Raw genomic sequence first — 288,358 nt, forward strand, 5'->3', positions numbered from 1 at the left:
AAATCACAATAGCTAAACTATGGAACAAACCTAGGTGTCTTTCAATAGAGGAATGGATGAAGAAAATGTGATGTAATATACTCAATGGAATATTATTCAGATTTAAAGAAGAATGAAATTTGCCAGTACATAGATGGAGTTGGAGAATATCATGCTAAGCAAAAAGCCAATCCCCAAAATACCAAAGGCTGAATATTTTCTCTAATATGCACATGCTAATTCACAAGAAGTGTGCACTAGAAATGAATAGCATTATCTTAGATTAGGTAGAGGGAAGTGAAGGGAGGGCAGGGAGGGGCATGTGGGAATAGGGAAAATAGTATAATGAGACAGTCATTATTACTTTATGTATGTGATTGCATGACCAATGTGATTCTATAACATGTACACTTAGAAAAATGAGAAATTATATCCCATTTATGTATGATATATCAAAGTGCATAAATGCATGCTACTGTCATCTGTAACTAATTAAAACAAATAAAAAATTTAAAAAGAATTTATTAATGTTTGCAAATGTACTCTAGCTATCAAAGTGGCTAAGCATAGAGAAACTGGGTACAGGATATAGGGTAGCCTTCTTCAATATCTTCATACTTTTCTATAAATCTAAAACATTTTTAAAAATAGAGTTAATTTTAAAAATTACATTCTGAATCCCAACTCTTTTCTGAGCACTAAACCCATACTTTCAAATGCCTGCTGATATGTTCTTTTTTTTTATTGGTTGTTCACAACATTACAAAGCTCTTGACATATCGTATTTCATACATTAGATTGAAGTGGGTTATGAACTCCCAATTTTTACCCCAAATGCAGATTGCAGAATCACGTTGGTTACACATCCACAATTTATTTGAACAATTTGATTTTTAGTTCCTTAAAAACAAATTGTTCAAATCCAAATTCATATCTTTGAGCATCAGTCAATGGAGTATCATGATTTCTTTGTCTATCACAGGTACCACACCATTATTTTATAAGCCAGCCAGTCCAGAAACTTGACAGTCATCATTTGTTTCTCCCTTTCTCTAACCCCACTGACAGCAACTGCCATATATTTGTGTGTGTGTGTGTGCATGTGTGTGTGTGTGTGTGTATGTATATTTTGTTTGTTTCTATAGTGACTCTTGAATTTATCTCCTTTTGGATTGTCACTGTCCACATTGTTGTTGAGCACACATAGATTCCTTGAGTATTTTAAAGGATTTTCAAAATGCCGTCATTCTTCCTAGTACATCCCAGTGTCTAACTAGTGTTGCCAGCACATGATTCCTATCATGTATTCTTCTAAAAGATTGCAAGTAGCTACTTGCTGCCTGACATGATCAGTTGATACCTCTCAGCCTGGCAATTAAGTTCCTTTGTGCTACATCTCCAGTATTTGTTCCCAGTCTCTTTTCCCTGATTTCTCTACAGAGCATCTCCACCTCATTCTTACTACATATCACCAGGTGTTTTACTACCTGTCTTTCCTCCTTTGAACTTGTAAATGTCTAGTGAATGCTGACTCTGTGTCAAGCAGGGATCATGTGCTTATGTTCCAAAAAGAAGAGAACAGGTAAGTTAAATTTTCCTCTGTTTCCAGAAAAGCTCCTCTCTGAGACCATATCTGCCTCATTGTCCTGCTACATGTTCTCTCCTCCTGATTTTGGCTTTTGAAATCTATCTGTCCCTTCAGCATCTATTCAGAGATGCAGGCATTTGGGTAATATGGGCGCTGTGTTAAAGCAGACCCTGGCTTAAAATCCAGCTTTGCATTTTAATATTTATATAATGAGACAACCTATTTCTCCTTTAAGCATATAATTGCTCATCTGTGAAAAGGGGATTTGGGATGAATTATACAAATGAAGTATTTAACATAAGTTCCTGGATCACAAAGAGTTTTAAAATTTATTTTAAGATTCTTGCTTCAAGGTCATTATCCTAGGAAGTCTGGTTTGAGGTCCCTGCCCGCCAACCTTGGACTCCCTGGTGTTGTTTGGATATGCTTTACTCTACCTTTAAAGTTTCCTTTACCCCATGGTTATTTGTATTCTTGAACAACATTGGACAATAACTTAGTTTTTCTATGTCATCATTTATTTCTTTACAAATAAAGATAATGATAGCTCTTCCCTCAAACACTTCTTTGAAAATTAAATGAGTTTACATGCATACCGTATTTAGAGTAATGTCTTGCATGTAATAATTGGTAAGTGCTTTTAATTATTATAACTCTTATTACCTTATCTTCCAAGACAGAGGAATAAGACTTATTTATCTCTATATTCCCTAAGTGATTAGAAAAAAAATAAATCCATGTATTTAGCAGCTGCTCAATGAAGGCAGTAGAACTAATGACCAGGACCACGAAACATCAAGGTGCAGAGCATGTGAGGAAGAAGACAGTTATTGAAGGGATCATACAGAAAGAAGAGAATAAAACATCTGAAATTGCTTAGAATGAATTGTATTAAGTAATACATTAATTGTTGATGTCTGATGAGTAAATGAGCAACACTAAATGTAACTTCATCCAAATGCAGAGACACATTTACCTTACAGAATAAGTTGTGTTATGGTTTGGATGTGAGGTGTCCCCCAAAAGCTCATGTGTGAGATAGTGCAAGAACATTCAGAGGTGACATGATTCGGTTTGAGAACCTTAACCCAATCAATGAATTAATTCCCTGATAGGGATAAACTGATTATTAACTGAAGGTGTGGAGAGTGTGGCTAGTGTGTGAGTCATTGGGGGCATCTCTTTGGGTTATGTATTTGGTGAGTTGTGCTTAGTTTCTCTGCTTTCTGATCATCATGTGAACTGCTTCCCTCCACCACACTCTTCTACCCTGATGTTCTGCCTTACTTTGATCCCTGAGAAATAGAGCCAGCAGTCTATGGACAGAGACCTCTGAAACTGTGAGCCCCCGAATAAAATTTTCCTTCTCTAAAATTGTTCATGCCAAGTCTTTTAGTCACAGTAGCAAAATAACTGACTAAAAGGAGTTACCAAACAATATTATGCAATAAACCAATGCCCAACATTAAATATGAGACCATACTCTCCAAATTTTAAGTCTAAAATAAATGTTTACATAGTTATGATTTGATTTTAATGATGATATAGTTGTTTTCAATTATGTTAATTGATTGAATAACTCATATTGGAAGTTTCAATGTAGAAGATGATGGTATGTTTTAGAAATAATGCACAGTGCCCACATCATTTCAATATAAACAAAATAAAATAGCTAGTCATTTATGAAAGATCACTTTTCTCTTGTGCAATATGAGCTGAAATGAACCATCCTGATAATGTTGCAATGAATATTGAATTTTCTGTCTTCCTACTTTGTCTTTAACATCTTCTATCTGTAACCTTTGAACGTGGATAAAAGCCTCAAACAAAATTGCAATAGACTCTGTCTATTAGAAATGTTATACATGAATTTTCTTTTTTGAAAGACAATGAAAGTGTGTTTGATTGTTTTTTTAATTATTTTTAATCAAGTAGGACTCTAGAATTCCACATACGCTCTTGTGTGTGTCATTTTTGGTGAATCTTTAGCACATTCTAAGTTCAGACACAGAACTTCAATTTATCAGACCATTTAAGAAGAGGAAGGGGCATCATTAGAAAAATTCAAGCCAGATATGCAACCACCTTCAGCCTGCCCTGAAGTAGGTGACATGAAGAATCCCATTACTTTTATGGGCTTGACCTGATCCCTCATAAAACTTTCCTCTTTGAGTTCCCAATATAATATTAATCCTGTAGACACCCAGAAAGGGAAATGAAACCCTTCCAGCTTTTATTAAGACTTGACCCCCAAACACATTTTATTGGCCTCATAAACCCAATGTAACCATAGTATTCATTGATCAGGAAAAGGGGCGGTGACAAAGTGTGATTTGTCACCAGTGATGACATCATTATTATCACTTATATCGTCATGAAATCTGTCTAAGCACTTTTTCTTTTGCAAGGCAGCAAACTATCATTCCAGGGAATAGCCAGACATGTGACCCTGTTAGCAGTTCACCAAGGCCCTAGCAAAAGCTAAAAGAATCCAGCATCCCTAGAGAAAAAATGCATTGATCAAGCAGGTAACAAGGCTATTACAGAACAAGTCATATTTGGAAGGAATCATGCCTTTGATTTAGCAGTTCTATCCTAGCATGTTAGACAAGTCTATGGTGCTGGTTTTAGGATTTGAATTTGTCTGTGATTTCTAAGTTCTTCTTTTCTTTCTTCCTTTCCTCTCCAATGCTTCTGTAAAAAGCCAATATAGCTGGAAGACAAGTGTGAAGGTCTTGGAGAATTGCAGCAGCCAAGGTTAGCTCACAACTTCTAGGGTCTTATCATGAGCTCCCACCACCACTGGATTACCAGAATATGGGGGCACACAATGAGCACCAGACAGGAGATACTAGGCCCCAGAGGCATTACTTTATCAAAAAAGTTAGTCTGCAGAAAGAGTCTCACCACAGGTGAACCCAGAGAAAAGTTTAGTGAGCAATTGTCTCTTCCTTCCTTCCTTCCTTCCTTCCTTCCTTCCTTCCTTCCTTCCTTCCTTCCTTCCTTCCTTCCTTCCTTCCTTCCTTCCTTCTTTTCTTTCTTCTTTCCTCCTTCCCTCCTTCTCCCTCCCTCCCTCCCAGTGCATACTTTCCCTACCCCCACTCCATCTCCTCTTGGCAGCCTGGGCCAAGTTTGTTGCTTGCAGCAGAAAGACTCAAACGTTTTCATGATCCGACTGTTTTCAAACAGGCTCGGCTCCTGTGAGCCTTACCAGCTGTGACTAATAGCAAAGAGAAGGGAGGAAGAAGCTTCTCTGGCCTGCAGGCTTCAGACAGGCAGGCTCTGGGGGAAACAAGAGAAAGCCATTAACTAACCACAGTGTTATCTTGATTCTCTCAGAGAAACGAGCCAGGGACGCCTAATGAACTAGCCTTAACGTTTCAAACTGAATGTGCCTCTGGGAACTCTACCAGAACAAACAGTGTGACAGATCAATGCTTGGTTCCTATATCAAGAGGAAAGGTTATTCGCTCCTCTAAGGAATTAGGGGATTAGTATATCTCTATGATATACTTTCACTCCTTTTAAAATTTAACTTTTCTTAGTATATTAAGGGATAAGTAGTGGAAAGTGAATGGGAGGGTGGACCAAGGGGTGGGAGAATTATTTACACACACTGGTTTCACGGTTCACTTACAAATAGGAGAGATTCCTGTAAGATAGGAGAGCATTTCTTTTTGCACTCTCTAGATCATAGCTCAATTTTTTGTTGTCGATGCTCCACACAGGTAGACATTTCAAATAAAATCATCCAGGCTTCAATTCCTGAGCCTCAGACGGAGAAGCAGGTCAAGGTGCAGGCATGCAGCACTCGCCTATTCAGTTCAAAAATCCCCAAGTGGCTACTATCTTGAGATTTTCAAAAGGTGACTGGGTTTCATAACCAAATCCTCCAAGCTGCTCATTTTCAGGGAGGCTTAACTACATCAGTTATTATTTTGAAGAATGAATGATTCTTGATATCCAGTGATGTAAAATATCAGCTTCTTACCTTTTTAGTTGATAATGAGAGAGACTGGCACTAAGTGTCATTCATGGAGGGTGACTGAGGAGAGTGCCAATTGCACCTTTGCAGAAAACTGGTTTTGAATTCCCAAATTTAAAAACAGAAAAAGAATAAAAAGAAAGGGGAAAAAAATTGGCTCCAATCACTGTCCCATTTCAAGAAGTTCTTGTTTAGATCAGATTCACTTATTTTTCTTCTTATTTCTACTTATTTTCTACTTATTTTCTTTCATCCTTATAGAGGACATTCATTTGAATTAGGTCACAGAGATTTTTTTGGAGGTACTAATTTCCAGGTTGCAGATGCCCTGTAATTATGGCAATTTATCTTTAAAAAATGAATAAACCTCTTGGTATCTATTCTACCATAAAAACTCAAATATTCTTTTGGAATCACAATCTAAGCAGACCTTAAATTTAAGGTCTATCCATGAGGAGTTATGCAAAATACATCTCTTTTCCACCTCTTACTCATCAACGTGCCTGCCAATTGGCAAAGATCATTGAATAGTGCTATGATGTGCATTTAAGTGGTTTGTGAACACTTAACTGTTTTTCAAAGCCTTAAAAAATGCATGCTTTGGCCCAGTATATCATATTTCAATAATATTTCTAAGAAAATAATCAAGGATGTATGAAAAATTTTACCAAATTAAAATTTATTACACAATATTCCTTTCCATACTTATTTTTATGTCTGTATCCATGTGAGAAAATCACTGCCTTATAAATCATCTCTCTTACGTAACACAACAAATATCAAGAAAATCAGCTCTTTGTATAAAACAAAAAACAAACGAGGTTTCATTCTGAGGTCTCTTTTCATGACTTGTAGATGGTGCCATCTTGCTGGGTGCTCATGTGATCTTTTCTTTGTATGTGCTGGGGTGTGGTGGGGTTAAAGACAGAAGAGAGAGTGAAGAAGCAGGAAAAGGAGGAGAAAGATATGGAGGAAGAGAAAGAGTATGAGCTCTTGGCGCTCTCTGACATCTCTTCCTATAAGTACACAAATCCTATTAGCTCAGGGCCCCATTTTATGACCTCCTTTAACTTTAATTATTGTACATTCTTAGAGATTCTATCTCCAAATGCAGCCACACTGGGTATAGGGTTTCAACATGTGAATTTGGAGAGAGAAACAAACATTGGCTCCATAACATAAGTTTCCTGGTTAGTGGAAATTTTCGTTAATCATATATCCTTTATATGAGTAGCTCACAGATGTTTTGCTGAGTCTCAACTAAGGCTGTATAATTAAACCAAGGACCAATTAAACCAACTGCCGGGTGAAAATTTTCCCTATTGCCTTTCACACATAGTCAGAAGGCCTGGGCCCCACCCTTAACTAGCCCTGTGACCAGAAGCAAGACCCATAACCCTGGTCTATCTTGATTTCCACATCTTTAAAGAAAGATGATTAAACCAGATGTCATCTTAAATCCCTTTTTTCTCTAAACTTTATGCTATTTCTTATAGCTCAATGTTCTCACCCCTGTTATACAACTGTCAGAAATCATGTGGTAAATACTATATTTTTTAAAAATTCACAGTTATAAAAAATTGTATACACAGGTAATTTATGCACGTGTGCTTATTTTCTCACCAAGTTCATTCTGAATTATTTTTATATACAACAGAATAAAATATATAGAACTCCCTTGAATTTGATTCTTGAGGTTGGAAGCTGATGGGATGAAATATAACTCAAATTTAAAGAAGAAATTGAATCCATATTTGGAATTTCAGAAAAAAAAATCAGGAACAAGGAGGAACATTCCAGGAATATAATGTAATTCATTTTTATGAGTATAATATTAGAAAACATATTTCAAAATCTGAGCCTTGTTAATACTCTTTATATTAATATTTATTGCCTAGCCATTTCCTTCATCTCTGCCATAAAACAATGACAGTTCTGTCTAATGAGTTCCAAGTACCAATTATATAAACAAGTAGATAAGGATAAAAAAGGAGGGGAAAAATGAAAAGCATAAACATCAGATTTTACTTCAACAGGTCTTGAAGAGCTTCAAAAGTTAGAGGTTATGGACTTTTGTTTGACCCGTGGGTTATTCTTCAGTCAGCTAGATTTATAAAAGAAGAGGCCACTGGTGGCAGAGTTAGAGGAGCCAAGACAGTCAACCCCACCAGGGGCTGCAATTCAGTAGTGGGTGAAACCATCCTTGGAGTCCAGAGTTTAGAAAACATTCCAATATTCTTAGAGACCAAAATTTCCATTCAAGTGTTTAGTGTTTTAATAGGTAATTACTCTGAGACACACTGATTAGACAATTGTCATTAATATACCCCACTGGGCATAGATGGCTCAGCTCTACAAGACTGTCTGGGTGTATCTTTTCATGTAGTATTTAAAAATATTTAATAAATCTCTGTTAAACCCTGTTTGTCACTGCATCTAGTCCCAACTTTCTCCAAGCTAGAGCCCCTGTAATTTTAAGCTACACTAGACTAAATTGGATTTTAAGAGCTTAAAAATCAGAATCAATGAGGACAAAAGTCTAGCACCTTTATAATGGGAAATAAGTTAATTTTAAGGATGAGGAAACATCTAGAAACATTCTCTCAAGATAAAACTCTGTACAACAAAGTTTTATCTGGATAATTATCCAGAGAAATGAGGCTGGGTAGATAACTAATTTGAACAGGCCCAAGCAGAGGCAGCAAATCTGTAATTTAATTATCTAATTATGTTATCTGCATAACTTCCCATCTTTATACATAATTGCCAGCCATTTTTTTTTTAAATTTTTAGAATTGACAGAACTGGCTGTACATGAAGGCCCTGTAAAGTGGAGTTTGGGAGAAAGACTGGGGTTTTGCAATTACACAGATGTGACTTCTTCTTGCACCAGCTGTACAGTTGTCTTCCAGTTCTTCTTTCCTTGGCTATTGTTTTATATAGTTCTAGATTTAAACACCTCCAATGCCACCCATCCTTAAGTAACTTCTATTTTTTCTTGGTGATACCAAAGTACTTTATTTTTATCTTGGATAGCTTTTACTACTTGATATTTCCAGATGTGTCTATTTCAATGTCTTTTACTAATTTTCTCTTTGCACACTAAAATGTACACTTTGTGTAAACAAGACTCTTTCCTGCCTTGTTTTCCTCTTTCCAGCACCTAGAATAGTGCTTGGTATAGCAGGTTCTCGGCACATTTGTTATAATAGTACTGAGCGAGTGCATAAATTAATGCATGACCAGAGTCACCTCATTTCTCATGTGGCAATGGCACTTCCTACCTCAGAGCTGTCCCTACCACACAGGAGGAAAGTCCAATTTAAGTGATTTGTCTAAGAAGTGCACAGGAAATATATTCATTCTTTTCCCTTTCCCCTTTCCTGTGTTTATTTCCTGACTGCAATTAATGAGAGAAATGAAAGTTTTGATGAGTTGAACTTTCGACATCTCCTTCACTTTTCCTTAATGTAAAAAGGCTAAACACATCTCCAGGAAATGGACATGACTGGCACTCCTTTGATTCCCAACAATCTTCCTCCCACTTCCTCCCCACAAAACAATTGTTTGGACTCTGCAATATATTTTCCCCCAGTGCATGTTTATTTCTCTTGGTGGGTCTTCCTACAAGAGAGAGAGAGAGAGAGACCTCTTTACTCTGTGTTTATGTATGTTGTTTTCTTTGTCTTTCTCCCTCCTTCACTCTCTCTTTCCCTCTTTTTTTTTTTTTCAAAGATAATCAGATTCTCAGGTTACTACTAAGTGTTCTAGCGGATGGAAAAAGGTTGACACATGAGGTCATTTCTGTGTGGCTGAACTTGTAGACACTGACATATCAGAGAGCATCTAAGGGAAATATTATAGGGGCCATCAAGGCCGTTTCAAATTTCCTGATTGCATATATTAAAACAGGATAAGCTCCAATTACTGCAGTACTTGCTTCAACATAATGGAGAACCGGAGCTGGGTGTGGATTCTGATCTCTCTAAGAAACACAAGGGTATCCAAAAAATATGAAAATAAAATTAACTACCTATAGTTGGAAGATCAGGAGAGTTAAGGAGCCAGACCTTCTCAGTAGAGGCAAGAAAAAAAAAAGGTAATGAGAGTTCAGTACAGGTTTGCAAATTTTCACCTGAAATGCATAGCTTCGTATTTCTTTTTCCTGGTGATAAGTCAGATAAGACAGGTAACTTAGCCTTAATGGTTTTAAACCTTTCTCTCTGTGACTCTAAAGTGACCATTTACAAATTGGAGTGTGTTACTGACCTGAGATCCAGTTGCTTCTGGACTTGTAAATAGGAGCAGGACTTCCAGCTAAAACAACAGCCGACTCATGCACAAAGTTTCCCACCATCTCTAGGAGAGTAGTTGTACCCACAGACAGCTGCTTACAACAGCTGTCTACTCACACAGCCATCTTAGGGGAGAATGATTAATGAACTCACTTGGGCAGCGAGGAGCCCAGTTCACTGATCCATAGTTGCAGCACAGGTATTGATGTGAAACTAATGAGAAATTTGATGCTCAAATTTGAATGTTTATTCCAATTACCAACCAACAGATCCAATTTTTTTAAAGGCTTAAAGCATTAACCTTTTGTTAGGAATGGGCAGAGTAGAACTGTGGTTTTATGCTGTGTTAGAACTTGCAGACCAAAGTGATTGGAGTCTGCTTTGACGAATGGTCCTCCTCCTGTGAATACAGCTTTCTTTAAATTTCACGTTCAGTTTTTAGCCAAAGAAAAAATGAAGTACCTGTCAGGAACTTGTCACACTGGCAGCTACTTAGCACTAAACACATGGTTGGGTGAGGAGTCCTTCCCAAATGAGTTAATATGATCTCATACTGAAAATAGCTCAGTGTGGGGTCCAGTACAGTGGCACTAGAATGGTAGGTCTTATGTTCACCACCAGGTAACTCAAAGTATAAAGCCCTCACTTTCACCCTTTAAAAGGGATTTTTACCAACTTGACTTTCCAGCTGAAAAAAGGACAAGTATGGTGAAGAATGAAAAAGCATGAGATTCATTTAAAGAAGAGAAGACTGCGAATTAGTTGCACCAAATGTATTGCAGCTCTCCAGAGTGCCTGTGTTGAAGGCCTGTGTTGAATATCTACTGCTTGCCCTGTCTGGCATCCTCTGTACACACTGTTCATCAAATAGAACTCTCTTTTACACTAGCCAGGGCAGGACTTATGTTTCAGACTTTAACATGAGAATCGACAGCACTTCAAACTGAACAGAATCAATGAGGATTGGTGAAATCTATTTAGTAGTCCAAAGTGAGAGAGATCAGAAGAATCCTTGCATGCATACCTGTGTCTCTATCTGGCTCACCCCTTCAGTTCTCTGCTCTCCTATGTCCTATAAGTGAGGCCTTTCCTGACCACTTGTGACAAACTGGTCCCACCATCATCTGCACATCACAGCATCCTCTTCTTAAATTTTCTCCACTTGACTTCCTACATTTTCACTTCTTTTTTTGCTCATTTTACTTTTATACCTAATCCAGGATGTGAGTCCCACAAGAGAAATGCCTTCCATTTGTTTACTGCTGTATCCCTTACAACTAGATGGGTGCCTTCACTTATTGTGGCTTCTCAATGGTTGATTAAATAAGGGGATGATTTCATTAAAATAATATTAAGATGTCCTCTGGAAAAATAATTGAATCAATTTTCTGTATCCCCTTAATACACAAATATCTGTAGTGGTCAAAGTTTTTGAGGGTTACTTTTAGCAAAATGTAAAGGAGAAGACCAACCAAAATCAAGCAAGGTACTGGGATTCTTCTTAACATTGGGTATTTTGGGATAAAAAGCAAAAGTCTCAGAGTCTTTGTGCCCATCTATCAGGAAAACAGTAGAGAAGATTCATGAATCATACTGAAGTAGACATGACCACTTCTGAGGTCCCTTCCAAATTTCATGTAATGCACCTATTCCTTCAGAAATTGAATGTCACTGTTAAAGATTTATGTTGTTTCATTAAAGCTATAGAGCTCTGCCCACAGGCTTCAAGGAGTTTGTGGTAGGATGCAAGCCAGTGTCTATTCAGAGGATAATGCTAAGACTATTCCTATTACCATCTGTGTTAGGCCTTACTAATGGAAGTGTCAGTGTGATTTGGGCATACTCTTGCCATGGAGTGATTGAGGTTATCGCAGTATGTAAGCTATATTCTCAAAGCAAGGATACTTTCAAAGTGAAGGGGAATATTCCAGGCTATTAGAATGTCATTTAGGAAATGGCAACTTTATTGCTTGAAATGGGGCCATGATGTGCAGAAAGAGTTAAATGCTCTTCCAGAGGAGACTGACTCTAAGCCAGGATATGGCATTAAGCACAGAGAAAATTGGGCAGAATAATCCCTTTAGACTCTTTAAGGTGCTGAGCTGACATTTTGATATGCTGCAAGTTGGCAAGTCAACGTTTCATAGTTTATCTTCAGATTCCACATTTTAAAAGTCTTATTTCCTTCTTCCGAAAAGACTGTACCTGCAACTACCTTAAGCTGTATCTATACAAAATTGGATATCTTTTTCTGTTAGTTCAATAAATGAAAAACTTAATATCCCATATTTTGTGGAAAGAAAAAGAACCCCATTTCTGCTTAAAACTCACCCTTAAATTTCATCATAGTTACAGAAATTTTGTAAGGGCAATAAATTAGAAAATGATAGCAATATGTAAAGTGTTACAGTGTTAGTGCTATTGAAAAATAAATTTAATATATGGTTGAAGTATGAGTTTTAAAATCAGTTGGGGCTATTTTATGAGCTTTGATTATAAATGTCAAAATATAATTCTTTTTCTGTTCTTACTCAGGCTACAGAGAATGTTTCCCTGCTGGGATTTCCAAATTTAATTGAAAGAGAGTTTTCAAATCTAACTAGTGTGTTGTGATAGCTAAAGGAAGATAAGTCACTGTAGGGTTAGCAATGAGAGAATGAGTATGAAAATTACCATACATGTGATAATCATAATAAAGAATCAGTAAAATCAAGTTTATAAGTCAACTGTACATTCATTTTCTTCCCTTCTAAGGTAAATATCTGTTCGCCAAAGAGCCTTTCCCATTCCTCAGCCTAAATTTCTTCTCTTATGCTCCTCAACAGTACACCATGAAGCTCAGCGCAAGTAGAAAGACCTTCTAGTGTCATGCTCCTTCCTAGCTTGGCCTATGAGCTCCATGAAGTCTGGGCTGTGTCTATCATATTTAAATATACCCAGGCCTTGAAATAAAGTAAGTGCTCAGAAAACATTTGCTGAATGTTGGCATTGGAGTGATTCTCTAACTGAAACCCTGTTGCCCCAACTGTTGAAACTCATGTTCTAAACCATATCTTCCAGCCCATACCATTTCTTGAAGGAATGAAATGTAATGAAAGTGCTCAGTGCCATACAACACCTGACACAGCTTCCATAACATTCCAAAAGCGGCTTCCTAATATAAGTGTGCTCATCAGCCGATGGCTCAAAGCAACTTTGCTTGTGGAAAAAAAAAAAAAAAAAGCAAACCATCGCCTTCATTTTCAAATGAGAAATTTTAGGTCAGAGGGACTGTGGCTTCTTTAAGAATTTGCTAGTGACACTCATGTAGTGTGATAATTTTGCTAACTCTGCTCATAAAGTAAACTGTAAGCAGTCTGGGAAGCACAGCACAGCAAAAGACCACAGCCCTGCCAATCTGTGGCAAAAAAAAAAAAAAAAAAAAGATAATCTTCTACCTCTGATAGCAAGGACAGTATTTATTAACAATTTTTATATTCAACTTTTCAGGTATCAAATAATGATGGACAGATGCTGGCCTGGAGAAAAGAACTTACCTGGATAATTGTCTAGTATATGCAAAAGTATAAATATCATTATCCACTCTATTCCTTCAAAACAATGGCATATAGGGAGCTGGGGTTATGGCTTAGTGGTAGCTTGCTTTCCTGGCATGCATAAGGCCCTTAGTTCAATTCCCAGTCTGACCCAAAATACCTAAAAGCAAACAAACAAAACAATGGGATGTAATTATTAAAACAGAAAATTTTAATTGTTCAGTGCCACTAATATCCTTTGTGTTTTAAAAGTTATTTGCTACTGAAAGCATGCTCGTATTTTTATTTCCTACCGTTCCTAAGACTAATGTGTGTGTAGTGTTTCCAGATTTGAAAGGCTTCCTCTGCCTTTGTAGTGTGTGTGTGTGTGTATGTGCACGCACGCGCGCACGCACACACGCACACACACCCTTGAAATAAAGTGCCTGATCCCTGCTTTGGTTTTCGGCCCTCCGGTGGGTCAGGGGTCTCTCTCTGAGGAGTTTCCCTGCGCACCAGCAGTCATGCGGAACCTGTTTGCTGCGTTCAGCCTGCACACTTGAAAGCGAATGCCATGGAGATGCTCTGACCCTCCTGGCCTCGCAGCCAAAGGGAGCCCTGTAGGGAGCACCTGGAGGGGGTGTTTCTCCTGTCCGTCGCATCATGGTTGTTCACTTCAGTGGCTCTGTTTTAACGGTGTCCTTGTATTCTTTACTGACCATTGGAAAAGACGGTTGTTTTCTTGCCCTAGCTTCAGAGGCATTAAACCCTTCACCTTGACTTCTCTTAGAAAGCAAAACTAGGCAAAAAAGAAAAGAGGAGGAGGGCTGAAAGATATAACAAAGGGCCCGGATACTCTTATCACAGGGGTAATTATTGTGCTCACAAACGCAGAATGTTGGGAGGCAGCGAGCTTGCCGCGCAGGGGATTTCTACTTTACAATACATTTGGCTTTTCTTTTACGTCAAGAGAGTTTTCAAGTTGTTATATACATTTCTAGCTTTGTGGGTCAGGAATCTTGTCACCAAACATGTTATTTCTGAAAATCATGTCCTGTTGAAAGGAAGACAACTAATATAACTTTTCAATTATGGATAAATCTCAGAAAATCAATGCTCTTAATGCCCTTTGCATGATATTAGACAAGAAGTATAAGACTGACTAATGGCATGTTTATAATAGAGATAAATGCTAACATTTTTAATATACTTGATTCTCATGGGAAATACATATTTACTGTTATTTTTATTTGGCTTTACCAATTCTGTCATAGCTTCCAAAATATCTCCTAGAAATACTTAAAAACTTAGCTATTAATCTTGGAGGAAAGGTGCAGTGTCTTACATAGAGTGTTGGATAATTATAGGCCATGTTTCTTCCGTGTTTTGGAGAGATGAGTTAAATTTTGAAAGGGAAGCTTTCTATTTGAGCTTTGTGAACAAAGGCAAGTTTGTGTACTCCCAGGCTGGCCCATGGGATTTCTGCTAAAAGAGATGAAATGATTGTGCTGAAATCAAACTACCTTTGCAGTGCCTTTGTCCAGTTCTTCATTCTCCCGGGGGGGTTCTCCTTTTGCCTGGGAAAAAGTCGGGCAGTGGTCAAGTAGAGGTGGATCAAATGAAGCAAAGATGAATATGCACACCCACCTCCCGAGGCCTGGACTGCGGTAAAAATAGACAAAGCCCAGGCGAGAACCACTTTCACAATTGTGAGATGTTATTGTTACTGTAATTATAAACTTTAAGTCCTTAGAACATGTTCATGGTGACTTTGGCCTAGTTCCCCTCCTGAACTGAATACAGTAATCTAAGAGGTGAGTCTCTTCTCTCATCACCTCTATCTTTTGTATGGGTGCAAACATGGCAAAAATTACAGAATCCATTTTTTTTTGTTTAGTCTGATGACATTGCTGTTTACACAACACATTGAATTCAGAAATCAATGAAACTAGTACACCAGAGCTATGATGAACTGATAATGATTTAGGGAAACAAACTAACAGAAACAGGCAGAACACCCAGAGACTTTTTATACATGACATAGAAAAGCCTCTGTGCCTGGGATGGAAGCATGTAGCACATTTTATGCACATCTTAAGGCAAGGAGTAGCTTTGCTCTTCACAGCTTGAGGAGGTACTCCTCAGGATCAGGGAAGATTTGTTGAGCTATTTTGCCCAAAGGAGTAACAAACTTAAAGCCATCTTCCTTAGCAAATAAACCCTAAAATACTAGCTCAAATGAATTTGTGTTTGGATCTGACTACACTCCAGGATAAATCTCCAGCTAGCCACCCCATTCACCAACTTCTCAGAAACATCTGGCCAATTTTAACTTGTGGCTAGAGGTTGAAACCATGTGAAATCCTGTGGTTATAATAATTTCCACCAGGAAATCCTGAGCAGCAGAGTGGCATGGAAAAGAAGAATTTTCAGCAGGGGTTATTTTTATTTCCAAGTTTGGACATGAGGTTAGGTAATATGAATGGACTAAAGTAGCAAACTAGTTATACACAGAGCTCTGGAAGAGGAAATGTTGAGGTTTCCCTTTCTCTGAAAAAATGTACTCTATTGATTTCATAGAAATTGAGTGTCTGGGAGACAGTATTTCTGAGAAGAACCAGATAGTAGATGGTAGAAAATTCCCTCCCTCCCTCCTAAGCATCACCCTCACTGTCAAGAGTTACCATTTTCTTAGTAGACTTAAGACTCACATTGGTTCCAGACTTCACCCACATTGGCATAATTATTTTCATTTAAAAGATGATGTAAATGAGGTTCTGAGTGATTTCAAACAACAAATCAGTAAAACTTCAGAAACTCCCATCTTTCTTTCTTGACCTGATATGGCTTCACAAATGGGACTTGGAATATGCCCAGACCTTCTCTTCATCCAACTCACTGAATTTAGAAACACTAGGTAAGAAAGTACGTGGCCAGCTCCTCCCAAGCCTAGATGGAAATCTATTCTTATCCTCCCTCACAGCATTAGCTCTGCTGTTGGATGCGTGGCAAACGAGGCTTCTTTGCAACAGTTTGGTCTCGAGGTTGGTGGCCTCCAGTCAGGGCTTATCTGAAAGTTACTTCTCAGGAAAGGGACCAGATCAATAAGGTATTCTTTCAGACCTCTCTAAACCCAGCGGGGAAGGCAATCACCATAGTGCAGCTCCTTGCACCTTCTGGAGCAGATCAATATTCTGACAGTGCAAAGCTTTGTTCCTTCCCCAGCTTTAAGATGTTCTGCATGCTCTACATGATTGCTTAAAGGCTCCCTTTCCCTTCCCCCTGTATGACAGCACCGCTCCCGCCCTGATCTCCCTAATACTATCACTGTAATTGCCTTGACATGAAATAGCAGCACAAACCCAGCACCCCAGCTTTGAGGTGTTTTATGTTTTTGTAAGGATGTCTATTAGTAAAGGGTGTTGATTTGGCTTTAATATGTAGCCAGAGCTTTAATGCAAACTTACACTTATTTACACGGGTTTGCAAAACCCACTGAGATGATTTTACCTATGGGAATCATATAGGAGACTGATTCAGGGGAGAGAGAGATGTAAGCTCCTAAGCCCAGGAATATTAGCTTAAACTTTATGCAGCTTGAAGCCCATTATACCTACCCCATACTGCCACAGCAATTGTCTTGGAAAGGCTGTGTGCCTTATTTTCTTTTTAAGTGATGCTGGGCAAAATGAAATATTTATTTGACTGTTTTCAGCTAACATTCCATTAAGTAGTAAATAACACAAAGGCTCAACAAATCCCATTTTTCCAATTCTGATTTTTGTTGTTGTTGCCTGCTAAGTGAAGTTACTGTTACAGTCTGAATTTTTACCATATCCAGTTTTCTTCTTTTCTTCTCATATTTCCCATCTCTTCCCCCTAAAAATAGAAACATTTTTAAAAATGTAGTTGTTCCTTGGTATCCATGGGGAATTGCTTCCAGGATCCCCTGCAGATAACAGAAATCTAAAAATACTCAGATCACTTATATAAAGTGATATAGTGTTTACATATAATTTACATATAGTATATCTTCTTAAATACTTTAAATCATCCCCAGATGACTTATAATATCTAATATAATGTAAATGCAGTGTAAATAGTTGTTATACTATACTGTTTAAGGAGTAATGAACATTTTTTTCATCAATATTGGTTGGTTGAATCTGTAGATGTGAAATCCATGTATATGGATTTATAGCATTAAAAATAGAATATTGAGGGGCTAGGGTTGTAACTCAGTGGTAGAGTGCTTGCCTCTCACGCATGAGACTCTGGGTTCGATCCTCAGTACCACATAAAAATAAATAAATAAATAAATAAATAAATAAATAAATAAAATAAAGATTTAAAAAAATAGAATATTGAACCAGGCACTGTGTTGCATGTCTATCATCCCATCAGCTCAAGAGCCTGAGGCAAGACGATCCCTAGTTCAAAGCCAGCCTCAGCAATGGCGAGGTGCTAAGCAACTCAATGAGACCCTGTCTCTAAATAAAATACAAAATAGGGTGGGGATGTGGCTCAGTGGCTGAGTGCCCCTGAGTTCAATTTCCGATACTGGAAAAAAAAAATAGAAGATTGAATGGAAACCTACTATTTGGCCCAAAGATGAAAAGTCAAGCACTTTAGTCTGCATTCAGTTTGCTTCAAATGCACTTCTGTGGCTTGGTCTCCCACAACTTCACCTCCTTGATATATGTGTCCCATGCTGAGTCTTGAATTCCACTGTGTTCTTTATTGTCCTGAGTCTTCCCTATCCTTATTTCCCAACCTTCCACTCAAAAACACAGAACTCTTGTCCTTTCCCTTTTCCTCTAAATCATTCTCACCCATTAAGATCTAGTTGATCTCCACCCCTTTGGGGACCTTTGAGGACTGGTTTCACCCAATGTGTCAAAAAGGATTCCTGCATTATTATAGGTGAACACTCAGATTGTAGGATATTTGCTGCCCCAAAAAGTTAAATTTCCCAAATTTGCAAATGATTGGTCTTTCTTAAATAATTGGGGTGTATTATAGATTATCTTTACTGGCCTTAATTGTTACTCACACAATGATGCGGTTTTTTAAATATTTATTTAATTTTTTTAGGTGTAGATGGACACAACACAATGCCTTTATTTTTATGTGGTGCTGAGGATCTCAAACCCAGGTCCCGCCCATGTTAGGCGAGCGCTCTACTGCTGAGTCACAATCCCAGCCCCAATGATGTGTTTTTAATGGTGATAGGAAAACACAGGGCTAGTGGCCTAAGTATATCTCACCTGAATCCTGTGTTACCTGACTAAGGTTAGGTAACACAGGATTCAGGTAAGGTCACTAATGATGAACTGTTGTGCGGTATTCAATATAGAAGGGGGATCATAACACTCCTATGTGGATCATTTTGAATGGCTGGGCATGGTGGTACATGGCTATAATCCCAGCAACAATACAGGAGCCTGAGGCTTCAGGATCATAAATTCGAAGCTCAGCCTCAGCAACTTAGCAAGGCCCTAAACAATTTAGCAAGACCCTTTCTCAAAATAAAAAAAATAAATAAATAAAAAGGGCTGGGGATGTGGCTCTGTGGTAAAAAAAAAAAAAAAAAACTCTCTGGGTTCAATCCTTAACACCAAAGAACAAACAAACAAAAAAATACTTTTGATTCATTAGGTCATCCACAGTTTCAATATAATACCTTATGTATTTCATTAGGCACAGAAAAAAAATTTGCTAAAATAATTTGTTTGCTGGTCATAGTCATTTTTTACTAGAAACCAACCATATTTGTGATTCCACTTGCACCATAACTCTGAAAAAAATACCAAAAGAAAATAATTTGGAACACCTCTGGTATTGAAACTAATTAGATAAATTGTCACTTCTTTTTGATTTTTTTAATTTGTTGATTTTAGATATACATGACAGTAGAATGTATTTTAGCATATTGTACACACATGAAGTGCAGCCCATTACAATTTTGATTCCATTCTTGTGGTTGAACATGATGGGGAGTTACACTGGTTGTGTATTTATATATGATCATAGGAAACTTATGTGTACTTCATTTTACTATCTTTCCTATTCCTGTCTCCCCTCCCTTCCCTTCTTTTCCCTTGGTCTAATCCAATGAACTTTTAAACTTCCCCTCCCTATACTTATGGCAGATGTGCCAACGCAAAGTTGCTTTAGTTAGTTGTCTAATTTAATACTTCGTCTATTTCAGGTTATATTTAAGTACAGCTCCTGAAAATGTTGCCCAGCTAAGATATATAATTAAAAAATCTTGCTGAAATATTCTGATGCTTTAAGCTGTTGCGAAGAGGCAGGGAAAGAAACTAGTTTGTCAGAAACTTAACTGTCTTCAGGGGATGGAGGAAAGAATTGGTTTTACTCACTGAAATGGCTCAGAATGACAGGCATGTAGCAATGTAATGATGTGAAATACAAAGAGCAACATTTATAATGTATAGAGGTGAGGAAGAGGAGGAAAGAAAGAGAATGAGACAGTAAATTCTCTCTACTAAATTCATGCAAGTTGATTGGTACTAAATTAATATGTATTCTCAAGCAGATTATATTACTGCTTAAAAGTTACAAGCAATGAGGACAAGATTTTATAAGATTTATTTAGAAACAATTTGTGGAGGACACATATATAAATGATGAGATTATAAGGAAGAAAGAATCTTATTATATAAGAAAGAACAGGTTGCTGATGAACAGGGGCGACCACAGCAGTGCAGGATTTTGAAACAAATTAATGGAAACTCCATTTTTACTTGTTAATGTAATTACTGGAATACATTTTTTTACAAACAAAAAGCTTCCTTCCTTCCTTCTTTCCTTCCTTCCTTCCTTCCTTCCTTCCTTCCTTCCTTCCTTCCTTCCTCCCTCCCTCCCTCCCTCCCTCCCTCCCTCCCTTTCTCCATCTTGTCTTCATTTCTCTCTCTGATTCTAGAAGACTAGAAGTGCTATCAAGTTCCTCAATTTGGGCACCAATATAACATGGTAAGAAAAGGCACTGAACTTTCTAAGGATTTAGAGATTATGACCTTGGGAATCCATTTACTTTTATATTTTCCTTTTTACTATCACAATGATAATTGAAACTGTTTACCTAGGATCCCACTCCAACTTAGTAAGAATATATTGAACAACAACAAAATCCTCATTTTTAAGAAGGAAAAGTGCTATATCAAAGAAAGGGATTGTGAAAACCAACATGTCTTCAAGTTTCTCTTATTTCTTGCCTACTATTAATTGTTACCATCACTTATTGAGTATCCACTATGCACTAGGCACAGATTTTTAAAATGCCTTTGTCTGATAGCTTGGCTGTATCCAAGCCTGCACTTCATGTTCAGGAGAATACTGTATGGTTAAAATTTTCATTTTAATTATTTTCCATGTTAAGGGAAGTTTTTTCACTCTTATGCTAGTAATGGGCATGTATTTAGCACTTGTCTAGTTTGGAGCATCTTAATCTCATAAAATCAAGCTGGCTTAAAATACACCTTTTTCAAGCCAAACCAACTCCCAGAGAAAAAGGAAACTAAAAATATAATTGCTCATCTAATCCAACAAATCTCAGTGTTTAGTATGTTGTACCCATGGAGACACATATAGCTAGTCTTTTGAATATTATGTTTGGGTTATTTTTCCTGCTTCCTAAAGTTACACAAAAGCTTTAAGCTTTCTTTTTATCCATTTAAAAAACATTAAACTGATAGTTTGATAAACTAATACAATGAACCTACAATGACTTCTGACCCTGATCAACTGGAGTTAAGGCATCTTCAGGGGTTGGGGGCAGGATCTTTCACAAAACTTCCCTCACTTCCAGTAGCATTGGCACATTAAGGGTTTCTGAGGCTAATATTCCTTCTGATCAGCTGGCCTTAAATTTGGGGGTTCCCTTTAGTCATTCAGGCTTAATAATCTGCTAGACCAACTCACAGAATTCAGGAGAAAGAACATTGTCTTTGGAGGCTTTTCCCCCTCACTCTTGTGAATGGACCATTTCTTTTTCATTGTTATTGGAATCTTTTCTTTTCCCCTCATCTTCTTCCTGAAATCTGCTCTGTGAGCATTCTTTCAGAGTGTGGAAGGATTTATACATTAATTAAAGTGTGCAGCCATATCCGTGGAAGAGGAAATATTTCATGAGCACATTACTAACCAGGGCAGAAATGTGATGGTAGGATCCTGAGCATTAATGAGGTAGCTGGAAGCGACTTGGTAGGACAAACTTCACATCCAACACAGATGCACCCAGCAACCACTGCTTACTTCATTGCACAAGGTGGGCTGCAGGAGGCCCATGCTCATCCACATCTCCCACTGAAATCATTGTGTAATATACAAACTGATTGCTCTGATTTGAAATTGACCTTGCAGCTGCAGCATTTGCAGAGTTCTTCTCTCATTAGGGAGTATGTTTTAGAGTACAAATTGAGTTAGTGCTTTGGGGATTATTTCCACCAAAAAACACATTCTCTGGATGACTGTCATTCCAAAGACAGAAGTTTACCTTTGCTTTGTTCATTTATTTATTTAAAATGAACTACTGGGCTGGGAATGTAGCTCAGTGGTGAGTGTGTGCTAAGCATGAGGGAAGCCTGGATTTAATCCCCTGCAAAACACACACACACACACACACACACACACACACACACACATGCACACATACACACACATACACATGGACACACACACGGACACATACAGCAATATGAAAGGAACCTTCTTTATTCCAACACTCATATATCAGTGAGTGGATTTAGAATATTAAGAGCTAGGTAATTATTCTTTCAGCTGATTCAAAAATCATAGTTTTCTTACTTGTTGAGAGATATAAAACAATATTCTCTAAAAGAAAACCATTTTCTGTACAGTGTTTTGCTGAATGGTAAATATATAAGCTTACATGTAAAAATGTAACAGAATTTTAATTATACGTCAAACAAAACCCAAAAATCATGACTCTGGTATGGTTTAGACACGTGGTGTCTCCCAAAAGCTCATGTGTGAGACGATGCAAGGAGATGAAATGATTGGGTTATGAGAGCCTTAACCCAGTCTGTGAATTGATCCCCTGATGGGGATAAACTAACTGAGTGGTAATTGATAGGATAAGGCTGGATGAGGTGGGTCCTTGGGGGCATATATTAAGTCATGGTGAGGAGAGTTCTCCCTGCCTTCTGTTGCCATGTCCTGACCCACTTTCCTCTGCCATGCCTTCCACCACAATGGCCTGCTTTTTCTTGGGCCCAAAAGAATGGAGTTGGCCATCCATGGACTGAGACTTCTGAAAGTATGAGCACCCCAAATAACCTTTCCTCCTGTATTTTTCTTGTCAGTTCTTTTGGTCAGAGCAGCAAAAGAGCCAGCTAAAACACTTTGATACTAAGTATTGCACAAAGAAACAAAAAGGTGTTGGCGGAGATCTCTTTTCTACAGTAGAATAATGAGTAACAGAGAAGAAACAGTGGAGTTAGAAAATCAGCACTTTGCCACCACCGTAGCCATTACTGATGTGGGTGAGAATCTTTCATGACACTAAATCTCACGTGAAAGTTTGTTCCAGGATAGCTTATTTACATAGTCTCAAAGCTTTTCCCTGTGATGTCTTACTAATTACAAAGGGAAAATAATTATAATTTTATACTACAATAACAATAGCACAAATAATATGTTAACTTTCCAGGGGCACAGTGTGTTCATGACTTAAATCAAAGGATCAAGTACCTTCTGATGTGGTTTTCTGAGGAGGGCACTATAAAGCTCGTCCACTATTCCTGCCAGGAGACAAGTAACCTGAATCACATCAACAGGAAGTAATCAGGCAACCCCAAACTGTGGGGAAACATTTTAATAAAACACCTTGTTGGTAGTCTTGCTTACCTTGTTGGTAGGATTCTGTTTAAAATGTAATAGGACGTTATCAAAGGAAATATGTGGTTCTAGAATTAACCTGACTGAAAGGGAAAAAAAAAAAAAACCTGAGATACCTAAAGAAAATTGAATTTGGACTCTATATGGACTCTGTATTAGGTATTCCTATTATATGTGTATTATATTTCCTGTGTTTGATAATTGTGTCCATGAGAAGATCCTTGTTATTTTCATTATTCTTTTTGGTGCTGAGAATTACACCCAGGGCCTCACAGAGGCTAAGCCTGCTCTCTGCCACAGAGATACCTCCTAACTCCTAATTCATATTCTTTTAAGATATTCTTATGGATATGCTTAAGATTTGGAATATTATATTATGAGATTCAACAAAATAATAAGACTTTGTAGAGGAAAGAATTTTCCATTGTTAGTTGGCCTTTGTCCCTAGTTCCTGAGAGGAGACTCTAAACCCTTGTAATTTGCTGAGTGGAAGAAATGCCTCTCTTGTATTCATGCTGGGACCCTTATACAACATTTGATAGTCTATATCAATGAAATTATTTAAGTTCAATAATGAAACTCTTTAGCAATCAGATTATTCAATGGGTCTTCTATACCAAGACCAACTATGTGATCAGAGGGTTAAGGCTTTGAGCTGGGTGACTTCTGTCCAAACTTTGGGGACAAGAGGTAGCTGAAGTGAGTCAATTAGTCATATTGGCTTTATCAATGAAGGTGGGCCCTCATCCTGGTCATCCCACTAGTCCAGTCCAGCTATACTCTGTTTTATTCTATTTTTTTTAATTTGTTCTTTTTAGTTATATACATGACAGTAGAATGTATTTTGACATAGCATACATACATGGAGTATAACAACCCATTCTTGTGATTGTATATGATTCAAAGTTACACTGGTCATCCATTCACGTATGAACATAGGAAAGTTATATCTGATTCATTCTGTCTTTCCCATTTCCATCCTCCCTCCCTTCCCCCCATTTCCCCCTATCCAATCCAGTGAACTTCTACTCTTCCCCACCCCTTGCCCTTACCTATTGTGAGTCAGCATCTGTAATTCAGACAGAATATTTGGCATTTGTTTTTTGGGGGGATTGACTTATTTCACTTAGCATGATATTCTCTAGCTCCATCCATTTACTGGCAAATGCCATCATTTTATTGTTCTTTAAGACTGAATAATATTCCACTATTTATATGTACCATATTTTCTTTATCCATTCATTGTTGAAGGACACCTAGGTGGGTTCCATAGCTTACTTATGGGGAATTGAGCTTCTACGAACACGGATGTCACAGCATCACTATAGTATACTGGTTTTAAGTCCTTTGGGATTATGCTAAGGAGTAGAACAACTTGGTCATAATAATGGCTTCATTCAAAGTTTTCTGAGGAATCCCTATATTTCTTTCCAGAGTGGTTGCATCAATTCACAGTCCCATCAAAAATGTATGAGTGAACCTTTATCCCCACATCCTTGCCAACATTTATTGTTACTTATATTCTTGATAATTGCCATTCTGACTGGAGTTAGATGAAATCTGAGTATAGTTTTAATTTGCATTTCTCTAAATGAGACCATTTTTATTTCTTCTGCTGTGAAGTGTATGTTTAGTTGGTTTGCCCATTTATAGATTTGGTTACGTATTAGGGTTCTCTAGAGACACAGAATCAATAGGAAGTATGATTATTAAATGGGTGTTTATTAGATTGGCATACAGGATCAGAAGCTAGATAGTTCACAATGGCCATCTTCAGGCTGGAGAGCTGTAGGAATCCGTAGCTGTGCAGTCCAAGAAGCTGAAGCCTCAGAACAAGAGGGATCAATGGTGCTACCCCAGTTAAAGACTAAGTCTTCTGGAAACTCCCTGGAGAATCACTGGCAGAGTCCTCTTTGGAAAAGTTCGATACCCTGAGGCAATCAGCACAGGAATCAAGAACCCATTCAAGCAGAATTAAGCCTGCCTCTGCCGCTGCTTCCTCATTCTTCCAAATTTCATTCCATTCAAGCCACCATCCTGTGGGATGGTGCTGCCCATGCTTAGGGAGGGTCTACATTTTAGTTTTCTCTCCTACATGCTAATCTTTCCCAGACTCGCCCTCATTGACACACCCAAAAGAATCTTAATCTTTATCATATAATAATCCAGTCAAGTTGAAAATTCAAATTAACCATTATAGGTTATTTGTTTTCTTTTTAATTTGGTGTGAAGTTTTTTTAAGTTCTTTATATATCCTGGAGATTAATGCTCTATCTGAGGTGTAGATGGCAAAGATTTTTTTTCCCATTCTATAGGCTTTCTCTTTATGTTCTTTATTGTTTCCTTTGCTGTGAAGAAGCTTTTTAGTTTGATAAAACTCAATTTATTGATTCGTTCTTTTATTGCTTGTCAGTCTTGTTGAGAAATTCAGTTCCTGAGCTGACATGATGGAGATTTGGGTCTACTTTTTCTTCTAATAAGCACAGGGCCTCTGGTCTAATGCCTAGGTCCTTGATCCACTTTGAGTTGAGTTTTGTGCAGGGTGAGAGATAGGAGTCTAATTTTATTTCATATGGGTTTCCAGTTTTCCCAGTGCCATTTGTTGAAGAGGTTACCTTTTCTTCAATGTATGTTTATGGTGCCTTTGTCTAGTATGAGATAACTGTTCTATGTGTGTTTGTCTCTGTGTCTTCTATACTGTACCATAGGTCTTCTTGTCTGTTTTGTGTCAGTACCATGCTGTTTTTGTTACTATAGCTGTATAGTATAATTTAAGATCTGGTACTATGATGCTGCTAGCTTCACTTTTCTCGCTGAGGATTGCTTTAGCTATTCTGGGCCTCTTATTTTTCAAACTAGTTTTCTGTATGCTTTTTCTGTTTCTATGAAAAAATGTCATCAGAAACTTAATAGAAATAAGAATCTTTGGATTCTCTCATAGCATAAACTTCTATTTGCAGATGAGTCCATGCTTTTCTTTTATTAATGCACTTAATTTCACAAAAATAATTAGAGAGAATAATGGGCATATTCATATGTGCATAAAGCATACTTTGGTAATATTTACACGTCTTGACACATTTTAAAACTGGAAGCGACAATGCTACTTTCACAGTTAATAAACTCATTTACAAGAAGTATAGTCTGAGAATCTCTCCTTGTGTATATAGTACATAATACTTGGGCTACATTCCCAACACAGATTGAGACTGGGCAGTATTGAAGCTGGAAATCATGCTTTTAAAAATATTAATCACCTGGTTCTCACCCTATGAGTGCTCCTTGCTATTGTTAGTGGCTCTATTTGTATATACTGACAAGACATGTTCTAGAGTTGGGTGTACATGTCCAGTTGGGTGTACATCTCTTAGGGAGTGGGCATCATTGCTTTAACCTGCTCATGATATTTTCCAACTGGAATGGGTGGCTGCTAATAGCATCTCAAAGAGCAATATGACTTAAAGTTACCATTAAAGTTAGAAGTTCAATGCAATCAGAGAAGGAAAAACAAAAGAATGTTTATGAGAATTTCTATTATTTAATTCAGGAAACATTTCAGAAGTTCAGACTTTGCCAATAACACTGACTTGGGAACTTGATATGAACTCCATATGCATAGTTGGATCATTTTAGATCATTTTACAAGAGTTCTTACCATGGCTTCTGTGAACCCCCTTAAAGACCAACACTCATGTGTGAGTTAAATTATCTGTGAAAAGATGCCAAAGATTTCATTTAATTCTCAAATAAATGGATTATCCCTATCAAAAAAAGGAGAGGTAGATTAAGAGCCATTAAAAACTTTTATCTGATATCTTTGCTTTATAAACAAGAAACAGAGACAGATGACCATTCTAAGGCCAAAAAAGCAGATGCACTCAGACAGAGTTTAGAGAAGAGCCTGAATCTGCATGTTCACACTGGAGATTTTTGAGAAACATTATTCTTTTCTGCAAAACGGGAGTAATTCTACTTGTCTGCTACACACATTTATTTGAATATACAGGAGGTCCATGAAATATTCTTTAGAAGTCAGTCACCTTTATTATTTTCACTTGTATTATTTTGTAGGTGACTCCATTAAAACTCCTACTCAGATGCATTCTGTAGCTAAATTATAGGCTCTGCATTATCATCCTGAGTGTGTGAACAGCATGTTAAAGGGGCAGAGTAGCAAAATCCCAGGCACCTTTCTGGGGCAATATGTCAATAGCCTGTGTTGGAGATGATGATATATGATAAAGACAGAAGGAGAAGGGAGAGGAAGATAAAGACAGAAGTACAATTCATTATGTGGGAGAGTCATGTGGGACTGGAAGACTGAACACTGAGAGAGTTTGGAGAGGGGGACAGATTAAGAGTAATTCATCGGCTTCCATGTGAGTGGAGGCATAGAGGAATAGTGTCATCATTAGGAATGTGGTCCATCTGAAAGGAGGTAGTGTGTTTTCTTTCAAACTTATTTAGGCATGTGAAAATGCAGGTGTATTAATCAGGATTCTTTATAGAAGCATACCAATAGGAAATATATATATATCCTCAGAACTGATGTGGGGGCAGAGATTTGTGTAATTTTCAGAGTCCAAAGTCCACAGACCTGGACTTTAAGATCTGAGACAGGAGCAGATGGATGTCCTTGCTTAAGAAGAAAAAGAGTTCATTCTTCCTCCACCTGATTTTCTATTTAGATGATAATTAATTGGATCATGACTACTTACATTGGTGAAGGTGGATCTTCTTACCTCAGTGTACTGACTCAAATGCTAACTCCTTTCAGAAACACCTTCACAGTCACACCCAGAAATAATATGAAATAAAAATTTACCAACTATCTGAGCATCTCTTAACATACTGAAGTTAACACACTGAATAATCATCACAATAACTATATTTTGCACCCAGCTTAGAACTAAAAAAGCAAAATTTACCATGCATAGATGGAAGGTAAAATTATTTGGTGGGCACAGTGATTTTTTTTCTGCACTAAAGTGTCACTTGCTTGAGCACTAGGACTCTCAACTCTTCATCATTGTTGTATCCCCAGTACATGAAGGAGTGCCTTGCACATAGTGGGCCCTAGTAGTTATCAACTGAATTAAGTTGATAAATGAATTGGGGAGAAAGGTGATTTTATAACAAATCACTGGACACCCCAACTTTGATGACCTAAGTATTGTTTTGTAGTATTCCTCATCTACTCTACTGAAATAAATTCATTCAAAATACAGAGATTTGCTAATCTTGAAAGTGAGATGACTTTGTGTTCACAGAATACAGGAACAACAAATCACTGATAGTGAAGTTTCAAGCATTGAGTAGCTTTAAACAGTATTAAGAATTGACTAGAAACAAAGGTGTTATAAGAGAGCACAGAACCTGTTTGCATATTGGTGCTTTCATCTGCAAATATTATAAATTATAGTTTTTTCCTTACTTTTTCAGTGGGATGGTGCCAAAATAAAATTCCAAAGTAGGAATCATGTTGTCTAAGCTCTTGTTTGATTCTGAGAACATTGCAAAATAGCTCTCTGTACATGGTAGTTCCTTAATTAATACCTTTGTATCATCTGTTGAAGGATTTTAGGAGAAAGATTTTAAAAAAGATGGATTTAATTCATTGTAAAATGCCATTCCTGAAATTATATACTTCATAGAATTAGTTCATGGAATTTAGGGTTTGATAAAACGTATTTACAACCAGCTCATGTTTAATGCTTCCCCAGATGATTGACATCAAACACTATAAAATGTGTATATATGAAGCCATATGCAAGGGTCAGTATAAAGACACAGTTTTCCTGGGAAATTGTTTGATTTTTCACATGGTATTAGGATTAATTGAAGAGATATCCATATATTTCTGATTAACACGTTTAAAAAAGAAATCTATCATGTAAGAAACATGGTTCCAAGCCATAGGAGTAGAAATTTAACAAACACAAAAGCAAATAATGTGTATGTGTGTTTGTGTGTGTGTGTGTGTGGTGTTTGGAGACAACAAGATGAATACCATGCAATCATAAAAATGTACTAAACAAGTTATCATTGAGGTAGGCACAAAGTACTGTAAGAACATTAGGAAGTAGTGGTAAATTTTTCACCTGGATGCAGGCTCTAGGGCTAACAATTTCTCCCATGGCTTTTGTGCTAGCAATCAAAGTGTCCAATGCGAGCCACAAAGAACTACCTACTTTGTGAAAACACTTTTGTTCAACATTTTGTGCTCATCAACGATGTCTGGATGGAGCTTGGGAAACTCCATGGTGTGAGAAACACAGAAGTGGCTTGTTCTGAAGACTGGTCCTGACTGGGAGAGTGTCCAAGAAAGCTGATGATGCTCTGGTCCTTGGCACAAGGGATGGGTACCTAGGTGTTTTCAGCTTATGAAAATTCATTGAGTCTGTAGGTTTGTAATTCATCAATTAAAATGAAAAACACACAAACAAAAAAGGATTCTGTTATGGACTGACTCTTTGGCTCCCCTCCATTAATATGTTGAAATCCTGGCCTGCAATGTGATGGTATTAGGAGTTGGGGGCCTTGGAGGTGAAGATGCTATTGGGGTAGAGCCCTCATAGTGAGATTAGTCACCTTATAAGTAAAATATCAAAGACCTTTTTCTGTCTCTCTACTATCCCCCATGTGAGGTACATTGAAAACACAGCCATTTGCAAACCAGGAAGTGGTCCCTCACCAAAACCAAATCTACCAGCCTCTTGTTCTTTGACTTTCCCCAGGTTCCAGCATTGTGAGAAATAAATATTTATTTTTATTCTACCTGCTCCATGGTAATTTGTTATAGCAACTGTTTTAGTCAGCTCTTTTGCTACTCTGACTAAAAGACCCAACCAGAACAATGTTATAGGAGGCAAAGCTCATATTGGGGTTCATGGTTTCAGAGGTCTCAGTCCATAGACAGCTGGCTCTATTTCTTGGGGCTTAAGATGAGGCAGAACATCATGGCAGAAGTGTGTGGTGGAGGAAGTAGCTCACATGGTGATTAGAAAGCAGAGAAAGAGAGACTGTACTCTCCAGATAAAAGATATATACACCAAAGGCATGCCCAGGGACCCACCCCCTCTAGCCACACTCAATCTTCCTTCAGTTACCACTCAGTGAATCCCATCAGGGAGATCATTCACTGATTGGGTTAAGACTCTCATTATGCAATCATTTCTCTTCTAAACTTTCTTGTATTGTCTCACACATGAGCTTTTGGGGGATACCTCACATCCAAACCATAACAGCAACCTAAACTGACTAAGACAGACTGCTAAAGTTTTGTGTACGGATTAGATTCATCCCAATCAGGTTCAAAGTGCCATGGGCAGGATTCTCTTTGGAAAAGAGATCCACCCGTCGATTGTACCTCCACAAAATCATCCTGCAGCTTCACCCTGTTATCTTCCTGGACTCATTCAGGGCTACTTAATTATATGCTTGATCCTGACTTACTATGGTTTCCTTTTCTGACCCATCTTCATTGTCTTAAGGGATAGGTGTTTTCTTTCCCATGCATCTTTTACCATTTAGTCTTGGGTAGAATAGATATTTTTTTCTTGCTGTGCATTTCTATGTAGCTCCCTAAACCCACCCATAATTAATCTAATGGCAGTAGACTATACACTGCATACCCTCCTTTGTTCAGTTACCTAGAGATTCTTGGACCATAGATTCATTATGTTCCTCTGGGATCAACTTCCGGCTCATGCCAACACCACTGTCATAGCTCTAGATGATTTCATTATCCATACAGATAACCCTTCTACTACCTCAACCTCTCATTCTTTTTACTTCTGCTTTTTCAACAAGTGTCATTCTCAATCTAGCTTCTGCCACTCATTATGCCCATGGCTGAAACCTAGAGCTTGCCCTTGTTAATAGCAATAAGTCACATGTTACTCAATTTGGAGCAGTCACTTCTCTGACCAGCATTTCCTCCCCCTTCTCTGAGTGCTCCTATTCCCATAACTGTCTGTCCACTGCACTAGAAGCTAAAAACCACTGACCTATTTCCTTTGGTCCTTCTTTAATCCTCCTCATGGTCTCTCTTCCCTGTACACAATATGCCTTCAGTTTTGTGGCACATCATTGTAGTCATTCTCTTCTATTATTCAACTCTTCTGTCTCTATTTTACTTAAAAACGCTAATTGACAAAACCTTACCTTAGTCAATTCCACTTTCTTTTAGTTTCACAAAAATACCCACGCCTTTTTATTAGTTGGAATTGTATTTCACCAAGATTTCTGGGTGTTATGTAACTTTATGGTCATTATTTGATTTTTCACTAATGTGTGTGTGTGTTTTTTTTTTCTCTTATTCTGAGACTAGTGCTTTTCAAACTTCAATCTACATACTGGTCATTGGGGAATCCTGTTAGAATGCTGGTGCTCATTCAGTATATCTGGGAGAATGGGCTGAAATTCTGCATTCTAAAGCAGTTCTAAGGTTTACCATTGCTGCAATTCCATGGACAACATTTTAAGCAGAAAATTCCTAAGCTACATACTTCTTCTCTTTCCTGGAGTCTTTATTTTCTCCAAAATTCATATTTTACTGATGGTTTGCTCCTTCTTGAACTGAAAAATTTAAAGCATCCAGAGATTTCAAGCACCATATCGATTTATTCCACTGCACGCATGTCCACACACTCTGTTTCCTTTTTTTTTTTTTTTTTAACTCAAGATGTCCTGGCTGAGCTACTACCTGTGGCAACAAATGTGCTTGGTACCAAGTTCCATCTCTCTCACTAACATGCCCATCAATTACTTCAGATTTCTCTTCTTGTCCCTGCATCCTTATTTTTATTTTAATCTGTACTGATTAATTCCCATTGACATCCAAGCATGCTGTTATAGCTCCGATTTTAAAAATTTATAAAAGCAATTAATATAAGGATTATAAAGTATTATAAGAAAAAGCAATATAATGCAATAATCTCTGATATCAACTTCTACCTGCAGCTAGTACCCATTGTTCTGCTCTCACTTATAGAAGAATGACTTTAAAAACTTGTCTACATTCATTGCTTCTATTTTATTTCATCCCATTCTCTCCTAAAGGCACTGTGATGGCTCTACCCTTCCCTCAGCCTGCAGCCACCAAAATTGCCCTGTGAGTTTACCAATGAGTCCCTGTTGCTAAACTCAATATAAAATTCTCAGTTATTATCATAAGACTGAAGGGTTCCATTTTTACATGACAGATCATTTATTTTTCTTAAGAGTTGCTGCACTTTGTTTCCAAACCATCATGCTGTCCTCTAGTTATTTATCCTTAGAGGGCGGTACTCCTCAGTCTCCTTTGCAGAATCTCTCTAGTCTCCTTGACTTTATAAGATTGAGAATTTTTTTTCAGGCTAATTGATTGAACTTCCACTTTTTTTCCTACTATGGTTATTTCCCAAAGGCTGTAGAATGTATAGTAAATTATGCTATGGCATGTATGCAAATATCACAATGAATCTTACTACTAAGTATAGTTAGAAAACACTATAAAAGCATAATTTTAAAAACACTAGAAAGACTAGGGATAACAGGAACATACCTCAACATTGTAAAAGCTATCTATGCTAAGTCCGAAGCCAACATCATTCTTTTTTTTTATTTTTTTAATATTTATTTTTTAGTTTTCAGCGGACACAACATCTTTGTTTGTATGTGGTGCTGAGGATCGAACCCGGGCCGCACGCATGCCAGGCGAGCACACCACCAATTGAGCCACATCCCCAGCCTGCCAACATCATTCTAAATGGAGAAAAATCAAAAGCATTCCCTCTAAAAACTGGAACAAGACAGGGATGCCCTCTTTCATCACTTCTATTTAACACAGTTCTTGAAACACTTGCCAGAGCAATTAGACAGATGAAAGAAATTAAAGGGATAGGAAAAAGAAGAATTCAAATTAGCACTATTTGCCAATGATATGATTCCGTACCTAGAAGATCCAAAAAAGTCCAACCAGAAAACTTCCAGGACTAATAAATAAATTCATCAAAGTAGCATGATACAATATCGAAACTCATAAATCAAAGGCATTCCTGTATATCAGTGAAAAATCCTCTGAAAGGGAAATGACAAAAACTACCCCATTTACAATAGTCTGAAAAAAACAAAATACTAGGGAATCAACCTAACAAAAGTGGTGAAAGACCTCTACAATAAAAACTACAGAACACTAAAGAATGAAATTAAAGAAGACCCTAGAAGATGGAAAGATCTCCCCTGTTCTTGGATAGGCAGAATTAATATTGTCAAAATAACCATAAAACCAAAAGCACTATACAGATTTAATTCAATTCCAATCAAAATCCCAATGACATTCCTCATAGAAATAGAAAAAGCAGTCATGAAATTCATCTGGAAACATAAGAGACCCATAATAGCCAAAGCAATTCTTAGCAAGAAGAATGAAGCAGGTGGCATCATTATACCAGACCATAAACTATACTACAGAGAAATAGTAACAAAAACAGCAGGGTATTGGCACATAGAGGACAGAGAGACTAACTCACAAAATTACAGTTATCTCATATTAGGTAAAGGCATGTGAAACATACAATGGAGAAAAGATAGTCTCTTCAACAAATGATACTGGCAAAACTGGAAATTTATATGCAACAAAATGAAATAAAGACACTATCTCTCACCATGCAAAAACTTAACTCAAACTGGATCAAGGACCTATGGAGACCCTATGTCTAATAGAAGACAAAGTAGGCCCAAATCTCTATCATATCGAATTAGGCTCCTAGTTCCTTAATAAGACACCTCTAGTGCAGGTATTAAAATCACGAATTAATAAATGGTATGGATTCAAATTAAAAGCTTCTTCTCAGTAAAAGAAACAATCAGTGAGGTGAATAGAAAGCTAACAGGGAGCAAATTTATACCACTTGCATATCAGATTGAGACTAATCTCTAGGGTATATAAGGAACTCAAAAAGCTAAACACCAAAAAAAAAAATTACCCAATCTGTAAATGGGTCAAGGAAATGAACAGACACTTCTCAGAAGAAGATGTACAATCAATCAACAAATATATGAAAAAATGTTTCAACATCTCTAGCAATTAGAGAAATGCAAATCAAAACTACTCTAAGAGAAGAAAAAAGGAATATAGATTCCCTCTAGGGATCACAGAGTATTTAAATTTTCTTGCTTTAATTTTAATTTACTTATTCTAAGTTGTTATACATGACACCAAAATGCATTTCAATTCATACTACACATACAGAACACAATTTTTCTTTTCTCTGGTTGGACTCAATGTAGAGTCACATCATTTGTATCTTCATACATGTACTTAAGATAATGATGTCCACCTTATTCCACTGTCTCTCTTATCCCCATCTCCATTCCTTTTTCCCCCCTCCCCTTTACCCTATCTAAAGTTCCTACATTCTTCCCATTCTCCCTGCCCCCATCCTCATTATGGATCAGCATCCACATATTAGATAAAATATTCTGCATTTGAAATAAATATATATTTCAAATAAATATATTTATTTCACTTAGCATTATATTCTCCAACTCCACTCATTTACCTGCAAATGCCATGATTTTATTGTCTTAATGCTGAGTAGTATTCTATTGTGTATATATACCGCATTTTCTTTATCCATTCATCCACTGAAGGGCATCTAGGTTGGTTCCACAATTTAGCTATTATGAATTGTGCTGCTATAAACATTGATGTGGCTACATCACTGTAGAATGCTGTTTTTAAATCCTTTGGGTATAAACTGACGAGCAGTATAACTGGGTAAAATAGTGGTTCCATTCCAAGTTTTTCAAGGAATCTCCATACTGCTTCCCAGATTGGCTGCACCAATTTGTAGTCCCATCAGCAACATATGAGTGTGTGCCTTTTTCCCCACATCCTCGCCAACACTTATTGTTGTTTGTATTCTTAATAGCTGCCATTCTGACTGGAGTGAGGTGAAATTTTAGAGTAGTTTTGATTTGCATTTCTCTAATTGCTAGAGATGTTGAAATATTTTTTCATATATTTGTTGATGGATTGTATATCCTCTTCTGAAAAGTGTGTCTGTTCATTTCCTTGGTTAATTAATTAATTGGTTTATTTGTGGGATTTTTTTTTGTAGTTTGTTTTTGGTATTAAGATTATATATATATATATATATATATATATATATATATATATATATATATATATATATATCAGTGAGGTAAATAGATTAGTGCTCTATCAGATATGCTTGTGGGAAAAATTTGTTCCCATTCTGTAGGGTCTCTATTTACCTCACTGATTTTTTTTTCTTGCTGAGAAGAAGCTTATTAGTTTGAATCCATTCCATTTATTGATTCTTGATTTTATTTCTTGCCCTATAAGAGTCTTTAAGGAAATCTGGACCTAATCCACTATGATGAAGATTGGGCCTACTTTTTCTTGTATTAGGTCTCTGGTTTAATTCGTAGGTCTTTGATCCACTTTGAGTTGAGTTTGTGCATGGTGAGAGATAGTGTCTTTATTTTATTTTGTTGCAAATAAATTTCCAGTTTTCCCAGTATCATTTGTTGAAGAGGCTATCTTTTCTCCAATGCATGTTTTTGGCACCTTTATCTAATATAACAGTAATTTTGTGGATTAGTCTCTGTGTTCTCTATTCTGTACCATTGGTCTACCAGTCTGTTTTGGTGCCAATACCCTGCTGTTTTTGTTACTATTTCTCTGTAGTATAGTTTATGGTCTGCTATAATAATGCCACCTGCTTCACTCTTCTTGCTAAGAATTGCTTTAGCTATTCTGGGTTTCCTACTTCTTCAGATGAGTTTCACAACTGCTTTTTCTATGTCTTTGGGATTTTGATTGAAATTGCATTAACTCTCTATAGTGTTTTAGGTATTATGGTCATTTTGACAATATTAATTCTGCCTATCCAAGAACAAGGGAAATCTTTCCATCTTCTAAAGTCTTCTTTAATTTCTTTTTTTTAATTTAATTTAATTTTTTTATTAGCTACACATGACATTACAATGATCTTGGCAACTCATACATTTGAATCATTGGGGTATAATTTCTCATTTTTCTAATTGTACAGATTGTAAAATCACACTGGTCATAGAGTCACCTATATACATACAGCAATCATAATGTCTATTTTATTCCTTAGTGTTCTGTATTTTTTATTGTAGAGGTCTTTCACCTTTTTAATTAAGTTGATTTCCAAGTATTTTTTTTTAGACTATTGTAAATGGGGTAGTTTTTGTCATTTACCTTTCAGAGGATTTGTCACTGATATACAGAAATGCCTTTGATTTATGGGTGTTGATTTTATATTCTGCTACTTTGCTGAATTTATTTATTAGTTCTAGAAGTTTTCTGGTTGAATTTTTTGGATCTTCTAGGTAAATAATCATATCGTTGGCAAATAGTGCTAATTTGAGCTCTTTTTTTCCTATCCATATCCCTAATGTCTTTAATCTAATTGCTTTGGCAAGTGTTTTAAGAACTATGTTAAATAGAAGTGATGGAAGAGGACATCTCTGTCTTGTTTCAGTTTTTGTAGGGAATGCTTTTGATTTTTCTGTATTTAGAATGATGTTGACCTGGGGCTTAGCATAGATTGCTTTACAATGTTGAGATATCTTTCTGTTATCTCAAGTTTTTCTAGTGTTTTGAACATGAACAGTGCTGTATTTTGTTGAATGCTGTTTCTGCATCTATTGATTTGATCATATAATTCTTATCTTTAATTCTATTGATGTGATGAATTACATTTATTTATTTCCCTATGTTATATGTTTCCCTATGTTGAACCAACCTTGCATCCCTGGGATGATACCCATTTGATTGTGATGTATCATCTTTTTGATATGTTTTTGTACCCAATTTGCCAGAATTTTATTGAAAATTTTTGCATCTATTTTCACTAGAGATATTGATCTGAAATTTCCTTTTTAAATGTGTCTTTGTATGATTTTGAAATCAGGGTGATATTGGACTCATAGAATGAGTTTGTAAGTGTTTCCTCTTTTTCTATTTCATACAATAATTTGCAGAGTATTGGTATTAGTTCTTCTTTGAAGGTCTTGGAGAACTCAGCTGTGTATCTATCTGGTCCTGGGCTTTTCTTGGTTGATAGGCTTCTGATGGCATTTTCTATTCCATTGTTTATAATTGATTTACCTTGTGTATATCATCCTGATTCAGTTTAGGTAAATCATATGACTCTAGAAATTTGTTGATGCCTTTGATATTTCTATTTTATTGGAATTCAAATTTTTAAAATAATTTCTAATTATCTTCTGCATTTCTGTAGTGTCCATCATGATATTTTCTTTTTCATCACCTATGTTAGTAATTTGAGTTTTCGCTCTCCTTCTCTTCATTAGCATGGCTAAAGGTTTCTTAATTTTATTTATTTTTTCAAAGAACCAACTTTTTGTTTTATCAATTTTCAATTATTTCTTTTGTTTTAATTTCATTGATTTCAGCTCTCATTTTGTTTATTTCCTGTCTTCTACTGTTTTTGGTATTGATTTATTCTTCTTTTTTTAGGGCTTTGAGATGTAATGCTAAGTACTTATTTGTTGTCTTTTTCTTCTTTGAAGGAATTAACTCCATACAATGAACTTTCCTATTACTGCCTTCGTAGTGTCCCAGAGATTTTGAAATGTTGTGTCAGTATTTTCATTTACCTCTAAGAATTTTTAAATCTTCTCTTTGATGTGTTTTGCAACCCAGTGTTCATTCAGTAGCATATTATTTGGTCTACAGGTGATAAAGTAGCTTTTATTATTTTTTTTAATTTTAGATTTCTAATTTTATTCTATTGTGATCTGACAGAATGCAGGGTAGAAGCTCTATTTTTTGTGTTTGTTAAGAGTTGCTTTGTGGCATAATATATGGTATATTTTACAAAGGAATCCATGTGCTGCTGAGAAAAAAGTGGATTCACTGATAACATATATATATGTGCTGTTAAGTCTAAGTAATTGATTGTATTATTGAGTTATATAGTTTCTTTGTTTAGCTTTTGTTTGGAAGATCCATCCAGTGATGAAAGAGGTGTATTGAACTCACACAGAATTATTGTGCAGGCACAGTGGCTGTGACTCCTGAGCAGGAGCACCTGTCGGGGGTCCTTTAATCACTCGCCGAGAAACAGTATTCCCACTATTTGAATCCCAGGTCCCTGAGAGACACAGAATGCAGCCTCCCTCTAGCCTGCCATCTTGGATCTTCTCTTGCTTTTATTTTGAAATCTGCTTTCAGGGTAAATATATCACATATTGCCTAAACTATATTTTGAGTGAAAGTGGGTCCTAAAGTAAGTAATTTAAAAATATTTATTGATTGATACATAACATTTGTTTTATAACAGGGTGTGTGTGTGTGTGTGTGTGTGTGTGTGTGTGTGTGTGTCTGTGTTCTATCGAAAACTATTTACAAAAATAAAATTTTTGCCAGGTATAGTAGCACATGCCTGTAATCCTGGTAACTCAGGAGGCTGAGGCAGGAAGAACTTGAGTTCAAAATGAGCCTCAGAAACTTAGCAAGGCTCTAAACAACTCAGTGAGACCCTTTCTCTAATAAAATATAAAAAAGGGGCAGGGGATGTGGATCTGTGATTAAGCACCCCTGAGTTCAATCCCCAGTACCATAAATAAATAAATAAAATAAAACAGTTCTTTTAAAAGTGGAAATCACCCAAATTTGTATGTGCATTAATGTCAAATAATAAACAATGTAATTATCCCTGATAATTATTAACATGCTTCAATGAATTTCTTAGTACATCTATGTATAATATCAGGCCCTTAGTAGCTTTATAAGATATATTTCATAACATAATTTTATTATTTCAAAAAAAAATTCCAGTAGAAATCTTTAAAGTTTCACTCCATGGTTAGTATGTTTGAAATATTTCTCTTTATTTGATCTTAAATTTCAAGATTTATATTAAAAGAAATAATAAGTATTTGAAGCCAAATACATTATAATAAAGCTCCACAATGATGATAAGATAGCAATATGGGAAGAAAATCTGTATCTTTGAGGATGTTATTGAGGCAGTGAATTTGATAACCTTGAAGGTGCTCTACTTCAGACGTTTCCTTTCATCAAGCCAGCTTAGCATTTGTTTTTTCTGTGACTCATATAGAGAGGATCTGAATGGCTAAAGTTTTTATATGCTTTAGCTATGACAGTTTTCAAATTTTTAAATTATGCCATTACTTTCTACCATATTGATTCTTTCTTTGCATCATTTACTATTTGTGGCCATCTTTCCTATCACATTCACCTTCCTTCAATCAACACTTTTCATTTTGGTTAGATGTTGCCTTAGTGCCCTCTTGCTCCTATAACAAAATACTGGAGACTAGGTAATTTATAAGCAATAAAAACTTATTTCTTACTTTTCTGGAGGCAATAAAGTCCAAGATCACAGAGTCAGCAGATGCCATGCCTGGTGAGAAATTTTATCATGCATGGAATTTTCTGTGACATCCTCATCTTCACATGTTGGGAATGGATGAACACTATGTTCTCCCATTGTCAAAGGAGTGGAAGGGCAAAAAGGAATGAATGCCTTTTTTCACAGGGAAGAAGAGTTGGAAGATCCAGGCATCTCCCTGCAGCCTCTTTTTCTATCCTATTCAAGAGAACAGAGTTCAGCGTGACTTTATCATTTCCCAAAGGGCCCCACCTCTTAACAGAATCACCTTGGGAAGTTGCAAGCTATGAATTTTCCAGGGCACATTCATTTGAATGGTAGCATATGTCTTTTTATATAATTTCCATCAATATCATACTTGATCTTTCTATTTCTCATGTATTTTATTATAAAACAAAGACTGAATATTCACACATACATGTACACATATATATGCATGTCCATATGTAATACAGTTAGTTCTTGTCAAAATTAAAATTTTTTCATATATTGACTGCTATATTCTTCCCTTGGTTTTTGCTATTATCAACAATTAATTTTGTGGATCCCCAAACAAGTTTGTTCTGTTGCATAAACAGAAACTAGCCAGATGTGGAATGCTCCTGTGAATAAAATGAATGAATTGCTTTCTTCTTCATTGCCTACATAGGTCCTTGCAGAATCTTCTTCCTCTATCAAAGGTTTCAATGTGCACATCCCCTGGCTTATGGTTTGTTATTCATCAGTCATTCATTTTGTCTTAATATACTGGTCAGAAAAGAGAGCTGCCTGTTTCTTCACCACTAAAGCCTGAGATTTTGTTTCTTGATAAGATAAAGATTCCAGTAGTTTTTTGTTTGGGTGTTTTGCCAGAAATAATTAATGAACAACTACAAAGCTTTAGAAAATACCCTTCATGTGACTTTTCCAGGTCAGTCATTTCCTATTTGTTAGCTCATAAAATTTGCTTTAAAAACAAAAATTTCTGCCCCTAGCCAGGTTGCCATGCCAGAATTAGTATTTAGCATGAATTCCTAAGGGGCACCCAGGTGCTCAGGTTCATATGAATGAGCCAGCACAGGACTTACTTTGTGTCATGCTCTCCTGGTATGGCAGGTCCAGCTGATGGATATACTGTGATACTGAAAAAAATTGTATTTATAAAATATTTTATAAATCTTTTATTGATAGCTTTTTAGCAATACCATACAAAACTATCCACAGAGGAATTACAAGGAGAATTGATAAGCCAAGGTTATTATCCTCTGTGCTTTTATGTCCATCTAGCCTACATGACAACTAATTAGGTATACTAAGCACATTTCCATGCTGTTTGTTGTAATTGACTAAAATCCCCCTGTTGCTCTTCCTCCATTGCTCTCTGCTCTTCCATGAACCTGGTATTTACCTTTTTCCCCCTCTGTACAGTCTTTATTCTAGTCTTTTGATCTCCAAAAGGAATTCACATGTTTGGCCTCTGCCTTCATTTAATTTTTTTTTCCTGATTTCTCACCTGTTGGTTCTTCTCAGCATAGTTTACTGAGCTTTGCCATATTACTCTGTCTTATTTTTCCTATTGCTTTGTTACGTTTTATAAGTTAAATTATTCAGTATAAGAAAGGTAATTCCTCCATCTGGTGCAAAATTTAGACATATTTTAGCATTTCCCTTACAAATTACATATTCTATAATCAGTGTTTGAAAACTATATCATTGGTCAGTACAGAAAGTAATATGCAGCATGCAGAAAGCAGTTAGTACATATTGACCTCAGATTTGTAATAAAATTTACCAGTTTGAATATCTCTAAGCAAGTATCATTGTTAATTATGTCAATCATATGCATGGCTCTTACTTCTTTCAGCATAAGATTTACATTGAAGTAAATCTGTGGATTATCAAATCTTAATTTATTGAATTTCAATCTGATGATAAGAGATTTGAATAATCACAAAAGAAATTTTAAAGGCATTGGTGCTTTTGAAGTGATAGCTGTTCAGGAGATAGTCGTGCACTTCAGCAAGATTTCTATGCATGATACATGGGAAATATAGGAGATGGCTGCTAATTTTAGTAAAAAGGAATTAAGAACATAAGAACATTTAGTTCATAAATAATCAGGTTAGTGAGTTCATAGATGAGAGATTATTAACTTCTCAAATTTATTCTGTATAAAACTTTTAGAAACAGTTGAGTCTAATACTCTGTTGAAGTAAAAGTTGCAGCAATCATTATCTTTCACCAGGCTTAATTTCAAACTTTGACTCTTAATTTCAAACTCAGGAAATAGATGTGAAATATGGAGTTATAAAATGAATAATGTGTGGCAGAAAATGTTTGTTCAAGAAAAGAAGTATGAACACAAGAAAGAGCCAAGTCCCACAACAGTGTTTGTTAAAGGAATGGGTGGGTTTCTCTTAGGATTCAGTCATTAAGAATCAGCACATTTACATAAACAATAGGAATATTTTGCATTCTGTGACAATGCTTTTTATTATGCATCTTCTCAGTTGTAATTCAAAATGCAATGGTAGCTCTCAGATAAAAATTAGAGTGTATACAGATGCGGACTCTTCTTGCTGTAAGTGTGTTGGCCTAGATTATTCTGTGATGTGGGTAAAGTCGAAGTATTTCTCTTAAACACCTCAACTATTTACCTTCAGGTAAGACAAATAATAAATGTTTACCTAGGTACTCAAATGCTGTGATTGATACAAATGCTGCTATTGACTCTTTGTTTGTTTGACTGCTATGTTTTGTTTCTACTTTATTTTTATCAAAAATTAAAGAATATTGTTTAAAGAGGACTGTTGAGATTTCTAAGTGCTACTCCTTGTATTCAGGGGAATATATTACCAGAACTACCAACCCATACCTATATCCACAAGCATCTTGAACATGTCAACTTTACTTATATAGCATAATGATCTTAGCCAACATACCTAGAATAGGAAGAGTTTTCATCTGCATTACTGGGGATGTTGAGAAGGCCCAGAAGAAATTACATTTTATCTCCAATGAAGTGGCAGTAATAAGCAGCCATAATAGGAGAAATAAGTTTTGGAAAAAAACTTTCCACTGTGTCTCTCATGTTTCTGCATGTCTTATGGGTGGAATCATAGACTGTTTTTATTCCAAAATATCTTTAAAAAATGTTTGTGTATATATGAACCTTGAAAAATAGACATAGTTCATTTTTTTCTAGAGGGCAGAGGGAAGAGTTGTTTTCTGTCCAGTAGAATAAAGATATTGCCTCCTCCTGGGTCAACTTTGGACAAGTTTGCTGGAATTCTCTTTCAACATTTCTAGTCTGTCTAAGCTCAGAACTCTCCAGATGTGATCTTCCACACTGGGTGTATAGCATCCTTCTTGCACTCCTTTTACAATGTCTTTGGGGGAATTTGAGACACAATGAGTATGGTGTTCACACTCCCTTTTGTGTAAGAGTAATAGTCATTTGTCTCTTATCTAGGAGTCTCATGTATTTAGTCAACTTTCATAAATCAGGCATATTTTAAATGTGAATAGCACATAAATATATAAAATCCTTCAGAGCCTTTAAAGTTCTTCACACAATTTGATGGCTGCAGAGTAATATCACAATTTTAAAAAAAGCATTAAATCAGAAAAGGAGGTATCTGAAGAGAAAGAGTTGAATGAAGAACTGCACAATAGTCAGAAAACAATCAACAAAACCACAGTATTAAGTTCTTACCTATCAAAAACTACTTTAAATACAAATTCCCCAATTAAAATAAGTACAGTGACTGAATAGATTTAAAAAGAAGATCAAACTTCACTCTCTGTTCCTACATGCTGCCTTCAAAAGATTCACTATAGCTCTAAGGATACACACAAGCTGAATGGACTTTAGGTTAAAACTATCCAGGGACAAAAAGGTCATATTTAATGACAAGGAGGTCAATTTAGAAGATTATATAACAATTATAAATAGATAAATTATTCAACATCAGGGTCACAAATATTTACAAAACTAGAGAGGAACTTGACAGCATTATACTAGATAGTAGAGGACTTTAAAACACTACTTTCAACAGTGAATAGACCATTTAGACAAAATATCAATAGAGAAATCAATGTTGATCAACACTATGGATCAAATAGACCTAACAAACACACAATATTCTATCCAACAGAAGAAAAATGCACATTTTTTTCAAGCACGAGCAAAATATTCTCCAGAATAGGACATACAAAAAAGCTTCACAAATTTAAGTATATTAAAATAATATTAACTAATTTTTTCTGATCATAGTGATATAAAACTAGAAAGAAAGAAAGATGGTTCAATCATGGATATTGAGTACATATTCCTCATCAATCAGTGGACCAAAGAAGAGATGAGAAGGAAACAGTTTCTTTAAAAAAGAAACTATCTTGAGACAAATGAAAATGGAAATATCAAAACTTATGTGATATAGAGAAAGTACTTGTAAGAGAGAAGTTGATAGTAATCAATGACTGTGTTGAGAAAGAAGAAAGATCTTGACTAAACAGCCTAACTTTACACCTCAGCAAACCAGAAAAAGGAGAAAAAAACTAAGGCAAAAATCAGTAGGAGGAAGAACATAATAAAGATCAGAGCAGAAATAAAGAAAATTGATATTAGAAAAAGAATAGAAAAGATTATTAAAACCAAGAGTGTATTTTTAAAAGCATAAATAATATTCAACAAACTTTTATCTTGACAAAAAAAAGGAAACCTTAAATAAAATTTTATAGAAGAGGGGATCTTCCAACTAGTATCATAGAAATACAAAGCACCCCCCTAAAATAATATTATTTAAAAATTATTAGTAAAAAATTATATAGTTTTGAAAAATAGATGACTTAACAAAAATATGCAACTTAGTAAGACTGATTCATTATTAAGTAAAAAATCTAAACAAACTGTAGGGATTCTGACTGTGGGAATATATCGGTAAGTATTCCTCTGGTGAGCAAACTCCCAGGGGGTAACAGGTACTGTGTTTCCAACTCTTTTTTTTTTTTTTATTGGTTGTTCAAAACACTACAATGCCCTGCAGTTTCTCCTAGGAACTAGTAAGATAACAATGCATGTGCAATGCCTGGCTGCTGAGAATATTTCTGTGCAAAGGTATAATGCCTAGCTGCTGTAGCAATGTCCTTCATGAGGAGGCTCTGGGCTAGAGTCTTATCAGCTTCAACCTTGATCTCAGGCACACAGCTCCTTGGAATAAAGGAATTCTTTTGTTAGGCAACCACAGTGTTTCACTAAGCCTGTCCACGTAACAGTAACTTTATACAACGGACTTTTTTGAGAGATATACAAAGCTCTGAACATTGCACATTGCAAGAAAGTATGTAACAGGAATAAGTGGCATAATATTGCTAAGGCTGTACCCTGCCTAGTAATACAATGAACAATATGAACTAATGAAACCAATGACCTAAATTAACCTATAGATATAAATAAATCTGGCAGCTTGGCCATTTTGCCATTCTGCCATATTTCCTGCCTATGCATCTTGTCCCTGTGTCTCTTTTTATTTTTCCTTACAACAAACCAGTAACAAAAATGTATATTTGATCAATAATTAAAAACCTTCTAATGAAGTAAATCTTGCACATGAAAGCTTCCTAGATGAATTCTACCAAATATTAAAAGAATTAACACCAATCGTGCACAATCTATTCAAAAATTTTGAAGAGGAAGAAACACTTTTAAATTCCTTTTAAAAGATCATCACTACTTTGATATCAAAGCTATTACAAAAGATATTATAAAAAGAAAGAAGAATAAAAGAGAAGGAAGGGAGAGAGGGAGAGTAGAGAATGAAAGAGAGGAAAAAGAAAGAAGAAAAAGAAGAATGAGAAATGGAGAAAGGGAAGAAGGAGAGAGGCAAGGAGGAAGATTAATTTGAGGCCAATACCTTTGATTAACATAGATGTAAAAATCTTCATCAAAATACTAACACACTGAATTCAACAGCACATAAAACGTATCACACAGGTAGGGTCCCTCTCTGAGATACAAGGATGGTTCAATGTGCTTCAATTAATAAATGTGATACACCACAATAACAAAATTAAGTTTAAAATGATACGATCATTTCAATAGGTGCAGAAAACAGTTTAACAAAATTCAGCATCAATTCATGACTAAAACTCTCAGAAAATTAGATATAGAATCAATGTCTCTCAACATACTAAACATCATGTATGACAAAACCACAGCTAACATATATCCAGAACAAGACAAGGTTATCCATTTCCTCAATTCTACTCAATACAGTACTGGAAATACTAGGCAAAGCAACCAGGAAAGAAAAACGAATAAAAGGCATTCAACTCAGAAAGGAGGAAGTTGTTTCTATTTGCTGATTATTTTACATATAGAAAACTAAATACTATCAAAAAAGTTGTTAGAATTAATAAAAAATTAGCATATTTTCAGGATACATAATCAAAATGCAAAAATCAATAATATTTCAATACACCCAGGAAAAATATCAGAAATCAAGAAAGCAATTCCACTTTCAATATCATCAAACAGACTAAAATATTCAGAAGTAATTTAAATAATAATATAATTTAATAGCTTAGATTGAAACCTCTTCCCTATAAGATAATTCTTAGGAATAAAGTACATGTTCTACTGAAATTTATCCTCTTAAGTACTATGTTTTACATCAAATGTTTTGAGAACTATTGTGCTATATCATAAGTAAAAATCATTTCACAAGTCTTTACATGTGCAACAACACAAATTATACAGATTTACACACATATAACATATGGAACTCTAATTACATTATAGGCATTTTGTTACAAATTTCTTTTCTTTTGGCTTTTTTATTATTATTTTTTAATTTGGGTTTTTTTCCTTCCCATTCTCATTCCTACCCAACTCATGAAATTCACTATTAGTAGTTACTAGTAAATATTACTGTTTTTTTACCCAGGCACATTGCAGCTTTGGACTTTTAAAGTATGTGTGGCTGTAAGACTGTTTCTAGAAATGAAATACAATAAAAGATATAGATTCCTCAGGTGAGTAAGGACACATGAGTCAGGTATCTGCTGCTTTTTCCTAATGCCATTTTGACCTCTAATGCACCATATCAAATCAGAAAATTAGGAACTGACTGGCTTCATTCTTTTGTAAATAAAACCTTTGGGCAATGTATTCTCACCCATTAATTTTCATAAAATCAATGCTTGATTTTCTAATACCATTATAAAATTTTGTAGTTGCTCCAGAGACCCTATGAATTTGACTACAGGACTTACAAATTCTAAAATATTTACTATATGATCCTTTAGGAAAACATTAACTGACCTCTCTCCAGATGATGTTGATCAGCCTGGTTCTTGGAGTGATTAACCTGCAAGAGGAGAGAAAAATAAATGCTTTTGTAGTAACATACAAGATTTTGGATCACCACATGATAAATATGTATACTTTTATCTGTCACTTTAAAAAAATAAAAATTAAATATGTGTCAAAGTATTAAAAAGAAAAAAAATTAGATTTGCTTATTTTCATAACATAATGTAGACTTTGTAGATTAACACCACACACACATCAGATAGAGCACTATTCTCTAGGATATATAAAGCACTCAAAAATCTTAACACCATAATAACAAATAACCCAATCAATAAATGGGCCAAGGAACTGAATGGACACTTCACAGAAGAAGATACACAATCAATCAAAAAATATATTTAAAAAGTTAAACATCTCTAGCAGTTAGAGAAGTACAAATCAAAACTACTTCCAGATTTTATCTTACTCCAGTCAGAATGGCAACTATCAAGAATACAAACAATAATAAGTGTTGGCGAGGATGTGGGTGAAAAGGCACACTCATACATTGCTGGTGGGACTGCAAATTGGTGCAGCCAATCTGGAAAGCAGTATAGAGTTTCCTTGGAAAACTTGGAATGGAACCACCATTTGACCCACTCCTCTGTCTATACCCAAAGGACTTAAAAAGAGCCTACTACAAGGACACAGCCACATCAATGTTTATAGTAGCACAATTCACAATAGGTAAACTGTGGAACCAACATAGATGCCCTCAGTAGATGAGCAGGTAAAAAAATGTGATATATATATATATATATATATATATATATATATATATATATATATCACATTTTTGTATATATTCACACACACATATACACATACATACACAACACACACAATAGAATATTATTCAGCATTAAAAGAGAATCATGTCATTTGCAGGTAAATGGATGGAGTTGGAGAATACAATGCTAAGTGAAGTAAGCTAATTCCCCAAAAAACAAATGCCAAACATTTTCTCTGATATGTGGATGCTGATCCATAATTGGGTTGGAGTGGGTGAAGCTTGGGAGGATTAGATGAACTCTAGATATGGCAAAGAAGAGGGAGGAGAAGGGGTGGGGAATCAGGGTAGAAAAGATGGTGGAATGAGATGGACATCATTACCCTAAGTATATGTATGAAAACACGAATGGTGAGACTCTACTTTGTGTACAACATGAGATATGAAAAATTGAGCTTTCTATGTGAAATATGAATTGTAATGAATTCTGCTATCATATATAACAAATTAGAATAAATAATTTTTAAAAAAGAAACTGATGATGACAAGAAGAGTATAGCCATAGCAAGAATAATAAAGTAATCATAATTTATTGGAGGCCCAAAATAAAGGGAGCTGTTCTGGGAGGCTGATGCAAAAATAAATAAATAAATAAAAACCAATGCATATATAATGATAACAGAATTGAAACAATGTTATGTGAGATAATTTTGAAGGTAGCTAATATATTTAAAAACTCACAGCTCTAAAAATACAATCCAAGAATCCAAAATTAGTATGGTATTTATTAGTGGCCACTAAAATGCTTTGACAAGGCATTTTAAGAAAGAGATGAACTCATCACAAAATAGTTCACAAGCTGAATTGAAAGGGAATGGAGAGCCCAGAAATTTGAAGCTTTTCATGGTTGAGAAAAGAAAAGTGTCCTTAACAACTGGAATGAGACTGCACAGGCTTTTGGGCAAAAAAAAAAAAAAAAAAAAAAAAAAAGCTGAATTGTCTTGACATTGTAGCAAGGACCAAAATCACTAAGATGACCAACACACTAATCATGAAAACCTCTAATGGCATAATGGGTCTCAGAACAAAGATCAAAACAGAGCTGTGGAGACCAATAGGTCCTTTCAACTAGCCAAAATGGTTGAGGGAAAACAAACAAACAGAAAAAAGAAAATGGTTCTTCCACCAGAGTCTTGTTAACTCAAGATCTGTAAAATTAGGCAGTGGCAGGGGTGCAGGAGAGGAGGAAAGAAAAGAATCACAGGGGATAACAGTATGCTTTAAATGAGCTGAAGGTATGTAAATCATTACACGGAAGTCAGATCAAATTTTATGTACCTATCGTTACTTACGTACAAAAACAAGCAAAGATTGTGCAAAATGAAATAAAAAGGCTATAATTTTATCTTTCCTATCATTCAGAGTCAAATATTCTTTAAAAAAAAGCAACCCTTGAGCTGTTTATTTATGTTTGATGTGAAAGAAGTAATTACAATTTTTTTCTTTTAAACAAATTTGCACAAAGAAAAAAATAACAGTAGTGAATCGTAAGTAGAACAAAAATTGTATGCATATTTGTTTATGTACACAAATTCTTTCTACATTAACATTGGAATAATTCAAACCTGAAATCCAGAGTATCAAATCTGTAGTTGGAAAGCCTTGTGATGGGTACATGGAAATCAGAGGATTTCTTTCTCTCTCCTGCTTTTAGATATTAAACATGAGATTAGTGGTTTTCTTTCTGTACCATCACATAGTGTTTATATATACTTCAATCTTAGCCTAAAGAGAAAAAATAATAATTTGCAGTCTATAACAGAGAGACAATTTTAAAGTAAATAATTCAATAGTATTTTGCATTTAAAATTTTAATTATACACATAAGTATACATAAGATGAATATTAATAGATATATAAATATGTATATATGTCAACATTTGAAAACTAATATAATTCAACTTATTTAAAAGTCTGAAAAACACAAGATATATGATCACATCAGCTAATGCAGAAAAATCATTTGACAACATTTAGTGTCTGCTCATGTAAACAACACTCAGCAAACCAGGGATAAAATGGTGTCTTCAACTTGAGGAAGGTTAGTCACAAGCAATCCTGCAGCTTACATGATACATAGCAGTGGAAGATTGATTTTTTCCCCCTAAAATTGGGAGGAAAGCAATGATGTACATTGCAAGCCCTTCTACTTTGTAGAGTACTGCTATTTCTAGTTATTGAAAAATATCAAGAAAATGGAATGAAAAAGTCCATAAATTTAAAAAGGGAATTAAAATAATTCCTATTTTGGATGACATAATGTAAATATAGACAATCCAGGGGGTACATAATAAATCCTATAATCAATGAGTCCAGTGAGGTTATAGGATTTAGGATCAACACACAAAAATCAATAGCATTTTGACAGACGACCATGAACATTTGAAAATTTTAAATTAAAAAAAAATAGATCAAATCATGAAATGTTTAGGCATATATCTGACAAAACATCAACAAGATTTTTATGATTAAGTCTAGAAAATGCTAATGAAAAGTAGTAGAGAAAAATGAAAGTAAAGCTATATCTCGTTCCTGGATTAAAAATAAAGGTGTTGGGCTGGGGTTGTGGCTCAGTGCTAAAGCGCTCACCTTGCACATGTGAATCCTGGGTTCGATCCTCAGCCCCACATATAAATAAATAAAATAAGGTATTGTGTCCAACTACAACTAAAAAATAAATATTTGAAAAAATAAATAAAAATAATAAAGGTGTCAATTCTCTCAACATAGAACTATAGATAGCATACTTTCAGTGATAGAAAAGATAGACAAATAGAGCAATTAATACAATAGAATATTCAGAAACAGAATCCACCAATATGACTAGTTGAATTAGACAAAAGTGCAAAAAGAACTCAGTGGAGAAAAGATAGGCTTTCAACAAATGGTTTTAGATCATACACAAAAATTTGAAATATTTTAAAAGAAAACATCTGGGAATAAAATTTCAAGTCCTAAAAGTAACCAAAGAATTCTTAGACATAATACCAAAAGCATGAAAAGTAATAAATTATATTTTATCAAAAATTTAAAAGTGCTCTATAAAAGATATTGTTGAAATAATGAAAGGTTAACTGCAGGCTGAGAAAAAAAAAGATCATTTGAAGATTATGCATTTCATGTAAGCCTTGAACATAGAATGTATAACATTCTCTAAAGTCAAAATTATGAACTGCAGTAGCCAAATTAAAATGTTGGGAACAGAAATGAACAAACACTTATATGGCAAATAAGCATGAGGAAATATATTTCACCTTATAATCTGTGATAAAACATAAATTAAAACAATGATAAAATACCTACACATACCTATTAGAACAAACTGAACAAATACAAGCACACCTCAGAAATATTGTGAGTCTGGGTCCAGACCACCACAATAAAGCAAATATTTCAATAAAGTGAATCACACATTATTTTTTGTTTTCTAATTTCACATAGAATTTATGTTTACATGATACTGTCATTGACTCGGTGTACAATAGCATTAAGCTTGAATAAATCACATATATATCTTAATTTAAAAATACTTTATTGATAAAAAAATGCTAATTATTATCTGAACCTTCAGCAAGTTGTAATATTTTTGCTAGTGGAATATTTTTTTCCCCATGAGAGTTAGAATCTACTTTTTCACACTGCTTTTAATGTTGACATTGGGACTACTTTCCATGAATCATAGATGTTCTTACTGGTTTCTAGATTCTTAAATAAAAATTATAAAAGTAATCCAAGAGAGTTCTAATCAGCTTCTTCTAAACTCTTGTGGTTTTTTTTTTTTTTGCAGCCAAAATCATGTTACAATACCCAAGAATCAGAATTAATTTACATTTGTTGAGCACCTTCTGTAGGTCAAGTGCTATATTTCATCAGGGTGATGGTTGTCAGAAATTGTAATAACTGACAATGTTATAAAATAAGACATTGAGGCTTGCTGCATTGATTGACTCTTTCTTACTTGAAAATTCATCTGTAACAGGTGATGCTGTTGGGTAATATTTTACCTTCAGGAGTTTTTTTTTTTTTTTCAAATTTGAATCAGTCCTCTCAATCCTGCCACTGTTATATGAACTAAGTTCATGCAATATTGTGAATCCTTTGTGGTCATTTCAACAATGTTCAGTGTGTCTTCTATAGGAGTAGATTCTATCTCAAGAGTATTTTGTTGATCCATAAAAAAACAACTCCTCATCCAATAATTTTATCATGAAATTTCAGCAGTTTAATCATATCTTTGAATTCCAATTCTACTTCTCTTGATATTTCTGTAATATCTGCACCTATTTCCTCCACTGATGTCTTAAATCTCTCAAATTCAGCCATGAAGACTAAAATAAACTTCTTCCAAACTCCTGCTGATGTTGATATTTCAACCTCCTCTTGTGAATCACAAATGTTTTATTTGCTTCTAGAATGATGAATCCTTTCCAGAGGTTTTTAAATTTATTTTTTTCCAGATTCATGAGAAGGAAGATGGCAGCCATAGCATTATGAAATGTGTTTATTAAACAATAATTTTTTTCAAGTGTAGAAAACAAGTCTTTATTTACAGGATAGAACAGGGACAGACTTCTCTGTAGAAAAGGAATCTCAGAGGTGGGTATCATAAGTAATAAAGTTTTAAAAGTCAAAATTAGTCCTTGTTGCATGGGTTGAAAAATGGACATTATGTTATCAGACATGTACAGAGGACTAATCTTATCATCATTCTCCATCAGAGCTCTTGAGAGACCCAGTTGCTAAACGACAGTAATAATTTTATTTATTCATTTATGTTCTTATTTGGGGCAATGGGATTGAGCCTAGGGGTTTCCTGACACTGAGATGCATCTCCAACCTATTATTATTATTATTATTATTATTATTATTATTATTATTTTGAGACAGGGTTTTGCTATGTTGTGAAAACTGACCTTGTACTTGCAATCCTCTTGCTTCAGCCTCCTGAGTTGTTGGGAGTATAGTATTGTATATATGCACCAATGTATCTGGTAGACAGAAATCCTTTCAAAGGAATATTATTACCTGAACAGTTGACCTCAACAGTAGGCTAAAATGTTTACAATTTTTTTTTAAAGATCATTCAATATATGATAAAGTGAAGTGCAGCAAAACAAGGTATTCATTTAACACCATAAATACCAAGTACTGAAAAGAACTGTGGAATAAAGGTCACTCTCATGCATTGCTGATGAAATGCAAACTGGTCAGTCAACACAATTTTGTTTGTAGAGTTAAATGCACTACTATGCGAATCAGCACTTCTACTATTGGATATTTACTCTTAAATAGTCTTTCAATTGGTGAAAGTATTATTTTTTTTAAAAAATCTTTAATATAGCTATATAGAATGGAATACTATTAGGCAATTAAAGGGAATGAACTTCTCTGTATATATTTTTTAAATTTTTCTCCATTTAGCATGATATTGGCTTTGGGTTTGTCATAAAGGGTATTTACAATGTTAAGTTCCCTTCTATCCCTACCTTCTCCAGTGTTTTTAACATGAATCCGTGTTAGATTTTACAAAGGCCTTTTCGCATCTATTGAGATGATCATGTGGTTTTTGTCCTTAATTCTGTTTAAGTGAGAAATTTCATTTATTGATTTGTATGTGTTGAATAAACCTTGCATCCCTGGAATGAAACCCACTTGATTATGGTGCATTATCTCTTTGATATGTTGTGGAATGTGGTTTGCTAATATTCTATTAAGGATTTATATTTATATTACATATATACATATTTATATATCTGTGTTAATCAGGTATATTAGCTTGTAGTATTCTTTCCTGGTGTGTCTTTGTCTAGTTTTGGTATCAGGGTTATAACTGGCTTCATAAAAAGTATTTGACATTGTTCCCTCCCTTTCAATTTCATGAAATAATTTGAGAAAGACTGGTGTATATTATTCTATAAAGATCTTAGAACTTAGATTAGAATCCATCAAGTTCTGGGCTTTTCTTTTTTGGAAGCCTTTTAATTTCTGTTAGAATTCATAACTTGATATTGGTCTGTTTAGGTTTTCTATGTCTTCCTGATTTAACTTGGTCAGGTCAAACATGCCTAGAAATTCGTCAATGTTTATTGAAGTATAAATTTTCAAATAATAATCCTCATATTGTGTTGGAATCTATGTGGTATTTAATTTCATGAAGTATTTTTCTATGGAACTGAGTGCATTGATAATATTTGTTTACTATGATTATATCTTTTTATTGGATTTTTCTCTTTTTTAGAATGTAGTGGTCTTCTTTGTTTCTTCTGATTAAATTCTGCTTGAAATCTGCTTTGTCAATTATAAGAATAGCTACTCTTGCTTGTTTTCTTCTATTGTATTCCTGGAATACTTTTTGCCATCCTTCTGCTTTCAACCTGTGGATATCTTTCTATACAAGACAACTCTTCAAACAGCACATTATCAGGTCTTGTTTTTTTTCCATCCATTCTGTTAATCTGTGCCTTTTAATTGAGGAGTTGAGGCCATTAATATTCAACTTTAGTATAAATGTGTCTGTGGTTTCCCACCATTTTGGTTTTCTGCTATATTTTATCCTGTCTTGATTCTAATTTAGTGGATTATTCTTCTAGTGAACTCCCTCTTTTGGGAGTTCTGGAAATTGTTTTTCAGTTCCTCTGTGTGCAGTTTATCTTTGCGTAGTGCTGGTTTGGTGCTCATGAATCCTTTTAGTTTATTCTTTTCATAACAAATTTGTATTTCCCTCTCAGATCTGCAACTGAGTTTTGCTGGGTATGGTAACCTTGGCTGTCAAGTTGTTTTCTTTTAGGAGGTGAAATGTCTCATTCCAGGACCTCCTTCATTTTAGGATCTGGGTAGAGAAATCAGAAGTGAACCTTATTGCTTTGCCTTTAAATGTGACCTAATATTTCTCTCTTGAGGCTTTCAATATTCCTTCCCTATTTTTAATTTTTGGCATTTTGATTATGATGTGTTCCAGTGAGCTGCTTCTTTGACCAGGTCTTTTTGTGGTCCTGTAAGCCTGCCATATATGGATATCTACCTTGTTTCTGATATGGAAAATATTTTCTGTAACTATGCCATTGAAAATATTCTTTATGCATTTAGTTTGTGCCTCTGTGTTCTCCTCTAACCCAGTGATTCTCAGGTTTGGTAGTTCAAAGTTCTTCCAGAGTTCTGGTCTTTTCTATACTTTTTTCCTTTATTGCCTTCTGTGTACTCAGACATTTTAGCCTTTCATCAATGCCTGAAGAAGTTCTGTCTTCAAGGGCTGAGGTTCTATTTTCTACACAATCTAATTTGTCAGTGATGCCTTCAGTGAGTTTTTAATTTGATTGATTATTGTGTCTTTCATTTCTAGAAGTTCTGCTTGGTTTCTTTCCACTATTTCCATTTCTTTATTAAATTGGTCTTCCATCTCCTGGAATTGCTCTCTTAATTCTTTCTTAAATATTTTAGTTCACTGAACATTGTAGCAATCCGTTTTTTTTTAAAATAATCTTTCTCTTGGTTTTCATCTACCTAGCCATTAGTGGGATCCTTTTACAAGAGATTGTGAATTGGGGGGTGTTGGCTGTTTTCTCATGTTTTCAGAGATCTTGGTCTTGTGTATCAATCAAGGTGGAATCCTCCACTTCTTTTTTGTCATGTATTTTTCTGTATAATTATCTTACTTATTCTGGAACTTCTTTCTGTTTTTGATACATGTTTAGATGCCAAGGGATGGGAAAGAAGTTTCTTCTCTGATTGTTTTTCCTTAGGTCTTTGTTGTTGGTTTGAGACTTTTGTTTCCTCACTTATTTGAGTTAGGTAATGTCAGGGAATGTTTAGTTTACTAGCAAAATCCCTAACTTGTGAACTTTTAGTGTCTCTGTAAGTTCCTAGCACCTCTCAGATTGGATAAAATAAATCATAGGAACAATTGTTGTAAACAACAAACTATACAGTTACAGTATATAGTTACAGTAAATAGCTATGATGTCTTCAACATTAATTGTGACCAATAAAGAGAAATGGTGTGTCCATCAATTTCGAACAGAATAAACAATAAGCATGAACTAGATCTGGCTTTAAAGCAAACAAGCAGATGTCAACTGTATCCTCCACAGCAGTAATGATTTTATTAGAAGTAACGATTTTATTAATATTAATGAGTTCTGAAGGATGGAAAAATACAGTTAATTAAGGGAAAAGGAAATTAGAAAACATTTTATAGCTTCAGAAAGTGAACAGAGAGAATGCAGAAGAGAAGTAGCAGGTAATGCTTATACAGAAGGAGGGGGAAAATAGAAAAAGCAAGGAATCTGGAAAGAAGGAAAGAAAACAATAGAATCTGGCCATTAGCAGGAGAAGATAAGAGAGAAAGAAAAACAAGATAAACAAATGAAAATAGTACAAAACCAAACAAAGATATACAATTTAAAAAACCCAAACCCTCACAAGAAAATTCTAGGGGGAAAACACTTTAAAAAATGAATGAAAAAGAAAAAGAGATAAATAAGTGTGTGTGTGTGTGTGTGTGTGTGTGTGTGTGTGTATCCCTGAAGCAATCAGTATAGCCAGAATTCACAGAGAGAACGAATAAATAAAGAAAAAAAGAAAATTAAAAATATTCAAAATCTTGGTGAAGCCTGAAGGAAATTTCTCCACTGAGGTGGTCAAAATAATTGACCAGATATGATGTCACTGTCTATGTTCAATAGTCTTTCTTTCCAATTCTTCTTGAGTTATGTAATGATCAAGAAAGCAAAGGTAGGGCTTGTTATCACATTCCTGTTTTTGTGTTGCTCTCTGAGCTGCCAGTTGGAACAGCCTAAGATTGAATCTATTTGATATAAGACCTAGCTTTCCTTCTCAGTGATATTAGGTGGTATGTTTTAGGATGCACTGTGAGTTGATTTTTTTGGCCATTCTGGCCAATTCCCTATACTCCTAGGATACACGGCTCCTGCAGCAGGCTGTTCCACCAGGTGAGGCTTAGTTCTTATCAGACCACTGGGGCTTTTTTGGGGAGGTGTTTTCTTTGGAGAGACCAGATTGACCCACCCCTAGGGCTAGACAGTAGTTGATCTCCTCTGTATGCCTGGTTCTCAGGACCCTCCCAAGAAATCCAATCATGAGCTATTGGGGGTGGGGGTAGAGGGATGATCCTCCACTTCCAGATTTTTTTAACATGACAATTTTATCCAAACTAATCTATGAAGTCAGTACTTTCCTATCAAAATTTCAGCAGATAACATGAAAAATTGATAAACCTTTCCTAAAATCCATGTGAAAATGCAGAGAACCCAAAACAAACAATTTTAAATAAGAAAAAAAAATCAGAGGACTAAAACTTTCTAGTTTTACAGCTTACTATAAAGCTACAATAACCAACACAATGTGGTACTGAGATAAGTACAGGAATTCTTCCTTGTGGTTTTGCTTCCCACGGTTTCAATTATTCAAGGTCAACTGTAGTCTGCAAATACTAAGTGGAACTTTTGAGAAGTAAACAATTCATGAATTCTAAAAATCTTGTATTATAGTTTTCATTTATGCCTTGGTTGTTTATAGGACCTCCTGTAGATCCCAAAGTCCTTGAGTGCTCAAGCCCCTTAGCACCAAAACATGGCATCATATTTACATAGAATGTACAAAATCCATATGTTTTATGACTTATAATGCCTAATACAATTCAATATAATAAACAATTAGAGTAATTGTGAAATATTATTAATATTTATAAATAATGCTGTACTGTAGCCTTGAGGAAATAATGACACAAGCAAAATGTCTGCGCGTGTTCAATATAGAAACTGAATTTTCTATCCACAGATGATTAAATTCTCAAATACACAATGTATGAATACAAAGGAGCCACTTCATTGTTTATTAAGTGTTTTATTATTGCGTACAGTTGTTAATTTCACACTGTGTCTAACTTATAAATGAAATAGTAATGTTTACATAGAAAAAGAACCTAGTCAATAAAGACTTCCATACTATTTGTGGTTTTCAGTGTTAACTGGGGAACTTAGAACATATTCCCTATAGATGCATAATAAGCATACACAGAAATGAACTCAAAAATTTTTATAAAAGACCTAAACATAAAACCTAAAATAATAAAGAAGAAAGCACAGGAGTTCAAATTTGGTGACAAGATTTTAGGTACCATACTAAAATCATAATCTATGAAGAAAAATTGGCATGTTGTACTTGATTAAAATTTAAAATCCTCTACTTTGTCATCATTATTTTTCTCCTTTCAGGTTGTATTTTAGTCAGCTTCCTCTGCCATGACGAAATATCTGAGAAAATGATTTAAAGGAGAAAAAATTATTTTGGCTGAAGATTTCAGAAGATCCAGTGCATGGTTAGCTGAAAATATTGTTATTGGACTGTGGGAGGGCAGAACATCATTGTGAAGAAAGTATGGTAGAGCAGAACTACTCACTTAATGGCAGATGGAAAACACAGAGAGATAGGACAAGAGGTTGGGCACAAAATATGATTTCAAAGGCACAGCCCTAGTGACCCGCCTCTTCCACTAAGTCCTACCACCCCAAGTTTCCACCACCTCCCCAAAGCACCACCATCTGGGGACCATATCTTTAACATGTAAACTTTGGGGAGCCATTTTACGTCCAAATTATAACAGAGTATAAAATCTGTACTGATCTGTCCTTAAGTTAACCAGTTCTTTCTTCTACTAGTTAACATAAACTATCGAGCCCTCTCTTTCGTGTATTTTTTTTTCAGTTGCTGTACTTTTCAATTCTGAGATTTAATTTTTTAAAGAATAAATTCTTATATCTTACTGATAGTACTTAAGTGTTGCAACATTGTCATCAGGTTTTGATTTTTTTCTTTTTTTTATTTCTGAGCATGGCTTTCTTTAGTTCTTACTGCATAATAGTAATGGATATTTTGAAGTTTTTGTTAAATCTGACATCTTGTCACTCTCACGGGGAGTTCTTATTGCCAGTTATTTTGTTTAATTAATTAATTAATTAATTAGTTAGTTTATTTATTTATTTATATCTCAGACCTTCCTGTATCTCTGTGTCACACACACATCATACAAGCCCACACATATCATAAAATAACCTACCATAGAAGCAGATATAATTCTGGATGTTGTCTACATCCACTCCTCCAAGAATTTCTTCCTGCTATTTGTTCAGTGACAACCTGGATTACTTACTGAAGCCTGTTCAACCCCTCAGTGTGAAGCCTCTGATGCTGCCCCTTGGAAGTGAAACTTCACAGTCATTGTCATCGTGGGATGATGGTAGTTCTGTCACAGACAGATATTTCTGTCTTTGTCTTTTTCTCTGAACACTCTAGTTGCTAGGCTCTACTACTTTTCTTACTGACTGTTTATAATTTTCAACGGTGACCTGAGCCATAAATTACTTTACCGAGTGATCCAATTAAATCTAGGCTCCTTTACAAAGATAGTTTTTGAGGTCTGTGTTTGAGTTAGTTTTGGCCACGGCTTAGCTCTTTTTATCTGTTTGCCTGAATCTCTTTGGTAAATTATCCAGATAAGGGTTTATCTTAAATTATTACCATATTTACCAGTTTTCCTATAATTGTCTTTCTCCACACAATCCATTGATGAAAGAATACACTGAGGCTGAACTTCACACTGCTGCAACTAAGTAAAGTTGGGGGAAAGAAATTCAGACATTTCTATTTTATGGGCCTAGCTCTACCCTGGGACAAAATATCTCCATCTCTCCATAAGGTTCTGGAACTTGGGGTAAAGGCAAAAGTATACCTCTGACATGCAACTCCGTGTGGGGATGGGTTGGTGGTAGCTGTAGCCTTGAGGCTTTCCAGCTTCTTCTTATAGAATGGGGTAAACACAGTAAAGGCCATTTGTATCTCAGGATTCTCTATGCAGAACATTCAAGGTAGAGCTCCTCTCCCATGAATGGGGACTCTTTGCTGCACTTTACTGAAATTGGGCACCATGGAAATGTTCATGTTTTACCCATCCTGGAAAGATACCTTAGCCCTCCAATTGAAAGCTGTATGCTTCATCTTTGGTTTCCCCATTTAGTCTAGAGTTTCTATCATTGAGCTGGCATGAGGGAAAGTGGGAGTGAATAATATTTCAAACACCACAGGCTACCTGTTCCTACCAATTTTTAGTAGGTTTTTCTCAGTAAAATATATTTTTTTCCCATTTGCTTTGTATTCTCAGGTGTATTTCCTGAAATTTTAGCTTATAATTTTTCTAATTTTCAACAGTGTCACTGGGAAGCATATTCATTTCATCTTCAGACTGGTTCATTCCAGAAGTCCCTCTGCCACAGGTTTCCCAAGCTGTGTTGGAGACCTTGTAGGAGAGAAATGGTGCATGCACTTATTCTTTCCCTAGAAATACCACCACATCCCAAGGTTTCAAATGAGCCCATCTATTTGTACAGACATCAGCAACTGTTTATTTTAGGGACTGTGGGAATGAAGAGAAAAGAAGCCATTTCTACAGTTCATGTTTCCAGAATCTTACCCTCCCCCCTTTTTGTTCTGACTTAGACACTGTACAGAAAAATAAAACTCTCAACAATTTATTAATATGAGCAAACTTTTCCAAAAAATATTTATCTCACTATATTAAAATTGGCACTCATGGTAAGGAATAAAATCTAACTCATTATCATCAGACTTTAAGTCTAATTCTGTGAAAATCCTCTGAGGTGCACATATTCTGCATGAATAATTTCATGGCTCTTTTTCTTTGACCTTTGGCTATATTAAACAAAGCAATCACAAGATTTACAAATGAGAAACACAAGAAATACGTAATGATTAAAATTGAAAATACAAAACATAACCTTTCCTAATAAAAATGAATGTTTTGCTAATTTCATCTCAAAAGTGTATTGATTAAATGCATTTTATAGCTAAGAAATATAAGAAAATTCAATTAATATATTCCTAAAATGAAGATATTCAAAACAATGAACTGTAGATCATACATGTTAATGCATCTTAGATAATTCTTCAATGCAAATAAGTAATTGGGTGTCATTGTTAGCAAACATTTGAAATAATATTTTCCATAATTGTTTGTAAAAACATTTAGATTTGTCACTTGAAGCATTCTTCACTGTTTTCATCTTTGCAGATAAATTTAAAATAATTTTTGTACGCTTTATGTTATTCATCATCCGTATCTTAATTATTGATGCTGATGGTGTTTTCTCTTTTTCCAGAAGTGTGGATTTTGTCAAAGACTTAACATGAATATTGGCTCTAAACAGATGCATATTGATAAACATGTGACTAAATGAATAAAAACATTTAAAGGAAGTTTTATTATTTTCTGGCCTCTTTAATGATTTATAGAGTGCCTGATATATTGTGGTGTTTTCAGGGACTGGATCATAGCAAGCACTCAATAAATGTTGAAATACTCATGAATTTAGTACTTTATAATTTTTAATGTTGCCTAAAAGCTTTTACATGCTTTATATAATTTAATTTTTGTCATTTATAAAATAAATGAATATCAATGAGAGTACCTTTGGAATCCTTACAGAGATTATATATGTATTGTTTATATAAGATATTTTAAATATGTAGGTAATATGCAGAAATGTATAAATATATTTAAGACATATATTTTAATCTGAATGTTACATAACATGTATTAATTAAATATGATAAAATAGAAAATATTCAATGTTATACAATCCAAATATGAACAATTATTGATTTAATATGAATGTATCTGTTTCTATTTATATATTTATTTTTGTGACTAACATTTTTGGATATATTTTATCTAATCACTATACCATCACCAATTTAACTGCTACTATATTGTGGCCTGTTTAAGGTATTTTTTTCATTTTTCTGTACTTTAAAGAGTGATGAGATAATAATTTTGTCTGTCCTCATTTCCATATCTTGGATACTTCTTAGCACAATGAACTTAGAGGTGGGAATGCTATGTCAGAGTATCAGAGGTCTTTAGAGCTCTTACGCATTATTGCCAAATTACTACGGCTCTTGGATGTATTGGGGATATTGTTATTTGGTCCTGAGAAGCATTGGAACCAGAGGTTTGACACTTAGAAATGTTAATATTTGAAAAATTAGAGTCATCTCAAAACAAAATGGGCTTTCTTAAGAAGTCTGAGTTCCATTATCTTCCCATCTTCACGCTTCATGACACCTCTGGTGGCCAACTCAGGCTACACCTCCCCTCCACACAGCACTCCAGACCCTCGCCTGGTGTATCATGAGGCAACTGCCGTTGCCCCATTACTGACACTGCTGTGCGTGGAGCATATGCTATGTTCAGGCAGAGCACTGAGAACTAGCTCCCACATTTAATTTCTACTTCACAAAAACTCTATTTTATAGTTGCTCTTTTGGGGTATTTTTATGGTATTTTTCAGAAAATATGTTTCAGAGAATACCAGAAAAATACCAGAGGACAGAGAACTTGTTAAAGGTTAATAATTAGGATTCGTACCCATTTGCTGGCCCCTAGGATCCCTGCCGTCCAGAGGAAGCAGGATCTTATTCTGGCTTCAGGGACTTAGTAATGTTCCCACCCTAACCTGCTATTTACAGGAATCTTAGTGGAACATGATTGTAAACATGGGAGTGCTTAGAACTAGTGTCACTATCAAACATGAGTATTATCTATCTCCAGAATCTCCACTCGGGTAATCAACTCCCTCCTCTTGGCTTATTTCACCTACAGCACTTGAGAGCGCAAAACTCAATAGACCTAACTCTCTTCTAGTATCTGCTACCAGAAAAATCCTGAGATATTGTTGCCCCTGTGCAGACAGTGTACTCATTATGGTCCTTCTGGACTGTTAATCAGATACATGTATTTTATTTTGTTCCATTTATATGCATGAAAAAAGGCATGTCTCTAAGTCGATCTATTGAGAATGTATTTCTGTCTTTGTAAGAGACTAGGGCAGTGTAATGAAATATTTAAAGTAAAAGTAGGTTTCTAGTGAAAATTACAAAACTACTTAGCACTTCTGACAGGGCTGAGAGAGAAAAATACCAGTGAAGAAAGATTGGAAACATTTCTGATGTCAACACACCATCTCAGTTTTGGGAGATTTCATGCATAAATTTTGTATTATGGAAGTTGATTTGACCAAGAGGGCTAATGAGTGTGTGTGTGTGTGTGTGTGTGTGTGTGAGAGAGAGAGAGAGAGAGAGAGAGAGAGAGAGAGAGATATGAAAATTCCATAAAAATTTCAAAAATATCAGTTGGAATGACTTAAGTTTCAATACTAATTTTAACAGAAGTGAAGAATGCAGTTAACCTGCCCAAATTAAATCTTGAAAACATAATTAACTCTCTAGGAATTATTTAAATTCTGCAAGAGGTGATGAAGAAACTCATTTGGAAGTTTTACAGCAACTAACAAAATAGAAGAAAACCACATTTCTTTGTGGTTCCTATGCAAAACAGGACCAGGTGGGGATATTATTCAGACCCTGGGACCAGGAAGGAGACAGGCATACAAGCAGAGATAGAGCCCCTGATTAGGTGATGCTGACCATGTACTGCAAAAATCATAGCCACAAGCAACTGTCAATATATTTATAGAGAACTATAGATTAATAGAATTTTTAAAAATCTGTAACCAGGACTGAGTTTTCTGACTAAGAGAATTATGTACCAGAGAGTTTGAGTGAAAAGACCCAAGTGGCACAGCAAGTAAGTTTAAAATCAAAGGAGAAATTGAGGTTTCTTGTCAGTTTCCCTTTGCCTCAATTTATAGTTTACTTTTGTTAGGTAATTTGTGTGTATGTGTGTTCATTCTTCTGGAAATTAGATGTTCATGGTATATAACAACTAGTATTTGGAGCTCTTTTTACACAGAATGAATGTTGCTTTGTTACATTTGCATATCCTAGATGGGTCTTATTCATATGCTGTCCAAAATGGGTAGGATGCATAGTAAGAACTACTAAAATCCTATAAACCTGTCACCATCGAGGACAGCAAAAGTAATACAAACCCGGCATTTATCACATTACTCTTGGATAAGTACATGAAAAAACACTGAAAATTACTATACTGCAATGCTAAATTAGATATGACATTAATGTTATCACATGTATATAATCATTATGAGTTTTGATTTTTCTGTTCGGTTAGAGAATGCATTACTGAAATATAAATATATCTAAAATGTTGCCCCAATGAAGCTAACTTGCAGACTGAAAGTTCCTCATGTTGATTGGCTAGTGCCATTTCTGACTTTATCAGAATTTCTGATCTTTATCATTGTCAATTGGGGAATAACGGATTCTCAGTCTACATGATTATCTATAGCTATGCCTAGTCTTAATTTTTTTGTTCCAACATGGGTTCAGGAAAAGTTGATTAGTTTCTTGTGGCTGCTAAAATAAAATTCACAAACTGAATGGCTTAAAATAAACAAAATTTATTTTCTTGCATTTCTTGAGTCCAGAATTGTAGAATCTGTATCACTGAGCTAAAATCAACATGTTTTACTATCTATGGTGGCTGTAGGGGACAATCTTCTTAAATCTATACAGATTTCTGGAGGCTATTATGGCTGTGGCCACAGTACTCCAATCTCTGCCTTTCTTCATATCACTTTTTTCTCTCTGTGTTCAAATATCCCTCTTCCTTGCTCTTATAAGGACCCTTTGATTACATTTAGATGTCACCAGATAATCCAGGATAATCTTATCTCAAGGTCTCAATTTTATCACATCTGCAAAGTCTCTGCCACATAAAGTAACATTATAGGAATTAGAACCTAGTTCAGGACAACCATTTTTTTTTAGCCTACTATATAAATTCTCATGCCTTCTGAAACTAGGTGACTAAGGAAGGTGCAAACTCTGTTTAAAAAATTTAATAGCTTTTGCTACCTTGAAATTATGTGACTAATGATATTTGGGAGTCAATCTAAAAATAAATAAATTATATATATATATATATATATATATATATATGTTAGTTATATTAGTTGTAGATGGACATGATGCCTTTATTTTATTTATTCATTTTTATGTGGTGCTGAGGATCAAAACCAGTGCCTCATATGTGCCAGGAAAGTGCTCTACCATTGAGCCACAACTCCAGTTCAGGAGTCACTTTTTTATGGGTTGTAGTATACCCATAGAAGAGAATGCTTCTCCTTGGAGAATGAGTGTAGACAGAAAAGAAGCACATCATTAAGCCTTGAATCTATTTAGCTGAGAAGCCCAGGAGACTGGGAGGATTTTGAGAAGGGTTCAAAGAGGGAAAAAACAGTAAAAGAGGAGGAGCACAAAGAAAAAGATCAGCTCTGCCAAATCTGCAGGTGCACCAGGTCAAAGGAGGACTCTAAAAAATGGCAAAGATGATCTCACTGATGAGAATGATCTTGGGAGTCAAGGACAAGCACTTGATTAGGCTGTGCTGGGGAAGATGTGGAAAACATGAATGTGGAGGTGGACTATCCCAACAGGAGTCTGAAGAGGGGCAGGTGGGATGCTCAGTGAGAAGCAGTCTCATAAGCATGAGAACAGAAGAATGTGGCACATGTAGTAGGACTTCCAGGGGGCAGGGGATGTTAGCAAACATGTATAGGAAGTGAGGCTGGTTATCAACATGGGATCCAACTATCCCTACACCAGATACATAGCAAAGGAAATAAAACCAGCATGTCAAAGAGCTGTCTGTACTCCACGCTCATTGCAGCATTATTTACGATAATTAAAATGAGATGAGTGAATAAACAAAATATCACACACACACACACACACACACACCACACATTGCAATACTAGTCCACCATGAAAACATAAATCCTATCATTGGTGACAACAAGAATGGGGTGTTTCTCTATCAGAGGAGAGCTATTTGTGAGCAGATCCTGAGTATGGTAGGAGCAATGTCCAGGACCAAGCCTGGGATTCACTCAGACCATATTAAGTGGAGCTAAGGAAGTTGAGGTTCTACAAAAAAAATACTTAGGATAAATGATGATAGAGTTTTAAGTAGGAATAGAAATAATGGTGAGGAAAAATTGACTTCCTAGCTATAGGAGCTGTGTAGTCACACTGAGCCCTGTGTTCAGAAGGACTTTGCCATCTGGAAATCCTTACTCATTTTACCTTTGAATCTGTACTCTGTAGGGACTTGGAGCTTGGTCATGGAAATGGGTGGTTGAGCCATTCCAAATGAGACCTTGTCAAGATGTCAGGGCCATTCTTAAACATAATCTGTGATGGAAGTGTTGAAATCACCAAGAAATATGACATGAATAATATTAATGCCAGGCAATGAACTATGGATAAATCTTCATGAGATTTCAGGAATCCAGGCAGTTAGAGGAAGCTACCTCAATCAAAATTCTCATTTTCCATTCAATATTCAGAGTTAAGAAATTTTTTGTGACTACTCACAAAAGAAGACATAAGTTCTGGATGATTCTGTGACAAGAACAAAATATTAAAACAGAATTGTTTCTTCTTTTCTTTTTTAGACACTATTAAGAAAATGAAAAATAGGAACCACAGACTGTAGACAGTCTTTTCAAAAACATAAATTTACAATAGTCTTATATCAAAACAGCATCAAGAACACTTGCTATTCAATAGAAGAATAAGCACTTGAATGAAAGCACAACAAAAGAATAAGAGTTTATCAAAATGGGACCTCATTCGGAAATAAGGACTTTACAGAGGTAATCAAGTCGAAATGAGGTCTTCAGGAAACTCATTCAATATGACTGTTGTTCCTATAAAAAGCAGGAACTTGGGGACAGACACACACACATACATAGAAGTAAGACAATGTAAAGAGACACAAGGAGAAAATGATATCTGCAAGCCCAAACAAGAAGCCCTGAACAGATCCTTAGAAGGTTCCTTAGAAGGAACCAACCCTGCCAAAATCTTGATCTGGGACTCCAGATTCCAGAACTGAGAGGCCATCCATATCTATAATTCAGGTCACTCTGTGTTTTCTTGTTACAGCAAACCTAGCAAACTAATACAGATGACTTCTGGAAAAGGCAAAATCTATAGAAACAAATCAGATATGTGTTTGTTTCAGAGGGGAGAAGGAAGAGTTTTATTGTCATGGGGCATAAATGAAGTTTGTGGATATTGAAAATTGGTTAATTGATGGTGGTAGGTATTTATCAAAACTCATCAAATTATCTATGTCTCAAAAGGATGTATTTTACTCCATGTTAATGACACTTCAACATGCAACTTTTCCCTTGTCACTCTGCTGTTAGTCTTTCATCGAATTCATCACGATCATTGCTAGGGATTTATGATAGATGAATAAAGCAAGAAAATTGCTCCACATTTGAATATGGGAGGCAGTGAGAATAGAGAAAAGGACAACGTAAAAGGAAAAGGGAGGAAAGAAGGCAGACAAAACAGTGAAACTAAGAATGGAGAATGGGCTCTCTGCAAAGACAGAGTTAAGGAGAGTCCTGTTGAGGGTCACTTTGGGTAGAGAGGTAGACAAAAGCAATTTTAGGAAGTGTAATTGTGTGTAGTTGCGTGAGTCCTTATTGAAACATTGTGGTAACACAATGCCTTCAAAATACCTTTAGTAAAAGCCTAAATTATCTATCAAGTTTTTTGAAGTCAGACATAATGTTCATTTTTATCACTTATCACTACCCTGAAATGAGCCTTAGAGAAGTGGAGTTCCTGTTTTGCTCAGGGTTCATATTGCTTTCTTTATTTACATACTTAACTTTCCCCAGAGAGCAGAGATCAGAGCTGCAAATTTTAATATTGGCCCTCCCTGTTCCCCGATTTATGCAGAGTGAGATTTCAAGAGGAAGCTGGTGACTGACAATTGAATTTCAACTGAAGTGTATCTATGTCTCATTTTGCATATTGATGGCCTCGATTGAGAGAAGAAAGCCTAAGGATTGTACTAATCTCAATTTTAAAAGTATGTAATTTTATTGGAATAAACTTGATGTGTAAATACTTGCAGTAACTTTCCTAGTGTTGGTATTTTTTACAAGTGTGTATATTTTATGAAAAGAACACCTAAATCCTCCTTCTAGAAAATAACATTAAAATTTCATTCTCTGACTTTTCCTTCACTTCTGAGGAGTAGAAATTGTGTCTTTGATTCTGTTTGATGATTAAGACAATTTGCTGAGTGTCTAGAGTGGGTCTGACATCGCAGTCGATATTTTAAAAGGCTTGATGTTTGGGTGGTATTGAGGTCTCAATTTTTTTTCTATTTATGGATATCGTCAGAGGATAGGGACATTATTATTTGTTCAAATACCATATAGTGGAGAGAAGCACACATTTCATGTGCTATAGAAAGAATTCGTGGGGGGACTAATAAAAATAAGTAAGTGGTCACAGATACAGGGGCTCTTCCCAGAGAACATAATGCTCAAACGTTTTAATTCAGAAACTCTTGGGCTATTTTTTAATGTGCAAGAACATTATGGAATGTAAAAAAAAAAAAAAAAAAAAAAGAATCCTTACAATTACTGCTTCTCTGGGAGCTGTATCTGAGTGGAGACAAGCACAGATGTCTTTATTAGGCTGTAGTCTAAGTAGCTTCCCTGGAGGGGACCCTGGCGGGTAAGCATTAGCAGGCTGATGCCTAATCTGTGAGAATCTCTGTGCTCATTACAGTGCTCATTAGCGGTGGGTGACCTCACAAGGAGGCACACGGTACTGCTATTTCTCTGATTCTTAGGCCTTGTGTTTACTCTAGGGGTAAGCATGTGGGATTCCACATGCATACTCTCAAAAGGAATCATTGTTCATGTACAAATCATGAGCACATTTCACTATACTTTTCAATATGCAGTTTCTATATCATGAAATCCTTTGTAAGATATTCACATATATGACATTTGTATTTGCAGTCCAGAGTGTCTGCTTATTTGGGCTTTCAATTAACCATATCACCCCCAAAAATGGCTGCACGAATACCAAAGAATTTTTCAAGTTATGAATTTCATTTATTTGTTTATTGTGAAAAAAAAAATGAAGTAGTGAATGCTTTATTTCAATTTTTCTTGTGTTCTTTCACTGTTTCAGGAAAAACTTCTTCCATGATTTAGGTCATGTGAACAGAAACCCAACAGCTTTGCTCTAAACTGTAAGGAAACTTTTCAGCTTATGCTAAAGAAAGTGATAGAAATCATCTTCTTTGCCATAAGCAGTTTGATTTCTGTGACAACAGCCATTCTGGTGGAGATTCTCTGTCTCTCTCTGTCTCTCTGTGTCTCTTGTCCCTCTCTCTCTTTTTAAAGTAAGAATTATGTTCATATCTATTTAAGTATTTTTAAATATTTGCACTTTTTGCAATTGTTTTTGAATCTTCCCCTAAGTATCATCTCAGTACTTTCTTAACCAAAAGTAAATGCCACACAGTTAAACATTTACTGTTTTTTAAATTTCATCCCAAATGAAATAATATCACTTTCCATTAAAACACACCCTTCCTTTAAGCACTTGAAGCCAGATGAGAATCATGAGCCAGAGTTCTATATTATGTCTATCATCTCTGTTGTGATGGTAACAAGTACCCTGGACTACAGAGAACATCACTCCATTGTACTTCTTCCCAATCTATGAGAGTATGGCCATTTCCCTTATATTCATTTGGGAAATTAGCAAAAGAAAACTCATTTTAAAACCTTTCTTTAAAAAGAGAAGTCATTACAAACTCAGTGACTTTGCATATTTTCTCTGATTTTATGTCCACCTACATAGGAAAGTACTTTTTGTGACTCACTTGGGGGAAAAAATAGCCTTGACCCTAGCTTTGAGTCACTTGTTTAATAGAAACTGGCTCAGGAACACTGTAAATGTGGTTAAGCCACAAGTTAATTAAGTTTGACACTGTTGCTGGGAGTTGGCGAGGGTGAAAAGAGAATTATAAAGTTAGTCTTTGACACTAAGGAGATTTCTTTTTGTTAAAAAAATATGAAAGTTATAACCTTACATTAGGGAATTAATTTACATAGAACTAAGAGAAGTTTGTTTAAAATCTTAATAGTTCTTCACACCTTTCAGATCTTTTACACATTTACTCTTTGCAACTCCTTCCCTGACATTTTACATCAAAAATAAATATTTAAAAAGTGTATGTCTGTGTGGTCTCTTTCTCTCTCTCTCTCTCTCTCTCTCTCCTCTCTCTCTCTCTCTCTCTCACACACACACACACACACACACACGCACACACACACACACACTAGTGTACCCAAAGATGTGAGTCTAAATCTTAGCTTCTATAAGCTACAAAATACATTCAAAATTGCAAAGTAGAACACATCGCAGAATGAATTAAATAAAAGGATGTTAATTTAAAATCATAAGCCAGACAAAGTTATAAAATGCATCAGTAGATGTTTTGGAATATTTCTTTCAAATACAGGAGATTGAAACAGTATGTTTGAGATATGAGTTTCTGGTAGTAAAGATAAATGAGCTTCTTAAAAACACTCTTCCCATTATATAAAATTTAAAGTCTGCCTCAGTCAAGTTACATGTAGAAATGAAACTTTCCTCGTCCAAGTGGTTGACCGGGAAATACATTCCTTTCTGTCAGGGAAGAGCAGAGAATTTCTGGTTGCAGGATCTTCTTCCACACCCAGGGTTCTCAGGAGTTTACAGAGGGAAGGAATACGTGCGCTCTTCAATCTTAGGGAACAATGTTCAGGGGCCGTTGTCACCACTTGACGGGGCTCATTCACAGAAGGAATCACTTTCATGCAATCATGGCAGCTTTCCTGGGTTCATTGATGGACACAGGCCTCAACAAGATGCAGCATCTTGAAATCAGGACTTAAGCATTAATAAAGAGATTTGGTGAAAAAGTTTACAATTTGTCTATGAAATGTTTCTGAAATGTTGATGAGTCTAATAATCATTATCATGCCTGCCACAACTAGTGGAGATCTACAATACTCCATCTGCAATTTCAAAATTGAAAAAGTTCCAAAACCAAGTTCTGTTTCTCCAAAATTTATTTTTTGACAAACCTTGACCTGGCATCACCATAAGACTAATAATTATCTCTCTTTATCCTATTTGAGTGACTATGGATACATTTATGTCAGAAATGTTGGTTACATAATGAAGGGGAAAAAATTGGCTGACCTCCTGGGGCTACCAGGCACTTTTAAAATCTGAATATTCTGCATTCCTGAATACATCGAGCTCTCAGATGTTTAAGCAAAGAGTTGTGGATGTGCATTTCAACAATCCCTTCATTCATTGATTTGACCTGTCAATATTTTGACCTGCTTTTCTGTCCCAAGCCATTTCTGATCTTTAGTGCTATATACAGTGTTGGCCACTTGACCTCATGTTGATTCTTACAAGTAGGATTTTCAATTTCTTCCTCACTGTTATGAGTTGTCACCACAGGTCTTTGTGCAGAGGTGAATGGTCACTTATAACCTGCATTGGTCTCTGAGATGTTAGCTAGTGAGGAAATGCAGCCCTCAATTTGGATCCTGCAGAGATAACAGCCTCATTTTTTAAAGAATATTTTGCTTTTTCCCTGTTTAGCATTTGTGAAGAGAACAATTAAAACGACAGGTAGAAAGTTTTGTGGGTATTTTTTGTACTAAGAACCACCCTCAAAAACCTCTTCAATGTCTAAAAAAACTTGTTACACAGTTCTTTCCTGAATTATCAGATCAAAGGTGTTCCCAGGTTCAGTAATTTTGGGTTTTATGTTTTACCTTCTTGACATCCATTTTTAAGTGAGGCACATTTTAATTTGTATTTATACCCCTGCAAATCTTGTAAGGTGGATTAGTTATTGAATCATGCAGTTTGGATAAATAAAATTGAAAATGTCGAGAAACCAATCTAAGCTCCTACTGTTCCCTGTGTGGTTGGTCTGTGGCCAAGTGGTATCACCATCACTGGGGCTTTGGCTAGAAATGCCGAATTCCAGACCTCACCCACAGCTACTGAATCAGTATCTGTATTTTAATGATATCCCTGGGTGATTAATATATGCAGTTTGAGAAGCTATTAAGTTGGAAATCCAGTGATCTATCTTATCTATCATTGATTTATTGAAAAATCAAATCAAATTTGAGAAGTCAGTTCTTGAATTAGGAAACTACTAGTCACTTTGAACTTTAAACAAATCATGAAAGTGGATACATCTTACAAATACACTAGGGGAAAGAGTCATTCTGAAAACATTATTTTTAAAACTCCTAATCATTTTAGTGAACTGTATTATGGCCTCAAAATAGTAACTAATGTTGTGATATTGATGAATAGCTGGGGATGAATAGAATGGTTCATGATAATGAAGCAAATATGGTGTGATTACATGTAGACTCTCAGGGTGCAGCTGGTGACTCACTGGGTTGTTGCCTGACTAATAAGGCCAAAGGTCAAGCTGCCTTCCAGTTGCTATGTGCATGAAGAAAGAACAGAAAAGGGAGGTTGATTTTTGAAAAGTCCTCCTTTTCTAGACATTGAGGTTATGGGCAGTCTATTGTGATCCTAAAAACTTGAGTTTTCCATCAGCAGGGCAATTTTTTTCCAATTCATAAGACATAGGAGTGCCACTGGTAATAAACTGTTGTCCTCAGCTGCCTGGGTTCCAGATTGCTCTCTTCTTTATGTGAAGCTGAAACTAATTCTGGCTCTTAGGGATTCTTTTTCATTTGCATCTGTTCACATCCCTGACTCTTGCTCACTGGCAGTCTGTAAGCCATGAACCCAGAACTTTGGTCTAATGGTGAGTGCTGACTCTTCATCTATTTACACTCACTTTTCAATTGTATGGCTGTTACAAGGTGGTGCCTTAACTCCACTACTCTCCACCATTACACAGGAGAAAAGTGGAGATCAAAGGTTTACGTATGTGGCTACAGTCACACTAGAAGTAGGCAGCAGAGCCGGAATTTAAGTTGGGGTCTGACAGAAATTTGTTTGAAACTATCATTTTTGGTTACTATCACTGGCCAAAACTAATCTCCAATCATGGAAATCTTTATACTATAACATAATCTTACAATTTTATAGTAAGAAGTTGTTTTGATGAAGGATTCTGTGATGTATATTTGATGTATATAGAAAACACTTTCAGTTCAAAGACATCACAGCCTTGGGGTAAAAAATTAGTATCAGAAGATTAAATTTAGCCAAAGGCATGGTCTGTTCATTGTTGAATTACATTATTATTATTATTACTTTTATTATTATTATTCATTTCAATGGAAGATCTTCCCAGCTGATGTGGACATTACCTGTCTTTAATGTTTTATGCATTCCCTGTTTCATCGTTCATAAATATACATCACCTAACTAATCTGGTTCAAACATTTAAATTTGGCATCCTTGAATTCTATTTTATTAAACAAACGGTTATATTGTTTATCAGATAAATGCATTTAGAACCTCACTTACAGTATTTCCTAAAATCAAAATGATTCTTTGAAGAACATAGGTTGTTATATTTTTCATTTATTGTTCTTTCACATTTCTCCATACTCTAGTTTAATTGCATAACCTATATATAGCCAAGAAGAACTTGATTAATTGACATGTTTAGTCTTCACACATGCTCATATGGTTTTCAATGGTAATTAACAATGCCAAGCTGCAAGGAAAACTAACCTACATAATGCATCCCAATTTTTGGTTATCTGTTTCCCTTTCAATATGAGGTAGTATCTTCTAGCTTAACTCAATTGTGTGGTGGATTTGTTCTATATCAGTCAGGATATATAGGTTATGCTGCAGTAACAAACAGTCCTAAAATTTCCATGACTTGAAACAGCTAAGATCAATTTCTTGTCCAAACTGTTTGTGGAATGACACATGTGGCTCTAAAGAGATTCAGGTCAACAATGCATCATCACTTTAAATATGGTCAGTTGTCACACCAAAGGAAAAATGTTCCTGAGAATCTTGTCTTAGCAGAATGTGTTTGATTCAGAAGTAACACACGTGACTGTGCTAAGTGCTCACTGGTAGAAACTTTTTACATGAGCCCATCTACTCAGAAGGAAGGCGAGAGTTCACTCACCTGGGACGCAGAAACCTCTGTCTCTCTTTTTTAAAAAGCTCCCTCTTTTACCGTTTTACATTCCTTTTTCTCTAAAGTCACCTCCTTATTGAGCTATTTGACATGTTTGTAATAATTCCTACACCATTGTGGTACCCGTGAACAAAATTCTGAGATGAAACCGATTTGACCAGAGTTGGCTAGCCTGCATTTCCTATTAGATAAATGTTATTAAGGATCAGCCATGCCATAATAAAATCTGCCATTATGATGCATTTTCTTTCTTCATTATTCAGACACAGTGGTCTTTATTTAATTACCTATATTTATATAAAGTCAGTGTGTAGTGATCCTTTTGGGAGGGTGATTATTTTGCTGGTATCTGATACCATTCTTTATAAGCAGAAATTAAACAGATCTATCCATTTAACAAAAAACAAAAACATTATTTTCAAATGAAAGAATCCCATTTCATTTGTATAATTGTGTTGACAATATTTATTTTGCAACATATTTTTCTTCTGAATTCAGTATACTCCTTTTGCCTTTGGGACTTAAGTGTACGTTTTCTGTGAGATTTTTTTTCTATTTTTAATTTTTTTCTGAACAGAGAACCTTTCAATAATTGATAGAAATGTATTAAATGCAATAAGAAGTCACATTGAACAGGAGAGAGAGACTTTTCTTTATATTTCCTTTAAAAACTCCCAATTTACTGTCTGTCTTTCTTTCCCTCAAAACCCATCATTTTTGTAGTTTATTAAAAAAAATGTTTGAGCCAAAAAGATAGAATTCATCAGGTCTTCTTCCCTATTAGTGACTCTGCGACAATTTACGAAGGTTACTCAGTTATTTTAAAAGCCTCTTAGAGGTTTCTGCAAGAGGCTGTATTCTCATCCTGCGCCATTCAGAGACAGCCTGCTTTTAGCCAGATTTAGGACAGATAACATGCACAGTAGAACATTTTAAACTCTTGATGTCAACACGGTAAGTCCTGCAAAATTATATGGACACAAATAATGCCATTTTATCCAAGCGATTGACGGAAACTGGTGGTGCAGAAATTTAGAAAGGCCCTCTGGTAATACTCATGTAGCTGGAGAAGGGGACGGCAACTGGTCACTCTCTCTGCCAGGGCCACTCCTTTCTGAGCTTGTCAAGCGGCAGGCAGCTCGCTGGGGTCTGTGAAGTCATTCTCTAAAGCTCACCATAGGAACCAAGGGAGAGTGCTTTGCTGTAAGGACATACACAGCTGTGATGTCACAGGCACAAAGATAATAATAAAATGTGGCCAGTGTGATGTCAACTACACCTTGGCCCTTTTGTCTTTTCTCTCTCCTCGTATAATTTTGTATCCTTGTGCGAATCGCCTCATTAGGGAAAGAGACTGAAAATTGGGGTCAGGGTATTTAAACCTGACCTGTGCAGAGGCCAGACAAGGCCCGGGCCCACCGAGGTTTCACTTCAGAGCCCCAGACCACCCCTGAGGTGACACCAATTCAAGCCTCATTTTATAAAGGCCTTATTAATTATTGTCCTTATAAGAAGGAGAAGAAGCCTTATAAAGAAATGTGTCATTCTTAGAGTAGGAGTGGGCAGACAAAAAAAGGAAGAGAGAGGGAGAGGGAGAGGGAGAGAGAAAGAAACAGAAGATCAAAAGGGAGCTTTTTTTCCCTTTTGCTTTTCATGCCTCCAAACCTCAAAGGAGGTCGGGGAACAATCAGGCTCAGGGGTCTCCTGTGCTTTCTGGCAATTAGACTCAGCTGATGGGCTGAAAGGGATTGAATGGCAGGGTTCAAGGCCCTTCTCCGGAGCTGCAGACAACAGGCTTTTCCAGAGCAGCCGAGCAGCAGACACCATCAAAATCATTTCAAATGGAGACTTACAGCGAGGATTCATTAATTCACTGGCCTAAACAATTACGGGAACATATAATGTCTCTATAAACACTTTGATAAAGACTGTCATCTTAGACCTTCATTTTCCCTATTTTATTAGAGATTTTTAATGCCAGGTTGGAAAGGCATCTTTTATTTCTCCAATTACTAAATTATAAACCTTTTTCTCTGAAAATCATCCACCCCCCAAATATCTGAATATTTCATTTTCAACATTAGGATGCAAAATCTAAAAGAGAATTTATATATATATATAAATTTATATATATATATAAATATATATAAATATATATATATATATATATATATATATATATATATTCACATCTTCCACCCTCAGATCTCTGAAGTTCAATATTTTATCTGTCTTAAGCATAGTGAATTTGCTCTCTGGCTTGTTAATTCATTTGCAGCCCTTATAACTCTTCTTATTTCTTTAATTTGTTTTAGATAAATTAGAAAAATAAAATGATCTCAACTAAGTCATTTCTAGTTAATTCAGAAGGGAGGAAAAATGCAAGAATCTTGTACTGCGAGTGAAAGCAGGGTGGACGATTTTTTAAAATTTTATTTTAGATATCGATTGTATTTGTTTTAAAAAAAAAAAGAAAAAGAAAGAAAGAAAGATGAACCATGAGCTATTTAGTCTTAGGGACCATGGGACATTTAGAAACAGAAATATTTACAATGCTCGGGCTCTGGTTCATGCAACAGGAAGGAGTGATGCTGAATTTCAAGTATTCTACTTTCTGAGTGTAGAAGGATTGAAATGACAGAGACACCTTTGGTCACTACCCAAATAAGTAGTAATTTGCAAGTGAGGACCATTAACCAGACTTTAAAAAACATAGGACATGTTTTTAAAACTGTGCACACAGGTTCCGTGAGCCAAGATGAGGTCAGTAGCTCCAGTTTAATATTCTTCATGGGATTTTCACCTATAATACCTGCAAGGCTTCGATTTTTCAGGTGGAGCTCATCGTGTGCACAGCACCCCCGAGGAAACAAATAGCTACTTGTCTCTGCTCGCCAGCACGGAGAAAATGTTTATATGTGTGTGATCACATTGGGCCTCTCAGCAGGGCAAGGGTTAACCACTTACATACTGTCGACCCCTTTCAAGCAGGGACTGCTGAGAACTGCTGCTTCTAGGCAACCACATCAAACACTTGAGGGCTTTGGTGATCATTGATGACAAAGTAATAATAAAAAGAAATATGGCCGCTCTCAGAGCATCTTTCATCTGCTTACAGTGGGGCACTTGTTGCACAAAAGGCTGGTACTTCGTTTGACATATTTGGAAACTGAGGTAGCTGGCTCTTTTGCCTTTCTCAGAGGTGCTCAGGCTGATTGGAAACCAAGCCCAAAGTACTTGACTTGTCCATCGTACTTGGGAGCAAGGGGCCATGTTGAGTCACAGGAGAGAAAATGGGGGCATACTTTAGCTTCCTCCTCAATTAATGGAGAGCTCTTGGGGGACAAGAGGGAAAGACAATCAGCTATGGTCGTCCAAATAGACACAGATTTAGGCTTCAAAGAGAACATCTTCCTCAGGCATACATATCCACAATGCTCATTTGTGAGCAGACAGAGTGGTATCAGGGGACTTCCTTGTATGACAGTTTTGTCATGTACACTTTGACTGTTCTCTTTGACTTTTCTGGAGTAAGACAGGAGGTGACATAATTGCAAGAATTACCCCAGAAATACAAATCCAGGAGTTTGGGATATATTCACCTAAGCTCATTTTTACAAGCACAGCATGACCAGATACCAAACAAATATTGCTATGCATGGTTTTGATGAATGAAAATTTATTTTTATAAAAACTGTGCACAATTTACTTATCTTCTCTGGGTGGGTAACATAGGTTGAAAAGAGGGCCAAGTGTATTGTAGTGATAGTGGTAGATTCATGCAATGTCCTCACCTCATGCTGTATCTTCCTTCACCTCAGTGCAAGTGTCTATCACCCCAGCTCCCCCTATCCTCTGGCAGAAGCAGGGTCACTATGTGCTGGTTAGCTTTCTAATTTAATCCCTTCCCTTCCTCACAAATGGAAAAAATAAGTTTTAGGGAAACAAAGTCCTCTACTTAAGATTACAGAGCCAGACAGGGCCTTGATCTGATTGTTTTCCTCCAAAGTGTAGAATTATTTCCACTTCATTCATTTACTTGCCTAGCAATTTTTTTTCACTCATCCATTTATCCATCCATTCATTCATTCAGGAGACATGTTTTATAGTTCAAATTCCCATTGCTGTATGAATCAATAAGTAAAATGTAGCATATAGGTTGTTTTTCTGCCTTTGAAAAGGAAGAGAATTCAGAGATAGGCTGCACATGGATAAACCTCAAAGAAGCCATCCTGAGTGAAGTAGCCACAGAGTGCCAAATACTGTATGATTCTGCTTATATCAGGTACCTAGAGTGGCAAACTTCAAAGACACAGAAAGGAGAATAGTGGTTATCAGGGGTTGTTGGGCGGGAATGGAAAGTTATTGTTAAATAGGTTCAATTTCACTTTGGGAAGATAAAAACTTCCTGGCGATCAATGGTTGCAAAACAGGGTGAACACACTTAATGCCGCTGATCTGTATTCTTAAAAACAGTTTAAATGGTAAATTTTTTGTTCTGCATAGTTTGCCACAATAAAAAAAAAAAAACAGTGCTTGAAAAACCATTCAATTCTCTACTTTGTGCTAGTTCCAGAGACTATGAAGCTGAATACAAAGCTCACTTTTATAAGTAAGAAAAACAAAGCAGAAAACTTCATAAAATGTGAGGTGTTTTTCTCTCTGGCTCAGATTCAGCTCAGATCAGTCCTGCAAACAGAGGCTGCATCTGGGTTGAGCAGCATGACAGTCAGTGTCTACATTAGATACATGAACAACCATTCTTTCTGCTTATCTGGGGACAAGATTAGACCCAGACTTAATGATATTTGCATGCATGGACAGGACTTGCGGAGACTGTATTGCTGAATAAAGTAGAGAGATTTCAATATGTCTAGGTTAATTCTTATTCTTACTCTGAATATTCACTGTCCTTGTGCTCTTTCTGTTGCTGCACTTTATTAGAACCAGAGAAGTTATTGTCATGTGCATTTTAAAAGAAATAAGTCACATTGCTGTTAGGACAGATAACATCTTCTCTCAGAGGAGCATGGTGATTGCATCTTATTTCTTAAAAACAATACAGAAATTTCTTTTACATTTATCTCTGCTAATTTCTTCCAAGCTCTGATTTGACCTACATATAATTCTTCCTTTTGTTTAGTGCCAATTAAAATTTGAGCTTGCCTTCAGGCAGACCCTTCCTTTCCCCTTTTCCAAGTATGCCCTTTCTTCAGCACAGGGCAAGTGGATGCCTGGCTGCCGTCTTGCTGTGGGACACACAAGTTCCTCTCTGGAATCTGAAATATTAATGTCCAGTGTCAGGTAGCATGCCACCAAAAGAAGTGCTGGCCCCGGGATTTGAATTAGCTTTCTTTACTGGGTCTCCTCAGAGATTTTGTGGTTGTTGATGTTTTTGCTCAAATGGGCATATTTTGAAATCTGCCAGGTAGATTAAAGAATTTCATTTTTTAAAATTGCCAAGCTGAGAATTTAAGCTCTATCATCTTTGAGGTGAGGTTTAAAAATCTTTATTCACTTCCAGAATAATTTGATCATCTGCTTTTTCTTATAATCTTTTTTTTCCCTGATGTAAACTGATGTAAATTCCAATTTCAAAGGGGACAAAAGGAGATGTGTGCTGGTTTGATTGAAAGGGAAGTGGGAGTGGGATGGTGTGTTTTCTAGAGGTCATCTACTGCAGTCTCAGAGAACTCAGAGTCATTTCTAAGGGACACTCTCAGTGAACCTAGTGAGAAATATGGATGGAGGGAATTTATTGCCAGTCAATCCACTCTTCCTTGGGTGCTTTCAGACCATTTTCTTCCTGAGATGCAGAACATGACACTGCTTGTATATAAACCACACATTTCTTGCCATAGCACAAGTGAGGCTCATTTTATTTTGTATTCACCTCAACAATCATGCCTTCCTCCAAAATCTTTCTTACTTTTCTCTTCAGAGAAAAATGACTCAATTGTTTTGGTCCACCCACATCCTTGGATCGCCTCCACTATCTTTCCTGACCCTTACCCTTCCACCCTGGTGAACAGTCCTCATTCCTTTGCCAACTAGTCACTTCAACTTCCAGACTCTGGAAAAAGAAAAAAAAACTCATTATATGCTGCTTAAAAAGCAGATGGACACCCTGCCTTGGGCTTGGATTATCACCCACAATGCAGTGTGTGTTTGGGATATGTCTCCCTCTCCATGAAACACCACTTAGATACCATTTAGAATACTTGCATTAATTCAATGGACATTCATTGAGTTTCTCACCAGAGAACATCAGAGATGAATCTGTCATACCCCTGCCTGCAAAATGCTTGTAGATAAGTAAGGGGTGAGATGTAGCCCTTCCCTGTTCAGAAAAGAGAACTAGACAGAGATAAATATGTGAACTGAGGACCTGCTGGGTGCCAGGCATTTTCCATTCATTTTTTTTATTTGAGTTATCATTGCAAGTGTTAAAATTTATATTTTACCCTTATTTTATTTATGATGCAACTGAATCACAGAGAGGTTAATTGAATCAGGTATGATTTCAAAGCCCATGTTCTTCCCATTCCAGTACATTGCCTATGAGTCATTTAATAAACAGGACCTTGAGGCTCATGTATACCATGTGACACCCTAGATTACTACAAAGCAAAGGTCTCCTCTCTGTGATGCTCCTGATTTGCTGTTGCATTTCATATTTCCTGAGATCAACGGAAATATCGCCTAACAGCTCCAAAAGATATCCACCTGGTAACTGCCAAGTGGCCAGCCTATGACTTCAGCCAATATTAAATGAAATCCATGACACACTTTTCCATTCTCTCAAAATATAACTGCTTGGCAGTCGTCAGGGCAGAAATCGCATTAGCTCAGCCCACATTGCATGGGAAGAACCTACTCTTTGCTTTCCAATTAACTGACTTCCTACACTGGACAAGTCCTTTAAGCATCTCCAGGGCTCAGGATCATAATGTGCAAAATGAATGTGAAAAAGACTTAACATAGTCTTAGCATCTAACAATCGATTTATGAACCAAAGGCACAAAGGTAATATGTGAAGACTAATCAAATAGTTTCCTGCAGATATTACAAGCTCTTCAGAAAGAATTGAGAGAATTTCTGTCACATGAGAAGTGGGCTAGGCCTTTTGAGGGAGGAAGTGTTTTTGTGAGTGGCATTTAGAAATCCCGGAGAGTGGTGGTAGGCACTGGTAAGGAGAGAGTTAATCAAATGTGCCCCAGAGCCATCCAGAATTTTCAGCTAAGAGGGTGTTCACTGTGCTGTGAACCCCAATTAAAAATAAAACCCCTAGCTGGGTGAGCCCGCCCCATCCTTAGGATAAACAAGATTTGATTCACTGCAATTGCACTGTACTAACTGTGTTGTAGAGTAATACAGTATATGTACCTCCTCTGGGGAGGCACAAAGGAGGCGGCTTAATTATCATCTAGCCAGAAGGATGGGGCATAGTTAACACCTTTCTGGGTGGGCTGAAATTAATGACCCTTTCCCCCCACTATTGCCTACCTCCAAGCCCCTTTATAAATGACTATACAACACAGTAGTTGGTATTCAGATCACAAGAGAGGGCATTTAGCCAAAGCATTTGTCTACAGGGTTTGATCTCTTTTTAATTTTATTCAGATTTACAACTGTGTTATTAAGTGAGATAACTGGATCCTGTCTGAAGTAGACCAGAGCCTTCCCTACTCAAATCTGAACATCTGAAGTTAACATTAATTTTCAAGATTGGACTTAATGCTTTCTCCCTAAGTGTTTTTACAGGCTGCTTTCCTGTAGCTACATTGAACACTCCATTCTGCAGGGCTGTGCATGCAGCCTGCCTGCCCACTTCAAGCAGAGAGAGTGGGCTTTGGGGACAAAAAAGACTGGACTTGTGAATGTGTTGCAGAAGGTTTAAAATTCACAGATGGCCAAATGCCTGGGGAATTCAGCTCTCTCTTTGGGCAAGGAGGAAAGAAGTGTGCCATGTCTAGTAATGATGTTGAAATTTAAAGTTGCAGTTTATTCTTTAAAATAAGTCTTTCTGTCTGCCTGTATACATATTTAAGTATACACACACACATATATATGTGTGTGTATGTATACCTATGTAATATTTAAAAGCACTTTCTCCTTAAATAATGTTGTTGCCATTTGAAAAGTAATGAGCCAAGATTTGGTGATGTCACAGGTGTTATCTGATGCAATTAGGTCATGTGGTCATCTGCGATACACTCTTGTAATAAGGACATTATTAGTCCCATTTTACATTTGAGAAAAGTTACCTTCCAGGCCTAAGTGAGTAATTAAGAACTAATGAAGATTTGAGTAAATCCTCAAAATCATTTTATTTCTGACTTTAAATTCAGTGGCAGTCAATCGCATCCCTCTGCCTTTTCTGGAAGTCCTTGTGCTTACAAGTTATCTTCCTGCTCATTATCTCCCTTTTGTTTCTCTTGAGTGACATTGTAGATTAAACTTGGGGCACTGGGTTCAGTTTCCCCCTTGGTAATTCTGTGTACTAGTTGGGTACAGTTTTTAACCTCTTGAAACTTCATTTTCTATCTGTATCAATGGGTATAATATAAGTCCTTATTTAATAGAAAATTTCTGAGGATAGAATAATCTGAGAAATGGGCTTAGAATATATACTCTGAACAAATACAGAATTCAAGTCCTTTGAGGTTTACATGGATTCTTTTTTTTTTTAAGAGAGAGAGAGAGAGAGAGAATCTTTTTTGTAGATGGACTCAACACAATGCCTTTATTTTTTTATGTGGTACTGAGAATCAAACCCGGGTCCTGCCCGTGCTAGGTGAGCGCTCTACCGCTGAGCCACAATCCCAGCCCCCTACATGGATTCTTTATGTAATCAATCACTTTTTTTTTTCTCTATGTGGCAATATGTTATACCCTTTAGTCATTCAATCTTGGTTTAAGAAATGCTTGGTTTAAGAATTTCCTAAATAAGGAAATTTCATCATTTTTACTCCAGGATAACCCAATACATTTACTCTTGCAGCTCCACAGGAGAAGGTATATACAGAAGTCACCTTTCAATACTATGAAATAATAGCATCTATCTTCCAGTTCTTGAAACCGTATGTATAATTCATCCAGATGAAACCTAAAAACTTGGAATGTGGCCTTTAAGATCTAAAAGTTAACACCAAGAATCTCAGGGGTACCTCTAAGCACAGGATGCAGGGGGGAGGGTGGAGTTAAGCCCAGTAGGTCTGACCTCTGAGGTGAGAAAAAAGGTACGCAGGCCACATTGTGTCAAATGCTTTGCTGATGTTCCCACTGGTTTCTACAGCTCACGGAACTTGTGCCAGATCTCACGGAACTTGTGCCAGATCTTACTTTAGAGGAGATTGAAGCCACCACATGTATTTTTGGTAGTCAATGTTAACACAATATCCTCAAAAACTAATTTCTTTTTATAATAACTATTTTATGGAATACCCCCCAAATTCAGAAAGCACTTATTCATGTTGAAAAAAATAAACTAACTTTTTTCTCTTTTTTAAAAAATTTCTTACTCCTTCATTCATTCAACAGATGTTTAATGTGCACATACTGTCATACTGTGTGCTAAGCATTGCATGAGTGCTTGGAATTCAGAAGTAAGCAAGAACATCAGACTTCTCTATTTTAACAGAGCCTTCCCTCTAGTGGAGCAGATAGAGCTTCATCCAATAAACAGTGATGAGCATTTAAAGACAGCTAGAGACAAAATAAAATGTGTACTGAGACAGGAAAATGGATCTGTGGGAAGAGATAATAAAGAAATATGGCCTAAATGGGAGATGAGGGGATTCTAAGAAATGTTTTCCTGAAGTACTTGTGGTTTGAGCTTAACATCTAAAGGATAGAGAAAGCTAGAAAGGATTGGAGGGAGGATTATATACAGATGGACCAGCATATAAAGACCCAGTGTAGGAAGAAGAGAAGTTCATTAGAGGTCCAGAAAGACAGTCCCTGGACCTAGAAATGAAGAAGAGGGAAGTGGCAATGCTGCAGGAAAGACATGCAATGCCAACCACACAGTGTCATCTTCAAGATGTTTGTTCTTCTTTATGAGTGGCAGAAATCTTTCAATTGTGTTAAGTGGACGGATGACAGATGAGATTTTAGTCTTTGAAAAGATTATGTGGGCTTCTGTGGGAATAATGGTCTGTACAAAACAGTACTGCAGGAAAGAGCAATAGAGGTTTGGGAATGGTAATAGATATATAAACAAATAAATGGACTGGACAAGTATGCATAGGTAATATTTTAAGAAATGGCCAACGGATTGGACAGTTTGGGAGACAAAGTCTGGAAAATCAGAAGAAAATTCTAGAATTGCAGAAATGGCTGCATGGTAGAGTCCTTCACTGAACATTCAGCTAACACTGAAAAGAGATTGAACTCTACACACCAGCTTCAAAAAATATTAGGCTATTCAAATGCACAGGAAGAGAAGAGAGTTACCTATTTGGATTTAAAGGTAGGAAGAGGTCTTTGGATGCATATCTATAACTGTCAACCATTAACACTTATGTTCCCAATAATTGAGGCAATGCCCTTCCATGGAATTGTTTAGGCACATAAAATAGAGATGAGAAGCAGCACTGGATGGAGATTTAAATATTAAATACTAGGTAGGAGTTGATGAGCCTGCAGAAGAGACTCAGAGCAAGAAGAGAATTAGGAGACTATTGTTTTGTGAAAATCAAAGGAAAAGAAAGGAATACTTAAGACTATAAAATAGCCTGAGACCCAACATTAGAACTAAAAAAAAATTTAGTAACTTCATGTTGTGCTAAAAATTTGCTTTGCCAAGTGAATAAATGTTAGTCATCCTCATATTCATACAGTGGATCAAGGAACAAGCTGAAGGGTAGGAGATAGAAAATATGAGTATTTACAACTTTCTCAGAGAAGATGGCTCTACAGAGACAAGAAGGGACATAAGGCAGTGACTTGAGGCTGTTATCCACTCTCATGAGTGCTGTTGTCATCTTCATGAGATTGGTACCCCATCTGTTATTTCCAGGCTGCATGTCTTTCAGGGCTTCAGCTTTATATCAATGTGACCTTTGAACTGGTCCTATTGGCCCTTGGCTCAACCCTTCTTTTCTAGCTGTATCTACAGTACAATATATGGCATCTTTGTTCACCAGGGTCATTGAAGCAGAAAGCTGAGTGTCATCTATACTCTCCCTCACACCCACTCCACCCACTCTCACGTATTTCACAGATCTATCATTTTATCTCATGGATATCGCAAACCTGGCAAGTCCAAATAGAAACTCAGGGCTTACCCCCTGGACCTCACAAATTCCTCCCCTCACAGTCCTCTCTATTCTAATATTCTACAAGAATTGGTCTAAAAAAATGAAAAATCTTGGCATTTTCTTGGACTTCTTTCTCTCATTTTCAAGCAGTAAGCCAATCTTGTTGGGTCCTTGGGAGACATATGGCCAGAGCTGGCTACGTCTTCTTTTTACCTTTGATACCTTGCTTATGCCACCAACACCTTCTGCTTGGACCTTTGCAGTTGCCCATCTTTTTCTTCTAGCACTCTCATTTACAGTTTCCTGCAAGGTAAGGAAAGCAAGCTATAGTCACCTCCTGACACATGTATCCTAAGTAGCTGCCACAGTCTGTCACGTCCTGCTTTATTTCTTTCACAACAAATTACTTCTTGAATCTCTTATATGAGTATTTGTATTTACATCAATATTTGTTTCCTTGTTTTTGTCTCTTCCGAATAGAAGGCAAGGCCTAGGTGAGACAGATATATTCACTGCTGTATTTTTCATGCCGCATACAATTTCTGGCATGTATTTGAAGCTAATTATATATGTTTTGGATAGACAGATATTAGCTCAAGAAATAAACTTGGGCAAGACCTGATGACACGATCTAAATCACTTTTCTTTCTTTCTTTCTTTCTTTTTTTTTTTTAGTGGCAAACAAAAGATGAGAATGTAGATAGAGGAACAAAATATATTTGTTCACTTGGACTTAGTTGAAAAACATCAGATTTGGGAGTTGTCTGGGATGAAAGATCCAATTGTCAATTCTATTGTAGAAAAGCTATGAGTGTATGGAATGAAAAAATATGAACAGGCTTCTAATTCTTTATTACTATTTGAAGGCTGTTGTAAGTTTATATCTTTTCATAGGTACTCTTTTCTTATTAATGAATTCAATTTCTCTACATGCATTCTTTGAACTAAACCTTATTATCTGACCTGAAGAAGCAAATTCATCCTTTTCAAACTATAAACATTATTCTTTAATAGATTTGGATAGAAACAAAATCATTAGATGCTCTGCAGAAAGCAAAATTGGCCACATCAGGAAAAATTTCATCCAAACAAGATAAATAAGTTGATTAGAAGAGAGTCACAAAGGAGCAGTTTGTCATTTAAGCTACTATAAAGTCATACACACACACACACACACACACACACACACACACACACATACACACATATATACATTATATATACATATATGTAATATCTTATGCACATGGACATAAATTAATTATAATTTCTTTCTATTGTTAAAGGTCTGTGGAACAGTGGGGGTATTTGAGAATAGGAATAAAGGAATGAATTAAATGAAAATAATGAATATGTCTGGAGAGTTTTGTTTTTGTTTTTGTTTGTATTTTTGTTTTTGTTTTTTGATACTGGGGATTGAACCCAGCGGTGCTTAAACACTGAGTCACATCCCCCAGCCCATTTTTGTATTGTTTTATTTAGAGACAGAGTCTCACTGAATTGCTTATGACCTTGCTAAATTGCTGAGGCTGGCTTTGAACTCATGATCCTCCTGCTTCAGCCTCCCAAGTTGCTGGGATTATAACCATAAGCCACTGCGCCTAGCAGGAGAGCTTCTTTTATCAGTGAAAAGAAGCTGGAAAACAAAACAAAAGGGAGTCAGGATGGGATCACAAGAGAATCAAGAAAGTCAATCTGAAGCAGAGATTTGTGGAAAAAAAAAAACTTGTATTTCCATTGAATTTTGACAAGTCCAAAATATCCTTTTTATTTTTTTAATTTATGTATTTGTTGATACATTATAGTTATACAAAACTGTGGGGTTCATTTTAACATATGATGAGCCCCTCCCTCTCCTTCTCTCCCCCCCTCCTCCTTTCCTCTACTCTATTGGTCTTCCTTCTATTAATTTGTTCTTTTAAATTGGTGCATTATACTTAAACATATTATGCACGTAGCATAAATTAGTCAATGTCGTCCTGCAGTTTCTTCCCTTTTCCATCAATCCTCCCTCCCCCTCAATCCTCTTTCTCTAATGTTCTCCATTCTATCCAACATGTCCTTCCGAGCAATCCTGATACATTCATTCCCCCTATGCTTTTTCAATAAATAATCTATTCACAGTTCTGTATGAGCAGAAAAGAAATGTAACCATTTTGACTTCTTACTGGTACTCTCACTTTTCTTCAGGGAAAATGAGTACTTCTCACTTCTGCAAACATCTTCCAATTGCATGTGAGGCAGTGAGAAAATATCTACCTGGCCGGCAAACAGCACGCATGCCTTTCTTTGAATTCAGAAACTGTCACTTCTGGCTTTCCTTTGTGAGAAACAGTTCCCATAACAACAGGAGAAGCCAGACCTCTGGGGAACCTCTTAAGGAGCTCTGGAATCTTCTTTGCCTGGGAGGTAGGGAGGAGAATGCCAGCAATCCAGTCCAGGCTCCCCTTGATGCACACTTGTATCTGGAAATGGGCCAATCCCTGAACACCACTGGCAAATCCGCTCTTCTCCCAGGTTGCTGTAAATTATGCAGCATCTCAAATAGCAAAGCAATGTTTTTACATCTATCAACTAATGACTAAAAAAATGGAAGTATTATAAAACATTTTTCACCGTCTGAAAATAAACACGTGTCTCAGGGCATCTTAATCACTAATATTGATAAACTACACTGTACATGTCAAATGTGTCATGCACATATGTGCATAAACATTTTTGGTTTCATATTGAATATATGTTTATTTCTTATGAAATATTATTCATCTACATTTTGTAAAGAATATTGTTTTAGAAAAATTAATAACAGAATTTAAACAAAATAACTTCTTTGTAATTGTGCCTTAGATATATCATTCTTCTATCATAGACACTAAAGCTAACATGTTTAGAATGAAGTTGGAAATTCAGATAGGAAGCCATTGAATCATGTAATAACACATGGAAATCTCTTATTTTTAATAAATCCAGATTGTATTGCTCCTTAGTTTTTATATCGTTTTTCTTAGGATTATTTATCTAGGGTGATTAATGAATATATTATCCCTAACTCGTTATTAAAATTTGACTAGACCAAAAGTGGTTGGCTGGGACATAGTAATATCTCTGTAATGTAAAGTTGCAACAATGGGTCACTTTCTCTTCACATTATTTTATACTTCTAGACCTGCTGTAATAGCCCAAATGATTCCATTATATAGGTATTTTTCATAATAATATTAAATTACCTTTACTTCTTCTATAAATTGTACATAGCAATTTGTGCTATATCCATCTTCTTTTCTTCTGCTAGTTGAAATGAGAATTTGCCACGGGATTTTTAACCCCAGCTTTCCCAACTGCACCCATCCTACATTTGAAAAAATAAACAAGATAATGGGGGAAAGTGCTATTGTTAACTGACCAACACATGATGGAACTAAAAGGATCCTATTAAATAAGAAGATCCTGATTTAATCTTTTTCCTTTAATGTAGTGAAGTTGATTTGATTTGTTACATTGCAACATATAAAATTTTTGATGGAATAAAACCTTAAGAATTCAGGCTTTATATATTTACGTTCTTTCTCCTGATGTAAGCAGTGAATAAAATTAGCCATTATACTGTAAATACCAAAGGACAAAGTTTTATATTTAACCAAATTATAAGACCATTTATGTGTTAATTCTGAGTAACCATATAACAGGGAGGTTTTGGAGAATCGAATATTTTGTGTCTTGGGTATTCATTATATTTCCTAATGGTCAGATGCAGGTTAATTTGAATTCAGTTCTTAGCATATCACTTCTGGAGATAGAGGGCAGCCATTGCCCAGACAAGATTTAATCTGAGTTCCATGCTGCATGGACATCATTTTCCCCACACTAGCAAATGATTTGGGGGGATACTCTTCAAGAATATCCAAGAAAGAATATTCAAAAACCTTAGGGTTTTTTTTTCAAACTTTTTCCCTTTCCCTCTTCTATTCATTTAATTAATTTTATTTATTTTGGTACTGGGAATTGAACTCAGGGACAATTAACAACTCAACCACATCCCCAGTCTTTTTATTTATTCATTTTTATTTTGAGACAGGGTCTTACTAAGTTGCTTAGGGCCTCACTTACTAAGACAGGGTCTTACTAAGTTGTTGAGGCTGGCTTTGCACTTGAGATACTTCTGCTTCAGCCTCACAGGTCACTGGGATTAAAAGTGTGTACCACCATGCTCTGCTCCTCTTCACTGTATGGAGTTGTTATTGCTAGACTCAGCTGCATCTCCCTGCATGTTTTCTTCTGTTTCCAATTTTTGGAAAGACCACTTGTTGTGTGACCATAGTTATAAGGTAGGTTCTTGGTAAAGTCATTAATTTGCTTTGCACAATTTTTTATTTTTTTGTTCTTTGAATTTGTCTAAGCCAAAATGTTTAATCCATCTGGGGCTGATTTTGTGTACACTGATAATTTTAGTTTAATTCTTATTTACACTCATTTCCTTTCAGATTCAGTCTTATGTGTGTAGTAAAAAAAGAAAGAAAGAAACTGCCCATGTCCCTTGGTAATTTCATAATTTCACTTTTAGCATGATGCACAAAAGGTTGTTCTTGATATTCCAAACATAAAGAATTGACAAGAAGAAAAACTCATCACAATTTGGAGCAATTTAGAAAGACACTTGTTAGAATTATCTTGGATGCCTTATGGTATTTCAGCGATCCTCTCCATTAGTATACCCTGTCCTATCTCACTAAGGGACTCATTAAGTCTTTTGCTTTAGGCATTTAGAGTCATGATTTTGGATTAAATTTCTACCTTTGTCTTGCTTATATGTTCTTCTCTTAGGTTCTATCCCTGTCTTCCCTGGCCTGGTTGCTTTCTTGTGTCTACAATAGATTTTTCAATCTGTCCATTGCCTGCAGTGTAAAAGGGGCAAGATTTGAAGTCAGAAAGAGCTGAGCTTATGGCTTGGTTCTAAGGCATTGACCAAATTAGTTAATCTCTCAGACACTCAACTTCTTTGTCGGTGCCACATGAAATTCTGAGATAATTTAATTGTTACTGGCTTATGACTTTTTACTCTTCTTTAAAAAAAAAGACTTCTCAAATTCATCAGACCCCCTTAAGTCTGCTGTACCTCAATATAGGTCATCAATTCATAGCCCTTCAGATGGTTACAAAGACTGGTGAACACAAATCCTTTCCCTTCCCTAAGGTGAATTCATTCATTCCCATATCTTCTAATACCATGTATAAGCCAATGATCCTTGAGCTGTCTTCAACCCTGGCCTTCTTTGATTTTCAGCCTGAATCCAAATGTTTATGCATCATCTCCATTCACCTAAAAAGTGTTTCAAACATATGTGTCCAACCTGACCTTTTGATTTTCTTCAGATGGTAGGCTTCACCCTTAGTGGTCTCCTCAGTAAATCACTTCAAGCTTTATCCAGTTATTTTGGACAAGATAATTTGGAGTCATTCTTCTCCTAATTTATGTATTCAGTAGTAGTTGGAATAGAACCTGGGACCACTCTACCTGGCCTATTTTTGTTTGTTTGTTTGTTTTGTTTTGTTTTGTTTTGAGACGGCCTCAACAAAAATGAGATTCCTTTCTTTCTTTGCAGCCTGTATCCAGCGCATCAACAAATACACATTCTGAATCCTATGAAACTTAAATACACATTCTGAATCCTATGAAACTTACCTACTACCACACCCTCATCAACACCATCATCTTCTCTTTTCTTGGAACTGATATTCTCTGGAAATCATGGTCTGTCTGCCTCTTTTAGTCTAACTGGAGTTAACTTTTAGTACTCACCACCCTCTTCTTCTAAATACCATTTATTTGTCTAGCTCCTGTTCCTCACTTATCATGATGTTCTCATTTTCTGAGGGATCTTTCATTTGTCACAAAATAGACTATCTAATTCTATCTATTCTTCAAAGCATAGATCAAATGCTGCCTGTTACACAAACCTGTTTGGGGTTCTCAAAGACAACCACAATAGGTCTCCTTGGAAATCTCATGATACCTTTTTTGTTACACAACTTTGCTTTAAATTACTCATTAATATTTTAAAATTAGAGGACAATGACAAAATTATGTTGAACATTGAGACAATATACAGGAATACATTTCAAAAGAGACATCTTTTTCCCATCCCTTTTCTCTCTTACCATTTTCAAGAAGTGAACATGGCTAATAATTTATCATATTGAAAATATTCTTCTAGGCTTGTCATATGACATTTAATCATTCTCTTTATAATGTTTAATAAATGCTGAAGTGTGTCAACTTGACCATTGTTTCCTTCTTTCTCTGATAGAATGTAAAGAGGACCATAATATCTTATACATTAAAGGTATGCAACTACTCTCCAAAATGAGAAAAAAAAAATCAGTGGTAGATGTTTTAAAAAATTACTTGCTTAGAAGTGTTTTAAAGATAATACAGTTTTATAGAATACTATCTATTCAGAATTTAAGCATGGATTTCAGTAAATTTATTTATGTGCCCTTAACAACACTCCACATCATGCCAATATGCTATTCAGCTGATTTATAGCAACCATACCCATCTGCCTTTTTAAGAAACCATTTAATTTTAAAAATTACATGTATAGAGTTTTTGTCCTTGACCTTGCTTCAGATATTACTGAAAAATCAAGCTAAAAACTCTCCAAAATCTCATAAATTACCTCACTCCTATAGCTTACATCACCCTGCCTCTTCCTTGACAGCTGAATTAATTTTAAGAAGTCCCATGGAGTCATCCTCAGCCATTCATTATCCCAGGAGTGTAGCAGAGCCCCCTATAGACATTTGCCAACTTGTCCTTTTAATGCTCTCCTAGTGATGAATTGGCTTTGAGTGATTCTGTGTTCTCTCCCTGTCCCTTCACTGACTCCCTTTTCCCTTGTTGGTCATCCCCTCCCCACTCCATGGACCTCATTGGAATCCATAGTACCAGAGCAGAGACAAAGGCACGTTGAACAGTTCCACGAACCCCAAACCAGGCATTTAACTGCACAAAACTATAACTTTATACTACTACCAACATTTCATGCTGCTTTCTCCCCACCCTGTTTTGCAAGTGTACTTTCAGAATTGAGTATACCTGATTTTGCACTCATCTCATAAATTTCCAACAGAAAACACGAGTTTCACTACTTTTTTTTCTCATTCAGAGTTGTGACTTGACCAATCCCCTTCCATTTCTACCTCAGATTTCTACATCTTCACCTTTGCCTCTCCATTATGCTGCAGCTCTCTTTTCAGAAACATTTTAGGTAGACCACTGTTATGGTTTGGATGTGAAGTGCCTCCCAAAAGCTCACATGTGAGATGATGCAAAATGGTTCAGGGGAGAAATGATTGGGTTGTGAGAGTCTTAACATGATCAGTGATTTAATCCCCTGATAAGGATTAACTGAGGGGTAACTGAAGTGGTAGGGTGTGGCTAGAGGAGTTGGGAATTAGGGCATAGCTTCAGGGTATATATACATTTGTATCTACAAGTGGAGTATCTCTCTGCTTCCTGTTCACCATGATATGAGCTGCTTCCCTCTGCCACCCTCTCCTGCCATGATGTTCTGCTTTACTTTGAGCCCTGGGGAATGGAGCCAGATTTCTATGGACTAGACCTCTGAAACTGTGAATCTTCAAATAAACTATTCCTCCTCTATAATTATGTTGGTGGAGTCCTTCTGTCTTAGCAGTGAAAAAGCCGACTAAAACAACCACTGTATCACTCAACTATCTGGCCAGGAAAACAGAGAACACATGAGTTATTTCAATAGACAGCATTCAATATTGGTTACACAGGTGCAGGGAGAATGAGAATGCATAAAGGAAATATGAAATAACACAGAGAACTGAATGGCAGGAAGAGCTCCCACGGATAGAACTGGAGGAGAAGGAGAAAAAGATGGGGTTGTCATCATGTGAAAACAGAGGAAACTCCTCAGAACTGGGGATTGAGTCTTCTGAGAATCTTGAATCCTGAATCTTCTGAGATGTTTCTTGTGTGTGCTGAGGAATGACAGGTTCTGTAGTGCAGAAAGGAGCTGGGCTTGCATCATGGTAAAAGGTGATTGCTGGCATAATTCTAAGAAGACAGAGAAGCAAACAGAAAAGAGCACATCCCTTCTCTGCTTCTGCTGCCCTGGAATTCCCACCAGAGTATAATTATCCAATCCTAACCTGACAAAGAAGAAATCAACTTTCCATTCCATCATCGCAGAATATAGGAAGATGAATTTGAAACTAAGAAAAAAGAGTTTATAATTACCACCCCCAAATTCCCTGAGTTTGCTTCATCTAAAACCAGTTGCATTATTTTAATTTTTTAATTCACACATTTTTCTGTCTGCATGAACTATCTCTTCATTTAAACCAGCTGAATTCTTCCTCCAATGTCTTTTTTTTCCTTCTATAGGTTATATTTGTGTCTCCAATTCTTAGATGAGAAAGAGAAATACATAATTTCTGTCTTATATATAATAGCTCTTTATACACATGGCCAATATGTCCCTGGTCTAGGTGCTCTGCCTATAGCTATAATGAGAACCAGAGATCCTCAAGGATGGGGACTGATATTTCCATCTAGTCACAGGGTCTGACTTAAAAATAATGATTCCATGTATTTTATTAGTATGATTCATCTGCAACTAAGAATTAGTGCACATTCATCTTTCCAATTCCACCAGACAGAATCCAACTCAACTGCAAAGGAGGCTAGAAAACAGCATCTTCCTTTCATGTTCCTGGTAGAGTGGGGAAGGAGCACAGAGTAGTGAGCCTTGGTCAAACTTTCTAACTTCAGTTGTAACCTTCCCTCTAGCAAAGGTCATGTAGGGCAATAAAATGCACAGAAAAGCTTACATATGCAAATGTTTTATGGCAATACATTGATCCTGAGTATGAAAAAGGGTTGAAGGCTGATAACATGAGAGGAACATCATCTTCACATTACTTTAACACATTTCCATAGAAATTATTGAACTGAACTGTATATCTTCAGAGTGAGATTTAGCCACTTAATTCTACAAATACCAATACATATATTTTAAAAAGTCAACTGCCGTTCATGTTTTCCCTCTATACTATACTATAGGGAAACTATAGTTAGATATGGGCAAAGCTCTCCCAATAAAGAGGCTTTGTAAATCAAGTTGGATTATATAATTGGGAGCTATTTTATGTAAGAGTCTATTTCATGAGTACTAGTAAATTTATTTTTATACATTCTCATCTCCCTAATCTGTTATTATTCACACATATAAAATAGCATTTCCTGAATTCTCACATCCATAAGTGAATAAAGAAGTGTACAATTGTTGGCATATTTGACACCAGTAGTCACTTCTTATTTGTGTTATGGCTTTTCTGTAGCAGAGTCAATGCTTTTTAGGAGATTCAGATACTAAGAACACCAGTAAGAAGGTAGATGAGAACTTTTAGAGGCTGATGGTAGAGAATTTAAAACTCAAAATGATTCCAGGGGCCACAGATTAGTAGGGACCTGGGAAGGCTGGACTGTAGACCTTCCTTCTGATCTTCCCCGTCTTTGTTAGTGAAAATTTTATCCTTCCAGTTGTTCCAGCCCCAATTCTTACAGTTATTTCAAAGTACTCTCCTTCTCTCATGACCCTTCACTGCCTCAGTAAATCCTCTCGTTAATACCTTCAAAATGTGCCTACTGTCTCACCACCGCCAATGCTACCACCATCAGCTCTACCTAGGCTGTTGCAATTGCCCCCTAATTGGTCTCTCAGAGTAGACCCTTGACACTACACTCATTTAGACTTTGCCCTTCCATAACATTTCTCCCCCATGAAGACTGCTGTCAGAGTAAAAGTCAGAGCTCATTCCATGGCCTTCTGTGTGATGCCCAGTCTTCTCTCCTGTCACCTGCTGGGCCTTATCCCCCTCTTCACTTCCCTTCTGCTCCCTTCTTGCTGTTCACTCTGGCTTGCTACTGTTCTTCCTCAAATCTCAGTGAAGCTTCCCTGTCACATATGCTGCTAAAATTGCTTTCCCAATTAATCTTTTTTTTAAAATTTTTTAGTTGTAGATGGACAGCATACCTTTTTTATTTGTTTATTTTTATGTGGTGCTGAGGATCGAACCCAGTGCTTCACATGTATAAGGCAAGTGCTCTACCAATGAACCACAGCCCCAGCGTTCCCCTTAATCTTGATGATACCTTCATTCTCTACCTACTTTGTGAGACTTACCATCTTCTAGCACATAGGATTTTCTTATTTGTTTTATTAATTCTCACTCTTTCATGGAATAAAAACTCTCTGAAAACAGGGAATTCATCTGCCTTCTGTCTGCTGTGTTCTCAATGCTAAAAATAGTGCCTGACAATAAATAATAGTTGACTATCTTACTTGAAATACTATAGAGGCTAAACAAGAGAACAAATGCCCATTTCATAGGATGACTGAGTTTCCGATTAAATTAGCTTTCATTTTGCAAACTAAAAGGCATTAGTTAAGTAGATCATAATTAATGCTAATAATCATACTCATGAATTATCAAACTTACTTTAATGAGATGCTGTAATAAAGTGCCATGTGGTTATTTCCTTTAACACATAGAGTAGCTCAGTGGGGTGATTATTATTATTATTCCCCTCTTAGAAACAATAAGGTTAAAGACTATTGAATCAGAAATGTCTGCAATTTTTAAAAACAGAATTTGGAGTGAAGCAAGTATAGGATAGAGAAAAAGCCAAATTTCCCCCTTCCATCCTTTCTCAACTCTGCTAACATGGGACCTGGTCTCTAGTTCATACCCTGTCCAGATAAGTAACAAGAGTACATGTAATTATTGCAGAAAAACAGTGAAATATCATGCTTACTTATACAACTGATTAATGGCAGAGTCAATAACTCCAAATATGTCAGAACCCCCCCCCAAAAAAAAATCTACTTTATTTATTGCTACATCATCTTAGTTTAGAAATTGGAGCATACCAAAACTGGACCTCTCATATCCAGAAAATGTACAGAAATTTTACTAATGAATAAAGAGACAACAACCCAGGATAAAACTGAAAAAAATCTGTTGGAAGTGAATTTGGCCAAAAAAATGCAAATAACTATTAAGTGCATAAAAATTACTCCATATTTTGGTCCTTGGGGAAATGGAAATTAATCACGCTTGGGTTACCCCACACCAAATATAATGGCAAAAATGACTAAGCTAGAGAATACTAGGTATTGGTGATGATACACAAGCAACCAGGGCTCTCTATTATACACTACAGCAGATATAAATATTGGCAGGCATTTGCCTACCTTGTGACAGAGCAATCACACTTTGAAGGCATACCTAACACAAATTCTTGCATATATGTACCCAAAGAGAGCACTGTTTGTAGTGGTCAGAAATTGAATCTTACCCAAGCATCCAAAACATTTAAAAAGAATAAATAAGTGGAAATTGAGGAATACTCACACAATGGACCCTGCAAGAACAAGAATGAACAAGTCATAATTTTATGCAACAATATATATGAGTCTCACGAACATAATAGTATGTTCAGGAAGAACAAATACTAATTCCACTGAGACTGAACATGATTCCACTGATGTTCAAAAGTAGACAGAACTAAACTGTGCTGTCTGATGTCCAGAAAAAGACTATCTTGGTGATGGAGACAGGGATCAGGGCTTCTTGCACCTGTATATTGTTCTCTTTCTGGTTCTTGAGATATTAAATTCATATAATGTATGAAATGGGCTCTTCTTATGGATACCTAATTTTTAAGTTAAAGAAGACAAAAAGAAAACTAAGGAAAAAAGAAATACTTTCTCTACCTTTCTCGGTTACCCTTTCAAACATCATTCTGCCTATATATTTTAGAGACTAGCATAGAAAATGAAAATTTAATCTCATGTACAATATATCTTATTAGGATGGCATGTTCAAGAGCAAGCATATAATGTTGGGCACTTTTCAGCCAAAGACAATATGTTTGATAGTGTTAATCATCATAATGATAGTGATATATCATTATAATGCAAAGGATAAATAGGCATAGATTTAAAATGCAAGGGATAAATCATACTGTGATATTTACTTCTTGATAAACTCAGTTTTCGGCTGATCCCATGTTGTTGTTCCATGCTATTAGAGGTGTCTTCTCTGTTGTACCATGTTTTTGTAACCTGAGCTTGCTTCCTTTTGATGCTGGACACATGGTTTGGAGACCACAGGGGAAGTCCTGACAGACATGCCTGCAGATGCTCTGTGATTCTATAACAGGAGGGTTTGGAAATTTTTCAGTGTATTCCCTTTCTTCTGTGAAGCTGTTGTTTAGATATAAGCTCAGATTTCTTTGTGGTTTGTGTGGCCATTAGAGGTGACTTGGTTGAGGTCTATACCTCTGCCCTCTTGGGAAAAGGACTGTAGGCCAGTAGTGTTTGTGAGTCTTATGGCCCTCAGAGCAATGAGCAGGCAGCAAGGACTGTAGAGAACTGCACAGGGAGGGCAAAAGGATCAGAAGGGCATGAGTCATGGGTTCAATTAACCAGTGCTCTCTGTCCCTAACCAGCACCAATAAGGGAAATGATCCGACCCTTTGCAAAACACCCCAACCACTGGAGGTGGATGCTTAACTGATGGCTGCACAGGCCTGTGCCGCAGATTTCAATCTGTGCTAAACTTTTTATCTATCCCTCTCTCCCTGTGCCAGTTTCCCCAATGTTTCTCGACATCACATTAACTCCCCTCCCAGTACAATAATCGACTCCAATCTGCTATTATCACGGAAATAGAAGAGGTAAAGTGCCTGTAATAGGATCCAAATCAAATCACTTTCACTTCAGCCGGCTTTTGCTGTGAAGCCAAGGATTCCCCAGGGAGATTCAATACAGAGAAACACCTGCAGACTCAGGCTGAGGCCTGGAGAGTAGATAGAACACGACAGGCCCCGCTTGCCTGTAGCATCTCCTTAGTTACAAGCCGGTCACCTTGGGAGTAATGACCTCAGGCAGGCTCTGATAAACTTGTGACTCAAAGCCAAAGCCAGGCTCTGACTCCCACTCCATTCAGCCCATCTTGAAGCAACACGTTGGTTCCCTGTCAGAGCACTGGGGCGACAGTTCTACGTCCTTTCCTGAAGTGTTTGCCTGGGGTTGCTTTTGTATGAGTTACTGCTTGTTCTTGGACCAGTCCTCTGTCAAGGGAAAAAAAAATTGCATATGTATTTTATTCACTCTTAAGAAATAACAAAAAGCAAAGCAAATTGGACAGAATTCAGATCGGGCAGTGTCTCAGGTCAGAACAATCCAGCACATTTTTCTTTGGGCATTTTGAATATTGCACTCTCGCACTGTATTTTCCAGGTGGTTGCAGGTTACAGAGCTTATAGCAAAGATCTTTCTATGTGAGTCCATCAGTTCACATCTCTTTTAGAGAATTCTTATGCCCATGACTAGTTAAACAGCAATGCCATATACATTTGTGATTATACCATAACTTCTCATTTAGGCTCAGGATCTGACATGGACTTGGCAGGAAAATCCTATAGTCGATGTTTACTTTTCTGCCAAAGTCTGAGGATTTCAGCTACCCAGACTAATTGATAGTCTCGGTAAGTGAGTTATCAGATCAGCAAAAAGAGCAATTATAATTTTCATTTCACAGACCTATTAAAACATGATGGTGGATAGTTCCAAGGCAAATGATTCATTAGAAATATCCTCAAACAAGAGTCTCCCTCAGTGTTCTTCGAACTCCATTTGCCAAGTAGACAAAAGGGTCCAAAACAAGAAAATCAGAACTGGAGTTGAAAATGTTGCATTTGCAGTCATGTTTCTCCTCTTACCTGCTGTGTAAAAAATCAATATTGCTAAACATTGTTTTCCTCTTCTGTGAAATATATCTCACATAGTCATGAGCAATACATGAGGCATGGTATTCAAAAACATTTTGTTATTTGTAAATTACTCTGCTGATATAAAAAATTTAAAATTTTCTGAATATGTTATGAGAAAAAAATTTAAAAGAATAATGGCCACTAGAGGCTGAAGAGAGAAGGGAAAAAGAGAAATGAGGAGGGGTTGGTCAATAGGTCCCATTGTAATTAAATAGGAGGATTAATTTCTAGATAATTTCTGTTGTACAGTAGGGTGACTCTCATTTTAGTTAAGAATAAAATATCACACATTTCAAAATAGAGAGGATGTTGAGTTCTTTGTTGCAAGCAAAGTACACATGTTTGAGGTGGTAAATATTCTAATTGCCCTGATTTGCTTATTGCACTATGTATGCATGTGTGGAAACAACACGTTGGATCCCATACATGTATATGATTCTCACATGTCAATTAAAACAAAGACATTAAATTTAAACAAAACCCAAAACATCAAAATGAAACTAAACAGTGAAAATAAAAACAATAACATTTCTTCTGAAAATATATCTAAGAGGATAAGAAGAGATCTGTGATGACTTGGAAGATGGGGTACATTTTATGAATTGGTCAGGGAACAATGTATAAGTAAATCCCACTGTAGCAGGTACAAGAAAGTGCTCATGTGTGATTAATGTTAGTGGTAACTGAATCCACCGTGCAGTCTTACTGGACCAACTCTGTCCCTAGGGCCACCAAAGCTATAAGTATCACCAAAGGCAGTTTCCAGGAACCACAGTGGCCAAGAAAGTCTGATAGTTATGATTCCAAAAGGGTCACCTTCAGGCTTCTTGTCAATGGGAAGAAAAGAAGTATTCCCAAGGAAAACACTTGAGTGGTTCTCTGGGAATAAAACCATTAGTAGGATTTATGCCTAGACTTCAGCATGATCCCAGACCCCTTAAATTATAAGATGTATCTAAGGGAAAACGGTTTCCTGGTGAATATGGATATTAGGGAAATAGTCTGTGACTGTTAACCCAAGTCTATTTCCTTTAAATGCTTTATTTTTACTTTTGAAGTTGAGAAGCATCTCATCCTGGTCATCTGGATAATAGGAGAACATGGAAAACAAGACAAGGTCAAACCATGTTGTATTACATGTACCAGGGTAATGCAGGCACATATTGTGCCAATGGCCACTTGAAGTCATGGCAGGTTAGAGTTTATCCAATTTATCTTTTCAGGGAAGTACTTTCATGAACCATGTATCTAACTCTGGTTTAATATGCATGGATTTTTAAGAAATTTTATACAGATATATGGACATATAAAAATGATGTGTTCTGATTTGAGGTTATAAAAAATAATCACTTTAATCTGTTCTTCAACAAATGTCTGTTGATAATCTTATTTTAGAAACCACATGCATATATATGTCTACACATATATGTATATATCCACATCTATATGTATTCCAAAAACTAAGTAAAAGATAAAAAGTAATCCCCCCCACACTAAACACAAATCAAAATATAATTATAACTAAAAACATAACCACAATGTCTTCGGGACCCCAGGGGCCCTGTATAAAACCCCAAGGATGTTTCTTATGGTTTCTATGCTGGATATGTCCCAGCTTGGGTAGACATGAAGGTGATAGGATTGCAAGGAGATAATTGTATTTCAGAAGATACGTAGTGAAGAAGAGAGCAGGAGAGCCAGATCCCAACCCTCACCTCGAAGAGCAGGGGATGCCTTAGAAAGAGGTGAGGTGTAAATTAAGACATGGTGCAGAGTAGAAAGAGTCAAGTTGTAAGGGGCACATGGAAAACAATATCAGCAAGGACATGGCAGGGGGAAGCTTATGGAGGCAAGAAACTGTGTATCAAGCACCTTTTGTGTGAGTCCACTAGTCAATTCCTCAAAACTGCCTATTTCCTGTGGTAGTCTTATATTCTTTTGTGATAACTGACAAATTCCCGATTAAAGAATGTACAAACTCTCATACTCATGACTTAAACAGCTAACGTGACCACAGGGAATAACCATCAGATATAGCAGGGCAGAGGGATGTCCTGTGGTCCCTGGTAGGCCAAATTTTCCTTCTCACTTATCCCTTCTGCTCCATGATCTCCCTTACTCATTGAGCATTTAATATGTCCAGGACATTGTCATCTCTATTTAATAGATAATAAATCAAAGCTCAATCACATGTTCAACTAAAAGAAATGAAGGTTACAAAAAAAAAAACTGTCACAGTCAATCAAATGGCTTTCTGATTTCAAATCCAAAGTGCCCAAATCCTTCCTTCAGCTCCTTTTCTAGAACCCTACCTACATCTTTATCCTTTCCTCTGTTTCATTTTTTTTTTAGGGACATTCATAGATCAGGTTTCCAGGATGGTGAATACACACATGGCAGAGAATATTTCAGAGACTCACCCCAAACACTCCCTTTGCTGTTATGTCCCAAACCTTTCCTTTACATAAGCACAAGGTGGGTGTGAACTTTATTGAAAGGAAAGCAAATGCCCTAAAATGATCCCCTAAATTGACTTTCATTTATAATCTGGGACACCACCTATGATATTTCCATAAGAAAGACTCCAGCGCATGCTATCATTAGCATGGCTTAAATTTGGAAAATTATTATCATGGAGAAATGTGATAGAGTATGTCAAGGCACTCTTTCTCAAATTCCACGGATGTCTGCTTTTCCTAATATTCTATGGAAAGAATCTGAGGGGCACACTTTTTCCCTAATTTTGGAGACTGAAGTTCTAGATCATGGTGCCCACAAGATGGGTTTCTTCTGAGGCCTCTCTTGTTTACTTGCAGCCAGCCACATAACAGTGTCCTTGCGTGGTCTTTCTAGGTGCAAGTGACTCCCTGGCGTCTTTCTCTCATAAGGAAGCCATCCATATTGGATTTGGCCAACCTTATGAGTTCATTTGACCTCCGTCACTTTTTTAAAGATCTAAATACACTCATATTGGGAGATTAAGGATTCACCACATAAATTGGGGAATAGTCAAGTTCAGTTCACATAGGTCCCATGTATCACTTGATGCCTGTAGCAAATGGTGCTGATGGCCAGTTTGTTTTGGAAACATTACACAATGTTTGCTTTCAGTTACAGGAGCCTTTCAATTCCTTGGACACCCACCAGTGGCCTGATCTAAATTAAAAAGAAGAACGAAAAAGGAGGCAAGAAAATAGAGACTTCTCTCCAACAAACTTATTATTCATAGTAAGGGATAAAACATCTCAGAACTTACCAAATGGAACAGGAGAGAGAAGACATTGGCACATTCTACCGGCAGGAACAGGGGAAAGTCTGATCAGAAAATCTAGAGTGCATTGGTTCTATGTTTGCTATCCCAGTGAATATGATCAAAGTTTACCTTCAAGTTTTCCAGTCTTCCCTCATCAAGGGTTCTTTTTTATTTATTTTCTTGGTATTAAGGATGGAACCCCAGTGTGCTTTACAACTGCAACATCCCCAACTCTTTTTATTTATTGATAGGTTTTATTTTGAGGCAGAGTCTCATTAAGGTGCTAATATTGTTCTAAAACTTGTGATCCTCCTGCCTCAGCCTACCAAGTCACTGGAATGACAGGTGTGTGCTCCTACTCCCAGCTCCAAGGGTTTGTGATATAATTATTGTTTTCCCTTCAATTTTGTTAGATAATGTTGCATTTTATACTTTCTAATTTTTTTCTCTACATGTGTGTTTTTAAAATAATCATTTTTCTAAGTTGGGTTAAGGCATTAGATGTGGTGGTATCATTTAATGGGGAAGAAGATAAACCAATAATGGTATTGGTAGAAGGAAAGCAAGCAGGAAACTAAGGACTTATATTCATGTGCACATGTCAAGGTTATTTGAAACAGAAGTTCCAGAATCCATAACTCAAGAGTCAACATCAGAAATAGTCAAGTCAAGGCAATCATGCAGTGGGGGATGAGATCCATTGTGAACTCCTGAGGCTTACATAGATTCATCTGGAGACCAACCATTGGATCTGAACTTGATTCCTAACATTGTGTGGACATGGCTTCCATTGGAACCAAAGGAATAAGGTCAAGTTACTAATTTTAAAATGTATCTCAAATGTAAACCAACAGAGTGGCATTGACATGCATTTGTAAAATGGAGTGTGTTCGCCAGCTTTCTATCACTGTGACAGAATACCCTGAGATAATAAACTTAAAAGGAGGAAGAATTTATTTTGGCTTAACTTTGGAAGTTTCAGTCCATGGCCAGCTGACCTGTTGGTTTGGGGCCTGGGGAGATGCAATTCATTATAGCAGGAGCATGTTGCAAAAGTTGCTTACTTCATGGTACTGGGAACAAACAAAGAAACTGGAACAGGCCAAGGTCCCAATATTCCCGTCAAGAGTATTTTCCCGGTGACTTGACCTCCTCCCCCTAAGCCACTCCTCTTGAAGGTTCTATAGCCTCCCAATAGTGCCATGAGGAAGGGACCAAGTCTTTAACATACGGGCTTTTGGAGGGCACTTATCTAAACCACAGCATGGGGATAATATGTCTCCATACAGTTTTAAGGTTCAACCAAATAGAAAATAAGCAAATACCTGCTCTTAAATGCTTTTCTCTTGTGTTATTATTATTTCTCTCCCTCCCTTCTTCTTTCTCTTCCTTTCTTTCCCCCGTTTCTTCCCTCCTCCTTATGTTTACTTCCATTCCCCATTCACCTTGGCCTATCTTCCTGCTATTTATATATAGTTCTAGTTATTTGATACAGAATTTTGAAAACATATTTCCACAACATTTTATAATCTTTTAAAGAGAAAGATGCACAGGGAAAATTTTCCACCAGATAAATAAAATATTTTGTTGGTGGTTAAGGGCCTCCTACAAAGTTCCCTTTTATTCTCCCCCCTCCCTTTAGTGCCAAGTGCAGAGCTGGCCATGATATAGGCTCTAAATAAAATTGTTTAAACCAAAGGAGGATATAAGGCAAGATTTAAAAATTCTGTAAAGTGCCATTTTTATAGTCACAATAACAGAATTTAACTCCAGAAAGAAGGTCACCAATTGCTATCATTTCCATTATGACACATATTATGTAGGACAGTCCATTTATGTCTGGTATATATCCATATGAATGCATATATGTTCCATTAGATATTACTGCAAAAATCTGATATGCTGATGATTCTAAAATAGCTAACGTTTATTGAACATTTACACATGACAAGGATTCTAAGTGCTTGACATGCATATCATTTCAATAAGTCGTAGGTAGGTTACTGCCAGTCTATCTATCACCAACTATTCCCCTTTCTAATAGGAATTTCATAGAGAGAGTTTATAGTTATATTTGAATGTAGGATTATCCTAGCTGATAATGTATATTGCTTTCTAATAAATATGTAGGCAATATATGGTACAATATCTGAATTCATGCTGTTTCCACAGAAATGTTATTGCTCGCTATTGTCATTATTTTGTGGGTTTAGAGAACAAAACTATTGTATTTAAACTTAGTCTTGGACATTCCTTTTGAGAAATGTAGAAATCCCACTTTTCAGGAAGATAGGTGTACTAGAATCCTACAGGTCAGTCTATCAGTGCAATTATAAGAAGCTCTAAGGTTAAGCATCAGAAGAGAAAAAAATCTCCAAAGTCATATAGAACTGTAATTGCTATTTTCCTGGACTTTAATCATTTTTTGGCAGAAAGCTTAATGTTTGGCTCAAAAGTGCTTCTAACTAAGGAGAAATTTTGTATTTTGCTCAATAATGGACAGGTGAGTCACTTAAAATAAGACAACATTATATCTGAAAAAAAGAGTTATACTTATTCTCTGTCATATTTTGGGGAAAACAATTACATATTATGGATTTTTCAAGTACATAAACGGAAACAGTCCCCCACATTGTAATACCCACTGTAGCATTTATAACATTAGAAAATTATACTGGTGAGTGAGAATTTTGACTAATTAGGTTTCTTGGATAATAAGAGCTTTTTAATAAGGTACATATCATTTACAATATTGCTAATGAAATGTGAAAGCGATTCAGTACCGGGTAAGATAATGGCTAACTTGTTTTAATTGTTAACATTTTTTCTTGCCTACAATGACACAGTCATTATTTCACAGTCACCACTTATCATGAAATCCAAGAGGATTAATGGTTTCACTTATACTGGCGAAAATGTTTAAGCTGTCCCGATTATCAGTGCAGTTGGAAAGAATAATGGTTATTTGTCATCGAGTTTAGCAGGAGAATGAATTGTCCCCCGATAGTGGCACCATTAACCCTTTGAGGAGGTGCTGATAGAGTTTTATGGCACAGACAGAGAATGGCAAGATTTAGAGTTGGGTGTTTGTGTGTAGGTGGTTTATTCTCATCTTTGACTGCCTCAAAGAATTACATACTCTGCTGGAAAAATTGGAAATAAGCAGTTTAGCTTGTTATAACATCTCAGATATCTGAAATTAAAACTAGATTGCTAATGATTTATTCTTGTGATGAATGAGCAGTCCCCTAAAATAAAATATAAGAGAAATAAGAATTCTGGAAGAGGAAAACAAAATATTTGCAAATTCATCACCCCTTGCCTCCTCAGAGAAGTAGAGAAAAATATGAATTTCTGAAAGCAGTAGTTCATGGTTTCTTATCACCAACTTTTGCTAATTTCAATTCAAAGTACATTTTAATAGAAGGTAGAAGCTGTGTTTACATTAAAAATTCTTACCCTAGCTATCTGGCTTGATAAGTATTAATTAAGGAAAGTTTTCTTAAAGACTAAAAGTATGCTGAGAATAAGGACAGGTAAAGTTCTGTTCTTATGAATCAAGGCTCTGACTTACAAATATCCAAGCATGAAAATATACATTTAGGGGCACTATGCTTAATATTCTGGTTTAGGTGAATGAGTTCAGCTATGAATTGCAATGGTAAAACAAAATTGCTATATTAAAAAAAAAGTTCAGAGTTATGTTTAGAAAAAAATCAATCTTTGCTTTCAGCAAAATTAACAGAATGTCTCCTTTTTCTGAATAAGGGCTTTCATTGTATTTTAAAGAACTCCTTTCTCATCAGGTTCCCCCTCGGCATAGCCGATGCCGGAAATGGCCTGGCCTGTCTCTGAGGTCCAGTTCTCTTTCCAGCTGAAACACTAGGTTAGTTCCCTTGGCAAGAAACCCGAGGCAGCCAGGAATCTCTTGTAACTTCTCCAGAAGGTCCAGGGGGACAGGCCTCGGGGAGAACACCCAAGGGGATGGGGCAACAACAACAACAGAAATCAAGTGTGTTTTAGGAGCTACAACTTGGTTGCCTTATCCTGTTATAGTGCCCTGTCTCCTCTGGAGAAGTGGCTGCAGCTCAATGCTGTCAGTCAGTGCCAGGGCCACCCTGCTAAGCACCTGCACATAAAGAAATTTCTTTCCTAAAGACACAGAGTTCTCACAGTGCTGGAAGATTACACTACTGTCCAACCCTTCCAATTTTTCAAAGGAGACTCATTCTTTCAGAAGAGTCCATAAACACAGTTTCTTTTTCGAAAGCTCTCTCTGCACCCAACATACATTCAAGTTTCAAAACGGAGCAGAATGCTTATGCAAGTAAAGTGCAGGTAGTTGAGATGTGAATAGAAATTATATTATTCAACATCATAGGGGGAAATATTTGCCTCCTCGGGTGCCTTCCATCCTTAGAATCAAGGTGGCCAGTGCACAGAAGCTTCTACCAGCCTCAATCATTATGTGTGATCTGTGGACAAGCTGATGCTTCTTTGAGATGGTAAACAAGACAATTTCCACCAGACCCCCATGAGGTATTATGAAACCACACATCCCAGTCGTTTTAGATGTAAGAGTTCAGGAGAAGCAGCTGCCCACAGATAAAAAGGCATAGAAAAAGAAGTATAATAAAGAAAAATGGGATGAGGAAAAAAAGCAAAGCAGAGAGGAATAACAGGACATTCTAGGTTTGAATGGTAAAAATACAGAGATGTGGATAAAGAGACCCGCAGACGTGACTGGCAAAATTACAGAGGGGGTTCAGGGAGGGAATCCAGTTCTGATTTATTGACTGACACAGCGAGATGAGGGTCCCCTACGCTGATTGGAGTGTTTGCTTCCCTAACACTGCTTTTGGAGTCCCCCGGACTTCATTAGGTGAAGAGCAATTCAGGCAGAGTGCTAAGGATGCTGATTTCTGAGAAAGACGGCACCAGAAAATACCCTATGAGAATTTAATTCCCCTCGAAATGGAGATCAGCACCTTCCAAGTTATAAAACAAAATGGTCCCATAGCCTTTCTCAGCCATCCAGATGCTTGATTTCAAAATAGCACAGGCTCAGATAAAATTTAACTTTTGTTCTTATCTCTAAAATAAATGTAAGTACATTAAGTGGCTAAGTAGAAAAATAAAGATCTCAGACTGTGCCTTAAAACTGCTCCAACAGATGGGGAGGTGAGAGAGAGGAGGCTTCCAGCAGAGGCCCTTGTACCTAAGAAGGTAAACACCAGTCTTAAAATAAAAATGATGGATGTGTTTGAAAGATTCCTCCTTTATGCTTACTTACTCCAGTTTCTGTCTTCTTTCCTCGGATCCTTGTAGGAAGGAGCGAGTGTGCACATCTTAGGAAGTGCTCCAGCATGAATACCACAAGCCTGATTTTTGCTTCACTCTTCATGCTGCCACTCTGTGGTCTCGATATATTGAGGCTTGAAGGTAAGAGTCACACAGAGTAGTCTTCAAAATCCTGGGTTAAAAAAAAAGCAGAAGGAAAGGAAAAAAAATGTGAGGTTTACTTAAATTAGAAAGATAACTGGTAACCATGAAGAAAACACAGGGACCAGATAGGAGAACTTTTTAAAAAAATATTTATTTATATTTTTATGTGGTGCTGAGGATCGAACCCAGTGTCCCATGCCTGCTAGGCAAGCGCTCTGCCACTGAGCCACAACTCCAGCTGGCCCCCACACTGCCCCAGATAGGAGAACTTTTATAACAGTGTAGGAACCACAATGTTAACAAATGACCAGAACTGAATTTGGGGCCATACTGGTCTCATGATGGCAGAGTAGCAGCTTGACTTACTGAATGGCTGCCTAATTCCAGTTTTTATTTTTCTCAATTATAACCACCTCTATCATGCCAGCTGGAAGCCCATATTCTGATTCACCCTCCTCTCCTCCACTATTTATTATCTTGGAATCTGTACCCCTTCCTCGCTTCTGAAGGGCACATTTTTAATTGACATTTTCCTGGAAATGTATTGGGTCAAATTAGCTGCGAATGTGCCAAATGTATGTGAAACCCTCATTCCTTCATAAAATGATCTCTAAAATGATGGTGTATTTCAATTTTCATCCTCACTTCTACTTAAATCATGAGTTCACTGTACAAAACAAAGTCTCTTGTTATCTTATAATTTAACTTCACAAATTCCTATCATGCCTCGCTCCCTTAACAACCAAACAGGACCATCATCCATAATTAGGTCTCCTTAATGTGCCTGTGTTCTGGAGCAGGGTCGTCATTCACTAAAAATAACACATGCTGTGGTTTGTGAAGCAGCGCTAATGGAAGATCAGGTGAGTGAAATTCCCTCAAATAATTGTCTCACCTGGCTTCAGAAGTGATTGTGTTGGGGCACTAAGGTGTCATCAAGTGCCCTGGCTGAGATCATATGTCAGATTATACCTTGGTGTCTTCCAAGGGTAACTGGCACTCTCTGCCCTGCATGGCTGGCCAACAGTAGGCAAAACTATTCTGAAAAACTGTTTTCACCACTTTGGAGAAATCTCCAGGATAATGCCTCAAGAAAAAAAAAAAATAAATGAAATATATTCCCAGTTGGTGAGTGGTAAGTGTACCCTTGATTTTCAGGCAATATGAACCCAATGTCTAATAATGTTCATTATTATTATTTGTTACAATAATAATGAACATTATTAGTGCAGCCTCCTGTATACACTGGAAGGAGCAGTGATATGCTGTGCCCTTACTCATAGCAACTGGGGAAACAGCAGTAAGTTAATTGGAGGCAATATCTGTATCATACATTTTATTTATTTACTTTTTAAAAAAAAATAATTCAGTTTTAGATAGAGAGGGTACATTTCTTTAGGATGGCTTAATAAAAATATAACAGGGGCTACAGAATAAATAACACAAATTCTTTCTCTCAAGCTTACTGATCTAATAACACTGGGGAAGGTATTTTACCTTTCTACACTCAGTTTCTTCATTTGTGAAATCAGGGTTTATGCTCACAGTCAGGGTTGCTGTCACATGATGTTCAGCTCCCAGCAAGTCCTCCATTCATATGTGGTGACTGTTATGACATTGAGGTTGTTATTACTATTGAATTCCTATGCATCCATGTACTTGGGACAATTCATTCAGCTTTATTCAGATCCTATATCATTCTACATGTCTTTGTTTTATGAACTTAATAAAGCCATAGTTGAAGTTATTGATGTTCATGATTGTCACAGTGTCTTCAAAGAAGCATTTTTAGAATTTTTCCCCAATTTTTAAAAATTTCTGAGCTAGTTAATAAGAAACATACATTCTTTTTTGTTTTTTTTTGAGAGATAGAGAGAGAGAGAATATTTTAACATTTATTTTTTAGTTTTCGGTGGACACAACATCTTTATTTTATTTTTATGTGGTGCTGAGGATCGAACCTAGCATCCCACTCATGCCAGGCTAGCATGCTACCACTTGAACCACAACCCAGCCAACATTCTTTTTTTTTAATTTGTTCTAATTAGTTATACATGATAGTAGAATGCAGTTTGATACATCATATATTGATGGAGTATAATTTCTTATTCTTCTGGTTGTACATGATGTAGAATATCTCATATACTTAATATGCACATGGGGTAATAATGTCTGATTCATTTTAATATTTTTCCTAACCCCAAACTACTCCTCCCCTTCCTTCACTCTTCTCTACCTAATCTAAAATAACTCTATTCTAAGTAGCCCAACCCCACCCCCTTCATTGTGAATTAGTATCCAAATATCAGAAAAAAAAAACATTCTGAATTTGTTTTTTGGGGATTGGCTTATTTTGCTTAGCATGGTATTCTCCAGCTCCATTCATTTATCTGCAAATTCTATAATTTCATTCTTCTTTAAGGTTGAATAATATTCCATTGTATAGATGTACCACATCTTCTTTATCCATTTATCTGTTGAAGGGTACCTATATGAGTTGAGCTGCTATAAACATTGATGTGGCTGCATCACTATAATATGCTGATATTAAGTCCTTTGGGTATAAACCAAGAAGTGAGATAGCTGGGTCAAATGGTGGTTCCATCCCAAGTTTTCTTCTTGAGAAATGTATTTAAAACATTGCTTTACTATTTACAATATTTATTAGATTTTTTTCTCCTGCAATAAAGCCTAAAAGAACTGTGCTAAGTCTCCAAACAGAGAAATAAAACAGAGTTGAAGTAGAAAACATAAATTCATTTGGTAGATTGCTGAAGAAAATTAAAATTCAGATACTCTTTATATATTCTTTCCATCATACAAGTTGGCCAGAATTGGAGAAAGCAGTTGTTAAAACACTCCAACCCATGTCAAACCATATCATTACATCCCTTGGAAGTTGAGTAGTGACAGCTTGTGTGTCTATTTACACTTTACTTCATGGTCTCTTGACTTCATGGTGCAGACACTGGAACTTCAACTGTACTTCCTCATTAGTTGAATGGAAATGATTACCAATGCTTTACTCACTGCAAGGATCCGATGGGGATCGGACCACTGCCAGGACCTTGTAAATGGCCTTTACCAAGAAAGAATTGAGTCTGAAGTGAAATAATAGGTTGCCCCAACTCGGGGTTATATTTTTAGGGTGATGAAAAGGCCTCAGCCCTAATCATCCTGGGCCTTGTGCATCTGGTTCAAAGGGCTTCCTCTTGTTGGCATTTGTTCTTTAGTGTCAGATCCAAAAATGCTGATTCATGGAAGAAGGCAAAAATACACAAGAGGGAGAATGAGAGTGAGGTCTCAGAAGGACAGAAATGACAAAGGAGTAAGTTCTCACCAGTTATTTCCTTATGATTCTAGGTGAAAAAACGAGAGCTTAGGTTTCCTTTGGCCTGTGATTGTTAAAGTAATTGTATTTTCTTTGGATAATTCAAACTAACCAATAAAGGACACCCCAGGATTAATTCACAAATACACGTAAATTGGTTAGCATTCTCATTATCTGTCCATGTATCCTGATAGCATAGTTACTTATTTAAAATTTCAAAAACCTGCAAATTGATTAAGTGATTTCTTCTGATCAGGGGCATTAATTCCAACTGATCAAAAATCAGAGATTTTCCAGATTATCTCCCTCTTTTCAAGATATGTGAAGAGTTAGGATAGATTGTTTTAACTGGTTATCTTTTGATACCGTGCTTTAGAATTGAGGTGCTTTAATATAAATATGACAAAAAATTCTTCAAAAAACAACCACTGTAAGTATTTTGATGAGTGTAGCCCTAAAAATCAACCTAACGTGAAGTATGCTGGTTGGGGAAAATGTACAACACAGTAGCTAAAGAATATGGTTTGATTCAGATATATCTGGGTTCGAATACTAATGCCAGGTGCTCCAGGATAAATAAACTGTCTAAGTCTCCAGGTCTGTATGTATTGTGGTGGGTATTACTGCTACCTCGGGGTTTGCTGTTGTAATTGGATGAGAGTATTTACATACTATATCTGGTTCATAATCAGGAATGAAGTAGATGACAACAATATTATGGAATACATCACAAGGGAAATGAGTGAATAAGCCATAGGCATTCTCCTAGGGTACCCCTCCCTGCATTATACATCTTCCCAGAGTGTGGCATAAATTGGAACCATCAAGATCTCTGCACACTGGGCGACTCATTACCAGAATTGCATGCTTAGTTGTGGGTCAGCAGAGAAGCACTCTGGCATTTAGGAGCGTGCAGGGAGCTGGCTTAGCATCTGCCTGCATGTTACCCATGTCCAGATGGTCCTATGTTACCATCCCTAATATGAGCACTCGAGGTCACAAATCTCCCCCCCCCCTTTTCTCTTTTCATTGACCCCACATTCTCCTTTATAAAATCAAGAAACAAAAACAATAATAAACTCACAATCAAAGCAGAAATGCCCATTCATAAGTCTGATAAGATTCCTTCCATGGAACACTGCCATAGTTGAAGCATCTAATATAAAAAACCAAGCTGTTGGTTGACTATTACTCACTGTGTAGCTAAGGCCACATGTGCTTGTGCACAGTCACCACCCTGCATCTAGCATATTATCATTTATTTCATTGTGCTATAAAGTGTGCAGAGATGCAGAGGATGGAAAGCACCAAGGCACTCTGGTGCAATTCAATTTAGTCGAATATCAGACATCCACACAGTGTAAATGGAACATGAGTAAAGAATCTGATCCAACTGCCTACTGGTGTAATTGACTCAACAGAGCCAGCCTGTGTCATTAGTCCTATAAACAGTTGCATTTACAACAATAAAACTGAAAAGCATGGAAATTAAAAGCTGTTAGGATTTTCTCTGGTGTGCATTTATCTTTGAAGAAGTGTGTACACACTCTAAACAAATTTTTTTAAATCTCTTTGGTAAACTGGCATCACAGTAACCCGTGTCAGCAATGCCTTATATATCAAATGGTGATCAAATTTGAGAAAGGTGAAATGAGAGTAGGATACAGTGGGGTGATATGCTAACTTAATTGTCCAGCACATGGAATCGGTGTTAATTGAATGACATGGCATCCAGTTTCTGAACAGTAATCTAGGGTTATGTCTGGCTAATAGAAGTTATTTTGGAGAATACTTTAACACAATATTCATTGCCACACAGAATTATGCAGCCTAAATAACAGTTAGCTTGGAAGTTCAATCTGTAGTTTCTTAATAGTACTTCTCCTCAGCGGCTATACTATTTGATGGACAAGTCTCCCACTTCCTGCAATGTTTTGATTGGTTAGTGGAACCTTGTCAAAGGAGCAGATAGCCATCTGTAAAAGTAGTCTTTCTGTTTACCACTGCCACCCTGTCCCTCTTACAAAGAAGTTTGAGCATGTCCTCTGCATTCCCATGTCAAGAGTGAGGAACTCAAGTGTCTCTCTATCTCTGGTGAGATGTCACTGGACCACTTAACCAAAAATTGAGAGCATATATTACAAGATTCAAGCACAGAGTCCAGAGGTTATTATAGTTCTCATTAAGAGACATTTCTGTACACAGAGCTTAGGTGAATTAGTATTCAGTCTCAAAGTGATCAGGTGAAGATGGCTTTAATTTGGAGAGAGATGGTTGCTGGAGGGGAAGCATTTATGGCTTTTGATGGCAGTGGTCCTCATAGGTTATGTGATTGGCAGCAGGACGTGATGACAGTTGAGATGCCATAGAATTTAACATTTCAGTTCTCCCTTGAATAGGCATCTTGGAAAGCCCTTAGCATGGGTCTAGAAAGCCTTGATTTCTAAACTGTGGCTTGTGGTTCAATACACACAAAGACTGAGAGAAGGCAGTATGGCTTATTTCAGGTATGTCCCTGTTTCCTTAATTTCATATTTTTCCTGATTGAGACAGAACACTGAACTTACTGGTTTTCTGACCTATCATAAAAACTTTCTCCCATTAATATGTAGAATCATTTTTGCAAACATGTATTTCAAATATTGAATTTCAGGAACAAAAAAAAAGCAAAGTGTTAAATAACAAACTCTGTTGCAGTAATGTAAACATTTCTAACACATTTTGTTTTTCCCAGAATTTTTGCTACCAAACATTTTCTAAAATCAAACTTCTATGTATAGAAATGAAATTCCTAAAGAAGCAATATAATGTAATCCCCCACATAAACTGTATGAATCTATTTAGACTAATATTAAATAGTCAAAAATACATCTAAAAATCATAAATGACTTATGAGATTTGTGTGCCATATTGACATTAATTTTCAGATCCTAACATTGTAAAACATGAGAATTTTTGACCTCCTCAATCTACTCAAACTTTCAATAATAGACATGCATGTGTTAGTCAAATGAAGAAGCTAGCAATTTAGTTGTTTAAAAGTTTAAAATGATAAGTAATAAACAATAGTGCTGATTAACTCAGTTTTCCTGCTTATTTCCCAAAACCCAATGAATCTATCTTCATATTAAACATTTGTGGTGGAAATGCTAATAAGAAAGTAATTCTACAGTGGCTTACAGTCCATGGGATTTTTTCATGTGTTTGTAAAATTTGAGAGATCATATCCAAAATGTACATCTAACAAGTACTTTAAACAATTTTCTATTAATCTAAACAGTTTTAAAATATTCAGGGACAGTGGAGGAAGTCAGAATACCCAGTCCTTACAACTGATTGCTTCTTTTTTCCAAACCACCCTAAAGAAATTTGAAGGAGCTACATTGATGGGAATAGAGAACCCATTTTACCAAAGAAGAGACAGGTACCAAAAGGATTTGCATGTAAAATGTTTTAAGAAAAAATATGGAAAAAGTGCCTAGGATAACAATATCTTAGAAAAACGACTCCATCCAAACTATAGGGAGTAGAATTATAAAATATTGTCTTTCTTATGAGTTCAAAATTAGGTGAATCAAAACCAGGAGTTGATTCCAACCAAGAGGCTTTAAGTTATAAAGTTTTTCTTTTTCATTGTAGCCTCCAGCTCATAAAATGATAAATAAAAAAATAATATACACAAAGAAATGAAGAATAACTAAAATAACATAACACAGACCCCAGTTAGTTGAAACTTGAAGGAGTATCTGGGCAGAAGCACAGGAGAGATCATGTAGCTGACCAAAGATGGGGACACAAGAGGCCATTTCAATTATATGTAAAATGTGACCTAGACCTGGGCTCTGGAGATTCTGAGCATATTTATCAGTTCTTTCTGTTTTGTGAAACCAGTAACAATAAAGTAAGCAATTGTAAAGTCACATTGCCTCACTGGTTCTGACCACTGGCCTGATAGCCTAGAATTGATTTTATTCTAGAAGAAGTTAGAAAGAATTTTTATTTTTTTTAAATAAATTGACTGCAGACTGAAAACCTTTAAAACCAATGAGGAATTTCCTATAGTGAGTGTGAGAAGAGAACCAAGAGTAAATGATAGCTGTAGAAAACAAAGTGGAAACCAGTGGGTACTTCATATCAGTTTCCACGCCTGCAGGTTACACAGTAATAATCTTCCCACAAATTCACATGTTTAAGTCCTAACACCAGTTGAAGATAGCACCTTGAAGAGGCAATCAAATTGATTGGAACTCTAATCCTAAGTGGCTGATGTCCTTAGAAAAAAAGAGGAAGGGGCATCAGTACTAGGCTGATGCACAGAGAAAAGACTACATGATGAGACAGTGAGAATATGGCTCTCTGTCAGCCAAGGAGATATGCCTCAGGAAAAACTAAACCTGCCAACACCTTGATCCTGGACTTCAGCCTTTCCAAACCGTGAGAAGCTAATTTCTGCCACTCTGTCCATGCTGTTACAATGGACCCTTAGCTTATATATATATATATATATATATATATATATATATATATATATATTATACTTTTGCCCATGTTTATTTATTCTTATATAATTATCACAAAAACTGTATGAAATGGATACTTTGTTTTCATTTTTTAGATGAGAAAGGGAGGATCAGTTTCTAAGTAATTTGACATGAGTTTACAAAACAGGCAAAGGGGGAACTCAGGTTTGAATCCACATCTCTGACTCTGATTATCATGAAGCTCTTTCATCTCAGCTCATTAGGGGAAAGGTTGGATTTATTAAGAGCACTGGATATAAATTTTGACTGACTCACTATTGGTGAGTTTAGAAATAACTTCTGTCTCTTAGAACCTGATTTTATTTATGTACAGAAGAAAGATATGCAGGAATCTCACAGGAATCTTGTAGAGAGATGAAAGAGCTGAATCCACTGATTGCATCCTGTATGTGTTTAATCAATGTTAATTCCTTTGTTCATTTTGATTTCTCCCATGTTAGGCAGGAAAAAAAAGAGCATGTTTCCCAGGCTTTATTGGGGCTACACTTATCATACAATTAGCCACCTGTAATTAAACATTGCAATCTCTTTTGACATACACACATGAAATCATCACAGCAGATGACAGTGAATGTAGCCCTCACTTCATAATTCCCTCATGCCTCCTTGTACTTCCTAGTTCCAACACTCCCACCAACTCCTACATTCCAGGTTTTTATCCAGAAATGTTGTAGTTTTAGGTTTCATGTTTAGATCTTTTTTCCATAATGAGCTCAATTTTTATGTGCTAAAAGGAATAAGTTATTATGGTTTTGCATATGGATATTCATTTCTACAGGAAACATTTGTTGAAAGATTATGTTTTATCTGCAGAATTATCTCCATCTCTTTAAAAAATCAATTATCCTGGAATATATGTGATCTGCTTCTCAATTCTATGCTGTTCCTGTTTTAGTTAACTTTTATTTTGCTGTGACCAAAAGAACTGACAAAAATCATATAGGAAGAGGAAAAGTTTGTTAGGTTCACAGTTACAGAGGTCTCAGTCCATGGATGGCTGCCTCCATTGCTCTGGGACCAAGGTGAGAAAAAACATCATGGTGGAAAGGAATGGCAGAGTAAAGCAGCTCAGGACATGACAACCAGGAGTGAGAGAGAGAGCTCTGCTCCCCAGAGGCAACATATAAACTCCAGTTGCATTTCCTCAGAGACTAACATCCTCCAGTCACTCCCTACCTGCTTAAAGTAATCAACCAGTTAACCCATACCAGTGGATTAATCTACCTATTCAGTTTCCATTATCATAATCTAATCATTTCACCTCTGAATTTTCTTGCATTGTCTCACTCAGGAGCTAATGGGAGACACCACATATCCAAACCAGAACACTCCCCTTGGTATATTTGTTTAACTTTACAACAATATGGTCTTCATTACCGTTTCACTTATAGTAAGTCTTAAGACCAGGTAGTGTTAACTCGCCAACTTCATTCTTTATTTCCAAGTTATTTTGGTTGATCTAGACCTTTTATGTTTTTACCTTTTTTGAATTAGTTTGCCAATTTCTCCAGTAAAATCCTACAGGAATTCTGAGTAGGACTGTGTTGAATATAAATATTAATTTGGGGAGAATTGACATCTTATAAATACTAAGCATTTAGATGTAGGAATAAGGGTATATCTTCCTCATTTATTCTTCCATTTTTGTCTACAAAATTTTGTAATTTTTGATATGGAAAACTTACACATCTTTTGTTACATTTTATTCCTTAACATTTTTCAATTGAGTGATCCTATTATAAACAATGTTCCTTAAAATTTAAATTTTGAATATTTATTGCTACAATATATATAAATTGATTTTTATGTATTAACCTAGCATCTTACAACTTTGCTAAAATTGCAAATTGATTAGCTTTAGTAGCTCTTGGTGTTGATGGTCTTAAAATTTTCCACATAGTCAATCATGTAGTCTGCTAATAAAGTTATAGATTTTGTTTATTCTTCCTTTCCAACTAGATTTCTTTTATTTGTTTTTGTTACATTGTTGCACTAGCTAGAACTTCTAACCAATCCAATCTTGAACAGAAGTGATGAGAATTAAAATTATTGCTTTAGTTCTGTTCTTAGTTTTTTAATATTAATTGAAATGTTACATTTAGTTTTTCCCAGATGTGCTTGTCAGGATCAGAATGTTCTCACCAATTCCTTGTTTGCCGATAGTTTTCTAAAGTTTTTATTCAGTATTGAGGTTAGATTCTGTCAAATGTTTTTTCTTTCCCTATTGACAAGATCATATAGATATTATTTTATGAGTTTCTTAATATGACAAAATAGCTCTTTTTCTCAAATGTTGAAATAAACTTTGAATAAACCCCCCTTTGTCATGATATATAATCCTCTACCTTTATTATTAGACTTGATAATTTTCTTTTAGATATGGGGCTATTAAAGTTTTCTTTCTGAGATGGTTTTAGCAGTTTTGATCTTTCATCTAAATGATCTCTTTCATTTTTTACTTAATTTATTAGCATAATAACTATACATAATACTCCTGAAATATCTTTGTAATACATATATGGTGTTTTAACTTTTCTTATTCCCAATACTGAAAACTGGAATCTTCTCACTTTTTTCCTGATCACTATGGTAAATGGTTCAACAGATTTTTTTCTGAGGAGTTTTTCTTATATTGTTTTTCCCTACTTTTTTCTATCTTCTATTTCATGTCTCTTCTTCCATTCTTATTATTTCTGTTCTTTTGCTTCTTGAGGATTTTATTCATGTTTTCATTTTCTTAAGAAAGAAGTCATAGACACTGATTTTAGGTCTCTCTATTCTACTGTATGTAGATGGTTAGTATTTAAACAGCTAAGACGAAGACTCCAAGATGGCCGCGAATAGAGTGCATCACACCCCGTGTACCGTGCCACAGCGCAGGTGAATAACGAATTAGAACAACAAAAAACTATCTTGTTAGGAACTTACAGCAAAATTGGGGTGCAGAAACCTAGAGGAAGGATTTCCAGCACTGAGGTCCGGTAATTGAGTCTCAAACATGAGCCAACTGTGCAACCGGAGATCCAGGCTGACTGATCCGCGTGGCCCGCCCCGAGGCTACAGTCGGCAAGGCGCCACCAAGAAGCGACCAGCAAGCAGAGAGAAACATTGCTATGGAATCTATGGAATCCTGCCGGCTGAGCCTTCACTGAGCCCCGGGCCCAGTTCCGGATTTCAGAAGGGGAAGGAAGCAGTACAGTTCTATCCCCCACAATGGAAACTCCACCAAGGAAACCAGCAGCCACCATCTTGGAGAGCTGACGTAACCACCGCCAGTCTCCGACAGATTGTAACAATAAAACAGGTGTGTGTTACCCAGCCCATCTCCCATACAGTGGGAAATTCGCATAAAATCTCTCCTAGGTTTTCCAGGGGAGGGATTATCAGAAGGAGCCTGCATAGAGATGCGGGGAATGCTAGAGACACCTGACTTTCAACTCCCCCTCCCATAAGCAGCTAAAACGAAACCTGTCTTGCCAGTGCTGGGGGAGGGGCAAGCGGAAAAAATCAAAACAATAGGGTGCCGGAGTTCCCAATAGCCACCCTCCACACCCAGCAAACGGCAGGCCCAGAGTACAGTTTGAACTGCCAAGTGGCATCACTCAGGGGAAATCTGGTCTAGTAGGAGAAATCAGGACTAGCAAGAGAAACCAGAGGACTAGAGGCCAGGCCCTCGTGACTGTGCTGCTGGAGACTGAACGCCCGCTGGCGACAGCCCACCCGATGCCCGTGCGACTGGGCAGCAGGAGTACGCACCCCCGCCAGCGACTGACCGTGCAACTGGGCTGCTAGAGATCGCCTGCCCGCCGACAGCCGGCCCGCTGCCACACGCCCGCCGGCGACCGAACGCACGACTGGGCAGCTAGAGATCGCCCTCCCGCTGGCGACAGCCCACCCACTGCCCGCGCAACTGGGCAGCTGGAGACCGCCCGCCCACCGGCGACCGGGAGCTGAAACCAACCAGAGACAGTCCAGTCCCATCCCCCCATTCGGACACCCAGGCAAGGAGCCTGGGGCCCGCCATAGCAGAGAGGTGACGTCACTGGAGCTTGGCCATCAAAATTCCTTCCCAGCGGAATCCACTTTAGCAAGCATAGTCTACCAACACAAAGGAGAGACAACAGAGATATACAAAACAAAAACAAATCTATAGAATAGAGCAGAAACACAGCAATCAAATAGAGCTGGAAAGTAATGTGAACATCATGAAAAAAACAAGGGAAAAAAGGAGTACAAACAATGCAGGAAAACTTAAATCTACTGGAGGACCTAGAAGCATCAGAAACATGGATAGGGAAAGAACTCAAGGCATACCTAACTCAGATGGAAAGGAATATTAGAGAAGACATGAGACAGCAAGTCCAAGCAATGAAAGTATATTTTGAAAACGAATTAAACAAACAAATTCAAATGGCAAAGAACGAGCTTTACCAGGAGATAGAGACCTTAAAAAAAAATCAAACAGTAATCCTAGAAATGCAGGAAACTATAAACCAAATTAAAAACTCAAACGAGAATATTACAAATAGACTAGATCAAGTAGAAGTCAGAACATCAGTTAATGAAGACAGAGCTTATCAACTTGAAAAGAATATAGTCAACACAGAAAAGATGCTTAAATCTCATGAGCAATCTATTCAAGATTCAACTCTCCTCAAGTTCAAGAGTCAAATAGACTACAACACAATAATTATGAGTGACTACAACACACCGCTCTCACCATTAGACAGATCCTCTAGACAAAAGCTGAATAAAGAAACTATAGAACTCAATAGCACAATCAATAACCTAGACTTAACTGACATATATAGAATATATCAACCATCATCAAGTAGATAGATGTTCTTCTCAGCAGCACATGGATCCTACTCAAAGAAGACCATATATTATGCCATAGGGCAACTCTTAGTAAATACAAAGGCGTGGAGATAATACCATGCACCATATCTGATCATAATGGAATGAAACTGGAAATCAATGATAAAAGAAGGAAGGAAAAATCCTACATCACATGGAAAATGAACAATATGTTACTGAATGATCAATGGGTTACAGAAGACATAAAGGAGGAGATAAAAAAATTCTTAGAGACAAATGACAATACAGACACAACATACCGGAATCTATGGCACACAATGAAAGTAGTTTTAAGAGGGAAATTCATTTCTTGGAGTTTTTTCCTCAAAAAAAAAGAAAAAACCAACAAATAAATGAACTCACACTACACCTCAAAAACCTAGAAAAGGAAGAGCAAAACAACAGCAAATGTAGTAGAAGACAAGAAATAATTAAAATTAGAGCAGAAATCAATGAAATTGAAACCAAAAAAAACATTGAAAAAATTGATAAAACTAAAAGTTGGTTCTTTGAAAAAATAAGTAAGATTGACAGGCCCTTAGCCATGCTAACAAAGAGAAGAAGAGAGAGAACTCAAATTACTAACATATGGGATGAAAAAGGCAATATCACAACAGACACTACAGAAATACAGAAGATAATTAGAAAGTATTTTGAAACCCTATATTCCAATAAAATAGAAGATAGTGAAGATATCCATAAATTTCTTAAGTCATACGATCTGCCCAGATTGAGTCAGGAAGACACACAAAATTTAAACAGACCAATAACAAAGGAAGAAATAGAAGAAGCCATCAAAAGACTACCAACCAAAAAAAGCCCTGGACCGGATGGGTACACAGGGGAGTTTTACAAAATCTTCAAAGTAGAATTAATACCAATACTTTTCAAGCTATTTCAAGAAATAGAAAAAGAAGGAGCTCTTCCAAATTCATTCTATGAGGCCAAGATCACCCTGATCCCGAAACCAGACAAAGACACTTCAAAGAAAGAAAACTATGGACCAATATCTCTAATGAACTTGGATGCAAAAATTCTCAATGAAATCCTGGCGAATCGAATACAAAAGCATATCAAAAAAATTGTGCACCATGATCAAGTAGGATTCATCCCTGGGATGCAAGGCTGGTTCAATATATGGAAATCAATAAATGCTATTCACCACATCAATAGACTTAAAGATAAGAACCATATGATCATCTCGATAGATGCAGAAAAAGCATTCAACAAAGTACAGCATCTCTTTATGTTCAAAACACTAGAAAACTAGGGATAACAGGAACTTACCTCAACATTGTAAAAGCTATATATGCTAAACCTCAGGCTAGCATCATCCTAAATGGAGAAAAACTGAAGGTATTCCCTGTAAAATCTGGAACAAGACAGGGATGCCTTCTATTACCACTTCTATTCAATTTAGTTCTTGAAATACTAGCCAGAGCAATTAGACAGACAAAAGAAATTAAAGGCATAAAAATAGGAAAAGAAGAACTTAAATTATCGCTATTTACAATGACATGATAATATATTTAACAGACCCAAAAGGGTCTACAAAGAAACTGCTAAAGTTAATAAATGAATTCAGCAAAGTGGCAGAATATAAAATCAACACGCATAAATCAAAGGTATTCCTGTATATCAGCAACAAAACTTCTGAAATGGAAATGAGGACAACCACTCCATTGACAATATCCTCAAAGAAAATAAGATACCTGGGAATCAACCTAACAAAAGAGGTGAAAGACTTATACAATGAAAACTACAGAACCCTAAAGAGAGAGATAGAAGATCTTAGAAGATGGAAAAATGTACCCTGTTCATGGATAGGCAGAACTAACATCATCAAAATGGCGATATTACCCAAAGTTCTCTACAGGTTTAATGCGATGCCAATCAAAATCCCAATGGCATTTCTTGTAGAAATAGATAAAGCAATCATGAAATTCATATGGAAAAACAAAAGACCCAGAATAGCAAAAGCAATTCTAAGGAGGAAGTGTGAATCTGGAGGTATAGCAATACCAGATTTCAAACTGTACTACAAAGTAATAGTAACAAAAACAGCATGGTACTGGTACCAAAACAGGCAGGTGGACCAATGGTACAGAATAGAGGACACAGAAACCAATCCACAAAAGTACAACTTTCTTATATTTGATAAAGGGCCTAAAAGCATGCAATGGAGGAAGGATAGCATCTTCAACAAATGGTGCTGGGAAAATTGGAAATCCATATGCAACAAAATGAAACTGAATCCCTTTCTCTCGCCATGCACAAAAGTTAACTCAAAATGGATCAAGGACCTAGATATCAAATCAGAGACACTGCGTCTGATAGAAGAAAAAGTTGGCTACGATCTACATACTGTGGGGTCGGGGTCCAAATTCCTTAATAGGACGCCCATAGCCCAAGAGTTAATAACAAGAATAAACAAATGGGACTTACTTAAACTAAAAAGTTTTTTCTCAGCAAGAGAAACAATAAGAGAGGTAAATAGAGAGCCTATATCCTGGGAACAAATTTTTACCCCTCGCACTTCAGATAGAGCCCTAATATCCAGAATATACAAAGAACTCAAAAAAATAAACAATAAGATAACAAATAACCCAATCAACAAATGGGCCAAGTACCTGAACAGACACTTCACAGAGGAGGACATACAATCAATCAACAAGTACATGAAAAAATGCTCACCATCTCTAGCAGTCAGAGAAATGCAAATCAAAACCACCCTAAGATACCATCTCACTCCAATAAGATTGGCAGCCATTATGAAGTCAAACAACAATAAGTGTTGGCAAGGATGTGGGGAAAAGGGTACAGTTGTACATTGCTGGTGGGACTGCAAATTGGTGAGGCCAATTTGGAAAGCAGTATGGAGATTCCTGGGAAAGCTGGGAATGGATCCACCATTTGACCCAGCTATTGCCCTTCTCGGACTATTCAGAGCGTATTATAGGGATACTGCCACATCAATGATCATAGCTGCACAATTCACAATAGCTAGACTGTGGAACCAACCTAGATGCCCTTCAATAGATGAATGGATAAAAAATGTGGCATCTATACACAATGGAGTATTATGCAGCACTAAAAAATGACAAAATCATGGCATTTGCAGGGAAATGGATGGCATTACAGCAGATTATGCTAAGCGAAGCTAGCCAATCCTTAAAAAAAAAATGCCAAATGTCTTCTTTGATATAAAGAGAGCAACTAAGAACAGAACAGGGAAGAAGAGCATGAGGAAAAGATTAACACTAAACATAGACGAGTGGGGGGAGAGAAAGGGAGAGAGAAGGGAAAGCATATGGAAATGGTAGGAGACCCTCAATGTTACACAAAATTACATAGAAGAGGTTGTGAGGGGAGGGGGGGGAAACAAGGGAGAAAATTGAACAACAGCAGATGAGGTAGAGAGGGAAGATGGGAGGGGAGGGGAGGGGGGATAGTAGGGTATAGGAAAGGTAGCAGAATACAACAGTCACTAATATGCCATTATGTAAAAATGTGAGTGTGCAACCGATGTGATTTTGCAATTTGTATTTGGGGTAAAAATGGGAGTTCATAACCCACTTGAGTCAAATGTATGAAAGATGATATACCATGAGCTTTGTAATGTTTTGATCAACCAATAAAAAAATAAAATAAATGGCTAAGGCTATGAAATTTCCTGTTCTTAACACCTACAAAATTGATGTTTTGATTTTAATTTTATTAAAAATACTTTATAATTTCTTTACTGACTTATTTATAACCATGGGTTATCTATATAAGTCTGTTGTTTAGTTTATGAACATCTGAGAATTGTCCAGAGAACTTTTTGTTATTTATTTCTAATTTAATTCCATAGGGATCACAGAACATATTTTGAAAGTTTGGAATTATTTTAACTTATGACTATTTCCAACCAACAGAGTGGTCTATCTTGATAATCACACCATGCATTTGAATATAATGTGTATTCTACTACTATTTAAACATCAAGTCAGTTAATTTTTGCTTGTTTGTTTTTATCATTATTGGTATTTTTCTATTTGTTCAATTATTAAGAAAGTCACATTGAGGTTTCCAGTATTTGTTTCTATTTCTCCTTTTAACTCTCTAAAGTTTACATGTGTGCACTATAAAATATTGTTGTTTGATGCACAGAAATTTTGGATTGTAATATTCTCCAGAAAAAGTGACTTGTTTATCATCATACAATGGCTTTATTTTTTCCTAGGTAAAGTAGTCTCATCTGAAATCTGTTTTATCTGGTATTACTAAAATCACTTCAGATTTTTTTTGTTAGTGTTATTATAGCATGTATTTCATTTTTTTTAACTTGATGTCTAATATTTAAATTATGTGTTTTTTACTCAGCATATAATTGGTCTTGCTTTTAGATCCATTCTTTCCCTTTTAATTAAAAACTTATACCATTTATATTTAATCTAACCACTGAAATATTTAGAATAAGTCTGTTGTCTTGCTATTTCTTTATTATCTGTTTCAATATGTTCCTTTCTCCCTTTTACTTCTTCTATTGATTTTGTATGAATTTTGTGTAATTTTCATTTACTTTCATATTTTTTATTGGTTTATCACCTATAATTCTGGAAAGTTCTGAAACAGTTTTATATTTGTTTTATTTTTTTGCATTATTTCTCTATTATTTGCATTTTTTTCTGAGAAGAAATATGCTGCAGTTTTTCTCTGTGTTACTATGTATTTAAAGAGACTTTTTCTTAGATGCTTTAAAATGTTTCTTTTCATCACTGATTTTCACTGATATAATCTGGTTTGATTTCCTTCTGTGGTCACTGTTTATTGAGCTTCTTGAATCCATGGGTTTAGAATTTTTATTTATTTTCGAATATGTTGTATCATTGTTTACTTAGGAATATCTTTGATCTTCTTCCCCTTCTCTCCTTGGGTGGTATTCAATCACATATGTATTAAGCTTCATGAACTTGACCCACAGATTACTATTTTTTTTTACTGTTTATTATATTTACTCTATATGGGTCTTTTTGGATTTTTTCTATTCTGTATCTTCAAATTCACTTATCTTTGGCAGCATCCTATCTAGTGTTACAACCCTCCAGTACAATTTTTAAGCGCAGTCATTTTACATTTTGCCTGTAGAAATTTAATTTGGATCTTTTTATATTTTCATACTTCCACTTAACCTCTGAGCAGATGGAATCTAGAAATAATACTTGCTTTGTATCATTGTATGTGGATGCGATGCTAACATCTGTATCAGTACATTATCACTTTCAGTTGATTGATTTTTCTGTTCATTATCATCATATTTTTCTGCTTCTTGAAAGCACCAGTAAAGCTTATTTGAATGCCACACATTGTGACCTTTATCTTCATTGATGTTTGATATTTTTGCAGTCTTATAAAATTCTTGAGCTTTATTCTTCAATGCAGTTGTTTGGGAACAAATTCATCTTTTCAGGTTTTCATTTTAACATTTGTTAAGTGAAATCAATCTACAGGCAATTATTGAGTTTTGTCCATCTACAGGCAATAATTCCCCATATGAAGTAAAGACCTATGGGAGACTCTTCCCAGTTCTCTGGCTGATGGAAGCAGGGAATGTCCCTGGATGCCAAGTGTTCTTTTTTCTTATCCCTTTGGGAGATTCTTTCCATGATCATGTGCAGATTAGCACTATGCTGAGTATTCATGGTGTCTCTTTTCCTGTACTGTCTCCAGAAAATTCTAACCATGTCAGTCTCTCAAGTCCTTCTCATTGACCCCAGTAGTCTACCTCTCCATGCAGTAGCTCAGAAACTCTTTAAGGTTAGGAATATTGGTCAATCACTTATCTTCTTTCTTTAACATTTCTCAGGGATTACTGTCCCTTTTTGCCTGATGTCCATAGCCTTAACAAACTACTGATTCAAGCAACTTTTTTTCATTGACTTTCTTAATTTTGATTATTCATGATGGGAAGATCAATCTTGCCCTAGTTTCTCCTGCTTGACTGGAACACGAGCCTCCAAAAAGTTCTTTATCAAGTAAATTATTACTAAAGGAAAAATATTAATAGTTGATTTACCTCATAATCAATGAGAAATAGTCAGTAACAACAATGATGCATGTGATTATACTCATGTATTTTAAGAATTTATATAATTCATCTTGTGTTTTCACAAAGTAAGTCCACTACTTAAATGATCCAGTGACTTAATAGTTTTGGATAAAAACCTTATTGCATTTTAAGTATTTCTCATCTGCTAAAATAAGAAAAGAGCGCAACCACATTTATTTTGTTTGTTTTTAAAGATATGAATGTAGTCATATATAAAAATTAAAATGACAGAAATACAAAGTAAAATACATTCTGAAGTAATTCTTTGCTTCTGGATCAACAGTAACCTCTCAGTAAGATTGACTCTTCATTGGTTCATTCTTATCTTATTGAAGTCTCCCTGTGGTCCACTATAATGCTAGCTGTTTTAGTTTTACTGATAATGCATATATTTGCATTCAAAGCAAGTCCCTGGGAATTTCTCCTATTTCCAAGAGTCATACTTTAAGTAAAGAAACTTTGGCCACTTTATCTGTGCTGTGCTAAATATATTTTACATTTCCATTCTCCATGCATTTATTATTAGCAAAAAGGTACATGTCTAAGATTTTAGAAAGCAACAGAAATTACCAAAAAATATGAGTGCATTTTAACAAGACACATGTTGTCATTTGTGATATCTGTGAAGGCAGAGAGATATTAGGGCTGATTCTGTAATGACATGCGTTGAACAAATATTTCTATTACTGATGGTCATATGTCGGTGGTGCTTTATACTTTCAAACTTATTTTTTACCTGTTTCATAGTAAAATTTTTACTAATAATACAAAATAGTTGATTCTACAACTATAGTGAAGTTGAGAGTAGCAGTTACCTTAGGGACTAGATTTGATAAGGTCTTTTGTGCTTGGTATGGTTGCTAATAAAAATACTCAATTTGAATCCTCAATCAGTCACTAAAATTAGAGAAAGACTAACAAAGGAGAATCCTGAATATAAAGAAGCACAAACAGTCCAACAGTACTAGGAAATTGCCAAGAATCAGAAATAGAAAAGCATTCTGAATGTGTGGTGCTCTGTGAAGTCTTGTTGCTAACTCAAAATTTTTAGGATCAAAAAACAGTTTACCTCCAGGCAAAAACAATCAAACCAAAACAATTTATCTCCAGGCAAAGGGAGATTTAAGCCTCAAATTTCAGAGGATATAAAATATTAAAATGGACTCTCGTTGTTTTTTAAAAAATTAAGAGGGAAACCCTGAGTAGCGCAAGAAGCTATGCCGGAAATGAAATTGTTTTAGCCACCAAGTAATGGCCTGCTTTGAACATAGACGGAATGAATTCAAGATGACTTTCTGCTTTTACAAGTTCTGGTTTGCATGAAAGCATGCTTTTAACACCTCTGCAAATACTGCTAATATCAAGGAAAGAAAAAAGATTGGGTTGGAGACAAGCACTGTGGAGATGCAACACAGGTGATCTTATATACTGTCAATCTCCAGGAACATTCAGAGCTGACCTTTTACTCCAGAGCCTAAGCCCTGCTTAGGTCCACACATCCTTTTAAAATACTGAGAAATCACAGGTGCTAGACTTAATTCTCAGGAGACATCTTATTTAGAAAAGAAAATGAATGGATTAATAAATAAATAATAAAAGAAGGGAGGAAGCCAAAACACATGCCCAGGTTGCCTTTATCTGATGGAAGTTACTAATAGAGACCTTATCCCTCAAAAGCTCAGACTGCTTCTCTAAAACATCTAGACAGGAAGATACAAGGAAGGAGAATCTTCCCACATGCTTGGAGTTGCCAGCTGCAAAATCTTGCTCGAACAGCAATTAAACTCATGCTGTGGGACTATCACAAGGGCCAGAGCCAGGGAACTGGTGCCACTGACATAAGAAGTCTCAATCTCAGGGTCCTTGAGCAGCAACTTGCCAGGGTGTGAGGTGTCACAGGGCTGGAACCCATTCCCAGGAGCTGACCTCCTCTCTGTCACAGTGGATTTGTTCTGTCACGTGCAGTGAGGACCTCTTCATGTGTCAGGAGCACCCCGTAACCTTTGTGCTAATTCCCATGACATCCTCTGTGTCTCACTGTAGGATTCTGTGAGCAGGTCTTTGGAAGAATAGGGAGAACAAAAGATTCTTCGGCACATCTGAAGAGGGCTGGTTGAGTGTGCCTGAATGTAGGGTCATGGTTTAAAAAAGGCTGAGAACCCCCTACCTTGCACTAAAAGGTTTTCAATACACTGAGACACATTTTTTTTTAAATGTGCTCCTATAAGCCATGTTAGGCCCAGTTCATTTGTGTATTCAGTTCAATTGCATCTGAATCAATTGGTTCCCAATTGAGTGAATTCAAAAAAAGAGAGAAAATGCTAAGATGCCACTTTCACTCATTTATTTTCTTCTCTTTTAAAAACTATAAATTAGCCACGTTGGATCAAAACTTTGCAGTAAATGAGAGCATTCCAGACAGGAAAGAAGTACCACAATAAGCAAATGACAACCCTTATATAGTTCACACATAAAAACTCCTAAGTGTTAAAAATTCTCTGCATATTTCTTTAGCTATTTCTCAAGAATAAAAACTGCAATCACATAAAAGTCATGTGAATGTCGGTTGAAAGAATATGGATTTTCTTCACCTCAGTTACATTCCTGTATATTGTAACTTATTATAACAACTATTTAAAGGGTATATAAATGAAGACTTTAACAGATGGAAATTAACTTGTATTTTGGTGTGCATGTGTGCTTTACCCATATTGTACCATAGAAGAGGGCTTATTTGATTGATAATTGATATGCAACATATAATATTATCTAACTATAAAAATAATATGAATGGTCCCAGGAGAATCTATGATATTAATACTAATACTTGTAAATATTATAAAGTTGCCTCCTCTCAGCTTCAGTGATAAATAACTCCTGTGGAGTATTTATCCATCTGCATTGATGGGACTGAAAAATAGAGCTGTATTCAAGTGAGAGTCTCAAAAATGTTCTTATTAGAAACTCATTGCTATAATTTTATATCATTTTAATAATTCAAATAAGGAATATTCTGTTATATTTTAATTATCTATATAATAAAAGCAAGGATTGTTATTTTATTAACAACAAATAATAATAAAATAAGTAGTAACTATTGTTCACTTTAATAACTTATTCCATACAATAATATCACATTCATCTTGGCCATTTAGAGGCTAAATTCACCTAATGACATGAGTGCCAATTGGCTGAGCACTCTGGCCTGCACCATGATAGGCATAGCCTATTTGTTATCACTAAAACTTGTGTTCTATATGTATTATTAACCTTATTATTAGTTAAGAAAACTGAAGCTCATAGAGACTGAGCAACTTTCACAAGGGCACAGAGTTAGGATGCAAAGGATTCCATTCTTTGTTCTAATATTATAGAATAAGTCTATGTATTTCACAATAAGAATTTAAAAATCAGTGTTTCATTAGGCTTAATAACCCTTCATGTTGGGCTTTATGTGTCTAGCTCCGTCTGGGAGTAGCCACAATAGTTGTATACTGCTTTCAGCTCCTCTAAATTCCTCACTGAGAGGACAGGAGGGAACTGTTAGCTGCCTCAATCCAGTGCAGATGACCATGAATATTGTGGCTCAACAAACCTATTGGTAGCTTTCAGGGCGATTTATCTACATGGTGTCAGACTTTGAATCTGGGTTTGAGTATTTGGAAGTGTGTTTTGCATTCAAAATGATCATTGTCATTGTTGTCTAGTAATTAATGTTGACATAAAATTATTTTTCAAATATTTCATCTTGGGCAAACCAAAAGACTGGTTTTGCCAAACACTAGCTTCCTTAATTCTTCAGTTCATGTGTACTTTAGGGAATATTCAGTCTGTATTTTACTGACATGATTACATTTAATTTCCTAAACTGTTCCTTATAGAGACTACATTGGAGTCTAAAAGGCCTTTCCACATAATTTTGTAAGTTTTTCTTCCTTTGAAATGCTGTCATTCAAGAAAATGAATCAAAAGGAAATACTGTGTATGCATGACTAAAACTACAATGGACTCAAGTTTGGCCATTGTCACCCCCAATTACTAATCAGCTTTATTACTATTAGAATTAAAATTGCTGCCATATACTGAAAGACATATGTCTAATTTTAAGACATACTAAAATCCTTCACATATCATTTTTAAAATATAAATATCTGGCAAAATTAAACGTAGTACACCCTTATAGAATCAGCAAAGCTATAGTCTTTCAAGTCAACTCATTCTCAACACAACTAGATCCAGGCAAAAAAGAGAGGTGGGTGGGAGGTGATGGTGGATTGGTGGGAGGTGGAAATGTCCAATACAATTGCTTTGTAGACTCCAGTGTCTCTTCCAGATCTTTACCTGGCTCTTTTCTTGAGTCAAAGTTATTCTTATTCATTAGGGCAGAGTTTAGCTCTTTGGTTTTCAGAAAATGCCTTCGATTTGGTGCAAATTTAAAAAATGAACATGTTAAAATATCTATAGTATTCTTCAAACTGCAAGAAAACAATTAGTTCCTGGTCTAATCAGCTCTAGGACAGCATTACATCCTCAATAGGAAAGAAAAGAATTTTAAAGTATATATGATATATTAGAGAGTGAATGATTATTCACAGTCATGAGGCCAGCTCATGTTTCAATAAGACAAATTGCTCTGGAGTGTTCTGGTGGCAACCAATGATAACTCATGATCATGAGACAGAGTAGGTGAAAATTACAGAGAATTGATGAAAATCAAGAGCAAGAGAACAAATAGCTCGGAAGAGAAGAATCTGTGATTATTATTTCCTAAGCCTTCAGTTTGATAGAGCTTGAATCTATTTTCTTTGAAAAATCTATACAGCTGTAGACACTGAAAGTCCATCTGAAAATGGCTGCATTTGTTTCCGTCCAATTGTGAATGATTAACTCCTCAGTCTGGATGTGGGAATCAGCCCAGAGGGGAAGATGCATTTCCAAGGAGATGGCTCATTTGGTTTGCTGTATTCCCGCCAATCAAGTGTTCACTCAGATACTGAGGGGATAAGGACACTTCAGTCCCACTGTACTACTGTCGAAATAGCAGTGGAGTTCTACATTTGGGAAAAAACACATTTGTTTCAGAGTTGGGAATGATTTGTTAAATTAAATTAACAATAAATGTTCATTGTTATTTTATATTCATTGTAGTAATGAGTTTATTTTGAAATGAATAAGGATTCAAAGTAGAATTCACAATAATATGATGAATACAATTTGTAAAGAAGGGTCTCCAAAATTTTGATTGCAGATAGTGCCAATAGTCTGGGATGATAAAATAGCTTCAGTATTTTCCTCTTATCATTTGGGTGTATTTTCTGGAATTACCTAAGAACTATATAACAAGGTGGTTCCTGGAATATGTTCCTGGATCACTTACTTTTATCATCTCAAAGTTAATATATTTAATTCAACATGTTAATATAAATATATTTAACTAATATAAACATATTTAGATTATATATTAATATAAAAACACTAATATGCTTTTCTGTGCCTTCCTTATTCTTCCTTAAGGGGTAGGTGTACCAAAAAACCTGAGCCTGTGTTTCCTTTCACTTTTGAAAAATTGAAATAATCTTAAAATTGACCTAATTGTATTCTGATTTACATGTGAACTATTATACACCATTAACATCTGAATAATTCACATTCAACTAACCCTATCTGATAGATCCACATTCTGAAATTTATTTGTATTTATACCGCTAATAATGTGGTAAAAATAATGTATTTTCTCTCTAAATTGATGCACTTATTTTAAAGATGCATTATCATGATATGTGTTCCTGATTCAGTCCTACACCCAGCTAAACGTGTAATGGTCTTAGGTACTTGTCATAGAGTTTGGCTTCCAAACAAGTATTCGTGGTGACCTTGCTGTCTGCCTGCTCAAAGAACACCAGGCCGAGCAGAAGGGGCACCAGGAGCTGCAGAAGAAGATGAGGCGCGAGACTATCACTGCAGCCACCTTCCTGGCAGAAGCTTTGGTGGATCACCTCATTGTGGGTGTTGCCCAGGCCTCCACGAACCAGAGAAAGCTGGACCATGAGTCCCTTCAGGTCCAGGCTGCCAAATCTGCCAAGTAGACAGGCCAGTGGATCAAGATGGAGGAGAACTGCAAAGGAAGGAAATGGGGGATTTGGAGAACTGGGCTCAGAGCATAAAAATGAATATGCTCACAACTGCTCCTGCACTGGAATATGTCTATAAGGGGCAGCTACAGTCTGCCCCCTCCTAGCCCCTCCTCCCTCCCCTTTTACTTCACCCCTTTTGCCTCACCCACGGTAGCAAGAGGGAGACTGACAGGTAACTGGTGAAGAAAAAATCAAGCGTCCATTTGTTAAAAAAAAAAAAAAAAGAATTAATGTGTTCTATTTGAAACTGTTTTCTTTCTTTCAATGTCATTTGCATTGGAGTTTTCATGAGGAAGAAATGTCCACTGCTCTCTACCCATTACGAAGAGTCTTTTTAGCTCACAGTCCCACTGAGAAAGAGTAGTATACCCTTGTAGGGCTGACCAAGCTTTTCTTAGGGGAAGCATGGTCTAGATTGTGCCCTTGAGCAATCAGCTGGTTCTGTTCAGAAACCACAAATAATCAGTAAGTAAGACTCATTTCAAGACAGACATATCAATGGCTATGAAAATGTAACTGTCTTTGCAGACACTTCCTAACCCTTGTTGGCTATCCACAGCATTGGAAAAGAGAATGCTAACAATGCTTAGTTGCCCTTCGAAATCTCTGCAATATCAGAGAATAGAGTCCAAACTTCTTAGTCCACCTGTGACCTCTACTCATCTCTCAACTGACCTGAAATCTTATGATTATTGTAACTCTCCCCTCTGTGCCACCACCATGCAAAGAACAGCTTTCTATTTCTTCTCTCATTGTTGTATCACTTATTTGTTTTTGAGAATCTCTGTCTCCAGACTGTAAACTTATTAAATCCTGGTCTGTATTTTTTTGCACCCCCAGAAGTATTATTATAAAGAATTTCCAACACACAGAAAGTTGAAAGAATCTTTTTTTTTTAGTAAGTGCCCATATACCCCAATGTAGTTCTACATTTGTCATTTTAATGTATTTGCTTTGTCACGTATTTATGAATCTACCCATCTGTCCTTCCATCCATCAATCCTTCCAATGATTTTCATGCATATCAAAGTAAGCTTCAGATCAGTCAACTTCACCTCAGACATAAAAATAACTACAATTCAATATTTGTTTAAGGTGATTTTTCTTTGAGGTAAAATAACATATATTAAAAATCATAAATCTTAAGTATGCCATTTGATGAGTTCTGACTAATGCATTCACCTGTGCAAATCAATCTGTGATACAGAATATTATCACCAGAGAAATTTCCCTTATGCCACTTCCCATCACTATCAGAGACAACCACTGTTCTGCTCCCCCACCAAATAAATTTGTATTCAATTTCAAATTGTCACACACTGTGAAACTTTATATTTTTTTTTCATTTCCTATTTTTATGATATATCCATGTTGTTTCATGTTGCATGTACCAGTTCATCCTGGTTTTGACAGAAAAGTAGAATAATATTATATGTATATATATCATAGTGTGCTTATGTATTCCCCTATTGATGGGAACCTGAACTGTTTTGATTTTTGGCTATTTCAATTTATTGTGAATAAAGCTGATGTAAACTTCATAGAAAAACTTGGTCATGGCTGCATGTTTTGCTTTTCTCTCAGATAGATACTAGAAGTGAGATTAATGGGCATATCATAGATGAATGTAAAGCTTTAAAAGTACATTACATAATGTATCCAAAGAGGTTCTATAATTTGACTCTTAACAATAATGTGTCACAATTCTGTTCTACATCTTCTCCATCATTTTGTGTTGTCAGTTTTCTTCTTTAATATTGACAATATAATAGTGTGTGGTAAAATTTCCTTATAGTTTTCATTTAAAATTCCTAATTAATAATAATGCTTACCACATTTTAATTTGCTTATTATGCAATATATTTTCTGTTATACAGTAACAGAAAATATATTGCATAGTAATATTGTATTCTTTAATTGAGATAGTTGTCTCATTACTATTGTGTTATAGCAATAAGTTATATATCCTCAAGTATGAGTTTTTGCCATATATATGTTTTAAAAATATATTCTTCAAGTCTGTGGTTCTGGTTTATTTTTTTAATTATGTCATAATGATATCTCAAAGAGAAGAACTTTTAAACTTTGGTGAAATTTTAATTGTTTTATGTGTTTTTCTTGCTTTCATGTCAGTGTCTTTTGGGTTCTTAAGCAAATCTTCCTGATCCATTCTACAGTGTTCATACTAATGATAAAATAGACTTTAAAGAAAAATTGTTAATAGAAAAATACAATTTATAATGACAAAATGATCAGTCCATGATGAAGACATAATAATTATAAACAGCTATGTACCTATGAACAGAGACCTAAATACATGAAATGGAACTGAAAAAGTAGGACTGATGAGAGAAATAGATAATTAAACAATAATAGTTAGAGACTAAAATACCTACTTGTAGTGGTTGATTGAACAATTAGGCACCTGATGGAATCACGAAATGGAACATTTAAGAAGCACTAAATCAAGCAGACCTGGCTGATATCTTTAATACATCTACACACCATGCACAGTCTATTCCCAGTTACACGTAGAACATTCTCCAGGATAGACCATATGTTAGGCTACAAAAAAAGTCTCAGTGAAGTGAAATGATTAACATCATAAAAAGTGTGTTCTCTGTAATGGAATAAAATTAAAAATCAGTAATGATGAAATTTAGAAAATTAATAAATATGTGGAAATTAAAACATTCTTGGATAATAAATGGTTCAAAGAAAACATCTCAAGAAAAGTTATAAGACATTTTGAGATGAATGAGAAAAATAAGCACAACACATAAAATCTATGGTATACAGCTAAAACAGTGCTTAGATGTGAATCCATTCCTCCAATTGGCTATATGAGAAAAGAAAGAAAAATCTCACATTATTAACTTAAGCTTCTGATTTTTAGAAATTAAAAAAAAGAGCAAACTAAATGTAAAGCAAGAAAAATAAAGGAAATAAAAACAATTGAGTTAAATTGATTTTAAAAAAAGACAAGCAATATAGAAAGTCAATAAAACTTTAAAAAGAGAGCAGCTTAATTGACAATATTTAGCTAGACTGAGTAAGGAAAAAGAATACAGTTTTATAGTGAATCAGGAATAAAAGAAAGTATAAATACAAATCTTATATGAATGAAATAATTATAGGGGGCTACTGTATATTGTAAATGATTGTGTGCCAACCAATAAGATAAGCTAAATAAGACGAGCAGATTCCTATATAATATAAACTACCAAAACTGCCTAAGGAAGGAAGAGAAACTATTAATAGACATTAAAAAGTGAAGTGGGAAATAAAGTACACATATACATTATTGGTGACACTGCAAAACAAGTACAACTGCTCTGGAAAGCAGTATGGAAAGTCCTCAAAAGACTAGAAATAGAATGACTATATGATCCAGCTATCACACTCACTGATATTTATCCAAAAGAACTAAAATCAGCAAACTATAGTGATACAGAAACATCAAAATTTTCAGCAGTGCAATTCTAATAGCCAAGTTAGGGAACCAGCCAAGATGTCCATCAATAGATGAATGGGTAAAGAAAATGTGTATATATACATGAGTTGGCAATTCATGTTTATGATGCTGATTTAAATACAAACCAAATTTGCTTATCTTATAAAAAAATTTAGTCATGTGATAATGAAATGTTATCTTTTGTAGTGCTAGGTTTGATTTGCTAATATCATTAATAATTTTTACATTCATATGTGTGAGATATATCAATTGAAATTTTTGATAATATATTTGCATAGGTGTACTTTGATTAAAAAAAAACAGATTGAAATTATGTCATCTGTGGGTAAATTTGTGAAATTTGAGAACATCATGCTAAATAAAATAATCTAGACTCAGAAAGTCAAGGCTTGAATGTTTTATATGTAGTAGTGAAACCAGAGTTTCTCATCTTCTGCTGGTGGGTGGAATGTTGTATGCTAAGTTCTCTACAGCCCCAAAAGCCCATTTTAGTGTTAGCAGCTGACCAAGGCAGAAGATACCTGTGAGTCTTAGCTCTGAGGGTCAGAGATGAAATAACCAGATTCTTCTCCACACACACACACAAACACACACTACACACACACATATATAATATATATTATATATATATATATAATATATATATGTAATGCACTAATTAAAATAACAGTACCAAAAATAGAAAGGTGATCAGTAAAGTAGAGCAATTGATCAGAGGCAGGAGTGGAGGGAAAAGGAACATACTGGGGAATGAGATTGATCAAATTATGAGCATGTACAAATATGGTATTATGAATTCTACTATTATGTACAAGAATAATGCATCAATAAAATGTAAAAAAGGAAAATGTATGGTGTTTGCTGTATTTAATACTAGTATAAAATCTTTTCATGAAAAAAATACCCAGGCTCAACTAACTGTCTTCTGTCATGAATTCTGCCAACTATTTAAGGAAAAATTAATACACATATCTGGTCTCAAATTCTGTTCAAAAATACAAGATGAGGAACCACTTTCCATTTTGTTCAATCAGGTTAGTGTTGTCTAATAACAAAACAAAATAAAAATATCACAGGACATGAAAACTACATATTAATACTTTTCATGAATACAGATAAAATTAACATTAACAAAATACTAGAAGATCGAATCCAGCAGCAAATAAAATGCATTATACACTATGGCTGAATGAATTTTTTTCTCAGAAATTCAAAGTTAGTTTAACATATGTAATTATTGAATGCAACACATAATTTAATTAAATAAAGAACAAAAACACATGATTGCTTCAAAAGATACAGAGAAATAACTGAAAAAAAAAACACACACAAGTTTCATTGCAAAACACTCAACAAAAATAAGGAGAAAAGTAGATACTAAATCATTTCTGAAAAAAAAACACTAAAAAATGTTAATATCAACTGTTAAAAACTGGATGCTTTAACCTAAGATAAAAAAGAAGACAAGAATGTCTTTTCATATTTATTTTATTCAATATTGTTATGGTCATTTAATCAGAGCAATTATGTAACTGAAATAGACAAAAATACATCTAAATTGAAAAGCAAAAAGAAAACTATGGTTGAAACCATATACTGTGGCTTGCATATTTCCAGATCCAAGCAACACTGGAATAAAATGTTTAAGAATAAATTATGTTTGTATCAAACATGTACAGACATTTTTCTTCTCAAATTTTCCTAAATAATACAATTATCTGCATAATATATACATTGTTATAGATAAGTAATCTAAGAAGTGTTTAAAGTATACAGAAGGCTGTGTGTAGTCTATATGAAACACCACTTTGTTATTTTATACAAGAGACTTGAGCATCAATGACTTTAGGTATCCACAGAAGCCCTGGAACTAGTTCCCCAGTGATATCAAGGAAAAATTCTATTTCTATTCAAAAATGGCCTGTATTTCATAGAAAAAAAATTATAAGAAGCACAACCAAACCATTAGACATGATAAAAAAAGTCCAACATTATCAAGGAAAAATATTAAAAAAATAAAGTGACCAAAACACTAAGAATACTCAGAAAATGAAATTATGAGCACAATTTTATTTACAAGATTTAAAAAAAGAACAAATTTTTTATATGGAAATTTATCACAAAGAGTACATATTTTGTATTCTGAAAACTATAAACATAATTGAAAAAAATTAGAGACCTAAAGAAATGGAAAGATAGTCCATGTTCATGGAATTGAAGACTTACTAATAATATGGCAATATTTCCCAATTTGATTTCTAGATTCAATATAATTATTTTCAAAATCCTATTTATACTTTTTCATAAATTGAAGTTCTGTTCCTTATATTTATATGAAAATAAAAACCCAAACAGCCAAATATTTGAGAAAACAAAGTTTTTAAAAATTAAATTAGTCACATTTTGGCTTCTAAACCTCATAAAAAGTTGTGGCAATCAAGACAGTGTGGTGTTAGTTGAAGGATACATCTACAGATCAGTGGAAGGTAGTTGAGGATCATAAACAAACTTTCACATTGACTTTTCAAAAGATGTTAAGGCAAAAAAATGAAGAAGTGAACTTTTTAACAAATTGTGCATATATGATTACATGCAAAAGAATGAAGTGACACCTCTACATCACATTTATATTCAATAATTAACACAGAGTAGAACACAAACCTGGATATAAAAGAAAGACCCACAAAATTCACAGAAGAAATTTGTGAGGTAAATCTTTATGACCTCATATTTAGAAATGAATTTTTAGATATTCATGACCTTGTATCTGGCAAATGGTTTTTGTACCAAAAGCACAAATTAAAAAAAACATACAGATAAATAAAATGGATTTTGTCAAAATTGAAGATTTAAGACAGGCATAGTGGCACATCCCTAAAATCCCAGCAACTCAGGAGGCTGAGGCAGGAGGATTGAAAGTTTGAGGCCAGCCTCAGCAACTTAATGAGGCCCTAAGTTACTTAGTGCAACCCTGTCTCAAAAAAAAAATTAAAAATAAATTAAAATAAAGAGGACTAGGGATGTGGTTCAGTTGTAAAGTGCATTTAGGCCCAATTCTCAGTATCAAAATAAAAAACTAGATTTGAAAATTTACTGCCTTAGGGGCTGGAGATGTGGCTCAAGCGGTAGCACGCTTGCCTGGCATGCGTGCGGCCCGGGTTCGATCCTCAGCACCACATACCAACAAAGATGTTGTGTCCGCTGAGAACTAGAAAATAAATATTAAAAATTCTCTCTCTCTCTCTCTCTCCCCTCTCACTCTCTCTTTAAAAAAAAAAAAAAGAAAAAAAAAGAAAATTTACTGCCTTAAAAGACACCATAAACAAAGTGAAAAGATAAAACACAATATGGAATTAAAATTTAGAAAGCCTATATCTCAGAAAGACTAATAAAGACTATATAAATTATTGTAACTCAAAAATAGAGATATATTACCCAATTTCAAATAGGAAAGTGTCTGAGTAAACACAAAGTGTCTTGATTACCACATACATAAATAGAGAATAATTCATGAAAAAAATGTGGAACATCATTAGGTATTAGGGAAATAAAAATCAAAACTGCATCATGAAACTTCTTTATCCCCAAGAAGGATACATCACAAGAGCAGAAAAAGGCTATGGTTATAGTAGCTTCATGATAGAGCAAGTGCTGAGCATGTGTGCGGCCCCAACACTAAATAAGGAAAAAAAAAATAGTCACACATTAACAAGTGCTTTTTCACTAAACTTATTAGTAAAAAAATAAATAAATTAAATAGAAATGCAAATAGTCTTGTTTCTTTCCTGAATTAAGAGGGAAAGCATTCAATATTTTGTTATGCTTTGTGCCGCAGTCCGGCTGCAGCAAAATAACCTGGGGGGGTGGGGGTGACAAACAATTTGTGTAGGTTGATACAGCAGGAGTGGAAGCCGTTTATTGTAGAACAGGAGCGGTATTTATACATTCCACACAGCTTATCTTAATTAGCATAAACTAGATACATCAGTCAACCAATAAGAAATCTCCACACTTAATGGCTCCCTGGCCTTACTTCATAAACCACTCCCTCTGGCATTTTGCCAGGCGCCATCCAAACTTGTTTACAGACTCTAATATTCCCCTGGAAAAATGCCAGGCGCCATCCTGACTTGTTTACAGACTCTAACAGCTTTGGACATGAGGAGTTCCCTCTTGTGTGAGAAGTTTCAAAGGCAAATTGATTAGGTTACAAGAGGTGGGATCTAATCAATGAATTTATACAGTTTAATGTATTAATTGGCAGTAACTGTTGGTACGGTTGGGTGAGACTGACAGAAATAAATCATTGGGAGCAAATTTGGGGGGTATATACTTTGTCCTGGGTGAGCAGAACTCTCTCTGCTTCCTGATTGCCGTGTCTTGATCTGCTTTCCTCCACCACACTCTTCTACCATGATGTTTTGACTCAGGTTAGTTGCAGAACAATGGACTTTACTCTCTATGGCCTGCTACCTATGAAATCATGAATGCCAAATAAAACTTTTCCTCCTTAAAATTTTTCTTGTCTGATTTTTTGGTCACAACAGCAAAAATTCTAAGACAATATTTCACTATTCTTGATGAGCTTTACAAATTTTTTAGACTTAGTTTTTTTGTGTGAGATTAAGAATGGATGGCACTAGAGCAGATTATGCTAAGTGAAGCTAGCCAATCCCTAAAAAACAAATGCCAAATGTCTTCTTTGATATAATGAGAGCAACTAAGAACAGAGCAGGGAGGAGGAGCAGGAGGAAAAGATTAACATTAAACAGAGACATGGGGTAGGAGGGAAAGGGAGAGAAAAGGGATATTGCATGGAAATGGAAGGAGACCCTCATTGTTATACAAAATTACGTATAAGAGGTTGTGAGGGGAATGGGAAAATAAACAAGGAGAGAAATTAATTACAGTAGATGGGGTAGAGAGAGAAGATGGGAGGGAGGGGAGGCGGGATAGTTGAGGATAGGAAAGATAGCAGAATACAACAGTCACTAATATGGCATTATGTAAAAATGTGGATGTGTAACCCATGTGATTCTGCAATCTGTATTTGGGGTAAAAATGGGAGTTCATAACCCATTTGAATCTAATGTATGAAATATGATATGTCAAGAGCTTTGTAATGTTTTGAACAACCAATAAAAAAAAGCCAAAAAAAGATTTTTTTTAGAAAAATTCTATCAAATATTTAAAAAAGAAAAAGAAATCTTATAACTCTCTTAGGAAATATATAGGGAAAGAAAACTTCCTGTTATGTTATGAGACTTACATTACCCTAATAATGAAACTGTACAAGATATTGCAAAAAAGGAATACAATTGGTCAAAAATATATGAAACAAATGTTTAACACCTCTAGCAGTTAGAGAAATGCAAATTAAAAGTGAGATTTCATCACACTCCAGTCAGAATAGCAATTATCAAGAATACATGTAACAATAAAGGCTCCCAAGGATGTGGGGAAAATGGTACACTCATACATTCCTGGTGGGATGGAAATTGGTGCAACTCCTATAGAAAACAACATGGAGATTCCTTAGAAAACTTAAAATGGAACCACCATTTGACCTAATTATCCCACTCCTCAGTTTATACCTAATAGACTTAAAATTAGTACATTATTTTGATGCAGCCACATCAAAATTTATAACAGCTCAATTCAAAACAGCTAAACTATGGAACCAATCTAGGTGCCCTTCAACAGATGAATGGATAAAGTAAATGTAGTATATATAAGCAAGAAATATCACTCAGCCAAAAGAGGAATAGCATTCTGGCATTTGCCAGTAAATGGATGAATCTGGAGACTATGATGCTAAGTGAAATAATCCCAAAAGTCAAAGGCTGAATGTTTTCTCTGATATGTTGATGCTAACTCACAATAAAGGGAGTAGGGAAGAATAGAAGTACTATGGATTAGGCAAAGGGGAATGAAGGGAAGGAAGAGGGAATGGAAATAGGAAAGATAGTAGAATGGATCAAACATTATTACACTATGTGCATAGATGATTACATGACCAATGTAATTCTACATCAGGGACAACCAGAAGAATGAGAAATTATACTCCATATATGTATAAGATGTCAAGTACATTCTACTATTATACAAGAAATAAAAATTTAAAAAGCAAATAAAAATAAAAATTAGATGCAAGTGGTAGCCACTCAAAAATATATATATTTTAAAAATTCCTAATTTAATGATAGTTTAGATCCTTTTCTTGCTTAAATATTTGATAGAATTTATCAATGAAATCATCTTGCCCTGGGCACTTCTTTGTGTTAAAGATTTTAGAAATAATTTTGATAACTCACTAATTTTCAAAATAGATTCAAGTTTTTCAATTTAACTTTGTCAATGTGAATTTTTATTGTTCAAAAACTTTTACATTTGTTGAATTTTATGGTATAAACATATCATTTCACCATTATACCAGTGTACCACCATTAGGAATTATAGTGAGAAGCCATATTTTTCTCCTGATCAATCTAACTAGAAAATTCTCAACTTCATTCATGTTTTTCAGCAAAAACCTTTTCATTTTTACTATTTGAAAAGTAGAGAGACTTACATTACCCTAATAACGTAATGTTGTATCTCTTTGTTATGTGAAATTTACTTTTTAATGTCATTGATTTCTGGTTTTCTTTCATTATTTTCTTTTGTACTTATTTTGGATTTACTTTATTTTTTCTTTACCTTTTAAGGTGGAAAGTGAGGGTCCTTGATGTCATGTCTTTTTAAAAAATATAATTATTTGTAATTATAAATTTCTTTCTAAGCACTTCCATTTTTGCATCCTGCAGATTTTGACTTGTTCAATTATGTCAAAATTTAAATCAAAATAATTTGAACTTTTGCATAATTTGTTTAGCATAGGGAACCCATAGGTTATGGAGATGTTCAAATTTGACACAATTTATCTTAATATCTACTTTTTCAACATTATACACAATTACTCCAGCATCCTTATTTATGCCTACTATATACACAATAATTCTTTTTTAATATAATTTCAATCCATTTGTGTCTTTAAAATAATTTATTATAGGTAACATCCTGCGTGGTCTTTATTTTCCACCTACTCTCAAAATCCATACCTTTTAATCAAATTTTTCGGTCCACCACATTTTAACACGATGTTTGATGTCATTTTGTCATTTGTTTTGCTATATTTCTGTTTTAGTCAATTTTTTTTGATGCTGTGACCAAAAGACCTAACAAGAACAATTTTAAAGGAGGAAGTTCATTAGGGGGAATCACAATTTCAGAGGTCTCATTCCATTGATGGTGAACTCCTTTGCTGGTGTGGAGGGGAGGCAAAACATCATGGCAGAAAGATGTGGAGGAGAAAAGCAACTAGGAACATAGCACCAGGAAGGAGAGAGAGAGACAGAGAGAGAGAGACAGAGAGAGAGAGAGAGACAGAGAGAGAGAGAGAGACAGAGAGAGAAACAGAGAGAGAGAGAAACAGAGAGAGAGACAGAGAGAGAGAGCCCACAAGCATTCTCCCCTCACCAAGGATAAAATATAAACCCCAAGGGGACAACCCAATCAACTCAGCAAATTAATGTACTGATTAGGCCAAAACTCTCTTAGTCCAAATATTTACCTCTAAACTTTTGGGGGACACCATAATGATTTCCTATTTTATTTTAATTCTTTAGTTTTTCCTTTCTTGCTTCCTTCTGAATTAATAGCATATTTTAAAATTCCACTGGAACATGCATATTGGATTCTTAGGTAAACATCTTGGCATTAATTTTCAGATATTATTCTGTAGATTAAAATATACATGCTTTAACTGTAAGATTTGATATTATGCTATGTCATGGAAAAGATAGAATCCCTAAAATTGCATAATTCCATTTATAAGCCCTTTTCTATCCCTTAGGCTATAATTTTCATTTATATACATTATAAGCTTCAAGTTACAATGTAAAAAAAATTGTTTTAAACAGCCATATGTAATCTGAAGAAATTTAGAGGAAAGATAATTTTTTTAAGTAATTTACCCAATAATTTCCATTTCAAAATTCCCTTCCTTTCTGCAGAAGATCTGGATTCCATCTGATTTTATTTTCCTTTCTTCTGAAGGACCCCTTTTGGCATTACTAATTAGTACAGGTCTACTGGCAATGATTTCTCTTATTTTTTTTATTTAAATGGAAGTGCCATTATCACATATTCATTCTGATAAGATACTTTTGCTGGATATAAAATTCTGGGGTGGAAGTTTTATTATTTTTACTGCTCCTCATTTACCTTCCTCCATTGATTCCAATGAGAGGTCAAGGCGTGTGTGCAGTGGTTGCTCCTATATTCAATGTTCTATTTTTCCTCCATCTTACAACAATAGTTTTAGGCAGTTTAATGCAATATTGTGTATGTTGTTGTTATTTGTTTGCTTGCTTTTTTTTGGTCAGTTTTTAGAGTTGCTTGAATTTGTAATTTGGCATTTTAAAACAAAATTTGAAGATTTTTGGTTAACAAAACTATTTGATCAGCCATTGTTTTCCATGGATTAAATAAATTCTTTCAGATATACAGATGTTCTTAGTTATGTCTTGTAATTTTTAGGAATGCCATCAAAATGAGGAAATCTCTACCAGTTTTATGACTTCTTTTGGAAGACCCATTCTTTATCTTTTCTGCTCAGGCACATCAATGTTAGACCTGTAAATATTTTCCTGTAGGCCTTTACTACTTTTTAAAAGTTTTTCTATCATTTTTCTCCACTTTATTTCTTCTGAATAATTACTACTATTCTAATAGCAAGTTCAAAGATTTTATTCTGTTTGTTTTGTTTGTAATCTCCAATTTTCTGTTCAGTCTAGTTTAAATGAATTTTTTCTCTCTACAGTTGATTATTTCAAAGAGTAATTTTTAATGATATTTAAAATGTCAATTTTTTAAAATTTCATTTGCAATATTTTAAATTATTTTTTAAACCAAGCTGTCATCTACATTGAGTGCTGAGTCATTATTTCACCTTTATGGATAGAAAAAAAATTGATGAAGGAAAAGCCCTTAGATCTGGTGGTTAATAGACTATGAGTATATTGTTTGTTAGTGACCTTGAAAACAGAATTTACAATATAAAAGAATGAGTCTCTCAAAACCACATGCTTTCTAGAAGCAGTGAGTTTAAGAATAATTCTTTGTATCTTACTCATCCAGGATAAAGAACAATATAATACTTGATTATAGGGCTTTATGTAATTTTTGCTTCCAGAGTCTTGATTTCACAAGATTCAGAAAACCATAGTTAGGAAAAAGCATCTTAAAATCATGAATGCAAAAATAAGTACAAAAGTGAATGTTTCAAATGGAAAAAGAAACCATTCCAAATTCCAAATTTATAAAGCTGAGAAATACCACAGACCTTCCAATTTTTAAAAGCCAAAAGAGTTTTATTATCTAGATATATAGATGTTCTTAGTTATGTCTTAGTAACACAAATCTACAAACAAGTCTTAGTAAATCAATCTTAGTTATGTCTTGTAACACAAATCTACAATACACTTTCTCTCCAATTTTGGATGCATTTTATTTAATTATTTCTTTATATGGCATCTATTTTGTAATATTATTTTCTTGAGAGAAAACTGGAAACTACTTTTGTATAAGCATATTTGATCAACCATTATTTTTCATGGATTAAAGAATTCCTTTCCGATTTATAGATGTTATTAGTTATGTCTTGCAATTTTCACAATGTCATCAAAATGAAGAAATCTCAACTAATTTTATTTAATGCATATATTGTCAAATATTTTCCCCAATAGTATTTGTATAGGTCTATGTCTTACAAACCTAAGGATTCTAATACATTTCATTTTGTAAAATCTTCAAATAAACAAAAATATTTCCTTACATTTATAATTATACATACTGTAATACCAGTTATATAACTGATGTTAAGAAATTTGTTCTGTCTCTGCTTTTACAAGAAAAATCTTCTAACTAAATTTTATGTGTTTACCATTTGGAAGAATTTATCATACTCTAATTTCTGGCTTTGTGTGTTTCAAACCTCTGCCCTCACAAATACTAAGACAGGGACTTTGGACTGGCCTTTATGTCACAAAGGGGGTGAGTTACAAATTGGGTGTAGGAGGATCCTCAGAAACTTATCCCATACCAGAATACCTACCTCTAGATAAAAACATAGCTATGAGAACTCTAAGTATCTGTATATCCAAATGGATATAATATAAATGAACATGTGATTCCACTTTCCTTTAACATATTCTCAAATGCCTAGGGACACTTTAGTATTTCAACAAATAAAGGGAAATATAGTGGAGGGAAGATGTATGAAGTGAAAAGTGATAAACAATTGCAGTTTCAACATTTTCTTTCTTTTTTTTTATAAATTAGATAAAAACAAATGATCACAGACACTTTCCTCAAACTTCTCCTGAGGCTTACATGGCACATGGGAGACCTTGAAGCATAAGGTTTTTCAGACCATGGTAAATCCTCCTCTTCTTGCTTTATGTCTTTGTGATACCAAGTTTGCAATCTCATTAAAGAAACCAAGGTAGCGCACAATATATGCTCACTACATTTGGTTTATTAATAAGTTAATGAATGAATGGAACAGAAATATGCTTTGCAGTTTTTTTTTTCTTTTTTTTTTCTTTTTTTTTTATTGGTCGTTCATAACATTACATAGTTCTTAATACATCATATTACATGGTTTGATTCAAGTGGATTATGAACTCCCGCTTTTACCCCGTATACAAATTGCTGTATCACATCAGTTACCCTTCCATTGATTGACATATTGCCTTTCTAGTGTCTGATGTATTCTGCTGTCTGTCCTATTGTCTACTATCCCCCCTCCCCTCCCCTCCCCTTTTCTCTCTCTACCCCTTCTACTGTAAATCATGTCTTCCATTTGTATTCTCTTGACTTACCCCTCCTTACCTCTTATATGACATTTTGTATAACCCTGAGGATCGCCTTCCATTTCCATGCAATTTCCCTTCTCACTCCCTTTCCCTCCCACCTCTCATCCCTGTTTACTGTAAATATTCTTCTCAAGCTCTTCGTCCCTACCCTGTCCTTGTTTACACCCCTTATATCAAAGGAGTCATTTGGTATTTGTTTTTTAAAGATTGACTAGCTTCACTTAGCATAATCTGCTCTAATGCCATCCATTTCCTTCCAAATTCTATAATTTTGTCATTTTTTAATGCAGAGTAATACTCCATAGTGTATAAATGCCACATTTTTTTTATCCATTCATCTATTGAAGGGCATCTAGGCTGGTTCCACAGTCTTGCTATCGTGAATTGAGCTGCTATGAACATCGATGTAGCAGTGTCCCTGTAGCATGCTCTTGTTAGGGCTTTAGGGAATAGACCGAGAAGGGGAATAGCTGGGTCAAATGGTGGTTCCATTCCCAGCTTTCCGAGAAATCTCCATACTGCTTTCCAAATTGGCCTCACCAATTTGCAGTCCCACCAGCAATGAACAAGAGTGCCCTTTTCCCCGCATCCTCTCCAGCACTTATTGTTGTTTGACTTCCTAATGGCTGCCAGTCTTACTGGAGTGAGATGGTATCTTAGGGTAGTTTTGATTTGCATTTCTCTGGCTGCTAGCGATGGTGAGCATTTTTTCATGTACTTGTTGATTGATTGTATGTCCTCCTCTGAGAAGTGTCTGTTCAGGTCCTTGGCCCATTTATTGATTGGGTTATTTGTTATCTTATTGTCTAATTTTTTGAGTTCTTTGTATATTCTGGTTATTAGGGCTCTATCTGAAGTGTGTGGAGTAAAGATTTGTTCCCAGGATGTAGGCTCCCTATTTATCTCTCTTATTGTTTCTTTTGCTGAGAAAAAACTTTTTAGTTTGAGTAAGTCCCATTTGTTGATTCTATTTGTTAACTCTAGCGCTATGGGTGTCCTATTGAGGAATTTGGAGCCCGATCCCACAGCGTGTAGATCATAACCAACTTTTTCTTCTATCAGATGCCGTGTCTCTGATTTAATATCAAGCTCCTTGATCCATTTTGAGTTAACTTTTGTGCACGGCGAGAGATAGGGATTCAGATTCATTTTGGTGCAAATGGATTTCCAGTTTTCCCAGCACCATTTGTTGAAGATGCTATCCTTCCTCCATTGCATGCTTTTAGCCCCTTTATCAAAAATAAGATAGTTGTAGTTTTGTGGATTGGTTACTGTGTCCTCTATTCTGTACCATTGGTCCACCCGCCTGTTTTGGTACCAGTACCATGCTGTTTTTGTTACTATTGCTCTGTAGTATAGTTTGAAGTCTGGTATCGCTATACCGCCTGATTCCTGCTTAGTATTGTTTTTGCTATTCTGGGTCTTTTATTATTCCATATGAATTTCATGATTCTTTTATCTATTTCTAAAAGATATGCTGTTGGGATTTTGATTGGCATTGCATTGAACTTATAGAGAACTTTTGGTAATATCGCCATTTTGATGATGTTAGTTCTGCCTATCCATGAGCAGGGTATGTTTTTCCATCTTCTAAGGTCTTCTTCTATGTCTTTCTTTAGGGTTCTGTAATTTTCATTGTATAAATCTTTCACCTCTTTTGTTAGGTTGATTCCCAAGTATTTTATTTTTTGGGGGGATATTGTGAATGGAGTAGTTGTCCTCATTTCCGTTTCAGAGGATTTGTCGCTGATATACAGGAATGCCTTTGATTTATGCGTGTTGATCTTATATCCTGCCACTTTGCTGAATTCATTTATTAGCTCTAATAGCTTCTTTGTAGACCCTTTTGGGTCTGCTAGGTATAGAATCATATCATCTGCAAATAGTGATAATTTAAGTTCTTCTTTTCCTATTTTTATGCCTTTAATTTCTTTTGACTGTCTAATTGCTCTGGCCAGTGTTTCGAGGACTATGTTGAACAGAAGTGGTGAGAGAGGGCATCCCTGTCTTGTACCAGATCTTAGAGGGAATGCCTTCAATTTTTCTCCATTCAGAATGATGCTGGCCTGTGGCTTATCATAGATTGCTTTTACAATGTTGAGGTATGATCCTGTTATCCCTAATTTTTCTAGCGTTTTGAACATAAAGGGATGCTGTACTTTGTCGAATGCTTTTTCTGCATCTATTGAGATGATCATATGGTTCTTATTTTTAAGTCTATTGATGTGGTGAATAACATTTATTGATTTCCGTATATTAAACCAGCCTTGCATCCCAGGGATGAATCCTACTTGATCATGATGTATAATTTTTTTGATATGTATTTGAATCCGATTCGCCAGAATTTTATTGAGGATTTTTGCGTCAAGGTTCATTAGAGATATTGGTCTGTAGTTTTCCTTCTTTGATGTGTCTTTGTCTGGTTTCGGAATCAGGGTGATGTTGGCCTCGTAGAATGAATTTGGAAGTTCTCCCTCTTTTTCTATTTCCTGAAATAGCTTGAAAAGTATTGGTGTTAGTTCCTCTTTAAAGGTTTTGTAAAACTCTGCTGTATACCCATCCGGTCCTGGGCTTTTCTTAGTTGGTAGTCTTTTGATGGTTTCTTCTATTTCCTCTATTGTTATTGGTCTGTTTAGGTTGTCTATATCCTCCTGGCTCAATCTGGGCAGATCATAAGACTCAAGGAATTTATCTATGCCTTCACTATCTTCTATTTTATTGGAGTATAAGGATTCAAAGTAATTTCTGATTATCTTCTGTATTTCTGAAGTGTCTGTTGTGATATTGCCTTTTTCATCCCGTATGCTAGTAATTTGGGTTCTCTCTCTTCTTCTCTTCGTTAGCATGGCTAAGGGTCTGTCAATTTTATTTATTTTTTCAAAGAACCAGCTTTTAGTTTTGTCAATTTTTTCAATTGTTTCTTTTGTTTCAATTTCATTAATTTCAGCTCTGATTTTAATTATTTCTTGCCTTCTACTTCTTTTGCTGTTGTTTTGCTCTTCTTTTTCTAGGATTTTGAGATGAAGTATGAGATCATTTATTTGTTGTTTTTTTCTTTTTTTGAGGAATGAACTCCAAGCAATGAATTTTCCTCTTAGAACTGCTTTCAATGTGTCCCATAGATTCCGATATGTTGTGTCTGTGTTTTCATTTAACTCTAGGAATTTTTTAATTTCCTCCTTGATGTCTTCTAAAACCCATTGATCACTCAGCAACCTATTGTTCATTCTCCAGGTGATGCTTGCTTTTTCCTTTCTTCTTTTATCATTGATTTTCAGTTTCATTCCATTATGATCAGATAAGATGCATGGTATTATCTCTACCCCTTTGTATTGTCTAAGAGTTGCCCTGTGACATAGTATATGGTCTATTTTTGAGAAGGTTCCATGTGCTGCTGAGAAAAAAGTGTAGCTACTTGATGTTGGGTGGTATAGTCTATATATGTCAATTAAGTCTAGGTTGTTAATTGTGTTATTGAGTTCTATAGTTTCCTTATTTAACTTTTGTTTGGAAGATCTGTCCAGTGGTGAGAGAGGTGTGTTGAAGTCTCCCATGATTATTGTATGTTGGTCTATTAGACTCTTGAACTTGAGAAGAGTTTCCTTGATGAACACAGCTGCACCATTATTTGGGGCATATATATTTATGATTGTTATGTCTTGTTGGTGTATGGTTCCCTTGAGCAGTATGAAGTGTCCTTCTATATCCCTTTTGATTAGCTTTGGCTTGAAATCTATTTTATTAGATATGAGTATGGACACTCCTGCTTGTTTCCCCGGTCCATATGAGTGATATGATTTTTCCCAACCTTTCACCTTCAGTCTATGTATATCTTTTCCTATCAAATGCGTCTCCTGTAGACAGCATATTGTTGGGTCTTGTTTTTTGATCCATTCTACTAGCCTGTGTCTCTTAATTGGTGAGTTTAAGCCATTAACATTTAGGGTTATTATTGAGATATGGTTTGTTCTTCTATCCATATTTGTTTAATGATGTTACTAAACCTGATTTGTTATCCTCTTTGACTACTTTCCCCCCTTTACTGTCCTACCTCCCATTGTTGGTTTTCAATGTTGTTTTCCATTTCCTCTTCCTGTAATGTTTTGCCAAGGATTTTTTGAAGAGATGGTTTTCTAGCTACGAATTCTTTTAACTTTTGTTTATTGTGGAAGGTTTTAATTTCATCTTCTAACCTGAAGCTTAATTTCGCCGGATACACGATTCTTGGTTGGAGCCCATTGTCTTTCAGTGTTTGAAATATGTTATTCCAGGATCTTCTAGCTTTCAGAGTCTGTGTTGAGAGATCAGCTGTTATCCTGATTGGTTTACCCCTAAATGTAATCTGCTTTCTTTCTCTTGCAGCTTTTAAAATTCTCTCCTTATTCTGTATGTTGGACATCTTCATTATAATGTGTCTAGGTGTGGATCTCTTATGATTTTGCACATTCGGCGTCCTGTAGGCTTCTAGGATTTGGGATTCTGTCTCAATCTTCAATTCTGGGAAGTTTTCTCGTATTATTTCACTGAATAGACTGTTTATTCCTTTGGAATGGAGCTCTGTGCCTTCCTGTATCCCAATGACTCTTAAATTTGGTCTTTTGATATTGTCCCATAATTCTTGGATGTTCTGCTCATGGTTTCTTAGCAGACTTGCTGAGCTGTCTATGTTCTTTTCCAGTTGAAATACTTTGTCTTCATTGTCTGATGTTCTCTCTTCTAAGTGATCTACTCTGCTGGTAGTATTCTCAATTGAGTTTTTAAGTTGGTTTATTGTTTCCTGCATTTCTAGAATTTCAATTTGTTTGTTTTTTATTACCTCTATCTCCCTGTGAAATTGATCTTTTACTTCCTGGATTTGTTTGTCAATGTGATCTTTCATTGTCTGATTTTGCTGTCTCATGTCTTCCTTGAGACTCCAGATCATCTGAAGCATATATATCCTGAACTCTTTATCTGATATTCCATCTGTTGCAGCTATTACCTCTTCTAAAGTTGAGTTGACCTGCATTGCTTGTGGTCCTTTCTTTCCTTGTCTTTTCATACTGCTCGCGTTTCTTTCTGCTTGGTGCAACTGTTGTGTTTTGAAATTTACCCCCTATTTATTTATGTTGCTCTTGTATACTTGAAAAGTCTCCCTTGCAGGTGCGGGCGGCGGCTGTGCCCCTACTCCAATTGGGGTGACGTGTCTACCACGCTGGCGGCTCTCTGGGCCTGTTCCGGGAGTGGAAGGCGGCTCTGCTCTGTCCCTATTCCAATTGGGGTGTCGTGACTACAATGCTGGCAGGTCGCTGGGCCTGTTCCGGGCGTGGGCGGTGGGCTTGGCTGGCGGGATTCCACCTAATGGCAGTCCCTAACCTCCCTGCTTGCTAATTAATGGCTTCTCTGAGGCGCCACGCCTTCTGTAGCTGCGGGGCAGGCCGCGCGAATCAGTTGGCCTGGATCTCCGGGGTCCTGCTGCTGGCTGTTTTGATGTTGCAAGCTGTTGGAGAGTGGTGGTGTATTCTTCAGCTTTCCCGGATGGTGGCCGCTGACTGCCTGGATGGAGTGTCCGCTGTTTTGATGTTGCACTCTGAAGGAGAGTGGCGGTGTATCCTTCAGCTTTCCCGGATGGTGGCCGCTGACTGCCTCAGTGGAGTGTCCGCTGTGGGGGATGGGACTGTACCGCTTCCTTCCCCTTCTGAGATCCCGTGCTCGGCCCAAGGGTCCGTGTGGGCTTGGCTGGTGGGATTCCACCTAATGGCCTTTCCTAACCTCCCTGCTTGCCAATTAATGGCTTCACTGAGGCGCCACGCCTTCTGTAGCCGCAGGGCAGGCCACGCGAATCAGTTGGCCTGGATCTCCGGGGCCCTGCTGCAGGCTGCTGGGATCCCTGGCACTCTATCACTTTGATTTTTTCTGCTTGCCCCTCCCCCAGCGCTGGCTAGCCAGGTTTCCTTTTGGCTGCTACTGGGAGGAGGGGTTGGAGGTCAGGTGTCTCTGGTTTCCCCCTAGTCTGTATGGAGGCTCAGCTTGATACTCCCTCTCCCGGCAAGCCTAGGAGAGATTTTATGCGAATTCCCGCTGTCTGGGGTGTGAGCTGAATGACACCGACCTGTTTTGATGTCGCACTCTGAAGGAGAGTGGCGGTGTATCCTTCAGCTTTCCCGGATGGTGGCCGCTGACTGCCTCAGTGGAGTGTCCGCTGTGGGGGATGGGACTGTACCGCTTCCTTCCCCTTCTGAGAACCCGTGCTCGGCCCAAGGGTCCGTGTGGGCTTGGCTGGTGGGATTCCACCTAATGGCCTTCCCTAACCTCCCTGCTTGCCAATTAATGGCTTCACTGAGGCGCCATGCCTTCTGTAGCCGCAGGGCAGGCCACGCGAATCAGTTGGCCTGGATCTCCGGGGCCCTGCTGCAGGCTGCTGGGATCCCTGGCACTCTGCTTTGCAGTTTTGATGAACTTGAGCCCCACTTGTGATGTTGTATTCAGTAAGGCTCATATTTTTCTTCTACATGTTCTTAAAGATAGGTTAAGAAAAATATATTTCCCATTCACCCTCCAAGATAATTTTTAAGAGTTATTATCACAGTCACAAGATAGCAACTGTGAATATTCCACTGTAACACTCAGGATGTCAATGTGTTTCTTTTGTTTTACTAAGAACAATGAGAAAAAAAAAAAAGCAAGAGAGAGAGCTGTTACATTTTCTCTTTGTTTATCTCTTGTTTCACTCATCATTCTGAACTCATGTGTGTTTATGAGCTTTTTCCAAATAGGAAAGCAGCAAAGAGAGAGAATACTGCTTGTGGCAGCATGTGAGACTTCATCTGACCCCTCGCTGCAGTTCTGTCTCAATGGATACCCACATCACATCTTGTGCAAAGCACTGCCTGTTAGGTTGGAATCAGCTCTGTGTTTTTTACCCATTTCTTCAACTTAACTCCATGTTGAGCACATAAGCCTCCCTACTTGGATCTTTGATCAAAGCTCTTACTTTCGAGGGAATGAAATGACTCCTACTGGGGTGGAGTAGCCACAAAAATTGCTGTTAAATTACCACTGTTTTCACCAAATCACCCTCAGATACCATCTTTCCAATCTGCTACCTAGAGAAGATATTAAGCGAGGAAGCAGAATGAGTCAATATATCTCATTGGGGGCCAATCTCCAGGCCTGAAGAGTGAGCTGAGTTCACCTACCGTCCAGTCTGGAGACATTCTGGAAGACATTGCTTTGAAGCAAGCTGGTATCAACCCAGGCTCATTGAGTCTCAAATGTTTTTCCTCATAGTGAACATGAATGAGTATCAAATATGAGCACTTTGAAATGTGCTCAACTTGTGTTTATATATTTTGCTTCTTAGAAGTAAAGCAAGTTACCATTGAAAAAGGTTTAAAATTCATAATTGAGGGCAAAAGCTTATTTTAGGGGCTTAAATTGCAATTAACTAACTGGACTCTGAGGCCAATTTAAAAATTAAAAGCTCATGAGAACTGTTAAAATATTCAGCTGTTATATGCTTACAATATAAAACACTGGCTATCTAAACAAAAATTTGGACACCATTGTAAAAAAATAAAATAAAATAATACATATCCTGGACTAATTTTATAATGTACATAGTAAAGTTTGGTCTCACTAATCACAAGGGTTCACTTATGTTCCATGTTTTGTTCTATATTAGCAAATTAGTGACCCTTCATGCCCATTTTAATATTTAAAACCCTTTGAGTTTATAAATCGTACATGAGGAAATGGGACAAAAATATTAGCATTAAATAAGATCTGGCTTGCAATAAAAGTTCACTACTATTATGGTTTGAATGTGAGGTGTCCCCCCAAAGCTCACATGTGAGACAATGCAAGAAGGTTCAGAGGAGAAATTATTGGGTTGAAAGAGTCTTAACCCAATCAATGATTTAATCTCCTGATAGGGATTAACTGAGTGGTAACTCAAGTGGTAGGGTGTGGCTGGAGGAAGTGGGAATTAGGGTGTGGCTTTGGTGTATATATTTGTGTCTGGAGAGTGGAGTCTCTCTGATTCTTGATCACCATGATGTGAGCTGCTTCCCTCTGCCACATACTCTGCCATGATGTTCAGCCTCATCTCCAGCCCTGAGAAAAGGAGCCAGCCTTCTATGCACTGAGACCTCTGAAACTGTGAGCTCTCAAATAAACTTTTCCTTCTCTATAGTTGTTCTGGTCAGATCCTTTAGTCACAGCAGCAAAAATCTGACTAAAACAACTATTTTCTTATTAGTTAGTTCAGACCTCTCTGAACACCTGTCAACTTTAAAAGGCACAAAGCTTTCTTTACTGGGTTGTTCAGAAAATTAGGTGAGAATCTATGAAAAGTGCCATGTCCAGGATTTGGCCACAAGACGTGCACAAAAATTCTGTCTTCCTTCTTTGTGAACTTTGTTCCCTAAGAGGTTTGCTTCAATGTATTGTATTCAACCACTATAAAAATTGTGTACACACTTGATTCTTTCAAAGCCTAAAGGAAGAGTTCTCAATTTTCTTCTAAATTGAGAATATGCACCTACATATATTCAAATTTTCAGAATGCTTCCCTCTTTTATTGATGCACGTTTTTGCCTTAATTTACTCTTACTTTAGGTAACTGCTTCAATCTTGTGTAATGAATTTTCTCTCAACTCCTAATTTCATTTGTAATGAAAGAATATGTAACTGATGAGTTTATAGTGAATAACAAATAGAATTTACAAATCATATGTTATTTAGTGAAGGGGAAATTTTCCTGCAACCTGACTTAATTTGAAACATTTGTCATATAACTAGAAGTACATTCATAGTTTTCCCACTACAAGCACACTTCATGAAGGTGATAAATGAATTATTAGTTGCGTTTGTATCTTTCCAACCTAGAGTACCTGTAAATTGAGGTGAAGGGCAGTGAGTGTCATAGGGAAAGAATAGTTGCTGAGAGGGTCAGCTCTGCACTCCAGATGTGCAGCTCTTCCACTTCTCTCTGAGGGATCTATAGAAAGTCTACTTAACTTCTCCATGTCTCGGTTTCTTCTTCCATTAATGAGAATGGTAACAGCACCTAATCTTAAGCATTGTTTGAAGATTAAATGATGTAATGTTGGTGTAAAGAGTTTAAAATAGGACTTGGGAGAGTGAACAGTAAAAAGTAAATGTTCTTCAAGTTCTAATTTGAAATTTTAAAAAATTCTTTTCATTTTCCTTCATCATTTTCTCTCTCTCTCTCTCTCTCTCTCTCCCTCTCTCTCTCTCTCTCTCTCTCTCTCTCCCTCTCCTTTTACCAGGGATTGAAACTAGGAGTACTTAACCACTGAGCCACATCCCAGCCCTTTTTAAAATTTTTTATTTATAGAAACGTTCTTGATAAGTTGCTGAGCCTGGCTTTGAACTTGATCCTCCTACCTCAGCCTCCCAAGCAGCTAAGATTATAGGCCTGTGCCATCACACCAGCCTTTTCCTTCATCTTATCCATTAGAAAAAGGAGATTGGTTTATTCCAAAATTCAAGATAATAATGTAGAAAGCAGCAATATAAACACTTAAAATTTTAGGTGAGTGAGTGCAACTCTAATTTACTGAGAGAGATTAAAGGGCAATACTAACTTACATTATTAAATAAACATTTAACTATGATTTGGATTTAATAAAACAATTACGTACATTAACTTGTAATTGATCATTATTAAATGTATAATTAGTGAGATCAAATAACCAAAGAAAAGATAAAAGTCTATCTTTAATCTATTGTTCACTCTCAATATGTAAGATTCTAGTAATCATTGGTCCCTAATATAATTATGAAGTTATAAATATAAATTAGATTACTTTGAAATATGGATTTAAAATCCTTCTGCATTTTATCTAATTATTATACACTTAATTATGGATAAATAGCTAAACTATAATATGGTATTTGAGAGTTAAGCTTTTCTGACTAAAACCTGGAATGCTAATCTCAAGCTGTTCGATTTTATAATGCTTGAGCAGCTGATCATAAAAGTTAGAGAGTAAGATAAAAATACAAATAATAGATTATGGCTAAGTTTGAGTTTACATGCATAAAGATAGAAACTTGGAAAGATAAATTTTGTTAGAAGGTTAAAATATTCTTAAGGAATTAAACTGTACCTTCTTTTTATGAAAGTGCTGGATGGATTACACTTTTTGATATGAACAACCTCCTTATTTTAATTAAACTGGAGATATTCCTCATCATTGTTATGCGTATAAATAAGGCAGCTGGCCCCAAGATATAACCCACATCGTCACAAATGCAGAGATTAAAATTTCTAAATCGTCAAAGGATTCTAAAAACCTATTCACTTTTGTCTTTGACACTAAAGACCTCATTTCTTAGTGCACAAAGAAAACTTTCTAAAAACTATAATTAAACTATAATGTGAAAAGCTTCACATTAATTTGTCTTTAATTTTTTTCAAAAAGAGAAAGGAATTTAGAGTTTGTTTGGGGTGAGTAATTTAGATTAAAATAGGCAGAGTTTAATAGGAAAGTCCCTTATTCCCACTTAGAAAACCCACCAGCTGCTCAAAGGGAAGTGAATTAATCCATTTCAGTCTGCACAGGGTCTTTCATTCAGCTACACCTATCAATGCAAGGGCCTTCCACTCCTGGCTGACCTTCAGATAGGAAAAACTGTGATGCGTTCACATTGCCTTCCATGTTTCCCTATTCATTGTTGTGAGTAACAAGTGAGCCATGTATTTTGAGCTCCCAGTGCAGTTATTAGCATATACAATTGTCCATTTAATAGTAGTGATTATTATCATGATTTTTTCCTTCCTGCAGCCATCACCTCTTAAGACGTTTAGTCAGAGGAGCAATATGGGAAGACAAGAGGCATTGTTTTTTCCTACTTCTGACCTATCAAGTGTAAGAAGTTCTGTGATGACCTCATCTCTAAATACACCTTCAAAGGCAACCTAGCCTGGGAGGGTTGGCTGCACATTGCCATCTTTATATCCAACGTTCCCTTCCATATTGGTTGCAGAGTTTCCACTGTTCCTTTCAGCCTGTCTTTAGTAGGAAGAAGCAATCACTTTGTATATCACTAGAATAGCTAACATTTATGGATCATATAAGAAGCTAGATATTGTTGTTTTACCTTGATACAAGACATTTTTCTTTTAATTGAATTTTGTGTGTGTGTGTGTGCTTTGCCTGCTTTCTGAGAATTACATAAGTGGAATAGAATCCATTATCCCATTCTGTTCAACTTATTTTGCTCAGTATTTATTTCCAATAACATTCTTTATGAGTTATTACAATTCCATAGTACCCTGCTTCCTGGTGGAACACCTTAATATTTGTTGTTATATGGATATAAAACGACCCCCAAAGACTCACGTGTTAAGAAACTATTTGGTGACCTCAGGTATTAATAGGAGATGGTAAAACATTTGGGAGGTGCTGAAACATTCGGGAGGTGGAGCTTAGTAGAAGGAAACTTGGTCATTGTGGCATGTCCTTGAAGTGAATACTGGGATCCTGGCTTTTTCCTTTCTCTTGTTTTACTTCCAGGCTGCCATGCCCTTAGCAGCTTCTCCGCCACATGCTCCTGCTATGATGTACTGTGCCACCACAGGCCCAAATGCAATGGGGCAAAGCAAATTTTTTTCAGCAAATTGAAACAATTTTTTCCTTTTTTAAATTTGATTTTCTCTGGTGTTATCACAGTGATGCAAAACTAATACATTAATTTTTTTATTATTGTATCTACTTTTTTGTCTTTATATTTTTAATATAAATCTGCAAATAGTGGCTACTTTTTTTCTTTTCTATATTTTAACTTAGCACTGGGTAGAAACTTCAGTATGATATTTGACAAATGCACCCCAATACTAGAGGAAAGCTTTTAATATGTTATTGTTGAGTATATTTACTAGGGATTTGCAAATGCCATTGATCAGACTTAGAAAGCACTTTATTATTTTTTGATTGCATATAACTTTTATAAAATATGGATCCTGGATTTTAATTTTTATTTTCCTGAAGCTTGAAATTGAACCCAAGTCCTCATGCATACTATGTAACTGCTCTATCACTGAACCACATCCCTATCCCTGAATCCTAAATTTTATCAAGTTTTTTTAACATGATCATATGATATGATTTACTTTTTTTTATCATCTATAGGTCAATTTCATTGGACAGTTGTAAAATGTTAAACCAGCCTTGCATTCCTAGAATAAAGTCAACTTGGTCTTATTTATTTGTCTCTTCTATTGCTGAATATGATTTAATGGTATTTGATTTTGCCTTTGTGAATTATAATGACTGACAAGGAATGTTCCCGTTTTGAAATTTCCCTGTCCTGTTTGGAACCAAATTTATGGAAGTACCATTAAATACATTACAGTGTTTTCTCATTTCTACTCTTTGAAAGAAATTAAGAAAGACTAGCCTAAATGAAGTCATATAAATGGGTTTATTGAATTAAAAGTATGTATGCTTAAAATTGAATAATATTACTAAACAGATCTCCATGCTTTTTGTAGCAATTCACTCTCTTAAAGATATACTTAGAATATACTTTCTAAAAAAATTACTTTTTGCAGTATTTGGGATTGAATTCAGTGGTGATCTACCATTAGGCCATACTCTGGGTCCCTTTTAAAAAGTTTTTACATTTTGAGACAGGTTCTTGCTAAATTGCCCAGCCTGGTCTCGAATGAGTGAAACTCCTGCCTCAGCCTTCCAGGTAGCTGGGATTATTGGTATGTGCCCCTACTCCTGATTTAGATTGCACATTTCTCATTGGATATTAATACTCTTTCCAGTCCATTACTGAAGCATATGTGACAAGTATTATAATGTGCATTTTTAAATTATTATTAACATAAAAGTTCTATTTTAAATTTATCAGCCACTTGTATATTTTATTTTTTATATTTTGTATAGGTCTTTGACCATTTTTTTGGTGGAAAAAATATTATTTATTATCTTATCAATTAAATATATGTAAAATTAGAATAAATAATTATAAGACTAGTATGTGTGGTACAAATTTACATTCTCAATTAAAGAAGAAATATGTATTTATTAACTAGTGCATATTTTCTTTCAGAGATGTTATGTGCCTTTTTATTATATGCATTATATTCCCATACATGATTGCAGATTTATTTTAGGCCTTATTTTAGGGCTTCCATTGAAAAAAGTCTACTGGTGAACTACTATTGAAATGTGATGATTGAAGACATTTTAATGTGCTTTAAAATATGTTAGTGGTAGTTTGTCATTCTTACTACTCATTTTCAATATATGGCTGAATATTTCCATTATCTATTCACCAAAAAATCTTCAGATTTATTTCAATATTAGAATTTTAATTGCGATTATATTGAAATGATAATAGAGCATTACCTTTTCACAAATATGATCCTGTATTCACTGTTTAATTTTAGAGAGACACATTAAATTTTTTTCCATCCTTCTTGCTTAATTAAAATTTACCTGTTACCTTTATACTTCTATTGAAGATAGTTTCTAAGTTTTTTAGCTAAATAATTAATCATATTAATATTTCAGTAGAATAAATTTATATTCTGTATATGGTTTGGTTTTTAACTGAAAAAACATACATGCACATACAAACACACATACATACATATGTATATATATATATATATATATATATATATATATATGTTTAATTATATTATTTTAACCCTGCTATTTATTATTTTAAATTTGTACATGTAAGTATAATATACTCTTGGTTTGACAAATATTTGGGGAATTTCTGTATTTTAAACATTTGAAAGGTTATGGTTGTTAGTGTAGAAAAGAATTACTTATTTCTAAGGATTTTTAAAAATATATCATCTAATTTTTTCTCTAAAATTTGTATTTTGTGACTATTGGGTTAAGAATGTGGCTTTTGAAACAGAGGCTAATGTTTTCTCTGATATTTGCATGTTAATTCATAATAAGGCAGGGCTAGAAAAGAATAGAGGTACTTTGGCTTAGATATAGGGGAGTGAAAGGAGAGGAGGGCATATGGTGGTAGGAAGGATCATAGAATGAATCAGACATTATTACCCTATGTACATACATGACTGTATGACCAGTGTGATTTTATATCATGTATAACCAGAAGAATGAGAAGTTATATTCCATGTATGTATGATGTGTCAAAGTTCATTCTAGTATCATGTATAACTAATTAGAACAAATTTTAAAATATCCATTAAAAATTAAAAATATATTTTAAAAAGATTGTGGCTTTTCAAATAGATAGATCTAAGTTTGGAATATTCCTATCGCATTGTTTAGTGATCAGATCCAGATAAAAATAATCTTTTTCTCTAGCTTTTTTTTTTTTTAACATCAAACAAAAATGAAAGTAAGAATCTTGAGTGGTTATAAGCACTGTCTTGGCTAAGCCAGGCACACACCCCTTTAGAAAGCATTTTGACACCATGACCTTTATTTTTTTAGGCTATTAAGAAGAATAAATGTATATTTATTTATTTATACTCTTAAATATACTTCTTATATTTGCTGTATTACTATGTGTTTTTGCTTTATTTTTGAAATACCAAAGAAAGAGTCCTTGTACTTTGTTCTATGTTATGTGACATAAACCTTTATTGCCTTTTTATTGCCATTGTAGACTGTAACTTAAGTGGAAATAGGACATGAATTTTGTCCTGTTTCATGACTCCTTTTGAAATCATATTTGTAAAAAGTGTATGGCCTTTTGATTTTTTGTTAGAATTTTCTTAAAGAATCTTTGCTCCTTTTGACTTTTATTATAATATTCTCTTCTGTGAATGCCCTACAAACTTAGTTGTGATTTCCTTTTCTGTTTTATTTTAAATGATTTTATCAGAACTGATCTTTCTTGCACTAATATTTCATTTTTTATGTAATATTGTTTTAAATTTATTTTTTAAATGTATTATCTTTCTATTCTTTTGGTGAGAAAAGTTCATTTTTTAAATTTTATTTGACTCTTTGATATTTATTATCACTCTAGGACCCCAAAATTTTGAAAGTAACTATCTTATTCTAAATTTGCCTGATTATTCTCAATATTTACAAACCTCTTCTTTAATTTATATTTCTCTAAATATAAAATATTCTCCTGAAGAAAGTATGGAGTTATTCTTCCCCACTAACACTGTAATTTAAATTTTTTTCTTAAAAATCGGTCTTTAGTTCCATTTATTTTTACTAAGTTGTTTTAGGCTTCACAGTTTTTAAGAGCATAATCACTGATGTTAACATTCAATATTATAATCAAATTTAACATTTTTATCAAGAATTAATTATATTCCTATGAATTCAGACCTTTAGCATTTTGAATCATAAATTAAAATCATAATTTTTATTTTTCTCTTGGTTGGCTGGAATATTTTCTTCATATATTATTTCAAAGAATGTCTGAATTGTATACTTTTAAACCTCTTACATAATAGAAATGCTCAATAGAAAATTTGGCTTCTTAGAAATTACTCTATCAAAACATTTCCTCCACATAAATCTATAAGAATACTTCTGGTATGTTTCATTATTCAACACTGAAAAAATGTTTGAGTCCAACCTAATATGCATTTTTTTAGTATATCTATGAATCAGATGATATTTTTGCTTAACTATGTGAATATAATTTTTCCTTTGTAATTTAAACATCATTGTCTTTTGCTGTATTATAAGAGATCATAATATGTCACTTATATCTTAATTCTCTTTGAGGTGAAAAGAAGGAATTAGAAGTAATTTTGTTTTTACTTTTTTATTATTAGTATTTCTATTATTATCACTTTGCCTCTGTTTCACTTTACTGGGGGGGGCAGAATTCTCATGTAATTTTCCATTGTCTTTTTCTTCAGCCATGTCTGTCTCTTCACTTGAAGTTATCATTTTGAATTTCATTTTCTGACAACATGTTTAAAGAACGTTAGAGACAGCAGACAAAAGCCACACTACAGCTTTCAAAAAACACCTGGTTTTCCTTCTTCAGTTTGGTGGAGAGTATATTTCAGGTCTAATCATCAAACACTACTGGGATGTAAAAGACAGCGACTTCTAGCTCACTCTCAAATTGCCAGGTTTATTCTTCACAAAGCAAAGTATACTTATGCCATTAGTTGAAGAATGAAGTTTTATTCTTTATCTCTTTAATTATGCCTAAATTTATTTCCAATTCATTCCAGATGCAATAATAACTACTTAATCAATTTTCACAATTTAAGAAAAAAAATGTTGATGTTATTCTCCAAATAAATACCTGAGAAAAAATTAATAGAATTGTGATTATAGTGATGAACAATAGGGGCTTGCAACATACTCTCCGAGAATACTCACAACCTTTCAGTGCACTGATCTCCCCTGGTCTTGCTAAAACCATGACTGCATATATTAGAGTGCACAGTGGTGTGAATATATAAAGTATCTTATGCCTTGTATCTTTCTTTAGATATGGAGAGTATCTTTTGGCATAGTTTATACTTACAAGTGCTTTATATTTTCATACCTCAATTTTTATTATCTCACTTACATGATGTGTTTATACACTATCTCTCCTTTTCTATTCTTTCACTTTTAAATTATGTGTTTATATTTTGTTTAAGTTGTGTTTCTAATAGATGGCACAGAGATTAGGTTTGCTTCTATATGGTCTGATATTCTCTGCATTTAAATTAAAATATTGAGTAATTTACACTGAATGTAATTTTTTTAAATATTTATTTTTTAGTTGCAGTTGGACACAATACCTTTATTTTATTTATTTTTAGGTGGTGCTGAGGATTGAACCCAGGGCCCTCCCTGCACATGCTAGGCAAGTGCTCTACCACTGAGCCACAACCCCAGCCCCTCCATGTAATTTTTTGATAATATGAGTTAATTCCATATTTTTTGTCATTTTTGCTTCTACCATTTGTTCTTTGTTTTTTTGCCTCTTCTCCTTCCTTTTTTAGATTAATTTAATATTCTGTGTTATTCTATTTTGCATATTCTATTGGCTTATTGTCTACATACCTTTGTTTAAATTTTTAGAGACTGCTAGGGAAAACATACATGATTTTTAAGATGTAATTGTTTCTATTGATCTATTTTAACATTCACTAAATTTTTAAATTAACTTCTATTAAGCTGTTAAGTATTTCCTGGTGAATGTTTGCTTCAGTTAAATTTACTTTCAGATCCATAATTTTCATTTGTTTTCTTTCCATATTAAATAATTCTTTCCTGACATTTTGTATTTTGAAATTTACGATATGTTTTTTTTTTCATGATCTCATTAACATAGTTATAATTGCTGCTCTAAATTCTTATTTGCTGGATAAACTACTGGCTACAGACAAATAAAGAGGTCATCCAATCCTCTTTCAAACACCAAATTCAATGGTAAACAAAGTTGACCAAACAATCATTTCAGCACCATGGAAATCAATAATACCATACAATAATCTAAGAAGACTTTATAAATGGCTGAACTTCCAGTAAAGACTTGAATCTGTGAGTTTCTCACCTTGATCAGTGCCCATTCAATTCACTGGGTGTGGAAGTACTGGCAGACTGAAGCCAAACCTGCCATAGTTAATATGGGCTTGCTCCATTTCAAATGGTTGCTGAAGCATAAAGCACTGTTGCCAATGGCAGAAGCAATCTCGGTGGTAGGTGTGCAAAGAAGGTCAATGGTTCTAACAGTTTTGGGTTGTGGTTGTAGTGGTTCTGGAAAGCAAATCCCTGACTGACATTACCTGCATGTGACATGAAGATGACCATGCACAGAATCTTGACCAACCTTGTGCCCATGCATAGAGAAGAGGAGACTAAAGTCAATTCCTTGTCGAGGTCCCAATCTCAGGAGGAAAGTCTTTGTTCTTTAAATATTAAGCTTGTTTTTTGGGTTGTGGTTGTGAGGTTCCTTTCTATTCTCAATTTGTTGAATGATTTAAACACAAATGTGGGTTGAATGTTGTAAAGTGCTTTTTTGATTAAGTCAATGAATTGGTACCCTTCATTACAAATGCAAAGTCCCTTTTGACTAGTAATATAACATAATAAAGCCATCCTCTCTCATCTTATTCACAGTCCCAGGGATTAGAGTGGGAAATCTGGGAAACCATTTTGGGATTCTGTCTTCCAGAATACCTTATGAAAAGATTACTACAAATCCAGATTAAACAAAAAAGGGCTGTGATTATGGAAGCATAAGCATTTAGATTCATGAAACAGATTTGAAATACTATAAATAAAACTTTACATCTATGATCAGTTATTTTTTTTCAACAAAGTTGACAAGTTATTTCAATAAGGAAAGAACAGTATTCTCCACAGGTGGTACTAAGACAAGAAGATAATGTCCACAGACCTGTCACCTCACAAGAGATAGAGGAACCAACTCTAAATGGGTCATAGGCCTAAACATAAGGACTAACAATAAATGGTCTAGAATACACCTTCCTATCAAATTAATAAAAGGTTTTAGGTATGATGCCAAGGTCTTGACACATAGAATAATTTGATATGTCACCCACATCCAAAAGTTTTATTTCAAAAGATAAAGAGAATGAAAATAGAAGGACCAGCCGGGCAATAAGTATTTTCAACTTATATTTGATAAAAACCACTTGGATCTAAAATATATAAAGATCTTTTAAAACTCAATAAAAAGAAGATAAAACAATTAAAAATGAGAAGATGTCAATAACACCTTTACCAAAGTTCTAATAAAACCATGAATTTGCTCAACATCATGAGTCCCTAGGGAGGAATGAATATAAGCCACAATACATAGGATGACCTACCCAGTAGGATAATTATGATCATAAAATCAGACAAAAACATATGTTGGTGAGAAGGTAGAGAAACTAGAACCCTCCTATATTGCCCATGGCACCCCCACTTTTTAAAACTGTTTGAAACTGTTTGACAATTTCCTTAAAAAGTTAAATATAAACTAACTATTTTACCCAGAAATTCAATGCCAAGAGAAATGAAAGACGATTGAAGCAGCATGCATAATAACAGCACTAATCACAATAGCCAACAGAATTGAAATAATTTAAGAGAAAGACATTCTACAATAATTTTAAAAAATATATAAAGAGATGAGAAGGCAAGGATAGCTCTCTGGAGAATGCATATTGATTTTAATCCTTAGCTTAGACACTAAGACTAGCATTTTAAAACAGAATCAAGAAAAATATTGATCTCACTCCAAATTATTTGTCAAGAAATTTCTAGATGTTGAGCTCTGTAGTTGGCACTTGAGCATGACTTAATAAATTTAAGCTCATAAATAAGCCAGTTTATGATATATGTGCACCATCATCCGTTATGCATAGTAATAATAATTAGCTAACCTTTATTAAATGTCAATTATTTTCTATGTCCTAGGCTCAGCAGATTATATGCATTTGCTTCTTTAATTCGTGCATGCCAAGGCAAACCAGTTATTATTCTGGTCAGAATGCTACAAAAGAGGAAAATAAGTCTAGAGAAGTAAATTACTTGCTCAGGGTCACTGTGGGTAAATGATGAAAGAAGAGTTCAGATGCTAGCTGTATATTTCCAGGAACCCTCACTTTACCCTTAGCATGGTAAAATGACAACAATAAGAACATTACAGAGGTTTATGAACATGAAGCAGGAGGACTGCAAGTTCAAAGCCAGCCTCAGCAACTTAGCAAGGTCCTGAGCAACTCTGTTTGAAAATAAAAAAATAAAAAGCACTGAGGATGTGGCTCAGTGGTTAAGTACCCCTGGGTTCAATCCCTGGTACCAAAACAAAGAAAAAAAACAAAACCCCACATGAATAATAATTATATGGGGGAAAGCTACTTGTTATTAGAAAATTACAAAGATTTCCAATTTTGATCGATGGGTTAATTTCAAATTTGAATAATTATTTTCAAAGACTTGTCTCCATCCTCCACATGCAACTGCACACGTGTTGTGTGTGTTTATTGCACACACATGCATTTGTCTGCACACGCATGCCCCAATGAGTGTGAAGATATCTTTGTGACAGGGCATTTGTATGACTGTTTCCTGAATATGTGTTGTAACCAAGGTCAACCCTGCCTATTTGCTGTGGGTGGCCCACAGTCACATTTTAGAGAGTTTTCTTGTTCAGCTGAGTTTTTAAGGCTCAGTCTTTCCAGGGGTCAGCATGGGAGCACACTTGATTTCCTCAAATAGGACACTTTTGCTTGGCTCCTCTTCCACATACATCTCTGTGGGTAGCTGAAGATTCATGAACTAAGCCTGTTAGATAAAACCTTATTTCTACATGGGCAATCCAAATGTGAAACTTCACATAGGTATTGTGGTTTCTTCATCTGAGAAACAATAATTTCCTATCTTATATGGTTCTTCTCAGTTTTCAATCGTAAAAGAGATTTAAAAATTTATCTTATGAATGTAAACTTTGAAGAACTATCTGTTCCATGAAGGGTGCTAATTTTGAATCTTAGTGCCCTCATCATTCACAGTTATACTGGTATATTTTTTTGCATACTTATCTAACTTAAGAAACGCTGAATCTAAATTCTGTAAAGATATTTCCTAAATGTGTTCCTTTAGGAATTAAATGCAATCATGAATATCCCCCCATGAAACAGATATGGACATGCCATAGAAAATCTGGCCCCTTGGTTTTTTTAGAGATGATTATCCTAAAATGGACACAGCAATAATAAACAAAGTAACAGCCAAATATATTTTATGAGTCTATTTGCTTATAAAGAATAAAAAAAAAGAAGGAAAGAAGGAAGAGAGAGAGGGAGAGAAGAAGAAAGGTGAGAGGAAGGGTAAGCATATTTAATATTCATACAGTAATTATAATTTAAGAAAAGAAGAAGCTGTGTTAAAAAGTGAAACTGAAACCATCAGATTAATCCTCTTCCTACCTTTAAAGAATTCCTTTTTGGACTGACTTAAACCAAGCAATAGCCAAGAGGTTATTTGTAGAGGAATCAGCAGAAAGAGCATTGGTCCAGGAAATTTCAGCTCTTGATTGATTTCTAGCCAGAAGTCTGAGTTGGGGTACGATCACCCAAGCCATTTCATTTTAAATGGTATGAAATGCCTCCCATCAACTATTTCCTCTGCAGCAAACCCCTGGCAGATATGCGCTTAAAAGGGTGATTCCTGGCCTGTGCTGTTCCTCAACTTTATCTGTGAAATGAAATAATACAACTTGCATACCTTCAAAAACTTCTTCCTCCCTTTTGGAAGGATCAGTTATTCAAGTGATGTGTTTCAGAGAGGAATCTGAATGAGTTTCCTATCTTGTTGCAGTAAAGATATTTTCCTAATATGGAGGCATCTAAAAAGATTCTTGAAATGTATTTATGTATCCTTTTGATACAAAAATGCATCTCTATGAACTGTGCCTTGCATTATAGGACTCTGGAGGATAGGTATCAAGACCGATTTGCTTTTATGGGTGCATTGTACACTTTGTGTCAGAGTTTTATAAAAAATCTTTTTTTTTCCTTCAAATTTTGGTATAAAAACATTAGTTGTATGTGCATATTTTTTTTTCATATGTCATTTAAGGGCAAACATAACAGCAACAAAAAAAGGTCTACTTTTGCTATGTCACTATATGATTCCCTTTTTGTTAACTGGGGGCTTTCTGCAATTGAACATCCCCAAATCTGCCCAGAAGTCTAGACACATGGCTACATCTCTCTTTTGAAAATAATTTCTCATAGATCAATTCAAAGAAAAAAACCAAAACTGAGTTCTTCATCCATGAGTCATTTTCCCTCAGCACAAATTTCCCTGCCTAGGAAAACAGTACTAATATAGTAATCTGAAAGTCCGTGTGATGAAAGCGTGTGTCACCATGTGCAAACTGTGAAATGTAATTGAAAGTAAAATGTTTAATTAAAATGGACATTTCTAAGCATGCTTCTGGCAGCAGCCATCTTGCTGAAAAATTATATTTGTTACACCGGCAACCTGGGAGAATAGGTTCAAGAGATGGAGAATGCCAGGTCCCATCCAACAGTAAATGGAGTGAAAATCAGAAAAAAGACTTGAGGGTTGATCCTTTACTTACAGAGCATGTCCCCAGCACATGAACCCTGGTGCACACCAGTCAGAACCACAGAACCTGCCACACATAGCCATCCCAGAGTCAATATTCATTATAACCAAACATCCTCCTCCTTCCAATCATTGTTCTTTTCACTCGTGTCAGCAAGTTTTCTCAGCAACTGGGCTTTCAGATGCTGCGCGGCTTTTGTACAGACTGAAATGTGAGGATGCTCTACATCTCCACAGTTATTTCTCCTTTGAGACCACAGGGTCCTGTTTTTTTTCTCCTCTCATAAAAGCCCCAGATCCCAGATACTCTGCAGACTCGAGTGGACCTGGGCTCCACTGATGTTTTCTGTTCAAATGGGAGAACAGAATTTGAAAACAAATTTCTGTGTCATATCTAGAGGGCAGCTCTCCTGTAGGAAATTCGGGTGTCAAAGAATATTTAGCCCAAACTGGGCAGGTCTGGTCATTAAGTGTCCCAGTTCCAGAACGTCTCCTTACAGAAAATATTTCTCTGACATTTTATAAAGGGGCAAGAGAGAAAAAGCTCTTTTCCTTTGCATCTTCCACTTTAGCCTTTTAAACTTCAGAGATCAATAGTAGCAGATAAAATGTTAGGATAGAATTTGTGCATTCCTTCATAAAGGCAGAAGTTCCAACTTTTACCCCTATTTTTCAATTATATGAGGCTCACTTGAATTGTTTTTATTTCTACCATCTCTGGAATCTCATTATCATCCCTTAAAGTGAAAGAATTAAAAAATAAATAAATATATAATAAAAGGTCTGCAAACCTGAAACCCATTAAAACAAAGGATGGAGGGGAAAAAATCAAAGGATCTAATCACTGTTCTATAATTCATGATTTGGATATTAAAACAACTCTCATTGTCTAGATCCGGCAACCATGGAATGTGATCATTTTTTTCCTATCTGACCTTGTTTAGGGAGCTCTTTCTCTATAATATGCTCTTTATTGCCCAAGGAATGCTCTTTGAATTTACTTTCTTTATGGAGTGATTATAAATCTTCATGACATCCCTAATGATTCATCTCTTTTGGTGCTGGGCAGAGGGATAACCATTTCTACACTGCACACATTTCATTTAAGGTGAAACCAGGAGATTTATCAATCAGCACAGGATTTCCAGGCATAAGCTAGACAATAACCATTTATCCCCCTCCATAAACACATTTAACTTCCCTACACTTTCTGCCTGAAATGTCCCATAAACTTTAAAGAAGAGATTGCTTTTAATTTGTACATGATCTAAACCACTATACTTTCTTCTGGGGAATTTTAACCTTAGCCATACTATGGAAATATTTAGAGACTATTGAAATACACACTAGATTATTTCATGTGTCTTTGAAAAAAAACAGACTACTTAATTGGAACTCTGACTAGTGGTTGTTTTCTGAGATTTGCCATTTACCATTAGAAATAAAAAGACTTCATAATTTTAAGAACATTTACAAGGGATCAATCTTTTTCTTATGTGGGGGTTCATCTTGGAAAGCCTACTGTCTCAGTTATGAGTGTTATTGACCATATTCTTAAGGTTGCAGTCCCAGATTTCAATGGCTCTGGTCAGGTGTTCATCATGAATGCAAAATCCCTGAATCTCAAAGGATAACTTTTCCTCCTAAAATGTTTGTTGGATTGAAATATTTTACCAGTGATATGTAGTTTTGTAAATCAATGGTGTTTGCTTCAATCAAAGGTTCCATCTCCACAGTCTTGTGAAAACAGAAAACTACATGAACAGATTACAAACCTACACAGGAGAAGCCAACACTGGGAAAAATGCTTTCTGCAAAAATACTTTTGAACTTCAGAGGATGAAAAACATGCTCAGTCCATGGAGCTGGAAGAAATGGAAGATTTTTTTTTTCAGACATATGTAGAACATTTGTTTCTGTTTTATTTCTGCTGTCATAATATGATGGTTTTATTCAGTTTTTAAACATGCTTCAGCTGGAAACACTACATCTTTAAATCAGGCAACCCTGGCTTCAGTGTGAATTCCCCTGCCGCTCTCCCTCACCTTACCCAGGTGCATGTTAAATCAGTATTAATGACAATATCATTCTTGTGCAGTCATCTCCTGCCTGCAATTTGGTTTTAATTACCCGCCACGTTGTCTTTCCCCCTCACTGACAGCCATTAAATAGGGAATGACACCGGAGCCATAGTTGTGTGGAATATTCACTTTGCCAGATCGCAGCCCCATCATAAAGCAGGCTGCAGTGCCTCCTAGTGGCAAAGGTCGGAAATGGACGAAACCGAAATTTTCGATCTCGCAAGCACTTTTGAGGTTAACTCGGAGATCCCGACAGAGTTTGAATTGGAACAAATATATTTAAAGAAGAAAAAGAAAATTAACAATCACTTACAGGTTAAGGAATAATAATAATTCCGTAAAATGTTATTTAAATTGAAATATTACAATAAACCAGTGCACTATTTATGGCTTATCTGACCAGTTGGAATGGTGAAAAAGGAGAGATCAAAGACAACAAATTTGTCATAGAAAATGTAACAGAGGAAAGTTCTTTAGGAAAAATTCAACGAGGGTGAGCTGCAAAGTGAGCTATAGAATCTCTCTACTCTTTCTTCTGTTTTTATTAATGCCACAACAAGAGTTTAGAGTTTTTTTTTACATTCGCTTTTTTTTCTTTTCCTTTTTCCCTCCACGTTACAAAATCTCTTAATTTCATGTGACCTAAGAACATTCTTCTAACCTGAGTACATACCTTGCAGGAACCAGTGTCTTTTTGTGCAACTATGCAGTTCCTAAGTGTTTTTTTCTTTTTAAACAAAGATTTCCTTTAAACAGGAGTTTCAAATTGAAATTGTTTGTCCAAATGTTTAAGTTAGACACTATACAGATGCTCTGAATTGAAGACGTTCATCATATGTAATGGCCATCACATATTGTGTCTTTAAAATTTTTGGTTAAAATAAATCTGAAGGCATGTGCATTTCACAGGAAGCACATCAGACCTTTTGCACTATAAATTAGAAACATTGCTTATAAACAATACATCACAGTGTACTTGGGCAGGGAAAGCACTAGTGAGGAATCACATTCAGTTTTTACTCTGATTTTTCTCCCTGCCAACTTCTACTTGATTTGAAGGTTCTGGGTCCTCGGGATGCTCTTTCACAATTGCTAACGCTATGTTTTCTAGCTTCTTTCAACAAGCGTAATCACTCATTTTACGTGCTGCTAAATGAGAGTTATAGCTAACTGCTTTAATTAGAAATTTAACCATACATAGCATATACAATAACTTGCACATACATTTATTGTGCACACTTATGCTTATACGTGCATGTTTATAAGAACCCAGACATAAAATGAAGATACTGATAATTACTGTTTCTCTCAGCCATTCCTCATTCTCCAAACTAGCAGGGCAATGTTAAACATCAATTCATTTGTGGTTATGGCTGCTTCTTTTGTAAATATTTTTTCTGTATTTACATTTAAAAAATTAATATGAAACAGTGTTGTTTCTTGAAGAAAATGGAAGTACTGAATAGTAAATTAAAATAATGTTAATTATACTGGTTGGAACTTGGTCATAAATTAAAAAAAAAAAAGATTTTGAAGAAAGAAATTTTTTGCTCAATGAGAAATATTGCTCCACAAATTGTTTCCAGTACCTCTGAGAGCCAAAAGTTCTTCTGATAACTGAAAGAGTAAAAATATTATTGTCTTTAATATTTGAAATTTCACATATTTTTTAAAGGGAAGGTGTGCTCATTTGATTCATGCTTTTCTTCCATAGAGAACAATATTTGGTTTGCATACATTGCCTATATTAATTTATTATTTAAGGATATTTTGCATCCTTAAATAACAGCTAGGAAAAATTGTTATTCTTTCCAGACAGAAATGGGAAGCTTATAAACACAACGATAAAGGCTTAATCTCTGATATGGCTTACATATATTGGTTTACAGCTATATTGAGTCCAGTTAGACTGATTTTTTTTTTCTTTCCTAATATGAAACTTGATGCTGGGAAATCTGATAAGTGAGTTTCATTTCCCTGGAAATTTATTGCTTCTATATCCAAGTGCAAAGAAATATCACAAGTAAAAACAATGAGGAGTCTGTAAGGACAGCATTAATGAGGGCCACTCTGTTCTCACAGAGATTCTGCCGTGGGGGGGGGGGGGTATTTCAACTATTAAAATTGCAAGACATGCTGTTCCTTTTATAATCGATCATCATTCCCTTTTGGCTGACTGGTGTAATAGCAAATCAGCATGTTCTCTAGCATGTGAGATCAAGAAGGTGACCACTGTAAGTGAGGAGAGGGAGTCGGTGTGCCATTTCCATGGTACTTGGGCAGAGAAGCAGTTGAGTACCTTTGGTGAGGCAGCGCCAGCCCTGGCAGCCCTGCTGACCAGCACACCTCCTCTGTGCCCTATCAACCCACAGCTCTGCCCCGGAGCCCCGGCCCCTTCTCATTCCTGCAGTGTGCTTTGCATGTTCTGTTCACCATTCCATTGCCTCTGCCCAGTGCCTGCCGTATTACAGATGGGATGACAGAAGCTCCAGAACTTTTTAGAGAGCAAACAGTTTCATTACATTAATTAAGTCAATGACTAAATTGTCGAGCAACTGTAAAAGGCTAGACATCATGGAGCCACACCATAATGATGTTAGTGATATTTATTGAGTGTCCTCTGTATGCTAGATTCTGCACGTGTCGTATCTGAGTGTATACTGACAGGGGATCCAAGAGGGATGTTGGATGATGACTAGGAAGTGCAGAGGCTTACTCAAGATGTGACCACCACTGAGACTGGAGTTGGGGTGTTAGGAGATTTCCTTCATTCGCCTGACTATGAAGTTCATACAGGTTTTTTTTGTTTAATTTTGTCTTACATTTTTAAACTAAATTGTGGTTGTTGATTTCAAGATGCTTAGGCTCCCAATTTGCATTTGTTAAAAATGATAAATGATGTGCTATCTGGCATACATGATAGGTGATATATATTAGTAAGGTTGAAGCTCTCTTGATGGGGAAGAAAGTCTCTGTCTGTTAGATATGTCAGGGGATCCACTATGAACAACTGGAGTGGCACAGTCTGGTTGTGACAAGGTATAGGATGAAAGTATTCTGGGGGGGTAGAGACAGAATTGTGGTCACCTTGATAAAATTTGCATACTTGCATATACACACATAAAATGGAATATAGAGACATGTTATGTGGAATCATAGAAAATAACTCAGTCTCAGGGCTGGGGATATAGCTCATTTGGTAGAGTGCTTCCCTTGCATACACAAGGCCCTGGGTTCAATACCAAGCACCACCAAAAAAATAAAAGTAGAAAATAACTCAGTCTCATTGAATATATATATTTTTTTTCTTTAAGACAGTATCTTTTTGAATTGAATAAAATTAGGCAAGCTTCTGCAATGCAGGACTTCTCAGTACCTTTAAAATACAAAATGAATAACTTAGAGTAACTTAGTATTTCCCAAACAAATTTGATCTCAGAAATTTAATCTGTCCCCACCACACCCCAGAATACTTTCATCCTGTCAGGATAATTTTATAAACACAATGTAGCAAATGCTAGGAGAGGAAGTAAAATTAGAATATGTTTACAGGAACCTTTAGATTTAGGTAGTAGATTAAGACAGACTTTCCTCTGTAGGCAATGAAAAGACACCAAGACTCTTTGCAAGAGGAGATGATTTCTTCTATTATGTTAATGATATTTCCAATCTCCAGGGTTGAGACAGCAAGAGTAGCATATTCTCAAACACTGTGGGGCCAAACTTGTCAAAACAAATACTATACACTTCCTTGTTGTTTCAGATCGTCAGCAAGCATGTGCTTTGTGGTACTGAGTTGCTGGAATTCATCCAGACACTGTGGTTGGAAATAACCCACGCTTTACAGGTTTTAGGGAGTACTGGGCTGATATTTTAATCTTGCTGAGTATTCAGGAGAGCAAATAAAAGGAGCTGGTGTAGATGGGTAATCAAAGCCTCTTGCAGGTTTTCAAGTACATATGGCATCTCACAAGAAGGAAGCAGAAAGTGTGAACCCAGAAGAGAACCAGGGCTCACTTGGGGAATACTCAGAGACTTGTTGCCCCGAAGGTTTGGAAGGTTCCAGACTGCTCCCCAGAAGACAATTTTCTAAACATTGCACTTTCCAGGTTAGATTTCTAAGGGCTTTCAAGAGAATAGAAATGCAGCGTAGGATTTTATCCTAATGATCTTACCAGATAAGCACTGTATTGATGCTTAGGCACCCACTGGACAGCAAAGGCTCTGTCTGTGCCACCCACTCTTCTAAGTACCTCCAACATATCTGAAAACGCAGTTCTGAACATGACCTCAGAGTAAAGCTATATCATCACCTTTGTATTAGTAATTACACAAGTAAGTCCAAAGGGTTGAATTGCTTGCCAAGATTTTACAGTGTGATTGGTTAGAGTTAGCTGGACTTGACTGCAATCAGGAATAGCTGGGGCTGGACCTTGTGAGCTAGCCTTGAACTTGGATGGTTTGATGTGGGTACCTTCCCCTCAATTATACTGCTATCCAGCCATGTGCTGGTTAAGGACATGGTTTACGAATACATCCCTTTCATTTCTACTTCTGTAACATGACATCAATAAAAATAAACAGATTTATTTATCTACTAATGCACTATATTGCCCATTTGTTTATCTCATTTAATTCTTGCAACTATTCTACAAGGCAGGCAGACAATTTAGCCCCATTAAATATGTGAAAAAAAAAACTAAAACCTGGAAGTGTTCCTTCCTATGGCCAAGCTCACAGGATTAGTAAAAAGTAATTCTCGAATACAAGCCTGGGTCCAACTCCAGACAGAGTCGTCATTATTACTTATTCTATTCAATTGTACCCTCTGGAAATCTGTATATTGGATACATTACAGACGAAAATCACAGATCACATCTTGCATTGGTGGCTGTAGATTTCTTTCCTCCAATTAAAGAAATATATGGAAAAATAGTTAATGGTTCACAGAACCCAGAGCATTGGTGAGCCAGGCAGGTATATCTATTGTTCACCCACAAAACTCATTATGGCCTTTAAAAATTGTTCTTTTTTTTCGTTCTCTTCTTTCAAAAATAAAGTTCCAAATAAACAAGAATTATACATGAATGTTTTTCCTGAAAGTCAAACACTAATGAGTCTCAATTGCCCTATTTGTAGTATTTGTTTTTTTTACCTGTATTGATCAAGGCAATTGAAAGAAAATAGATGTGCAAGAATGGCGGGTTATATATAATAATATACTACTTGAGAACTTTAAAAATTGAAAGTTGGAAACATCACAATCAAAATGAAAGATTCTTACACCCAAGTGATTTCTTATGTTGTCATTTTTCTTTGAAGAAATAAATTGAATATTTCTTTACGAACTCTTTGCTACAAAAGGAATTGCTAAGTCAATACTGTGTGTAATTTATCTCTTGAATTAAACATTTCAACGATTTGTAATGAGGTCTCTCAATTTTCTCATGTCCTTGACAGAGTTTTCTCCAAATCATTTAAAATATGGGTATGGTGTTCTCAGATTATGATTTTCCCATCTATAATAAGGATAACATCATAAGTCAATATTTCCCAATTTTTTTAAAAAAGCTATTATTAAGTAAAATGTAATAATTTTTTTTGTCCTCCACAGATATTTTATTCCCAAGTACATTAGGAAAACTGTTGGGTGCCAGCAAAGGCTTTTACGTACTGCAAAACTTCTCAAAGTCCCTTGTGAGAGAGTTTTGTGACTCGTAGAGTGATAGTTGCCAAATTTTGAAACTCATCTCTAGAATATATATTTTTTGGTACCAGGGATTGAACCCTGAGGCACTTAAACTACTGAGCCATATTCCCAGCCCTTTATATTTGTTTATTTGTTTGTTTATTTATTTATTTGTTGGCTGGAACAGGGCCTATGTTGCTTAGATCTCAGTTGCGATGCTGGCTCTCAAGGTAGAATCTCCTGCCACAGCCTCCCTGGCCACTATGATTATAGGTATGCACCACCACATCCTGCTAGAATAATTTTAATATGTAGTATCTATTAACAGTTTATACATTACCTATGTTTTAGAATTATCTCTACAAATGTTTGGTAGCAACTGTTCCTAGTTATATAATTTTAAGAGTAATGGAGGTAAATATAATTTGTGTTCAGGTTTGGCAAGTACTACAAAATAAGTCATCTCAAGAAAGACAATTATGTTCAATATATATACAATTGAACACAGCTGCAGTCTATTCTCTACACAAAGGTTTACATACAAACTCCAGGGGAATATGCACTATTCAAACTCTCAAGTGACAGTGTCTATTTGGACTTAGAAAGTGCACAGATCTATAAGATTTTATGCAGGGAATAGAAACTCTGAGAAATTTAAGAAGGGGATTAACTGCTTTTAAAATTGTTGAAAGGGCTGGAGGAGCAAGCTCTCTCAGCAGGGATTTGAGGAATGGTTCCAAGCACTCTAAAAACATGTTGTGCCAGGAAAGCTACAAATTTCTGCAGGAATCAGGAAGGTGGCAATTTTGGGAGTTGCCTTTGGAAATATGGTAGCCAACTGCACCCAATGAAAACTACGATCTAGGAATCTAGAAGCTGCCACTGTTACCTCTGCTGTACCTGTGGTTGGACACCACAGAAGCTGAACACTGACAGCATCAAGATTATGGCATGTAAAACGATTACATCACCTTCACTTTTCTTTAACTTGGCTTTGTCAGAAGAACCAAAAGCTTCAAGAATTTCCCTCTACCTAGGAATATGCTTCCAAGTTTTTAAAAATTGTTTTTCATTTGTTGGACCTAATTTGTATGCAGGAAGGTCAGAAACATAGTTTTTAGCTTTTCAAGCTCTAATTCAGAGAGACACATTACCAAGAGTTAATAAGAAAAGTGGAGGGCCATTTTTAACTTAGTCAATGAGTTCAGTGCATGACAAATTCAGTTCTGGATGGTGCTTGCCAATGGAACTGGGAAATCCATGTGTTGCTTCCTATGATGGCAAAGGAACCCTTAGATCAGCCCCTGTTTAAGCAGAGAGGTTACCGCTAAATAGATGGTGGTAATGAGATTCTTGAGTAATAATGGGACATTAAAACTCATGCTAGCAGGAGAGCTCTACATTATCGGAAAATAGATATATCTGGTGAAACATTTGTAATTTCTCAGAAATTCTATGATTTTTATGGCTTATGTTAAAATAGCACTGAGAACAAAATATGGACGGGGAACATTTAAAAAGAATAATACTTTTGAGAAGGAAATTTTTTGAGATGTTTTGGTAGTAGAAATACCAATTGAGAGATAGAAATGGAAGTGTGTTTTATGGTCCAGACTGTCCCTGGTTGAACAACACAGGAAAAAATATATATATATATATATACACATATATATATATGTCTTAGAACACATTTTAACTTAAAGTACATTATGCTGACTTTTCTCAGTGATCTTTGGAGATCAGTCTTCTCTGTTTCTTTTCATATGATTTTCACTTTTTTATTTCCTACTTGAATTGTTTGCTTACCAAGTCAATTATGTTTGTTTCCAAACGTTTTTACACCAGTTGAATTTGCTTATCCTCCAGCTAATTTATATATTTAATCAAAACTCACCACTCTTTTGCAAAACATGTTGATGAATGAAAATTAACATTCAGAAACTTTTTAAAATTTTGCACTGTAATGTTGGCATAAAGTGTATCCCTACTCTTCCTATAATTCTTAGTTTCAATGTTTGTAAGTGCAGAAAGAACTTTACACTAGTAAACAAAAGAGAGGGACATCTTTTCTAATTTTTAAAAATTGTACTTAAAAATACAACATGAAATTTAAAATCTTAGCCATTTTAAATGTATAGTATTACTTAAATAATTAAATAAATTCAATAGTTAAATATGTAGTATTAATGATACGTACTTGCTGTGCAATAGATTTCTGGAACATTTTCAGCTTATAAACCTAGAACAATATGTTCTTTTCTACTCCCCCTCAGCCTCTGACAACCTTCCGCTTTCTTTTTTTTTTTTTTTTTCAGAGCTTGACTCTTTCAGATACTTCTTACAACTGAAATGATACAATATTTGTATTTTTGCCAGTGGCTTATTTCACTTAGCTTAATGTCCTAAAAGTTCATTTATAGTTTAGAATATGATAGAAATTCCATCTTTTTAAAGGTAGGATAATGTTTGGTTTTGTATATATACATTGCTTTTTCTTTCATCCATATATCTGTGATGAACTGTTGTTTCTTCTACCTCTCGGCTATTGCAAAAATACTCCAATGAATAAGGACATGCAAATATCTCTTTTAAATTCTGTTTTCAGTTCTTTTGAATAACACACTGGGAGTGGAATTGCAGGATTATATAATGATTCTGTGTTAATTTTTCGAGAAAACCTCATATTGTTTGCCATAGCAGGAGCACCATTTACATTCCCATCAACAGTGCACAACGGATCTAATTTCTCCAAAGCTTCACCAATATTTTTGTTATTATTTTTTCTTGTTTTATTTTGTTTGCATAATGGCATGTTAATAGGTAATATCTTGTTCCAATTTTGATTTACATTTCCCTAGTGATTAGTAATGTTGAATATCTATTCATATCCTCACTGGGCATTTCTATGTCTCCTTTAAAGAAATGTCTGCTAACTCCTTTGCCCATTTTTAATTGAATTCCTTTTGCTGTGGAGTGGTAGGAATTCTTTATTATGTAGTTTCAATACTAACTCTTTTTTCATATTTGCAGTTTGCAAGTATTTCCCACAGTTTGCCTTTTTGCCCTGTTGATTTTTTCCTTTGCTGAACCTAAGTGTTCTAAATTCCATGGTCTCATTTGTCTATTTTTGCTTGTGATGTCAGTTCTTTTGGTGTCATATCCAAGAAAACATTGCTAAGGCCAAAGTCAAGGAGCCTTTCTCTTATGTTTTCTAGTAGGAGTTTTTGTGGTTTCAGTTCTCACATTTAGATCTTTAATTCATTTGGTGATAATTTTTATATATGGTGTAAGGTAAGTGTTCCATTTCTTTTTTTTATATGGATATACAACTTTTCTTTTGCATGAAGGCACATATAGTACTACTTATTGTGAAAGGTTAATAATCTTGAGAACTGTTTGCTAATCTTGTTTCCAGAATGTGCTGTTCCCAACTGTCAAACTGCAGAATGTACTCCCTTACCCGGTTGCATGCAAACCACCCACTCGCCCTGACCCGTCAATGAACTTCCCTCCCTGCCCTCTCCAAGGAAAGTATATAAGCTCTGCTTAAGCTGTTCTCCGGGCTCCTTGCTCTATTCAAGTGAGCTCTGAGCCCCAGCATGCTGGACCCCCAATAAACCCTTTGCTGTTGCATGAGACAGTTTCTTGGTGGTCTCTTCCTCCAATGCTCGCCCGACCTTTACATCTGGAGGTTCCACCGAGATCCGGCAGTGGAGGACGAAAGACCCCAAACGGGCTCCACTCGGGGTAAGTAAGGCGCCTCTTTCTGGTTTCAGGTTTCAGGTTTCAGGTTAGAGCTTGGCAAAATGGCTGTCGGTGAAGAGCGAGAGCTCTCTCCGACGGTGGTTGACAGATGTGTCACAGAGCCACAGGCCATGTCCCTGGGGGACACCCCAGAGGACTCAGGAAATCGAGGAACAATAGTCTCCTCAACTCGGTGATATTTTGTTTCGGATTCGGTATTGCCAGCCCATAGGGTTTTGCCGGCTACTCAGTCCTGGTCTCAGTGTTGGACATCTATTGCCTGTCTTTATTGTCTTGTCTTGTCTGTGTCATGTGTCATTGCTTTCACTGTGTATCTTTCATTATGGGACAGAGCACTTCAACGCCTCTGTCCTTGACCCTTGATCACTGGACCGAAGTCCGCTTAAGGGCTCAGAATCTTTCTTTTTCAGTAAAACGCCGGACCTGGCAAACTCTCTGTGCCTCAGAATGGCCCACCTTGGGTGTCGGATGGCCCCCAGAAGGATCTTTCTACTTCCCACTAATTCAAGAAGTCAGAGATATTGTCTTTGTCTTTCAGCCGGGGCCACATAGCCATCCAGATCAACAGGTATATATCTTAACTTGGCAGGACCTCTGTGAATCTCCTCCTCCATGGGTGAAGCCTTTCCTTGTCCCTGCTGCAGCTCATACTCCTTCCCCCATGATTCTATCTCCCAAACCCTCTGCTCCTCCTCCTCCTCCACCACCCTCTGTTCTCCCTGAGTCTCAAGATTTGACTCTACTGGACTCTTCTCCCTCTCCTTGTCCTCTGCCCTCGTCGCCCCAACCCCCAACACCCTCTAAGTGATTCCCCTGCTGCTGACTCAGCCTCTCCACCATTGGAGGAAGCTGAGCCGGCCCAGCGCCCTCCAGATGACTCCCCCGCGGCACACACAGCCCCTCCTCCCCTGGAGGGAGCTGGCACAGCTAAAGGAACTTGCCGGCGGCGAATGATTAAAAACCCTGAAGCCCCTGAGATACTCCCCCTCCTTCCCTACGGGCCAATGATTGATAATGGCCATGGGGGAGAAATGCAAGCCTACCAGTATTGGCCTTTCTCCTCTTCAGACCTATAATACTGGAAAAATAACAATCCCCCTTTTTCCGAGGACCCCACCCGGCTCACAGGTCTGGTTGAGTCATTTATGTTTTCACACCAGCCTACTTGGGATGACTGCCAACAACTCCTAGGCACTCTCTTCATGACAGAGGAATGAGAGAGAATCCTCCTGGAAGCTAGAAAAAATATCCTCAGACCAGATGGGCGACCGACCCAACTTCCCAACATAATTGAAGCCGACTTCCCCTTGAACCGACCCAACTGGGACCCCAACACTTTTGAAGGTAGGGAGCATCTGTCCACTTTTCACTGGTCTCTAATAGTGGGTTTCCAAGCGGCCGCTAGGCGACCGAGTAATTTGGCCAAGATAAGAGAAATTATTCAAGGGCCTGATGAATCTCCCTCTATGTTTCTAGAAAGAATTATGGAGGCATATACGAGATATACTCCTTTCGATCCTCAGGAAGAGGATCAAAAGGCATCCGTCACGATCGCCTTTATTGGGAAAGCTGCCCTGGATATTAAAAGAAAGTTACAACGCTTAGATAGATTACAAGATATGACTCTGAGAGATTTAGTCAGAGAAGCCGAGAAGGTATACTATAAGAGAGAAACTGAGGAAGAATGGGAGCAAAGGGAGGATGAAAGAAGCAAAAGACAGACTAAGGCATTGACTAAGGTCCTGGTCACAACAACAAATAGGCCAGAAATTAAGAAACAGGGAGACAGGAAGAGATACCTGGGCCCACGCCAGAGGCCACCCCTGGCCTCAGATCAATGTGCCTATTGTAAAGAAAAAGGACACTGGGCCAAAGAGTGCCCTAGAAAGAGACAGCCACGCCAGCCAGCCATTCTGTCTCTGGAGGATGACTAAGAAAGTCAGGGCTCAAATCCCCTCCCTGAACTCAGGGTAACTTTTGAAGTGGAGGGGACCCCAGTAAACTTTGAAGTGGATACAGGGGCAGTAAACTCAGCCCTTAAGGCCCCATTGGGCCCTCTATCAAATAAAAGGTCTCTAGTTCAAAGGGCTAACGGCAGTAAATATCGGGCTTGGACAACTAAGAGGACCATGGACCTGGGGAAAAGAAAAGTCCATCACTCCTTCCTAGTGATCCCAGAATGCCTGGCCCCATTGATGGGCAGAAATCTGCTCACCAAGCTCCAGGCCAGAATAACTTTTAACCCTGAAGGCCCCCAAATGGAATTTCTAAATCCTTCAGTAAAAACTCCTATAGTCATGGCTTTAACTATATCAGTAGAAGATAAACATCAACTCTTCACACCCCCCAAGACTGATCAAACAGGCAAGCTACCCCAGAAATGGATAACAGATTACCCAGATGCCTGGCAGAAACTGCTAGGTTAGGCCTAGCAGTAAAACAACCTCCAATACAGTGGAGTTAAAAACCTCAGCCTCCCCAATTAATGTCAAAGAATATCCTCTGAGCAAAGAAGCTAAAGATGGGATAAGGCCCCATATTCAGAAATATCTGGCCTTAGGGGTCCTAAGGCCCTGTCAGTCGGCCTGGAACACTCCCCTGCTACCAGTAAAAAAGCCAGGAACCGGGGACTATGGCCCCATTAAAGACCTAAGAGAGATCAACAACAGAGTGCAGGACATTCACCCCACAGTACCTAATCCGTACAATCTGCTTAGCACTCTGAACCCTGAGCGAAAATGGTATACTGTTTTGGACTTAAAAGATGCTTTCTTTTGCTTGCCTCTGCATAAAGATAGTCAGTTGCTGTTTGCTTTCTAGTGGGTAGACCCAGAAACCGGAACGTCTGGTAAACTAACTTGGACCAGACTCCCACAGGGGTTCAAAAACTCCCCCACTCTCTTTGATGAAGCCCTCCAGAGATCTCAACAACTTCAGAACTACGCACCCCAAAATCACACTGCTTCAATATGTGGATGACCTGCTACTGGCAGCCGACACCAAGGAAAACTGTGAGTCTGGGACCCAAGCACTATTATCCAAGCTTGCTCAACTCGGGTATAAAGCTTCTGCCAAAAAGGCCCAAATTTGCCAGCAAGAAGTAATCTTCCTGGGCTATTCCCTTAGGGGCAGTAAACGATGGCTCACTGAGCCCAGAAAACAAACCGTTGTGCAGATACCACCCTCATCTAACAGGAGGGTGGATGAAGAGGCTAAATTGACAGCCTTAAACGGAGTAACCATGTTAACACTTTCCACACCGGGGGAACATAAGTCAGGAGATTTAACTACATCGGAGCACCCTGACAGCTTAATATCTAAGGACACTGACACTGAACTCCTCGACTTCACTGAGCCTAGCCTGCAATTTCAGAAAGCCCTACACTACATTAAAAATGTACATCAACTCACTCACCTTGGTTCAAAGAAACTGCAGGCATTCCTGAAAGATCAAGAACAGAGTTTTCCACTAACTGACTCATAGCAAAAGGAAATAGCTGAACGGGTAACAAAAGTCTGTCGGGTCTGTCAATTGGTTAGTGCTTACCCTTCCAAGCTTCCTGCAGGAAAGCACCTACGAGGAACCAGACCAGGACAATTCTGGGAAATGGACTTTACTGAAATTAAGCCAGCAAGGTATGGACTTAAATATCTCCTAGTCTTTGTAGATACATTTTCAGGATGGATTAAAGCCTTCCCCACAAAAAAAGAAACAACGCAAATGGTGGTCAAGAAGATCCTGGAAGATATTTTTCCAAGATACGGCCTGCCTAAGGTAATAGGGTCTGATAATGGACCAGCGTTCATGGCCCAGGTAAGTCAGGGGTTAGCCAGGACCCTGGGGATTAATTGGAAGTTACATTGTGCTTATAGACCCCAGAACTCAGGACAGGTAGAAAGAATGAATAGAACCATTAAAGAGACCTTAACGAAATTAAGCTTAGAGACCGGCATAAAAGATTGGACTATGCTCCTGCCTTATGCAGTTTCGTGCAAAAAAATACTCCGTTTCTTTGTGTAACCTCACCCCCTATGAAATTCTCTATTGTGCCCCTCCTCCAGTAAGGGACCTAACCCCAACTCTAAGACCTAAGGATTCCTTTCACACCCCCTTGCTTGACAGACTTAAAGCTCTTAAAAGAACCCAGAGATACCCATGAAAACAGCTGGCCACTGCCTACCAACCTGGGGACGAAAGGACTCCACACAGATATCAAGTGGGAAACTTCATCTACATAAGATAACATCAGGTGTCATCCCTGGAACCCCGCTGGAAAGGACCATACCAGGTGCTACTTATAACACCTACAGCAGTAAAGGTAGACGGAATCACTTCCTGGATCCATGCCTCTCATCTCAAGCCTGCGCCGTGTCCAGACTCTGGCTGGAAACTGAAAAAGACTGGTAACCCTTTCAAATTGCGTATTCACCATGTGTATAGGGCTATAGACTCTCCCCTTGACCACCGGTAGTCCTAACCCTCATCAGCCTTTTCAGCAACGGTGGCTGATCACAAATCCTACTGGACAAGAAGTATGGTCTATCTCACATACAGCCCCCTTAGGGACCTGGTGGCCATCTCTCCACCCAGACATTTGTCAGCTCGCTATAGGTCTTTCCTATTGGGATATCCCTGATGAAGAGGATCCCACTAAAATTCCATTAAATCCCTTCCATACCATAGATAATGGAAACAAACATTATGGATATAGGGACACGTGAACCAGATGCAGGTTGGCTAACCTAGATTACTATGTTTGCCCGGCAGACTATCAAAGCCACAGTCACTGCTGTGTGGGGGAAAAGCCAACTTCTTCTGTAAGTCATAAGGATGTGAGCATACAGGGATTGCCTAATGGAACCCAAACTCCTCATCAAATTCAGTACACAGCATTGGCCATATTACCAATTAGATAACCAAAACCGATGGCCCCCAGAGGGGTCTCTAGATCCTCAAATTCTGTGTGACCTTTTAAACTTCTGCAAGTGCTCAAAAGGGTGGAAGGAGATTCCCCTATGTGGAGGCCTTTTCCCTCCTTCGTTCACATCCCAAACTATGCTTCTCCAATAGATCCTCACCCTCAGCCTTCTGCTCCAGACTCTCTGCTGTCACTCCCACCTCAGCAACCTGATTTCTCCCTTCCAATTACTAGATCAAAAACCCAAACCTCCGCCAGTTCTCAGACCATTGCCCCCTTGCTGAGGTAGCAGGTACTGAGGTACCCCTCCACCCACTCACTCCTCTTTTCTCCCGTCAGTACCCACACCGGGTCCCACCAGGTTCTCTTACCAGCTAACCCAAAGCTCAAACCAGCTGAGGAGAGCCCTCAGACCCCTATCCAAGATGTAATGAAAATGGCCTTTAAAGTTGCTTTATCATCACTGAAAACAGGTTACTAAGAATTTCAAGTCCCTCACAGGCTTTTTGGGATACTCACTCCCGTCTTCCCCCTCTGTACCAGGCCCACAGAAAAGTCTTAACTGACCTTCTCCAGAAGTCTTCACTGACTTCTGACTTTAGGACTTTCAGCAAAAGAGTCCCTATAAAAGAGTTCAGTATAGATAAACTTCCTCTTTTCGTGTTGCCCTGTTCTACTTGGCCACTGGCTGGAAAAATCAGCACTCCTAAGCTAGACACCCCCTTACTAGTTTTTCACAAAATATGTAAACAAGGCCTCTGGCCTTGAGCTGGGGCTTCACAGAGATGGCTACATTTCTAAGATAAAGAAGTTACCAACTGGGCTCCATGGTAACAGCTGGCAGGGGGAGAAAAAAAAAGGGAAGAAAAAGCTCCCCCCCCCCCCAGGTGTCCTTGAAATGTTAACTTGCCCAGAACAGAGGAAAAAAAAACAGGAACAAAAACTGCTTTTTATAAACTTCTGCAGACTGTGAACTTCTGAGCCCCTTCCCTTACATGTTGGGTATAAAATTCTGAAACTACCTAAACTTGGGGTTCAGGGGATTAATTGATTACAACAGAAGCAATGCCCTCTGAATCTGGTTGCAACCAAATAGGACTGTTTCCTTGTCTTTGGTACTATCTTAGGTGCCTTGCCTTGTCCATCCCTACAACAGTATAATTCTATATCTTAAACATTGTTTATGTTTTCATAAAATGGAGCCTGGTGGGCATATGACACAGGGTTAACTCCTTGCATTTCAGGCCAGGTATTTAACAGCTCTGTAAATTATTGTGTAATGGTGCAGATGTTTCCCAGAGTGCTCTATCATGATGCAGGTTCGTTTGAAGATCAAATAGGAGGACATACAACCCCGTTCCGCCAGGAACCTGTATCCCTCACTTTAGCCATCCTATTAGGAATAGGAGTTGCTGCAGGGGTGGGCACAGGAACCACTGCCCTGGTGCGTGGGACACAACAAATGACCCAATTAGAAGCAGCAATAGACCAAAACTTAAATATTAGAAACCTCCATCACAGCTTTGCAGGAATCTTTAACCTCTCTCTCTGAAGTTGTTTTACAGAACAGGCGAGGGTTGGACCTCCTCTTCATGAGAGAAGAGGGCTTTTGTGCTGCATTGAGGGAAGAATGTTGTTTTTATGCCGACCATACTGGAGTTGTAAAAGAATCTATGAGTAAATTAAGAAGACGCCTTGAAGAGCGTCAGCGAGAGAGAGGCCCAAAAAGGGTGGTATGAGTCTTGGTTCACACAGTCCCCGTGGTTAACTACACTTTTATCAGCCCTGGCAGGTCCTTTAATAATCCTCATATTATTGCTAACTGTAGGACCCTGTTTGCTCAACCATGTAGTTTCCTTTCTCCAAGCTCAAATTGGACAAGTTAAACTTATGGTAATCAGACAACAATATACCCCACTAGCAGACATAGAATGTGACACCCTCCAATGATCACTTTTATGATTAAAAGTAGCCAGAAGAAGAAGTGGGGAATGAAAAGTTAATAATCTTGAGAACTGTTTGCTAATCTTGTTCCCAGAATGTGCTGTCCCCAACTGCCAAACTGCAGAATGTACTCCCTTACCCGGTTGCATGCAAACCACCCACTCGCCCTGACCTGTCAATGAACTTCCCTCCCTGCCCTCTCCAAGGAAAGTATATAAGCTCTGCTTAAGCTGTTCTCCGGGCTCCTTGCTCTATTCAAGTGAGCTCTGAGCCCCAGCATGCTGGATCCCCAATAAACCCTTTGCTGTTGCATGAGACAGTCTGTTGGTGGTCTCTTCCTCCGACGCTTGCCCGACCTTTACAATTGAAAATACTATCTTTTATTGAAAAGCCTTAGAATATTTGTCAAAGATTATCTGACCATATATGTAAGAATTTGTTTCTAGTTTCTTTGTTCTGTTTCATCAGACTACACGTCTGGCTTTTTTTTTTTTTCAGTATCATATCATTTTAGTGACTGTAGTTTTACAATATGTTTTAAAATCAGGAAGTAATAGGCCTCTTTTTGTCTACAAAAAGATTGCTTTGTGAATTTTGCATTTTTGCAAAAAACATTGCTATTGGAATTTTGATAGAGATTGTCTTGAATATATAGATCATATTGGATAACAGAGCATTTAAACATAACTAAGTCTTCAATCCATGAACACAGACTACCTCTCTATTTGTATCTTCTTTAACTTCTTTCAGCAACATTTTGTAGTTTCAGTGTAAAAGTTTTTTTTTTCCTCCTTCATTAAGTTTCTTCCTAAGTACCTGTTTTAGTCAGCTCTTTTGCTGCTGTGACTAAAAGACCAAACCAGTAAAACTGAAGAGGAGGAAAAGTTTATTTGAAGGCTTACGTTTTCAGAGGTGAGGCAGGACATCATGGCAAAAGAGTGTGGTGGAAGGAAGCAATTCACATGATGATCAGAAAGCAGAGGGAGAAGTCTTTATTTTCCAGATACAAATATATACTCCAAAGCCAGGCACCCAATGCCTTACCTCCTCTAGCCACACCCAACCTGCTTTAAGTTACCACTCAATGAATCTCATCCAGTGATTAATTCACTAATTGGGTTAATTCACTAAAGGCTCTTGTAATCCAGTCATTTCACCCCCAAACCCTCTTGCATGGTCTCACTTGTGAGATTTTGGGGGACACCTCACATCCAAACAATAACAGTACCTTTTTCTTTTTTGAGCTATTTCAAGTGAATTTTTTAAATTTCCCTCTTAGATTGTTAATTGTTATGTGTATAAATGCAATTGATTTTTGGATAATGATTCTTACCTTTGCATGAAATCATCTGGTCCCCAGCTACTCATTGCTAGAAAGATTTGTAAATCACTGATCAATTACCAATCAAATCTTACTAGTTAGAAATCTGTCCAGATCTTATTTCTTCATAATCCAGTTCAGGAGATTACACATTTCTAGAAATCCATCCATTTCTTCAAAACTACTCAGTTTGTTGACATATAAATATTCATAGGATTGTCTTATGATCCTTTTTCCTGCTTTGGAATCAGTAGTAAACATTTTTTATTTCTGATTTTTGTTAATTAAGCCATCTTCTTTATTTCCCCTCAGTCTACCTAAGACTTTTTAGATTCTGTTAATTTATTCAAATAACCAACTCTTGGTTTCACGACATCTTTCTATGGTTTTTCCATTCTACATTGTGTTTGTTTCTTCTTTAATCCTGGGTATTTCTTTTCCCTGATGTATTTTTGTTTAGTGTTTGGGGATGGGCTGTACTGGACATGTCTGTTGGTCCAGTGGGTCTGTCGTGTTGTTCAATCTTCTCTTTCTTTGTGGATCTTCTTTCTGATTGACCTATCTCTTTTGAAAGTAGGATATTGAAATCTCCTACTATTATTGTGTTAAGGTCTTTTTCTGTCTTTAGTTTTGTCAGTGTCTGTTTCATGTGCTCTGCTATTAGGGGTGTGTGTGTGTGTGTGTGTGTGTGTGTGTGTATAATTATTTCATCTTTACATTGAATTGATACTTTCTATCATTCTATACTCTCTTTGTCTCATCGAACATCTTCTTACTCAAATTCCATTTTGTCTGATAACAGTAGGGCCACCCTGTTCTCTTTTGGATAAGCTCTGCATAGAAAATGTTCTTCTATCCTTTCATTGTCAGTCTGTATATGTCTTTATATCTAAAGTGAATCTCTTATAATCAGCACATATTTGGATCTTTTTTTGTTTGCTAGTTTTTAAAATTCATTCATCCACTCTGTGTGTTTTGATTTGGGAGTTTAATCATTTACATTTAAAGTAATTACCGATACAGTAGGGCTTATTACTGCCATTTTCTTGTTTTCTATATCTCATAAGGTTTTTCTTTGTTGTTGTTATTGCTCTTTTTTTCTTCTCTTGCTGACTTTCCTTGTGTTTGCAGATTGTTTTTTGTAACAACATTTTATGTCTTTCTTATTTTGTCTTACGCATTTTCTGTAGACATTTTCTTTGTGGTTACCATGGGGATCACAAAAATCTTATAACAATCTATTTTAAATCAATACAATTTATCCTAAATCACATGAAAAAAGAAATCATTTGCATTTCCCTCACTTTTTGTTTTTGAAGTTAAAATTACATTTAAAAAAAAATTTGTATCCTTTACCATAGTTTTTAGAGGTGTAGTTATTTTATACTTTTCTGCTTAAATTCTTTGCCTGAATTGAAATCTGCTTAAGAAAACCATTACAACATTACAGAAATCTTTATTTGCTTATGTATCACTTTTACCAGAGAGCTTTATAATCTTGTATGCTTTCATGTAACCATCTCACATCCTTTCATTTTAACTTGAAAAACTCCCTTTTAGCATTTTTTGGCAAGTGAATTCTAGTTTCATTTGTCTGGTAAGGTCTTTATTTCTCCTTTATTTATAAAGTGTTGTTTTTAAAGGGTAGTTTTGTCAGAAGTACTTTTCTTATTTGGCAGGGTGATCATTTGTTTGTTTATTCAGTTGTTTGATTTGAGAACTACGAATATCATCCATCTCCCATGTTATCTGCAAATTTTATGCTAAGAAATTCACTGACAATATCATGAGGGCTATCTTTTATGTGATAAGCCATTTTTATCTTGCTGCCATTTAGATTGTTTTGACATTGTCTGTTTATCATGGTCTGTTTTAGTGTTAAACCTATTTACTTTCATCCTAGTTGAGACTTTTCAGCTTCCTGAATCTGGATTTCCATTTCTTTCTAATCTGTGTCTCTTCTTCTGGCCTTCAGGAATGTAATAATTCACACCTTTTTTGGTGTCCCTATATAATGGAGATTTTTTCCCCACTTTTCCTGATTCTTTTTATATTTTGTTCTACCTTGATATTTTCAAATGACTTGTCTTATGAGTTTCCTGGTCCTATTGCTTGTTCAAGTCTACCATTGAGCTGCTCCAGGGAATTTTTCAATTCAGTTATTGCATTCTTGACTTTCAGAAGCTCTCTTTTGCTCTTTTTTATAATTTCAAATTCTTTGTGTTTTTTTTTAATTATAGTTTTGCACATCCATAATTTTCTGGACTTAGATTAGTTGTCTATCTGGTATTATCTTGTGGCATATTCATCTTTTTTAAGAAAATCATTTTGAATTCTTTGTCAGGTAATTTATACATGTCCATTTCTTTAGGGTCAGTTTTTGAAGATTTACTTTAGTTCTTTCACTGGGACAAGTTCTCCTGTTTCTTCATAAGCCATGTTATTTGTTGTAATTTTTTTAAAATTCGAAGAAGGAAAAAAACTCTACTTCTCCCAGTTTATAGAGATTGGTGAGAATTTTGTGAACCTTTCAAATTTATTATAGAAGTGCATTTTCTCTAAATTTCTGTAAGTCATCTCCACATGAAAGAGGTTTGCTCCTTTCTTTTTCAGGAGCTTATGCTCTCTCTCTCTCTCTCTCTCTCTCTCTCTCTCTCTCTCTCTCTCACTGTCCATAGTACTATAAGTTTTCCAGCACTGCACATGCTGTCAAACTTTTTATTATTACTCCAGAAGCAACCAAAATATGTCAGCTCCATCAGTGAGTACTCTGAGTCCAGAGACATAAAACCCAGTGACTAGATCCTCTAAAATCGGGAACATTGTATATGCATTCCACTCTCAACTTTTAATCCCAATTGGGGGGGAAGCTGTACATTGGGTTTAACCTCACTTCAGAGGTTGACATTCTAGGGGAGGACCTAAAGAAGATAAAATGAAATGACATTCCTATATCTATTTCCATGTAACCATTCTTGGCATTGAGCTCATCTGTGATAAAACAAATTCTAATTATTTCTGTCCTTCTCACATGGGCTTTTTGGACAGTATATTGTGATTAATCAGTGTTTCTGTGTGAAAACAAAGCTTGAGGCTTCTTATTCTGCCATCTTGCTAAGTACACTATTCTTATTATCTTTTTTTCTAGATTTTTGTACTCATTTCTTACCTTGTTTCATTTAGCTCTCTCATACTTTATTAAACAATATTTTTTAGATGATTTACTTTCTCAGTCTTTCCAAACCATTAAATGTGGTTTATTTAAAAAAAATTCTGTTAGACATCTATCAACTATGAAAGAACTCATTCTCAGTGTTTGAGGATTTCCATGAGAGTTCAAAAGGACAAAGATATGAAGCTAGCTTTTATATAAGTGACCCTGTGTTTCTCTCCTTCCCTCTTTTCCTCCCTTGCTCTCTTTCTTCTTTTCATTCTTCATTCCTTTCTCTCTCTTCCTTCTTCCATCTTTTTAAAATCAGAACTTCATATTTAGCCAAAATATGGAAATGTAACTTACTTTGTCCAGACTTAATCTCTTTTATTAAAATTTTTTTGCTTTGATAAATGGATTCAGAAAGAGATTTTATAAATAGAGACATTAAATAATATTACACATCTATTTAAAAAGTTCTTTCATATTATGCTTTGGGAATATAGTTTAGTATAATAGTTTAGTCTTTAAATACAGAGAATATTTTCATTTTAGCATATCAGATGTAGTAAAGAAAACTAAATTTCACTATTTGTGGAATATTAAACATTCCTTAGGAAAAAAATTAGTCTACTGATAGCATCTCAATTAATAAATACATTAAGGGAATGAAGGGAATAGAATTGGAACAAAATATTCAGATTTTATTTTTCCTTAAGTCTAATTTTATTTTAAAGGCATAATATAAAAAATACATCTTTAATAATAAATTTGAGCATTACATAAGCAGATTAGCAGTACAAGAGGAGTGGCCAAAAAGAATCAGAACCAGAAATCAGGAAAATGCCAAGAAAATTACTATCAGAGAGAATATTTGTATAAATGGTGCCATCAATATGAAGACCAATACAGGCAATAGTATGTAGATGAGAGACAATTCCCTAAACATGTTAAGATCAAAACATGTTAGGATGGAACTTTCAGTATCAATATCATTAAGACCACTTCAGGGGACACACTGTTTCTATGGACTGTAATGTGAATAGCATCCTTTGCATATGTACAACATGGCAGCTCTGAAGGAGTTCTATAAATATATCAGATGGGATTCAGAAAAAGATTACAATCAGCATGATCACCTAAGTGCCTTGGTGGCCGATATTACTGCTGATGAAAACACATGGGTAGAGGAAGCAAGTTGGGTGGTGATATACTGATCCAAGGGGGTTTAGACATGCCATCTAGAGAGGCAAAAGAAACTAAATCATGATTGGCACTTAGAAAATTTTGCTTTATTTTTTGCATAACAACCCTAGATTATGGTGTAGGTCTTAATAAGATAACTGTAGAAATTGGGGTTGTTATAAAATATGTTGCTTAAAATATGATATATATACACATAATGGAATATTACTCAGCCACCAAGAAAAGGAAAATTATGTCATTTTTTGGTAAATGGATGGAACTGTAGACTTTCATGCCAAGTGAAATAAGCCATTCTCCCCAAACCAAAGGCCAATTTTTTTTTATGTGGATGCTGATACATAATAATGGGTGAGGGTCAGGGGTTAGAAGTTCATTGGATTAGATGAAGGAGAATGAACAGAAAGGAGGGATGATGGAATAGAGAGACTGTAGAATGAATTGGACATAACTTTCCTGTGTTCATATATGAATACACAACCAGTGAAACTCCACATCATGTTCAACCACAAGAATGGGATTCTAATTAGAATAATTTATACTCTATATATGTATAATATGTCAAAATACACTCTACCAGTATGCTTATTAAAAAAGAACAAATTAAAAATATGTGTGCTTAATAAATAAGAAAAAAAGAAATACAAAAAGAATGATTGGAATAGTGGCAAGTACTACTCTAAGAGTTCCTCTGAGACCATTTATAAAAACAAGTGAATGTTCATGTTTTGTCATTATTGAAATAGACTTTAAATGTAACAAATATGCTTCATCCAAATAAAAATGACTAATATACAAATAAAAGTATAGAACAGTCCTCTATGACTGATAATGTGTAAAGAGCCTAATAACTTGAGGACCAGATAAAACAGACATCAAAGTGCCACCATAACCATTCTATTTGCTAATGGGTGGGCAGAGGCAAAATAAGGGGGGGGGAGCACCCACGTATAGATTGGATAATGTTAAATATACAAAGTAACAAACAATGTATTTATTTAAAATTGTATGTTACAAAGAATTTATATTTGCCTACTCCATTTAAGCATCACCCTTAATTAGTATTACCCATCGAAATAAATCCAGGATTGAAAACTTGGTTTCTACAAAACACTGTCTTTATCCTTCAGAAAATGGAGAATTATCATTGATTTATGCATAGAGCATTACCATAATAGAACTCTTATTTTAGAAAAAAAACTTTTGTATAATTGGAACAGATTTCAATTCAACAGAAGTTGATCACAGTTTGAAGGTTATTTACTAAGGCCAGAAATGAGAGAATTAGGATCTGAAAAGACAAGGAAGTAAGCAATCAGACACTGAAATGATATTCAATAGAATTTGCCTATAAAATTCTAAAGAACAGCTCCTTTCAAACTTAGAGATGAAGAGACTTGGCATGAAAGTCTACAGTTCCATCCATAATGCTATTATTATAAATGGGAATTTGAAGGACTGGGCAATAAAAACGAATATGTTTAATGTTAAGATCACATTTGAAAACATTTCTGCATTGCAAATTGTCATTGTTTTATTATTTCTATAATTTACAAGGTCATATTTAATACCACTTTGAACAAAATAGTTCCATTGCCACACTCATGCTATATAACACATCAAAAATGTAGTGGCTTGCAACAATCGACAAGTCTGCAAATCAGCTGGGTAGCAGCTCTCCTGATCTGAGGTGAACTCATTTATCTCTGTCTAGCTTCGTCCTATGTCCGTGATCAGCTCCAGGTCAGAGCTTCCAAATGTACATCAGTCAACAGCAATGATTGGCATCCTTGTCTATAATATCCTTTCACCAAGATATACCACATTTACCTCATGAGAGCTGTGAAAGACCAAAAGACGAAATAGAAAGGCAGACATTTTTTTTTGAAGTTCTGTTTAACTAAAGCTACATATTGTCCCATTGGCACAAGCCATGTAACCAAGCCCAGAATCACTATGGCAGGATACTACAAAAGAATGTGATTCAAAAAGGCATATTGGAGAGAATGCATACAATATAAAGTCCCTAAGAATCCCTTCCATAGTGTCCATAAAGAATTAAAAGCATCAGATGGTCATTCTTTTAATATAGCAAAGGGGTCTAGACTTTGCTGATTGAATTCTTTAGTCTATGACTAAAACTTTATCCTTTAAATTTAGAAAAAAAATCCTACTTCTCTCAAATTTCTTTCATTAGTATATACAAGTCAATCTCTTAGTTAAACTGAAACAGAAATTATTACAATATATTTGAAAGATTATCCATTTTTGCTGCCTTAAGTTATTTACATGGTCTTTTATATATAAGGAAACTTATTTTTCCATTGAAGATTACTTTTGTAAGGGTTGATCTGATTTCCAGACTTCTTTATTTTGCATGGTCAAACCATTTTTTTTTTTGCTGTGGATATCTTTCTAACAGTGTTCAATAACATATTAATATATGCCCCCAGTTTAAACAATGTTTATTTAAGATATATTGGTATTATTCTCATTTTCATTTTAATCCTGATAGTTTTCGTCTTTTTTTAACATTGACCAGTGCTTCTATAACTATGCGCAGTTGGGGATACAAGATTAAACTTCCATCTTGTATGTTTTGGTTTTTCACTTGAACATTAGTTTCAAAAAGGCAATTACATACCTTTCCTCCAGACTCCTCCACATTCTCTAAGTCTATCAGGTGTGGTAATGGAGTTGAATTTCTTAGGGTAGAAAAGCCTTCCAGAATATGGTGATATCACCTATATTTCTTACTCCAGTTTAGGTGTTAAAAGCTCCTATTATTTTAAAATTTACATATTACATACTCACTTAAATGAGTTTATTTCCTAAGCACCATTTTTAAGTGTTCATTTTTGTTCTTTGATTCAACAGACTCATTCTTATTTTCTCTTTTATTTCCTATCAGGTAATAACTTTGCTACCTAGTCACTTTCCCTTAATTTTACTGCTTTGTTTCATCAATTTGCGTGCACCAGTGTTGATGACAACATAGATGAAATTAGTAATAATATTATTATTAATAATGATCATGGAAGAATACTTGTGAAAATTCTAACACAGAAGTATATATGAGCTAATGAGGTAGAAAGGGCTATCAGCATCCCAACACCCAATTTTATTGTTCCTTCTCTTCCCATGTGGTTTCCATCTGTTGCTTGTGAATAATTTCACTGAGGTCCAGTTCACAGTCAGGCTAACTGAGCTCTTTGGAAGAGCCTGACCCTCAACTGAGAGTTTGGGTCTAAGGTATAAAGTCCCGGATCAGATTACATCTCCGATCCTGGCCCACTTCAGGAAATTAGAACCTGACCAGCTGTGCTTCTCAGGTTGTAGGCTGTTACCTGGCTTTTTCTTAGCCCAGTCTGTTGTCTTTGCTTGAGTAGACACAGATGTATCCACTACATCAGTTTTCCCCAATGCTTTGTGAAGATGTGGTCACATCAGTACCAAATATACTCTTCTTTATTTAATTTTTGTATTCATATGAAATGTTGAGTCATTTAAAATATTTAGGTATACTTTTAAAAAATGCTTGGTGACTAATGAAGTTGAGAACAACTCTTTTAAAGTGGAAAGTAGATAGTTATAAAAATGCTGTAAAATTAAAGTCTCTGAATTTGAGCATTATATTTTGCATGTCCACGGCTCTGTCTCCATTTGTTTAAAAAATAATGAGGACTTAAAAGAATGAATTAATCTGAATCTTTTATCTTGTGATAGTAAGATGCAATTACCTTTGATGGGAGAATTGCTTTTTAGTTAGGGTTTTCCACTTTTTTAGGGTCTTAGCAGCATTCCAAATTTAATAACTGTAGGTGTAGTGTTTGCCTCCTATATTTTGCAGGACAAACTGTTAAAAAAAATATCAGCCAATAAGACAACATTGACTTCAGGTGAAGTGATATTAGCTCCTGTACTAATGGAGGTATTCTGCAGTCAAGTTTCCATGCTGCCATGAATCCCCTCCCACCCTACACTCTCTAATCTCAGATTCCAACATTTTTCAATGTATTTTTTTTTTTTTACTTCTCCATGGTCTTCTTCCAAGCCAAATGATATTCCCTTTTTTATGCATTAGTTTGGAACATTGGTTCCCCATACGTTCATTATGGTCACCCTATAACCAAGTATTTCAATTCCTTGGTGACTAATTTGGCTTTGGGAGGTTATGGACTGGTGGGATTTGAATCAATCATATGGAGTATCTGGTGATGAGTGAAGTGCAGATTAATTTGTGAGATAGAACATTTCCACCCTTTTCCCCTTGGCTTTAAGGTTTATTTAGAATTCATGAAGTTGTATCTGTACATAAAAGCTTTGAACCATTAAAGAGAATTATTTAACAAAATTTCTAAAAATGCCAGTGCAAATTTGTTTGTCTTGAAATTCTGGTGCTTTGTTATTTTGCCACCAAGAAAAAGGATTTATAAAAAAAAGCTTGAGGGAAAATATGAATGTAATAAATATTTCATTTTTGTAGCACATCGTGTGTTGTTCTTCAGTTTCAGACCTTGCCAGCAGTCAACACAGTAGTAAATTTCAGCACCTGTGGACCTGTTTCAGTAATTTATGATTTCCATTAGATTTCCATTAGAGATGGGCTGAAACAGTTCAGGCAAGTTCATGCACTAGAGCCATGATCATGCTTGGCCCGAGGGATTGTTAGCACTAGGTATTTGGCAGCGTGCACACTCTTTGTTGCCTCTTTTGCTATTATTGATATAATTTGGGGGTTGCTCAGAACACTTAGCCAAAATGACAGAACGTAGAAAGGTGTTATAGACGCTTACTTTTTGGTGTCTTCTTTTGTCACAATCTGTACTTGTTGTATTTATTCACTTAACAAATATTTAGTGAACTCTATTTAAATGCATTTGAAATGTACAGCAGAATGAGAGACGGTCTCCAATTTTGAGGGGCTTTTAAGGGAAGAAAAATACATTAAAAATGAATGCAAAATTAAGTATTACATTGCAGAATGTACACAGCTTAGTGTTTTGACTTACAATGTTTCTGCTGTGAAAAATGGTGTAAAACTATATCAATACAACCGTGTTGGTTTTACACTTTGAGTATAGTACTCAATAAACTACATGAATTATTAAGTACTATATTACAAAATAGGCTTTGCGTTAGGTGATTTTGCCCAGCTGTAGTTCTGGGCATACTTATGGTAGGATGGGATGAGCTATAATATTTGGTAGGTTAAGTGTATTAAATGCATTTTAAATTTATGATATTTGTATTTTATGATGGGCTTATGGAAATGTAATCCTATTTGAACTCAAAGAGCATCTGCCCAATTAAACAACAGAATAAGTGTCTAGTTCAACCAGGACCAACTGGACAGGAAGAGGCAGTGCTGAGGACAAGAGCAGAAAAGGACAGTCCCTCCTCTGGTGTGAACACACATTCAGGCAGGATGCTTGGCTTATCTGAATACAAGACACTGACATTAGGAACACAAAGAGCCCAATAAGCCCACAGAGCATTTGAGGAGTAGACTGTAATGATGGTGATGCTTTCCAATCTTATCATGAGACTTTCTCTCATGTAGTTTTGATACGTGACCATTTCCCCCATCAGTTCAAGCTATCTATCATCATGATGGTGAAAGACAATTAGCACTGTTACAGTACAAATTAGAGGAGAAAGAAAGGATTCATAGTTATTCTTTGGCATGCAAAATGGTATTTTTTGACTCCATAACAATATGATGTCATTGAAACTTTGACTTAGTCAAAAGGGGGAAAGAAAAGTGTTCCATTCATTTCACCATGAACAAAGCGCAACCTGACAGACCAAGTCATAGTTTTACTGAATGTTCAGAGTGGAAAAATAAAGGGAATAGGGGAGGAAATGAAAGTCCTTAACCTATCATTTCTGAGTCTGAACACTGTGGGTCAAAGTAAAGAGGCAATGGATGTCAGAAACTGAGAATACATGTTCTTATTTCATTGAGTGTGGGGCCATGACACTTTGAATGCATTACGCACATATGGATCACAGTTTCATAGGTTCATTGCAGAGGAAATCCACAGATGTTTTTAGGAGATTCTCCATAGGCAGCCACTTCTCACACACAATACAGAAATGGTGGCTAGAAGTGACAGAGGACAGGTAGACACCTGAGCTTGGCAGGAAGGTCCTGGTTTCCTTGAAGCCCGTTTTGGGGGCTTATAACAAACAAAGGCACCTATGTTCTCTACCAAGGGCATGAGAAATGAGCAAGGTCACAAGTAACTCATCAGAGGGCTAGAATCCCAGGGAAGAGGCCAGAAGATGTGGCTTTGCCACTGGAACTAAATGATGATGCTTGATAACCAGTGGATAAGGGGTTCTGAAAAGCTAAGTAGAACAATGGTATCATGTTGCCCATATCACCAGTGGGCAGGAGTCATCCTGGGACACAGTGAGGATCTGCAGGACTGAGTCTGACCTTCATTTCCCCTACTCTGGAACACCAAGAAACCACATACTCCAGATTCCCCTAAACATAATTTTGGAGAAAGCAATGGAAATGAAATAAATTCTAATAAACTGATCATTTTACCTAAATAACAAAGCAGCTCCTAAAAGTGCATTTAAGTGTTTCTATTGGACTTCTTTTTGTACAGATTGAATTAAAATTTGTTAATTTTTTCCTCTCCTTATCATTAAGAAAGACAATTCAGTTATTAAGAAAAATATTTTTTTTACTTGCAGGTCAACCTTGACACATAAATTGTAATAAATAATGATGCTGCCATTCACTAAAATGTTTAATATAGTTTGATTTAATATCTCTTTTATGTATGGTCCTACAAAGTTAGAGAACTGGAAAAGAAAGAAAGGTGAAAAACCTAAAATATAAAGGTGAACAACCTACAATATATAAAAGGTGAACAACCTACATTATATTCTGGCATAAAAATGTTCATTACAGCATTACTTATAACAAAACTCCGCAAGAAATGTAACTATATTTTTAAGTTTGTAAATGTGATATTGTACATGATAGAATAAACATAAAAATAAAATAATTATTATAGTTGTTAAAAGGTTTCTGAGACATTTTTAATATGTAAAATTTGTATTTCAATAATTAATTTGGAAATATAAGATGCACTTATACACACTGTTTGATTAAATGAAAACTAAAGAACATCAATTAAAAAATGCACCAAATAAAGAAACAGGTAAGCAAAGGACTAGAAGAAATATCAGTGGAGTACACAATGGGGGGAGAAGAGAAAAGGGAAAGACAGTGGAATGAATAGGATGTAACTTTCCTATGTTCATATATGAATATACCTCAGTGAATCTCACCACCATGTACACCCACAAGACACTAATTATGAAAAATTATATAAGTAAACAGTACAAATATCAGTAGAACAGAAGGAAGGGAACATTAGATGGAGAAGGGGAGGGAAAGGGAAAGTGCTGGGGAGTGAATTAGAACAAGTTATATTCCATGCTTTTTTAATTCTGTCAAAATTAATTCTATTGTCATGTAGACCTAAAAAGAACCAATAAAATATTAAAATAATTTATTGTTGAGTGTAGGTTTATGATTGGTCATTTACTTGTTCAACTGAAATTTCATTTGGTAGATAGTGTTCTTGTTCTATTTTTTAAAATTAGAAAACCTAAAAGAAATCTTATATCTGTGTGTGTGTGTGTGTGTGTGTGTGTGTGTGTGTGAGTGTGTGTGTGTATTTTTTAAATTAGGGAGGAGGAGGAAGAAGAAGAATGGCATAAAGGACATTAAAGGAGTAGATTTTTCTTCTCCTCCTTTGGAAGACTTTGCTAAATCTCCATTTAACAAGTATAAACAATTTATCCCTGACACTGCAAAATTGGTTCAGTAAAGTGAGACCTCCCACATAATTCATGGATTGAACGGATTTTCACTGATACCTTTAAACTTATATTTTTGCTTGTTTTTCAGATATTCTCTTTCTTCTAAGGCTTTCATTGAGTATAAATCTGAATCATTTATTGAATATTTCCTAATGTAGTTTTCAGTCCCCCCCCCCAAAAAAAAAACACAATGCCTCATCAATTCCTTTCAGGAAACATCTATCAACCCTGCTTGAGTAAATGGCAAAAGTATGTTTCTGATACTTTTAGTTAACTCATGGTTCTCTGGAATTCGGAGGTGCATTGGACATCCACTCTTCAGAGTTTCCAAGTTAAGTCCTTGGTAGGTTAGTAAGTGTTCCTGGATGAAGGGTTGGTCCTTGGTCAAAAGCCTGTGGGGACCTCTGGATTAACAAAATGAAACAGGTGACTTCTCTGAAGAATTTCCCAATTCTTTTTTTATTGACTTATAAATCTCTGAGGGGGAATTGAGTGTACAGCAATTTCCAGTTTTCTTTGACTCAAAGCCATGCCTATCCCTAAAAAGGGGGAATTAAACTTTCTTAACTACCTCCGAACATCGACCGATTCCATGAGAACATTGGTAAAATACCAAGATGGATTCCATCTCTGTCTAAATGAAGAGAGAACTAAAGAGTCAAAATAGAAAAGAGAACTCTAGAAAGGGACTAGGGACCTCCCAGGTGTTGGTTCTAGAGACAGATTTGATCAAGGGCATTGGGGTGTGAGTTCTACTTTGGTCACAGAAGAAAATGGGGAGCAGGTGTGGCTATGTAACCGGCTTCTGCAATCCTGAGGTGTCCCCAGAATGACCAGGTTTCCTTATACCATCTCAGCATCAAAATGAAAAGAACAAACCAAGCTGCTTGGTAACTCCTAGGAATTTCCCAGAATGCATCACAGGCCTCAGTTCATTGGTGTGGCTGAGTGGTGAGGACTCTGCACCCCAAAGACAGCTTCCAGCCTCTTTGAAGCTCACAGAAAAAAGTATCAACCCTTTTCTGATTGACTAAATGGGGACAATGGTAGACTCTTCTCTTCTGTGAATTATGAGAGTCTCGACTTTAATAGACGACTTACTTGAGAAAGTTAATTATTATCTTTACGGTCAAATTAATTTTTACTGATACATAATTACATTAAAATTGTGTACCATGGGTAGGTACCATGTCATGTTTATGTCCATCTAGCGACTCAAGTCAGTTTAAGCCATCATTTCTTCATGTTGAAACATTCAAAATCCTTTTTGTAGCTTTTCAAAATATATATTATGTTATTGTAATCTATGGTCCCAATACAGGGCACAGTGTACTCCTATCTAACTGCAATTTAAAACCCACTGATCAACCTGTTCTTTTTTTTTTTTTTTTAGTATTGATTTGATATTTTTCTTTCTTTTTTTTTTATTGTTGGTCGTTCAAAACATTACATAGTTCTTAATACATCATATTTCAAAGAAGCTATTAGAACTAATAAATGAATTCAGCCAAGTGGCAGGATATAAGATCAACACGCATAAATCAAAGTCATTCCTGTATATCAGCGACAAATCCTCTGAAACAGAAATGAGGACAACTACTCCATTCACAATATCCCCCCAAAAAATAAAATACTTGGGAATCAACCTAACAAAAGAGGTGAAAGATTTATACAATGAAAATTACAGAACACTAAAGAAAGACATAGAAGAAGACCTTAGAAGATGGAAAAATATAACCTGTTCTTATTAACTAAGATTTTGTTGTCAACTTATAATTAGAAAAACTTTTTAAAACTCCACGTATGAATGACATCATGTGGTGAGCTTGTCTTTCCATGCCGGGCTTCACAATGATCTTCAGTTCTACCCAGGTTGTCATAAATGATAAGACTTCATTATTTTGTGTTGTCGAATGGTATTCAGTTGTGGACATGCGCCACACTCTCTCATCCCTTCACCCATTGATGGACAATTAGATTGTTTTCCCTTTCTAGATTATCATGAAGTGAGCTGCAGTGAACCCGGGGGTACAGATGTCTCTTTGACATGCTCTTTTCATTTCCTTTGGATGTATACCCAGTAGTGGGATGGCTGCATCATATGGAAGTTTTTTAATTTTTGAGGAAACTCCATACTGTCTTCCATAATTTACATTCTCACCAACAGCAGGTGAGAGTCCCTTTACTCCACATCCTCACTGTACTTGTTACCTTTAGTTTTTTTTTTTTTTCATAGTAGCCATTCTAACAGATGATATTTTATTTTGATTTTGTAATTATCACCTTTAAATTCCACTCTTCTCATTCCTAAAATAGAATCATCTCCAACACACACACACACACACACAGACACACACACCCTTAGGGTTACTGGTTACTGTAAGAATTAAATGAGATATTTATGAAATGAACTGCTCATAGGAGGTTCTGTCAAGTTTTAACTGCTTCATAAATAGTAGTTATTACTGTAGTTCTACTCACAATAGTCATTAGTAATGCTATCAATTTCATATATGTATAGCATATCCAACCTAAGGGGGGCACTGAAAATTAATATTGAATTGATTCAAATAGATATAATCATTTAAATAACAGGGTTTTAGACATTACTAGCTTTTTCTTATTATGTTTTATGTCTGATTAATTTCTTCTACATATGATAAAAACAGGCCCAGCTACAAGCGGTGCAAAGAGAGTATATGAGTAAATTCTCATGGGCTACATCATACACCGTTATTTCAGCATTGCCTCATGGGTGCTTCTTTTCAAATTGTCAGGAACCATTTATAGATTTCAGATCATAAATGTTAAAGTGTGAGAAATGGCAAAACGTGTCATGAAAATATTATTGCATCTACAATTCACTCTCCGTTACTCACCAGACTAGAAACACAGAGATGATCAAAACTAACACAATATGTCCCACATGAAGCTCTACTTAACTGTGACATGATTTAAACCTATAAGATTATGAAGGTCAAGAACAGTGAAAACCGGGGCCATGAATACTCTAAAAAGCTTACTCACCCATGTGTCATGTGACCATGACTTCATAGGAGTTTTAGTGGGACACCCTTTTAAATTCCTCCTACAGGGATTATTAAGAGTGGAAACTACATCATACTGCCACTGTGAAATTAACAGCTTCCTGAGTGTTCACTGTGAACATTGGAAAGACATTCACACTCTTTGCCTGGGCTCTCTGTCTACTTCCTTCCCTCTAAGACACTTTCTGGGTGATTTGCCTTGGAAGAGTGCTCTGATGAGGCCACTGTGAGTCTTTGGAAATTTCCAAACATTTTTTTTTTTTGACAATGAGGAATCATGTTTTGAATTTATAGCCCTTTCCTCTTCTCTTCTATGATCTGTGCTCCTGCCAAATTGAAAGTCCTGGGCTTTGTCCCTAGGCCCATGCTAATGTGTGCTCTTTCCCATCTCCTTGAGAGGCACAGGTCAAACGTATTCCCTGACTCTTTACTTGTCAACAATAATTTAGACATACTCTGAGTTCACAAGGCTACGTATCTTTTATGGCACTTACCACTTCAGGGATACACACACACATGCACACATACATACACACATAGCTGTGGGCTGTGGTTTTGGTACCAAATCCGTGGTCGTTTCGTTTCTGTACTCATTCAGTATTTTGCATTGCTTGATAAACACACACACTCACACACACACACACACACACACACTCACAAACACAATTAATTTAAATGTGGGTTAATATTGATGAGGCAACAGGATAAGACAAAATAATGAAGAACAGAAAGTCACATACACAAACACAATTTTAGTACCTATTGTACTAATGAATTGAGTTCCCCTTATCAATGCAAAAGGTGATTGAAATGTCATAATGTTTGTGGCTTTCTCTATCACAAAACAAATTCCCAAAGGAGTTGGACTAAATGGTGATCCTTATGGGAGTCAATTGACTCATATTGATCTAGCTGGATTCACTGTGGATTTGTACTCATAAAAATATTCATCATATTTATCCCTCCATCCCCTGAGCCCTCAGTAATTTGATTTCATAAATTTGTATTTTGGTTGGTATATAGGCATCTTTTCATATAGAAAAAAATGTTCTTGTTTCACTGAAGGAAATGTTTAATAATAATGTGATTTCCTCCGTTTTTGTTCATCTGGTTTTCTTGTTAATTTTATCCTTTCTACTATTTTCTGTGCACACATGAGTGCTCAGGAAATAATGCAGTTGGTTTTATCCCATGCTTGAACACAAGGACTCTTACCTGGGCAGCGAGCATGGTGCTCCACGCGAGTGTGCGCCCTCAGCCTCCCACACTCCCCTGGGGCTGCTTTCCAGGATCTATCATTCAGTCTGTGGGCCACTCCAGGGCATGTGTCTTGTTGTCACAGTGCCTTGCTACAAGTGCATTTTACAGTGATTTTCAACAACCTGAAGAGTGACATTATCACAGTGGGAACTCTGTTCTTTACCTTCCAGAGGGGACCTTATTCAGAAGGTCAGTATAGAAGCAGTTTAAAGCAGTGTTTTAGCTGCTAGGGCTGCAAATTCAGGGAGGCACACACTGAGAGAACAACCCCAAAGGTATTATCGGGATCAAATAAAAAGTTAGGTCAGCTGTGAGTGTGTGTGTGTGTGTGTGTGTGTGTGTGTGCATGTTTTAAAGGATGTGTTGAGGTTTTGTTGTATTAATGCCTGTGCCACAGAATTGGGAAATAAAACATCATAACTGATATTTCATATATACTCTCAAATAAAAAAAGAAAAAGAAACAAATTATAGATGCACAGGCAGGTGATTGATTGATAGTTAATCGGTGAGCTAGTGCTAGTTTCCTAGGGGTCATAACAAAGTAGCACAGACTGGGGTGGGGTGGAGAGTGGGGATTAAGGTGTGTTTGTGGAAACTGAAGTTCTGAAAGAAAGGCATGGACCAAGACGTGCTGTTTTTGGCATCTCTTGGTGACCATCTTCCTCCATTTTATCCTGACTTTGGTGGTGTTTGCCAACAATCCTCGTGACTGCATGACCCCAGTCTCATGGGTATCTTTTCTGTGTGCTCCTCCTGCCATCTTCCTTACAGGCATGTCCATGTATGTGTCAAAATTCTCCCATTTTATAAGGATGCTAGTTATGTTGGATTAGGGCTCATCCTAATGATTTCATTTTATCCTGATTATCTCTTTACGATCATATTTCCAAATAAGGTCAAAGTTGGAAGGCCCTCAGAACTGAAACTTCTGGGTATTCTTTTGCAGAGACATGATTCAACCCCATAACAAATTAAATAGATGGGTGGATAGATAGATAACTTAAGATCTATGGTACCACCTATTTGAAATACATATCATTTACTTTGAAGATTTTTCTTCAGATAATATCAATGTTCCTATAATATATGTATTTGTCCATGTCTTCTTAACTGGGCAAATATTCATAAATTAATATTAAAAGTTTGGAAGGTTCTAGGAATCAAATCCAGGGTCTCATGCATGCTAGGCAACTGCTGTACCACCTCCCATCCCTCCCATCTACTTCTATAGACCTAAAAACATTTTTGTGTTGCCAGTTATGTGCAAAATATTCTTAGTACTCTGTGCTTTGTGGGTGAAATAATTAAACACCATTCTTCTTTTAGAAATTCATTTTACACTTGTATATTTAATTAAACATCAAATATGTTCAGAGATTATTTTCACATTCAAATATCACTTTATCAGTTAAAACTTTGGGGACACTGAAGAAGTTTGAACTGTTTCTGCCTTCAATGCTTTAACGTGTAAAATGGGAGGAAAGGTTTACTTAGTGCAACACCTAAGGGAGAAAACATTGATTATGACTCCTATTTTAATTACACGACCATAAACACTACATCAGAAATCCAATTGGTACTAAAGTAGATTTGAATGAACCTTAAAATTAACATGACAAAAGGAAAATCCCTGTCTTTCTTTTCCATTGGTTCTTTTCTGAGATTGCTGCTGCCCTGTGTTGCCCATCTGATTGCTAAGACCACAAACCTAGGAATCATATGGAGGTACTTTTTCCCTCCTTCTCTCTTCTGACTCGGTGCTGAGACAGGTCTCCAAATCTCTGCTCTCCATCTCTACCACAGAGACTGTTTGTAGCCTACCAGCCTTTCTCTAGTCCATGCAAATCGTTTCACAATGGTCTCCTGCCCTTCACTTTTACCAGTTGCCAATACATTTTCCACAATGCAAACAGGATATTTTTTTTTCTTTTTTTTAATTGGTTGTTCAAAACATTACAAAGCTCTTTACATATCATATTTCATGCATTAGATTCAAGTAGGTTATGAACTCCCATTTTTACCCGTATACAGATTGCTACTTTTCCTATCCTCTACTATCCCCCCTCCCCTCCCCTCCCATCTTCTCTCTCTACCCCATCTACTGTAATTCATTTCTCTCCTTGTTTTTTTCACCATTCCCCTCATAACCTCTTATGTGTAATTTTGTATAACAATGAGGGTCTCCTTCCATTTCCATGCAATTTCCCTTTTCTCTCCCTTTCCCTCCCACCTCATGTCTCTGTTTAATGTTAATCTTTTCCTCCTGCTCTTCCTCCCTGCTCTGTTGTAAGTTGCTCTCGTGATATTAAAGAAGACATTTGGCATTTGTTTTTTAGGGATTGGCTAGCTTCACTTAGCATAATCTGCTCTAATGCCATCCATTTCCCTGAAAATTCCATGATTTTGTCATTTTTTTTAATGCTGCGTAATACTCCATTGTGTATAAATGCCACATTTTTTTATCCATTCATCTATTAAAGGGCATCTGGGTTGGTTCCACAACCTAGCTATTGTGAATTGTGCTGCTATGAACATCGATGTAGCAGTGTCCCTGTAGCATGCTCTTTTTAGGTCTTTAGGGAATAGACTGAGAAGGGGAATAGCTGGGTCAAATGGTGGTTCCATTCTCAGCTTTCCCAGGAATCTCCATACTGCTTTCCAAATTGGCTGCACCAATTTGCAGTCCCACCAGCAATGTACAAGTGTACCCTTTTCCCCACATCCTCGCCAGCACTTGTTGTTGTTTGACTTCATAATGGCTGCCAATCTTACTGGAGTGAGATGGTATCTTAGGGTGGTTTTGATTTGCATTTCTCTGACTGCTAGAGATGGTGAGCATTTTTTCATGTACTTGTTGATTGATTGTATGTCCTCCTCTGAGAAGTGTCTGTTCAGGTCCTTGACCCATTTGTTCATTGGGTTATTTGTTTTCTTATTGTTTAATTTTTTGAGTTCTTTGTATACTCTGGATATTAGGGCTCTATCTGAAGTGTGAGGAGTAAAGATTTGTTCCTATTTACCTCTCTTATTGTTTATCTTGCTGAGAAAAAAACTTTTTAGTTTGAGTAAGTCCCATTTGTTGATTCTTGTTATTAACTATTTTTAAAACATAAGTTTGATCACTTAGGATCCCTTTGAGAACTTCTCTTAGAGGAAGTTGGATCCTTATCATGTCCTTTGAGATTCTGGGTGGTCTTCCTTATCTACTGATCTCTTTCTCCAATTTAAACTACCTCCCTCTTGATACTGGCCATTTTTTGTTTTTGTTTTTTAAGCCCTTCTTACTAAGCCCAATTTCCTGCTCCAGGATCTCTGGAAAGCAGATACTCTCACCCTGTACCACCATCACCACCCTCCCTAGGACCTTGGTACCCACTGTATTGCTAGGAGTGCTCTCCATTTCTTCTTTAGTCAGACAGTTCCTTCCCACTCCTCAAGTCCTGAATTAGCTCTCTTTCTCAATGCATTTAATGTTCTCTGACATTCAAACCACTCAATAATATTGCTGACCTCCATTGAACCATGTTCATCCCTTTTATAACTCTCAGCAAAGTTGCAATTTGATATTTATTTATTTTTTTATTTTTTAATTAGTTACACATGACAGTACAATGACCTTGACATAGCATACATTTGAATCACATGGGATACAATATCTCATTTTTCTGAGTGTACAGGTTGCAGAATCACATTGGTTATGTGTTCACATATATACACACAGTAATAATAATGTCTGTTTCATTCTACTATCCTTCCTATCTCCCCAACCCCTCTCTTCCCCTCCCCTCACTTCTCTCTACCTAATCTAAGGTAGCCCATTTTTTTCTCACATCTTCATACATGTATTTTGTATAACAATGAGGGTCTCCTTCCACCATCCATGCAATTCCCTTTCTCTCTCCCTTTCCCTCCCACCCCTCTTCCCTATGTAGAGCTAATCTTCTTCCCATGATCTTATTTTCTTCCCCATTTTGAGTCACCCTCCTTATATCAGAGAAGACATTCAGCATTTGTTTTTTAGGGTTTTACTAGCTTCACTTAGCATAATCTGTTCTAATGCCATCCATTTCCCTGGAAATGCCATGATATTATTTTTTAGTGCTGAGTAATATTCCATTGTATATATATGCCACATTTTTTTTTATCCATTCATCCATTGAAGGGCATTTAGGTTGGCTCCACAGTCTAGCTATTGTAAATTGTGCTGCTATAAACATTGATGTGGCTGTGTCCTTGTAGTATGCTGTTTTTAGGTCTTTTGGGTATAGTCTGAGAAGAGGAATAGCTGGGTCAAATGGTGGTTGGTTCCATTCCCAGCTTTCCAAGGAATCTCCATACTGCTTTCGAAATTGGCTGCACCAATTTGCAGTCCCACCAGCAGTGTATGAGTATACCTTTTTCCCCCCGCATCCTTGCCAACACTTGTTATTGTTTGTCTTCATCGTGGATGAAAGGAAAGTGACCACAACACTCAGAGCAACCAAGAGATCTTTATTGCAGCAGTGCAAAAGAGAAGAAAAGAGAGAGAGAGAAGAAAGAGCAAGAGAGACAGAGAGAGCAAGAGAGAGAGGGGCCCAGCAGGAAGGAGTTTTTATAGCCCAAATCTAATGGGGTCTCTGGGTCTGCAAGCTGCCTTGTTGGCACAAGAGTATTAAGTGTTCAGCCTTGGCAGTGGGTTGAGTGTTCAGCCTTGAGCAGGGGCTTGGGCGTTTGGGCTTGAAGCAAACAGGTGATAAAGAACCAGAGGGTTTGAGAAGCCAGGTCATCCTGCAGCTAACTTTGTTTGGCATGCCCTGCAGACAACTTACTCAGCCTGTCCTGCACCTAACAATGGATTCCATTCTTACTGGAGTGAGATGGTATTTTAGAGTAGTTTTAATTTGCATTTCTCTGATTGCTAGGGATGAAATCTAAATTGTTTTAGTACATATTAAATTAATTCAAAAAGAGAGTTCAATAAAAATTAAATATTTGTAATAATTATGCAATAAGCTAAACTATTACATGAGGACATCCAAATGCAGACTTGCTTAAACAGGATAGACATATGTACTTCTCTCCCCAAGTGGTTCCTATGTCTGCAGCCTTTGGCTAGAGACACAGCTTCTCTACTCCAGAAGTCCTATCTTATTTCTCTTCCACCCCCCACAGGGATACCCTCATGATTCCTACTGATGCCTGGTGCCTGTGCACCACTCTCCAGCCATGGTGAATGGGGAAGAAATCCTGGAAGCAGCTACCTCTTCAAGAAGTTGGCCCAGAGCCCCGTGCATCACTTCAGATCACCTCCTCCTGTTCTAAACTTGATGGCACATCTACTGCCAGCTGCAAAAGAGCCTCTTATTGGATAGCTACTGCTCAGCAAAAATCCTTGATTTTCTAATTAAAGGGAAGAAGAAAATGGATGTCGTGTATTAATTAGCAGTTTCTGCTCCGAGTCCCTCTTACCATGTATACTCTGTTTTGCTCCCCTGGAACTCCCATTATTTGTCAACTCCAAATACTTCAAAACACACACACACACACACACACACACACACACACACACACAACACACACAAATCACACTTTCTATTGTGTCTTTGTCTTTGCTAACTTTTCTTCCATATGAGTGATGGTATAATATACCAACTATTATGCATCTTGGATTTTTTTTAGCCTCATATTAGCCTTGGAATTCTTCCTATATCTTTTAAGTTTCGTTATTTGTTCTTCTAGCAGGTGGTATTATGTACCATGCGTTTGAAGAGTCACGTTCCCTGATTGATGGACATACAGATTTCTTCCACTTACTGTTGTTTTTCTAAAACAAATCTGGCAGCAGTGCCCACCCTACAAAGAAAGTGGTTTTGAGGATGGGCTCTGAACTCACACTGCCAGAGTTTCATGTCTGGTTCTAACAAATCCCTAATTTTAAAATGTTGAGAAGTTACTCAACTTCTCTATGCTCCAGCTTCTTCAAAATGGGCAGAACAATAATAGTGCTTGTTTATTTGGGTTGTAAAGATTAAACAAGCTAATAGACAAAGCACCATACCTTCACAGAGAAAACACTCAGAGATGTCAAATAAAATCATTATTAAACTTTTGATTTTGAAATAACTCTAGACTCATATTGAAGCTTTGAAAATAATAGAATTACCAGGTATGCTTCCTTCAGTCATATTATCTTAGAGAACAATAGTATAATTATCAAAACCAGAAATTGACTAGTACATCGAATTTTATCAGCTTTATCAGTTGTAATATAATTTTATTGATGTGTATATCTGTGAAATTTCACCAAATGCATACATTTGTATAACCACTGCCAAAATCAGGGTGAAATATTCTCACATCTCCCTCAAAACTTCCTTCCTATTACACCTTTAAGTCATACTAATCATACAACCCTTATTCTTAGCAACACCTAACATGTTTTTCTTCACTACAATTTTGTGGTTTATAGAAAAAATAAAACATACTGATTCCTTTACTCAGAATAATGCCTCTGAAATCCACTCAATTGTTGTACATTTCAATTTTATTTTTAATTGATGAATAATATTCCATTAACTAGACATACCATAATTTACTTATTCACCCAGTGTATTAATTTCATGTGGCTGCATAAAATTTACTATAAACTTGTGACTGTAATCAACAGTAATTTATTCACTCAGAGCTCTAGAGGTCAATAGTCCAAAATCAGTATTACTAAGCAGAAATCAAGGTGTCAGCTGAAGAACAGAGCTGTGATCCTTTTGAAAATCCCAGAACAGAACCTGTTCCTTGCCTTTTCGTGATTTTTTGACATATAGTGTCACCTCTTCATTCTCTGTCTTTGGCTTTATTTAACCACCTCTTTTATTAGATTTACATTTACGTATTTCATCATTTGGGGCTCTACTGTAAATATCATGATTTTAAAAAATTTTATGTCTGTATATTTCTTAGTAGTACTCAGAAATGAAACAGACTCCTATGTGCTGATATGTTCTCCTGTGATCTCTCTAAACATTATTTCTAGGACTTGTTGTTGTTACTTTTAGATTCCTGTGACTTCTACATACAAGAATAATTTCTTCAGCAAGTAGAACTTTTATTCCTTCCGTTCTATCTGTAGGCCTCTGTCTTTCCTTTTTTGTGTTGCCTTGTTTAATCATTGGGGGAAAACACTCAATTCTTCACTGTCAAGAACAATGTTAATTCTAGGTTGTAAGATCTTCTTTATGAAGTTGAAGATGTCCCCCTCTATTAACACTGTATGAGACTTTTTATCAGGTGTGGATATAGAATTTTGTCCAGTGATTTCTTTGAATTGCTTGAGAAGATCCTTAATTTTCAAACACTGAACCATCCCTGTATTTCTGAAACAAATACCTCTTTATTACCATCCAGTATTTTAATATGCTGTTGGATATAGTTTGTTCAGATTTTGGTGAAAATATTGTGCCATATGTATGTGGGATATTGGTGTACTATTTTCTTTTACTCTTTTTTTAATCTTTGTTATTTTGGGGGTTCTGTCTTAATCTCATTTAAGTACTGAGGTAGCACTGCACTCATAAAATCATTTCGATTTAATTTTCTCCTCTTGTATTCTCTGTAAACCTATAGAACTAATGTTATTACATTTTTAGATATTTGGTTACTTTGAAAAGAGAAATAATCTGGGTCAAGATTTGTCCTTTTGTTTTTTTTTTTCTTTTTTTTTTTATTGGTCGTTCATAACATTACATAGTTCTTAATACAACATATTACACGGTTTGATTCAAGTGGATTATGAACTCCCGCTTTTACCCCGTATACAAATTGCTGTATCACATCAGTTACCCTTCCATTGATTGACATATTGCCTTTCTAGTGTCTGATGTATTCTGCTGTCTGTCCTATTCTCTACTATCCCCCCTCCCCTCCCCTCCCCTCCCCTCCCCTTTTCTCTCTCTACCCCTTCTACTGTAAATCATTTCTTCCATTTGTATTATCTTGTCTTACCCCTCCTTTCCTCTTATATGACATTTTGTATAACCCTGAGGATCGCCTTCCATTTCCATGCAATTTCCCTTCTCACTCCCTTTCCCTCCCACCTCTCATCCCTGTTTAATGTAAATATTCTTCTCAAGCTCTTCGTCCCTACCCTGTCCTTGTTAACTCCCCTTATATCAAAGGAGTCATTTGGTATTTGTTTTTTAAAGATTGACTAGCTTCACTTAGCATAATCTGCTCTAATGCCATCCATTTCCCTCCAAATTCTATGATTTTGTCATTTTTTAATGCAGAATAATACTCCATTGTATATAAATGCCACATTTAAAAAAAAAAAAAAAAAAAAAGATTTGTCCTTTTGAAGCTTTGTAAATAACAAATATTATTTTTGTATTCTTTTTCTTTAATTTTCTTTGTTCTTTTTAGTTATACATGACGGTAGAATGTATTTTGACCATTATACATACAGGGAGTATAATTTCTCATTCTTGTGGTTGTACATGATGTAGATTTACACTGCTCGTGTATTCATATAGGAACATAGGAAAGTTATGTCCAAGTCATTCTACCATTTTTCCAATTCCTATCCTCCCTTCTTCCCTCCTTCCCCTTGTTCAATTCGATGAACCACCCCTCATCCCTTCCCCCAGTGTATCAAAGAGAACATACCCAAGAGAACATATCAAAGAGAACATTTGGCATTCAGTTTTGGAGGGTTGGCTGATTTCACTTAGCATGAAAGTCTCTAATTCCATTCATTTACTGGCAAAAGCCATAATTTAATTCTTCTTTATGGCTGAGTAATATTCCATTGTATATATATTTTCTTTATCCATTAATCTGTTAAAGGACACCTGGATTGGTTCCACAGCTTAGCTATTAAAGATTGAGCTGTTGTAAACTTTGATATGGCAGTGTCACTGTAGTATGATGATTTTAAGTCCTCTGAGTATATGCTGAGGAATGGGATAACTGGGTCAAATGGTGATTTCATTCCAAGTTTGAGAAATTTTTGTACCGCTTTCTATAGTGGTTGCACCAATTTGTTGTCATACCACCAATATATGAGTGTACCTTTTCCCCCCACACACCCTTGTCAACATTTATTGTTACTTGTATTCTTGATAATTGCCATTCTGACTGGAATGAGTTGAAATCTCAGTGTAGTTTTAATGTGCTTTTGTCTAACTAGTTGATGTTGAATATTTTTTCATTTATTTGTTGACCATTTGTATTTTTTCTTCTGTGAAGTGTCTGCTCCGTTCCTTTTCCCATTTATGGATTGGGTTATTTGATTTTTTTGGTGTTAAGTTTTTTGAGTTCTTTATATATATCCTGGAGATTGATGCTCTATCTGAGGTGCAGGTGGTAAAGATTTTTCTCCCATTCTGTATACTCTATCTCCACATTTTTAATAGTTTCCTTTGCTCTGAAGAAGCTTTTTAATTTTATACAATCTCATAAATTGATTCTTGATTTTAGTTCTTGTGCTTTAGGAATCTTAAGGAATTTGCTTCCTAAACCAACATGGTGGGGATTTGGTCCTACTTTTCTTTTTTTCCTAGAAGGCACAGGGTCTCTAATCGAATGCTTTGGACCTTAATGTGCTTAGGGTTTTGTGACTCCTAAAATTAGATAGGAGTCTAATTTTATTTTACTATATATGGATTTCCAATTTTCCCAGCACCGTTTGTTGAAGAGGCTACCTTTTCTCTAATGGTATACTTATGGCACTTTTGTCTGGTATGAGATAACTTTATTTATGTGGGCATGACTCCGTGTCTCCTATTCTGTTCCTTTCTGTTTTGGTGCCAATACCATGTTGTTTTTGATACCATAGTTGTGTAGTATAATTTCAGGTCTGGTATTGTGATGCCTCCTGCTTTACTTTTCTTGCTGAACATTGCTTTGGCTATTCTGTGTCTCTTATTTTTCCAAATGAATTTCATCACTGATTTTTCTGTTTCTATGGAGAACATCATCAGAAACTTAATAGGAATCACATTGAATCTGTACAGTGCTTTTGGTAGTATGATAGATTGACAATAGTAGTCTGCCTATCGAAGAACATGGGAGATTTTTGTTATCTTCTAAGGTCTTTGTCAATTTCTTTAGTGTTCTGGAGATTGAATTGTAGAGATCTTTCACCTATTTTGTTAGATTGATTTACAAATATTTAATTTTCTTTAAGGCTAATGTGAATGGGATAGTTTTCCTAATTTCAGTTGATTCATCACTGATGTATAGGAATGCAATTGATTTGCGGGTGTTAATTTTATATTCTGTTACTTTGTTGGATTTGTTTATAAGTTCAAGAAGTTTTCTGGTGAAGTTTTTTTGGCGTCTTCTAAATATAAAATCATGTCACCAGCAGAGAGGAATAGATTGAGTTCTTCTTTTCCTATATGTATCCCTTTAATTTCTTTCATTTGTATAATTGCTGTGGCTAAAGTTTATAAGACTGTGTTGAAAAGAAATAGTAAAAGAGGGCATCTCTGTCTTGTTCCAGTTTATATAGTGAATGCTTTCAATTTTTCTCCATTTAGAATAATGGTGGCCTTGGGTTTAGCATATGTAGCTTTTACAATGATGAGGTATGTTCCTACTGTCCCTAGTTTTTCCAGTGTTTTGAACAAGAATGGCTACTATATTTTGTCAAATTATTTTTCTGCATCTATTGAGTCTTAAGTCTATTGATGTGATGAATTGCATTTGTTGATTTCTCTACATAGAACCAAACTTGCATCCCTGGGACGAACCCCACTTGATCATGGTGCAATACCTTTTTTAATATGTTTTTGTATGTGATTTGCCAGAATTTTTATTGATGATTTTTGCATCCATGTTCATGAGGGATATTGGTCTGAAGTTTTCTTTCCTTAATGTGCCTATCTAGTTTGGGTATTAGGGCAATATTAGGTTCATAGAATGAGTTAGGAGTGTTCCCTCCTTTTTTATTTTATGGAACAATTTGAGGAGTGTTGGTTAGTTCTTCTAACTAACAATCTGGTAGGATTTGGCTGAGAATCCATCTGGTCCTGGGTTTTTCTTTTTTGGTAGGCTTTTGATTTTGTCTTCACTTTCATTGTTTGAAATTAATCTGTTTAACTTTTCTATGTTATCCTGATTCAATTTGGGTAGGTCATATGTCTCCAGAAATTTATCAATATTTTGTATTTTATTAGAGGATACATTTTCATAATAGGTCCTGGTTATCATCTCTATTTCAGTATATCCATTGTTATATTTCCTTTTTAATTAAAAAATTTAGAAATTTGAGTTGTCACTCTCTTTTACTAGCTTGGGTAAGGGTTTATCAATTCTATTGATGTTCTCAAAGAACCAACTTTTTTGTTTTGTCAATTCTTTGGATTGATTCTTTTGTTTCAATTTCATGGATTTCAGCTCTGATTTTAATGATTTCTTGTCTTTTACTGCTTTTGGTGTTTATTTGTTCTTTTTCTAGAGTGTGGATTTGTAATGTTAGTTTATTTGTCTATTGACTTTTTATTTTTTTATTGAATGAGCTCAATGAAATAAACATTCTTCTTAGTACTGCCTTTATACAGTCCCAGGGATTTTGATGTGTTGTGTTGCTACTCTCATTTACCTCTAAGTACTTTATTATTTCATCCTTGATTTCTTCTGCTGTACATTCATGATTCAATAGCAAGTTATTTAGTCTCCAGGCAATGTCATAATAATGTGCCTTCTTATGGGTCTGTTGTAATTTTGTTTATTTGGGGTCCTGTAAGCCTCTTCCATTTGATTTTCCATTGTATTCTTTAGGTTTGGAAACTTTCTGATATTATTTCATTGAAAAGATTTTGCATTCCTTTTATTTGTATCTCCACACCTTCCTTTATCCCAATAACACTTATAATTGCCTTTTCAAGTTATCCCATATTTCTTGGGAGTTCTTCCCATGGTTTCTTAAAATTTTTTTCTCCACAGTCAACTTTGTTTTCAAGATTATATATTTTGCCTTCATTGCTTGAAATTCTTCTAAGTAATCTAGTTTGTTTGTGATACTTTCAACTGAATTTTTAATTTGGTTTATTGATTCCTTCATTTTGAAGGCTTCTGCTTTTTTTTCTTTTTGAATCTCTGTCTCTTTATTGAAGTGATCTTTCACTTCTTATATTTTTTTCCTCTGATTTCACTTCTTATACTGTCCTCTACTTTGCAGATTAGTTTAACTATGTACATTCTAAACTCTTGCTCTGCCTTTTTTTTTCCCACTGTGGTGTCAATGGATTCTGCTCTTTGTTTGTTTGGGGCAATTTGTTCTCTTATTTTTTTCATGTTTCTATATCTACCCATCTAACATTCTGGATCTGAGCCAGTAGAGTTTCTACCCTGTAGACTTATAGTGTTTCTTAAAGTTTCAGTGTCCTTTATTCTTTAGGGGGAGATAGGTAATAACAATAACCAATGCAAACAATTACAGCATTAAACCACATATTCATAAAAAATAGCTGGCTTCAACATTGCTTGAAGTTAGGGGGAAAAATAAAATATGAATATGTATAAATACCCATGTACCATTAAGGTCACAATTAAACAGAGTAATTTTTTTTTTTTTTTTTTTTTTTTTACGAAAAAGGAAAAAAAGAAAAAAACCTTGTTGAAAAGTTAAAGACTTCTTTCAGGTGGAGTTCAAAAGATTTTCATCAGATTTAATTGGGGTCATCTGGAGCTTGATGGCTTGCTGGAGTGAGAGAGGTAATCCCACAGGCAGAACTCCTGGAGGCAGCCTTTAGGCTTAGGTGAGCTCCAGGCTCTTCATTAAAGGCCAATTGTTTGGGAGATTTTAAATCAGTGCACCACCAGGGCCCAGTAATTTCTGGTCCTTGCTGGAAGGCTGTACCCCTGGAATCTCCCCTGGGTTCCACTCATGTAGTGGGAGACCCAATTCTTAGTCCCCTACATCACCTGTGGACTCTCCCCATTTCCTGGTTTTGGATTCAGTCTCCAAACAATTTCTTCTGCTCCACCCGTCTGAATTCCTAGCCAGTCTATCTCTCTCAGCCAGTCCTGTAAGCAACCAGATTGGAGGGGGAGCTATATGGGTTTCAACAACAAGTTATTCCCTTTGTAAACATCTCTCCACATTTTTTCTCCTAGACACTTAAGTACACTTTATGTCACGCAGTATGAGTTTACTGAGCCTGTATTTCAGGCCAAACTCTGGTTTGCCAGGAATCGGCTCTCTCTATTGCTAACCCAGCCCCCACACTGAAAATTGGTTTCTTACTTCGTCCTCTGCAGCTGCCAGGAGAGATGGTGGGTGGCTTCTTTCCTGAACAAGGATGTTGTGCAGCATGTCTTTCAGGTTTGTTGGGCAATGTCCTTGATCTCTAAATTCTTCATACCCAGATACTCCTTGGGCCTCCTAAATTTGCAGTTTCCTTGGATTCTCTTATCCCTCCACTTCGCTTGTGGAGGGACCACACTGGCTGGTACTTCCAGCCTGGCCTTAGGCCACTGGGGATTTCTTCCTTATTTTATTATATCCAACCTGCTGAGTCCTAAATTTGCTTTGAATGTCCAGTTTAAATTCCAGTAAAATGATGACCCCATCCTTGACTTTTTTTGTTGTTGTTGTTCACCCACCTTGCTGAGAAGCTGCATATCTGTTTTCTTGGTTTCACATCACAAAGCAACCAGGAAAACCACCTCCTCTATTCTGCCATCTTGAAAACCTCCAACGAATAATATTTCTTTTTTGAGCATAGAAATAATATTATAGTATTCAGCTTATCTGTTTTCTTTTCATTGGGTTATAGGAATTTGTGACTTTCAAGCAATCTATATTTCACCTGTCTACATAGTAGAGTTCTGTATAATATTCTTTGTCCCTTGTTAATGTCTTAGGTTTTGCAGTGTAATCCATGTTTCATTGCAGATATTTGTGAGTTTTTTTTTTAATTTCTCTTTTTATATTTTATTTATTCTGGAAATTTATCATTTAACTAATATTTTTAAGGTCATATTTTCTTTGTTTTTTTTTTTTCAATTTTCTCTTTTAAAACAACGGCTTATGTATTATTTTGTTTAGTTTTTGGCCTTACTAGGAATTGAAACCAGGGCCTCTGAATACTAGACAAGTGCTCTGCCACTGAGCTGCACCCCATTTCATTTTCTCTTCTCAACTCCACTGATTTACTCTATACTCTAATTTTCTTTCTTCTACTTTCTTGGGATCAATTTTGATCTTTATTTAAGTTCCTGAGAATCTTAAAATTTAGAATCTCAGATTTTGGTTTGAAATTTCCTTTTGTTTAAAAATCAGAGGTCTCATCTATAAATCTTCTTCAAAGCTCTGTCGTCTTTGCATCCCATGGATGTTAACAGATAGCATTTTCATTTTCAGGATGTACACGTATAAACCTTTAGATGAAATAAATATAGGCTCAGTATGAATTGCAAAATTAATGTGTGAGACCTCTGAGTTCTTCTTCCATCTTCCCATATTGGTGAAATACTCAACATAAACTATAGATTTCAAAATAAGAAATTTATGTCAGCATATACCCTTTTAAAATAGATTCTGACCCTATTTCAGTTTCATAAATATATACATGCATTTGTATGCATATGTTAGTGTATAATTTTAAGTAACTGGTCATATTAATGTTTAATATTTATTTTTCTAATTTTTATTAAGACCTTTTTTTTTTTGGTCCATAGGTTACTTTCACACATGTTGGTAAGTTGCTTTCTTTAAAGCTTTCCCATTTTGTCTGTAAAACTTGATGCCTAATTTAATTACATTATGGTCACAGAACATATTTTGTTATTTTGAATGGTACTTGTTCTTAATTTTTAAATGATCCTTATGTGGTTTTTCTTAATAAATCTTTCACATGAACTTGAAAATAATATGTATTCGGCTGTTGCTGGTTCTAGCATTGTACAAATGTTGGTTAGGTTTTGTTCATCAATTGCATTGTTCAGTTTTTCTATATCTTTGTTGGTTTTCTGTCTGGTGGGTTTTCCTATTATTACCTTCAATTATGCCACTTTTGCTTCATGTACATGGACATGATTACATGTTAAGGATTGTAATAACTACTTGATTCATTTTATCTCTATTGAATATTTCTCTTTGTCCCTAGTCTATGCATTGATATAAAGTTTACTTTCTCTGATATTGATATTGCTATTTTGTTTGCTCTTAGGTTAGAGTTTCTATGGTACATTTTTCTCCATCTTTTTACATGTAACTCACATTGTACTTAAGTTGAAAATTAGTTACTTACATACTGCATAGAGTTGAGTCTTTTTTTTAAGTCTGATAATCTCTGACTTTTGATTAGTATGGCAATTTCATTTACACTTAATATAATCATTGCTACCTGGGAATTAGACCTATCATTTCATTAGTTTCTATTTATATTTTCCTTCATCTATTATTCTGACACATTGAGAGTTACTTAAACATGTTTTACTATTTTTTTTTACTATGCATATACCAGTTGAGAATATGTATGTCCCGTGGTCTTTCTTAATGTATACATTGATGGTGATATTTCTTGATTCCTGATGTTGCAAGTTTCCCTCTGTTATCATTTTCTCTTTTCCAGAAATACTTGGTTTTGTTAATCCTTCAGAGCAAGTTAGCTGATAATAACTAGTTTTAGTTTCTTTCATCTTTTCTTCATCCAAGAATATCTTCATTTCACCTTATTTCATGTAGGTATTATTATGGATATGTAATTCTGTATTGAGAGTACTTTTCCATTTAAAACTAAAATGCACATGTCAATTTCTCCTGGTCTTTGTTTTCTAGTGAGAAATCTTCTGTCCTTTAAATTGTTGATTCCTTGGAATGTAATATATTACTTCACTGTGGCGGCTTACAAGTATTTTTCTTTGTTTTTAGGTTTCTGAAGTTAAGTTGTGATATGCCTGGTAATGTATGTCTTCAGTTTTTTTCTGTCTGGGGTTCATTCGCCTTCTTGAATTTGTAACTTTTTGTCTTCCATCCATATTTGGAAGCTGCTATTCCTTGCAACGTTTTTCAGATCTTCACTTCTCATCCTGGATTCTGCTGACATGAATGATAAATCTTTCTTATTGTCTCACTAATCCTGAGATTCTGTTAATTTTTTTGTTTGTTTTAAGTAGACTTTAATTTTAGAACAACTTTACGTCAAAGCAAAACTGAGAGGGCAGATGGTTCCCATGTATTTCCTATTCTCACATAAGCATCTCACCCTCCATTAATATTCCATACCAAAATGGTAAAGTTTTTTTACAATCTATAAATATACTTTGGAATGTCATATTCATACAACTTCCATGCCTTATATTAGGTTTCACTCTCAATGTATATTCTGTGAGTTCTTACAAATATAATGACTCAGATCCACCATTATGATACCATAAAATGGCTGAAATCCTAAAAATCCTCAGTACTCTCTATAGATTTAACATAGGATTGTATATACAATCCTCATAAAATTTGGAATGGCTGTATGACTTGATTTGACCAGTTACATTTAAGTTAAAGTAGAATGTGTCATGTCCTTTCTGGGTAAATAAAATTTAAAGAACTAGTGATTCCTTGCTCCCTCCTTCTGTGGTTATTGGTGGGGCTCTGAATGGTGGATGCTACATCAATCTATATTCTAATGAGGATGATATAAATTAATATCCTAACCTACATGTAAACATGTAATGTACTTGTCTTGTGAATGAAAAATGGCCCTTGTTGTTTTAGATTACTGTGATTTATAATTTATTTATTACTGCCATATAAATTGACCACCTGAGTGATAAAAAGTGTATATGTGCATTATATTTTAAGATCAATTGCTTTCTTTATCATTTTTTGTAATCTGAATATTGATTTGTATAATTTCTACATTTTATAATTTATTGACATCAATTTTTGCAGCATAATGTAAAATCAGACAATATATGTAATCTATGAACATTAAGAAAATGGATTTGTAATCTGAGGGTGTAAATGACATATATATTCATTGCATCTAACTCTTGAATGATTACTTAATGATTATTTAATTCCCTATATCTATAATTCTTTGTGTATTTACACTGAACCCAACATTAGGCGAGGCAGATTACTTTTCTCTACTTAATGCTCATTATTATTATTCTATAGTTTTACATTATACACATTTGATGATTTTTTATGTGTAAAGAATTATGACATATCTAAAGTGTAAACTGTGTATTTCATTCATCTAGATTGTTCTTGCATGTATTTGTTTGCAGTGCTGAGGATCAGACTAAGAGCCTTATGTATTCTAGGCAAGCGCTATACCACTGAGCTATCTGCAGCCCCTCTTGTATTTATTGACTTATGAATTTAGTTTTATTCTATTAAAAGCAATACTGCTCAGTGATCAGTGACAACATCAGGAATTTATACTAGAATGTACTGAAAAAATAAGGCCATTACCAGTGAAAGATAAAATCAAAATAAATGAATTAGTTGCTTTGCCTTGTTCCTTTTACCAAAGCAAATTGTAGAAAAGATAGTTGAATTTAGTAGTTTGAAAACATGATGGGAAGAAAGACTTTCTAGTTATGGTGTCAAGTCCAGGGTCTCTAAGAATAAAGATTATGAAATTTGATCTTATAAAAATAAAGATACTTTCTAAATGTAAGTAGTCACAAAGTTTCAATTTCATAGACCAACATGTAGGGTTATCTATGGAGGAGTATGAAGATCTACAAATGTTTTCTGTCAAGACAAATAGGACAAATAAACGACCTAACAGACAAATGGCCAAAGGTCTAAATGGATAGTTTACAAGAGAAAAAACAAATAATTAATCAACATGTAAGCAAATGCCCAACATCATTAATATACTCTAAAGGCTTATGACAATAGTAACATATAATACTTTTAGTAATTTTTACAATAATCTCACACTGTATGGGGTAAGGGGCAAGTTAACTGATATTTACTCTCATTCGTGATATGGTTCAATTACTAAAATTCTATTTCAAACAACCAAACTTTAAAATATGTATGGCCTTCCAGGCCTGGCAATTAATCTTGAATAAAAACTGTATCTCAGAAACTATATTTTAAATGTTTATAATGGAAAAATCTTGGAAGCTTTCAAGGAGCTTATCAATAAAAGCTATGATAATTAAGATACAACATGCAATAAACTATTAGGAAAATAGCTTAAAATTGAGATATACATGTTTAAGGCATCAAAAAGTCTCCTGCATATATTTTCATAGAGAAAAGAATTATAAAAGTCCGTGTAGGGCTGGGGCTGTAGCTCAGTGGTAGAGCACTTACCTTGCACATTTGAGGCACTGGGTTTGATCCTCAGCACCACATCAAAATAAATAAATAAAGATATTGTGTCCATCTACAACTAAATTTTTTTTTAAAAAAAGTCCATGTATATTCGGTATACAGTTTAGGAAAACATTTCAAATGTTTACTTTAGAAACATTAACAATAGCTCTTTCTGGGGTAGACCTGCTTATGTCTTTGGGATGCACAACTTAGGACATGGAATCATTTGTTGTAACAAAGATAACAATGTAAAGTTGCCTCTGGGATTGTGAAGGTACAGTTTCAGTGTCAAAATCACATCTAACATTCTAGACCATACATGACCTTGCCTCACTCTCTTTATCTAAACTAGCTCCTCAGTGATCTCTAGTGTCTTTGCCTCCTACACAGATGATTACATACTCCAACAGGCATTCCCAACCATAGACATGTACTTATTCTGCCTTCCAAACAAGGAAATATCTTTCTTCTTCACATGTTCCATCCCAATTCTATGCATATATCAAAGAAAGTTCAAGTTCTTCCTTTCCAGGCAGTTGTCTAGAGCAGCTCTGTACAAATTTTTGAATTGGAGGTATTGCTGCCACTAAAAAATAAAAGAAATTTATGACAAAATCAAAATGCATATTTAAGAACAATGAAAAGAATGTTATTTTATCCCACATTATTTCTGAAACCATTTGAAAGGAACACACACATATAAGAATTATTCATAGTTAATGAAATTAGACAAGAATTACCATAAATCATAGAGTAAGAGCAATAGTGGTAAAATGTTGTGAAGTCAGAATCAAAGCAAGGGAAGATGCAGTCAGTTACATGATCAAATAAATACACTTGGAATAAGAAACAAATTGCCAGTGTAGCAAATTGCAAACAGTTCCTCTAGATACTCCCTCTGCAATAGGTGGCACATGGCTTCTCATTTCTCAAGGGTGGGGTGTACATAATGATTTCCTTTCAAGGAGAAAATTTTGGAAAGAGGAGAAATAGACAATGGAGAACCTCAGCCAGGTGACCAGTGTCAACAGGTCAACATCACATTATAAGTCATACAGATAGCATGTATTCTTGATATGGTATGATACAAAATGTCACTTTGCCTCTGTAGTCCTCCTCTTCAAAACACATGAGCATATCAGTAAGCAAACTCATACTGAGGTACAGTCTATGAAATGCCTGATCAGTAGAACTCAAAACTAAGTCATCTTGCTGGGTGCGGTGGTAATTCCAGGAGTTCGGGAGGTAGTTGAGACAGAAGGATCACAAATTCAAAGTCAGCCTCAGCAAGACCCTAAGAAACTTAGTGAAACCCTGTTTTAAAGTTTAAAAAAATAAAATAAAAGGACCTGGATGTGGGTCAGTGGTTAAGCACCCCTGGGTTCAATCCCCACTGCCAAAAAAAAAAAAAAAAAAAGCTTCAGGCATCTAAAATAAAATTCTCTAAGAAACTGTCACAATGCAGAGGTGGCTAAGAAGGGATAATGCCTAATATGGTATTGAATCTTGGATGAGATTATAGAATAGAGAAAGGTCATTAGGAAAAAATTAAGATAATATGAATAAAGTATGAATTTTAGTTAGTAATAATATATCAATGTAGTTCATTAGTTGTGACAAATGTACCATAGTAATATAAAAAAATAACAGTAGGAGAAACTGGGTGAAACTCTGTGTATCTTTGCAAGCTTTTTGTGAATTTGAAAGTACTCAAATAAAAAGAGTACTTCAATATATTTTTAAAGTACAAAATAAAATTAAATGGAAAATGATTTACGATTATTTTTCTGTATTGCTTGAAAGAGAAGACATTGAATGAAGTTCAGAAGCTAAAAGAACAGTTAATTCTATAAAAAATATTTTAAAATAATTTCAGCAGCTTTAAGGGGCAATTCAAAATGCATGTTGTCAAATTGCAGTTGGGAAAATTTGCTAGAGATTTTAAGAATTTGATTAAAGCATCTGATAAGTTTAAACTAGATTATAATAAAGATAGCATTCATTGAGCAATGTGATTTTTTTCCAAACTTTAACATCATAACACCTCACCTAGGAGACAAGGAAATGAGATTCAAGAGTCTCAAACCTTGCTTGGGCTTGCCTAGCAGAAGCAGATAGTTCTGTGTCAATCAAAGTGCCTGCCCTTCCATTTGGATGTCCTCTAGGACAAGTTTCCAAGATATGATTCAAGAATAATAAATTGCATGGAAAGAGAAAATATCCAAGTGGGAACCTGACAATCCAAAGAAGATACTTGGAACCAGGGCAGAAACTAGGACAGTAAGTTATAATGGACTCCAAGTTATCTGTGGAACAGAAGAAACATAAAAATTCACATGAAGATATTCAGTCTTGTTTCTTTTTCTCTCTCTCTCTCCTGTTTTTAAATACCACCAGTTGGTAGGAAATACTGGCATTTAACTAAGTAAAAATATTAAAATGATGGATCTTGTGGTGAGCCGTTTCTGTGAACTGTGGCCGCCATTACAAGATGGCGCTGGTTTCCCCTGTAGTCTGTGACAAACAACTCCTTATCAGAATGAGTTGGCACGCTGTGACTTGGCACCCTGTGAGAAAAGTCCACGTGGCAGCTTCGCATTGGGGCTTGAGGTGATTTATTAAGGCTGGGAGGGGCATCCGGGGGAGAGAAGAAAAAGTATCAAGGACCTGAATAAACTGCTGAAAGAAGATTCCTGAGTTGCGTCTTCCTTGCGGGCAAGGGGTCGCGACAGGATCTCAATCCATTGTCTTTATGATGTGGGCACAACCATGTATGTTTAATGAATATGACAAGATATACTAGGGGTAGGAAACAAACAAAACCAGGGCTTATATCTGGGGCATTTTCGGCAATGATGAATTATATTTATAGGGAGGAAGATAAGGTACTGTGGTTAGACAGTTCTGTAAAATATAATATACAAAATAACCTTCCAAAGGTTTTACAGTGTATGTGTGTGTGTGTATATATATATATATATATATATATATATATATATATAGTCACTTAAGAAAATTTCCCAGGGCTTATTTTCATCCACAATTATCTTAATCCTCCCATCACCGTGTCTTCCTGCGAAATAGTCAGTAAGCAGAAATGAAATAGTTGAAATCACCAGCATTACTGAGTGAAGCTGGGGAGCATATTATTTGTAAAGGGTCAGTTGTATTGAGAGTCTTGGAAGCTGTTCTGGGTGACTGGGGGGCACTGATCTCTCCAGTGTGGAATGCATCCCAGTTGAAGGTTAGCCAGAGTTCCTCGCAATGGTATTTCTTCAGGCAAGCTGCCTTCCTCTGCTCATGAGGAAGCTGTTTAATTCATAAAGCTTTGATGCTTAAACTGCTTCTGACCTCTGTGAACACTTCAAAGGGGAAAATTAGCTGCCTGAAAAATATAATGACCTAAATCCAGCAATTTGGAACACACATGTTATAGCCTGTTGAACTAATATTGACTATTTATACCTTGTTTTTGTGTGTCAGGGGGTGGAGTGGGGCGGGGGTGTGTCTCTAATTGAAGAAATGTATTCATTTGAAGAGTTTGGAAGTAACTGGGTATCTATCCACTCCTCATTTGAGTGTCAATCCTATTAGGGTCTTTGCATATAAACACATATGAGAAGGCATATATTATTTGCATACCTTTTTATTGGTTCTTCTTAGTTACACATGACAATAGAGTCCATTCTGATAAAATTATACAAGCATGGAGTATATTTTATTCTAATTAGGAATATTATTTGCGTTTCTTAAACTGGTATTCATGATAATATACACAAAATGGCAGCAATGAATTCCTTTTCCCCCAGTTACTTCATTTTTTAAGAGCAGTTTTAGACTCAAAGCAAAACTGAGCAGAAAATAGAGTTCCAATATAACCCTTGGGCCCACACATACACATCACTATTGATTTCACCATCACAGACATACATCTCTTACAACTCATGAACTTATGTTGACATATCACTGACTCCCAGAACTAGTAGCACATGTTTGGGCTTATGCTTGGTGTTATACATTTGGGGATTAGACAAATTTATAATGTGTCCACTGTTGTATTATACCAAATTGGTCTTCTATTATAATTTTTTTCTGTGCCTTGACTACTTATTATTCCTTCCTACCTATCCCTGGCATGCACTCATCATTTTACAATCTCCATAAGTTTCCTTTTCCAGAATATCATATAGTTGGAATCATACAGTATGTACGTTTTTCACACTGGATTCTTTTCACTCACCAATTAGGTATTTAAGAGTCCTCCACATCTTTTCCAGCTTAGATAGCTCATTTCTTTCTGATGCTGCTGGAGGTACCACAGTTTATCCACTTACCCACAGAAGAACACATAGTTTGCTACCAAGTTCTGGCAATTATGAATAAAGCAAACACCCATGTACTGGTTTTTGTGTGGCTGTGTTTCTATTGTATTTGGTAAATACCAAGAAATATGATTCCTGAATTGTCAGATAATAATATGTTTAGTTTTATAAGAAATTGCCAAAATATCTTCCAAGGTAACCATACAATTCTGCCTTCCCATCAGAAATGATATGAGTTCTGTTGCTCCACATGTTTACCAGAATTTGAAGATGCAGTGTTTTGGATTTGGACCATTCTAGTAGGTGAGCACTGGAATTTCATTTCTATGAATTCGAACATTCTTTCATATGTTGACTTGCCATCTGCATATCTACTTTGCTGATATGTCTGTTCATATCTTTCCCTTGTTCAAAATAATTTCTAATTATCTTTTGAATTTCTGTAGTGTCCTTCTTGATATTTCCTTTTTCATCATGGATATTAGTAAATTGAGTTTTCTCTTTCCTTCTCTTCATTAACATGCCTAAGGTTTTATCAAAAATTTTATTTATTTTTTCAATGAACCAACTTTTTGTTTTGTCAATTTTTTAATTGTTTCTTTAGTCTCAATTTCATTGATTTCAGCTCTGATTTCAATTATTTTCTGTCTTCTACTGCTTTCGGTGTTGATTTGTTCTTCTTTTTCTAGGGCTTTGAAATGTAATGCAAAAGGCATCAAAGAGGAGATTTAAAAATTCTTACAAATACCAAATGACTCCTTTGATATAAGGGGAGTAAACAAGGACAAGGTAGGGACGAAGAGCTTGAGAAGAAGATTTACATTAAACAGGGATGAGAGGTGGGAGGGAAAGGGAGTGAGAAGGGAAATCGCATGGAAATGGAAGGTGATCCTCGGGGTTATACAAAATGACATATAAGAGGAAAGGAGGGGTAAGACAAGATAATACAAATGGAAGAAATGATTTACAGTAGAAGGGGTAGAGAGAGAAAAGGGGAGGGGAGGGGAGGGGAGGGGGAATAGTAGAGAATAGGACAGACAGCAGAATACATCAGACACTAGAAAGGCAATATATCAATCAATGGAAGGGTAACTGATGTGATTCAGCAATCTGTAAAAGTGGGAGTTCATAACCCACTTGAATCAAACCGTGTAATATGATGTATTAACAACTATGTAATGTTTTGAACGACCAATAAAAAAAAATTCTTACAGGTATATGAGAACACTGATACAACATATCAAAATCTCTGGGACACTCTGAAGGCAGTACTAAGAGGAAAGTTCATTGCATGGAGTTCATTCCTTAAAAGAAGAAAAAGTCAGTAAATATTTTTTTTTAATTAATAAATAAAAACATAAAACTTGAGCTGGGTGCAGTTGTGTATACATGTAATCCCAGCAGTTCGGGAGGCTAAGGCAGGAGGATCATGAGTTCAAAGCCAGCCTCAGTAACTTAGGGAGCTCCAAAGCAAATCAGTGAGACCCTTAAACTAAATTAAAAATAAATAAATAAAAACCATAAACTTGTGCATATTAATAGGATGCCATGTCAGGTTTTGATACATATATGCATTGAGTAATATTTAAGTCAGTGTAGACATGTTTACCTTCTCAAACATTTATTAGTTCCTTCTAGTAAAAGCTTTCCAAATCCTTTCTTCTGACTTTTTGAAATATTCAGGACATTATTGTTCTCTATAGTCACCATGTTGTGCAAAAGCCCAATAGAACTTCTTGCTCTTATTTAATAGTAACTTCATATATATTGGTCACCCTTTCGCATCCCTCCCTCCACTGTGTTCACCAACCTTTGGTAATCACCATCCATCTCTTCACTGTGTGAGATCAACTATTTTATTTTATTCTTAACCACATTCTTTGTATGTGGATGGGTGTGAGGAGGGGAGTACTGGGGACTGAACTGAGACATTTTGACATTAATTAGAATTAATTCTCTTTATTTTTTGTTTTGATACAAGGTCTCACTGAATTGCTGAGGTTGAACTTGAACTTGTGATCCTTATGCCTCAGCTTCCTGAGTCACTGGGCTTATAGGTATAAGCCAACACTGGAATCCAAGATCCAACTATTTTAGACTCAACATTTGAGTGAGATCATATGTTAATTGCCTTTCCATGCCTGATTTATTTTACTTAACATAACAATCTTCAGTTTCACCCACATTGTCAAAAATGACAAGATTTCATTATTTTCTGTTTCAGTTGTGTATGTGTGCTACATTTTCTTATCCATTCACCTGTCGATGGAGATTTAGATTGTTTCCTTTCTGACTACTGAGAATACTGCTGCAGTGAACACAGGAGTGAAGATGTGTCTTTGACATACTGATTTCATTTCCTTTGGATATGTATCCAGGAGTGGGATTAGTGGATGATATGGTAGTTTCATTTTTGAATTTTAAATAAATCCCATACTGTCTTTTCATAATGGCTACAGTAATTTACATTTGTAACAATGTTGTGCAAGGTTTCCCATTTCTTGACACCTTTGCAAGAACTTGTTATCTTTCATCATTTTGATAATAGCCAGTTTTACTGAAGTTAAGGGATATCTAATTGTGGTTTTGATTTCAATTACCCTAATGATTAATGATGAACTTTTTTTCACATACCTGTTTGTCATCTTCTTTGGAGAGCTGTGTATTTAGATACATTGCCCACTTTTAGATTGGGTTATTTGTTTTCTGTTGTATTAATTGAGTTTATTTTATTTTCTGGATATCAACTACTTATTAGGAGTACAATTTGTAAACATTTTCTCTCATTCTGTAGGTTGCCTCTGAAATCAGCTGATTGTTTTCTTTGCTGTTTTTTCTTTTCTAGTTTCCTAAGATGGAAACACAGCATATTGATTTAATATCTTTCTTCTTTTCTAACATAAGCATTAAATGTTATGAGTTTCTCCCTTAAGCATTTTCACTGCATCTCACAATGTTGATAAATTGTATTTTCATTTCTGTTATTTCAAAATATCTTGATTTTTTTCAGCTTTTTTTTGACAAATAATTTTAAAATAGTGAATGCATATGAGCTATAGGACATTATATATGTATATATGATTACCAAAATCAATCTTACATATCCCACTACTGCATGAAGTTATCTTTTCTTTTAATTTTTAAATTTATCTTTTATTTTAAATTTTTTAATTTGTTCTTTCTAGATATACATGACTGTAGAATGTATTTTGATGTATTATGCATACATGGAATCTAATTTCCCCTTCTTGTGGTTGTACATGATGTGGAGTTACACTGGTCATGTATTCATATATGAACATAAGAAATTTATGTCTGATTCATTCAACTGTCTTTCTTATTCGCATTCTCTGCTCCCTTCCCTTCATTCCCCTTTGTCTAATCCAGTGAACTTCTATTCTTCCCCTCTTTATTGTGTGTTAGCCTCCAGTATGGAGATTCCTCATAAAACTTAGAATGGAATCACCATTTGACCTACTCCTCAGCATACATCCAAAGAACCTAAAATCAGCATACTCCAGTGACATGCTACATTAATGTTTATAGCAACTCAATTCACAATAGCTATAAACTATGGAACCAACCTAGGTGTCCTTCAACAGATGAATGGATAAAGAAAAAGATATATACACAATGGAATATTACTCAACCATAAATAAGAGTGAAATTATGGTATTTGCTGGAAATGGGTGGAGCTAGAGAATATTATGCTAAGTGAAATAAACCAATCCCAAATAAAAGTCCAAATGTTCTTTCTGATATGCAGTTATCTTTTATAAATGTAGAGAGAATATTTAACATTAACTCTCCTAGAAAATTCAAGTTTGAAATACATTAGTATTAACTATAGTCACCTTATTGTACATGTATTCTCGCTTATGTATGACATAACTGAAAGCTTACCTCATGATCAACTTCTTCTCATTTCCTTCAACTCTTGATCCCACATGTCTATACTTCTATTCTGTTTTTTCTATGAGTGTGAATTTTATGGAAAGTACGTAGAAAATATTTTTATACCACTAGATATGTTTTCTTTGTTCCATGTGTTATTTATAAATGTGTTTTTAAATTTCCAATATTTGGGGAAATTATAGCTTTCTTTTTGTTACTAATTTCTAGTGTAATTCCATTGTGGACCGAGAACAAACATTATATAAACTTGTTTAGATGTGTTTTAAGTCCCAGAATAGTGCTTATCTCGGTGACTGTCCCCTGTTGGATTGAAAAGCATGTATTTTAGATGAAGCAATCCATACATGTCAGTTGTATCCAGTTGGTTGATATTCTGTTGGTTTCAACTCTGTCTTTATTAATTTTTCTGCCTGATAGATCTGTCCATGTTGGATAAAGGGGTTTATAATCTTCAACTTTAAGAATGTATTTATCTATTTCTCATTGTAGTTCTATCAGTTTTTTTTTTGCTTTATGCACTTTGATTTTCTAGTTTTAAGTGCATATACTTTAAGAATTATTATACATTCATAACATATTGACCCCTGTATCACTATGTAATGTCCCACATTATTCCTAAGAATTTTCCTGACTTTTAAGCTCTGTCTGAAATTAAAATTCCTGCTTTTTAAAAGTAGTGTTAGCATGCTATTTCTCTCCATCCCACTATTTTAATCTATATATTATATTTATATTTAACATAACTTGTGGAAAAACATACGATTAAGTCTTTTTAAAAAAAATCTGATTTGCTATTCTGTCTTTTGATTGGTATATTTAAACCATTGACATTTAATGTGTCAATTACAGTTGAGGTTTTCTTAACCTGGCCCTAGCTCCCATGTAGCTTCCACCCCTCCCAACCCCGCCCCCTGCCATGAGATTCTTTCCTAATGTATCCACCTTTGCCATCAATTCTACCTACTCTGTACACTTCTGAAACAGATCAAATCACTCTCCTACTTTATATCATGAATGTTTTGCACTGCCTGTGCCATATTGCACTACACTCCTATGAATAGCATAGAAAGTCTTTGACATTATGGTCCCAAATCTTTCATCCCACCCCTACTTACCCACACAGCTGAAAATATAGAACTGTGAGCCTCCTCATGAAGAGGCATTATACCTTCATGGTAGGTTTACTCTTCACCTGGAAATGTGTCCTGGATGTGGCCCTGATTCCTCCAACTGCCCCATGCTAGCTATTTTCTCCTCCACAAATATTCTTCCTGATGCATTTATCCAGGCTGACAGGTTGAATTTGCCACTTTCTCCTGTACCGTCCTAGAATAGCTTTCATAACTCTGTCACAACTATTAGTTCACTGCCTGTATTTACTTCTTCACTCACTGCTTCTTCCAGAGAGAAGGTCAGCTAAACAAGCTATGTAAATTTCATTTTTATCTAAACTAATTGACAAATATCTGACCATGAAAAAAATATCAATGGGAGTACCTCTTTTAATTTTTAAAATTAAACTTTATTTTAATTTATTCCAAAAACTTAAAGTGGAAAGGCTACAGCAGTGTCTTGAAGGGCAAGAAGAAGCTCATAACAACTTTTTAAAAGGCTCACACTGTTCTTTACAAAGCAAAAAGAAATAAGGAGAAATTTTTAAATTGTTGATAAGAAGCAAGAGTCTAGGATACTTGCTAATCTCCCAATGAGGGTAAGGATTACAGATTGTTTGTAATGTGACATCTAGACTATAAAAGTCCTCACTACATGGTAACCAAGGGAAAAAAAAACTTTGTAAACTAGAGTCTCAGGTAAATCCTTGATTACTGGAAGATATGATTTTCAAATTATCCTTTTAGGTAACAGATGCGGCTTATTAAAAATTTAATGCTGTAGCAAAGAACTCGGAAAATGAATCAAACACAAAAACCCCCTTAGGGTATAATCTAGGGTTGGTATATATTTAGCTCAGTCTGCTTTCTCTAACCACAGAATCTTTAATATTTCTAAAATGTTATATGCCAACCAAAAGGCATGCATGTTGTTTGCCAACATCCTAGTGGCTCTGGATGGTGGGAAGAACAAGTATCATTCTCTTAGAGAGGAGAGAACTGAGTCACAAGATGAAAAATTATCAAGATCACAGACCAAGCTAAGGACAGAGTAGAGAAAGACAAGTGTCTTCTATTTCATTTTCCTTTAATGTTAATTCATCCAGAAGGAAAGTAAATATTTTATAAAATCATGAGTCATTTAAAAACTTTGTTCTTTGTCTGCATTGTCTATGACAGGAAAGAAGTTTAGTACATATAACACAGGTTTAAACCCCACAGATATTACAACAATACATCATTTTAGATGACTCACTTAAACTGAAAATTCAATTAAATAAACTATTCTGCTGATTGCATTTTTATAGTAATAAAAATACAATAAAACCTAACCTTGAATTTCCACAGTGTCTTTACTTTCCAGAACTCAAAATGCAAACATGACAATAATCTCACATATTGGTGATGGACCTGAGAGAGTTCAGCATAGGAAACAGCCATTTGGAGTAGTTTAGGCCGACTATTGATTGTTAATATTAAGATAATAAATGAATCTGCAAGAGACCCTTTTATTTCTGTTGTCAGTGGCAACCTTCATCTTTGCATGTTGTTCATTTGGCTTCAAAATATATCATGTGCTAGACAAGCCATTCTATGAATGTTTCTAGAAGTCTTACTATAAGTTTTGTATTCCTACCAATGGGATATAATTATTAAGGATATCCTTGCTTGCCGTGCAAATGCTACGTCTAGATGGTTCAGCTGAAAAATTACATTTAGAGATCGAATTTTTTAATTTGTTAAAGCTAAACTTGTTTCTTGAAGTACTAAGAACAGATAAGCTCCTGTGTTTTAACTCAATCTTCTTGCCCCCATACTAACCAGAAGAGTCTATTAAGTATTCTCATTCATCATTGGTTTTGGACTCTGAATAAATAATAAATCTAATTTCCTCCAGAAAATGTAACTTGACTTTCAAGTCTTTCCAAATGAAGGTTCACATCCTCCTCTTAGTTCAAAACACAAACCCATAGACTTCAATGGAAGCTCCTGTGTAACAAGCACATGACACTCATTGACTTGACAATTCTTCACATTCATCAAGAAGAAATCTCAAACTCAGCCGAAAGAAGAAAATGGCACCAACAAACCTATCCTTTGTGGGGAATTATAAGGAAATTTCAGAGGATTGTTACTTTGTTTCAATTTAAACTCAGTGCCTTGGTTTGGAGGTCAAGTCCTAAGTCAATTAAATTACTTTTGCAAAGTCACAACAATAGAGGATTTTTTTCTCAAGATTCATGATATTGCTGACTGCAAGAGTATCTAAATTGAAAAATATGCTGTATTAACAATAACAAGTTGAGAATTGGAGTGAGATACATAACAAAACAATCAGGCATTTAAATAGCAATTAAGAAATAAAATGATACAGTCATTTTACATTAACATTTCATTCTACTTTGTTTCTAAATTAAATATAATTTTGTTACAATAAAATATTTATGTGTCACATGTAAAATGGGCCTACACATTTAAACATATACTATATTTGAAATAAAATCAAATGAAGTCCTAGAGGATATTTTATGATATCAGATTTTGAGACTTTGGAAGTATATTCCTGGTAAGACAGGGGAATGTGGGATGCTTTTTGTTTAAAATGTAAAAATTCCAGGATTCCTTGATAAAATGACAGCTAAAGCTTTGAAGAGAGATCTGAGATTTTGGCATGATCTTCAAACTGCCTTGAAAGTCCCCCGCCCCCTTGAAGGTAAAAGCTGAGTTTCTAGGGGGCTGAGCTATATGTGCTCAGAGTTACTCCTTTACTTAAAACAATATCAGAATATGGCATGTCTATAACTAGCTTAACTTCTGGAAATAGGCAGACCTTGAACTTGTCAAAAAATCTCTGTGGTCAGTTTAAAGATGAGTTTGATTAAAATTTCCTCCTGATTTAATCTTTAAAAAGAGAGAAGCAAAGAGGAGAGGGAAGGAGAGAAGAACAGAGAGGTGAGGGGAGGAAATGAGAGGAGACAATGCCTAGCCAGAAATTTATTCTCAATTATGATTGTTTTCCAGTTGTACTATTGCTTTCCTAAAATATTCATCAATTAAGAATAAAGAAATTTGCTTCCTGTAGTTCAATAGCCCAAGTATTTTACCCTTCCAATTTAAATTTGTAAGTATTTTATCCCAAGAACTTATTTATAGTTTCAAAGTTGAGTAATACTGCTTCCCTAGTGAGGGTATTTTTCATTATTATCATTATCATTATTATCATTACTATTATTGTGTAGCTGGTGTGATGGATAAAGTACAGTAATAGATTTTTTATATATATTTTCTACTCCACTTATGTAACTATTCATAAATTGGACCAGTATACACAAGTAGGAATCAACTTTCTACTAATGATATCAAGAAAAAAAAATGTTTCACTTATCATAAGCCAAATTCTCTATTAAATGAAAAAGGGGACAACACTGTGATTCCTTCATATGGACTTAACCACAGTTTGGGTTGGATTCTATTCTGATTTTGTACAACATGAACTTGTCATCTTTTTTGATATTGCTACCATAAGCCTCTTCTCTTCTCATCCCTGCCATACATTTCTAATTTTATTATTTATTTGTGATAACATTTTATGCATACACACATATGCATACATATACACATACATATTTTATAACAAACAAAATATATTTTATTAGTTAATATATTCATATGGGATGAAATTCATAAGGTACAAAAGAGTACAAATCAGAAAATGTATCTCTTTCTACATTTATCCACCAGACCTCCAGATTCCCGATTACCTAGTTTCAGACACTGTTAGAAGTTTCTTTGGTAATTTTTGAGAAACTTTCAGTGCATTTGCAAGCATAAATAGGTATATGAGTATAACTGTGTGTTCCATATTTAATATGATCAAACATCACACAGTTTCTAGTTGTGTGTGTGTGTGTATATGCACTCACACACCTACATACATGTGTGCTTGTGTGGGTGCAATCATAAACAGTTATTTTGGAGATAATTTTCTACAAGTATTTAGAAGTTTGTTTGAGTTTTTCTAAAATCAGGTAAGCAATCTTCTGTAAAATTGCATTATTTTAGAGTGTTTTTATTTATTTTATTTAATGTTTTTTCCTTAAATTTAGTCTTTCCTAAATTGAGATAATAGTTCAGAAAACACCCCCAAATTTCCTAAATCTGTACTTATGTTTTTATTATTAGAGTTAAACTTAACTGAGCATGAATTCACATGCTACTGAATACTTGGTTGACTGTCTATGCAATGTCCATTTCCCTCCCTTGTTTCCTTTATCTCATGATAGAGGCAGAAAATTCTAGCTCTTACCCTCTCACCTTCTTTGGGGAAAACTTACCTGTGTTAGCCAGTCCCTGTTGAAGAGTGTTGTGGTTTGGATGTGAAGTGTTCCCCAAAATCTCACGTGTGAGAAAATACCAAAAGATTCATAGGAAAAATACCAGAATCCCTTCATAGGGATTAATTGAGTGGTGAATGAAGGTGGCTAGGGTGTGGCTGGAGGAGGTGGGTATTTGGGGAGTGGCATTGGGGTATTTATTTTGTATTTGGCTCATGGAATCTCTCTCTCTGCTGCCTGATCATCATGTGAGCTGTGTCCCTATGCTACACTCTTTCACCAAGTTGTTTAGTCTTACCTAGAACCCCAGGGAATGGAGCCAGCTGCCTGTGGACTGAGACATCTGAAACTGGGAGACCCCCAAATACATTTTCCTCCTCTTCAATTGTTTTGGTCAGATCTTTTCTCACCACAGCAAAAGAAAGCTGACTAAAGGGTCTTCCAGGAGATTAGTGTGAAGTATTTCCTTCCAGAGAGAATAAAAGAATGTGTGAGAATGAATTTCTTTGAGGCCTGAGTCATCCCAGTGATGAGGTTGTGGGTGGCACAATGAGGTGAGCCTGTAAAAAGAAGCAAACAGTCATATTCGAGCCACAGCCCCATACGCAGGCCACTCATCTCAAAACTCTTGAAAGTGTGAAAAGTAAACTTCGTATGTCTTCTAGTTGAATGTTTTGTTATTAACAGTCAAAGTCACAAAGACACTAGGACTCATAGAAGTTCCAAGATGCTCCAGGCACTATGGGTTGTACTGCTTAAGTTCGACACCATATCTTTACTTGCTACCTACCCCTTGGCCAGAAAAAACTGTGATAAAACTTACTTTGGTTGCTTACACTGAACTATAACCATGAATGAACAATATGTATCTCTCCTGTATGTGGTAAAATGTAGATAACAGTCATTAGCAATATTATTAATGACTTTTGCAACAGACTTTAAAATGCATTATTTGGGAAAAGTCATAAAATGTTACTACATTAAAATATAATTTTTATATGATTGTAATTCCTCAAAAAGAAGGCTGATTTTATTTATGAAATAAAAGTGATTAACAACAATGACCTTTATGGCATATGTTTTTTTAAAATTGTGTCTTGTGATTACATTGATAAAGACAATATATGCTGCATTTATGGTTTTGCTTTTTGTGTTTTGGTGAAAAGATGCTCTTTAGAAATCAATAACATTACTTGGTATCTGTAAATAAATTAATTAATTAATAATAAAATATATTCTATGTAAGACTTTTATTTAGCAAGAAATGGAATGAAGATAGTATGAAATCTGATTTTAGTAAAATGTGTCTGAGTTGTGACTCTTGGATCCTCAGAGACTCTGGAAAATATAATGAACATTAGTTAGGACTAGAAGTTCTAGCTAGATGCTCTCGAACATGATAAGAAACATATAAAGCAAGAAGAGCTGACCTGGCAAACTCTGGAAAAGTCATTTGGAGAAAAAAGAAAATTCAAGTCTGAGCAACAAGTATTAGCATGAGACCCAAAAGGCAGGGTTTTCTGGATTCCTCTGGAGGTGGGTGGGGATCTAGAAAGGAACAGGGACCTGCCTCAAACAAGACTGGAAGGAGTACATATCAGAGAAAAGAAGATGGGTTTTTCAAGATTACTGTGAAGAAATTTAGCTGTAGGTAAGTAGATGGCAAATGAACATGTCAGACTGAAATGCCAGCAAAGAATTGAGAAGAAATAAATCTGTCTTCAAAAATTGACTTTAAAAAGACATGTTCTTTATTGATAATTTTTCAGACCCTGACCCTAAACTATTCTTCAAAATCATGCAGATTTTTTTTAAATGTACCAAATCATATAATAAAGGTCAAAATGAATAGATAGACAAAGAACCAGGTAGTAACCTCTTCATCTGAGGAGGTCAGAGGAAAAGGCAAAGAAGAATTTTTTGATGAAAATTCCATTGAAAAATTCTGAAGGATCAGACATGACTAAGGCAGACACTTTCTATTTATTTAGTAGTCATAAAGTTATATAGTCCATTGATAAAAAAAGACACACAAACATTCTATTGCAGTTAATTTTGTGACAGTACTATGAAAACGACTTTTACATTTTACAGTACTAAATATTTTTATTGCCACAATTACTGAAAAAAGAACTGTTCATATTCCCTGGCATACTTCAGAATTAATCTCCAGGATCCTGTTGGGTAATGCATTTACAACAGCATAATCTCGTCTCCACTATGTAAATTGAGTTGGATCTTCTTTTCTTCTTTCATTTGTAGCACATTTCGCTGGTGATAACTGTGAGAACATTTGGGTGAAGGATAATTTGGCTGCCCTCTAACACTTGAATTCCTGGTATTGCACAATCAGGGAATCAGTGTCACATTAAGGCAATTCTTATAATATAATCAAAGTTCTCATGTTGTACTTTCCTTGAGATGAAACAAACTAATGAAATGTATTGACCCTCCACACACACTTCTGAAGCAAAATGACTAAGAGGTATTGAGACGACATGAAATACATTGACATTGATTGTGAAGCCGGCCTTTCCCAGTCACATTGGTGGCTGATTAAAGTGTCACATTGACAATATAGCCCCTTTTGAACAGGAAATTAATATCAGCTTGATGGCAAAGAGAATCTTCTTCCACTAGCAAACTCACTTCATCTTTAATCCCTCTTAGGGGGGAAAAAAAAAACAAAAAACATGTCTTTGTTTTCACTAGCACAGCCATGAGTTGTCTTGTTATGAAAATATAATGAGAAGTGTCAACATTGTAATTATTTCAAAATGTAGGATGTCTATATTTTTCATCTTTATTTTGAATATGAATAACACTTAAAATATGGAAACAAAGTAATTAGAAATTGTTTAACTTTTTATTAAATGAGAATTTAAAAGATTAAAACACAAGTGATGTTAGATAAATATTTAGTTTGATTCATTTCCTATATATAGGATAAGAAAAAAAAGATTGAATAATTCTGAAGTTCTAGCTATTTCATACTATGTCCATTTAATTCTGTTGATAGTAAATTTTTCTTTGTTGAAAAGACTGCCTCCATTCTAGGATTCAAGCGAAAGGATCACAGTGTGGCCACGGCTGATTTACCAACTCCCTAACATTTGTTTTGCTGTTCAGGGAAAGACAATTACTGCTCTAAGTTTCAGTTTCCAGTTGGTTCTTTCATTTCCATTCCAACTTTGCATAATGATTCATGCCAACTTAGCATAATGATTCAGCTAATATGATGCTGGCATTCCTTAACTTAATAGAGGTAATGTGGCCTGTGTGGGAAAGACATTTTACTACATTTCTTCCAGCAGAAGTGATGGAGAAGAATGGGATAGAGGAAGAAGTCTGAGAAGATGGATCAGCAGGGATGTCTTTTCTTAAAATTCAATCCTTGTGAGATTAAGGGTTCGGCACACAGACCTGAGTTCCTGTAGAGCATTGCCCTCCCATTATTTACCATTCCCCACTAAAACTACATTCCCTGCCATTGGAGCCCCAACTCTACTGTCCTACAATATTAGATAGCAATTTCCATCTCTGACTGTTCTCCTCTTTGCCCTTCTCTGCAAGAATGTATATGGTTATGATTTGATAGGTCTAGGTGCTCTGTGTTCTAATGCAAAGAACAAATGTTTAGGAATCAAGACTCTGGTTCCCACCCCAACCTGTGCCCCCACCCCCAAACAGTGGCTCTCTATCTTGAATAGCTTTTTCTTGGACCTGCCTGCTTCTCCTGCTCATTTCTTTAAAAGCTCTCTAATAACAATAGCTGCTGTTCATCTAAATGCACAGAGAGCTATTTCCTTCATCTGCTAATGTGTAACTCTAGCAGGGGAAACACAAAAGGAAATAAAATCTGTTACACTAAATACATCTTTAACATTTCTGGGCCCCAAAATTTATGTTCGAGCAACAGAACTCTTCAAGTATGAGTTGAGTGGTAAATGGTCTTTGTAAGAGTAATATGGCTGTATGAAGGGTAATATTCAAATACTCTGATAATTGCTGTTAGCTCTGAGGTTTAAAACACAATATTACTGAGTTGTAGGAGTGCTGTCTGTTCTAAAGACTAGCCCCTTTTGATATATGTGATTTTTAAATATTTTCTCCCATTCTGTGGACACCATTTCACTATTGATTCTGTATTTTTGCTAGGCAAAATTAAAAAAAAATATGAAGTCCAATTAATATTTTTTTCCTTAGGATGTTTGTCTCTTTAGTGTCATATTTAATAAATCATTACATATTTAATAACTTTCTCCCGCTTTTCTTTAACAGTTTTATAATGGAGCTCTCACACATAGGTCTTTAATGCATTTTGTGGGCAGAGAACTTATTTAGACAGTCCTCCAAAAATACACAAATGGCTAATAAGGACATAAGAAGAAATTCATCATCACAAATTATGGAGAAATGCAAACCAAAATCATGATAAGATAACATTTCACCCCCATTAGAATGCCTATCATAAAAAGGCACAAAAAGTAACGAGTGTTGGTGATAAAATGGAGAAATGAAAAGCCATATACATTGCTGGTAGAAATGTAAAAATGTACAGAAGATATGGAAAACAGTATGCCAGTTCCTCAGAAAGGAGAAAATAGAATTACCATGTGATCCAGCAACTCCACTTCCATGTATATGATTAAAATACAAATACTTCACTAATAGATATTTTTACACCCATGTTCATGGCATGGTTATTTATAGAAGTCAAAGGCAGATGCAACCCAAGTGTCCATCAAAGGATGAGTGCATAAATAAAATTTGATATCCAGATACAGTGTGACATTATTCAGTCCTGGAAAAGAGGAAGTTCAGATATGAATGAAACTTGTAAACACTTTGCTAAGTCAAATAAGGCAGTCAGAAGAGGACAAGTCTTGGATGATTCTATCCCAATGAAATATTAAGATTCATCAGTGGCACAGAAACAGAAGGTAGAAGGGCAATGATTGGGGGGAAGGGCAGAATAAAATATTGAGTTATTGTTTAATGGTTACAGAAATTCAATTTTGGATGATGAAAGAAGTTCTGTGAATAGATGATACTATGGATGCACAACAAGGTGAATGTATATAATCATGTAATGTAAAACTGTACACTAAAAATTGGTTAAAATGGTGATTTGTATATGAGATGTATTTCATCACAATTAAAAAATATTTTTAATAAACCATAATTTAAATTTTGGAAAATTTTATAGCAAGAAAAATCTGTTAATTAGATAGTTAATTAACCATTTAATTCATTTCCATACACAATAAGTGTTTATGTAACTAGATACACTAAATTCAAACAATTTAATGAATAAGAGAAAATGACTGTGTTCTGGAATCTTAGGTCTGAAAAATCATATAAAAACACAGTTCCTAATGTAAAAGATTAAGGGTATAGTTTATAATTCTCCAGGGGTGGCAGTACATAAGATGATAAATTGAGATGCTGGAATATTATATGAATCTGAAGTATCTTAATTTACTTAAATATAACTTTCTTATTGAAAAGTAATTTGTGGGGGCTGGGGATGTGGTTCAAGCGGTAGCGTGCTTCCCTGGCATGCATGCGGCCTGGGTTCGATCCTCAGCACTACATACAAAGATGTTGTGTCCGCAGAAAACTAAAAAATAAATATTAAAATTCTCTCTCTCTCTCTTTCTCTCTCTCTCTCTCTCGCTCTCTCTATCTCTCTCTCTGTCTTTAAAAAAAGAAAAGTAATTTGTGTTTTATATAATTTATTCATTTAAAGTATACAATTCAATATTTTTAGTGTGTCCACAGAGTTATGCAACTATCATCACAATCAATTCTAGATCCTTTATACTTACAAAAATGTCCTACTCATTTGTGATGACTCTCTATTTTTTCCAATCTCCACACCAAACCCTCCCACAAATATAAATAACCTCTAATTTAGTTCCTGTCTCTATCTATTTTCTGTTATTATAGATTTGTTTATACTGAACATAGCATCATAGAGCATGTGGTCTTCTGTAACTGTTCTTTACTCACAGTTTTCAAGGTGATTCACATTGTAGCATGTATCACTACTTAATTCCCTTTATGGCTGAGTTATATTCCATTGTATGGATATACCATATTTTGTTTATCCACTTAACAGCTGGACATTTGAGTTCTTATAATGCTACTATGAACATTCATGTATAAGCTTTTGTATATGTGTAGACATGTTTCTATTTTCTTGTGTTTAGGAGTTATAAGTCTGTTTAATTTGGGTAAATCACCAGATTTTTTTCCAATGTGTCTTCATCAGTTTACATTTCTGTCACCAATGTATGAGGGTTCCAAATTTTCTGTATCCTCAATAATACTTGTAATTACCTGTCTTTTTGAGTCTAGCTATTCTCATGGATATAAACTGTCTTCCTATTGTGGTATAACTTTCATTTTCCTGGTGACTGCCCACATTTACTCTATGTATTCCTTTGACAATCATATCTTTGTAGATGTTTTTAATTAAGCAAAATATGTTGGAACAGCAATGCACATGCATTTTTGATATGCATGTTTATATGATAGTGATGCATTATCAAAATTTTTAATTGATGCATATATGATCAGAAATTTGGAGAATGGGAAACTAAGCAGTAAATGTTTAATGATAAGAAAATCAAGACTATTGAAAATAGCAAGAAAGTACATTGAAGAAATAGATATGTACATGTCGGACCTGTAAAAGAAAGCAGGATGACACCATGGATAAGAGAAGAACATGTTAAAGCATCAACAGAAGTGTGAGAAAAATTGTCAACCTTGATGAATTTCACATTTTTTGAAATTACTTGGACATCAGAATGCTCTAGGGGGAAAATGATTCTGCAAAGGAAGGGAAAGATCAATGTGTGAAAGTTTCTTCTTATTCTACTCATCTCATGTGTGCCACTGATGAATTTGAGGCTAGGAATGACACTATTTGATTTTCTTAAATTAATTATCCACACATCTGTTTCAAAAATAATGAATTTTGGCTAATCTAAAGGTTGAGTTATTAATTCAAATGAGAAACAACTAGGAATTAAGCCTTGGTAGTGATTTATTAATATTTCAGATTAAAGTTCCTATCTATGAAATATTTTCCATCTTTACCTTTTGCTCACTTCTAAGTGCTTCTCGCTTATTTTAAATATATTAGAAATATTAGGTTTCACTATTAATTCATATCTATATCATATATATATGAGTATGCATTGTGTGTGTACACACATACAGATAGATGCTCATGAATTTGCAACAGGTTATACCTGATAAGTCCATTGTAAATTGAACATATTGTTTTTAAAGATGCATGTAACATACCAAATCTATTAAACTTCATAGCTCAGCAACCCAGCACACTGAACAGTACCTGTGGTTTCCCTCATGACAGTATGGCTGGCTGAGAGCTATGGTTCAGCATGCGGCTGTTGTCCATTCTGTCTATAGTCTGCTTATTGCTAGCCCAGCAAAAGATCAAAATTTCAAATACAAAAAATATATTTCTACTAAATGTATATTGTTTTTCTGCCATCATTAAGGCAAAAAATCATAAGCTAACCCACTGGAAATTGAGGACCATCTCTAGATATCTTTCTGAAAAGTACCCTGTGATTTGAAGATAGAAATATTCCACAATACTTTACTCTATTGATAAGGTATTCTTAAGGTGAAGTATGGACCCCAGGAGTATCAATGACACCACTAGGAAGCATATGCTCTCCTTGATAATGTGTGCAAATGTGTTTCTGGTTGTGTGCGTGGGCTCTCTCTCCTCCAGTGAGGAGGTCCACAGAACAGGGTAGAGGAGAGAGTGGCTGCAGAGTCACTAATCAAGACCTCTGGAGGCCAAGCAGGAAGCAGGTCTGATTTTATTGTGCAGTTAGCATGTTTATATACTCAGGCAGTAGCTAAGCAGATTACAGGCAGCCACCAATGCAATGTCTGTTAACTGTCCTTGCAGCAACCAATCAAGGAGTAGGCCGTGGAGCAAGCGCAAGGACTGCAACACATGGCCTCAAGGGGTAAGCAGCCTGCTGCTTGTGTGCCTAGCACTGGGAGGAGGGGGGAGTGAGTGGCCTGCCAGTCAGACGCCCTTACCACATGCCATGTATGCAGTACTCCTTGCACTTGTCCACACAGGTGTGCACTTGTGGGCATTATCCTCTGCCATTCTCCTAGCTCTCAGAGCATCCTTCATCACTGGTAAGGGTGGGATCTTCAGCACACCTCATGGAAACAAGGAAGTGTCCAAGGTTAAGATGGATGGAAAAATGGAGATCCCTGTTCTGTGATGTCAAACAAGCTTATGATGTTCTCATTGCAGGAAATTTCAAGAAAAGAACAGCTACCTCCATGGATGTACTAATTTACAAAATTCATCAACTAGCAAACCATTGAACTGAGGTTTTCAGCCTGCTCTCCTAACTTCTTTGTTGATTTTACATAAAATAATTAAATTTGATTTGCCTAAATAGACTGATGGTGTTATTCTTTTTTTTTTTTTTTTTTTTTGTACCAGCGGTTGAACTCAGGGGCACTCAACAACATTGAGCCACACCCCTAGTCCTATTTTGTATTTTATTTAGGGAAAGGGTCTCACTGAATTGCTTAGCACCTCACTTTTGCTAAGGCTGGCTCTGAACTCACAATCCTCCTGCCTCAGCCTTCTGAACCACTGGGATTTTAGGCATGCGCCTCCAAGCACAGCTGTGTGATCCTTTTTTATAAAACGCACAAACATCTAAAGGATTGTCAGAGAAGTTAGACAGGAAGCAGGTAATGTATGCTGACCTCTTATAAAAAGAAAAATTTCTGAATATAGAACAAGGACTTCTTATTATTGTATACAAAAGAACATAGAACATAGTAGCTTTATAAGATGCAGATACAATATGACAAAAGTTTCATAAATGCCACAGATGTTGCTCATTTTTCTTTCCTGATAATAAGAGTAAAACAAAGAAAACATTCTTTTGCTTGTTCTGATAGCCAAATATTCCTCAGATCACAATTATAATGTAAAATTTCTACCTAGGATTATCCTTTTGGGGAATGTGTATCCAGGAGAGGTAGACCTACAGCTTCCTAAAGGAGAGATTTCAGAGGGTAGTTGTTTGTTTAAGACATGACCATCACATTTCATTAAAGCACAAGAAAATTCAGTGGTCAAAGGCAATATTTTGGAAATATTCACTTCAGCATATAGTGCCAATCTTTGGGCCTGGTATCACAGTCACAGCTCCAAGTGACTGAACTTTGCATGTGGCTTCTTACTATTTCTAGCATTTCCAAGAACATGACTATTTCATCTGAATGTGCTGTTACATATTGTGTTACCTATTACAATGACCAAGTTTCATGCAAGGGGCCTGCTAACATTACCCACTAGCTCTTGTGAGCAATGCTCAAATCAACGGATCTTTTGTAGTTCTCTTTAATGGAGTCTGGATGATGAATTTACATCTATATATCAGAAACATTGTCTTCTGCCCTACATTACTAATGTCAGAAAATTGCCTCTATATAATTCATCAAAGTATGTCTATAGACTCACTCCTTTATTATCTTTTCTCTTGCAAACTGTATAATTCCCCTTCATTCCACGTCAGGGGAGACCTTTAATCTTGTCTGGCTGCATTCTGTAGGGCTTTCTACATTAAAGGACCTGAGCAGGTGCCACGTGGAAAACAAGAATGAGAGCAAGCTGAGATGGGGGGAGTCCCACACCAGTGCCTTGAGAAATGGTCAGATAGAAAGTGTTTCCTAAGAGATCATGGCATTTTTTAAAAAAGTGGCTTTAAACACTTATTGGACAAAAATTAAGATATCATTCATAAGTATGTATCTTTTTTTCCCCCTTTAGAATTCTCATCCTATAATATTGTCTTACCATTAAAGAACATTGACTCCTGGACATTTCTCCAATGTTCATGTTTTAATTTGCTGTCCTCTGTAATAAGAAAAACTAATAGAATTCAAAGTCTGATAATGTAGTTAGAGCATTTCCATTCTGGGGCTATACTGAAAGCCCCAGATGATGACAATATTGTATAATTCACAGTCCTCGGGCTTTGATGTCTCAATGCCTTTTCTGGTCTTAGGTTTCTCCAGCAATGGTGGTGTCAAAGTGGATTTGAGGTAGATTCTTTCCTTAATCATACACCCTCCCTTGGTGAGTGTATTAGGAATAATGACTTAACAGTGAAGAATGCATTGAAAGCAAACATTTTTTCAATGCAATGAAAATAGATTTTAAACAGGGGTCTAACATCCTTAGGAAGATCCCAAAGTGTGGGTTAGATATGTCAGGGGAAGTTTTAATCCTCAGTCTGGTATGTGACTCAACAAGCAACAGAGAGATCATGAGGTTATTTTTGTTCTCAAACTATGAGGGCTAGACTCAACGGGGATAGAGACATTCTGACAACATTATAGAAAATTGCTGTTATCAATGATAAGTAATTAAATAAATTTTCCAGAATATATTAAGTAAAAGGACAGCGACAATTATACAGACTCACTTTTATTCATCTTTGTTTCTCCAATACTCAGCAAGGCACTCAACAGATAGTAACTCTTTAATTAATGGTGTCAGGATGAAGAGGCTGATACTGGTTAGTGGGCTACTTTGAATTTCAGTTTCCTTATCTATAAATTGAGTATAACATACACGCTAGAGTCATACAATAAAGAATACTAATCATGTTTATTCTCTGTAAAATTCAGGCATAATGGAGAGTGGATCTCCTAGAATTTACTCTCATGTTCAGAACTGAGTTTAATTACTATAGAACTGAGTTTCATTTACTATAGGTAAAGCTCGCTAAATCCCAAAGACGTAGAACTATTTTATTTTTCTTTATTCATTTTTATTGGAATTATTTCTTAATTTACAAAGGAAATTCTATGTGTGTGTGTGTGTGTGTGTGTGTGTGTATGTATGGCACGGTATTATGATATATGTATACATTTCGGAATGGCTAAATCAAGCCAACTAATGAATGCATTATCTCACATACTTAATGTTTCTGTGGGGAGACCTACTGAAATATCTCTTAGCAATTTTCATGGGATACAATAGAACTCTGATTACAATAGATCTCTTAAACTAATCCCTCCTCACTGAAATTTTATATTCTTTGATTAACCTCTCTCGAGTCCCTTCACCCAACCTGAACCTCTGGTGGTCATCATTCATTCTACTTTCTTAAGAGATTTCTGCACAAATTTGGCAGTGGCAATGACGGATCAACTAATACATGTGGGAGGTCAGTGCAGGGCTCCAGTGGCTACTATTGGAGCATGCATCAACTCTTACTTGCTCATTGGTATGGGGCAGTAATCAGGCTCCTTAAGCCCTGACCTGAGACAGGAACTTTCTGTGGGAAAAAGAAGTGGTACAATCTTGCAACCATATGCATCTTCAGTTTCAGATGCAGTGAGCAACAGAAGTGGAATCCAGCCTGCCTTCCTGGGTTCTGCGTGGTACTAACAGGCTTTAGATTGTTCCTCCTTTCCAACCAGTTTATCCCCCAAAACTTCCAGTCTTATCCCCTGAAGGCTTTCACTGACTTTGAGATCTCACTGGATACAGAGGCAAAAGTCTTCCTTAAACTTCTTCTCCACCCTCTCTTCATGGTTCTGGATTAAAAAAAGATTTTCTTCTCTCCTCCAAATATCTTATTCCAGAAATGTCTTTCTACAGCCTCTTGTATAGCTATATAAAAATCCCTGTGATAAATATCCAAATATCACTCACTTTCTGTTATGAATTAGATGTGGTGTCCTCCAAAAGCTCACATGTGAGACAATCAAAGAAAGTTTGGAGGAGAAGTGATTGTGTTATAGCCTTGACCTAATCAGCAAATTAATCCCTGATGGGACTTATTGGGTGGTAACTGGAGACAGGTGGGTTGTGGCTGAAGGACGCAGTTCATTGGGGGTGTGGCTTTGGGGCCTATATTTTGTATCTGAAGAGTAGAGTTTCTCTATCTCTATCTCCCTCTCCTTCCCTTCCTTCCTCCTCTTCCTCTCCCTCCCTCTCCCTTTCCCTCTGACTCTCCCTCTCTCTCTTTCCCTCCTTCCCTACCTCCCTACCTCTCCCCTCACTTTTCTGTCTCTTTCACTTTCTCTCTCTCTCTCTCTCTCTCTCTCTCTCTCTCTCTCTCTCTCTCTCTCTCTCTCTCTCTTATCACCATGTGAGCTGCTATCTTCTGCCATGATGTTCAGCCTCACCTTGAGTCCAGAGGAATGGAGCCTGCTGCCTATGGACAAAGACTTCTGAACTGTGAGCCCTCAAATAGATATTTCCTCCTCTACAATTGTTCTGGTTGAGTCCTTTTAGTCACAGCAGTGAAAAAGCTGACTAAAACACTCTCAAAAACACTCTCTGTAGGATTCACTTGGTATACCCCCAGTGGCCAAAAAAAAAAAAAAAATGGGTATCAGAACTTTCTGTATAGGCTCTTTATACTGATCCTAGCTTGTCTGACATTGGTCCTCTGATTCGGTCAAATATAAAGAAATTGTAATCTTATTTCTGGCTGTGATAAAAATATAGTTTTTTCCGCAGAGTAAGAAATTTCTTACATGATTACATATGTACCCCTAAAATCAAGTGACTATTGAAAATGAGAACTGGCAAGATTAGGTAGTTGCTGCCATTGTACATTTCACTGTAAAGAAGATGATATGGGTTTGGTTGACTATTTCTAAGTGGAGAAGAGAATTGGTAATCCCCAGAGTTCAAATTTATGAAACTTAACTAAAAGTCCGTTTCCGTGGAGAGCTGAATTGCATGTCCAGTGGAAGTCACAGCCATGCCAAGACTGATGTCAGCATCAGGGCACTGCTGTAAGGAGAAGGACTGAGATGCTAAGAATTAGGATCTGGTTATACAGACAGATCTGTCGAGGGTCTTGAAACTTATCAAATCTCGCAATCTTTCTTTTCCTGTAGAAACAAATATTTATTTATCTGTTGCTTATAAAAACTATAATGCCCTATAGTTTTTATAACTACAAACTATGGTATGTGTCTTGAAGGGAACAAGTAGACATCCAGGTCTTAACTCAATTGCTTTTCATAGTTTCTAGACCATTAAACAGACAAATTTTGCCAGACTCTAGGAAAGCAAATGAATTATTTGGCTTTCTAATTTATACTGATAGACCCTGGAGTACATTAATGCAAACAAATTTATAAGGTACCGAATAAGAATGAGAGGAAAGTAATTTCAGATCGAGTCGAAATTGTAGATATAGTTACACTGAGCAGAATGACTCAGGAGAAAGTTTATTTTTTCTTGCTTGTTTGATTGAAATATAAAATCGTAGGTAGCACTGAACAAAGTTGAAATACCAGTATAGGTTTAATATGTGAGGTCCACTTGCCCACTCTATAACTATGCCATCTAGAAGAAACTTGAGAACATTGCTTTCACAGAAGCTTTGAGACATATCTTTGTGAGCAGAGTGGTAACATCCCTAAGAGCTCAGTGGTGGCTACTCCCTGAAATCCAATAACAAGAGTGGCTAATGCTGCCATCAAGCTAGGTTTCCTGAATTCAATGAAGATGATGGAAACTCGAGGTTGCAGGGGTCAAGTGGAAGCACTTAATCACCAGAGACAAGATGTATGTGGTAACCGTAAGGGACAGCAGACCCATAGTAGTAATCAAAAGTATTTGACCCTCACAGATCTTTGTCATTGGCTAATTGATCAAGGCATTCTTACAAATTAAATAGATGTGCATCCTACTAACTTCTTACTTGAAGTGTGTAAATGGAAAAATCTCTTCTGGTAAAAGAAACAAAGATGAATGAATCACCACAATAGGCAAGACCCCTCATCAAGTTTTCCAGAATTGAACTAGTTCATAGACCCAAAGTAAATTTGTATAAAGGTGAGAGAAAAGGGGACCAAGTACATTTAGAAAGGACTTTATTATATTAACAAAAATTATAACATAATTATTTCTCTCAGCCTTCTCCAAAGAGAACTCAAACTACTTACCAGGGTGTTCTAAGCCAGGAAAAATAGTAAGAAAGGAAAGAACAGAACATAAAAAAAGAACAACAAGAAAACAAGACCAGGTGTTTCATGTACAACAGGTCACTGCTCTGAAATAAAACCAGTTACTGAGACCCAAAGCACCAATGTGATCTACCATTGCATATGGGAGCTTATTGAGATCAGGTGATCAATGTAGTTTATGGCTTGTGCCTATCTCATAGTGAGTGCAATAATACCAGGAATCCACCCTGTGTATCAGCTTCAGAATGAAAATTGAGAATCATTGTACTTATTGGAAAAATATCCTATTTTGGGACCCTGATCTATAGTATGAAGGTTACTCTGATGGTAATGCTCAAGTGGAGTGCAGTGAAGTCTTTGCTTACTACAGTAAACAGAAATAAAAATCACATTTCTGGAATGATTCCAGAGATTTCTGACATGATCAAAGACTTGAAATATGTAAGGTGTTGATTTCTATACACTTCCTTTAACTCACCTTCACAATGCTTCTGTTAAAACCAGTATCTGTATTTACATAATGATCTTTACAATTAGAGTATGCACCAAAGCATGGCTTCTGACCCAGGAGCATCTTTGCAGGAAAAAAAAATATATAGCAATGGACATAAGAACACAGAACTCTCTGGTCTCTGGTCTTACCATGTTTCTCATCTCCCTGAAGCAGCTGACCTGATGGAGGAATGAAGTGACCTTTTGAGGCCAGCTGTGTGGCAGCACCTTGAATGCCTGGGATATTGTTCTCCATAGTGTCTTCTATGTGGTTTTTGCCAAAACAAAGACTCATGGGTTTGGGAATCAAGGCATGGAACTCTTTTCACCTTGAGCGCAGATGACCCACTAGTAGAATGTTTGCTTCTTGCTTCTATAACTTAATTATTATTTTCCCACAGGAGATTGCTTTTGCAAGTCTACAGAATAGGTTTCATTAAGATGGAAGGAAAGGGCTGGGTTTGTAGCTCAGTTGTAGAGCACTTGCCTACCATGTGTGAGGCACTGGGTTTAATCCTTTGCACCTCATAAAAAAAATAAATAAAATAAATGTATTGTATCCATCTACAAAAAAATATTTTAAAAAAAAGATGGAAGGAAAGACATCCACTTGGCTTCTCTGAACTCCTCACTCTAGAGAACCAGTATGAAGAGTGGGATGAGTCTACAAGCTGTCAAGGTTAATCAGCTATCAAGGAAGAGCTGCATTTTTAGTATATATTTGCTATATAGTGTAGTATTTCTGGGGTATAGAAGACCCAGAGAGTAGCTCTTAATGCCCCTGTGTCTTTTGACACAAGTTAATGGAAAACCAAACAACTGAGTACATAGGCAGGACTGGATATATGCAGGACCAGTTCCCTCCAGGAACCAACTCAAGGTTCTTACTGAAAGCAAAGGAAACATTGAAGAGGTAATGAAAGAAGCATGCTCTAAAAGTCAGCCTCAGTCATGAGATCATTGTAGATACAAAGACTGTACAAGAATTCTTGCCTTGTGAAAGTATTTGTACATACTAATTCCTTTTCCATTCCTCAATATTGACACAACAGGGTATCAAATGGGGAATGTGACCCCACTTGAGCAAGAATATGTACCACCCTAAGGTGGATAAACTGAAATTTAGACTCTGTGTCCCTTCTTGGGAGAGGCTTACTGTGTTTTCAGTTGTAAGAGGGGTGGGAAGAAACATGATTTTCCTACTGTCTTTATTTGGAAGTTAACCATGATCACACAGAAGTGCTTATGGAGTCAAGTTAACAAAGGTAAATGCACAGTTGTGCTCTCAGCTGCAACTGTATATCCCTTCCTGGTGTAGTTCTGGGTTACATGGCCTACAAGGGAAATTTGTACAAGAGTTGCAAGGCAGAGTGAGGCAGCAGCCCCTGTGCTTACCAGGTGAGTGCAGGGCTTGTGTTCTGCTGCAGCTTGCATAACCCAGGGATCCGATCACTCACTTTATTGGTGTGGCTAGCAGCAAGGTCCTAAGCTAACTCCATCTGTAGCCAAGAATGTTTTTCTTCTGTTTCTCTGAGTGCTGGATCAGGCATGTATGTCACTTCTGAAAGTCACCAGGTAGTTACAGTTGGATGCAGTGAGTAGCTGATGCAGGCTTCAGTTTGTCCTTCCTCCCCTTTATGCATCTGTCTTTCCTGTCCGATTGGCCACCCTGCTGAACTCCAGAGAGAGCAGACCCACCATAAGACTCAAAGTTTTTCATAACTTTTGTTGCCAGGCTTGGTCTCCTGCTTAGCAACATTTTACTGATTTTACAACTGATCTCTTCTGGATTTTTCTCTTCCTAATTTTTGGCACAATCATATACATAGTTAATCAATTATCACACATCTTTATATCAACTCAGCTTTCCTGAGGAAGCCTGAGCTAATATAGACCTTGAATCTAGCACGAAATTATTCAAGTTTAGATTCCTTGAACAGGTGTCAGGCCTGTGTTAAAAGAGGCAGCCTATTCATATGAAACTACAGTTAGAAAATAAATCCATATATATTTATGAATATTAATTTAAATATCCATATGTATAGTAATGTATATAATATATATTCATATGTAAATATATAGGTAAACATATTTAGGTGTATACATTGTATATATGCATATGAATACACACATAAAATGTTGGCAGAGATGGTCTTCTCTGAGATTCTCAGTATAGTTCTCCTGGTTAAAGATATTTAGATGTATTTCATAGTTTACAGAGGTCAAGAAGTTCATTAAAACATAATTGTTTGGGGCTGGTATATAGCTCAGAGGTAGAGCACTTAAGGCACTGGGTTCAATCCCCAGTATCAAAACAAAACATAACAAACAAACAAACAAAGCATAATTGTTTTCCTGCGTCTTTTTTTAAAGGAAATACTGTGTCTTTGCCTTGCTTGTAAGAAAATAAGATTTTTCTCTCTCTTTTTTCTTTTTTGTACAATAAACCATATAGATTTTCTTTTCTTTTTCATTCTGTTCTCTGCCTTGCTTCTGCCTTTTTGCTCTGGTGGTTCTGAACCACAAAGCAAGTTCACCATTTAAAAAGCACCAACTGGAAAGGAAAAAAATCTGCTCTGGGCCCACACATAAAATACTTGGAAGTAAAAAAAAAATTAAAAAGGATAAGAGCTTTTCAATCAATTTAATAAAAAATTTAAGTTAATTAAAGGAAGACTCTATTTTTCCCTAGAAGGCGACACTGATCTTTATTATTAATGCATACCAGCGTTTCATAGCTGTGCATAATGATGGCCTGTAACATCAGGAGCAGTTTCATCTGGAGCCTAATTTGTTATAAAATCTTTTCTAGTATTCTTAAAGTGTGGCCTCTGCCACTGCCTCCCTTCTGCTCCCGGGCTGGTTCTGAACTCTGAGACGTTGTCTTCTCTTCTCCCATCACCTGAGAATTAATTTGCAAGATTGTTTTTTAGCTTTAAAGTAGTCTCACAACCTCCCCAAAATTTCATTTATAGGATTTTCACTTTGCTTTCATTTTTTTCCCTTTATGTTCTATTAATAGAAACTATTGTCAAAACATCATACACATGCAATCTTCTGCTCTGTAAGAACAGCCTTAGCAGAGAGCAAAGAGAAAGGAGATTAAAGGAAGCTGCATTGTAATTCAAATATTGCAGTTTGAGAAGATTAAAATATCTCCCTAGATAGGAGTATCAAGTTTAATTGAGTCATTCATTCCTACTTTCACGCATGTGGATAAATATGCATTGAGCACTTCCTATATGTCAGGCACTGTATTAGATACTGGTAAGACAAAGATGCTTAAGAAAGTACTACAGCCAAGGGGATTAATGCATCTAATACCTTGTGCTTGTTGTCCCAGATTCCATGAAGATAAAAAAAATTAAGTTACACAGTCTACTTTCAGGGATTATGGTTTCATGCAAACATAAAATTAGAGCTTATTATAGAACATTGTTCTTGTCTGTGTGTAGGTAAAAGGTTTCAAATGTGAACAGCTATATGGGCAAAGAGTTTGGAGGAGAGTCCATGAAAGAGATATTAGTTTAAGAAGGATGAGCTAAAATTAGAGAACACTAATATTGGATAATATTTTGAGCTAGTTGAAAGAAAGAGCCACATGAATAACTGTGCATGAAAAAGTGTCAAGTAAGAAATTTGCAGAAAATGTATGTGTTGTGATTTATTATTTGTAAAACATCAAAATCAAAACCCCTTGGGAAAACACAGATGGTTGAGCTGAATTTGGACAGACAGCAAGGAGAACACAGCAGCATGGGAGACAGCAAGAGTTTTCAAAAACGATGTAGTATTCAGGGACAGGGGAAAGAGTGAGCCATCTGCAGTGTACATGGAGTAACCATGTCAAGGGAGAAATAAGACCATGTAGTGACATTGCAAACCAAAAGCCAAGTCAATGGCAGTATTTTTTCCTACTGGGGGCCTACTTGGGGAGGGCCCAGATCAGGTGCATCACAGACTGGGAGAGGCTTGGACCTAGACATCTTTCTACCTCCTTCGTAATAAAATTCTTGGGGGGGGGGAAGCCCAGATAGCTGGAAGAAACCAATCCAGGTGACAGAGGGAGTTTCTGTCACCTATGGTCATAGATAATAGAAAGTTACCCAGAAATTAAACAAAAAGGAGTATAAACGTAATATGCAAAAGTCCAGATAACTTATTTATATTTTCTGGTAAAAAACGTAAAAGAGAAAAAAAATATTTTAAAAAGTTAGATTTCATGCTCAGACAGAAATAGGGAAAAGAGTCACCTTCCTAGCTGACCAGTCACACTATTTCTAGTCTGGGTAAGTGGAAGAAAATAAGGTGTATAAAAATGGTGAACAAGTGACAATCAGTAGACTTGCCTATGCTATCCAGCAAATGGAGTCGACCTTCCTCAAGGCTTAGGTGGGGATATTAGGGGGAGAGAACACTGGACCTCCTCTCCTCCTGCTCTGTTTTCCAGCTTATCTTATGGGAAGATGATCTAGTTAGAAAGCAGGAAATTGAATAATTTAAATCAGTACTTTTCACCGTGCCAGTTCATTGGTAACTTAGCCCCATGTCCTTGAATTTGTCCAGCCCTCAGTGATTCTGCCATGAAGATGGAGGGTAAGAGGAGTGGAAGGATTTAAACAGTAAGGATTATTTAGCCCACAAACTCCTGCTAAAGGCTGATCATGCAGAGGCATTGCTTCTTGCCTGTGAGTTAGTTTGTAAAGTGAGTGCAATAGGAGAAAAATATATGTAATCAAAATGACCCTTTATGTGATTTATAGCATAAACTAAGAAAAGATTTTAAAAACAAAGAATTAAAATACAATGGCTCTCTCAACTGTCCTGGTATAGGGACAAGAAGGCCCAGATGGGACCAGCAGCTGTGCTCCATGAGACCAATTAAGGTCTCACGTTCTTACATTTTGCATCTCTTCTTGATCAAGGCAGGATCACAGAGCATAGGAAAAAAAAAACACATTCTTTCCACAAGTAACACACAATTCAGTTCCTCAGTTCAGTTTTCATATAACTGAAGAGAGATGCGTCACATGGCTACATTAACTTGCAGCGGGTAGTGGAAAATGTAGCCTTTAGCTGATTGACCATGACCACCCTAAGGAGAGAGCCAGGAAGAGAAAAATCCCTAGGGTCATAGGTTCTTTTTCTATGGGATAAGAAGTGATGAATTTTGAGGAAAACTAGCCTTTTACCGCCAGTCTGCTTTACATAGTCAACCAAGCTTGTGCTCCCATTTTGAAACATATTTACCTTGATCACAAGAGAACCAAGGTCTCATTCAGCTACAGCAGCATTTCAAAGCCCAGATCTGCAGGTGGCTCATCATGAAGCTCAGCTGTGGTTTCTTTTGCTTCAATGGTGTATAAACTAATAGACAGATTATATGTTTTTCTTCCACACCAGAAAATCATGGTGATTTCAAGATACACTTGCACTGGGAAAAGGAGAACAGTGGAAAACACAGAAGTCAGTGATCCGATGTAATTAGCAAATCCTACTGGACAGGCCTTGTTAATATTCCTCAGGTGGCAGTGAAGTTCCTTCACTGGGCAATTTCTTCATACATCCTGGTTAAGGAGTCCTGGTTTCACCTTCTAAACGGTTCTTCTCTTCTGTTACCTTTGGAACCACGTCTAAAGAGGATCAGCAAAAGTATTCCATTTTTGCACTTGCCTAGTTCTGTACATGTTAAAGACACAGAGCAGGATTTACTTCAAGGTTTGAAAAATCACAACATTGGTTAACTCAGTGGGGAGTCTCTGGATGTAAGACTTCGTTAGACTGTAAGCATTCCATCTATTTACTTCCCCTCAACTCCAGGTACAAGTAATCGCATTTGAAACTTTATTCTAGACACATCTGAAGCTTCTGCATTTGATTTTATGTGTTGCCTTCTGAGCTTGAATTCTCTATCTTCAATTTGATGATGGCTTCTTGAGATCATCTGAAACAGCAACCTTGACTACAAGGGCATCATCCCTTGTCTTTAACTGATTCCCATATCATAATTGACATAAATGAGAAATAAACCTGGAATCATATCACTGGCTGTTTTGGCTATGAAGAAAGAGATGTTTCCTTCTAAATGCCCCTAAAATCTGGATTCATTTTTAATTTAAGCTTAAGAATTCCAGGGAACTGAGGAATTTATCTTTCTGTTTTCCCGCATATCTGCTCATTACTGCTCCACTTTCTCTTACAAGATTTTTTTTTTAGAAGCACCAAGTAACACCCATCCTGCAACATCATATTGAATTTTTGTAGCCAGTTTATGTAGAATAATTTTTAATAACTCATATTATGTCTTAAAAGTTGTGACTAAATGTTTGGACACTAGCTTAACAAGCTGTGCTATCTCTGTTTTTGACACCAAGTACCAAAATGTTATGAAAAGCCCAAACATTTTTAGATTTTTTCTATGGCCATCTGCTCTTTCAGGTTACAACAATTTTATTAATTACATTATGGCTAAGCTACCAAAATGAAGAGAGACAACAATATAGTAACTGTAGTAAGGCCTAATGATTTATTTTCCCTTGGTACAAGCAGTTTTATGTCTATGTCTAAATAGTATTCTACATATAATGATACATGGATATGTGTGTAGTAACATACAGTGCAAAATTGAGTGCCTGTCTCACTGTAACTTTAATTTGTAGGCGAGAACTGCAAACAATACACAGAATCTATATAATAGAATTTGTGCAAGTTAAATGGTGGTATATGATATATCTCTATCAGATGATTATTCTTCTGGGAAATAAGTGACTAATATTCCTTCATTGGAAAATCTTTACATAGGATTTTTCATCTCTTTGGTTTTAAGAAGCCCAATTCTAAGGTAAAAATACATGCTACTATTTGTATGTATCATATATGGGGGTCATTGAGCTTCATAAGTCTGCAATTATTTGATTTGGGGACATCTTTAGTAATTATTTCTTCAAGTAAATTTTTGCTTCCCAATACTCTCTTTTCCCTTGGTTCAACAATTATATAAGCTTTAGAGTTTTAAAAGTATTCTTTCATACATCTCTGAAGCTCTGTTCATTTTTTAACATTAATTCTCCCTATTCAGGTTAGATCATTTCCACTATCCTCACATTTACTGAATTCCTTCTGTCCTCTTCACTCTTCTAAGTCCATTTTGTTCTACTAATTTTCTTTGTGTATTTCAGATATTTATTTTCATATGTAGAACTTCAATGCTGAGATTTTTTTATCTGTTATTTCATGAGGAGCATATTTTGGCTTACTTCCTTGTGTGTAGTTTAGGAAACAGCTTTACGATTTTTGTCTACTAATTCCAACATTTAGGTCATCTGGAATTTTGTCTCCACTCATCTTCTTTCCTCTTTAAAATTGGTACAGCTATTTGGCTAGGCCAAGTGCATTGATGTTTATAATTATAATTGGCATAATATCTCTATTTCATCTCATGTTAAATACTTTTAAATCATATCCTGGACATCTTTAATGAATGTTGCAGATAATTCTGAATTTGGTTATGTTCTTTCTAAGCATATTGAGTTTAAAGGCTAGCAGTTAACTTGGCTGAATGCACAATGTAAACTCTTGTCTCCTCTGAGATTGATGTTCTGTTCCCAGGATTATTCCTTGAACTTTAGCTGCACTCTTGGCATTCACTTGAATATATATGTTACTCAGATGTTGTCCAGAGATTTGGGAAGAGTTGAGTCTCAGAATTCAGGGACTTCTGTTTTTGTTTATGGCTTTCTAGGATTTCTTCCTCGCTCTCCATTGGTTTTAGTTGCCCTCCACTAGAACTGTTCTACTTCTTCAGACCAGTAACATTGTAGACGTATGGTTGGACTTTTACCTACTTGATGTAGCATGAAATCTGGGACTTCTCTTTAGGAATATAAGCCCTGAAAATGGAATATTCATACAGAAATATTGCCTTGTATTCCAAGTGTTGACTCTTGTCTTAGTATCTGCCTCTCTTATTCAGGGCTGAGTGCCTTTGTGTAGTCATTTTGGATGTTTTGTCTAGTCAATGGCTGTTTTCTCTTAAAGGTTTGGTTCAATAGGGGAGATTTGCTATTACTGAAAGTAATTCCCACATATCAACTCACAAAGCTTGCATATAAGATAATGGCTACTTTGCTTAGACTGTCACTCAAATCTGTACAATCTGGCCTTAATTTTACTTTTAACTCTTATTTTCTTCTCCCTCCTTATATAACTGCCCCTTGTACACATTGCAGTCTCATTAATTTACTGAGCAAGTGGTTTTTGAGTACCTCTATGTATCAGACAGCTGAGAAGAGAAAGGATTGCTCTTGCTCTCTTGGAGCTGACAGCTCAGCATGGAAGACTTCCAAAAGTGCTATTCACTTCTGCTTTCGGTCTTTTTTCCTACTCCATTGCCACTCTCTGTTTTAATTTCCTCGATTATTATTTTCTTTTGCTTATATCTGTCAATACCACTCATTCCCAAATTCCATTTCATCACATCCTAAAGGAACCACATTAATTACATTGTTTTTCTTTCATTGATGAAACTAAAGAATACCCTAGATTCACTGCAATTTCTTTGTGTTATATTGTTTGTTTCAATGTTGACATATAGAAATGCTTAGTGAACGAATTAATGCTCTTAAATTTATATATAAATCCTATAATCATGATTATAGGATTTATAATTTACCATAATATTTAGTAAGTTCACAAGTTAATTGGTGATAGAGCACGTGATTACAATAATGGCTGTAAGATTTCCATCTACAAATGAAAACTAGACTTTACAGTAACTTTCAAAGCATTTTGAGCTTTTATGCATTAAAATAATTTACCTGTATTCTTTTCCTACTAATATGATTGTCAGCATAGCAAGAATAGAATTACCAGCATCCCATATTGATATTTAACTGTTAATTAAATAGTTTGGATAACTCTATCATGACATTTGAAATGCTTTTGCAATAATTTTTATGTTTTTTCCACCCAAGATCATGAAAATGCATACTCTTTATTTTGATCATTTGCATTTATCAATGGATGTATTCTCCCACCTGCCAGCCCCAAGAGTGGCCAAGGTGGTAAGTGGTCCGATGGGAGCCATTCATGTCAAATAGAGTGGCTTATTTCCAATCAGGGGGCAAAGAACAGTTTTTGATATTTGAAACCATAAGTCTTTACTTAGAATTTATTGTATATGCATTACTGAATATCTTTTATAAAAAGGACACACATATGTACATTTTCTGATAAAAGCTGTATCACTCTTATCTATCCTGTGGGATTTTACCTCTTCATCTACAAATCAGAATGCTGACAAAGGTTTCCATGCCACAGCTGACTGTAAAATGACGTGGGTGAAAGATAGTTTACATAATGAAATGCCAAGAATTTCAATTTCAGAATAGTATGTGACTAACAAAGCAAAGTGTAATCAGAACTTCCCTAAAAAGTCCAAAGCCTGTGACAGTCACTGATGATTCATTGTAATGCAAAAGTAATGACATCTAGCTAGTGGACTATCAAAATCTTTACTTTCTTAAGAATGAGTTTGTATCATATTTTTGATTTGTCCTTGCATATTATGAAATCCTGGGAGCACATGGGCAGGAATGCCATTCATTATGCCCCAAATAAAGTTTATCTTCCACCTTTTCTGATTGTCCATGCTCATACTGTAGCAATTGCTATATAATTTTATAATATCCTCTGTCTCTGTCTTTGCCTTCCCACCACAAACCCAAAAGTGAATGTTCTATTTTACAGTACTGATTTTTACTAGAGGGAATGAAAAACATTGTAGAAATGAGGATGAGATCATATATTTTATCACTTCAATACAATGATTCTTCTATATTTTACAGGGAAATTATGTATAGTATGTATATACACAATGCATGCATTAATATGCTCACCAGAGCACATACTTGTATGTGTTTATGTACACATACATATCAATGTACACATATCACATGTCATCTGCTTGCTTAGTTGGTGTACTCTTGTGCAACTTGCTTTTTTTTTTTTTTTTTGCTTTTTGGTATTTTGAGATTCAACCACATTAGTACCTTTGACCCTAGTTCATTACCATGGAAATAGTATTCTGTTCTGTAAACACAGCACATATCTTCCATTCTTTTCCTGATGAATTCACATTCACATTGTTTCAGTTCTATAATTTTATAAGCAAAACTTCTCTGAAAAATCTCTTCAGGTCTCCTGGTAGATATATGTCAGAATTTTTCTAGGATAAAGAAAATTGTTTGGTGATAAAAATACAAGTGTTTTCCACTTTTCTAAATATTCAGCAGTCATTTCTCAAAGTGCTTAAGCCAATATCACCAGCAAGGGGTAGGGGTTTCTTCTCTTGTTAACACTATATATTATCAGATTACTTAATTTTTTCTGAACATGATGGGTATAAAAATGTTTCTTATTAAACGTTCATCTTATTTCTCAGATTCAAATTAATGAGATGGAGCATATTTTTATATTGCTATAGTTCATTTGTGTTTCATTTGTTAGTATAAATCTCTGTCCAAATTTCTATTAGTTTTGGGTTTTTTTTTTTGGTAAAATATTATTTCCCCCAAAAAAGAAAATTCCAAAAGAAAATGTTTGAAAAAATGTCTCATCCATGAATAAAACTGAGACCATTTAATGTGAACTTGAACATGGACAAATGATAACTTAACTTTGGATAGATGAAAACAAAAATTCTCAGGTAAAGTTCATTATTCGATCATAATAGTGTTTGGGATCTTGTGAAGTTATCTATTGAGCACTGAGAGGGGTTTCTCTCCTGCTAGTAATTGTATCACAGAGGTTGTCTTGATTGTGGCGGTCTGTGGTCTGGTGTGGATTCTTCTACAGCCATGCAGGAATGACTTATGTCCAGAGATTGCATGATAAAGGGCCCGAATCCAAATCTTACCCACTTTATCTTTTCTCAGTGATTATAGAACAAGGCTGCTGTCCACACCCCCTGGCTCTTCCAAGCAAATGTGCACAGGTGGCCTACAATCTCAAGTGCTCTTCCATAAATAAAGTTTATTAGGGGATTAAGTGATCACTTGTCAGCCTTGAAAGAAGTTGATTGGACTCCTGAGCCTGGCTGCTTGAGGATCTCAGATGCCCCTGGCATCACCTGGTCCATGGAATCTTTTTTTTTTTTTTCAAGATCTGTCTGTGCCTCAGAACTTTTAAAGATTTCTGAGCATTTTTTTTTAAACAAAATACCTAGTGCATAAGCAATGTAATGTGTTAGATTATGTAGGTCATAAAAAAGCATTCAGGTTTTCCTTCCTCAAAATATAGAAAACAGATGTGTTTCTGAAGCTGCTCAGGAGAAGAAGGTGTAAGGAAGGAAAAATCATATTTTGTACCCAAGAAAATGAAAGAAATGTATTTTCAGGCTAGGGTCATAATGTGCATGCAGACTCACCTCCACACCTGGGTATGGCCATTTGTCAACTTAAAAATGGGAAAAGTGAGTGATCCATTTGAGTGTAAGTTGTCTGTGCCTGATATTTGTGGTCACATTGAGATGTCTATAAAAACTAATGATAATAATAATGAGGCAGAACCCCTTTCAATAGATTGAGGTTTCATCTTATTGAGTGCAGTTGAGATGACTGAGTCCCCATCTGTGGATTTTATAGATCATATTACTGTGGGGGAATCAAGTTAATTTATTTGAGTCTCAATTTCCTGATGTGCAGCCTGGAGATGCTGCCATACTTCTTGGGCTCAAACACTAGTCTTATGAGCAAGTATAGTTTAATATCATCATTTTAGCAATGAAAAAATTACTAACACCCAGGGAAATTTCCTGTTTTTTACATAGATATACAGCCAATAAGTGAAATTGTATTCAACCTAGACCCTAAGTTCAATGACATTTCCTCCTGATACAGCGAAGTCTGTTCATCAAATGAGGAAAAGAGTATAAATGTGATTTGAAAAAAATAGCCTGCTGGATGTTATATGTCTTAAAGTATTAATTCTTAAACAGGGAGCAAAGGGGACTTGTATTTGGTTTCATTTCTCTGTCAATCAATTAAAAGTAAACTGCACACTCTACCTACATGCAAATCATTGTGCCAGGTGCTCAAAATGCAGAGCAGGGCTCTCTGATCCTGGCACTGCTGAACACTTCATGTTGGGTAATTTGTTGTGAGGATTTTCCTGTTTATTGTAGGATATTGAGTAGCATCTCTGGATCCTATCCTCAAGATGTCAGTGGTACATCTCCCATCCTCCAGTTGTGACAAACAAAAATATCTCCTGATATTGTCAAATGACTGCAGGGGCAAAATGCATCCCAATCTCTCAGGTGAGAAGCACCAAGATGGTGACAGTGGAGGGTGGCCTTTGTTCTCTACAGAATGAGCACAGTATGTCTGCATACTGTAGGATGAACCAGAGGGAGAAACCAGAAGTCACATGGGCTCCTGGAAAGGATTGGGGAGTCATAATAGCTGAGTCCTATTAGCGCTAAGACTGCTTCCAATTTGCCCTCATATCATATGCATTAAAACATAAATATGATATGAATAAAGTGACATCAACTCAAAGAGTTAGGTATAGTTATTTCTCCCATCCTAGAAATCAGAAAACTGAGGTACAGAGGGTTCTAAGCAATACAGGCAGCTAGGAAGAGGCAGAGCTGAGATTCGGGCACAGGAAACCTGACTCCAAAATTCATTTTCTTCACCAGGTTTCTCTACTACCCCTAAGGGGGGAAAAAAAACAGGGACTCTGCTCCACTTGTAAGTCTTCTGCAGAGAGACTGGTCACCTGATACTTCAATCATATATACTGGTGCAAATTGCTGTGTCTTCTACAATTCAGAAATCCATAACATAAGTTTTTGAAGACACAAGTAGAAGACAGGCAGAAATTTTGAGGGAATTTTATCTGGGTGAATATAATTCAAGTGCTTACTATTTCCTAGGAGCTCTGGTCCATGATTCATGTATGTTTTCAGGGTACACTCATAGCCCAATAACATCAATCTTTTTATCACTATTAATGACGAGGAAATAGATAGAAATCATGAGAATTCAAGGTCTCATTCAAAGAGCCAGGCTGAGGACATAATTGACCAGATCCTTGGAGTCCAAGATTGTTCCTGTTCCTTGCACAAATAGAAAATTTGTGTCTGACAAGTCAACAAAAAAGAAATATAAAGAAAAATGAGCTCAGGGTCTTGCCAAAGACCTGATAATAAATTCAAATACAGTAAAATTTACTGAGACTCATGTCACCTCCTATACACAACCGCTTTCTTTATCATTCCCCAAATTAAATATTGGTCATTTCAGGGAAATCCTGTGTTGTTTTTCAGGGGTCAAGGATTCAACAGTGTCTCCAGGGCTTTTTATTCCAAATCAGCTGTTCCATGGGACACTGAACTTCCTGCCCAGAAGGGACACTATGTTCTGATGCTTACAAAAAAGAGTTAAGCAGCAGCTTCACAGATGGGCTGGCATCTGACACAGACAAACATGGTCTTAGATGGATCTATGGGTCTTTGACTCCTCACAGATGTAAAGCTTGGCCCATATACAGAATCTAACTTTTCATTAAAATGTGTTATCATGGTGATGTCCATCACAGAACTCCTCCAACAAATCTCAACTTGTCTTAGCCTTGAGCGGGGAATGATGATAAGCTAGATGTGGAGTAACCAAGTGTCCTGGTTGCCAGAATTGTGGGAGTTCCCTGGACATGGAATTCCTAATACTAAAACTAAGACTGTCCCAAGCAAAATAGAACTAATTTGTCACTATAACTATACATAAGAGAAAAAGATTAGCATGGCATACATACGTAAGAGAGAAAGATTAGCAAGGCATACATAAGTGTCAAAGGAAGAGTTTCTTGCTACAGTGCACCTTACTTTGTGAACATAGAAAAACCCTATTTGGATAGAGAACAACTCACAGAGTGACCTAGTGCAAGGTGAATAAATACAATGATCCAGCTTCCCTCTATTATATTTTAATTGCAGAGACCCTTTTGAAAAAAAAGCATACCATTTTTATTGATCCCTTCCAATTGACTGCCAAAATATTATTTTTCCCAAGCTTTATGTGAACAAAAAAAAAAACTTAGGACAAACTCAAGTGGGCATTTAAAATTGGGGCTCAGAGAGATTTATTACCCATCTTATCATCTCCTTTTAACAGACCAGATACCAAGGCAGAGAAATCAGAAGAGACTGTCCCCAAATCATCCTGCTGACCAGGCTTTGTTAGGGTTCCTGGGTGAGAAGGGATCTTATCAGAGGAAGTTGCTTTCTTGGAGAAGTCAGCATTTTATCAAGCATTGAAGCTGCAGTTGGACTATGATTCAAGTTGATTTATGTAACAGGATTCTGTTTTGTTTGCTTGAGTTGGCAAAGTTTCTCTTTGAGGACTGGGGAATATCAGCAGCTTCAGCATGAGGCCCGTTGACACAGGAAGGATGGCAAGAAGGAGCCGCTGGTTGTCAGCCGGCGACAGTGCCTTCGGGTGGCCATGGCATCCTAAACACAGCCCTAGGAGAGCTGACATCTCCCTGAAGGGATGCCAAAATATTCCCATACCAATATGGAATACTGAGCCTTTGTTAAGTAGCTTACAGTTTCTGCTTGGGCAAATACTGTGCACTGCTGTGAAGACACCCACCGTGCCTTGAAAGAGAGGCAGAGAGATCAGCCAAAGAAGCAGCTGTTTTGGGGAATCCTCACTCCAGTGGAGAAGTCACCTATCCCCCTCTCCCAACTGGGAAACAGAGCTTGAAGAAGCAGGAGATGCCTTTGTGACTATGTGTGTGTGTGTGTGTGTGTGTGTGTGTGTGTAATGTGCTCTTGTGAAAATCCACATTCAACACACATTAATATTCTTAAGAAATAATAACTTCCTTGATTTGTAAAGAAAAAATTTAAGTGGAATTAACTTGTCGACATGAAGCCATTAGTGGCTATAATTTATTTCAAATTCTTCAAAGTATCGGGGGTAGGGATGAACCCCTGGCCAATAATTTGTAATGTTCTGCACCCTGTTAATGACCTTTTACATATGGAGTTGAGCAGACCCTGCAGTTACAATCTATCTATAGCATTCCAGAAGGTCGGGCCTAATTGATATCATTAGAGACCCAGTCCCTTCGCACATGGCCTTGGAGATGTTCGTGTTACCAAGAAAGCTGCTTTTGATTTATTTTGCTTTTCTTCTTCATTCTTTACCTCCTTTCTCTCTTCCTTTCTCAAGTTCTGCTCAAAGGCCAAACTTGTGAAGGTTAAAAACCCACAATCCAACTGTGGAGTTGGAACACGGGCTTGCAAATCTGTTTCTAAAGCCAGGACATCTAACGAGGTGCCCTTGGCATGTCTAACAGGTACAGAATCTTCTTTTCTCAAAAAAAAAAAAAGAGAGAGAGAGAGAGAGAGAGAGAGAGAGAGAGAGGTGGGGGGGAAGTCTATGTGTTAGACACGAGAAAACGTTTCAGTCACTTTTCAGATGTTTCTTGTTCCCATTGGAAGAAAAGTATCTTCTTGCTCCAGCTGTAGCAGTAAACTGAAGGTTTCTAAATGATCTTATAAAACTTTTCTCTGTTCAAGTTCAGGTTCCCTGGCCTCTCAGCTCTAATACAAGTTTCATTCTCTGCCTTCAACTCACAACAGAACTTTTATATGTAGTGTACGATTCCTGTAAAGACTTTAAGTTTGACTTATTTTTATTTAAGCTAAAACAATCCAATAAATGTGTTCAAATTGATTATGGTAAGTAAGCTTATGTGTTTTAGATTATTTTCAAATCTCTCCATCTGTCAAGAAAAATGATTCTGAAAGCCACCAGCCAGAGATCATGCATTACAGTTGATTCTGGCAAAACCCAATGTTCAAATGTGCCATCAAATAATACAAATTCATTTCTTTAGTGTTTTAATTTGCATCAATTTGATGTCATTCAAAACCAATGCATTGTTCTTTGATATTTCATTGGACTTAAAATATGAAAAGAATATCATATATTAAATTATATCCTTGAGTTTTAAGTAACATGTTTGTAGAGTACAAGATAGATTACAATTCTATAGCTCTTACTTAATTGATGCTTAAAACCATGAAAAGCACACATTATTCTTGTGCTTTAGATAAGGAAATTGATTTTTCAAGCGGTGAAATAGTTCATCTAAGTCTACCCTTTTGGGGTAGAACAGTTGCAAGTATGCTTACCCTATAACTTCTAGTTTAGAACTATGTCTATTACCAAGAGCCACCTATGTTTGGAGATGGATGAAAATCACAATAGTACTTGCAATGCTCTGCAAATTTACATCACCAAGTTATCTTCTTCCTTATTCTGCTTAAGATTTGTGACATTTCTTATTCTTCTGAAATCAAATTTTCTATGTTAAGTTTTGTTTGTTTCCTCTCCTGATAGACCTTCTCCCACAATCTTCCTTTGGCCTAAAAAATTCCACTCAATATTATCAGTATTTGCTCTGTGCAAAAAAAAAAAAATAAGGTTACATTCTCAAATTAGTAAGCACAGATCTTACTAAAGTATTACAGGACTTTTAAGAGTTATTGTTGTGGATTGGATATCAGGTCTCTCCATAAAGCTCCTACATTAATGAAGGAATGTTGGAAGGTGAAATGATTAGATTTTCAGTGTTGTAGCCTATCCTACTTTGAATGGACTGACTGGAGGATAATTGTAGGCAGGAGAGACATGGCTGGAGAAGGTGGGTCACTCTGGATGTATCCTGGAAGGGTGAACATGCCTTGTGGCCCTTTCTCTCCCACTGTGCTTCCAGATCACCAGGAGTTGAGTGGTACTTCTCCAGCATACTCTGCTGCTAAGACATTCTGCTTCCCCTTGGGCCCTGAGCAGTGGACTTAGTTGACCATGGAATTAACCACTGAAACCTCTGAAACCCCTGAGCTAAAATAAACTGACTCTCCTCTAAGTTGTTCTGTTCAGGTATTTTATGAATAGCAAGGAAAAGCTGAATAACATGCTATTTTTCAGGGAAGTTTCAGGAAAGAGAATCTTCATCTTCCAACATAATACTTAAGACACATCTGTTCTCCTTGGGCTTTTGACAGGGAAATTTCTAGTCCATATTATACTCCTATGTAAATTAGAAAATTAAATTAGAGTTTACCCTTTAGGGTAAACTCACCCCTTTCCTGCATTGATGAGTAGGCTCAGGTTGGATTTCAGCTTCCACTACCGGCCTTATCTGTTCTCCTGGTGCAGTGATCCCTCTACCAATGCACAGGGAGCACTGAGTGTGTAGAACCCACCCCTCCACTTCCTCCTACATCCATCTAATATGACATGTCATGATCAGTCAGAGAAGATAGCACAGTTAGGAACCATTATCACCTAATACATTTTCTTGGGCACAGGGAGTTCTTGCATCAATTTCCCCCTAGGGTGCAGAGTATAACTATAAATTTCTCTGGGAGCCTTCAATTCCTTTGTTACGATGCTACATCCCCTTTCAACCCCATCAATCGCATTTGCTTGTTTGCTGGAATTCTCCTCTTTGTTCATCGGGTTCCCCTCATCCTACCTCTTTCAGCATATGCCTGCTGACCCTCACAACCCCACACATATGTAAGGTTCAAAGAGTTCCCCAGCCATGATCAACAGTAAATAAATCCCAGAAGCAGCATCCTTATTTTATTTCCCCCATCATTCTCCCCTGCCTTTATCGTACTCTCACTCGAAGCGAAAAGAATCCTGATGTTGTTGGGAAACCAGATGAATGAGTTCAGTTAGCAGAGACATAAAGCTTGAGCTGTTTCTTTGGGGAAATCTGAGGGCTAAAGTGCAAAGTACAGTAGACTCTCTTCTAAGGGAGGGAGGGGCACATTCCTTTGCTGTAAAAGGTATTGTCGAGAATTAATCAAAATGAAACACAGATTTTTCTTTCTCCTGGGGAAAGAATAGATTTTGATGTCAGGCAGAATCGAGACTAAGTCTCAGTCTGGCTCCATCTGAACTGAGCAAACTTGGGGCAAGTTATTGTCCATGTAAACTCAGTTTCCTCTTCTGTCAAATGGGATGGACAGTGCCTCCTGGACAGAGGGTCTGTTCAGGGTATGTGAAGGGGATGTGAAAGACCTTTTTCTTTTCCATCCTGAGTCTCCTGCTTTTCTCTTTTACTTCCCTCCATTTGTTTTTCCCTCATTCTCCAAGACACCTCTTTCCCTAGCTTTTCTTTTTATTTTCTTCTTACACCTTCCCCCAAAGAAAGCTGTATCTTTTTTCCACCTTTTACCATTTCGCCTTGCTCCTTAGAAGCTTTTCTTTTGCAGGATGATGTCACAGCCCTTCCCCTCCTGTGAATAGAACCATTTTAATCAAGATAAAACCGCCACAGGATCCTGGAGAAGGTCACCTGGAGCCATGATGTGTAGTACCAGTCCCACAAAGAAACCGTCCTTCATGAAGAAGTTTTGAATTGAAAAGAATGTTTCTATTCACGACATTTTTCTAACTTAACAAGGTGAAGTTAAAAGATTCGCTCCTGAACTCAAGGAGCATCAAACTTTACATATTTTGCTTCACTATAACCCTACTAAGGTGAACGATTCCCACATAAAGGCTTTCATGGCCATTTCAAGGGATATAGAATGCAACTGATCAAGGATCCTAAAGCAGGGGATGGAGCTTATTTAGGATAGTTTTTTTCCTGGAGGTCATCGTTCCTGGGTCAGTAAGGAGGCCTTATGTCAAATAGCTTTATACTGATTAAAAGAAAATAAGCTTTTCCCCCTCTACTCCAGCCTTCATCCAAAACCCTTTTGAGGCTAACTCAAATCTTTCAGGTGAACAAATTCTGTATGTTTTCAAAGCATTACAAATATCATTTTAAATATATACGTGTGTGTATGTGTGTGTGTGTATATACATATATGTATATACACACTATATATATATATATATATATATATATATATGCAGAGATCTTGATTGTCTGGACATTATTATTATTTATATCTCTGAGAAAAATGATATTGGATCCGGGTTGAGCTAGAAGAGATTGTTTATCATTTCCATTCCTACCTCACTCCTAGTGTCTCCTCTTCTCTTTCTGCCCTAGTTCCCTATTCCTTTTCAGACACAGGGAACACTCTGAATTGCAGTGTGTACTTCTGACAATGCCACAGTAAAACAGAACTGCCTTGCCAAGAGCCCGCCTCTTCCTGTGAATTCATATGTCAATCCAGCTAAATTGTTAAATTCCACTCTCCTTATTCAAGAACCGTTTATTCAAATGTATTTATAAAGTAAACAGCAAAACCACCCACTGTCAGATGCTCACACATATGCATGCTTACACACCTCAACATCCCAGGCAGACCTGACAGTATGCATGGCTGCTGTATTTTAGGTTATTTGAAATGCAATAATTAGCGCCTGTTAAGAGTGGGGGGTGGTGCGTCACTACCTTGCAACAAATTCCTGGAATCAGTATGTCCTGTTTTTCAAGACTCAGTGCTGCAAGGAATATCCCAGCTACAAGTTAATATGATGTGGCTGTCACTATAGCACTTTCAAGTACTATGATATCAACAAATGGCTGCCAGATATCAGTTAGCAACTAAAAGGCTCAGGGGTTACTCCAGTTGAACTGGGCTGACTGGGCTGCGCAAAATAACCACACAAGAGATGCAAATACCTTTTTCTTTGGGGTCTCTGTGACGGCTTCTCTGACCGTAAGGGTCCACAGGAAGAGAGAGAGCGAGAGCAGGCACTGACGCACTGACCCCTTTTATTGAGGAGAAGCTATTCAAATGAGGCAAGGGGTCAGGTTTCAGGGGGCTGAGTCTATCTTCATGATGTCCACTGGCAGCAGGTTGACTGACACCTGGGTAGGCCACCCCCGAGGGCACAGTAAGAGAAGGGGACAAACACAAGGCACTTCCATGGAAGATTCTATCCTAAACAGGGCATATTACAAAGGAACAGGTGAGCATAGCTTCACCCATGGGGGTGTAGCAAGACACACCTATGCACGAGATACCAATCCTGGAACCCAAGAAGGGTGGGGAAAGCTCTGCCACATCTGTGACTGAGCACCTCAGCACCTAGCCAGGGAGTGTGACTCAGTCACCTACAAGGTTGGTCTCCCACAAATAGCTTTTAGTCTTTCAAGCAGGGAGACAATCTTCATCATGTAATTTCTTCAGGGTGGTGTACTAGGGTATATTCTACCTCAATTTTAATTATTCAATTCCTGATTTGGGGGGTTTATGTCTCTTTTACCAGTTTAAGTTGGTTGGTTGTTTGCTGATTGGAATGCAGAGAAAAACATATCCATTGGTCAGGATTAAGTCACTGCATAGATATTCATTTGGTTTCCCGTGGTCAACTATGCAAACTTTAATCCTCTAACATGTCTACTGTGATTGAGGTATCATTCTCTATTTTTTTTTACTTAAGGAAACAGCATTCAGATTGACATTTCCCAATGCAGAAAATGATTTGATGGAGGTTTTGGTTCCTTAGCATCTACCCAATTTCTACCTTTAGATTCACAGTTGAGTTTTATAAATATAAAAATGTACTAAAATAATATACTCTTGACAGATAGTTAACCCAATCCTGGAGTCTTAACAGCACAATTTAAATTGACAGCAGTGGGAATTCTTTATACACTAGAGTCAATTAAAATTGTGAAAGTGGACCCAGGGTAGGTTCAGGGGCATTAACATTTGGAAACACTTTGACATTTGCAATAGAGTGGGCCAAGCATTCCCTTTAGGACAACTCTGAGTTCATCATTTCAACTTGCCCCCCCCCTTTTTTTTCTCCTGATTTCAAAATAAGGAGCTCACTGCCTTCACTGTGTCTTGCAGGGCTGATTAACAAGCTAATGGACCATCTTCTCATGTTTTCAGTTTTCTCATATGTCAGAAAAAGTAAAAGACTTGGATTGTCAATTGCTCTCCAAAAGTCACTTATTTCTGAGTTTTTCACTCTTTTCCTTTAAAAAACCCTCATATTTTTATGTCCCTTCTCTGTCGAAAAAAATAAATACCTGTGCTAGCCCTCTGTCCCTGACAAAGGTCTCATTCAACACTCTGTACAGCACTCGGCCTCCAGTCCTCCCAGCTCCTTAGCTGGAGCCTGGCCCAGTGTCAGGGCCACTGAGACACTCCCTCTGAAGCCACAGGTCTCTTTGCTCCCTCTGGTTTGTGAAAGAAAGAACCGAGGTCTACCAGCTGCTCCCAGGTTTTACCTGTGGGTTTTTCATGGTGACTCCACAGCTTCTCGGTCTCTTTTATACAAATGATTCCACATTATCACCAATTATATATTTAAATCAAAGGATAGAAAAAGTTTTTTTTCCTTCATTTTTATTCCTTGACATTAATTAAATTCAGTATTATCAGATCATACAAAGATTTGGAATATTCAGAGATTTCAGAGATGTTTTCATAGAATGAGTATAAAGGGAAATACCAAGGCCCACAAAAATTAGTAAGTGTGTGTGTGTGTGTGTGTGTGTGTGTGTGTGTGAGAGAGAGAGAGAGAGAGAGAGAGAGAGAGAGAGAGAGAGAGAGAGATATTTATTCTTCAGCAGCTATTTATTTATTGAGTTTAGATGATTTTGGCCAGGCATATTGATAAGCATCACATAAAGAGGTAGTAAACAGCAAACAAGGCCTTGGATGTCCAGGACTTTAGAATTAGTTTTTAGCTAGGAATCCCTCTTACAACAGACTATTTTCCCAGTTGTAAGACAATGAATGAATTAAGTCACTCAAACTTAGATCAGCTTAATTTCATCAGCAATTATAAAAATAATTTTATGATTTCCTGCAAAATTACTCATTGCCCTCTTAAGGCCAATAGAAATAGGGTCAAAATCAAGGGGAAAACAAAGGATGGAATAAGTAAAATCTAGTCTTCTGAAATGCTTTGAAGTAGTAGAGAAGCTACTGAGTCAGACTGTGCAATGTCTTCCTGCTATTGAGGAGCTGCCTGCACTCCTGTGTGTAACTGATAAGGTCTTCCTCTTGTTCCCTCTCTCTTTCTCCTTCTATCTATCTATATCTATACATATATAATATATATAATATATATATATATACATAAAATATGTAATTTCTATATAAATTATATGTAATTATAAGTATATACAGTAATGAAATCATGTAGTATTAATTTAATTACATATAATATACAATTATGCTCTAATTATAAAAACAATACTTGTTAGGAGAAATTTTGTAACCTTAAATACCTCTGAAGATAATCAACTACATGACCTGGTCTTTTCACTAAATAATGATAAATAAACAAACAAACTTAATGGCCCTGAAACTGACAGCTCAGAACCCGGCTACAGTGTTCCCTATTGAACATAAATATTTCCACAGAATGTCAACAGTAATTAGACAAGGTCACTGTGCAACTGTGGCAAAATATGACAAAAACAGTGTCACACTGTAATCATGTGTGAATAGAAGGAAAAGACATGGATGCCACACAGCTACAGAAAGGACAGAGCCTCCTCTTCTTTGGGTTGAGGTCAGAGACTAGTACGTCAGTAACAATTCCAGCCCTGCCTCCAAATCCCTGTTCCAAGAGAGCAACCAAGATAATAATTAATCAATCACTTCCTTAAATCCTTTGCAAAAATCATCCAGCAGAGGCCCGTGCTCTCCCTTACACCCATCCCAAACCCTTTTGCTGAGCTGTGTCTTGTGTGTACATTCCCATGTTGCAGAAAGCTCATAAAATTACCTTCAACTGGTGATCACTGATGGGGCATTTAAGAAATATAAAAAAACATATAACTTTTTTTTTAACAAAATAAGGATCAAGCGTAAGCCTAATTTTAAATTTAATAATTCTCATCTTTGCAAAGATGATTTGTAATGCCTGCTTGGCGTTATATATGTTGATATTATTCCCTATTAAAATATATAAAATGTAGAAATTAAACAAAAACTTTATGCTTGACAATTTTTGAAGTATGCCACAATATTATTAGAACTTTTATTTATGTTGCATTCCACAAGTTAAATTACTTAGTATTTTGCTCATTTTAAAAATGAATTAAATTTAGGGAAGAAAATTGACAACATAGCAGTAATTGACAAAGCTAGGACTTCTTTCATTGTAATTTCATTTTGTTTATGATATGCACATTAATATCTTTTAGCTTTAAAAATTCTCCAAGATCTAGCTTGCCTTTTGTTCATAGTGTATATTAAAATTCAGTTTTATCTGATTACAATTTTGATGATGAATCTAACTATGCTTCATAAATCTGATATCAGATTCAAAATACCTTTGCTGAGGTTTATGGCCTTAGCGTGGTGAGAGAATTTATTGCATTATGTGACCAGTATAAAATTTCAAAGACTTGGGTGCCAGACATTCCGGATTAGACTCATGACTTTGCCACTTCCTTGATGAGGTGGACTTAGGCATTTGAATTATTGTATTTGCACATTACTAGATGGTGTTATTTTTTCAGAAGACTATTGCCATTTCAATTCATTGAAAGTATGTAACATGTTACATTTTTTTTCAGATGGTCAGTGGTGAACATCCCAACAATTTTTGTTGTTGTTGTTGTTGTTGTTTGTTTTTTTATTTCCAATTTAAAGTTGGTAGACAAAATTTTGCTCCCTGGACACACAGTAGATGCTGTATAAGTAGATGTGGTAAGATGGACTTACCCTATCTTTCAAAAGCAATCTACACCCATTTAAGATATTAAGCTACATGTTCCAAAGAGAGACATTAGATGGTAAAATTTAGTTGTGGGCTTCAGGAAGGGAGAACAGAGATGAACTCATCTCTGGTGTAGTAAGAGGGTTATAGTTAGGCGTTGTGCTGGGATAGAAGAAATAAGACATATTGCAAGCGGTTTATTCTACAACCTAGGACCTTTGCACTATATTGGAACCATTCAATGGTAAGTTTGAAATTCCACCAGCTGGATGTGAAGAGACTCTCAATCATATTTATTAAAATTTTTAAAAATTAAAACTACATTTTCCAGTCTAGTAAATATTGTTTAAAATATTTCTACCTGCTCTATAATCAAATTCTCCATTTTAGGCAACAAATTCTGTCTTTAAAGACATTGCAAATTATCTCATATCTAACAAACAGTCCAAATGGTTCAAACATTGTAAGTGGATTTATTCATACTGGATATGATGCTGATTATGTCGGTGACCTTCAGTGAATGAAGAGGCCACTCCTCAGCTTTGATTCTCTATCCACAGACTGAATGTAAATGTCCACTTTTAGTAATGTGGGATCATCTCGTTTCTAAGACTTTGGATAAATAGTACCAAACAGATGGATACTGGATGGAATTGTCTAAATAAGTAGAAATATGGAATGAAATAAACAATATCTTATTTTGAAATATATAAATGTACCAAAATATTTTAATATGTGTATATATATATATATATATATATATATATATATATATATAAAACACCAATTAAAGAAAGAAATGAAAGGAACATTAGTAGAAAAGAAGAGAGAAAAGGGGGTAAGAAGAAGGCAAGAGAAAGAAGAGGAGGGGAATTGAGATTGTTATCAAATTCCTTACATGTAGTATTGTGTCAATATGAACACAAATGCTATGTATAATGATAATGCTATAAAAAATTTTAAAGAAACTCCAAGGTGAATTTAGGTTCTTCCACTATGAGTGTAGAATAGGATGCACTCATGAATTTGGTTAAATAAAGAAAGATAAATGACAGTGAATAATTTTAAATGCTCAAGTAGTGTTCTAGTGCTTGTTGGACAAAGGCATTGGTGAAAACATCAGACTTCCTCCTGATTTCAGCATTTATTACTTTTTAACCAATGAATTTTAAAAGTGGAAAAGCCATTGCTAACAATGCAGTGACTTACTTTCAATGTCACATTAAAAAAAAATAATGTGAAGATTGAAAGCCTTGGAGAACTGTAACAGAATAACATCTATGTATGTATCTAAAAAGCTCAGTCTCCCTTGGAGATATGCCATAAAATGCAGTTCAGAAAATATATATACACACATATAGTATAAATTATATATAATTGTATGTATACTTACATATATATGTATACATATAGAAATATATATATATGTATAAATAATATATATAACTAAAAAATTTTGCAGTGTATAACTAATATGAAAATCCTGAATTCTTTGCTTTGCTCCAGTGAGGTCAATTACATATGATATAAATATATATGTATAAGCATATATGTTAGTTATATATATATATATATATATATAAATATATAATTATTTATATCATGTATACTTGTATATACATACACACATATATTAGCACTATATGTAATATATTATTTATATATATTGGATATATATATATATATGCATATATATTTATATCATGCATACTTGACCTCCTTTGGAGCAAAGCAATGAAGTCAGAACTTTTATATTTGTTATTCCCTATAAAATATTCTTTGTGGGAGCTTAAAATTATCTATTAAAAAGAAAGTCAAAGAAAGACATGTAAAAATACTGTAGTTGCCAGCTTTTTTCACTGTAACCAAACACAGCAAGGACAATTTATAGAGAAGGAAATGTTGATTTTGGTTCAAAGTTTCAGAGCTCTCAGTTTGGGGTCAGGCAGAACATTGTGGCAGAAAGGCATGGTAGAGGAAAGCTGCTCAATTCATGGCAGCCAAGAAGCAGAAAGTGAAAAAAGAGCCAATGATAAAATGTCATTTCTGAAGGGTACACACCTGGGGACTACTTCCTCCAACTATTCGTCACCTACCTATACTTAGCACCCAATAATCCATTGAAATTATAATTTTATCAAATAGATCGATCCATTGATTAGGTTAAATCTCTTATATTCCAATAATTTCACCTCTGAACACTTCTTCATTGTCTTTGAATCTATCACATGAGCTCATTGAGGGACACCTCATATCTAAATCATGACAAATAGGTTTACTGCCTAGATCAATGGCAGTAACTGGAATCATGATAGTTCTTATGATTAATTCACTTTGTTACCAAGAAAACTTGGCCTGTGACCCACAAAGTCTACAAGTCTTATTGTCCCCAACTTTCAGAGCTAATGCCAATAGTCTTGACTTCCCACTCTACTGTTCTGGTAGAATGATGCATGTAATGCTGTAGTTTTGTCTTCTTCAGAGCCTCCAGAAGGAGTCAACCTAGATATTTTATTTCTAGCCTCCAAAACATTGAAAGAATTAACTTTGTTGTTTTAAGCTGCTAAAATTTTGGTACTTTGTTATAGCAGTCTTGGGAAACTAATATGTTAAGTACTTTAATTCCAACATTTAAAATTATTCTCTATGAAATAAAATTTTAAAAGTGAAATGTCAATGGCTTCTCAATTTATTTTTTGGAATAAATTGAATTATTTCTCCTTAATAAAATCTAATGGACTAGATCAGGTACCATAGCGCACACCTGTGAGGCTTCGGAGGCTGAGGCAGGAGGATCATGAGTTCAAAGCCAGCCTTAGCAAAATCAAAGAACTCAGTGAGACCCTGCCTCTAAATAAAATACAAAATAGGGCTGGGGATGTGGCTCAGTGTTCGAGTGTCCCTAAATTCAATCTCCGGTACCAAAAAAAAAAAAATCCAATTGACTTTATGTCACAATTTTTAAAGGTTTGTGTCTATGTAACTGTTGTGCCAAATATTTTAAAAGTGATTTATGCATTTAGACATGATACATTTTCATTTTCTAAACCCAGATATCACTTAGGAAATTGGAAAGTATTAGAAAATCACTTAAAGCCTAAAGTCTATAAATTTGGAATTATAATTTATAGAGCAATGAGATTTAAAACAAAATATCCAACTCTATGATATGATAGTTAAGCTATTCAGTAGAGGATATTTCTACACTGTGTAGGTGTTAAGCTTGGTGGGTTTGAGTGACTCTGGAATCATTCTGTAAGAATTGAAATCTCTGTTTCACTATTTTTAGCAGTAAGAACTTGGATAAGTCACTTAACCTGTGTCTAAGCTTCAATCCCCATTTTGAGGAGTATGTATCATTTTAGGCTATAATGAGGTTTAAATGACTAAGTATGTACAAAGCACTTAATGGTAGTGCCCAACATGGATTCAATCCTGAATAAATATTAACTATTATGAAGAACATATGAGTTACCATGCACACCAAAGAATCATTCATGAATGGCACATTGTTATCATTAACCTGGATACCAGTACAATCTAAAACTGTCTGGACAAACTCAAAGCACATGATAACCAAGTTCTAAAAACTGAAAGAATTTCCCCTAAGGTGACTAATATAATTTTGGGAGTTTTATTGAATTTTTTTCAAAAATCCATATGGAATTTCAAGTCCCAAATTATTTATGTATTATTATAAAATCCAAAAATCTCTGTAGCCCAAAATCCTGAGATCTATTATTTTAATTTGTTTTGCCTTTTATAAAATGATGTGAACTTAATTTGGGCAACAGTAGTTATTTATGACAATTAGTAAAAATGTTGGTATACTATATAACCTGAAATTTTAATATATTAATATTTTTAACTCAGGGTTTGTTCCTGGGCTCGACTGGATGCACTATAACACCCCTCTAAAATTAAAAAAAAAATCTAAATTCAAAACACATCTTATTCTAAAGTGTTCTCTGAAAAAAATGTGGATTTATACATGTGTTTGTTTAAATTCAATGAACTTATGCTAAAATTTTATGATTTGAATTTACCAACATACTAGGCATAGTGATATTCAATTAAAATTAAGATAGGGAGCTGAGCATAATGGCACACGCCTATAATCCCAGAGCTCAGTAGGCAGAGGCAAGAGGAATCACAAGTTCAAAGCCAGCCTCAGCAATTTAGCCAGGCCCTAAGTAAGACCCTGTCTCAAAATTAAAAAAATAAATAAGTAAATAAAAAAGAAAGAAAGAAAAAGAAAAAGGCTGGTAATGTGGCTCAGTGGTTAAATGTCCCTGGCCTCAGTCCCTGGTACCAAAATAATAATAAGTTATAAATATACAATATGTATTAAAAATAAAGTTAGTGCAGAATAAGTGTTTTCCCAAGATAGGAAACACATCACTGACTGTTCAGTGGAAATGCAAACATCTGCCAGCCATGCACAGAGAACTGATCAGGGAGGGCTGCAGCAAACAGGAGCCATTTCACCTGTCGTAGGATTTCTTTCACCTAAGTTAATTAGGATTTTATTAGATAAAAGTTAGAAAGAGAGCTTTAAAGTGCAGGAATCTAAAAACACTCGATATATTTAAGCCATTGCAAGTGGAATGACTGAAGCAATAGTCAATGGCAATTAAAATCTCCTGAGATGATCAGACTTGGATGCTGAAGAGGAAAATATTGTTACTTAAACTCCTTCAAAGATAATTATTTCCTGTTATTAATAGAAGAAAAGAATATGTTAATAGAGATTACATATGAAATATTTATTTTCTAATAAAAATCCCATTTTTAATGAAAGAACGTGGTGCTTCTGATCTGATGAGATTGCAGTGAGAAATAATACTCATATGCCACTGAGCTTCTGCCAATATCATCTCTTGGAAGATATGGGACATTGGATATGTAGCTTTGCAACTCAGGATGGAAAGACTGTCAAGTAATTCACTCAACAGCTACAGTGGAACCATGTAAGTCAAACTCTTTGGGAAAGAGGAGGTGGCTTTCTGTTCCTGGACGCACCAGGACTTCCCAGCTAAGACCGTTAAACTCAATATTAAAATAAGGAATTATTTTTCCTATTCTATCAAGGATACATGGCAAGTCACTGATGTCGGTCACCTTATCTCATAAACTGTATTCTGAATTGATAAGGAAAGGGCAAAGAAAATATATGTACTAATTGAGACTCTTATGGTGTCAGAGATTTCAGAAACAACTTAACTTTCGTAAAAGTGATGGTTGTGGGTTTGACATTTAAATATTCATTATTGAAAGTAATGTCTCAAGAACCCCAAAAATGTATGTAGAAGTGTCTCCAAAGGATTTGCCACTGAGAATCGTCACACACAGACTCTTGTCTTCACCACTTCTTCTTTTGTCAGGTAACCAACACTCTAGCCTTCTTGGTCCTCCTAAGGTGGCTAACCCAAAGTGTCCAGATTGCATTGGTTTCTCATTATTCACCATAGATAAGACTAAATGGTTTTTTATTAGTTCCACTTCCAAGACCTGAAGAAAGCCTGATTGTCCCTAGCAGATCAACCTTGGTGGAAGTGCCTGAGCTGGTCAGCTCTGACCAGGGACATGCGATTAGGGTCTTATCATACAAATGTGACTATTGGTTCACACAACATAAGAGGCAGAAAGTGTATGGGGGATGGCTGTCATCTGAATACAATGTATTAACTAAAATTATGTTGTTAAATTCTTTGATGTTTTGAATAATATTTTGGGGAATGGTATTAAGTGAACAGTTTCTCTCATATATATCAAATATATATATCAAATATATTTTTCTCATATATATCAAATTGTTGAGAAGCATCAGTGATAATGAAGTTTTAGTGGCACACAAATTGTGGTGAGAGTCTGGTCCTGTTATTTGGGCTGTATATGTTTCTAACCAAATTCCTTATTCTCTTCTATTCTCAGGATCCTCATATGTAAAATGAAGAAAATTATGGCAAATATATAGGATTATAACATGCATAAAACAGGAAAATGGAAATAAAATCATTAAAATACAAAATCAGCATGTGCATGGCAAAAAAAGCACATGCTCAAAAAATAATTATTATTATTATAAGTATTATTAATTTTGCACACACTTCATTATTACAATAAATTGTTACAACAGATTATTAACCATGGCATCACCTTGGTATTCCTGTGGATGACTGTTGGATTTATTTATGATAATAAAATGTAACATATTCTGACAAAGTCATTTCAATTTTATTCCCTATCTATCTTTCCTATAAAGTTCATCCAAGAAACAAAAGACATAGAACAGAAGAGAATGGAAGGGCCACCTTGGCAGGTAACCTTAGGATGCCCTTTTCTTGTAATACTTAAGCAGAAAGTGCTTTATTTTCTTACGTATTATAAGAAAAGTCAAAAGCAGATTGCCAAAATTCAGGTAGAAGCTCGGATCCACAACACACTATCTTGGCTCAGGGACATAGCCATAGAGGGACACTGGATAGCCCTTCATTCATCAGGGGAGCTCAAACCAGAGCCTGAAGGAGATAATCCTGGGTCATCACATTTTAAGGGGACAATGTCTTTTACACTTGATAAGTTGTAAACTACAGAAAAAAAAAGAAAGAAAAACGTAAAGAAAGAAGGATAAACATTGGGAAAGAAAAGACATAACCATTGGTTTCTGTTTGCTTAGTGTTATAGGACACAGTGCCAAGACAAATCATCGGGTCTTTGGCTGAATGTTCTAGTTATGGTAGATGATGCCTTCGATCGACTGTGGTGACGAATTGTTGGTATTAGTGGTCCTGAGTGTGATTAATAAGGCTGCTCTGTCTCTGACAGAGGGAGAATGGCATCTCTAAAATTGAATGGAGGTGATTCTGCTAAAATCTGTTAGTGATGCTCCTTGGGGAAAAACATGACATAAAGCAAAAATCAAAGTAGAAGGGTTCATTCACCAGGTGTGGCCATACAGAACAAAGCAAGATGGCACCACCAGCAGAAGGGCCTTTTCGCTCTGTCCATCTTCTTAACAGTGAGCAAGACTGGATTCCTCTTCTCCTTCAACAGCTGCATATGTTCATCTAGAAGCGCCATGTGTGTGCAAGTGTGTCTGTTCATGTGTACACTCATCTATGTGGCTAAAAGGAATAAACAAAATGATAATAAATTTCCTAGAGTACATGTTGGTTTTAAATCTGCCTAGTGTACAGTTTGGGAAGAAAAGAGAGAGAGCGAGAGGGGTACCATTTTAATATTAGAGCCAGGTTTTTACATGACAAAAAATGAAAATATATTCTCTTATCATGATAATCTCTCACTACCATAAAAATATAATAAAATTGTACAATGGAAAAGAGGAAATAGTTGAAAAGTTGGATAAAACTATGTCATATATTAAGAGTTAGCATCTGAGAGTTTCTAATTATGCTGGTAACTGGAGACTTAACATAAGTAAACTGTGGCTTTGCCCATCTCTTATAAATTTTTCCTTTTAAAAATGCTCATTGTTTTGCTACATTTTTTTTCTAGTTGCAGTTAGAATAATTCAGCAGTAAAAATAACATTCTATAGTTTTAGAGTAATTACTTCATAGTTTGCAAAGTAGTGTGTGATTTCATTTAAATATCATTCATTTTTGAGATAGGGTTGTTTCTTTCAATAATTTTTCTTTTTTTTTTCTTCCAACAGGTTATTGATATCTAGAAGAAGGAATGGAGAAAAGTAGTGGATTCCCATAACCAGCCAATAAAGGCAGAGAGATTTAGGTTTTGCTCATGGAAAGGTTAGTGATGAGGAAAGGTAGGTATTAATTCTTCATATATTCACCTTTCAACTGATTGGGCTATTATACTATAGATGAAGTTTGTATTTATTTCAACTGATGGAGACGTGGTATTCACTAGTCATATGGGAGCAGTACACATTTTCCTTGTAGATATTGGGTGTGAATAATAAAAGACTAACCCATAATATAAATTAATGCATTTTTTAAATTCAATAAAAAGATAATTTTGTAAGATCCAACCCTCCTCATCATAAGGCCACATAAAACTCTTAAGCAAGCAACTTGCTGTTGGTTTTTAAAAATATGTATTTCCTAAATGTATAAGTGTAGTATTCAGGCAAAAAAAAAATCCTGTCATTGTAGCAAAATTAGTTGCACACTTAATTCTTCTATATATGTTAGGTACTAATAAAGTTCAAACTAATTAACATGTCCTTAATGTTTGAATAATAGAAATTTTAAAATTTCTTTAAAATTTATACCATTCATGAATTTATATGATTCTTTAAAAAAAATAACTGGTAACTACTACACAGTAACTACCAAACAGTTAGGTTGGATAGCCTGGTGTGTCCTGTAGACCACTTTCCATCTTCTATTCCTTCATATATTATGTTCCATGTATACTTACACAAGGTTGAGCAGGGGCAACTTTTTTCATGATGATGGAAGAATAGGATTGTAATGGTATTCAGTGGTCCCAAGGAAACTAAAAGTTATGGATCTGTGACACTGATTGACTGACCTTGGACAAGTCATCTGGAACCTCTGAATCATAGTGTCCTCTTCAGTAAAACAGAGATAACACTAATGCATTATCTTTTTGAGGAAAATAACTACAGTATTTAACATAAAACAAAGCCTCAAAAATGATATTAATAAACATCTTAAATTATCATTAAGATGGATCTATCAAATATTTTCAATTTATTTCTCCAAAGGTTGGTCTAGCATGTATTTGTTTTCATTTGCTAGATGCTTGGTGTTTATTGAGTGGTGTTAACACATAAGATATGCATAAGTAAATATTGTGAAAGCAAAACTATCCCACACATAGCTAAAAAGTTCATAAAGAAATATCACATGCAGATATATTTTTACTGAATATAATTCAGACATTTCCCAATCAGAAAGCTTTATATTGTGCAACAAATGCTGAAACATTGGTTTCTATATATCAAGAAATTTAATTTTCATCTTATTGAAATACATATTATTATTTTTGCCTAATTTTATCTGGCATTGTTATAGTTTCGATGTGGTGTCCACCAAAAGCTCATGTGAGAGACATACAAGAAGGTTCAGAGAAGAAATGATTGGGTTACAAGAGCCTAAACCAAATCAGTGAATTAATCTCCTGATAGGGATTAATGGAAGAGGTAGGGTATGGCTGGAGGAGGTGAAAATTGGGGAGTGACTTTGGAGTATCTATTTGTATATGGCAAGTAGAGACCTCTCTCTCTGCTTCCTGATCATGATGTGAGCTGCTTCCTTCCACCACACTCTTCTGCCATGATGTTCAACCTCAGGTTGAACATTGAGTCAGCCTTCTGTGCATTAAGGAATTGAGTCAGCCTTCTGTGGATTAAGGTTTCTGAAACTGTGAGCCCAGAATAAAACTTTCCTCCTGTACAATTGTTCTGGTTGGGTCTTTTGATTACAGTAGTGAAAAAGCTGACTAAAATAGGCATATAGATGTTTGTAGGATTTCTTGAGTCTGCGTTTTCCTAATGTAATCAAGAGAATCACTCTGTGAGGAGAATCAAGATTAGGATGTCAGAGTCTTGATTATTTAGTTCCTTGAACCAACATAGCTTTTTTAAAGTATAAAAGTTAAAAGGTTTTCAGGAAGGTGCATAATAAGGTCAGAGCACCTCATTTCAAATTTCATATATGGCTATGTGGGATGCCATGGAATTGATTCTTCTTTAAGAGTTACCCTTGGTTTTCCTCTTTGCAAACTCAAGCCTCTTTCAATTTCGATCTGAAGTGATAATAGTAGTCTCCTCAAAGTGTCACCAGATGTTTATAATTAACAATACAAGGTCTTATTTCTAAGACCATATTTACAAAGTTCCCCCAAAGGCTCACTTCATTCAAAGAAAAAGATCATATTCAATCAGCTCTGAGAAGTTTAGGTCTTTACTAACTTAAAACCAAATCTGTTACTCATTCTTGATGTTACCTGGTATCAGAAATTTTCAAAAAAAAGAAAAAACCAAACTTATCATCAATACTGATTTAAAAATAAATATCAAAATGGATGTCAATGATTTCTGAAAGGTTAGCTAGAATAAGATTGGAACCAAAAGAAATTGAAAGAAAAAAGGGAAGGAGGGACTCCATAAGGATCTAGGCTTATGTGAAGACAGAGCCATCCAGGGAAAGAGGAAAAAGCAGAACAAAGCCATGACCTACTGCTCGTCTAATTGAGCAGGGAAAGAGTATTGTCATTTATTCTTCTCAAATAAGATCACAGACCGTCAAAGAATTTTTATGGGATATCCCATTGTGCACATGTATACCAAAAGATATCTTGATCGTCTTTTACTTTGCAAGCTTCCCTTAAGGTTAATAATGCTGAATCCCTACCCCACCCCATCCCCCAAAAATAGCTGTAGTGGCTTACTGGACATAGTAGGAGCTAAATTAGATCCTGTTATTAATTTGTGTACACAGCCTCAATATTGATAGGCAATAGAATTTTTCTCATCAGGTACCTTAGAACACTGATTTCAAGTATAAGCTTTTAAAGAAGAAGAAGGAGGAGGAAGAAAAGGAAAGGAAAAGTTATGGAATAAGTGAAAAGAAAGTCATTTTTCTTGCCAAGGGACCAAATAGGTGAAATACCTTAGGACCAGTTTTAACAGGGGATGGCTGTGGGGAGAGGCAGTTAGGCTAGGAGGCAGGCACAAAACCAGAGGCAAGTGCTGAAATGAGCTGGCCCTTAAGTTGGACACCCAGCTTAGTGTACCAGAGGGGTTCAAATGTTCCTTGAAATTGACAGCAGAGAAAGAAATACCAGAAACAAATGATTGAGTCTAGGATTAAAGATCAAAGGAATAGGTGAGATAAAATGGACTGAGAACAACATGGGAAGCAGTGTGTGGCCCTGGGCAGCTCCTTTGAGTGGGAAATCCATGCGTATTTGAAAAGGCTAAAAAGGCTGACCTGAGTCAAATGGGATTTGTTTTTTTCCTGGTGCTGGGGATTGAACCCAGGGCCTTGTGCATGCAAGGCAAGCACTCTACCAACTGAGCTATACCCCCAGCTCATTGGGAAATAATTTCTATTTATAGAAGCATCTAACTCAAATTTCTCCTCAAACAGATTAAAGCTTCCTTGAAGAAGAGTTTCCTGGCGGCTGTGGAATTGCTGTTTTACCTGTATTGACCTACAATGGTATACTTAAAAGACTGAATCACAGAGAACTAAATCTTGTTTCTTACTGCTTCCAGGTTTCCCAATAAAACTTGGCATCAATGAAGCTGCTGGGACTAGAACCTGCACCTAAACATCACTTGTATTCTACCTATTTATCCTGTCCCTCCTATGTGCCAATCCCTGCAAACCACTGATATTCTTACAGTTCCCTTTGTTTTACCTTTTCTGAAATGTCATTGTGTTGGAATCATATAATATTTGAACTTTTCAGATTACTTTTATTCATTTAATAACTTTCATTTATGTTTCCTGCATGTCTTTTTGTGGTTGGATATCTTTTTTATACAGCTGAATACTATAATATTGTGTGGATTATACCACATTGATCCATTCACCTATTGAGGGACATCTTAGTTGCTTCCAATTTTTGGAAATTATGAAAAATGTTGCTGTAAAAGAATTGCTTTGGCCTATTCAATCTGGAATGCGCATTATCAATACTTTATCTGACTGTCTTGTATTCAAGATATATAACTAAGTATGCATATAAAACTATGAAAACACTCTATTAAACCTATAAAATAATTTCAAATCCACAATATGGCTTTCAGCATTAGAGAATTTCAACCTAAGGTAGAAGGAATTTGATACAGGCTGAAAATTAGATGGCCAAAGAATATATTTAATTTTTATGTTTTCAAAATATGTATCCAAGTTCAAGGTAGGTGGAGAAGTATTATTTGATGATAAAGAAAACCTGTCTTGAAAGTGTTTAATATAATAGAAAATATTATAAAAGAAGTAAGCTTTTAAGTCATGAACATTCAGAGTCAAAGTAAGAAGTAGAGAAATAGTATCTCTTTTTCAAAGTATACATAAATATTAATGGATATTTAGAATGACAATGTTAGGAAAAGATAAGGAAAAAAGAGTCAAAATAGTATATTACAGATACACAAAATATTTCCTGTTTGTAGCATCAAAATACTTCTTACAGTAGTATTTCTTTATGTGTAGCATCTTTAATGTATTAGAGACAACATCATAAATAGCAACTCTTTGTGGAAGAGGGCAAGGATTCCTCATATTAATTAAAAATGCTACACAGAGGACTTACCTGAGTTGTCCTAGGCCAACAATACCTTTCAGATGAAGCTACTTCTTATGGGCATCAACAGCCAAAACAAACAAACCAATATATATCACACAGGTACCTGCAGACATAGCAGGAGAGACTGGGAGTCCAACAATTATCTGTAATAAAAGCACTCACAAATTGTCTCTAAATCTTTCTCTGTCAGTACTCTGTATGATAGGAGGAACTAGTCTCCATGCTTTTTTGAATAATGAAGGACATGTACACATGTACCTATAGTCAGAAGGATAGAAATACGAAACTAACTCTTACATATACTCAAGGCATTTCCTTCACACACAAGTCAAATCTAAGAGATTATGTGAGGATAGCTACCAAAATGAAGTTCATACACAATTAATGGTCAAACATGAAGTAAAATCGCCTGGTTTGTGGCCACTCTCCCCTTCCTGGGAAAACAATGCTGTCTGCCTGCTCATTGCCATGTTGCTCATGACTGAATGAGAGCTTGGCATAAAATAGACCTTTATTCAGTAATTAATTGGTTGATTTTTGCTTTAATAGTACAATGAAACACACTAGAGGTGAACCATAAGTTCAATCTCAGAATCATGCAAACAGAACCCAAGTGTCTACTAAGCCTAGTCACTGCCCAGCAGCCTGTCCTTACTGCTATCTTCAACTCAGAGCACCACATAGCTTTGCACAGGGT

This window comes from Urocitellus parryii, chromosome 6 (genome assembly GCF_045843805.1).
Source record: "Urocitellus parryii isolate mUroPar1 chromosome 6, mUroPar1.hap1, whole genome shotgun sequence".
NCBI lineage: Eukaryota > Metazoa > Chordata > Mammalia > Rodentia > Sciuridae > Urocitellus > Urocitellus parryii.